At 34.6% G+C, this 281304-nt stretch overlaps 32 protein-coding genes, 6 long non-coding RNA genes, 1 other non-coding gene and 14 pseudogenes across 42 annotated transcripts; 31 read left to right on the plus strand and 22 right to left on the minus strand.

The window, feature by feature from the left end:
• Positions 1-981: 981 nt before the first annotated feature.
• On the plus strand, positions 982-2478 carry LOC120132655 (la-related protein 1B-like; the record flags this gene model as incomplete). The annotated part of the gene is made up of 5 exons (XM_039149374.1): positions 982-1291; positions 1389-1545; positions 1636-1748; positions 2166-2230; positions 2320-2478. Coding segments are annotated over 5 exons (804 nt in total), but the record flags the coding sequence as incomplete, so codon positions are not given.
• A 1791-nt stretch (positions 2479-4269) lies between these two features.
• LOC120132497 lies at positions 4270-5825 on the minus strand (annotated as a pseudogene).
• On the plus strand, positions 5796-5956 carry LOC120132795. The gene has a single exon (XR_005517038.1). It is a non-coding gene; the product is annotated as a U1 spliceosomal RNA (small nuclear RNA).
• A 3021-nt stretch (positions 5957-8977) lies between these two features.
• LOC120132571 lies at positions 8978-10502 on the plus strand (annotated as a pseudogene).
• Positions 10503-15838: 5336 nt separating this feature from the next.
• On the plus strand, positions 15839-21170 carry LOC120132710 (histidine kinase 1-like). Its single transcript, XM_039149406.1, has 13 exons — positions 15839-16326; positions 16411-16653; positions 16734-17531; positions 17618-17865; positions 17958-18117; positions 18212-18338; positions 18450-18539; positions 18658-18825; positions 18909-18978; positions 19077-19119; positions 19202-19342; positions 19455-20543; positions 20656-21170. The coding sequence occupies exons 1-13, from the start codon at positions 16066-16068 to the stop codon at positions 20869-20871; spliced, it is 3654 nt and encodes a 1217-aa protein (XP_039005337.1). The 5' UTR covers positions 15839-16065; the 3' UTR covers positions 20872-21170.
• Positions 21171-22107: 937 nt separating this feature from the next.
• LOC120132763 (rac-like GTP-binding protein ARAC11) lies at positions 22108-24539 on the plus strand. The gene is made up of 7 exons (XM_039149453.1): positions 22108-22513; positions 23012-23099; positions 23215-23324; positions 23419-23482; positions 23774-23838; positions 23981-24046; positions 24134-24539. The coding sequence occupies exons 1-7, from the start codon at positions 22415-22417 to the stop codon at positions 24233-24235; spliced, it is 594 nt and encodes a 197-aa protein (XP_039005384.1). The 5' UTR covers positions 22108-22414; the 3' UTR covers positions 24236-24539.
• LOC120132764 lies at positions 22185-22968 on the minus strand. The gene is made up of 2 exons (XR_005517033.1): positions 22565-22968; positions 22185-22531 (listed from the first exon to the last, which is right to left on the minus strand). It is a non-coding gene; the product is annotated as an uncharacterized LOC120132764 (long non-coding RNA).
• Positions 24540-25693: 1154 nt separating the features above from the next.
• LOC120132761 (zinc finger CCCH domain-containing protein 44-like) lies at positions 25694-44404 on the plus strand. Of its 2 annotated transcripts, XR_005517032.1 has the most exons (6): positions 25694-26094; positions 27096-27175; positions 27675-27862; positions 28026-30790; positions 35560-35562; positions 44395-44404. XR_005517032.1 is itself a non-coding variant. In XM_039149451.1 (4 exons), the coding sequence occupies exons 1-4, from the start codon at positions 25850-25852 to the stop codon at positions 30651-30653; spliced, it is 3141 nt and encodes a 1046-aa protein (XP_039005382.1). In that variant the 5' UTR covers positions 25694-25849; the 3' UTR covers positions 30654-31027. The 2 variants fall into 2 exon arrangements, 1 of the variants encoding a protein (XP_039005382.1); XM_039149451.1 differs by lacking the exons at positions 35560-35562; positions 44395-44404 and having other exon boundaries at positions 28026-31027.
• Positions 33569-35392, minus strand: LOC120132762 (cytochrome P450 84A1-like). The gene is made up of 2 exons (XM_039149452.1): positions 34439-35392; positions 33569-34331 (listed from the first exon to the last, which is right to left on the minus strand). The coding sequence occupies exons 1-2, from the start codon at positions 35369-35371 to the stop codon at positions 33708-33710; spliced, it is 1557 nt and encodes a 518-aa protein (XP_039005383.1). The 5' UTR covers positions 35372-35392; the 3' UTR covers positions 33569-33707.
• Positions 44405-55393: 10989 nt separating the features above from the next.
• On the minus strand, positions 55394-56940 carry LOC120132550 (GATA transcription factor 5-like). The gene is made up of 3 exons (XM_039149293.1): positions 56779-56940; positions 56354-56692; positions 55394-56261 (listed from the first exon to the last, which is right to left on the minus strand). Exons 1-3 carry the CDS (start codon positions 56893-56895, stop codon positions 55569-55571), a joined length of 1149 nt encoding a protein of 382 aa, XP_039005224.1. The 5' UTR covers positions 56896-56940; the 3' UTR covers positions 55394-55568.
• Positions 56941-60224: 3284 nt separating this feature from the next.
• LOC120132715 (probable methyltransferase PMT27) lies at positions 60225-63554 on the minus strand. Its single transcript, XM_039149410.1, has 7 exons — positions 62177-63554; positions 61945-62094; positions 61477-61858; positions 61222-61396; positions 60873-61145; positions 60594-60788; positions 60225-60503 (listed from the first exon to the last, which is right to left on the minus strand). The coding sequence occupies exons 1-7, from the start codon at positions 63527-63529 to the stop codon at positions 60287-60289; spliced, it is 2745 nt and encodes a 914-aa protein (XP_039005341.1). The 5' UTR covers positions 63530-63554; the 3' UTR covers positions 60225-60286.
• A 1334-nt stretch (positions 63555-64888) lies between these two features.
• Positions 64889-67328, minus strand: LOC120132593 (mitogen-activated protein kinase 7-like). 2 transcript variants are annotated; one of them, XM_039149332.1, is made up of 3 exons: positions 66953-67328; positions 66426-66856; positions 64889-65706 (listed from the first exon to the last, which is right to left on the minus strand). In XM_039149332.1, exons 2-3 carry the CDS (start codon positions 66846-66848, stop codon positions 65026-65028), a joined length of 1104 nt encoding a protein of 367 aa, XP_039005263.1. In that variant the 5' UTR covers positions 66849-66856; positions 66953-67328; the 3' UTR covers positions 64889-65025. The 2 variants fall into 2 exon arrangements, with proteins under 2 accessions (XP_039005263.1, XP_039005264.1); XM_039149333.1 differs by having other exon boundaries at positions 66426-66852; positions 66951-67328.
• Positions 67329-72326: 4998 nt separating this feature from the next.
• Positions 72327-73247, plus strand: LOC120132696 (syntaxin-112-like). The gene has a single exon (XM_039149396.1). The coding sequence runs from the start codon at positions 72342-72344 to the stop codon at positions 73245-73247; it is 906 nt and encodes a 301-aa protein (XP_039005327.1). The 5' UTR covers positions 72327-72341.
• A 1149-nt stretch (positions 73248-74396) lies between these two features.
• LOC120132770 (tubby-like F-box protein 5) lies at positions 74397-77083 on the plus strand. Its single transcript, XM_039149463.1, has 5 exons — positions 74397-74715; positions 74810-75199; positions 75579-75666; positions 75972-76101; positions 76186-77083. The coding sequence occupies exons 2-5, from the start codon at positions 74837-74839 to the stop codon at positions 76856-76858; spliced, it is 1254 nt and encodes a 417-aa protein (XP_039005394.1). The 5' UTR covers positions 74397-74715; positions 74810-74836; the 3' UTR covers positions 76859-77083.
• A 1645-nt stretch (positions 77084-78728) lies between these two features.
• LOC120132537 (phosphatidylinositol transfer protein 3-like) lies at positions 78729-81826 on the minus strand. Its single transcript, XM_039149281.1, has 6 exons — positions 81740-81826; positions 81184-81244; positions 80618-80794; positions 80016-80114; positions 79696-79941; positions 78729-79182 (listed from the first exon to the last, which is right to left on the minus strand). Exons 2-6 carry the CDS (start codon positions 81238-81240, stop codon positions 78934-78936), a joined length of 828 nt encoding a protein of 275 aa, XP_039005212.1. The 5' UTR covers positions 81241-81244; positions 81740-81826; the 3' UTR covers positions 78729-78933.
• Positions 81827-83554: 1728 nt separating this feature from the next.
• Positions 83555-86407, minus strand: LOC120132722 (sulfite exporter TauE/SafE family protein 3-like). Its single transcript, XM_039149418.1, has 11 exons — positions 86085-86407; positions 85841-86000; positions 85529-85729; positions 85342-85406; positions 85226-85262; positions 85077-85138; positions 84844-84981; positions 84539-84760; positions 84085-84178; positions 83860-84000; positions 83555-83782 (listed from the first exon to the last, which is right to left on the minus strand). Exons 1-11 carry the CDS (start codon positions 86298-86300, stop codon positions 83700-83702), a joined length of 1419 nt encoding a protein of 472 aa, XP_039005349.1. The 5' UTR covers positions 86301-86407; the 3' UTR covers positions 83555-83699.
• Positions 86408-91139: 4732 nt separating this feature from the next.
• Positions 91140-92126, minus strand: LOC120132581 (homeobox-leucine zipper protein ATHB-40-like). Its single transcript, XM_039149320.1, has 3 exons — positions 91998-92126; positions 91580-91890; positions 91140-91454 (listed from the first exon to the last, which is right to left on the minus strand). The coding sequence occupies exons 1-3, from the start codon at positions 92074-92076 to the stop codon at positions 91239-91241; spliced, it is 606 nt and encodes a 201-aa protein (XP_039005251.1). The 5' UTR covers positions 92077-92126; the 3' UTR covers positions 91140-91238.
• A 5023-nt stretch (positions 92127-97149) lies between these two features.
• Positions 97150-98283, minus strand: LOC120132706 (NEDD8-conjugating enzyme Ubc12-like). The gene is made up of 4 exons (XM_039149404.1): positions 98091-98283; positions 97851-97929; positions 97623-97739; positions 97150-97541 (listed from the first exon to the last, which is right to left on the minus strand). Exons 1-4 carry the CDS (start codon positions 98132-98134, stop codon positions 97404-97406), a joined length of 378 nt encoding a protein of 125 aa, XP_039005335.1. The 5' UTR covers positions 98135-98283; the 3' UTR covers positions 97150-97403.
• A 29-nt stretch (positions 98284-98312) lies between these two features.
• Positions 98313-99720, plus strand: LOC120132703 (annotated as a pseudogene).
• A 1135-nt stretch (positions 99721-100855) lies between these two features.
• LOC120132702 (pentatricopeptide repeat-containing protein At2g01390-like) lies at positions 100856-103373 on the plus strand. Its single transcript, XM_039149401.1, has 3 exons — positions 100856-101688; positions 101995-103019; positions 103128-103373. Exons 1-2 carry the CDS (start codon positions 100962-100964, stop codon positions 102999-103001), a joined length of 1734 nt encoding a protein of 577 aa, XP_039005332.1. The 5' UTR covers positions 100856-100961; the 3' UTR covers positions 103002-103019; positions 103128-103373.
• Positions 103374-103883: 510 nt separating this feature from the next.
• On the plus strand, positions 103884-106360 carry LOC120132705 (cold-regulated 413 plasma membrane protein 4-like). The gene is made up of 4 exons (XM_039149403.1): positions 103884-104283; positions 105683-105790; positions 105895-105965; positions 106040-106360. The coding sequence occupies exons 1-4, from the start codon at positions 104084-104086 to the stop codon at positions 106264-106266; spliced, it is 606 nt and encodes a 201-aa protein (XP_039005334.1). The 5' UTR covers positions 103884-104083; the 3' UTR covers positions 106267-106360.
• On the minus strand, positions 104745-105408 carry LOC120132708. Its single transcript, XR_005517020.1, has 3 exons — positions 105324-105408; positions 105085-105088; positions 104745-104858 (listed from the first exon to the last, which is right to left on the minus strand). It is a non-coding gene; the product is annotated as an uncharacterized LOC120132708 (long non-coding RNA).
• Positions 106361-107133: 773 nt separating the features above from the next.
• On the minus strand, positions 107134-109006 carry LOC120132656 (serine/threonine receptor-like kinase NFP). Its single transcript, XM_039149375.1, has one exon. The coding sequence runs from the start codon at positions 108970-108972 to the stop codon at positions 107134-107136; it is 1839 nt and encodes a 612-aa protein (XP_039005306.1). The 5' UTR covers positions 108973-109006.
• A 1063-nt stretch (positions 109007-110069) lies between these two features.
• Positions 110070-110441, minus strand: LOC120132707. Its single transcript, XM_039149405.1, has one exon. The coding sequence runs from the start codon at positions 110359-110361 to the stop codon at positions 110071-110073; it is 291 nt and encodes a 96-aa protein (XP_039005336.1). The 5' UTR covers positions 110362-110441; the 3' UTR covers position 110070.
• A 1601-nt stretch (positions 110442-112042) lies between these two features.
• Positions 112043-113116, minus strand: LOC120132704 (methylesterase 10-like). Its single transcript, XM_039149402.1, has 3 exons — positions 112692-113116; positions 112453-112590; positions 112043-112362 (listed from the first exon to the last, which is right to left on the minus strand). Exons 1-3 carry the CDS (start codon positions 113043-113045, stop codon positions 112081-112083), a joined length of 774 nt encoding a protein of 257 aa, XP_039005333.1. The 5' UTR covers positions 113046-113116; the 3' UTR covers positions 112043-112080.
• Positions 113117-113453: 337 nt separating this feature from the next.
• Positions 113454-114392, minus strand: LOC120132657 (methylesterase 10-like). The gene is made up of 3 exons (XM_039149376.1): positions 114039-114392; positions 113840-113953; positions 113454-113735 (listed from the first exon to the last, which is right to left on the minus strand). The coding sequence occupies exons 1-3, from the start codon at positions 114390-114392 to the stop codon at positions 113454-113456; spliced, it is 750 nt and encodes a 249-aa protein (XP_039005307.1).
• Positions 114393-119010: 4618 nt separating this feature from the next.
• Positions 119011-119935, plus strand: LOC120132658 (annotated as a pseudogene).
• Positions 119936-125147: 5212 nt separating this feature from the next.
• LOC120132468 (mitogen-activated protein kinase kinase kinase 5-like) lies at positions 125148-128770 on the plus strand. Its single transcript, XM_039149215.1, has 11 exons — positions 125148-125616; positions 125956-126558; positions 126632-126719; positions 126819-126881; positions 126982-127145; positions 127246-127321; positions 127471-127530; positions 127604-127729; positions 127823-128023; positions 128106-128203; positions 128293-128770. The coding sequence occupies exons 1-11, from the start codon at positions 125171-125173 to the stop codon at positions 128477-128479; spliced, it is 2112 nt and encodes a 703-aa protein (XP_039005146.1). The 5' UTR covers positions 125148-125170; the 3' UTR covers positions 128480-128770.
• A 994-nt stretch (positions 128771-129764) lies between these two features.
• Positions 129765-130078, plus strand: LOC120132735. The gene is made up of 2 exons (XR_005517024.1): positions 129765-129860; positions 129946-130078. It is a non-coding gene; the product is annotated as an uncharacterized LOC120132735 (long non-coding RNA).
• Positions 130079-130331: 253 nt separating this feature from the next.
• Positions 130332-135557, minus strand: LOC120132790. Of its 2 annotated transcripts, none has more exons than XM_039149486.1 (3): positions 135436-135557; positions 132805-134680; positions 130332-132414 (listed from the first exon to the last, which is right to left on the minus strand). In XM_039149486.1, exons 1-3 carry the CDS (start codon positions 135501-135503, stop codon positions 130354-130356), a joined length of 4005 nt encoding a protein of 1334 aa, XP_039005417.1. In that variant the 5' UTR covers positions 135504-135557; the 3' UTR covers positions 130332-130353. The 2 variants fall into 2 exon arrangements, with proteins under 2 accessions (XP_039005417.1, XP_039005416.1); XM_039149485.1 differs by having other exon boundaries at positions 130332-132423.
• Positions 135558-137570: 2013 nt separating this feature from the next.
• LOC120132660 (precursor of CEP6-like) lies at positions 137571-137957 on the minus strand. The gene has a single exon (XM_039149377.1). It carries the CDS (start codon positions 137955-137957, stop codon positions 137571-137573), a length of 387 nt encoding a protein of 128 aa, XP_039005308.1.
• A 3193-nt stretch (positions 137958-141150) lies between these two features.
• Positions 141151-143002, plus strand: LOC120132661 (cathepsin B-like protease 2). Its single transcript, XM_039149378.1, has 6 exons — positions 141151-141207; positions 141635-141760; positions 142012-142230; positions 142414-142527; positions 142623-142658; positions 142748-143002. Exons 1-6 carry the CDS (start codon positions 141151-141153, stop codon positions 142880-142882), a joined length of 687 nt encoding a protein of 228 aa, XP_039005309.1. The 3' UTR covers positions 142883-143002.
• Positions 142930-145288, plus strand: LOC120132662 (annotated as a pseudogene).
• Positions 145289-152379: 7091 nt separating this feature from the next.
• LOC120132490 (transcription factor MYB44-like) lies at positions 152380-153429 on the plus strand. Its single transcript, XM_039149238.1, has one exon. It carries the CDS (start codon positions 152476-152478, stop codon positions 153412-153414), a length of 939 nt encoding a protein of 312 aa, XP_039005169.1. The 5' UTR covers positions 152380-152475; the 3' UTR covers positions 153415-153429.
• Positions 153430-154773: 1344 nt separating this feature from the next.
• Positions 154774-158979, minus strand: LOC120132759 (annotated as a pseudogene).
• A 1573-nt stretch (positions 158980-160552) lies between these two features.
• LOC120132758 lies at positions 160553-169155 on the plus strand (annotated as a pseudogene).
• A 5438-nt stretch (positions 169156-174593) lies between these two features.
• Positions 174594-176594, plus strand: LOC120132563 (probable indole-3-acetic acid-amido synthetase GH3.1). The gene is made up of 3 exons (XM_039149304.1): positions 174594-174928; positions 175044-175145; positions 175229-176594. The coding sequence occupies exons 1-3, from the start codon at positions 174609-174611 to the stop codon at positions 176577-176579; spliced, it is 1773 nt and encodes a 590-aa protein (XP_039005235.1). The 5' UTR covers positions 174594-174608; the 3' UTR covers positions 176580-176594.
• Positions 176595-177372: 778 nt separating this feature from the next.
• On the plus strand, positions 177373-179856 carry LOC120132694. Its single transcript, XR_005517019.1, has 6 exons — positions 177373-177514; positions 178409-178472; positions 178684-178842; positions 178932-179051; positions 179461-179535; positions 179799-179856. It is a non-coding gene; the product is annotated as an uncharacterized LOC120132694 (long non-coding RNA).
• Positions 179857-189956: 10100 nt separating this feature from the next.
• On the plus strand, positions 189957-192033 carry LOC120132734 (annotated as a pseudogene).
• A 199-nt stretch (positions 192034-192232) lies between these two features.
• LOC120132663 lies at positions 192233-193934 on the plus strand (annotated as a pseudogene).
• Positions 193935-193945: 11 nt separating this feature from the next.
• LOC120132552 lies at positions 193946-194614 on the plus strand. Its single transcript, XR_005517009.1, has 3 exons — positions 193946-194026; positions 194351-194428; positions 194525-194614. It is a non-coding gene; the product is annotated as an uncharacterized LOC120132552 (long non-coding RNA).
• A 59-nt stretch (positions 194615-194673) lies between these two features.
• Positions 194674-196954, plus strand: LOC120132551. Its single transcript, XR_005517008.1, has 6 exons — positions 194674-194797; positions 194970-195169; positions 195416-195539; positions 195653-195749; positions 195829-195926; positions 196415-196954. It is a non-coding gene; the product is annotated as an uncharacterized LOC120132551 (long non-coding RNA).
• A 1810-nt stretch (positions 196955-198764) lies between these two features.
• LOC120132664 lies at positions 198765-204681 on the minus strand (annotated as a pseudogene).
• A 12610-nt stretch (positions 204682-217291) lies between these two features.
• LOC120132781 (60S ribosomal protein L26-2) lies at positions 217292-217901 on the minus strand. The gene has a single exon (XM_039149475.1). The coding sequence runs from the start codon at positions 217821-217823 to the stop codon at positions 217383-217385; it is 441 nt and encodes a 146-aa protein (XP_039005406.1). The 5' UTR covers positions 217824-217901; the 3' UTR covers positions 217292-217382.
• Positions 217902-218174: 273 nt separating this feature from the next.
• LOC120132780 (NADH dehydrogenase [ubiquinone] iron-sulfur protein 4, mitochondrial-like) lies at positions 218175-220630 on the plus strand. Its single transcript, XM_039149474.1, has 5 exons — positions 218175-218384; positions 218502-218590; positions 219212-219341; positions 219520-219549; positions 220395-220630. Exons 1-5 carry the CDS (start codon positions 218220-218222, stop codon positions 220449-220451), a joined length of 471 nt encoding a protein of 156 aa, XP_039005405.1. The 5' UTR covers positions 218175-218219; the 3' UTR covers positions 220452-220630.
• A 1714-nt stretch (positions 220631-222344) lies between these two features.
• On the plus strand, positions 222345-225165 carry LOC120132496 (annotated as a pseudogene).
• Positions 225166-225992: 827 nt separating this feature from the next.
• Positions 225993-226370, plus strand: LOC120132665 (VQ motif-containing protein 29-like). Its single transcript, XM_039149379.1, has one exon. The coding sequence runs from the start codon at positions 225993-225995 to the stop codon at positions 226368-226370; it is 378 nt and encodes a 125-aa protein (XP_039005310.1).
• A 7911-nt stretch (positions 226371-234281) lies between these two features.
• On the plus strand, positions 234282-236006 carry LOC120132524 (1-aminocyclopropane-1-carboxylate synthase 3-like). The gene is made up of 3 exons (XM_039149257.1): positions 234282-234445; positions 234584-234876; positions 234960-236006. Exons 1-3 carry the CDS (start codon positions 234299-234301, stop codon positions 235927-235929), a joined length of 1410 nt encoding a protein of 469 aa, XP_039005188.1. The 5' UTR covers positions 234282-234298; the 3' UTR covers positions 235930-236006.
• A 6971-nt stretch (positions 236007-242977) lies between these two features.
• On the plus strand, positions 242978-244681 carry LOC120132534 (annotated as a pseudogene).
• Positions 244682-251817: 7136 nt separating this feature from the next.
• LOC120132527 (homeobox-leucine zipper protein HAT22-like) lies at positions 251818-252985 on the plus strand. The gene is made up of 3 exons (XM_039149261.1): positions 251818-252331; positions 252428-252507; positions 252600-252985. Exons 1-3 carry the CDS (start codon positions 251834-251836, stop codon positions 252874-252876), a joined length of 855 nt encoding a protein of 284 aa, XP_039005192.1. The 5' UTR covers positions 251818-251833; the 3' UTR covers positions 252877-252985.
• Positions 252986-263983: 10998 nt separating this feature from the next.
• Positions 263984-264645, minus strand: LOC120132666 (probable xyloglucan endotransglucosylase/hydrolase protein 6). Its single transcript, XM_039149380.1, has 2 exons — positions 264614-264645; positions 263984-264365 (listed from the first exon to the last, which is right to left on the minus strand). The coding sequence occupies exons 1-2, from the start codon at positions 264643-264645 to the stop codon at positions 263984-263986; spliced, it is 414 nt and encodes a 137-aa protein (XP_039005311.1).
• Positions 264646-265914: 1269 nt separating this feature from the next.
• On the plus strand, positions 265915-266343 carry LOC120132667 (annotated as a pseudogene).
• Positions 266344-268446: 2103 nt separating this feature from the next.
• LOC120132668 lies at positions 268447-275139 on the minus strand (annotated as a pseudogene).
• Between the last annotated feature and the right edge of the window lie 6165 nt (positions 275140-281304).

A 281304-nucleotide genomic window follows, 5' to 3' on the forward strand; every position in this document is an offset into this window, starting at 1 on the left:
TTAAGAACAAGAGACGAGAAGCAACTTTTACGTCGCTATTCCTCTTTTTTTTTCCCTATTTTTTTTATCTATCTTCGCCGGTTTTTTGGTCCGATCGAGTTGTCGACTTTAGCGGGAAAAGAGTAAAAAAAAAAAAAATCCAATTTTGTTTTAATTAGGGTTTGATATGGCTTCAAATATTACGTCTGTTCCTTCATCGTCCGGGTCCTATTCTTCGTCGTCAACGTCAACAGGGAATGAGAATGTTGGGTACAATAGTAATGCCGGTAAGAAACCGGTTTGGAACAAACCCAATGATGATACTACCGAGTCTGGTTCGGATATGGAGGTTAGCGTTTGGCCCCCGTTGTCTGCGTCCGGTAGGGCTCTTTCTAAATCCTCTTCCGGTTCGTCCAGAGCTTCATTGGATGGATCATCTTCTTATTTTGTCCCCGTTTCTCAGGTATGCTTTTCAAATATTTAAGCTATTTTTTAATAGATGCTATTAACTCGTTTAACTGAACTAAGTTAAAATAAAATTAGTTTTATAGATTGTATTATTTGTTTGATTAGCAAGAGATATAGGTTAAATGGAAAGAATCTACATTGGCTAGAGCAGACAATGCTGGGATTTTTAATTCCTAATTCGGCATCAGGGTTTACTTGAATTATTATTCATTTGAAGTAATCTGAATATTAGACTGTTATGCATGAATAGAGGGAGCCTTAGGGATTGGTTTATGCAAAATTATATATGAAAATTATATATCTATCAATGTATGTAGTTTTGGATTCTGAGCCTACTTAGACTTGACTTTTTGTGATGTTGTAAAATTATATATGAAACTAATATATCTATCAATGTATGTAGTTTTGGATTCTGAGCCTACTTAGACTTGACTTTTTGTGATGTTGTCTAAATTGTAGGGGAGTAGAACTGTATCATCTTCCTCTTCTCCGCAGAAACAAATCAGACACAATACCAATTTGAATCCAAATGTGCAGAGAACTGTTTTTGTGCCTTTTACCGGTGGCAATGATCAACGTCCTCCACAGAATTCATTCCGACCTCGTCATAGTGTTCCACATCAACGAGGAGAAGGTTCTCATCATTTGAATTATGGAGGAAGACACCATCAATACCGTGGAAACCAAAATTGGAATAGTAGGAATTTTATTAATAGGGATATACAACCAAGAGGTGTTCCGAGGTTTATGAGGCACCCACCGCCACCACCTCCCCCAATTAACACTGGAGCACTTTTTGCTCCCTCACATGTTCATTCTTTTGGCCCTCCCATGGGCTTTCATGGTAAGTTATACTCTTTTTCTTTATTATTATTATTTCGGGGTGTGTGCGAAGAGGAGTGGTACTCTGAGTTTGTTCTAATATATATGTCTCCTTCCAGAATATTCAACTCAGCTATATTTAATCCCAGCTCCTCACCAGGAGTTGTATAGGGGTGTCTCATATTTTCAACCAGTCCACCCAATGTTTCTCCCTACAGATTTTCAACACCAGCAGTTGCATGCTAAGATATTGAATCAGATAAACTATTATTTCAGGTAATGCTTTGTTTATGTGCTAATTTATATTTAATTAATTGAATGTTGGTATATCAGGTTACCGAAAAACTAATTTCCTGTTTATTGCAGTAATGAAAACCTGATCAAAGATACATTCTTGCGTCAAAATATGGACGATCAAGGTTGGGTTCATGTTAAACTGATAGCTGGGTTTAGAAAGGTTAGTTTTCAAAGATTTTTAAGTTGTTTCATTTGCGTGATTGTGATAGTTCATGTTGTTAAGGCCTTTTCTTGGTGATTCATTATGATTCTTAAGCAACATCTTAAGTTTAACATCCATCCCTACTTTTGTCATCTTCAGAAAATACCAATATTAGATTGCTATGACCTTTTTGTGTTTTATTTTGTTCTAATTATGTCTCCTATAAGTGTGCTTATCGTCATCTCACTCTTTTGATATGGTACGGACTGTTTTTGCTTTATCATGTTATACTTTTCTTGTGGCGTTCGGAGTATATTAGTGTTATGTTCATGCCTCTTGCTTTCTAGATATGGTGTTAATCAGCAGCGAACCTAGAACTTTGCTTGTGGATAACTTTTGATGCTATATGGGCAAACTTAACTTTCTTTTGATGGTTTCTTTTTCCTTCAGATTGTAGCTTTGACAAATAATATCCAGGTTATAGTAGATGCCCTTAAGAACTCGACCGTTGTGGAAGTGCAGGTAATTTTCAGAACGAAATCTTTGGTTATATTTTCTTCATTGTGTAATGAGTTCTTTTGTTTTGAATCACATTCCCATTTAAATTTCAGGGTGATAAAATAAGGAGGCAGAATGATTGGAAGCGATGGATACTACCACCTTCTGTTCAGTTCAGTACAAAACCTGGTCAAGATGTGCCGGTGGCCGGGGTTCGAAGCATTTCATCGGAGCAAGGAACCACTAATAATCAAATTGGTTCGATGAGTTGAGGGGATGCTTGTGCTGGTAGATAGAGTGTGTGTTTTGACACATGCAACACATTACAGATGAATAGGAACAAATTTTTATATTCTTTTTGTTTATTATTTCTTTTAGTGAGGAAAATTTAAACATTTTATATTTGGAACCAGTGACACGATATTATTATTTTTTATTATTTCTTTTAGTAAGGGAAATTTTTTATTAGTGAGCAAGGAACCCCTCTCTTGGTATGCTTACTGGGAAATTTACCATAGTGATGATATTTGAGTTATAGATGTTAATTTAATCAGAATCTGATGTGTTTCAACTCAATACGATAAGGTTTAATTTTTTTTTAAGAAAAAGATAGGTTTGGATTGGATGACATCTCTATAAATTTTGGTTGAATCGAGTTCGAATAGAAATGATATGCTTCCTAGGTCAAGTTAGATTGATCAAAATCCCGACTTAACTAGATTTATTATTATCTCTAACTTGAGCTCAAAAAATCATATTCTTAATTTTTAGATATATTTTATATTCAAGTTTTATGTATAAAACCATATTAAGATTTTTAAGAATATAATTATTAAAAACCTAAACTTTTAAAAGAAATTTGAATAAATAAAATAATATTTTAAAAATTGAATATAATTGTATTTGTATTTTTCCATCTTATTTATAGTGTAAAAGCATATTTTATTATATATTTTTATTTTATAATAAAAAAATAAAATAATATGCCTTCAGTATTTAATGATAGTTCAATTTATAGTAATTGGAATATAATATTTTATATTTAATGCATGTCATCAGAAGTAAACTATATAATTCCACATAATTAAAAAATAAAAAATAATTAACGCTTAAAAAATTCAATTATCTGTATTGTTTTACACATTTTACCTTTTAACATGTAAGTTGTCCTAGATTATTTGTCACGTGTGTTTTAATTATTTTTGCTTTATTTTCACATATTTAAAAAATTTAAAAATAATCAACGCTTAAATAATGTATTTGTTTTTGAAAATAAATAATGCCATAACCTATGTCGCAAAATAACACAAATAAATGTGGAATACGAAAAGTTATTAAAACTAGCCAAACGACCTTGGTGGAAGAGGAAAAGTTAGTAACACAGACAAAATATCAATAGTGTGAACGTTTAATGTAAAAAAAAAAAGAGAAAAGCTAGTAAGAGAACTTTATTATGTCGATGTCAACAAGAAGATGATAGTTGAAAGAAATTAACAATGGTGTTCTTTAGCCTTCACATTACATTCAAATTACATGTAAATTACAGCCAACATGCATGGATAAAGAAAAATGGAAATTAGATTTTTTCCAAATTAAATCTATCTTCTCAATCATACAAACACCACTTGAAGAAATTCACTAATGGATTCAAGATAACTTGGAAAATGTTTTCACAATCCATGCTGGCAGCATGAAACGAAACCGGAGAGGAGACAACCAAGTGACATCAACCAGCAACGACCCGGGTCTTAGAACCGTGCACTTTATCCCGCTCGAGATTGACCGGCTCGGGAAGAGAGGATGATGCCGACAATGAGTCCGTACAGAGCCAAAGCCTCAGCAAAAATGAGGATAAGAATCATTCCGACAAAAAGCTTTGGTCGTTGGGCGTTGGCCCTGAAAATAAATGCACTGGAATACTAAATCAAACTGTCCACTCTCACACTTGACATAATCTAGACTCCCAAGGTAAAGCTGAAAACTTTCGCAATAGAAATCACGCTCGTAAATCGACATGTAACCGAGAGAACACGAAGAATCCATTAACGGGATGCAGTCCAGAGAAATACCAGAAATTTTCAATTCATTGGAAACAATTCCACTTCTCACAAGACTCCTAAAAGTAATTTCCCCCCATCTTTCTAAATGCTTTGATCTCATTAATTACTTCTAAAATACCATATATGAATCAAAATAATCTGAGTTTCTAGCAATAAGGATAATTTTAACTAATTTAGACTCAAAATTCACTCAACTAGATTCATCTTCGGTAGGATCTGGGAAAACAATCTCATTGTATGATTCCATAACCGCAGGTTTCTTGGTAGACTGTGGGCCAGATTCATCTTCGGGATATAACTTCAAAAAGTGAAACCTACAAAGATAGAGCCTAGTTAGCAGCCAAGGCACCACATTTAGCAAGCAACCAAATAAACTCACAAATCCAATTTCTTGTCGCAAACATCATTGTGGAAGAGAAGGCTCATTCCGATTTCAAATTCGCCCCAACCGCGTTCCGATAACTCAAAAGGTGGCGATTCAACAACCCTTGTCGGGTTATTGAAACTGGGATGCAGCTGAAACACAACATGCTTTATCACTGCTCCAAGATCTTCATTTGTCGCCCCCACGCACATAAAGAGTCCACTTATGTGACTGCGACCTAATTGAAGGAGATAGCTATTTACTATTGTTCAATCACAAAACAAAGGGATACGTATATCATGGAAAAACATACTTACTCACTAGCCTTTCGACCAAGATAAAATGCAATAGTTCCATAAACAATTGGAACACAAAGCTCAATATCTTTAACTCTCCTGTTTGTAACCTATAAATGATCAGAACATAAATTAAATAATGTCATTATAATGAAAAGATAGGGTTTCAACTAAAAAGGGGAAACCCTTCCAAGCACTAAACAAAATTCAACATTTCCCAGTTCTTGTTTTCAAATGTTAATAGCAGAGTTATGCCTCAGCTCTAATTAGGAATAGAAAATTTTAGTTCTTATGAACCCAAAGGTCCTTCACAAAAAGGAATGAAGCATTAAACAACTGCTACAATGTCCCTGGTATTATGCAAATGGAATTATCTTACAAAAAAATCGAAGAACCCAGAAAAATCGAAACGTTGTTTTAGTAGGAATGTAGATAAATGCAACCAAAGCAATTGAAGAAGCTAAAAGAGAGGACCTTTTTGTCGCTATCGTCGGTGGTTTTGACTAGTTTGATGATACGCTGTGGCTTAGAAGCAGAGCCGCCATCCTCAACTTGGGCTTCGGTAGCCGCGTGAGGCATTTCAGCAGACAGTTGAAGTGGGATCAAAACCAGAAGCTAAAGAAGGTTTTCACCTTCAATTCTTGTATAATAATATAGGGGCTTTTTTGATTAATTTTGAGTGGATAATAGGAGGGGGTTTTTTTGGTGAGGGGAAACTGGATGAAAAAGAAGCAATCCAGTGAGATTATTCAGCACCACCAGTGTTCAGGGTGGAGAATCGTGGTGAAGCAGAATCCCATATCGAGTGAGAAAGAGGAGGAAGTGGAAACTGGACTCAATAAATAAGAGGCAACTATGAGCGTTAATACATACTTACCTGGACGGGGTCAATGGGCGATCATCAAGGCTCATGGCCTAGGCTAGTGGCTTCCATTGCACTTGGGAAGGGCGCGCGCCTAAGGTCTCCCCAAGTGGGAGAGTCTACGTCATTATTTGTGACAGTGGGGGCCTGCGTTCGCGCGACCCCCGACCTATCTCATATCAAAATATTTCTTGTGTTTAGCTAATGGGCTACAAGTAAAATTGGGACCATAACTGGGTTTGGGTATTGTAATGTGCTGTAAGTATTGATATGGGCTAAGCGTTTGTTTAATTAATTCACAGCTAAAACAATCTCTGGGAGTGTTATTTTCGATATCTGTTTTAGTAGCCTTTTAGTGCTCAATTACGTCAAAGATCATACATTTTTAGATAAGTAAAGAAGTTCGAAACATATAAATGGATGATAATGTCATCAAATAAAGCTTATTTCACAAAGCATCTGTGACCTACCTACCCATGGATAAGTTGATTTCCACCTCAACTTTGATGGAAAAAAGCCACCCCTGGCTTGTTCAAGCTCCACGAACACAACAGTTACCATGATTCCGACGGATTCTGTTCTGCAGATCATTGTGTTCGAATTTCTGGACAATTTTGTCTCTCTTCAAATGAAACTAATGAAGAGCACCGGGGCACGCTAATCTGCTCTCAGAAAAGCATCAGAGTAGTGCATTATATTCATGCACATGTGCGTGCATTCATATTGTTCAATCAACCTTTGTGATTTTTTCAGCGAAAGTGGTGATCTTATCCTTGAAAGGAATTATTTTATTGCTAAAAATGGGGCAACAGACACTTTTGAGACGATAAACACACTCAAGCAACGCTAAAAATTAAGAATTTCTACAAAGGCATAAGATAAATATAGACACCACCGGCCTTCGATAATACCATTTTCTGACAAGGCAAAGCTAAAAGAGGGGCATCATATTCCACCACCATTTCCCACATCGGCTGTTCATTGTTTGACCTCCCATTTTTCGAATATAAAGAGGAGGGTAGGTATCCCACAAGGGTTCTATTTTAGATTCGATCTTATTCAAGGATTTGATTACAACTCTGTCATGAGTTCTATATTTATTTATTTTGCATGTTATTAACATTGTTAATTATTTAACTATAAATCAAAATATATATTTAATTTTTGTTGGATGATGATGATTATTTAAAGGTAAATTCTATGATTATAATAAATATATCCAATCCTAATATAGCCTAGTTATGAATTTCTTTTCTTCATATGTTATTAAATTTAAGTTTTGCTAGTAATTGACTATTAAAATTTTTGTTAGGGATCGGGATCGACATTTAAAAGTTATAAAATAGAAGTATTCTACAAAATGGAATCGATTATTAAAAGTTTTGTTAGGGATGAAGGTATTCTACAAAACGGGATCGAATACTAAAAAGTTTTGCTAGAGATCTACTATTAAAAGTTATAAAATAGATGTATTCTACAAAATGACCCTTTGACTATAAGTTATTGTTTTATTAAGTCCATCAACTATTAAAATTTATAAAATAATTCTCTGACTATAGAGTTTTGCTTTATTAAGCCCTTCAACTATTAAAAGTTACAAAATGGCTACCTGACTATTTATTATGTTTCAAACTCATTCTTTTTTGTTAAATAATTGATGACATTCTGAGCTGAACATTAATCTGCTGATTGTGATGATAAAATATGATCCTAAAATTTTAAACAAGTATCATATTTCATTTATCATGTTAACCTTCAGCTTAGACATCCGTCAACTTTTAACGAAAAAGGACGAGTTTGAAACATAATAAATACTCAAGTGACTATTTTGTAAATTTCAATAGTCGATAAACTCAATAAATCAACACTATATAGTTAGAATATCATTTTGTTACTTTTAATAATCAATGGACTTAATAAAACAATATCTTATAGTCGGAGACCATTCATATACTTCACCCATAAAAAATATGTTTAAACGTATGAGGTATCCACTAATTCGATCCAAGATGGTTAAGGCATTTCAGTTGTCTGATGCCAAGACGTATAATGTATTTTAATAATATTATTATTATTAATCTGAGGTAAGTATAATGTAATATATGTTTAAAGATAACTCTTAAACTTTTGATAGTGGACACTCACACTCTAACACCTATAAGGCTCGAACTCGGAGTCTCAGAAATAACAACAATTCATTTACTACGAAAGTTACTTGGTTCGTATTAGACGTACAATGTCTTGAATACGTGTGAAAACAACTTGTATGCTTTTCATCACATTATACAATCTTTTTTTCTATGGAGAAAATAAGAAAAGGAAATTTGAAGATAACGCTAAAGAAACAAAGATTGGGGCAGAAATTTTTCCCAGGAGAATGTTTTTTTGTTGCTAGAAGAATGATCATAGTGACAAACCATGACAATAAAGCTTTATTAAAGAACGATGGATTCCAGAAAAGAAAAGGAAAAAAAAAACATGGAGAAAAGGTAGACGACGATGTCGACGGTTTAAACGGAATAGAAAAGATCTTATCTGCACGGCATAGCGCAAGTTTTATCAGCTTATCATCATATATTAATCGACATTGTTTGTTTTTAAAAGAACCCATCTTGTTCATTTGATCCAAGAGAATGCTTTGTTCTTGCAAGACACAGTTCTTCAGAAAGAGAAAACGAGGCGCATTCACCTTGGTTAGATCAGACAACTTGCTTAGATTAGATTTCGACATGCAACTTGGTGATTAAGTGCTAAACTGTCTGCTTTAAGATGAAGTTTTTATACAGAAGTCGGATAGATACAAAAGTCATAACACAAAACTCTAGTAAAAATTTGGGTTTAGGGAAGCTACCCTCTAACGGGCACATAATCTTATTTTATCTAAAACTTGACCTAATTTTTAGAATAAAAATTCATATTCAATTCGACCCAACACAAAAAGAAAGATGTGGATATTATAAGTTTTTCCAACGAAATTAAAATTCGGGCATTAGTAGACATCATCTACTTTCTTAGTTGGAAAAGTTGGGGTTGTCATGAATTGTGCATACTCGGAAAGAATTTGGCCCGCAAATTCAGGAAAGTGACCCTTATCTAAAACAGTAACGTGTTGCATGAGAAAACAAATCCCCATCAAAAGTTGAAAGAAAAGAAAAAATGAAACCACCAACCAACTTGGGCGGTCGTTGCCGAACGAAATACAGACCTCCATGTGCTTTCAGCGCAACGACCTTGCAATAATCTATGGACACTTGTATGTTCGTATTGACAGTCCCAGATTTGGTATATGTGGACGCTGACACTGCAGATTGATGACCACACTTTCCTTTTTTTCTTCTGCCAAGGTTTCGAATTCAAACACCAAGAATATAGGGTGTGAGCGTTCAATTCAAGAATTTTGCAGCTATATACAGGAGATGAAGGGCAGATAATTATACTCCCCACTACTGGTACCACCACCCAATGATAAGAGGAAACCAGTTGAGCTTTTCGTTTTATGCATGGTAGTCTTCTTCTCAGCTTTACATTTTAGATAAGTAATTGAAGTAATAAGTGGCATAGATTCGCCATGGTTAGGTTTTCCTTTTATCACCATTGTTTTGTCACGTTATTGAGCTTCGTTCTCGTCGTGTTCCTCAAGGTAATGGGAATATATATGGTTTTCCAGAATCTGGGTTGTTTGCATTTCGTGAAGTTTTGATCTGTTTGGTAAGGAAACCAATCTGATGTTCTGTTTTCAGGTGCTACGGCTGCAACTTTCACATTCATCAACCGATGCCATCACACAATATGGCCTGGAATTCTGGATAATCTAGGAAGTTCAAAACTGGAAAGTACAGGCTTTGAACTCACAAAAGGAAGCTCTCGTTCCTTCCAAGCTCCTTCAGGCTGGTCCGGTCGCTTCTGGGGCAGAACAGGCTACGATTTCGATGATTCCGGTCACGGATCATGCACAACAGGCGACTGCGGCTACGGCCAAGTCGAATGCAATGGAGCAGGGGCCAACCCGCCAGCCACCTTGGCATAGTTTACACTCGGTTCAGGGGCGATGCAGGACTTCTACGACGTGAGCCTGGTCGATGGTTACAATTTGCCTTTGCCTTTGCAAGGAAGTGGAGGATCAGGAGACTGTGCCACTACAGGTTGCGTGACGAATTTGAATAAAAAGTTCACGTCGAAGTTGAGAATCAACGGCGGCGGCGCCTGTAGGAGCCCCTGTGAGGCCTTTGGGAACCCGGAATACTGCTGTAAAGACGCCTACAACATTCCAGCTGCTTGTAAACCATCCATGTACTCACAAGTGTTCAAGGCAGCTTGCCCCAAATCATATAGCTACGCTTTTGATGACGCCAGTAACACTTTCACTTGCACCGGCGCCGATTACACCATCACTTTCTGTCCTACTGGTCCGAGGTAAATTTCTAAACAAAAAAACATGGCTTGTTTATAAATTTGATATATATATTTATGTGGCATTAACTCTGATGCTGCAGTTTGCAAACAGCAGGAACCACAGTTGAATCGGAGTTGGATCATGATCCGGTCAAGGCAGCTGAAGATGTCAGTAATTGGCTAGCAAATTTGGCCACCGGAGACTCGTCCACAATCCGACCATCTTCCTCAATCCAATTTGGTTTTGCTCTAATTATTAAAATTTTTAATGTATTGTATATATATAAATAAAAAGACACGTACATATAAAATTATTGTTATTTTTCATACACCATGACAATGATGATGACGAAATTTCATTGTTTTATTATTTATTTTAAAGATTGTTGTTTATTTAAATAATTTATTAATATTATTTACAATGATATTATAAAAATATTAAAATAATTAATAAAAGAATTATTGAGTTATTTTAATGGTTAAAAAGAGCGTTGTTCCCTTTTTGAAGTCATGAGTTCTGATAATTTTATTTGCAGGATGTATATACGTGTCAATAATTAATAATGATTATAAATCTATGATATATTGTAATCACATTTAAGACTATTAATAAAATAAAATTTTTGATGTCAAATTTAAAAAAAATGTCAATTATAGGGATCAATTTGGTAAAGAATCCTTTTTATATTTTTGCAAGTTAACATTTATTGGTGGAAATGATACAAATTTAAATTGAAGGAATAATTTCATTAATATAAATTATATAAGAATTAATTTATTGGTAAAAAGAAATCAGATGTCTCTGTGCTTTTTTAAAAAAATAAATTAATGTTACTCTTTAACTTAAAAAATAAACTCAATGTGACTCTTTGACCAACATTTGTTTGTCGTTGATTGTTACGGATGTGACAGTTCACTATGCTGACATGATAGTCCACGACTCTGATGTGACAATCCATCTATCATGTTTGAGTTACTATCTCATCTGTCATGTCATCTGTCATCAACCATCATGGACTACCAGATCAATACCATGGATTGTCAGGTCAGTATGTCAACACCGTAACGATTAACGACGAAAAACGTTGGTTAAAGGGCACATTGGGTTTATTTTTTGAGTTGAAGGACCATATTAAGAGAAAATAATAATACAAGGATTACATTAGTTTTTTAAAAAGTATAAGGATCTCTAATGCATTTTGCCTAATTTATTTAATTTAATAGAAGAATTAAAATCTAATTCGTCACCTAATAAATGGGCTTGTGCGATACTTTTACCGCTTATCATCCCGTTTCCCATAGAAATGGACTGCCGCACGGCGACAAATAAGCGGCAGCTGTGTACAGTAACTAATAGTATATAGTCTCATCAATTCTAGAAATCAATAATCCAGCATGGAATTTTCAGCTTTGTATATATTCGATTGGGTTCGAAAAAATTAAAATATAATTTGAGTAATAAAATATAACTCATCAATTCGATTAATTTAACCCAATACTCATTCTTAAATTTTCTCTCATCATAAGTAAGGGTGTAAATGAACAATACATTAGGTGAATTGTTCGTGAACTGTTTATATATATTCGTTTATTAAGATAAACGAGTATGAACAAAATTTTATGTTCATTTATTATTAAAGGAACAAACACCAACATTGGTGTGTTTAGTTTGTTAAAACTCATTTAGAAACTCATGCATAAGCTCGTTTAGAAGTTTGTTTATTTTTTTATATTTCTAATATTAGTGAAAGTATATACTAAATTGAATATATGATGAAATTTAAAGTTTAAACTATAAATACTAAGAAGTTTAACTATTACTTTTGTAGTTTTATCATTTTTCCTATTATAATACAAAAATGTTTTTTTTTCATCTTTTTCCTCTCTTTTATTCTAAACGAACATGTTCGCGAACGATAAACGACTAATGGTAAACAAACATGTTCGCAAACGCTAAACAAACATATAAATGAATATGTTCGCGAACATTAAATACAAGAATATGAATACCTTCAAAAATAAATAAATAAATTAATACGAACACGATATTAAAAGATTAAACGAACACGATCAAACATAAATATTTTTTAAAAATAAATAAATGGACACAAATAATATAATCTTATTTGTTGAAACTCAGTTTATTTACCCCTTAGGGTGCGTTTGGTTTACGAAATGGAAGATTACCAGTGGGAATATAAGATTACCAGGGAATAGGATTACTAAGAATGTTGTATTTTGTGTTTGGTTGGCTTAGCAGGAATGTAAGATTACCGTGTTTGGTTAAAGGAATAAAAGATTATTGAAATGTATATTTGATCAAATTGTCCTTATTATATATTTGTTTTTTAACAAGTTGGAAAATATTTATATATTTTCTTTAAAAAATTTAAATTCATAAAATTTATATAATTTTTTTTTTTACAAAATTGAAAATATAAAAAGGTTTAATGAAAGGGTAAAATTTTATTTTAACCCCTGAACTTCATATAACTTTTAATTATAGACTTTTTTTTGTAAATCTAAAATAATTTAAGGATAAATTTGTAATTTAACATTCGTAAATTTTTTATTATTCAATGACAGAAAAATGATATTTACAAAAATTTTAAGGGCATTTTAGTCTAAAACGCCGAGAATCCAACAATACCTAAGGAAAGGGAGGTAATAACATTCCCGGTAATATACCCAAAAAAATCCACTATTGATAATTTTACATTACCGGGAATTAGATTCCCGAACTAACCAAACGGAAGAATATGAATTTCATTTTTATGAGAATCTTACATTCCCCTATCCAAACACCCAATTAATCTTAATTTTAAGGATGTCAACTTACTTGGGTATCCTTTCTCGGCTTCAACCGTCTGTTGTCTATGAGGCAACTCCTCAACTATGGTCCATGGACTCTGAAAGGCAGCCACGTGCGCATGACGTTCAACCATTTGGGGTACACGTACCTTCGGGGTCTTATATAATGCCATTTAGCATGGACCGTCACTACAATATGGATAGCTTTGAGTGACATTCTATTATGGGTGCACCATATTGGAACTTGTGGGATAGTGAATCTAATGATGATGTGTTTGTTTAATTGGGGTTTCTTTAAATCTACACCACTAAGCTTTCACTAGTCATTAACTTTATGTAAGCTTTCATACGAATATATAAAACTTAGAACCCTAATTATATATTTATAATACAATTGTACATACATAATAATTCTAATCAAATAAACTTTTATAGCGATCAATTTTTAAAGCTAAATTAAAAGAAATTTGAATAAAAAATATTAGGGGAAAGTACATAAATGATCCCCAGACTATAAGGTATTATTTATTAAGTCACTCGATTATTAAAATTTATAAAATATTAGGAGTGTTCAAACGGATAATTCGATTAACCGATGAATCAAATTACCCAAATTTCATTAACCAAAATTTCCCCTTTAACCATTAACCTAATCGAACTAAGTTCGGTTAATTGGTCGGTTATCCGAATTAACTGAAATTTATAAATAATATATATTATATATTAAATATTTAATTTTTTTGGTTTATTTGGTTAATTCGATCAGTTAAAACTGAAGTTCAAGCGCCCCTAAAGCTAAATAATGTATTAAATATTTAATAATTTCGGTTAATTAACCGATTTCGAATCGAATTAATCGAAACCGAAATTTGAAAAAAATCATTAACCGTTAACCGACCGAACCCAAAATTAACCGACTGAAATTTTGGTTCGGTCGGTTAATTTGGTTTCAACCGAATTACGAACACCCCTAAAAATGATCTTCCGACTATAGAGTATTGTTTTGTAGAGTCCTTCGACATTTAAAAGTTACAAAATGATATTTGATTATTCATTATGTTCCAAAATCGTCCTTTTCCGTTAAAAATGGACGACATTTTTAGCTAAACACTAACCTGTTGATTGTGATATGATAAAATATGATTTAAAAATCTTAAATGACTATCATATTTCAGTCATCATGTTGACGTCTAGCTTAAACAATCGCCCCATTTTTAATGAAAAAGACGAGTTTGGAACATAATAAATAGTTGGATGACAATTTTGTAACTTTTAATAGTCAAATGACTTAATAAAACATATTCTACAATCAGAAGATCATTTTGTAACTTTCAATAATAAAAAGACTTAATAAAACAATACCTTATAGTTAAGAAATCATTTGTGTACTTTATCCAAAATATTAATTCACGGCAATCAAATAAGGCTTTATACCAAAATAAGAGCCCAAACTATACCGTTTTTCCTAAATAGCTGTCTAATTTTTTTTTGATTCATCCAGGTGCCTAACATTACCCATTTAGGTGCTTGGACTGTCAATGGTGTTAATTTTCTTGATAAGTGAAACATGTCATAATCTTATAAATTTGAAAATTTTATTTTAAATATATATATATATATATATATATATATATAAAAAAGAACTCAAACTTTGAAATAAACCCAAAACTTTGAAAACCTTCATTTAAACCCTTAAACCTAAGCCGCCCTTCGCCCTTTGCCATCGATGAAGCTCCACCCGACCTTTCCTCCCTTCGACGACCAAAATCTCTATGAAATCGTGATTGATCGACAGAGAATCGACATTTTATATCCCACAAACCCTCGATTGAAAATCACGATCCCAAGAAATTCCGACGGCTAATCGGTGACAACTACGACGACGTATGACTAGGAGGATGGTAGAGACTACGTAGGCGGTGGTGGTTGTAACCGGAAAGGATGATGGTGGAGGGTTAAGGTTAGGATTTGTAGATTTTAGGGATTTAAGGACTATTTTATGATTTAAGAGAGAATAAGTCTTTTTTATAAATATAATAATATTTTTAATATTTAAAAAAATTAAATTTAAAATCATGATATTGTGACACATATCACTTAACGAGAAAACTAACACCGTTGATGGCTCGAACACCTAAATAGGTAATGTTTATAATGTTAGACATTGGATGAATAAAAAAATAGTTTAGATAACTATTTGAGAAAATTGATATAGTTTGAGTACTTATTTTGGTATTAAGCCATCAAATAAACACTCAACCTCAACCAAATACAAAACGTCAATGAGCAATGACTATTACCCCTACTACGACGACCTTTTTGGTGCAACATTATCTCCACAGGATTCTTTGTCTGATTCCGATAAACAATCTTATTATCTCAGCATTTAAATATGCTTTCATTGGCCACTGTTTTTCACGAAAGCATTGTTCATGGCACCGACGATCGTGGTACACAAGATCTTTCCTCCCTATCAGGATTCGTCCTCTGGAGTCTTTCTTTAACAGCCCATTAATCTACTTTAGTGTAAAAGATGCTGATATAAAACGATTATCTATGATATTATTCTAACAAAAGATTTTGGTGATTTCTTATGCTGTCTGAGGTGGGGGGAAAGTGGGTTTTTCTGAAGCAAAGCAAAGCTTTTTCTTTAGGTTATGATGGTGATGGATTAATTAGGTGAAGTCACTAAAGCTAAGCTCTAAAGGATGAGAACATGGATTGATGGAGGCGTGCTCGGTGCGGTGTATCCTTGAAAATTTTTATTTTAATCATGATAGAAGGAATATATTCTTTTTAGAGGTCTTGAATTTAAGCAGTTGCGTTTGTTCGTATCGTTCCCTCACCGAAAGACTAATCCTTGACATGCTAATCACACTCGGCTTAGCCATGGCGCATTGCTGCCTTGGAAGTGGGAATGACAAAAGAAAGCAGTATATCAAGGACAGTATCCACTTAAGAACAAACACATTGCTTCTCTTTATGTACTAGTTACACGCGTGCATACATGGGAATGCATATACATATGCGTTGCACATAAGATCTTAGTTGAATCAGCACACACTGTACTTCATATGGTTTCAACAATGGCAGAAAAATATCCTCCTACAAGTTGTGAAAGTTCGCCGATCATAGCCTCGCCAATGGGAACTCCTTTGAGGAAGGTATTGAATAGGATTTCGGGACTTGCTTCATCTTGCAGGAGCAAAACAGGTCCCCGAGATCGATGTCGTCGGATTTTCCATAGGGATGTGGAACAGGAAGAGTTCCAGTATGCAAGTGCTCGTTGTCTCTCGTCGTACTACAGCGTTTTCGTTGCTCGCCTCGCGATCATGGTTAGCATACGGTTATAAGCTGAAATTTTCGTGTCGATGATTACTCGAGTCGATTGAACCAGTGGGTTTTTTTTTCTGTTTCAGGTCATGCTAGCTATCTTGATTGCTCTGCTAACGGTTCTAACATGGCATTTTACGAAGATGTACACAACCAAATCACTAAAGATCTTAGCTTTCAGTCTTCGTTACGAACTTCTTCAGCGTCCTATCTTACGGATGTGGGGCATCTTAAATTCGACGTCGGAAATTACGACTGCACAGGTCAAGTTATCGGAATATGTTATCAGGCGGTACAACAAACCTACCACTCAGGCAGAGCAAGTTGAGGTTGACACTTGAGACTTATTTTGTTGTTTGCAAACTTTCTTCTTTCTTCTTTTTTGTTTGATATCTTGTACTCATAGCAGCTATATCAGATGATGAAAGACATGACATGGGCACTATTCGTGAGTCGTAAAGCACTCAACGCCATAACGATCAATTACAAGAACGGATTTGTCCAGGCGTTCCATAGAGATCACAAGGACAACAGTACATTCTATATCTACTCTGATCTTGCAAATTATTCGATCAGCGGAACAGATTCTCGCAGCAACAAAATGTTGCCGACGCGACAAGGATGGAACGACCAATTCATTCAAGGTAACGTGTCTGCGATATGGTACCGTGAACCGCTTGACCCCATCAGTGGGGAAAAGACAGGGAAGGCACTGCCAATTCCACCGGATGAGGTTATCAATATTGCAGGCCCTTCTCAAGTGCCTGATGGGGTAGCTTCGTGGCACGTCTCTGTCAGCAAGTATACGGATTCACCATTGCTTTCCGCAGCACTTCCAGTATGGGACTCTTCCAACACGAGTATCGTAGCCGTCGTAGGTGTCACCACTGCCCTTTTTAGTGTAGGTCAGCTGATGAAGGAACTGGTTGAAGTGCATAGTGGGTACATGTATTTGACCTCACATGAGGGTTACCTACTGGCTACTTCCACAAACGCTCCTCTGTTGAAAAACACTACAAATGGGACCAGGCTTATGATGGCCGCCGATTCCGAGGATCGTATGATACAAATGGGGGCTCAGTGGTTACAGAAAGCCTATGGAAACAAGTTTCCCCCAGGCGATGTCGTACACGTGGAGAAGGCCAATCTCGGCGGCCAGCATTATTACATCGATTCGTTTTTTCTCAACCTTAAAAGACTACCTATGGTATGTTCAGAACATACTCAGGCATTTGGATCATAGTATTGTTTATAACTGTTTAGAAAGACACTAAAAGGTCGGAAATGGTGCAGGTCGGAGTCATCATCATACCGAGAAAGTATATAATGGGAAAGATTGACGAAAGATCAATAAAAACATTGATCATATTGATATCTGCATCTGTAGGTATCTTATTCATTGGATGTGTCTGTATTTTGATACTTACAAATGGGGTATCAAAGGAAATGAAACTCAGAGCCGAGTTGATAAGTCATCTTAATGCAAGAAGAAAAGCTGAAGCTTCAAGCAACTATAAAAGCCAATTCCTTGCAAACATGAGGTAACCAATTACTTGATCCAATTCGCCTTCACACTTTCACCGAGTCCTTGTTATACATAGTGACTGAGCCTTATGGATCTATTGTATTGCAGTCATGAACTAAGGACGCCTATGGCTGCTGTTATTGGACTATTGGATATTCTTATCTGCGACGACCATCTTACGAACGAACAGTATGCAATGGTTTCCCAGATCCGTAAATGCTCGACGGCTCTTCTTCGGCTTCTTAACAACATATTGGATCTGAGCAAGGTGAGACATAGGACAAACCAATCTATGTTAAGACATTTTTGTATCTGACCAAGAAAATTACAGCCAAAATAAATTTTCTCCAAAAATTTCTTAGGTTGAATCAGGAAAACTGGTGTTTGAAGAAGCTGAGTTCGACTTGGGGCGGGAACTTGAAGGACTTGTCGATATGTTCTCTGTGCAGTGCATCAACCACAATGTGGAGACTGTTCTGGATCTCTCTGGTATGACTCAAACTTGTGGGTGAGACAACAATTTTTATCTAACCAAAACTTCATGATAAAAAAGTACATATGTATCTGAAGAGCCATTTTCTTTTTGTTAAATGATTTCAGATGATATTCCGAAATTAGTTAGAGGAGATTCTGCCAGAGTTGTTCAAGTTTTTGCAAATCTAATAAGCAATTCCATCAAGTTCACAACATGTAAGTTGAAAATTTATTGCAGATAAGTAACTCAAGTATATTTTTTCAAGCATATTCGGTGATGATGAACTGTACCTTAAGAGACAACTTGGCATGATTAACTGTCAAAATGTTTCAGCGGGTCATATCATACTGCGTGGATGGTGTGAGAATCCCAATGTGTCTACTTATTCCGGGAAGTCTGCATTAAAGACAAAGTTGAAGAATCATGGAAACCATATGAAGAAGGCCGGCAAGAGAGACAACAAAATTGTTCTTTGGTTCGAAGTTGATGACACTGGCAGTGGTATGATTCTTTTGTTTTGGAAACAGTAGGAATTATATGTATTGTAAATGGAAGCTGTAGCATTTATCTTCCATGATCTGCAGGCATTGATCCAAGCAAATGGGAATCTGTGTTTGAGAGCTTTGAGCAAGCCGACCCTTCAACAACTAGGACGTAAGTAATTTAAGCAATCTGATGTGGAAAAACTGCATATACAGATTAAGAAATTAAATGTGCAGAGATTTTGCTAAGATTTTTTTGTTGTTTTGCAGGCATGGTGGCACAGGTCTTGGACTATGCATAGTCCGAACCTTGGTAAGTGTTTCGGTACATGTGAAGTTGAACCCATGCTGAAACCTTTAATTTGTTCATCATAGCTTCATACTGTACATGACAGGTTAACAAGATGGGTGGAGAAATCAAGGTTGTAAAAAAGAATGGTCCAGGAACTCTAATCAGACTGTTCTTGCTACTCACTACTCCTGCAGATGGCACAGAGCAACATGGTCAAATGGATTTTGCTAATCACAGTGTAGCGGTGAGTAAAGCTTTGCTCCGGCAGGCTGCTGATTACGTTCGTTAGTTCGAAAAAGTAGACAACCTAGCTCAAATCAACAAGTGAAGCTAACGTACATAAAACATGAATGCAGGTGATCCTTGCCCTACACGGCAGCATGGGTAGATTGGTTATGTCAGAGTGGCTGTCAAGAAATGAAGTGCCAACTTTGGAAGCATCTGACTGGAATGAACTGACACAAATCCTTCATGAACTGTTTCATCCCCGAACTCGCAATCGCGGTTTTGACGATCATTATTCACGAGGTGAACCTCTGAGGTCCAGGATACACAATCTACAAGACATGGAGAACCTACTTTACATTGTAGTTGTTGATATGGGGTTGCTTGACTTGAGCACCGATATATGGAAAGAACAGCTTAATTTTCTCGAAAAATTCTCCGGCCGAGTGACATTCGCATGGATGCTGAATCACGATACTTCCAATGCAATAAAGATCGAGCTCCGCAGGAAGGGACATGTATTGATGGTTAACAGACCATTGTACAAGGCAAAGATGCTTCATATTTTGAAAGCTGTCATAAAGGAGAGACATGCTGAAATTCACAAGAGAAGTCCCAAGGGAAATAAAGGCGGGTCTCATGAATGTCTCGAAATCGATTCAACTCATTTCGAGACTTGCAGCTCTGATGATTCTGAAATTTCTGAAAAGGGCGGAGCTGTGCATACTGGGGAGCAACCAAGAGAAGGAACCGTAAAATCCAACACAGCAAATTGCCAGACACCGAAGAATTGCCTGGTCGAAATGACACGTTTAGGTTCAGAAATGAACATTCTAAGGGCAGAAGAAGATGAATGTAACGTCTGGCCCAAGTTGCATGACACTGAAGATGCCAAATGCGAAATCTCCAATTCTCCGGAACAACATCGTGTCAGCAGCAGTACAAAAGATGGAGATAATTCGTATACGAGTAAGGTTGTGAATGAAGAGAAATCTCTCGAAGGCCTACGGATACTGCTAGCCGAAGATACACCGGTTCTCCAAAGAGTAGCAACCATCATGCTGGAAAAAATGGGAGCCACGGTAATTGCCGTTGGCGATGGACTGCAGGCGGTAGACGCACTGAACTGTGAGCTCGATGAAAAAGAGTACAGAAGGGACAGATTGCAGACAGATATTCATGATTCTCCTCCATATGATTTGATTTTAATGGACTGTCAAGTAAGAAATCACTTTGAGATAATGCTTGACAAGCAGTACTAACTAGTAGGCTAGTAGCTACTACATAGCTACTGAATAATGCTTAATGGAGTTCGAATTCCGTGTTAAACAGATGCCGAAGATGGATGGATATGAAGCAACAAAAGCAATCAGGAAATCAGAAGCAGGGATGGGTTGGCACATTCCTATTGTTGCCTTGACAGCACATGCGATGTCGTCGGACGAGGCAAAATGCTTGGAGGTTGGCATGGATGCTTATTTAACAAAGCCGATCGACTACAAGTTCATGGTATCCACCATCCTTTCACTCACTAAAAGATCACCCTAAAGTTTCCAGCCTACCAAAACCACTATCCGGAGACAAATGCAATAGGCGGGATGTAGAATTTTATGTCAAAGGACGAACTTAAATTATATAAAAATCTAAAAAAAAATTCAGGACTATTCTGCATCCCTGGATACAAGATTCTTGGGGAAGAAGAAAAAACATGTTTTTTAACGTGTCTAGTAAACCTAGGAGCATAACCAAATTTTCCTGTCTTAGAAAGCTGCTTTATCTACTGATGAAAACTCTTATGCTTGGACAGTGTGCTATTGCTTTAGTGTCTTAAGACACACTGTAAATTGCCTGAAGCCCATGTAATAGTCTATCTATATTCTAATTTTAATTATTGGATAAAAATAGCTTGTATAATATAAATCATTATTATTTTGAATTTAAGTTTTTTTTAATATTTTATAGGCATCTTATAGGTAAAATTATTCAAATTCAGATTTTTAAAAAAATATATATTTTTTAATATAACACTCAACCATTTAATACTGAACGCTAACACCACTAACGTCCGTGATGCTCAAACTCGAGACCTAAAAAAATAATAATAATTCCTTTACTACTGTGATCGATCAGTTCGTGCTATAATTTTATTCTTAAATACAAATTTATTCACATATATGGCATGACCTTTGCTGGCGGAAAGAAAGCAATGCTTTTTACCTCCCCACCCCACTCATGCCTTACAAACCTTGTCAATGATTTAAGCAACATTGCCAATTCCATATTCAGATCCTCGTTTTATTAAAATAATTATAAACTTTTCTTTTAAATTTATATTTTTAGACCCTTGTTGATTCACGGACATCAAAGTATTTTCTTTTAAATTCGAATAATGTGAAAGTTGAAGAAAAAATAATATATATTAATTTCACTCTGATAGGACAATAGAGAATGTATATTACATCAGTATAAGATAAGTTGATTTTAATTTAATTTTTTTGTTTTTATAAAAAAGAAAAGAGCAAGAGAAATATTTTAGTAATAATTAAATTAGAAAAGAAAAATGGACGAAAATTGAAAAATAATAAAATGATTCTGGTCATAGAAAAGAAAATATTAAATTTTAGAAAACATTCAAGAATGATTTGAAAATTTAGTGACTAAAAAAGAAATATGGAAAAAGTTGAGTGATGATAAGTTTAGTTTGCCTAACTTAAAAAGGAACTAAAATGGGAAGAGATTAGCACAACGAACGCTTTCAAACGGTATAATTTCCCGTCTTAAACATTCAAAAACGTAAACAAGCTCAAATCCAGGGGGAAAAATTCCCTTTTTCCCCTTTTTCCTAGGGCTAGCTGATTCTCCAATTCCCTCTTTTTTCTTTAATTCCAGCCTTGGTTTCCTTCAACCCTTTGTCTTTCTTTAAGTGTTATACCTATTTGGTGGAAATACGCTACTCAGATGACTGATTGAAGGAGAAAAGTAGTAATCTTGTGGAGTTTTCTTTAGGGGTTCAAGCTTTGTCCTCAGGTGTTAAGATCCGAGTCTATTATTTTCTTTCACTTTTCTTTTGAGTGACAAAAAAGAAAAGAAAATGAGCGCTGCAAGGTTTATAAAGTGTGTGACTGTTGGTGATGGTGCCGTTGGTAAAACTTGTTTGCTGATTTCTTACACAAGCAACACTTTTCCCACGGTAATTGTCTGTTCTTTTCTCTCTCTCTCTCTCTCTCTCTCTCTCTCTCACGAAGTGTTTCTTTTGGCAATCTAGTGTTTAGGGTTGAACTGTACTTGTTCTGTTTAAATTTTGGGAAAAGAATTAGTATTTGGTTTTTAATAATAGGAAATCTTATGAATTGGTGAATTGAAATTAGGCCTTTTTTGTTTAATTTTCTGAGCTGCTGCTATGCTGTCTGCTTTGATATTGAATCGGGATTTTCTCGTTGAAGACTGGTTTTAGTGTTTGTTGACTGTTCAGCCGATTTTGTCTGTGACTTCGATTTGGGAAAATCATATTAAATATGAAAAATCACTTTAATGTTTTAATTGCCAAACAAGGTTTCAGGCCCTTTTGTGATTCCATCTTTGTGTATTTAGTCTTGAATTTGATAATCATCTTAGGAGTTTTGGCAGTTGGAAGATACTAAGAATATTTTTACAATTTGTCTTACATTTTAACTGTGTTGGAAAACAGGATTACGTGCCCACTGTCTTTGACAATTTCAGTGCAAATGTTGTTGTCAATGGGAGTACTGTTAATTTGGGGTTGTGGGATACTGCAGGTACTTTCCACTTGAACCTTTTGCTTTCGTTTTTCAATCTCATTGTTGAACCATTGTATATACTAGAGATATTTGTTTCTTTTGATGGGTTTAAGTTTGCAATTTTGGGCAACAGGACAAGAAGATTATAACAGATTAAGACCTCTGAGTTATCGTGGGGCGGATGTGTTCATATTGGCATTTTCCCTCATAAGCAGGGCCAGTTATGAAAATGTCTCCAAAAAGGTTAGGTCTAAAAATTCAAACATAGTGAACTGCTGTGTAGATAGATTTTTAATTTATTGCTTGCTGATAATCATGTTCTTGACTTTTCCCCCAGTGGATTCCAGAGTTGAAACATTATGCCTCTGGTGTTCCAATAATCCTTGTTGGAACTAAGCTTGGTAAGTTAAATCGTTAAATGTGCTATAGCTGCAAAAATTTTCTTTCAAGTAGCTTCTTCCAAAAAATTTGTCAGGCAAGGCTCTCAATCGTGAAGTTGTAGACTTTAGACATTGATGCCGTGGTTAGGCTTTTAGTATTAGAATGATTCTCAGTAGTTTTTCTAGAAATTTTAGTGAATCATAAATGACTTAGCTGGATCATCATGAATAATCAACTGATCCACAAATGTATGTGTTTCTGTGTGAATTCTAGTGTTCATTTTCTTTTCCATGTGTTTCCAAATGAACCAGATCTTCGGGACGATAAGCAATTCTTTATCGATCATCCTGGAGCTGTACCCATTTCTACTGCCCAGGTAAAGGATTTCGTATTAGTTCAAAATTTTCCTGAAATATTATCCAGTTAACGCTTGTTTTGCTCTTTGTGTGGACTTTTTATTATTTGCAACTAACTAACCCTTATCTTTCCTCTCCCTTTTTTTCTCCTGAATCTGTTAGGGAGAGGAGCTGAGGAAGCAGATTGGTTCACCTGCTTATATTGAATGCAGTTCAAAAACACAGGAGGTAAATGTTGTTCTGTAAATATGATAATCTTCTTTTCATACAAGGAACTATGCTTTATGTTTAAGGGATTCGTTGACTTCTCCGCAGAATGTGAAGGCGGTTTTTGATGCAGCCATCAGAGTTGTTCTTCAACCACCCAAGCAGAAGAAAAAGAAGAGCAAAGCACAGAAAGCCTGCTCCATATTGTGACTGGAAAAAAGAAAATGTGAAAAAAAGATTATTAGAAGCTCCCGAGTATCTTTCTCGACTGACAACTCAGGATCTCTGTGAAGTATCTGTTGGTGTAGCAATATTGCTGTATTTGCAGCTGTTGTGATATCCTATGGTTGAAACGAAGTACATGGATGGATGCGGTCCTTCTTTCGTATTGTTTTTTTTTTTTATATGCTTTTGTATTAATTCCACTGGAACATCCCAGTTAGGAAATTGCAGACACAATTGTAAGCTTATTGCTGTTGTATTGATTTAAAAATGCTTTTGTGTTTGTGGTTTCCTTCTCTGTGCAAGTTGTTTCTGGTAACCTTTTTATAACTCTTCGCTCTTTCTTCATTCACGTTCTAAGCGCCCGCACCTGTGATCAGAATTGGTTTAAAGTCACCGGCCTTGGCAAATCGGCAGTGGCCGTGGCACCAGCAGTAGAAAAGTAAGAAAAACTCTCGACTCCGTCACTGTGCCATCCTCCCACTCTTTTAAACCTAATGCTCTAATGGTAGTGTGGCATATCGATGTTTCTGTTTTGTTTTCTTACGACCATCTGCTAATTAATCTTTTAAACAGACACACACGCACACACGATGTAATTGCACCTGCATTGACATGTTGGCGAACAAAATGATAATTCAAAGCTAAATTCTTAAAAATTAAAATAGGAGATTAATTTTTCAACTTTTGTAAAGTGAAAGGATGAAAATTAGAATTAGACCTAAATAAAATATAAACTTTGAGAATAACCAAACTACCTCGGTGATTTCTTAGAGGTCAAGATTCGAACACTAGTAATTAGAATTACAAGATATTTGAGTTTTTATTGTCAAATAATTGAGAATCTTTAGAATATATACTATCATTAGGTCATAAACAAGCCGAGTTGAGTGTGGGTTTTTAAAAAATACAGGGACCTCCAATGATTTTTCTTTTTGTGCCAAAAATAATTAATGTAAACAAACACACCTAAGTTAAAAGGGTAAGGAAAGTGAAAAGGAAAAGGAATTCGAGATTGAGTGTGGGACAGGAACTTTTTGGGCAATTCCACTTATGTGTCTACTTACTGTAGTGCCGACTAACCGTAGTTCTTAAGAGCTGCAAGATATTAGAGAATCAATCACTCAACCCCAGCAACGCCCAAATCAATGAGCCGTGTTTGGCGCTGTCCTTCGAGCTACCAAACATATCTTTCTATCTTTGAAAGGCGACTTTTCCTTTTTAAACAAAGAGATTAATCCATTATTCTTTACTACCAAACAGTGCCTTTCCCAAATTCATTTCCATGTGCCCCCACTGTTCACAGCTCCACCATTTCTCAACCCCAATTCAATCCCTCTAGGGTTCATACTCTTTCGTTGACCTCATAGAATATATAAAAAGAAGAAGACTTGTTTGTGGAAAAATTATTTACTATTATAGTTCATAATTTATGACTGTTTTTTTTTTCATTTTTGTTGACTGGGAAAAATTGTCAACAAGTTGAATCTACAACGACTCTGTATAAGCCCTGTCCACCGCTGATGTTGCTAACAGTGGTAATAGTTTGAATCGTGATCATTAAAGGGGAGTTCATTGATCGAAGATCGGAAGAATTCGGATATGGATGGTACCGGAAACGCCGACGTGGTGGTTCGAGGAGATGGTGGTGCTGTGGTGGAGAAGCCGGCTGGGGATGGAGTCAAAGCTGTCGAGATGATGAGCACGGGGAAACGGAGGCGGGGAAGGCCGCCGAGGAATCAGGCGAGAATCATGTCATCATCGGCACCGCCGCCTAACACGGACGATGAAGAAGACGTTTGCTTTATATGCTTCGACGGAGGAAATCTGGTGCTTTGTGATCGCAGGTGAGAATCGGAATTTCTCTTTTATGTAGCTGATTCGTGATCTTAGCAGTAGTTAAAACCAAAATTTCAAATGGTTTTAGTAAATTAATCAAATTGAAATTGTCAAACTCAAGTCCAGTTATTTTACTAAATTTACCATTCAAATTTCGAAGCAATTAAAAGATATTCCATAAATAATTTATTGGTGACACTATTTTATAGTTTAAATAAACAAAAAAACACATATTGGAGACTGTTTTATAATTAAATCTGTAAGACAATTTCTAATTGAATTTTCTATTTACTTATTTTTTTCCAATTGTTCCAACATTTGATTCTAATACTAAATTTGTTCTGAAATTAGAAGTAGTTTTACCTGTAAATTTTGCACTTGTATCTCATTTTATTCTTAATCTCATGTGTGTCAACACAAAGATCACATTGGAATCACTTTATAAAAGATTAGAGACACAACAGAACTTTTGATTTTAAAGTTTCAACTTCATTCTTATTTTTTTTATAAATGTTTCAGTTCAAAAGATTGTATTTTTAACAATTGATCTTTTTATACTTCCTATTTCAATATTAAGATGCCAAGAATCATGAAAGTTAAAAGAATTCATTGAAGGGTTGTGTAATTAGTAATTCTATCATGGTACATTTGGTCTGAAAACCTTGTTTACCCCTAAAATTTTAATGTTGTTATGGGGATATATTTATTTTACTTTGTGGACTTTACCTCGTGCTCCTATATAGTTTTGCATACACACACACACACACACACGCACATATATATACGTATGGATGAATATAATACGATTTTGTGAATCGGGGGATCTCCATGAATGCTTTTTTTACTTTCTGCTCCTGTATAGTTTTGCGATTCTTCTGTTTACTCGGTTAATCAAATGGGATTTTATTGTATCAGGAGCTCTCCATGAATGCTTTTTTGTTTTCTGTTCCTATTTAGTTTTGCATTTCTTCTGTTTACTTGGCTAATCATATGGGATTTAATGTATCAGGGGCTGTCCTAAGGCATACCATCCGGCCTGTATCAAAAGGGATGAGGAATTCTTTAAATCGACGGCGAAATGGAATTGTGGTATGTTGCATTTCAGTTAGCTCTTGTACATGTTTGTCATGTTATTTCAGTTTCGTTTGCATATGTTACAGGACTATTGAAGCTTGTCATATTTTAATCCAGATTCATGCTTTTCTTTACTTGCATCACGGTTAACTGTTGTTCTTACTGTTCACATGTTTGTCAAATGGTAGTTTTCCCTGTCTCACATTTCGGGTTCTTTGTTCTTAAGTGATTCTTGGATTATTTATCTCATTTAAGACGTTATATCACACCATTAACATTTGCCTGTTGGACTGTTGGATGGTGGCTTGTCAAATGGTTGCTTTCCGTGTCTACCATTGCATTGGTTTGGGTTCTTTGTTCTAAGTGAATAGTAGCGTACGTGTCTGTTCAGTGATTTGGACTTTTGCTTCTGGATTAGTTATTGTGCTAATATTATTTATATAAACTAATAACTTATTAGTAAGTTTTAGTGATTGTTTCATTAATTTTCTGATGTTCTATTTGTATGTTTCAGGGTGGCATATATGTAGCTCTTGTCAGAAAGCTTCATATTATATGTGCTATACTTGTACGTACTCCGTGTGCAAGAATTGCACTAAAGATGCTGATTATGTGAATGTAAGAGGAACTAAAGGGTTTTGTGGAACTTGCATGAGAACTATAATGCTGATTGAAAACAGCGGATTGGAAAATAAGGAAACGGTATGATTAACTACGGCTTATGCAATTGATTCCTGTGAACATCTCAGCCTTTTCCCACTAGTTTTGCTTCATTGTTCGGCAACTATTGTAATTGGTATGCTTATATTATCGGAGAGCGGATAGCTTTTGTGTACCTTAAAGGCCTTTTATTTATACTGTGCAGGTTCAAGTGGATTTTGATGACAAAACTAGCTGGGAGTATCTCTTCAAGGTTTATTGGATTTTGTTGAAAGAGAAATTATCTTTAAGGTTTGATGAGCTTACCCAAGCTAAAAATCCCTGGGAAGAAAATGCTATCATGGCTCCTAATGGAGAGTCGTCAGTTGAACTTAATAACCGTAGTGGTGCCAAACGTGGTAATGCGGAAAAATCTTTTAGAGACCTAGGAGCAAGTTCTTCGAAGAGAAGAAAATCGACAAGGCAAGAGAACTTTTTCAAAAAAGTTGAATCTCTAGAAGCAGAAGGAACGGGTGTTATGAATGGGATGCCTATTCCTGAAGGCTTAAATTGGGCAACAAAGGAGCTTCTTGAATTTGTGGCACACATGAGAAACGGTGACACATCTGAGATCTCTCGTTTTGATGTTCAGGCACTTTTGCTCGAGTACATAACAAGAAGCAATCTTCGCGATCCTTGCAATAAATCTTACATCGTCTGTGATACAATGCTTATAAAATTGTTTGGAAAAGCAAGGGTGGGCCACTTTGAAATGTTTAAGCTTCTTGATTCACATTTTCTCACCAAAGATCATTCGAGGCTCGTTGATACCATAACAGGAGGAGGCTCCAAAGGTTATGCTACTCAATTGGCTGTTGAGAGGAACAGTGATGTCCAACCCACAATTGCCGATGATAAGAGTTGTAAAATTAGTAAAAGGGTTGATGGTCAACCCATCACGGTTGATAGGAACAGTGATGCTCCAGTGAAGGGAGATGATGTCTTGAGTGATATTGGAAACAGAGAAGCTAGCATACCACCTCATTCTACAGTACCAGAGCTATCTGTAAATAATATTGAAACAGATAAAATATGGCACTATCAAGACCCCCTGGGCAAAATTCAAGGGCCATTTTCTATGTCAATATTACATAAATGGAGCACGAGTGGTCTTTTCCCTCCTGATCTGAGAATATGGAGAACAAATGAGAAGCAGGATGACTCCATTCTCTTAACCAATGCTTTTAATAAGCAGTGCAGCCAAGCAGAACAGTTGTTTCATAACAGCTGCATACCAATTGAGGGCGTAAAGATTGCATCTGGTGATGGATCTCATAATAGAGATGGTGATGTTAGGGGGAGTAGGGATCTCAATGCAAATCAGATGGAAAACAAACAGGTTGAGGAGAGTTCGAAATCAATGCAGAATGATTCAAGTGATCATTATTGTGGTAGCAATGAATATGTGAAGAGCAGAGAATCAGGCTCTCAATCTTCTCCTTGTAATGCCTCAGTAGATATTGTCAATTCAAATGCAGAACAGATGGGAAGTCATTTACGACATTGGGACCCTGTGAAGAGTGATAATTGCTTCCTTGGCCAGCCCCAAGTGAGTAGCTCCATCCCCTCATCTATGGTATCTGAGAAACCATGTGAAACCAAGTCTCATCCAGTTAGCAGCCGTCATGGGGTGGAAAGATGGGAATGTGGTTCAATTGACATGAATGAGGATTTGAACAAAACCTATGAAGGTCAAATTATTTCTGAAAATGTGAAGCAAGAAGATAACAACGGAAAATCAGGTAAATTGTGTGAGCAAAGCCAGAGATCTTCACCACTAAATGATACTTCAAATGGATGGGATTTGAATTCTGGACTTATTTCTCTGGCGAGGGATTTTGAGGAATCAGAGCACAATCAGGATATTGATTTCTCAAATATTCCTACCTCAACATCAAAGTTGAGCAACCAAGACTCGAAAATTCAGGCTACTAAAACCAAACAGTTTCTTTCTTTGAGTGTTCCTCATCAGGATTCAGGTCCTAGTTGGAGTACTGTTCTGAGTCTAGTGAGTAGTGGAGCACAGCTTCCTGAAGTAGCTGGTGAATGGTGTGGGTATTCCTCTACTCCAGCGAAACCTTCTGCAGAGGAATGGAGGCCAGATCTTGTGCCTGTTTCTTCTTTGAAACCAATTGACTTGGGAGGAAATCATTCTGCCACACCAACTTCAGGAAATAGCCAATTGGCACATACTTCTTCCACAGATCATGCAAATAATGCATCTGGTTGGGAGTGTTCTTTGGCTGACGAATCTGTTTCAGATCTATTGGCTGAAGTTGAAGCGATGGAGTCACTTAATGGCTTGCCTTCACCTACTTCGATTTTGCGTTCAGATGGAGAGTTGGCACAAGTTTCTGATCATGATTGTTTTAGCCCTATAGGAGGACTGAGCCCTGCACCTGATCCAGGAAAAACCGATGCTTTGAGCTCCCGAAATAACCCTCAAACGTCTTCTCAGTCAACTCTGACCAATGAGCAGTTTGGGGTATCTTGGTCTGTAGCTCTTAATATTCATAGGAGTTCTGTCGTGCATTCTTCTTCGAGTCTTGTAACAGATGAAGTTACAAGGCCTAGCAATGCCTCGGTTAACCAGTATGAAGCTGGTTCAGACATGCAACCTCCTGCACCCCCGATAACAACTTGGGGCATGGCTATTGTAGATTCTGCTTGGAGACCAGGGCCAGAAACTACAGGCACCAATCCGGGAGCAGTTCACGGAAATGTGAATTTTAATAACGTCGGTCGGGGACAGCTCAGGGAGGAGCATTCCAGGAAAACAGAAGCATCAATTTAAGCCCTTCCACAGGGCATCCGCCCGATTAGGGAAACCAACAGAGATATGTTGGTTCAAGGGACCGATATTTCGAGGTAAGAGATTCGAGTTTTGGTAGGGGCAGGCACTCTTGGAATAGACAGTCGTCGAATGGTGGTGTTGGTTCTTTCAGACCACCGGCCAAAGGGCAGCGAGTTTGTAAATTTTACGAAAGGGGTCACTGCAAGAAGGGGGCATCATGTAGTTATTGGCACCCTTGATTAGTCTTTACCACGGCGATTCATTCTGTATTCATTATTTGTATCAGCTACTTGGTCTGTTGGTCATTTCTGCCAAATTTAACTCTAAGCTTTAACAGTAGTATCATTCAAGCTACACGTAATAATACCATATTATTCCTACTCTCAGGACCTTATAGGTTACCCGTTGCACAGTAGCTAGTACTTACCCAGCATTGCACTTAGAGATGGCAACGAGTTGAGTTTTCCGACTGATTCGAAAATTAAAGTTTTTTACCTGTCCTTGATTCGACTAGATTTAGGATGACTCTTCAATCTAAAACTTGACGTCTTTTTAGGTCAAAATTTGCATCCGATACCATGCAAACCTAAACTTTTTAAATAAAAGATTGATCTAACTAAATTCAATTCAAATCAAAATCTATCGAGTTCGTATGAAATATCCGTCCCTAATTATAACAAGTTCATGATGCCCTTATTATTCCCCGAGCTACCTAAACCTAAACATGCAAGATGCTTAGGACACGGGATGCTTAGTACAGGTAGTTGTTGGTTTATTATTATATTAATGTATGCATTTTGGGTTAAAATATTGCAACAAACGGAAGTATATCTTTATATCCTTTCAGTCTGCTTTCATATCACGTGAGTTTTTCCATTTGAATTTCGGTCTTGGGACTGAAACTCCGAAGAGTTTAAAGAAATACAATTTAATTTAAGGTTGAAAAAAAAGATGTGTCCGAAAATATTATAACAATATCATATATTTGGTTGAATGCAATTTAAAATATTAATTTTTCTTAATATTTTTCGAATGAAAATTTTCTTTATAACATTTTCAGATGACAATCAAAATAATATGATTTTATAACATCTTCAGTCACGTTTATTTATTTTTTTATCATTATTTAATCTTAAATTAAGGTATAGTAAAACAAAACTACATGTCTACATCCGAAACTCTTTGTTTTGGACATTTGATAATGTTTTTTCACATTTGATGTCTATCACCCACATGATTCACAGCTCCATCAAAATATTCCCTCTTTGTCAACGACTCAACATCACTAACAACTCACCTTGTCCCCTCCCCATTTTCGACACTATTATTAAAAAAATACTATAAAATTATAAATGTTTTTAGAGAGGTCGGAATGTAATTTTATTATTGTATTAAATTATATTTTTATATTTTTTATGAGATTATATATCAATTATATAATTTTTGAGATCGTGGCCACTACTTGCACTTTGACTCGATAAAACTCAAACAAAAACTAAATGAATATTAATTCATTTGGGGAAAGAAATTGATAAAATATTATTAACAATGCTCTCAAGCATTAATTATATTTGAAATCTTCTATCATTAGAATCAATGACTTTCAGAGAGAACAGTCAGTCACACATATGATATATGTGATATTCATTCGAATTTTTATACGATCATTATCGTCAATCTTCTTACAATTATCATCTATATCTATAGAAGTGAGAGGATAACTTCCTATGGTCGTTTGACAAAAAGGGTTTGTTCCCCTTTTTCAAGAAGAGAGATCTTAGAACCATTTTTTCTCTCTTTCTCCTCCATACAAAGACATTCGTATAAAAAATTATGGCATTATCACTTACGATTCTCCACTCAAAATTAGAAGAGATGAACTATCGACAACCACCCGCAAACCATTGTGTTTCATGTCATACATCAACATGGGTGTAGTGCGTATGAACCACTTCTGGTATTCAACAAAATTTCCATAAAATATGGTGAAATCCATATGGATGTTCTTATCAAAATAATTTTTGTCCCTAATGTATCGTATAGATCTTTCAGACTCTTCAAGAGACGCTTAATGCCATAGTGTTATCAGAGTTGGATAATATAATTCTCCCTTAAAATTAAAAGGATAAATCATTACACCATAACCCTGTGAAAATTTATTCTATTTTAAAATTTTCGTGTTATATATTTTTTCTTAATAAATAAATAATTATCATATAATTTTTTATCTATCAGCATCAATAAGTACACTGTAATTGTCATTGAATTTAGGGACAAAAATATAGTTCTTCCCTAGATAAAAAGAGGTTTCTTCTTCTTTCTTAAAGAGAGTATGAGAACCATTTTTTTAGTGAAAAAGAAGAAAACTAAAGACTTAAAATAGCCTAAACATCTATCATGGCATCCTTGATTGTCTATGAGAATGCTAACCTAATTTTAGAAGGTGGATCATGGAAGATATGAATTCGAAAAAGTTGTTTCGAAGTAAATTTTGTCACGATATCAGTCACTCAATTGTATTTAGTGGATCATATTCAAACCGTATCTTCTAATCTCTTTTGGCGAGCTCGGAAATATGATGGAAGTATTTTTTTTCTTCTTTATTTTACTTTCCCACCATAACATTCATATAAGAGATACTATATTATATTATCATCGTCTACAACTTTTCATCCAAATAAAAAATGAACTAGTCATCGATAATCACCGTCTCTCATCGTACGTTAACAAAAATGAGCTTCCACGTAACTCTTTGTAATATAAGTTATCTAAAATAAATGAGTAGAAGAAATTGGAAATTTACTTTCACTCAATTAAAACCTATAAATAACATGAACCGATGGCATGCATGGATTCAAATGAAATGTCTCTTTTCTTCACAATATTTATTAATATATCTGTTCTTCAAACCTTTCTTTCCCAATGTATTGAAAACAACAATATATATAAAAGAAGAAGAAAAAAATCCGAAATCCCACTTTCAGATTCATCCTTTTGGCACTCACATTTTGTCACATTTCATATTCGTTCGTCTTCTTCATCAATGTTCCTCTGTTAAAAGAGTGGACAAATCAAGCGCTTCTTCGGCACAGCATAGAGCCGAGTTGCACGAGGTGCGGTGAGTCCAAAAACATCGTTCATGTCGAGTTCACTCGGCTTCATGCCATCGGGCAATTCCCACGTAAAACAGTGAAGCAAATGAGCCACGGCCAAATCAAGCGCGTATAACCCGAGTGTCATGCCCGGACACGACCTCCTACCCGACCCGAACGGGATGAACTCGAAGTTGCTTCCTTTATAGTCCGGTACACCTTCTTTCAAGAACCTCGATGGCTTGAAACTCTCGGGGTCTTCCCATGAATCCTTGTCCCTGCCGATGGCCCACGCGTTGATCATCACGCGCGACTTCGCCGGGATTTGATACCCCGCCACCACGGCGTCCTCCGCTGTTTCGTGGAGAAGCAGTGGGATCGGCGGGTGGAGCCTGAGGGTTTCTTTGAGTACGCACTTCAGGTAGGTTAATTTTTCAATATCGGATTCTTCCACACGGCGGTCGAGACCAACCACCTCCGCCAACTCCTGCTGGACTCTCTTCATATCCTCCGGACTTTTTATCAGCTCCGACAAAGCCCACTCTATCGCCGATGCCACCGTCTCCGTCCCGCCGAACATCACATCCTTTAAAAATAATTTTATCACCCATCAGAACTATATGCATGCATATTTATTTATATTAGGAAAATACCACATGAAACTAAACCATAAATAGATAACGTAATTAATACCATGATAATGGCTTTGATGTTATCTCTGGTGAGTTTGATGGAGTTTTGTAGATCGTCCGATTTGTTTACTTTTGCTTCCTCGCTGTAAAACGCAAGTAAATCATCAACCATGTCGGTGTCAACATCACCGGCGCCATCGTCGACGTTTCTTTTCCTCTTTTGGATGTGTTCGTCGATGATGGTGTCGATGAACTTGTCCAATGCATGGCGAGCGTTCTTCAGCCTGGTGTTGAGTCCCTGAGGATCGACCCATGTGAGCCACGGGATGAAATCTGCAATATTGAAAGCACCGAAAAGCCTGGAGAATTCCTGCAAGATCTTGATGAACTCGTCTTGCCCTTCTTGAGAACTCGAACCGAAAGCCGCTCTGTAAGTGATGTTCTTCGTGAGGTTGAAGATCCAATCGCCCATGTTTATAGACTTCCCCTCGTTGGCCGCCACGGCTTTAACGACGGAATCCACCTCGTCCCTCACCGACTCCCACGATTCCGCTCGTTTTCTACTGAACACCTTCATGACGCAAACCTTCCGCATCTGTCTCCAAAACGGCCCGTAATGAGCAAACGCCATGTCCGCTCGGTCGTACGTTAAATAGCTGATGGCTATGGAGGCTGGCCTGTTGGAGAATATGTTATCTTGAACCTGAAGCACCTGGCGAGCCATTTCCGGATTAGAAATTGTAACCGTATGCAAATACCCCATCTTCATATGAAATATGCCGCCGTATTTCTTAGCAAGCTGGGCCAGTCCACGGTGAGTTAATTGGTCCATCATCATCATGTTACCGATGATCGGCAACCCTCTCGGACCCGGAGGAAATGGGTTCCGACGATGCCGAGAGACGAGGCGGATGAGGAATAAGAAAGGAACGATGAATAGAAGCGCTATCGGCAATGGTTCCATGCTTTGTACCATGGAGATTATATTATCCATTGCTTGTAAAACTGCAACTCGTCGAACGTTGCTACCTTTTTGTCACATATTATGAGGTCTTTTATACAGGATTTTGGATACCCCTATAGGATTAAAATAATGCACAACTTGGATCATACCATTTATTTTTTACAAAAATCACATGTCATTGTATTTTTTAAAAATATCATATACCTAAATTTGCGTAGCCAGTCAATCTATAAAAAATAACCATATCTAATTTTAAAATACATAAACTTTTAATTTTAAACATTTTGTTTTAGAAAATTTCTAAGACTATTTTTCATGCAATAGTAAACTTCAATTTCATAATTAATAAACATTTTCCACATCATTTCTTATTTCTCTTATTTTGTTCTTAAATATTACAATTTTTATTAATTATAAAATTTTGAAAATAATTTTCCAGGAAATAGAGACACCAATGATTGGTGATTGAATGAATAGGGACGGCTCAACTTCTTTGGTGTAAAATTAATATCTACGAAGCCGTTTTCAGGACTCATTTAATTTATTAGCCATTTGGTAACAGTTGGAGCATACTAAGAAAATTAATATTTAGTTGTCAATATAATTAAATAAAAAATTAATTATGTTCTATTTTAAAATTTTATTTTTATTTATCTTGGGGGGGGGGAATCTAAACCAATTAATATCATTAGAGGAATCTCAAAATTAAGATGAAAGAGCTAACATTGAGGAAGCTAAGTCAAGCTAATGAAACTTCTGTTTGTTGTATCATTCATTTTCTATACATTATGCATAGAAATTTTAATCACTCAAGGACCGATTTGCAAGTTCTCAAAACTTTTTATATATATTTAGAGATAGGGTACACAAATGCAAGAGATGATGCACTTGAACTAGTATTTTAAATCGACCAAATATATATATATATATATATATATCAATAAAAACAATATTGTAAATGGATGAATAAAGATGTGAACCAGATTGAAATGTCTACGTACTTAAAAAAGTATAATTGTATTTTGTAAATAAGAGTGATCGAGTTATTCGAATCTGACATATTCTGATATGATTTTATAGAGTTATATTCTTTTTAAAATTAGATTCTTGAAAATTTTAGTAAATGACAAAGTCGGGTTGAATCAGGATCGAATTCAAGATAAATAAATTTTTTAGGGTCAAGATAATTATTATAACTTTTTATATATATTTAGAGATAGGGTACACAAATGATCCTACGGTTGTAGAATATTGTTTTGTTGAGTCACTCGACTATTAAAAGTTATAAAACGGTCTCCAATTATAGGGGTTGCTTTGTTGAGTTCCTTGAATATTAGAATTTACAAAATGATCACCTAATTGTTCATTATGTTTCAAACTCGTCCTTTTTTATAAAGAAAATTAACAATCATCCGAGTTGAACGTCAACATGCTAGTTAAGATATAATAGTCGTTTGAGATTATAATATCATATTTTATTATATCTCAATCAGTAGGTTAATGTCCAGCTCAGACTGCCATTAATTTTTTAACGAAAAAAGATGAATTAGGAACCTAATGAATAATCGAATAATCATTTTATAACTTTTCATTCACTTCACCTAAACTTCAAAACAAAGGGTTTGCATGAATAAAACTTTGCCACATCATGCTATGAGATAAAACGAGTAACTTTGGTCCTATCAGGTTGCAGTAACTTTGGCCCGCCACATGATTTAATCGATCGAAAGTTGACATTCTTTTATCTGTTTTTGCTGTCAAAATCCCTCAACTACTACAACCGTTACACGAGGATCTTCCTTTAACTTCTGGGAGCCTTTGAATTTTCCCTTTTTTTGGGGTTAAATTTCTTAGAGGAAAGTGAGTGGGAAAGATCATGTTTTCTTTTAATCAAAAAGTCTGTTTTCGTTGTAACAAGCTAATAGCCCTTTGCTAACGTGTCTGAATATATACATGCTATGCAAAGTTTTCATGTTTGTTTGAAGAAAAATAATTCTTTAAACAATGAATAAGCATGATGATGAGACCTATGATTTTATATTAGATGACGAATTCATAAAATTTTAATATTAGAGGATGAATACGTAAAATTTCAAGAGTAAAAATACATTATCAATAGTGTTTATGTAGCACCCCAAATTTAATTCGATTCTTATTTGGTTTTATTTCATTAAATTTTGAGGACTAATTTGTGAGATTATGAAAAGTTTAGGTAATTTTTTGAAAATTTATGAAGTTTAAGGACCAAGCCCAAATTTACCCATTTTATGTATACCAAAAAAAGAAAGAAAATAATGAAAGAAAGGAGTGGTTAGCACAGTTTGACCCTATGAACTATAGGTGTTCATCTCTCGGTCGTCGTTCTTGTCACCGGGCACACTATCGTGATCGTCATTCACCCGCGGTCAAAACCTGACCAACCATACTCCAAGAAGCCCCATTGTTAGCCGCAAAGGAAACCTCAAATGCTCATCAGAAATCCCAAGCAATCACCTCCGTTTTCTTTAATTTCCAGTTGATCTTGAGGTCCGATGACGACACCGCCGTGACTATTAGAACCACCAGGCCATTCCAAATAAAACCCTATCAATTTTGTCCCTCGTCTTCATCGGCGCATGAGAGATGAAGCGAGAGGAAGTTCGTTCGTTCGTAAAATGTCATTTTGTCACTCTCCGTCGTGAAACAATGCTTGTACGGGACTCAGGAGCCGTAGATCTTCGATTATGGAGAAAACAATGAGATTCCGAGCATCGGTGGCCATCGCACACGCTCCGCGCGCCGCCCTTGCATGTAGGGGTTGTTTTTCAATTGTGGAATGGCTTGAGCTGAGCCGATGGGCCAGAGCCGAGTTGCGAGTCGAGCCGTAAGTCAAGCAATGAGTCGAGCCAAGCCATGTTAACCAGGTGTTGACTGTTGACTGGCGTTGATATGTCGTTGACTACATGTTGACTTTTTCGTGACCACCTATTCCAATGTTTATTGATGTCCGAAGCCTATTTTTTTGGGTTCGTTTAGCCAAATTCAAACCCGATTTTATGAGACATCGAATTCAAGTTAAAGGGAGACCGGATAGAGTTTAAATGTTCGATCAATATGACATAAAAATCGAGGTAATACTTTACTATCATATGCATACTTTACGGTACATGTTGGTAACTGATGGATGCATGAATTAAAATGTTTGGTCTAGTAGATCCCAATGAATATTCTTAAATTCGTGTTGAATAAAATTTAAAGATAGTAAACTAGTTAAGATTCGATTAATCGTGTAAGGAACTAGAAGACTAATAAGAAGTAATTTCAAGTTCAATGATTAATTGTTAATTTGATTAGCCTCATAATCCTTAAAATTTTGATTATTCTTGTGGAAAGTATTAATGATGGAAATGCCTGGTTAAAAAATTACGAAAATATCCTTATGATGTAGAATGACAAGAATTGTGCCCAAAAGTGGAAATAATCATGGAAAGCTATTCTTGACCTGATTAAACTATTGAATTCACCTATTAAGTGTTTGTTTTATTTAGAAACATTCGAGTAACTGATTATGACCTCCGAGATGAAAAAGGATTTAGAATTTCGAATCTTGAGTAAACACAAGAAGACAAATTTACTAGAAGTAATGCATATGACAAAAATTGGATGAAATAACTAAAATACCCCTGGAACCAAAAAGAGACTCGGAGCTCCACTGACATTGGAAATGACCTAGGAATCCATTCTTGGCTTGATAGAACTACGAAATCGTCGGTTAAATTTATGATACGATTGGAAAAAATTTTGGAAATTGATTCTTACCCTTCAAGATTGCAACTTATTGGATATTCTAATTACAGATTAATTATCTAAAAATAAATTTATTAGAAGTATTGTATGTATATAAACTATTTGAAATTGCCAAAATGCCCTTGGACCCAAAAATGTCCTAAATAACTTTGTGACCTAGAAATAAGTGAATGTCTTTGGATAATTTTGAAAACATCGACAAACCTAAAGGTTGTATCACCTCTAAATGTTATATCACCTCTAAAGGTTGTATCACCTCTAAAGGTTTTGAAGCACGACCTAAGCATGTCGGTTCTTTTTGGATACTATTACATTGCAAAAACAAAATAAATACTATTGAAATAACTATTTGTCTCCTCAAGACCCGTTCTATGACGTTTCTAAAGGTAATCATTTCAACCAGTGTCGCCAGTATTAAGAAGTGAATATTCATGAAGTATATTGTTCCAGATAATCAATAAGTATCATCGTGTTGGGATTTGTATAGTTCAATTTGAATCAAAATCCAGAGAACTGGAAATAAATTTGGAATAATGAATTTCTGTTTTATCCGCCTAAACCAAATTACCAAGTTTTCTCCTGGTAGTAAAATGACTAAAATGTCCCTGATAGCCTAAGTAATAGAATCACTCATATTACATCTGAATCTGAAATAATTTTGATGTAAGATTCCTTATTACCTTTTGGTGCACCTAAAATTAGAAATGGTTTCGAAGTATCAACTTCTAAATGTCTGATTAAATCTGATGGTAATCGAACCCTTTTAATAGAGACCTCATTTCCAAAATCCAATGAAATTGCAAAAGTTTGTGTTTCATTTCCTAATAATTACCAAGCGCCTTCAGAAAGATATTTGAATCATCTAGTGTGTTCCCTATGCATTTAGATATTTTATCTAATTTTAAAGGTATCCTTTTGATATTTGAAATAAAAACTCGATCTCTGTTTTCTGATACTAAATACATCTGACTCTTAATTTCTGATATTACTGGTTACCTATTTTTAGTGAAAAATATAAATATATCTCATTGATAGACCTTGAAACTACTGTGACTGACTGAACTATTTTATTGAGGTATTGTTTAGGTAGGTGTCTGGAGTTCTGAGGTTCAGTTAGCTGACCATTCCTTACGGACCTAACAGTTTAGGGAAAAATACAAATTGATGTTCGGTTGAGGGCACAATCTCTAAACTCTTATTTCTATACAAAAATATTTGCCTCTTGATTTCTGACATTTTTTGTTATGGTTATATTAGGGTACTGATTGGGTAGGATTCTGGAGTTATGAGGTTCAATTAGCTGGTAAATCCTTTTTGATCTGATCATTTTTATTGGTCTCATATACTCATCGAGTATAGGGTAAGTCCTTATGGATGCAGTTCTGGGGGATTGCATATGGTGTACGGGTGGAGGGTATTATTGTGTTTTAAAAATCTGTTTACTGAAATAAACTAATATTCTTGGTTTTGTTGGAACACACTAGACTTCCCAACTCCATCTAATAAATCAAATGTTCCCTCTGACTTGTAAGTTTCCTGACTGTTACCTAAAGAATTAATTAGTGAGACCTCAACTCTTTACTATAACCTTTATATGCCTGGATAACTAAGGAAATATCATACTTCCATATATCGACTTGTCCTTTAGCTTCATCTGGTAGTTTTGTATTACTAAACTTTCCAAAGCTCACTTTGTTAATCACCATTTCAGGTTAAAGAATCGTTCTTGTGTTGTATCGACATCAGTGTGGGAGTTCCTTCGGTATTGCTTGCGGAGTACGGTATAGCTATAATTAGGGGACATGTAAGTCTCATTTTGTATGTATATCGGAGTTTGTAACTTGTTTCTGAATTTACTTTGTGAATGTTTTCTGAACTAATATAATATATTTATAAATTGTTTTATGATTTGAAATGATTTAACAAAATTCTTTTATTTTCTGAATTTTTATTGTGGGTCGCTTCGGTCACCCTACGTGAAACCTTAAATCGGATCGGGCAACTCGTATCAATTTGAGGGTGTTACAATTTAGATTATGTAAAATATTTTTTGAATTTATTTAGAAATAAAAATATAACGATAAAGTACACAAATGATTCCTGACTATATGGTACTACTTTATTAAGTCTTTGACAATTAAAAGTTATAAAATAATCCTCTTACTATAAAATGTTACTTTGTTAAGTTCCTCAACTATTAAAAGTTACAAAATGGTCACCCGACTATTTATTATGTTCCAAACTCATCTTTTTTCATTAAAAAATTGGCGGTTGTCTAAGCTAGACGTTAACATGATGACTGAGATGCGATAGTTGTTTGAGATTATGTGATCATATTTTATCATATCATAGACAACAAGTTAATGTTCAGCTCAGAATATTGTCAATTTTTTAATAGAAAAGAACGAGTTTGGAACAAAATGATTAGTCAGGTGATCATTTTGTAACTTTTGATAGTCAATGGACTCAACAAAGCAACACTCTATAATCGGATGATCATTTTGTAACTTTTAATAGTCAAGAGACTTAATATAACAGAACATTTAACATCTAACAAATAATACATTAATCATTAAGTTATATATTGGTGTCACAAAAATTAATTTCGAAATACAAAATGTAAACTTCAACATGACCAGCTTAATATATCTTATATTTCCCCTCTATTATTGGAAAATAAATATATAATCAGGTAGCAAGTAGTAAGGCTGATATTTAAATTATACTAGACAATCGTTTATAATGTCATATTCATACTAGATAATCTTTACTTTATAACATGAAAGTTATATTAAAACATTTCCATATTATTTATTTTCAACATATTATTAAAATTATTTTTATATTTTTATCCACTCAATCACGACTGTATATCCCAATTAAAAAATCTCACTAAGCTTTCGATACAGATAATCCAACACAATAATAATATATATTTATGTATATAAAAAAACAAGTGAGACAAAGTCGAACCTTTTTTTCAATTTGACATTATCTCAATGCTAACAGTTCATCAAGTCAAATTATGATAAACAAACTCCTCAAATCAGATAGCCCAACAACTTGGAAAATGGAATAAAACATATTAAAATTAAATTTCAAATTATTAATTGTAAAAAAAAATGGATCATCTGCTGACAAATAGAGATAATTGATGAACTTGGTACTAGCTGGGAACTGGGGTTAGGTGGGTGAAGTCTATGTTAATCTTATTTTAAGTTAATTTTGTTTATTATATCCAATTAAAACATGGGGCACTAGGGTTAGGTGAACTATGAGGTTGGCAGTTTGAGAATACAAAAATGAAGACGTTGAGATTTGAATTTTAAGTTCATCAATTCTTAGATTATAAAATATAAGGGTAAAGTTCACAAATGATCCTCTTATTATAATATTTTACTTTATTCAATCTTTTGATTATTTTTATTAATCTAGGGTAAGTACAAGACAATATATGTTCAAAGATAACTCTCAACCTTTTGACATTGAACGCTCACACCCATGGCATCTATGGTGCTCGAACCCAAGTCCTCAATGAATAACAACAATTCCTTTACCAAGGAGGTTACTTGGTTCGTGCAATCATTTGACTATTAAAAATTACAAAATGGTCTCTTAACTGTAAGGAGTTGCTTTATTGAGTCATTTGACTATTAAAAGTTACAAAATGGTCACTTGACTATTCACTATATTCCAAACTCGGACTAAAATGTTAACATATTGACTAAGATATAATAGTCGTTTGAGATTATGAGATCAAATTTTATCATATCTCGGTCAGCAGGTTAATGTCCAGCTCAATCTGTCGTCAATTTTTTAACAAAAAATGACTAGTTGGAACATAATTAATAGCAAGGTAATCATTTTGTAACTTTTAAAAGTCGATGAACTCAATAAAATAGTATCATATAGTCGAGGGACCACTTGTAACACCCATTGCTCGTATATGTCTCGAAATACGAGCTAAAAATGTCACATCAACTTTACAAAACATTCACTGAAAATAAATGCTCAAAAATTTTGTTTCAATTTAAAACATCTCTTTATCAACTTTATATTTGTTTCGTTGGCTTGCATAAACATAACATAATAATTTATCGTTCCAAACAAAGCCAATTTTATGCAGCAATTTGGCAGTTTCATAATCAATATTTCAACTCAGAATCAATTTTCAATCATTCTCATAAAAATCATAAAATGGGTAGTTCATACCCTAAACATTTATAAAACATGTTGAAAATCATTTGTACTTAAGTTAGAAAATCATACTTTAAATAATATGAGGTTGACTAATCACAAGTCGTCCTCAATCAAAATAACTAAATAAAAAAATTGCATTCTCTTTGACACTTAATTAATAAATCAAAACATATGCCTCACTATGCTTTAGAATTAATCCTTTGTTCTCAAATGCTTCAACTATCCAATTTTATCAAATTTCATACTATGATAGTTTGCACTTCATTCAAATAAATATTATTATGTATTAATATACATAATTAAAATATTTTTGCTAATACCATTGAAAACTAGACTAGAATAAGAATATAACCATTTAAGGAACTTATTTTATTCAACTTATACAATTGATAACAAATTTTCAAAGTTGACTGACATAAGCTGCTTTGAGCAGAATCCGCTACCCTATTTTCTGACCTATTATCGATTAAAAATTTATATCTTTTCGTATACACCTCAAAATTAGTAGTCGTATATTGTAAATGAAACTATACATGTAACACCCCTGACCCGTACCCGACCCGAATATGAGTCCGAGGTGTCACATTGACTTTTCAAACTTTGACACTTAAAGAAAAACAGGGAAATTTTGAACTTTCATTAAAACAAAATACGTTAATTTACATAAAAGAGACCACAAAATAAAAAATCGATCAGAGCATTCGTAATTAACAACTTATTACATGCCAACGCTCTATACACATCCAAAATACCTACTTTGTCAATTACTTCTGATCTGATCTTTTAGTAGTGATGCTGTCGTTGCCACTTCTATTACTGGTCTTCTTGTTTCTTGGTACCTACGTGTAAATCACTTACACGCTAAGTCATAGACTTAGTGAGGCAATAAATGAACATGTAATAATAGATTCATGAATATGCATTCTTACCATTTGATCATGACATTTCAATATGCATGTATATATTTCACTATAACATATATAATCATGTCATGCATATATGAAACTTACCTTCTTGTATCACTTTCACTTCAATTTATCTTTTAATTGCCCATGTACATTATTGAGAACAGAGGTGCGTGAGTACATTTAGGTTGTGCACTAATGTTGTCACCACAGCTCGATAAATTCCCACTAGGGGCAGTGAATATTTGTCCCGAAGGACTAAGGATTTTCCACAAATTCACTAATTTGTCTTTCTTTTGAGGACAAAGAGTAACCTTACAACTCCCTCAGTAATTATACCCCAAATTCTTGAGAACACTCTCTCTCAAAGAGAAACTTAAAAAATTTGCAAACTTACAGAAAAACCATTCAAAGAAATATTATTCTGTATTAATATACATAATTAAAATATTTTTGTTAATACCATTGAAAACTAGACTAGAATAAGAATCTAACCATCTAAGGAACTTATTCTATTTCAACTTATACAATTTATAACAAATTTTCAAAGTTGACTGACAGAAGCTGCTTTGAGCAGAATCCGCTGCCCCATTTTCTGCCCTATTATCGATTAAAAATTTATATATTTTCGTATACACCTCAAAATTAGTAGTCGTATATTGTAAATGAAACTATACTAACATACAAATCCAAAGGTATAAGATCATCCTCTAATCAATTCTACATAATTTATAGTAAATTTCTAAACTCCCTGTTTGAATCAAAATTTCTAGACAACTTTATTTAATTAGCATTTTTAACTCATTCTGTAATTCTATAAGCTTATCAAATGAACATATATGATTGAACCACAATTCACATAACATTAGGAGTTACTTATTACCATAGTAACTCCTTCACTGGCTCATCGCAAGTCAATGTTTGTGCGATAACATAAATACAAATTAAATGCACTCACATTTGTCTCAATATTCGAAGCTTCTTCACAATAATCTTTTCAATCTCGTACTTTTTCCTTCCCTTTCAAGTTACTTGGTTCACTAGATTTATTGTGGTCTGACAACGTCATATAATAACATAAAATATTCAAACTATATGTTAGTATCGAACTAACATAATCTAATCTTAAATATAAAATTCGATAGAAATAAAATCAATACTTAAATCGATATATAACTAAATCGTACTTCCCTCGAAATTTCAAACTTCTCAAAAATATTCCTCAAATTCCATAAATATTTATTTCCGTTATTAATCCTTCAACTTTTGCCATTTACACAATCAAGCCACTAATTATGAATTCTTTCTATAATTCATCTTAACTTTACCATTAAATTCATAATGATCCTTCGCCATTATTGTTGAGTTAATCGATCGGATGAATAGGCCAAGAGGGGGTGAATTGACAATTAAAACTTTGGTGTAAGCTTTGACAGAAAATTGAAAAGATTTGCACAACGATTTAGAGTGGTTCGACTTTCTTAACCAAAGTCTACGTCCACTACCTTAGCTATCCACACTAAGGATTTTCCACAAATTCACTAATTTGTCTTTCTTTTGAGGACAAAGAGTAACCTTACAACTCCCTCAATAATTATACCCCAAATTCTTGAGAACACACTCTCTCAAAGAGAAACTTACAAAATTTGCAAACTTACAGAAAAACCTCACAAGGTAGAATGTTTGAATAATTCTAGAACAAAAAAAGAACACTCAAGAATGAATACTATTGTGCACAAATAGTGTTCTTGAAAGCAAAATCAATATTAAAAGGATTTTGGCTTGAATTGCTCAAACAATAAGTTTAAGGCTTTCTCTCTTTGAATTCTTTCTCAAAACTTGTTTCTTGTTCTTCATCAATGGCTTCAAGACTTGTTTAAATACACCTTGGATCGATTCTGAACTTTGGAAAATTTGGTGGAGTCAATAGAGTCGTTGTGGTGTGAAATCCTCTTCAAAAAGTTGTTGGGAGTGTATGGGTATCTGTACACCTTCATAGGGGTATCGTTACTACCTGTATAAAATTCAAATATTTCGACCGTTGCAAAACCAATCATATCGGTAACTCTCAAGTCCGACTCATATCTAAAATGTATCTATATTTTTTTGTCTAAATCTATTTTTTAGCCTAATGTTTTCATATAAACTTTTCTAAATTTTAGAAAAAATTGATCTTTTCTAAATTGTATATCCTTGTTTAATTTAATTGAGGAGTTAATTTCATCATATGTCTTCAAACTATAACCCTTATTTTAAATTGGTCCTTAAACTTTTGAATTTTTCAATTTTATCCCTAAACTATGACTATCATTCTATATTAATCCTTAAACTTTTGAACATTTCAATTTTATCCCTAAACTATGTCCTTCTTTCTAAATTAGTCCCCAAACCTTTTGAGCATTTCAAATTCATCCCAAATTCATCCCAAATTCATCCAATTATGTAATTAGTTTCAACCATAATTCAACCTAAATTTTGTATTTTTTTCAAACATATAATAATATAACTTGGCTTAACGATTTTTAACAAGGGATGTGACTACTATATATGTAACATCCTCAATATCGGGTTAGTGACCAAATTGTAAAATTTTAGAATTTGGTGATTAAAGTAGAATAGTTGAATAGTTAAATGATTTATTTGGGAATATTTCCTGAAAGTTATTAGTAATTATCCAAAGAATTAAAGGGAAAATGGTCATTTAACCAATAAATGAATTAAAAATGATATGTTAGGGGTTATATATAGGGGAAATGGATAAGAAGAAGGAAAATATCTAGAGAATTCTCCATTCTTCTTCTTCCTCAACGTGTGTCCAAGAGCAAAGGTGAGTTTTCTGTCTAGTTAATTAATTGTTGATTTTAAGGTTGAGTTATGATCATTAGATTATAACTAAGCTTAAGGAAAGCTTAACTTATCTTAAAATCAAAAGATAAAAGAGTTAGGAGAGATTAAAGATTTTGAGTTCTTGAGTGAAATCTTGAAATAGAGTTGATAAGTTGAATTTGAAGTTAAATTTGACTTGTCATCAACTTAATTAAGAAGTATTAAGTGTTAGAATTGGATTTGAAACATGTTGAAAATTGGGTAAGATTTTTGAAGTTCATAAAGAGGAGAAGATTTTGAGGTTTAAGATGTGATAAATGAGTAGAAATTAGTTTAATTGTGTTTATTTGAGTTAAGAATATGAAAGGGAATGAAACATGAAGAATTGAAGTGGAAATAGTGAATTTTCGTGCATGAACAATGTTTTATGGGAAAAAATTCCAGATTATGCAGGGGGTACAGATACCCCCTAGGGAGTATCGATTCCCCCCTAAAGAAAAAAAATGGAATTTTGGTTCATTAAACTAGCTTAAGTTATTAACATCAAGGTTAAGGTTTAGGTTTTTGATAATTGTTTTGAAAATTATATTTATGTAGATATTGAGCCTAAACAAGTTCCGAAACAATCAAAGAATTAGGATCGAATCAAAGCAAGGCTAAGGTGAGTACAATTTAATTTGTACTTAGGTTATTGAACAAACATTGGCTTGCGATGAGCCAGTGACAGAGTTATTGTGGTAAGACGTGACTCCTAAAATATTATTCGATTTGTGATTGATATGATGCTTATGTGGCATGAGTGTATGTGATATATATATATATATATATATATATATATATATATATATATATATATATATATATATATATATATATATATATATATATATATATATATATATATCATTGCATAAGTTACATGAATGGTGTAAATATATGCTAGTGTAATAAGACATAGGAACCGGTATAAGTGATATATATATATATATATATATATATATATGTATATATGTTTATATAAGCTTATGATATTGATATAATAAACGATATGGATATGTGATATATGAACATAGAAGATTAAGTGAATGAACATAGACGAGATATAAGAATAAGATATGAATAAAATGATATGAGTTATATGGGAAATATATGTGAACAAGATATGATATATATATATATATAGGTTTATATGAAACCATGCAAAGTGATACGAGCTATGTGACATATGAAATCATATGATAAGTGATATGAATTACACGAAGATAAACTACGTGATAATATGCCCATGTGATATGAGATATATGTTTATACATACATATGGTATGTGACATAAGAGAAAGAAATATGTGATCATATGAAATGTGATAAAGAGCTATGTGAAATAACAAGTGATATGAAATGTATAAATGATAATGCCCATGTTATGTGATATGAGAGCTAGTGGTATATTTGGCATGCTAAGAGTCGAGGGTTTCATAGGTCATTCGGGACAACTCATAGGTCCTTCGGGACATATTCACAAGTCCTTCGGGACAAATTTCATATGCCACTCAGTGGGACTTATACGAGCTGTGGTGACAGCAATAGTGCACAACCTCAATGTATTCGAATACCTTGAGTTCTCGGTAATGTACATGGGTCTATAAAAGATATCAAAAGTATTTATAAGATTTATATGTGATACTGTGTGTATTCCTAAGTGAAATGTATTTGTTATATGAGATTGGAAATCGTTTAAGCACTAGTGTGATTTAGAGTTTATAGTATATACTGATATGGTATAAAAAGAAATTAATGATGATAAAATGAGAAATGATAAACATGTTATTGATGTTATGTTACATGATATGTGCATGTATGTATATGTTACATAGAAGAATATATGTTTTGGTATGATAAAACAATATCAAATGTTTATGCATTGTAGAAGTTACAGTTAGCATATAATTATGTTTTATATGCCTCACTAAGTCATCGACTTAGAATGTGATTGTTTCACACGTAGGTTGGGAAAGCGAAAAAGAGAAGTAAAGAGGAACAAGACAGGTCAGTTCCCCTTACCGAAGATCAGATCAAAAAAGTAGTTGAATTACATGTATTTGGTTATATAGAATTTAGTTGGCATGTAATATAAAAGATTTGAATCTAATATGCTCTGAACAAGTTTTGTAATGTTTTAAACGTATTTTTGTAAATGGTAAATGTATAGAGATAATTTAAGAGTTTATATCTGTTTTACGGAAGTACTGTAGCAGGGTATCGGTTCCCTGTAGCAGGGGAATCAGTTCCCCTCTGACAATCTGGAAAATTTTTAACATTCGACACTGTTCATGGCACTGTTTACAGTAATGTTCATTATTGTTCACGGTAATATTCATACCGTATTTTACTGTTTATAAATACATTTTTGACTCGAAATTTTATATGAAATATAATATGAAATATAATTTGATAGAATATTGTGGTATTTTCTTAAAATGAGTTCAAATGTTCTGTTATTTTGTAAGAATAAAGGTTTTAAAAGTTAATGTGACATCTCGGACTCGTATCCAGGTCAGATACGGGTTGGGGTGTTACAATATACATATAGTCTAAGATGAAATTGGGATGCTTAAAAGGTTTGGGGACTAATTTAGAATGAATGTCATAGTTTAGGGATGAAATTGAAATGTTCAAAAGTTTAAAAACTAGTTTTAAAATGATAGTCATAATTTAGGGATAAAATCAAAATATTTAAAAGTTTAAGGACTAATTTAAACTGAAGATCCTATATTGAAGACATATAACGCGATTAAGTCTTAATTATTTTATATAAAATCGGTTGTTAGTATGTTTTTTTATAGATATTTTGTGGGGTCATGTTATTGACGGGGAGGAGCTAAGAGGGGGAAGAGTGTAAAGCGAACTAATGTGTAAAAAGAGTATGTGAAACCAAATGTGTAATTCAAGGTTTTCGTCTGTGCATTTAGTCCAGAGTCATTAAATTGCATATGGGAAGTGGCCAACCTTCGTGAGACAACAACGCTAGTGGCACGGCAAGAACTCCGCTTACAATCGGGAATAGGGTAAACTCCGTGTTTATAGTATTTAAATTATTAGTTTTAATATGTTTTAATATTTAAATCTTTAATTTTTTTTATAATCATACTTAAAGTTTAATTTTTATTTCATTTTAGTATATGTCAAAAGCGTAACGTTAAGTTTTGAAGAAAAAAACTGAAAGTTTATGTACTAAAACTGATCAAAACTAATAGTTTAAATACAAAAACGGACCGATATTGATAATTTAGGTACAAAACACATTAATTTTTTTAATGATAAAATACTAAAATGAAAAAAAACTAAATATTAGGTATATTTTAATAAAATAAAAGTTTAAATATTAAAACTGATCAAAATTAATAGTTTAGATATTAAATACATAATTTACTCTTAAAAATATTGTCTTTCGTGAATAAATTTCGTCCTAATGGTCTCTATTTAATTTTATAAAAAGTTTGATATTGAAGAAGTCTTCTTATTGTAATTTTCTTGGTTGGATTATTGATTTGTTGTTAGTATATATATATTGAAACTGTGTGGTTAAACAAGGACAACGGGAACTGTCACAAGATAAATAAAAAGAATTTGTGTAGCTTAAAGTTGTACGTTTAACTTTGAAGCACGTTGGGAGGGGCAGTTATACTTGCATCATCACAAAGTAAAGGTATGTTGAACATACAAATTACATAAATAATCTTTCGATTATAGGATAATAATTTATTGAGTCACTTGAATATTAAAAGTTACAAAATAATCCTTTGACGGTAGGGAATTGCTTTGTTGAGTCCTTTGACTATTCATTATGTTCCAAAAGTGTCATTTTCTGTTAAAAACTTAACGATCGTTTGAGTTGGACGTTAACTTGTTGACTGGGGTATGATACTCATTTAAGATTATGATATCATATTTTATCATATCTCGGTCAGTAGGTCAACGTACAACTCAGATTGTCGTCAAAATTTTAATGGAAAAGGACGGGTTTGGAACTCAATTAATAATCGGGTGACCATTTTGTAATTTTTAATAGTCGGGTGATCATTTTGTAACTTTTAATAGTCGATGGGCTCAACGAAGCAACGTCCTATAGTTTGAGGACCATTTTGTGACTTTTAATAGTCAAAAAACCTAATAAAATATTATCTTATAGTCAATGGACTATTTATGTACTTTATACCCAATCAATTAAAACCTATTACCATTAGTTGACTATGTCAAAAGCTATTTATTTTAAGGAATTGTCAAGATAAATCTAAGATGATCTCATGTATACTGAAAATACATGTTTTAAAAATATAAAACTCTAAGTCTTAACTTTTAATTTTTAATTTTTAAGTAAAGAGTGCTGATAGAAGTGGTTAATATTCAGAAATTTAAGCTTGTAAGGTCAAGTTCGAATCTTACCATTGTCACTCTTGGTGGACAATCTGTAAATTCTTATATAAATTCGTATTGGATCTTAGGTATACCAGACCCTGGACTGGAGAGCCACCCATGACCTAAACTTTAGCTAGTCATAACTTATAATTTTTAAATTCTAAACCCATAGACTCTAAATCTTAAATAAAACATACATAAGTAAACACTTTTATATAAACTAAAATTTACATTCCTAAACATAAACATTGTCATTTTCTTTTTAACCTAAACATTGTCATTTTCTTTTTTAAACGAAACCTGAAAGAGTAGCATAAATAAAGGTTGTTTGCTTTCTTGTCCCTTTGAACTTGTCATTCGCTTGATCATAGAACTCCCCACCAAAAGCTAAAACGTGTACTTTGCACTAATAAAGCTCACTTGCTTTTTGATGTGCAACTTTATCCAAAAAACAATAAGGGTTAACTATAGTATTAGTCACTATATTTTTTAGCTGTGTATTGATTTATCATTAAACTTTAAAATATTTCAACTTAAGCAATTTTAGTTTGTGTTAAGTTAGATGTTACTTTAATTATAACTCAGCATCGCAGCTGATATAGTATGCCGTTTATACTATACTTATTTGATTATTTACGAATTTATTATATTTAAAATGTATAATAAAAGTCTTAAAAAAGTGTTTTCACGATTTAAAAGTCTTGATGATTTATCTTATTTACGACTCGCAACCATTTAACATTAAACGCTCACACTTTTGATATTTTTTATGTTTAAATCCGAAACTTTAAGAAATAACAATTTTTTTACCACTGAGATCGTTTTGTTCTTGTTGCATTATCTTATTTTGCTCTCTCTACTGTATCTTTCCAGCGTATTATATGCAATTATGAACATGCAAAGTCCCCCCCCCCTTCCGCTACTGAACAAAAAGCGAGGAAATTGTCGAATATAGGGCTTAGGGGCGGCGGCCATGGCGTGATTGGAAATGATCGGATTCAGTGACAGAGAATAAATAACATAGGTTGACGAAATGGGGAAATTTTGCTTTTCTCACATGGAGAAATAATGAATATACTATTCGTTGGAGAACCTTACCTGGATTGCACTTCAACATGTTACAACTTACAAACATCCATTTAAAACCTAAACTCGAAATTGTCCAATTTTTGAGACGGAAACGAACACAAATTATCAATAAAAATAATAAAAAATTTAAATTATATAAGAATTTAAAATTTTTAAGAGGCAACCACTCTATAAACCCCTCCTAATCCATCCCTACTTACATCCGATGCTTATAATATGTCAACTACAATGCCCCCTCCTACATCAAAATGTCATTGGCCAAGCACAAGGTGGCATTGTCATCTTCATCGACCTTATATGGGTTAGGGCATACTTTAAGCTGCATCTACTATGCCACTTATACTCTGTGACTAAACCCTATAAGGCCCACTTTGTCAGCGTCTAAAGCAAATTAAATGGACATTGAAAAGATCAAGATTTGGAATGTTTGCAGGGCCAGTCACGTTTGGTCTGTGTTTCTACATTCGGTGCTTATTTGAGGACTAAAACGACCATTTCAATTTCCATTGGGTAGCCTAAAGTTCATTGTTACTCACTCACTTTGAGAAGAAAACTTGCTTACATAAATAATTTCGTTAAATTTTTTTATTAGATGTAGGATTAGGATAGCAAAGAGTCGGGTCAGATTAAATTTTTGACTAATTCAATTTAATTCAAGAAACAGATACACTCTATTTGAATCTAAATCGACTCAAAATTAAATAAATATCACGAATTTAAAGAGGTGTCATCTAATATAGTTTTAAGGCAAAAACTCATTAATTGAAGGAGAATGGTGTTCGTGGTCCGAGGGTACAATCGAAGCCCGCATTAGCCACTAGAAACAAGGGTGGGGACAAATTGCGGCTCATTGTTACAGCCTTTTGAAACATGTTTGATATCGGAAGCTCGGAGGTTGTACATGTGGGGACTGTTGGAAGCCAATCAGTTTGGTTTTCTTTTGCTACTGTAATTAACATGTATAAAAAGGATTGATGGGGTAAATGAAAGCAACAAGAGAAGTTGGAGTTTTGTGGCGGGGAAAGGAGGAAATGAAGGCAGACATGGCCGAGGGGTGGAGGTGGAAGTGGCGGAGGAAAAGGCAAAAGAAAGGGCAACGGCGGCGGTGGGTGTTGGACCAAGAAAATCAAATAGAGGATTGTGACATGGAATCAATTCACAACTATGGGATTTGATTTTCCACTAACAGTAGATACTCTATATGACTCAATCAAGTCAAGTATTTCCCACCTTTATTTGCAACTTAAATATCCTTTCCTATACCGAATCAAATAAGGGTAAAGTATACCGATGATTTTCGACTATAGGGGATTACTTTATTAAATCTTCCGATTATTAAATGTTATAAATGGTCTTGAAACTATAAAATATTGATTTTTTAAGTTCTTTTATTATTCAAAGTTATAAAATGATCACTCAGCTATTTATTATGTTTCAAACTCGTCATTTTCATTTAAAATATTGATAGTTGTCTAAGTTAAACATTAATATGATGATTAAGGTATGATAATAGCTTCAGATTCTTGGATCATATTTTATCATATCACAGTCAGTATGTTAACATTCAGCTCATAATATTGTTAGTTTTTTAACGAAAAATGACGAGTTTGGAATATAATGAATAGTTGGGTGGATGAACCTTTTGTAGTTTTTAATAATTAAAGGACTCAACAAAACAACAATCTATAATCGAAAGACTGTTTTATAATTTTCAATAGTCAAGATATTTAATAAAATAAAATATTATAATCAAGATATCATTTGTATACCTTACCCTCAATTTGCAACCTTAATACAACACGACCATTATACTATGTAATCTACATGTGGGGTTGTGGATCAACACAGGTAAAACTGTGGCCTAAGTGCTAAACAAGTGTCCAAAAATCAAAGGCAGGGGATATTTATTTTATCATCTTCACCACGGCACCGGATGATGGAAACTGTTGCAGATAAAACTAGATGTGATTAATGGGGTCCCAGCCTGTTTCAGATTTTATTTGATTTCCGAGGGAGGGAACAAAAACAAAAGACCGAACAGGGCAGATTATCGGTAACTTCAACCGGTTTTCTTACTACTTTGTCCAAATGTTCAATTTACTAAAGAATCGTCCAAAACCAACTTCAAAAAGTCCATATCCGTCCAACAAATTAAAACACCAAGCACGAAACTGCTTCGGGTACAACCACTCAAATACCTAAAACTAATCAGAATTTGAACTATTTTAGCTTTTTTCACTTCAAAGAACATATATATTATATGAAGCAATATAGCAAAGCACATAAGCCAAGTGCTCTGTCCCTAAGCCAAATGCAGTTTCCACCCATTTTTTTGAAAAATGTTGAATAATTTCAATGGGAAAACTTGGAAAATTAAGAGGGTAACCCACAAAATTCAAATCACTCAACTATGACCTTATTCTTGTTATACTCATTCAACTTCAAAATTTTAAAATTTTATCATTGAACTTTCAAATTTTTTCGCTTTTATCACCCTGCACTCAAATATTCAACACTCAACAGGGTTATGATTAGGCATCTTTCTTTAAAAAAATCATGAAAAGATCCTAAACTTTTCTTTTTTTTCTTTGTCAAAAGCCCTTGAAACTTTTTTTCCCCCTGATTTACTTTATTTTCTCGAGGTTAAAGCATCTTCTTTTTTCAAATTCTAATGGTGAAAAGGAGGAGAATGAGAAGACAAGCTTTATATTTTGATCCAACAAACCGACCAAAAACATTACAATTTTAAAATCCAATGATCAAATTAAAACTTTCTAAAGTTTAGTAACCAAATCAATGAAAGTTAAGTGATATGATTTATAGTTGATCCAAATTAAAAAGAAAAATTACTTTTGGGGGAAAAGAATGGAAGAATTATATTAAAAGAAGGGTACAATTCAAAATTTAAAATCCTACCTAAAATCTAAATGAGTTACGTCCCTACAATACTAGTGCAATTGATTTACAGCTCGAACTTAAACTAACTCTAGCACTCTACTTTAATGTTAACCAAAACTGGGAACGGAAGTCAGGGCTAAGCCGGGTTCGGCCGGACCTGAACCTTCATTCTGGCGTCGCATCTCCAACACTTTCCGATGATGGTTCGAGTGTAACTCGCTCGAGAACGTGGGGCTACAAGCCGGTCTATACTCGGGTAAAAGCCGACCCGACTTGAACCTGACACCGCAAGCGTTACACAAAGTCTTTGCTCCCATTGGACCAGCTCTCCATTGTGGCGTCTTTGTGACTCCGCAATGACTGCACCTACGCGTTGGCTGAGTCACATTCCCGACGTTTGACTCGGTCGCCGGTCTCTTCTTACGCTTTTTCTCCACCGAGAGCGACTCAGACGGCTCGAAGGCTGAACCGGGGACGCTGCTTGAGTAAACGATCCAAGGGCTTGAAGCTGAAAGGCTGGAGGAGGAAGATGACGATGTGGAACTTGAACAGGATTCTGTAAGAGAAGGGGAAGCGGCAAGGGACCAAACACCGCCGGTTCGACTGCGCTTGCTCCTGGCTTTGCCCGGAACAAGAGTTTTGAAACACGTTGTAACTGGGGTTTCCGGTTCGGGCAATTCGTTGTCCGGCAACTTTGGTTTTTCCGTTAACGTTCCGGTGGGATACGCCGCCGCAGAGTGTTCCGAGAAGGAATCCTCAACGAAATGAGACAGCCATTCAAGGCTTGCCACGTCATCCGCCTGTAAAAATGTCACCTTTTTCACCATTACCCCGAACTAAAAACAGCAAAAAACTTGCATAACAAAAAAAAGGGTTATATTTTTCAAAGTACCGGAACGGCGAGCTCGTCGGTGGATAAAGAAGTGTAATCAAAATTGGTAGTTTCGTCGGAAAAATGTTGCTCTTGGCTTAGCTTTTGTCGCTTATGCGAAGAAGAAGAAGAAGAAACTGGTACTTCTTTTCCTTCTTCTTCAGGTTCGTGATGTTGTTCGAGGAACCCGTCTTCGTTACTGAAGTCAAAAAGGTCGTCGACAGAGAAATCATCACAAGAAACTCCATTTCCTCCATTATTTACGACCAAAATATCATCCAAAAACGCTTGGGGACTTGATTTCATACCCATCTCCTTTCTAAAACTGCTCTTCAAAGCTGCTTCAACGCATTCCATTTCCTAAAACAAGCACGTTAAGGAAAAAACTCAAAAATCTAAAAACAACCCAGAAAAAGAAGAAGCAAAAGCTAAAAGCTTTTCAGTACCTGAAGAGAGGATGATAACAGCAAAGGGGAGGTTGAAGTAAGCGGAGCAAATTGGAAGATAAACGGGTGGTGGTGAGTTTGGTAAAGCGTTGAGCGACGACGACAGAAAGCATCCATTGTTTGTTTATCTCTTCGTTTTTGTTTTTGTTTTACTTTTTCTTTCTTTTCTAGGATACAATCCCTGTATTTAATTTATTTTTACCTTTATGCGTTGCAAATCTATATATTTATAACAGTACAACTCTCATAAATTACTGAAAAACAAAAAGCTAACTGAATTTACGAACACTACCCTCTGGTTTATGTCGTGAAGACCTAGGAAAAAGAGTAACCTTTCTTCTGTTAATTTCTTTTTTCTTTTTTCTTTTACTTTTCCATTCTCTTATTTGTTAAGGACATCTCTTTTGACAAATATTACGTTTGAATTCCGCCACCGCGTTGATTGCTATCCGCCGCTCATATTGGTTGTTCTCCACCACTTCCTCCTTTTTATTTTTATTTTGAATTCGGGTAATTTACATCTATCATCATTAAACTTTATTTTTTAAATACGTTTGATTTCCTCATTGATTTAATACATTTCATTTTTTTATTATTCTGTTGTTAAACAGTTAACGACGTTAAAATAACATCATTTTAATAAAACAAAATTTTCACCAAAACGATATCGTTTTGCATCTATGTAATCAATGGCATAACATAGTTAGGTCAAGTGGGGCCATGAACTCCCAAAAAATTGAAAAATTTAGTTTTAATCCCTTAAATTTTTTAAAAATTTAATTTGCCCCACTAAATTTTTTTAATGTTCTTGATTAAATCCCTCCAATAATTTTTAAAAATTCTCATTAATTCTCTCAAATTTTAAAAAAATTTAGTTAGATCTCATTTTTTTGAAAAAAATATAATCTGAACTATTCAAAATTTTAATTTAAACCTCTAAATTTTTAAAGTTTTATGTTGACATCCCCAAATTCTATTACCAAGTTCCGCTATTGTATATAAAAGTCAATTTATAATGTTGTTAGTGAGAAAATAAAAAAGTGACAAAAAATCAAATATATTAAGTTCAGTGATAAAATTGAACGGAATTAAAGTACAATGAGTAAATATGAGATATAATAAAATTCAATAATAATTGATGTAATTTACCCTTTGAATTTTCGTTATGAAATTACTCCCCATTTTTTTAAAATTATTACTCCTGATTTATATCATATAAATTTGTTGAGATATTGTTTTTTAAATATTCTAATTTAATGTTTTATTTAATATTATATATTTTTGTTTAATTAAATACTTAAACGTAACTTTAAATTTCAATGTAATAGTTAGGATATATTACCAATAGTAGATTTTTTGGGATATATTACCGGGAATGTCATTATCTCATTCCCTTAGGTATTGTAACATTACCAACGTTTTGGACTAAAATGCCCTTAAATTTTTATTTTTTTTCAAAAATATCCTTCTTCTGTCATTGAATAATAAAAATTCTACAAAAGTTAAATAACAAATTTATCCTTAAATTATTTTAGATTTATAAAAAAAATCTATAAATAAAATTTTATATGAAGTTCAGGGGTTAAAAAAAATTTACCCTTTCATTAAACTTTTTTTATATTTTTAATTTTGTAAAAAAATTTATATATATATTATGAATTTAATTTTTAAAGAAAATATATAAATATTTTATAATTTGTAATATTATACAAATATATAATAAGGACAATTTGGTCAAATATACATTCTAATAATATTTTATTCCTTTAACCAAACACGGTAATCTTACCTTCCTGCTAAACCAACCAAACACAAAATATAACATTCCCAGTAATCTTATTTCTTGGTAATCTTTTATTCTCACTTGTAATCTTACATTCCGTGAACCAAACGCACCCTTAAAATTTTTTGGGGGTATTATTGCCATATTGTTTGGCGTGTTTGATATCATTGTATTAGTTTACTTGGTTGGCTTGCTGTACGTTTAAATGAAGGACACCTAAAACAAATAATGAAGTTCGTAGAAGGCTTTACTTTGCTTGAATGTTGATTTTCATGCTACGTTATGTCGTCTTTTTACCAAAGTGTTTCTTTCAGATTCAAGCCATTTTCTGTCGGTAGTTCCATTGCACCGCACACGAATATTTTAATGTTGTTTAAATATTTTCGATAGAACACTATTTAAAATGTTAATCTCGTTATCTAAAATGTAACTTTCTCTATAATATTTTCGGTTGTAATCGAAAACCTTAAAAAGATTAATATTTTAAGTAACGTTCCACCGTAAATATTAAAACAAAATTAACATTTCGATAACATCTTTCCTTAAACATCCTCATTTTCTCTACCTTTAATCGCACCATATATCCAAAACAATAATGTTTTCAAGATAACTTATTTCGTTTATTATCTAAACTATCAATTTTTGTCTGTTTTAATACTTAAATTTTTTTAAATTATACCTAAAATTTAGTTTTTGTTTTATTTTAGTAACATTGTTCAAAATTCAACGTTAAGTTTAAAAAAAACGAAAGTTTAGGTGTTAAAACGGATAAAAACTGATAGTTTAGGTACTATACGAGTTAAGTTTTTAACGGTGGATACTAAAATAAAACAAAAACTAAATGTTAGGTATGATTTTTAAAAAAAATAAAAATTTAGGTATTAAAATAGACTAAAAATAATAATTTATGTATTAAATACGTAGTTTAGTCATGTTTTTATTTGGTTGAGACTTTCAATTGGAACGTGGAGGAAAAATGTTGAAATTTTCGTGATAAAAAAAATTATTGTTATTATTAAGGATTTAATTTTGAGCATCATATATGTTAGAGGTGTGAGCGTTCAATGTCGAAAGGTTGAGAGTTATTACCCCAAATTAATCTAAAAAATTTCCTCTATAGTAGACCAAATTTATCATTATTATCCTATTGTATTTTCGCATCTATTTAGTCTTCAAAGTTGTTTAATTGCATTATTTTATATCCTTCCTTAACTTAAAAGCCTAAATTATAAACCCTAGGCTATAGTTTAAGATTTAGGTTTACGGTTTATAGGTTATGGAACTTGAATTAGGGTTTAGGGGTTTAAGTTAAATATAAGGTATACAATGATGCAATTGAACAACTTCGAAGGCTGAATTGATGCGAAAATACGATAGATATGAAAGTGATAAATTTAATCTATTATTAGTATCTTAATTTTTAATATGCATAAATAAATCATGAATGATTGAGATTATATATCATGATAATCACGTTAAGCCCTCTGATCATGGCTTGTCTCCCAACATTAAGACAAGATGAATTAATGATAAATATTGTATTCATCCATCATGATATTCGAATTGAGTGAAAGAAAGATACGAGCATGTGTTCGATATACGATGTTAATTTAATTTACTTGTATGACTCTCGAGCGAAAGGTCAAGAGTACCACATACACCCTAAACTCCAGGAATGATCGAACCATAATAAAAACCATGACCAAAATACAGATCGAGGATGCATCAAATGACGGCTTGATATGTTGTAGGTCGCCAATCACCTTTCTGGGCACTCAGTATCCCTTCTTGATCCTTGGAGAAAGTTAAATGAACTTCCCAGTGCAGTGATTTCAGCAAGTTCTCAACTTCGCTAATGGCATCCGATTCGTCTCGAACGATTAATTTCCCGCCCGGTCTGACGATTCTATCGACCTCTGCCAACGCAGGTTGAAGTTTGCACCTACGAACACCGGGAAAATGCAGATCGGTGATCGAAGAAGCGGTCGAGAAAGAAGATTATAAGGGGAAATCATGCTGTGATTAATTCTACCTTGTTTTCAGCTTGGAGAAAAGATGATCAGCGTGCAAGAGATCATACGATCTTGGATACGTGCTGAACGACTCGCACCAATCATGGTATATTCCGAAAAGACCGCGTTCGTAGATTATCGGAAGTGTATCGGGAGAATCAAAGTTCACCACATTCATCACCCATATATTAATGTCCTTCAAGGCTGCTGCAAACCTGCAGGCATCCAAGACGGGTCGATATGATAACTTCAATGCCTCTTTAGTAACACACGAAAAACGAAAGTGAAACGACCATTACCCTCCATAAACAGCTCTCATGTCCATCACATTTCTAACATTGGACCAACTGATTCCCAATCCGCTCATGTACAACTTGCTCACAACTCGAGTCCAGTGTTCGTAGTCCTTCGTAAAGTCTTGCGGAGCCGGTTTCCCGTAAATCCCCATTTGGGATCGGTTCAACCAATAAGGAGCTTTCTGTAGCCGATTAGGCCAGTTCGCGGGCCATCGTGCTCCTCTTTCGACCTGATTTATCGGCACTCGGTGCATACATGCACGCAGGGGTACATGCCTGAAACGAAACAAACAACAATGAATTTATTGCCTTACTTGGTGCATTAACATGAGAGTATGTGAAGAAAACCTACCAGACAGCATTTGCATCGTCTTTTTCATCGCACATTGGTGGATTATTCTCCGGTCGTTTGTCATAGCATTCGTTTGTGGTAGGTTTCTGATAGATGGCAGCAGCGATAGAGTTCAATTTGTCCTTCTTGATAGTCACAAGTTCCCAACAAATGGATTTCGTCAGGGCCAACATGGCTGCAAAACAAGCTTCGCATGATCAGATCTATGACAACCCGAAAACCATATTCGAATGAGATGTCCTGTCTATGTGTTACCCTTCCAAATTTCCACATCCTCCGAAAGTTTCTGGTATACAGGAGTGGCTGACCACACAAAATATCCTCCAGGCCTAAGAACACGGTTCAGTTCTAGCAGAAGCATGCCGTTTTCGATATGCCATGGCACCCTACACCGTGCACAGTGCACTAAATCAAACACATTACAAGGAAACGGTAGCCTCTGAGAACCCATCACAGCTGATATAGCAGGAATCCCCCTTTCGAGTGCGAATTGAACTTGAGCTTCGTGCTCGTCTTTGGGGGCGAATGACATCGTCAAGACATCTCGATCGAAAAGAAACCCTCCGAAGCTTGCAACACCACATCCAACATCTAAGACAACTCTGGATCGTTTACCCCATTTAATATTGGGTATTGCCTGCAACCAACAATAAACTAACATATTCTTCTTTCTCGAAGCATCAGATTTACAGATTCATAACTGAATCGAGTGTCGAACTTTACCTGTTGGAGAAAGTCGATGTAGTGGAGGGCGCCATGGATGAACTGGGTACCACCACCAGGGAAAGTCAAGAATTCACCGCTCACTTTAACCCAATTCTGATGCCCTTTGAACTCAGCCAGTTTCGTATGTGGAACATTATGGTACCATATCTACCAGACAACGATAAACAAGTTACAAAAACCGCCGCCGAAAATCGATAACGATCAGACAGGTTTGATTCAATGTTTTTACCTTGTTTCTGCTCTTAGGCCAGGAGATGGGCTTTTTGTATCCCACCGGAAGTGGGACTAAACACGTCGGGCCCTCCTCAGGGCAATGCCTCTCCCGGTGCTCGAAGTGCCTGGTGGTTTTTAATTTCTTCAAAGCTTTCAGGTTATCCAAACACGGAATGTAATCGGGACCGGTAGTGTGGTTGCATAAGTGCCACTTGTAACCGTAGAAGCTCTCTTTATCGTCCGATTCGTCTCTCCGTCTCTCCTTCTCGTTATCGGACTGAATCTTTTGCGACTTCCATGTCTTCTTCAATTCGGTGGACTCCTTCGGAATCGAATTGTCTAATGAATCTCCCGTGGTTGATTCGTTCTGTTGCTGACTTTCCTGATTCTGGCCTTCATTTTGGATGTCTTTCTCCGCTGTTTCCTGGTTCGTTGATGTCTTCAACAAACTGGGCAACGTATCTGTTTGCATTGTGTTTAGAAGTTCGTTCTGTTTATCCTTCGTTTCGTCGCTAAAACTGGCGTTTGCCCTCTGTTGCTCTTGATTCTGTTGTTGCTTGTTTCCCTTGGGTTCATCTTCCATCTCCGTTACATCATTCTTTAATCTCTCGGGATCATACTCCTTTGGTTTCACGTTCATCGTTGTTGTTTCCTTCATCTTTTTATTGCTTTTGTCGTCTCCTTTCTTCTTCTTTTTCTTCTTCGTCTTGTCGCCTCGACGTTCCTTCGGTTTCTCGTCGACTTGTTGCTTCTCCACGGCTCGAATTTGATCTTGATCGCCCGACGAATCCTTATTGTTGTTGCTGTTGTTGTTGTTTTCCTCTTGATTAACCTTGTTGGTTTCTTCATTACTCGTCTGCTTATTATTATCTTCAACTTCCCTGGGGATAATCTGCTTCGTTTGTTGGTTCTGAGTCAACACACTTTCCTTGGATATCTGAGTTTCACTCTGTTTCTGCTTCTCCCGTTCTTCAGCCGATTCTTTCCCGTGTAAACCACGTTGGGTTTCTTCAACAACCGAGTCTTTCCCTTTATCATCGTCCGACTCGCTGGTTTTATCGTCGTCGGGCTTGACTGCATCGTCAGGAAGTTGGTCGGGGTTATCCTCGAACACCGCTTTATCTTTATCTTCGGTGATTTTGGTGGGTTGCTCATCGTTTGAACCGGAGAATGCGATGTCTCCGTCGGTGTCTGTGACGGTGGCGCGGATGGTGGTGCGAGCGGTGGTCTGTGGGGATGAAACGGAGTTGGGAATGAGCATCCAAACAGCCAAAACGCATAAGGATACGAAAATGACAGTTGTGACGGTTGATGCATATGAAACTGAAGACGAACGCCTGGGGCCACGAGACTTTCCCCCGATCGCCATTGTTCGGAGTGGAAATGAAGTGAAATTTGATAGAAGTGAGATTAAAAAAGACAGCGGAGAAGATGAAAAGCTTTGTTTGTGGAATAGATGTAAGAAGAGAGAAGAAACATTCTAAGTTGGAATTCCTCAAAGATCCGAAAGAGTTGGACAAGGAGAGTTCGTTGGGAAAATTGTGTTCCTCGTTTATGAAATACCCATTAGCATCACGTTTTCTAAATTTCTTATCAACCAAACAAAACCCAAATCAAAATGTCTGTCTCACAATTTCACAAAGCCCACTTATTTTGATTCTAGCCCAAGCAACGGCTAGATTCTAGGGTAAAGTACATAAATGGTCCTCGACTATAGCGTATTATTTTATTAAGTCCCTCAACTATTAAAGTTACAAAATAGTCCTTCAACTATAGAGTGTTGCTTGTTAAGTCATTCGACTATTAAAAGTTATAAAATGATCAATCGACTATTCATTATATTCCAAACTCGTCATTTTCTGTTAAAAAATTGACGTTGTCTAAGCTGGATGTTAACATGATGACCGAGATACGATAGTTGTTTGAGAACATGTGATCAAATTTTAGCATATCAAAGCTAGTAGGTTAACTTCCGCTCAAAATGCCGTTACTTTTTTAACGAAAATGATGAGTTTGGAACATAATGAATAGTCATATCATCATTTTATAACTTTTAATAGTCAAGGGACTCAACAAAATAACACTCTATAGTTGAAGGATAATTTTGTAACTTCTAATAGTTAAAGGACTTAATAAAACAATATTATATAGTCACCGTTTGTGTACTTTACCCTAGGTTCTAATTAAAAGGATTACTAGTCCCTTAACTTGTACATTTTGATCATATTTAATGTTACATTTTGGTTCTATTTTGGTCACAAGTCGTTAAAAAATTAACGATGATATTGATGTGTCACCCCGTAAGGTAATATCACATCATCATTAAAAAAAATCATATAAGCATTTCTGTTTATTTTTTTAACTGTGGGGACCAAAATGGAATTAAAACATAACATTAGGTATGATTGTGAAGAAAAATATAATCGGGTGACCAAAACAAAACCGTAATATTATGTTGATGACTAAATACGTAATTTACCCTAAAATCTATTTCAACAACGTGTCCTCTTTTTAATCAAAAGCTAACAGAAGAAGTATATTCTTGTACTAATTAGATATACTGAACTTTTCAAACCGAATCGAAACAAGATTCAGATTGCAAACTCTAACAACAAATTTGTTTGTCCAGTGATTATTCTCTTGTTGATTTGTGTGTTCTTCGCTGTTCTACACCACAAAGTGTTTGATTGTTCTTATGGTTGTTCTACACCAGGGCCCAAACAAGCTACGGTAATAATCGAGATGTTAAAACAAAATATTGGTACAAATGCAAAGTTCAATGGCAGATGTCTCGATGGTGTTCTTCTAGGTTAAACAACGTGATTGGTTCAACCAAAACCAAGCATTAGCTTAAAACAATGTCATCTAATCAGTTGCAGATGCATCCTCTGGGTGGTAATGTAGCATCTCAATCCACATCATCTCCCTAACATCTTCTCCCGAGTTCCCGTCTATGTTGAGATTGATGGGGACTTGAGCAGGTGGATCACACCTTGGATCATATAGGTCCGACATGTACGGATGTAGGAGCGATTCCGTGACCGAAATTCTCTTAGATGGGTCGAACACAAGCATCCTTTGCAACAAATCTATTGCTAACGGATCGGCTTGTGGGTATAAATGGGAAAGATGGGTGCCCCTAGAATAAGGTAGTGACTTGATGAATCTCCGGGCTTTGGGGTTATCGATAAACCGAAGATCAGCCTCTTGTTGGCTTCCAAGGACATTGATAATTAGCTTAAGCTGGTTGAGGCATTCCGTTCCAGGAAAGACGGGTTTCCGACCAAGAATCTCAGCAAAGATGCATCCTACCGACCAAACATCAATGGAGGTCCCGTAATTGTCACAACAGAGCAGGAGCTCAGGTGCACGGTACCAGCGGGTGACGACATACTCCGTCATGAATTGTTCATTACCTCTGCTGGTCCGGGCCAGCCCGAAATCACATATCTTCAAGTCACAGTTAGCATTGACAAGGAGATTCCCTGGCTTCAAGTCCCGGTGAAGGATATTTGCCGAGTGAAGGTACTTCAGCCCACGTAGTAACTAAAATACGAACTAAAGGTTAGTAACAAGCAGACAATACAAAACACGAAAAAATTAAGCAAAGAAACTTGCTAGAGCTGTTTACGTATCCGAGTTTCTAAATTACAGCAATGCCGAAGAGGTTTACCGTTACTCGTACGATTGTAATTGAGACAAGAAGTTTCCCTACACATTTACAGGATACATATCCTATTCTGCGAGCATTTGATGAAGCAATTAAGTTGTCAACAAGAAAAGCCGAAAGAGGGAATCATGGCATATTTACTTACTTGCAAAGAAAGTAAACCGAACGAGATAGAATGAAGAAGGAAAGAGGGCTAAGAAGAAACAAAGGCCTTTGCCTTAGATTGCATATTCAGAGCACACGAGACGGAAACGACTTTAAATTTTACTTGCAATGTTTTACTCGAGATCATGATCGAGTTTTTTTTGCTAATACGAACTTTTAGGCCTTGCAAAATGGGGAAATCAAACAATAAAATGTTAACAAGTCTAATGATCTATATCCATATACCACATTACTCCAACTCGATTGCTAGTGTCAAAACACGAGTCTTTGTAAAAAAACGAAGAGCCAGGTAGATACATACATGCAGCCAATACTAGAATTACCATCTAGAGTTGGTTAGTATTCGTAAGGCCTAAATTACCATTTTTAACTTTTATCTCAACACAGGCAGATCACAATAAGAAGAGAAGGGTGAGTGAGTTCACAGTACCTGAAAAATGAAATACTTGCAATGATCATTAGAAAGAGGCTGAGAGGACTTGATGATCTGATGCAAATCCGTGTCCATAAGCTCATAAACCAAATAAACATCCTTAAAGCTGGTTCTCTGAGTTGGCATCATGACATCCTTCAAGGCAATCACGTTGTCATGTTGGATGTGTCTGAGAAGTCTCAACTCCCTCAGAGTTCTCAACGCGTCCACAGGATAGTCAAACGCATTGTTGATCTTCTTTATGGCCACTTTCTCATTGGTTTCCCTGTTGATCGCCGAGCAAACTACACCGTATGCTCCTCTCCCTATAGGCTTGATCGGATAGTAATTCGTGTCGATCTCGAAAAGGGTCTGCCACATTGAAAAGTAATGCTTACCTATAGCCTGCACCCTATTCGGTGGCTCTACAGGCATCGCCATTGCTCTGTAAAATCCCCAGAAACAAAGGATCAGCATTAAGAAAGGAAACTTAACCCAAAGAGATAAGGAAAACAAAAACAAAAGGTTTGAGATCAATCTTACATGTTGCTTCTTCTTCTTTGACTTGATCTTTAAAAAAAACTCAACTAGTTGCTACCCTTTTCTTCAATCTACCAGCAAAGTCCAAATTCACCAGCTTTCAAATCATTTCTGTAAAATTCTGGTCCTTCACCATTGCTTCCAAAAAACCCAAATTTTTTGCCCATCCTTTTCTTCAACCTCTAAAACAACTCCAAAAAAAAAAAAATGGGTCTTCGAGCAAAAGGCTTATCCAAAACAGAGAGAAACGGTCTCTACTCTGGTTCAGAATTTTTTATCAGACCAACGAGACAAAAGGGCATGGACGTGAAGCGCACACGGCATTTCCCTTGGGGCAAAAAACGGCATCTACTATTCTACATACTGCTTTGGACCTTGGGGGCTTCACCTTTTAGGAAATATCAATATTCTCTCTCTCCATGTACATAATATAATCTTAAATTATCAGAACAAAGAAGATGAAAAATCGTTTTTTTTCCAAATAATTTGCAGTTTGGCCTAATTAAGCTTTGCCACGCACAAATCTGCAACTTCTCTGTTTCTTTCCACTTTCCCACAAAATTTGGGAAAAAGAGAACTCTTTAAATACTACTAGGAAGTTACTATATTGAGATAATTTCTTTCTAGGCTTATAATTTGGTAAAGTTATTTAACTTTTTCCCAAGGAATGGTTGGATGGATGACCAAATTAATTGTTTGAAACCTATTACATTTGTTAAGAAAGAACAGAAAATATCATTTAAATTGCAGGTATCTGGTTTTTTTTTCCAGTTTTTTTTATACTTTTCTTTAAAATCATATTGATAATGACCATCCAGCTCAGTTGGCAGAGCATAAGGTTCTTAATCTTGAAGTCGTGGGATCAAGTCTCACGGATGACATTTTATAATTCGGAGGTCTCCTACGAAAATTACTCTCAACCTAGTGTTAGAGGCAACCTACTATCTTACCTCCCTTTATCCCATTACATATGGAAACAAGAGACACTCATTTTAAAATCATATTGACATGGCTTTGGTTATTTTATTCCGTTATCATATATTTTGTTTAAATTTTAATATCTCTATTCGGAATCAAAGTATTAAAATTTTTCTCTTTATTTTTTCAACGAACATCTTATCATTTTCTACTATTAATTTCAGTCTTTAATTTTTCACATCTAAGCTAATAACCCTAAAATTATAAAACTAATTTTTTTTACATAATGTAATTGTACCATACTCGATGTAAAATGACAGTCAAAGCCTTTAAAATGAGTTCAAAATTATCTAACACTAAAGCGTAAAGAATTGACCGACTAATAGATTCATCGCTTCTTGATAGAGTTTATTACATTAACCTTATCAGATTAGTTTGCACATGACATGAGATAATGCTGTTTAAATTCTTTTAGTTGTGGAGTTTGGTGGGGGTGGACTAATTGCTAAAAGAAGCAAACATTTTGACATAATTTTTTTCCTGATGATATCGATGTGTTTAGGGATGGATGCATAATTTTATATTGAGAGTGAATCTAAATTTATAAAATTTTAGGGATAAATTTGAATTTATAAAATTTTTGAGAGGATGAAAATATAATTTTAATAAAAAAAAATACACAAAAAACTTAAAATATATGATGATTTTAAATTTTCAATAGATCGACTATCTCTGCTATCTTTCCTAAATTTTTCTCTGGATGTGTTAATGGTTAATATCTAATGTCGGTGTTACCATCAAACTTAGCCAAATGCTCATATGTTTTCTTTTCAAAAGAATATGAGAAATTGTCATGATGTAGTTTAGTTAAATGGAACGTCAAATTTATTTAATAGGTGTGGTTCGTCAGTCATCATTATGGGTTTAACGCATGCATCCCAAAGACATAAGAAATAGCAAAGGCCCAAAGACAAATAAGAAATTCTGATTAGGTGTCCACTCGAGTAAGCCCAAATATCTTACAAATGATCTGTCCAAAAAATTACTCGAGCAAAAAAATATTAGTAGAAGGTATAAGAAGTTTCTCCATTAAAAAAAATTAATGTAATTATCGTATTAATTTTTTAGAAAATAAATTTAATGTGATTTTTTTTATCAATATTTTTTATCATTGAGTGTTGGGGATGACAATTTCATCTTCATCCGATGGTTCCGACCTGATTAGGTCGGATTTTTTTTAAAAAAATATTTGGGCTTGGGTCGATTCGGGTTCGGGTGGAGGGAGGAAAAACTCCGACCCGACGAAAATAATGTTAATTTTTCTTTAAAATTTTATTATTTTTTTAAAATTAAATCCTTAATTTATACCAGGTCAATCGGGTCAGATTTATACTCTAAACACCTGGGTCGGGTCGGGTTGAGAATATATATTTTTCGAATAAGATCGAGTCAGATGTAGGATATAAATTTTTCGGGTCGACTCATGTTCGAGTGGAGGGTGCATATTTTCGGGTTAGATCAGGCCAGATGTAGGATATAAAATTTTCGGGTCGGATCGAGTTCAGGTGGAGGGTGCATATTTTTGGGTTGGGTTGACCAAAAACCTGACCCGTTACCATCCTTACTTCCAATATTAACGTGACAGTTCACAGTACTAACATAACGGTCTACTATATTAATGAGATAGTCCATAATGATTAATAACATTTAAAAAATACATATATAAATTAATTACTTAGTTTTCAAATAAACCATCTTAAAATGGCATGAAAATTAGTAGAAATAGAAGGCTTACATAAAGCTTATTTTGCTTTTGGTTTTTGTACTTTGAAGTTAAAACGGTAGCGTTTCGATCCAACAGCTATTGTGTGTGAAATAGAACCTTGAAATTCCCTAACTGCTGTACATTCCGTGATTCCCTTTAAAAACTCTCCCCATTCAAACCCCATAATCTGAATCTTACAGAAAGAAGAGAAGGGTTATTTGCATTTCAAGGGAGGCTTTGACACTTGACAACGCAACAACAACAACAAAATTTTATTCCCATATGTAATGGGATAAGGGGAAGGTAGTGTAGTAGGTTGCCCCCAACGCCAGGTTGAGAGCAACTTCCGTGGAAGACCTTCGACAGTCAAAAAATTAAAAATAAAGATAAAATGCAATGCATGTGTAAATAAATAAATAAATAAATAAATACATAGTTGAACAGTCTTCATATGCACTCTTCATATGCGAGTCTCTAATGGGAAGTAATCTCTGCGTAAAAATCTCTGCATATATACAGAAGACGTAAGACCCGACTAAATTTAAAAAGAGGTAACCCGAAGAGAATGATACACAGTAGTCAACGATAGCAAGCTACGAGACGGAATAAAGTCAGATGAGTTAACACATAAACTAAGGCAACACTACTACGCTACCCTAATTCTAAGCCTTCATAAATTCCAATGACAGGAACGTATATAAAGTATAAGTCATGAAAATTACTATAAAGACATTAAAAATAAGACAGAGAATGTTACACCTTATGGTTGTAACCCGTACTACTCGACTACCCTGGTCTTAAGTCTCCATACTTTCTTATCAGAGTTCATGTCCTCGGTAAGGGCTAAATCGTTCAAATCATATCTCAAGCAGTCTTCCCACTTCCGCCTTGGTCGTCCTCTCCTTCTGGCACCGTCGACTGTAATCGACTTTACCCTCCTGACCGCATCCGACGGTTGTCGCCTAAGGACATGTTCAAACCACCGTAGTCTTCCCTCCCTCAATTTTTCGGATACAAGCACCACCCCCAAGGACATCCTAATAGCAGAGTTTGGTATCATGTCCCACATAATCCTACCACATGCCCATCTAAGCATTCTCATTTTTGCGGCCTCCATCCTCCTTACGTGATCCTTCTTGATTGCCCAACATTCTGATCCATACATCAACGCTGGTCTTATTGACATTCTATAAAAATTTCCCTTAAGTTTTAGAAGCACCTTCTTGTCACACAAAACTCCAGTAGAAGCCCTCAACTTTAGCCATCCCGCCTTTATACGGTGCGTAATGTCATCATCTACACCCCCATCTTTATGTATCATAAACCCTAGGTACTTGAAACAATCCTTTGAGGGGAGAACATGTCCTTCTATGCTTACTTCTACATCTTCATCGTTTTGGTTCCCACTAAAGTTTAAACATAAATACTCTGTCTTTTCAATATTGATCCTTAGACCTTTTTCTTCCAAAACACTCTTCCAGATAGTCAGTCTACTTTTTTGTTTCAGCAACTAGGACAATGTCGTCAGCGAAAAGCATACACCATGAAACACCGTCTGGTGTCGCACAAAAGATGTCATCCATAATCAAGGCAAAGATGTAAGGGCTACGAGTCGACCCCTGGTGCAGTTCGATTTCCACCGGGAATACATCGGTGTTGCCAACTGTAGTCCTGACGTAAGTAGTAGATCTATAGTACATATCACAAATCGCCCGAATATAAGCAGTTGGGATCCGTCTCGTTTCCAAAGTCTTATAGATCGTATCGCGTGGAACGCTATCATACGCATTCTCAATGTCAATGAACGCCATGTGAAGATCTCTCTTTTTTCCCTACCTTGACAAAGCATCGCAAATAATTTTCCTAAGTTTTCTTGGAATCCCACTTCTAGGTTTTCTTCTTCACTTCACATTTTTCATGGGATTTTCCCTTAGGGGGTGTTTGGTTCAAGGATTGTGGGATTCCCATAGGATGAGAATCTCACATTCTCATGTTTGGTTGGCCGGGAATCTCATTCCCTATAATGTTTTACCAATAGTAGATTTTTTGGGGTATATTACTGGGAATGTCATTACCTCCCTTCCCTTAGGTATTGTAACATTACCGGCGTTTTGGACTAAAATGCATTTAAATTTTTATTTTTTTCAAAAATATCCTTCTTCTGTCATTGAATAATAAAAATTCTACGAATGTTAAATTACAAACTTATCCTTAAATTGTTTTAGATTTACAAAAAAAATCTATAATTAAAATTTTATATGAAGTTCAGGGGTTAAATTTTTTTTTACCCTTTCATTAAACATTTTTTATATTTTTTATTTTGTAAAAAAAAATTATATAAATATTATGAATTTAATTTTTTAAAGAAAATATATAAATATTTTACAATTTATAATATATACAAATATATAATAAGGACAATTTGGTCAAATATACATTCCAATAATATTTTATTCCTTTAACCAAACACGGTAATCTTACATTCATACTAAACCAACCAAACACAAAATACAACATTCCCAGTAATCTTATTCCCTGATAATCTTTTATTCCCACTGGTAATCTTACATTCCGTGAATCAAATTCACTCTTAGATATTTATCCAAACAAGGGCCGGTTTCTCGGTTCCCCGGAAAAAAAGGGTTTCACTTTCCGTTTCTTGATTGTTTGTTTTTTTTGCAGGAGGGTTTTACTGCATTGTTCTTGCAAAGATGAACGATCTAATGACGAAGTCTTTCTTAAGTTACGTGGAACTGAAGAAACAGGCACAGAGGGATTTGGAATCAGAAGTACCCGACGTTGAAAATGGCATCGGAAAAGGGAAACTCAACCCCATTGAAGAAATCAACCTTTCCCAGTTCTTCCAAGAAGTGGCCTCGATCAAGATGACAATGGAGGGGATCTCGAATCTCGTGTTTGATCTACAAACCCTAAATGAAGAAACGAAGTCCATTCACAGCGCCAAGGTCTTCCGAGGGTTACGAGACAGGATCGAAGCCGACACCGTTTCGATTCTTCGAAAAGCGAAGGTTGTAAAGGAAAAGCTCGAATTACTCGACAGATCTAATGCGAGCAACAGGAGACTATCTGATGCGTATAAGGAAGGGACGTATGTGGATCGAACCAGGGTTTCGGTAACAAACGGTTTGAGGGCTAATCTCAAGCAAATGATGAATGATTTTAATGCCTTGAGGGACAAGATTTTATCTGATCATAAAGAAGACCTCAGAAGAAGATACCACGACTGCACGGGAGAGTCGCCGGGAGACGACACGGTTACCCGCGGCGGCGAACACGTTCGGTCGTTGGCGGAGATATTCGAAATGGATTCGAGGAACAAGGAGAGGCATGAGGCCGTGGTGGATATTCAACGGAGTTTGGAGAGGCTGCATATGGTGTTCCTCGACATGGCTGTTCTGGTCGAGGCACAAGGGGGGAAGATGGATGACATTGAAGAAAACGTGGCCAGTGCCGTTGATTTTATCAGTGGAGGAACCGATCAACTTTACCACGCAAATCAAATGAAGAAGAAGAAGACGGCATGCGTTTACTGGGTTTGTGGTGTTCTTGTTCTAATTCTTCTTTTGGTTTGCATAGTTTCCATGTTTGCTTCTTGAGAAGCAGCCTTTTTGGGTGTTTTGATTCTGCCGCTTGACATTAATATCAGAATTGGAGTTTGCTCTTGAGAAATCCATTATTCTCTGTTCTCCCCCCTCCATGCATCAATTTGAGTTTAATTCAAATATAATTTTTATTCATGATAAAATAGATAATAAACTTGATGTAACAGTTGATTAATGACTTTTTCAAAGGTCTCGAATTCTTTTAACTTAACTCGTACTATTTTTCTTTAATTTTCATCAATAAAATAATAATATTTTTAATTAAAAAACTACATTGATAAAATATATATAAATAATTTTAAAAAAAAATTAATCAGAGATGTATAAAGTAATATATTTTCATGAGATTTTAAGGGAGTAAATAATTAAAAATATAAGAGTAAATTATACGTTTAATATCTAAATTATTAATTTTAATACTTAAACTTCTAAATTTTTAAAAGTATATATAACTTTTAGTTTTTATTTCGTTTTAGTACATCACAATTAAAAACTTAACGGATAATTAGTAAGTGACACATTTTTATGGGTCATTTATCACTCAACTATCTTCTCACTCTTATTTTGGTCACTAAAGTTTAATTTTTTTTAATTTAATTACTTAACTTTCAAATTAATCTTAATTTACTTTCAAATTTATTTTTTATTTTTAATTATACATTAATAATAATAAAAAATGTCATGTCACAAAAATTATTAATAAAATAAATTAAAGTGATTAAAATATGAGTAATTTGAAAGTTGAGTAGTTAAATTGAAAATTTTCCAACATTAATACCAAAATAGGAGTGAAAAGATAATTAAGTAATGAATGATGTAATTATCCATAGAAAATGTGGTGCAGTTAGAATTTTAAGGTGAGGCACTAAAATGAATAAAAATTAAATATTAGATATAATTTTAGAAAATCAAAAGTTTAAGTATTAAAATAAATTAAAATTAATATTTTAGATATTTTATAAAAATAATATTTATTATTATTATTAATTTAGAAATATTTTCTAAAAATAACAGTATATATGAGGGGGAGGGGGGGGGAACACTTTGGATCCCATTCAAGTGAAAGAGAGCTCTTGTAGAGTGTTAGTTTCCGCTTCTGATCCAGGGAGAAAGCCGGTGGTGGCCAGGAGGACTACACGTCGGCTTTGACGCTGGTTGTGGCGGTGGCACCGGCGTTAGAAACGACGTGACCGTCTTAGGATTCCCGCTAATAAAAAAGAGAAAAGGTTGGCACCTTTCTTAAATTACTGAAAACGTTTTTAATTATTTGTTTCACTCTGATCTGATCTTTTTCGTTGGTTCGTGGTGTTGATTGAACTGCGTGGGTCCCTAAGAGTGTGGGGAGTGCATCTGAGCTGGTTCATTTTTGGGTTGATTTGAACCGTTTGGCTTAAATTAGTTTCTTCCTTTTCGTTTCTTCTCACAATCTCGAGCTTTTAGCTTTTCTGGGTCGGCGATTCAGGTATAAAGAGATCCATTTTTTTGTACATTTAATATCATTCATGGTTGTTGATCTTTGGGTTTTGTTTCTTTAACGTATATGTTAATATTTGTAGTTGAATATTGAGAGATTGGATTCGGTAATGCTTATAAAGGATGTCACTCGAGAGTATTATGCTAGAATTAAAGGAAATGAAAGAGGGGATTGGGAACATATCAAAGGAGGTGAAAGCAAGATTCGGCGTAGTCTGACTCGATCTCATGTCGCTCCTGATCGAACACCGGCCGTATCTGAATCCGTAGACCAAAGCCCTTGGGCGAATCTGCCGCCCGAGTTGCTCTTGGATATCATCCAAAGGGTCGAACTGAGTGAGACAGCTTGGCCTGCTCGAGCAGTTGTCGTGTTTTGCGCAGCAGTTTGTAGGTCTTGGAGGGAGATTACAAAGGAGATTGTGAAAACTCCCGAGCAATGTGGAAGCCTCACATTCCCCATTTCGTTGAAGCAGGTTGTACTTTTTCTGTATTGGATTACATGTCATTTTGATCAATTGGCAATGAACTACTCTCGCTATATCGACGGTAGTAAGGTTTACATTGGCAAAAAGGCCAAAATCTTTGCAGTGATATATTGGTTGTATCCATCTTTGTCAATAACATAGTTGCCTTGCAATCTACATTTCTACAGTGTGACTTTTCTATCTTGAAACGAACACTGGCTCGTAATTGATGTATAATTTAAGTTGTTGAACGAACACGTGCCTATTAGATGGGTCTAAATTTTCGCACTCTGTCTGTCTTCATAAATAATGGGAGTGGCTATGTATCTATCATCTTATTCTTCCATTTAAAAGGTTGCTGATATATACTATTTTTGCACGTGAACAGCCCGGTCCTCGCGATTCCCCGATCCAATGCTATATTAGAAGGGACAGAGCAACTTCTACATATCACTTGTTCTATGGTCTGATGCCTTGTAAGTTAATTGTTCTGGTGTCCTTAGTTACTATTATTCATGAGATATTTAAGCTTAAGATGTGAATATCTGTTTTGATACAAAAACAGTATAACATTCCATTTCGGTTTTTCCTGTTCCCATACCAGACTTTATGCTCGGTTGAAGCTGGCTTTGACATAATCTGGGTTAACTAGCTTTGTAGTTCTCATAAATTATACTCATTATTCTAGCCAAATAATACAATATTCATTAGAGATACCACTTTTATGAAGCTTCCATATGTTTTGAGAACTATTCACTTGTGTCGCTTCTTTGATTTACAGCTGAGGGAAAGAATGATAAATTCCTGTTAGCAGCAAGGAAGGTCAGAAGGGCTACATGCACGGACTTCATTATATCTATGGCTGCTGATGAGTTTTCTAGGGCCGACCATACATATATTGGTAAACTAAGGCAAGTCTCACCGTTAGATTTCTTATCTTTGTCCGGTTATTCTCTTAATAATGTCTGTGATGACACATTCAAATTGCTTTGCAGGTCTAATTTTTTCGGTACCAAGTTCACGATATATGACAGTCAACCTACATGTGATTCAATAGTACCATCAACTACCCGATCGAGTCGAAGATTACATTCGAAGCAGGTGTCTCAAAAACTATCTTCATCCAACTACAACATAGGTACCATTACCTACGAGCTCAATGTTCTCCGAAAGCAGGGACCGAGGAGAATGTATTGCGTTTTGCACTCGGTTCCCGTGTCTGCTATTCAGGAAGGAGGCACCGCACCGACACCATTGGCATTCAGCCGATCCTTTGACGAACAACTTTCTTCCTTAACCAATTCGAAAGGTAAGGAACCAGTGGCAAACACCAGCTCCCGATCCCTCCCAGTCATGCCAATAGTTGCCGTGGACTCAGGAGAGCCACTAACCCTAAAGAACAAGGCTCCAAGATGGCATGAACAGTTACAGTGCTGGTGCCTTAACTTCAAGGGGCGTGTGACGGTGGCCTCTGTTAAGAATTTCCAGCTTGTTGCAGCTGCAGAGTCATCACATAACATATCACCCGAAGAGCAAGAGAAGGTAATCTTACAGTTTGGAAAAATCGGCAAAGACATCTTCTCCATGGATTATCGTTACCCTCTATCCACTGTCCAAGCTTTTGCAATCTGCCTAAGCAGCTTTGACACCAAACCGGCTTGTGAATGATCACTGCGGATCAGAGATCTATGTCATCGATGTTGCTATGGTTTATTATTAATCCTTCCTTGCTTTCAAGCCCTGGCAATCTACCAGGTCAGCTTTATTCCAAACAGGCCTGTGAATGATATATAGCATGTTGGTAAGAAGATACCCTTCTTTCTCCCTTGGAACGCTTCCTCTATTTTATTACTTGCATTTATGTGTTAATGGAAGCTTTTCTTGAGAGTCCTACTTGTTATATCTTTTTAAGCATGCATAAGCACAACCTTGGTAAACTTTAACCATAGACTGATAAATGTACAACACCATGTTACTTAGACTGAGTATCGGATACTGGTATGCATCGTAACTCCTGATGTTGGATATTGGGTGTGCCACACCTGAATATAAAACCAGAAATAATCCAAAGATGTAACTGACAAGAAACACTTCTTTATAAGAATTAGCTTCTTCCGGTTAGCCTTTCTATCTCGAATCCCAGTCAAGAACTGTTATCGGAAAAGTGAAGACTCTGACCGATGAAGCAATCTTCTATGCATTCATGTACTGAAAATGCACTTCACGTGTACCAATTTGTTACCAAAAGATCCATGATCAATATCACCTTTGAAGACCTTAAACTGGCTACTAGCTTTCTGACATACTAGTATGCATGCACACAGTTCAACTGATTAGTGCAAGAACCCCAAAGTCTATGATGCAAAGGAAGAACACTGAAAGATCCTCTTTTGGCTCCCTCGATCAGATTCACTTTGCTATTTATTACCATTTTTCCTGAACCATCTGTTCTTTTGTCCAAAATTCTCTGAGAAAGTTGTTCCCAAGCTTATGCTAGTAGATGTAGACTAGACAAAATTAGTGGATTTACTTTCATTAACTTTGACCCAAGGTTTTAACTTCACTGCTTGGTCGGATCATCTGTTCTTTGAATATAGAATCTGATTATTTAGGAAACAGAATGGCTATCTAGGCATCTTCTTTTGAAAATTCCAGTCATTAAGTAAATACAAATTAGCAGCCATCAAATGAGAACAATTCTATCAAGGTGAAAATTGGGAATCCAGCAGTGTTACTTTGGAAGGCAGGTGGTGATAAGGGTTCCAAATCTTTGTAAGATGAGGTAAAACAATGTAAGTGCATATTCGCTCTACATATACCTCAAGCCACCATCATTAGCCCCCCCAAACTACCCTTCTGTTATTCTTCAATGCCAACTCGCCAACATTAACTATTCATACTATGTAACAAAAAAATTAATTGCACCAAACATCCCAAACTATTTTTTTTTAATTAAGTCCACAAACTATCGATGTCATAACAATCAAGTCTTTCCATCAATTTAGTCACCGACTTGAATGTTAAATGCCAACTTAGATATGACATGGAACATATTTAAAACACGACGATCAAACTTTAAATATTATACTCCAATTGCGTGAACAACTTGTATCTTGAAAATAGAAATAAATAACCTATTAAATTTTAATTATGTAGTTGGGACCAGGGACCAGCTCTTTATTGTTGTTAGATTTTTTTTAAAAGTGTTGTGTGAAATAATCTGATCTTAGTAGTTTAGGTAAGTAGTAGTTTAGGATGTTACATAGTATGTGTTTACTTGATTTAAATTATTTGTGTTTATTTTTGGGTTTGGGACTGGTTCAGCGGTCGAAGTTGGAAAGGAATCGAGTTTAGAGTGATAATTCTTCAACAATATTTTTAATTATATGTACACTTTTATAATACTTCGAAAGTGTCGCTGTTTATATATTAACTTCAGGGCTTCTTTTTTTCCCATTGGTCATGTCATAAAAATTTATGTCACATAAAATATAGGCATAACCTCTAAAAACAATCTGAAAGATGAGAAACACTGAAGTAGTAGCATTTATGTAAGCATAAAACATGCTAATGGTTAGCATTGCGGAGAAAAAGAACAACCGACACTTATTCATCCCCTAAGCAAGGATGCTAATTTTGATGCTCATCTTGTACTTACTTAAATCTCAGACATTCCATTTCTAGACAATATGTGAGTTCTCTCAGTTCGCTCGCTGTGCAATGGGCGCCGACTCCAACACCACCTAATGTCCATTGCTGATTTGGTGGGGTTTCTCGTCAATTCCCCAGAATTTAGCTGTCGTTACATCATCTCGAGCCATCAATCGTGAGAACTCTTCATGGTCATACTTCAGGGTCGCATTTCCTCCGAATTCACTGGGGAGGTTCTCGACATCAAAGTAAGATTGCATGAGCTCTACGCTGTCTTTGTTTTTAGCGTAAACAAACTTCACCTTCTGAGCTGTTTTTGGATCCAGAAATAACCTGACAGCCTGTGGAAAATGCTCAAAGCAAAAAAAAAAATCAATCAAATATCTTTTAAGTGATATTTCATGTTAATGTAACAATCTAAGATTGAAATATTGCAGCTTCTTGGAGCTAAGTACACAGGTTTTATGCTAGTTTGCATTCCATACAAGATGAAAATAAAGGGTATAATCATTTACACATCATGGACAATACCTAGCCTCTACGTTGCTGACTTCATTTTCCTTCAAAATACCTGTATTCGACTAACTTGAGTGTTCATATCAGATAAGAGTATGTTTAACTACTTCTATGTATGTAGGGGGTCCTTGCAGGATTAATCTCTGTGCCCATGTCCGAATGTGTAACGCGTGGATCACGGATATAGATACTTCCATATCCAAATACAGGTAAGGGGATATTTACCCTCTAGGTTTGGAAATCCCCTTCCCGCCTGCCTATTTTCAGAAAGTAAATGGGCAGTCTTACAGAATGCTCAAATAGTACAAGAAACCAAATGGAAAGGCAGGAGATCAAACCTTGTAGAATGGTTCAAAAAACCTCGGTGGATTATACAAGAAAGCGATTGCCAGTCTCTCTGGATAGTGACTCTGAAGTATGTAAATGATATCCCGGGCAGTTCTGATGGGAACACTGGTGCTCAATGAAAAGCCGGTGAAGTCTATCAACCATGACATTTGTTCTTGGCCCTCGGAGAGATTAAGGATAGCATTTTCTATGAGATAAACCAAATGGCGGATATTATTTTCTGCTGATGTTGTATTCTGCCAAGAAATATAGGTGGAAAAATTAATAGAGTAAGATTGGTGACCCAGAACAAATGAAAACCAGTGCAAACCTGCATTCCAGGTCTCATTATAAGCACTGTTCTTCCTTGACGGTCATGGAAGTTCGCCCGGGAAACTTTTCCGGTCTCACCTTCATGTGCCACTTCATGCTGGAGAAGAAGATGCAGTGAGGCAAGTTTGAGAAACAAGAAATACGAGCATTTATCACCAAAAACTGTACTAGTTATAAAGTCATAATCATATGCAAAAACAAGAATGGAACATGTGATTCATGATAAGGTAGGAAAGAACTATAATCCAGTTTCATAATCATCAAATCTAACTGATCTAACAAAGTTTCAACTTGAACTAATTATATGAAGTTTCAAGTATTCAAATAGGCTTTGGAAACTCATCTGGCACTAACAAGATATAGATTGATCACTGTATGTTGCTCCAACTATTTATTTTTGTGGAGTATCCATATTCAAATATAAGTATAGGATATAATAATCCAAAGACTCAAGATACATGAAAAACTTGAAAAAAGAACATATCCATGTCGAGTACATGCACCTATCCCACACCAGCAGCCAAGTTTGACTAACACGCGCGCGCGCGCACACACATATAAGCATTACTACCATAAAGAGGCAGGAATCATCAAACATACCCAACGGATTTCTTCTGGCTTATACGTCAAACGCCACTTTAACGTCTCTTCCAACATTTTCATTGCCTTAGAAACATTCCAATTCCGAGCTTCTAAATATCTCCTGAGGCATGCATCGGTACAGTACATTGAACTGCGCCCAGACAGGGGCCCTATTGCAGTCCTGAGTTCACTGACCTGCATATCAGCCAAGTATTCAGAGTTTACTTACAATTGCAACCGGACAATTTATGTTAAATTACAAATATTCCATCTTGACACTACAAATTGACACCTATGTTATTCAAGCATCCGGTGTGCTTTAGATGCAAACTGTGCCTAACACAGATATATTTGTATTAAGGAACGTGTCGAATACCGGTTTCAAACACAAATACTACAAGAAAAATGAATTAAACTTATTCTAGTGATCAAGTCCATATAAAAAAAACTCAGAATATTTTTAGTCACTAATTTAGCGCCTCCCCTATTTACAACATCTAGAGATCAAATCCACAAAATTTGACCAGAATTAATTAAATTTATTCTACTTAAAAATCAGTTATATATATGAATGAAAAAATTACCTTAGCATCTCGTTGCTCAGAATCGTCCTTCTGTGTATGCTTTCTACGAAGAAACATTTCACTGCAAATTAAATCGATCAAAAATTAAACCCAAATTTACCGTTCAAAAGATGAAAATAAAATAATTGTTCTAATTTGATTATTAATAGCACAAACTTAACAGCAGCCATTAAGTTTGAATTCCTTACCTAACAAGAAATTAATATACATCGATCATCTTACATGAAAATTCGGAAAGCAACGCGGAGGAAAGAACTCATAAAAGGCGTTTGACATTTCAAGCATTCATTGAACGACTGACAGAGGTCAGAGCTCTTAAAGATCCATCAATTTTGAAAACAGATCTATCTCTACGTTCACTTTCAAAAAGAAAAGAAAGGAAACAGAGTATTTTCTTCAAATCTAATAAACACGAAAACTAGAAACAAAATTGTGCAGGAAAACTCAAAACGAAGATGAATCGGTCGATGCATATAGATCTACTTCACAACTCAACAACACTAGAAGTATTGACGAAGAAGAAATGTTAAAATAAGAAGAAATAGAAAGGAAATACCTGATTAAGCAAAAACCAGATGAAAATCGAAACTATCAGAGGCAATGAGAATATCGAAAGTTTGAGCTGAATATTTTTCCTTTATTAATGGTGGGAAAGCAAGAAGAACCGGAGAATAGTTTTTAGTTTTATTCTAGTAAAGTACGTCATCATAGGTAAGTAAACTATGCTTAAAGGATCATTTTGGTCACTGAAGTTTTAAAAGTTATAAAACAGTCAATAAATTAATCAAATTATTACAAAATGATCAGTTTAATACTATAATAATTGAAAAGTTAAGATTAATTTAGGTACTATTTTTTAAAATTTCAATAAAAATTAGGGATCATTTCTTAATATTTTGATAATTTAATAATTATTCTGTAACTTTTAAAAATTCAATAACCAAAACAATCTTTTAACATGGTTCAGTGACCTCTCTATTATATTTTCCCTTCATTTTATTAGCTAAGCACACAAAGCGTGGGATGGCAAGTTTGTTTTTTATATTGTTCTTTTAAGGCAAAGTCAATTCAACTTCACCTAAATTAATAATCAATTTTAACTAATTTAAACGTGATACGTATCTGCTTTAAATGCATTCAAACATAATTATTTTTTATTTAAAAAATTAAGAATTAATAAGATGATTTATTAGATCGGAGATAAATTGAGGGAGGGTTGAAATGCAATCTCACTCATAATTAATTCTTTGTATAATTTAAGTATTTTGTTTTTTTTTTCTATTGATAATTTAATTTTTAATTTTTAAAATTTTATAATTTTATACCTTAAAATTTTAAGATAAAATACACTAATGGTCTCCTAACTATGAAATATTATTTTATTAAGTCTCTCAATTAAAAGTAGTAAAATGATCCTCTGACTATATAGTGTTGCTTTATTAAGTCTATCAGTTATCAAAAGTTACAAAACGATCAATCGACTATTAATTATGTTCCAAACCAGTCATTTTCTGTTAAAAAATTGATGGTATTCTGAGTTGAACATTAAATTATTGATTGTGATATGATAAAACTTGATCCTAGAATCTCAAACGACTATCAAATCTCAGTCATCATGTTAACGTCCGGCTTAGACAATCGTTGTTTTTTAAGGGAAAATGACGAGTTTGGAACATAATGAATAGTCTAGTGACCATTTTATAACTTTTAATAGTAGATAGACTCAACAAAACAACACACTAAATTCGAAAAGACTATTTTGTAACTTTTAATAGTCCATGAACTTAATGAAACAACACCCTATAGACGAACGACCATTTGTGTACTTTACCCAAATTTTCAATATACCATCTTAAATTTACATTCTGTAATATACAATTATACAATTGTCCCAATAATATTAGAACAATATATTTTGGTCATATTATTGAGTAAGGATGAATATTAATTGATTGCAAAAGAATTTTTTTTTCTTTTTTCCATACATTGGATAAGAGGATGAATGATGAATAGGCTACATTCGCCTATTACAATTTATCGGCACGTAAAAGTTTATTTTGGGATTTATAGCATTCTCTACAGTAACTTGAAATTCTTTCTGAAACTCATCATGTCGAGACGACGAATTTTAAAAAAATATTTTTATTTAAATATTTTATCTTGATGTGATAAATTTTAATAAAAATATTTATATTTTATTAGAATTCGTCATCTAACGAATTTGGATAAAAATAATTTCTTGTTAAAATTCGTCACCTCGACATGATGAGTTCCAACATCATTGTAACAATTGTCAAATTCTCTGAAATAAATGTCGGATGCCCTAATGAGCTAAATAAAAAAATCCGCTTCCCCTGATGAGCTAAAAAAACATGATGAATATCCACCGATATACAAGCAAAACCCAAATCTTAAATTGAAAACAATCGACAAATAGTTGGCTTTGAAGGCCTCAAACTTCAATTCAATCTGCTTGTTCTCTGCTTCATCTGTAATAACTTGGGGAAAAAATGAAGTCAAGAGATCTTGCAAAGGTTTTCAAATCCCATATACTCTTCATCTGCCAGTTTTTGAACCATATCAGCAATGCCAACTCCACCTGCCAACATTCACCAAAATATATGGTTCAGCTCAGCAGCTTCATATGATTGAAGCAAAGGAAAGCATTGTATTTACCCAAACTGATTGCACTGATAAAGATGGTCAATGCTAGTACGAAGATGATTATTGATGCTCGTCCGAAGACCGTGATGATTTTTCGGACTACATGCTGGCCGGTGAAGGCTGCAATGGTGGCTACCAGGACGAAATAAGCAGCTGCAGGGTAAACAAGGAGTTAACCACACTCTATAAGGCCGATGAAGCCTAATGGTGACCTTTTTTAGTGCCATCGTTGCTTACCGTATGGGATAGGGAAACGATTGAGAAGATAATATTGTACGACCGACATCGAGGCCGAGAATGCCATTGAAAATGTCGAAGTTGCACTAGCTACCTGCACAATTGCATGGTAACATCATCAATACAGGTTGCATTTTATCTCTTTAGATGTAAACCTTGAATCAGAGCTTGAACATGAATCCTTTTTCAGCTTCTGACCCCGATGTATGCTTATATTGTAGGTATTATCATCTTCGAGCACATAATGATTCCTCAAAGATCTACCTTCTGCAGGTGTGTCACTTATAGTTCGAACCAATGATCTCTCATAAGGTCATATGTGAGAGGCTCCTTGTTCGAACCAAGTAGGCACATTGCAGTTAACAAAGCCTCAAGAGACCAGTGAATGTCCACAGAGAACAAAACCTTCGACGTAAACATTCGAGAAAGCAGTGACTATATTCCGATACTATACCTGAGGGGGAATTCCGAGTTCGAGGAAAAGAGGACCCAAGATGAAGCCACCTCCTAATCCAAGCAGACCACCAACCACACCAGCAATTATGCCACAAGAACAGTAAAAAAGAAGCTGATATATCTTCCAATTGGTCACTTCCTTTCCTTTTGATGCAATCACCCTTCTCCCTTTGTATAAGCATATGGCTTCAAAGACTGTCACAGAGGCAGCAATAGGTATCTATAGGGGAAAAAAAACAAAGATAAACATAATAAACTCTAAATTCTCTGTTCTGTAAATATGTACATTTCAAGATTTTCTACCTGCAAGGAGTTCACAATCCAATACATGACTGAGCAAGTCTGAAGATATTCCTTAATAATCTGAACGACGAGAAAACCGATCCATACGTAAACGAGCAGCGATAACTCTTTCCAGTATATGTTTTGCACCAGGGGAACCTGAATCGAGTGATCGACAACGACAACAGCTGATTATAACAAAGAATATAAAAGACTGTCGTTTTAAGAAAACTGAAAATGTTATTAAAACTCACGTCATCATATCGCATGGTGTTTGGGCCACTAGGTAACAGTTTATAACCTTGAACAGCTCCATCTGCAACACTCAAAGTTTTAGCACAAGCCATTTGCAACATTTCACCTACGCATGAAAAGCTAATTTGGAGATCAATAACACACTCACCGGCTTTCGACTGCTCGGCTTCTAACCTTGCAGCTTCCTGTAAATAGAATCTCAAAACCCTCATTAAGAATCCATTCCACGGAAATACTTAGAGAGAAACAAGTTGAAAAATCTACCTTTTTCATCACTGTCTCTTTCTTCCATGTTTCTACACCTTTGATTAAGGCTTTAGTTGAAGTACCTGGCAATGGCATCATTTATATCAGAAAAAAAAGAACTGTCATAGTTCATGGTTACCTATGTTACCCGTACAATGTTATTTTTTTTTATAAAAAATGAAGAGTCCGAGTAACATAATATTACCGATAAAGAGGATGATAAGCAAAAGCGTAACCATCCAATCGGCAAACAGGATATTGAGGGTAACTCCAATGCTGATTCCAAGCATAAGCATAGGCTGGAAGAGCAATGCCAAGTCATAATCTATGAGGGGCATTTCCAGTGTTGGGTGCCTAAGTCTCAGGTTATAGTATACTGTTGATCCAGCGGCACCCATGATCATACCTGCAGTCTCCAGCAAAGAAGTATATATATTTGTTCGAGTTTCGTTGTGTCGAAGTTTAGAATACGACTGTGACATAACGTTGCGATCGATATCTAGAAAAAGAAACTCACACTTGGAAATGGCAGTGGAAGACTTGGGGTCAAAGCCTATGATTAGAGTGAGCATTGGAACAAAAAATCCACCACCACCAACACCTCCAACGCTACCCAAAGCTGCACCAAGGAATCCAACGATTGTTCCGATAACTATTTTCCAACCAAACTCCATCTCCTGTTGAATCAACAATTGAGTTCAATTATCAAAACTAAACAAACTTGAATGATGTTCAAGAAGGTTCACTGGCAGGTAACTTACCGGCCAGATGGGTTCATAGGCCGCCTTGCTACCTTGCCATAGGAAGCTGACAACTCTATGTAGAAGGCTTTGTGTTTTTTCTTTGAAAACTTGGTGATTTGTTTTGTCTTTCAATGTTCTTTCAGCAATCCCAGCATTGGTCATCATGACAAGAACTAGAAAGATTGCCCATGCTACCATTGCCAAGCCTCTCCGGTTCACTTGAAATCCAGCCATTTCGGCTACTGCTTATGAACTATTATCAGAGAGGGAGTCAAATGAAAAACTTTTTTCTGGGTAAAAGTTTTCTTATTTATCTTCTAATTCATCTCCCCTTGATATACAGCAGAATACAAAACGGAGAAAAGTAGAAAATTTGATGAAACATTGAGTTTCACTCCTATAGTACCTCCCTGGTGTCTGCATTTATAAAACACTCTCTCACAAGAGGTGAGTATACATACGGATACGTCTTTGTCACGTATTCGTATCAGAATCGAGTTGTCCACACTATTGTGGTGAACAGAGGAAGGTAAACGATGAAGCTGAGACAGAAAAGGGTTGAAGGAAGCTTCCCCAGAAACAGCATTTTGTTGAAGTTACATTAAAAGAACAGATTTAGCATTGATTTAAGGCAAAAGCCTTATGAAGCTTCATAGTTGCTTCAACGTTGAATCCAAGTTTGGCTTCTTCTTTGTCTTTTTGGAACTTTCTGGCTTTTGTTTTGGACCAGAAAGAGAGGTTCAACAAGACATGAGAGGGTTTTTTGTTCCATTGTCATTGAATGCAACTTTCTCTTACAAGTTTGAAACATTTTTCCGACCTGTTGAGATTATAGGAGAGATGGTTGAGATCGTCGACGGACCACCGGAGTTGACCATTATCCGATTTTGGGCGATATTGGCAGTTGATGTAAACGCTAGAACAATAATTAATATCATAACAGTAGAAACAAAAATAGCTAGGTTTACATAAAACTAACGTTCGTTAAAGCTCGAGAAACAATCAGGACATCCGAGTTTCTTTTAGTAGAAATACGACAGTTAGTGGATCTAATTTAATGCCACGACATTATAGCAACAGACTGGGAGCAGATGCCCCAAGACTCGATGGAGTAAGTCGGTGAGTGTATGTTCCGATATAGAATTTCGGATCTCATCCAGGAGTATCCGATGATGCTTCGATAGTGTTAGAGATGTGTGTGAGCTCCGAGATATATAATCCCTCAATCACTCCATGATGTGAGTCACAGATTAACAGTCTAGTAGTTGTATACTCATACTTATGCCACTTGTCATTTCATGTGGTGAATGCATATAGTATAGTACAGATTTTAGTGAGGCACTGAGCTCGTAAGCTTAACTTTCAGAATGTGTTTCCGTGCGCAGGTTCTTAGGGACATATTGTGAGAAGCTATCGTCATCAGATATTTTAGTGCAACAGAGCAAATTTTCAGACCCCTCAGAATACGCCTTGAGTCATCTTTAGAGGGTATGTACTGTTATAGACTTTGTTATGTATTCAGTCATAACTCTTTTAAAACTCAATATTTTGTATTATTTTACGGATGTATTTTAGGAGTTTTCCATTATTTGTAAATCCAGTTTATTATTATATTTTTATATTACATTATGTTTAAAGTTAAGAGATTTACAAACAGTTTTAAAAGAAAATTTTGGGTCACTATTTTTGTAGTCTCGTATAAATATTATAATCCATGAATCTTCGGGTTTAACTGAATTAAGGTGTTACAAAAGTTTTCAAAGTTTTATTGTTATTTCGAAATTTATGTGTTTCCTTTATATATATTAAAAATTTTATATAATTTTTTTAAAATTATCAAATTGTGGCACATGTCACTTAATAGAGAAAATTAACACCGTTGACGGTTCAGACATCTAAATTGGTAACTTTTGTAACGTTAAGCACCGGAATTATTCAAAAAATATTTTAGACACTTATTCATGTGAAAAGCGTTATAATTTGTGTACTTATTTTATAATTAATTCTTTTTATAATCTTTTGAAGGTGAGTTACTTTACCGCATGGTTTTCTAAATTAAAGTTTTTTCCTCATGAATAGAAAATTTTAAAGTGTCTTAATTTGGGTTAGATTAAATTAAGTATTTTTTATTTATTTAAATTGGAGTAGAATTGATGTAAAGATTTCTTTTGTGAGTAATTTAGAAAAGTAATTCTTACATTGACTAATTATTCATCCGCTTTTGGTAGAGAAAAGGATATGGAGCTATAGTGCTTGTAGACAAATTAAGAAGCAGGTCGACCTTCCATGATAATTTAATATTATGTTTTTAATGCACAGTTAGTCTTTATTGTAGGTAAATGTTATAACTTTACATCGAAAAAGTATACAGCGCACGTTACGTACTGTAACATATTGTTAAAATAACGTATCGAAATATATAGTAAGTAGATTTATTTTTATTGTGTAAATATTAAAAAGTATAACTTTAAAAAATTATAATAAAAATATACTTTTTTTATTAAAACTAATAATTAATTTAAGTTATTTAGTTATATTAGAATTAGGTTTATTATATTATAAAAGTTGGAACCACCTTCATCAAAGGTCACCACCGCCAGTGGCTATGTTTCTCGCAGGAAACCATTGCCTCAAGTTTCAGCAGTGCTTTTGCCCTTTTTTTGACCGCCGGTGACCATAGCAGAGTTTCGCGTCGCCCAGCAGTCACCGTATCGAAGGAGATCGTCGGCAGCCCGCCGTCCTTTTTTTTTCTTTTCCGTTCTCGTGTAAGTCCGTGGTTAAGTCTCCATCCTCTTCTCTGTTTTGCACTAGATTAGGCTGAATTTTTTAACGGTAAAATTACATTAAAAACTCCCTTTATTTGTGATCGAAGGGTTAAATTGCGTGAAACCCCCATAGTTTTCAGCGTTTATAATTTCGTCTGTTTTAATATACATGGTTAAATTACATGAATCCTCCCGTACTTTTGATTTAATTTAAATGGAGAAATTGCATACAAACCCTAAAACTTTTCCATATTTATATTTTAGACTTCTAAGTTTTAAATCTTCTATAATCTGTGCTTTTTTTATTTTGATAATTAATTTCGAATTTACTCTTTGATTTTAATTAACAATGTTTTTTATAATTTACTTTATTCATCAATTTTTATTAGCACTAATTTCATAGCATTTGATATTAATTGTTATCATTCATCTTAACAATTTTATACTTAATTTTACTTCATATTAATTGTGATTATTTGAATCAATATAATATTAATTTTGATACGAAATTTTGGTATTGATCATTAATTTTAATTTCGATACTTAATTTTAACTTGATATTCATTTTACATGGTGGATCATTCAAGGTAAAGGGATCAAACAATAAGTGCAATGTCTCATATATTCGTTTGCGACCTGAATTTTCGTTGCTACATGGGCAAAGGTGGATCATTCATCCGCCTTTCATCAACTCTTCTCTCGCGATTTTGTGCGTTCATTGTAGTGTGTGTCTTTTCTTTCCTGTTATCAGCAAACAAAAGCATGATCATAACCTTTGTCATCGTCAAAATCTTGCTATAAATGCTCCATTTTTATCAGCATGCTTTTCCTTTCGGTGTTACACAAGTTTTTGAGTGGGTCGGGAGGGAGTTTGAGGAAGGATAATTAATGTTCCAATTTTTATGGATCTACTTATCCTCTTAGGCATTCTAGAATGACCCTAAATTTATTTTACCATGTAAATTAAAGGTGAGTATTTAGGGATGGACATTTAACTTGAAATCGATGGGTTTCGATCTGATGTAGTCGGATTTTTTAGAAGAAAAAAATAGGTTCAGGTCGGATCGAGTCGAACTTTTTAAGATGTGAGGTTGGATCAGGTTCGGGCAGAGGGTGAAAAAACTCCGACCCGACCCGACCCGGGGATAATAATATAATTTCTTTAAAAAATGTTTTTTTTAATTAAGTACTTATTTTATACCGGGTCGGGTTGGGTCGACGTTTGGTGGAGGATATATATTTTTCAGGTCAGATCAAATCGGATGGATGATATATAATTTTCAGGTCAAGTCAGGTTCGGGTGGAGGATACATATTTTCAGATCGGGTCGGGTTGAAAAAAAATCGACCCTAACTCGACTCGTTCTCATCCCTATGGTTATTTGACTGAATCAAGTGGAAAAAAAATCAAGTAGGACGAGTTTAAGAGTATCGTTTTATTATTTAATTTTTTTTTAAATTTTTTGAGTCGAGATGAATTTATAAAATTTAAGTTAAATCAAATATATTTGTTTAAGTTTCTTCTCAAATTTGAATGAAATTATTTATAATGTTATGATATTTACTGGTTGTAATTTAAATGACTCACCCTAAACATACACGAGATACATATATATAATTTTCATATTCTTTTAGATGTGTAAGATTTGTAATATTGTTTAATAAATTAAATATCTTATAAAATTATAAAATATATTTATAACGTTGTTTAAAAATATTTTGAAGATAAAATATTGATGAGAATATGTAGGAGTCAAAGATTTGATGGAAAAAACGATCGTAAAGAGTTATAGTTAGATGATCAAATTGAATAAATATAAAGTTGAAGGAACTAAATTGGAAAGGAAAAATTATAGTCAAAATAATGAATTGAAGTTATATATGTATTCTACTATAGTTGAGGAGTATGTGGTTCGAATTTAGTTTAAAATGGACTTAAAACAAATGAAAGATTGAAGAAACAAAGAAATTCGGAATCAAAACACAAAACAATTATAAATATGTATATATATATATTTGATAAATCTAAGGAGAACACAAGATAATATTTACTCAAAAACTCTCAACTCTTTAATAATAAATGTTTATACACGTGCATAAATAGTACTCGAACCGAGATCTCAAAGAATAATAAATTTTTTAACCATTGTGTTAATCACTTTTGTGACACAAAACAATCAAATCTGTATACTAAAGTAAACGATACCTTAGAAGTTGGGTACAAATTTAGGCACCCCTTATAATGTGATTTATTTACCTCACTCAAACCATCTTAATAAAGAGGCAAGTTACTTAACTACACAATTTAATTCGGGTCAACATTAAAGCCTGGATATTAAGGATTAATTTGCATTAGATATCATAATTATCTACAAATGCTAGAAATCAACCTCCTACTTCAATTACATTCACAGATTCATCCACTCCATGCCATGGATATTGTAACTGTTCTCTGCTATGCAGAAAACATCTTCATATCCTCCAAATTCAAAAAGGAATGGTGCATCCATGGCTTCCATTGTCAGAGATGAGCTCGGACTGTTACTCGATACCCCATCTACTCGCTCCCCCAGCCGTTGGATTTCCTTCTGCGCTTCACACAGCTTCTCTTTAAGCTTCATAACCTGCAATTCATTAACTAACTTTAATTGTAGCTGAGAAAATAATTGTGAAGAAGGGAAGAGCCGGATAATATCGTTAGTTCCTGCTTGGTTCCCGAGAAACCAGCAAAGAAAATACATGTTTATACCTCCGATTCAAGACGACATTTCTCGAGAACGACGCCGTCGTGGATGGACTGCAGCTTGCTAAACTCTTCCTCGAGCTTCTTGTTCTTCCAGCGAGCTCTTCGGTTCTGGAACCAAACAGCAACCTGACGGGGATCGAGTCCGAGTTCGGAAGCGAGTCTGTCTTTCTTTTCAGACTCGAGTTTATGCTCATTACCAAAGTTAAGTTCAAGTACATCAACTTGTTCCTGTGTAAGCTTCCTCTTTTTAGCCCCGAAACGGCTGTCTTCCCCTCCTTTGTTCCTGTTCCGCCGCCGTCGGGGCTTTGCTTCCGCTGTTCAGTATTAACAAAAATAAGTTTATATATTCGATATAAATAATTTTAAGTTGTTTTTTGAAAGATCATATCTTTAACAGATAAATATGAATAATTTAGATTACCTTGCTGAGGTGCAATTTGGGAGAAAGCAGCAGAGTATAATGGGGAGATAAGAGCCACTTCATCTTCCACCTTATTCATTTGATCTTCCTCCTCTTTTCTTTCCTTTTTTTTCCCTAAGTAACGGGTGATGAATGTCAATGAAGTGAATGTGATAGGAAGCAAAATGGTTTATTTATAGAGTTGAGTAGGACTTAATATTTTTTTTATCTTTTAAGTTATTTTCAATAATTCGAATTAGGTTTAATTTAAAATTGTTGTTGCAATTCAGATTTTAAATGTAGTCTCTAAAGTATATTATTTTATTCATTGAATTTTAGTTCGATTGATATAATTACTGTTGAAATGATATAGATTAAAACATGTTAAAATCTATATCAATTGTCAACGAGTAATGGTATAAGTGGTTGAGATTCAGAAATTTGAGCTTGTAAGGTCAATTTCGAGTTCTACCACCGTCACTCTTGATGGGTCATCTGTAAATTCCTATGTGAATCTCAATTAAGTCTTAAGTATGTCGTGGTCCTGAATTGAGTGAGTCACCTGACCTAAACTTTTTGTTATAAAATAAAAAATCTTTATCGACCACAACAATAATATTATTGCATGTATAATATCAACTAATATCAGTTAAACTCGTTTGAAGATTTTATGATAATAATATTGTTCTATAACAAAAAAATTTTTTTGTAGAAAACAAAATTTTATTAAAAATAGAAAATATTTAGAATTGCAATGAAGCTTTATAAGTATATCTGTAAACCTAAACTAAATTATAATTAGCACATTTCTTATAATCATTGACTCAAGAACTAACCACCTAGATCACACATGTGTGGATCAAAGAAGTAAAAGGTTAAAAAATCAAATCAAAATGCTCGAACAAAATAAAAATACGAACAAATCTAACTACATCGGCAAATGAACCACAAAAAAGAGTAAAACTATTGAAAGACCATTGATAAATCGCAAATCAGAGTCAAGCGACGTGAGAAAGTCAAGTATGCGACGCGGGTCGGTCCAGATTAATTAGGGCAAAACTTTAGAATTAGGAGAGAAAAAACACATAATATATGAATTTCATCTTTAATCCATAACGTAGAGCTAATAATTGAGTTGTGAATGGGTATCAATCTCATCCATGCATTACTACAAACATCTTTGATCAGATCCTCCAAACCCTAATTTGAACCCAACATTCCGATTCTGCCATTGATGGTAATTAACTAGAAACATCATAACGATAAATGGAATTTTCGGAAAGGGTGATAACTTTTACGTGTGTTAATGCTCTTTATTTAGTTACACCTTATCTAAAAGAATTCCCAGTAAAAATGCTCCCGCTTTATTCATTAAAGCAGGTCCAGAAAGAGAGAGAAATGCATGCAGGTATCAAAGGTGCCACCATTGAATCAAAAACTGCAACCGATGTTTGTCTAAATAAAGCAAATGTTAATGTGTTTGAGAAGCGGGACCTTTTTGGACCAAAGTTGAGATTAGATTTGTCGGTGCTGGAAAGGGTATATATCGGTGAATGATAAGGTTCTGTCGATTTGGCGACTTCATTTCACTGAAGATCGGATAAAGCTTCCTTACTATATTCGTTGGTTTCTTGTTTGCTAAGTTAAAAAAAGGGTTTCTAGATCTTAAATCCAGATCAAGTCGGAGTCTGTTTTGATATTATTTGTTAACCAAGGTTCAACTAGGATTAAGTGAAGCCATGGTGGTCAAGAAAAGGATAAAGATGAAATTATATACATTGATATTTAATTATCTTGATCGTAAAGGTTATGATTTTAGATCTCTGAATATCGAGATTCGAATTTTATATTATATATATATAAGTTTTGTTAGTAGGGATATACATGTAGCAAATTGAGTCTTTTCTCTCTCTTTTGTTGTATAATTTAAAATTAAAAATTTTCATTTTAATGTTTTGATTTGATTTAATATAAATAATTTTTTATTCGATAAAATAAAAAGATAGTTAAAAAGAAAGAAAGAAAGGGATAGTATAATAATTATATTTAAATATGTAAAAATAATAATTATTTTGGATCATGTCGAGTCAATAATTGTTTTTTATTTTATTTTAGATTTTTCCCCTTAAACCCTAAATAATGAAGTGCAAATGTTTACACTAGTGGCTGCTATGTTTCTCCCGACATTTCCAGCTCTTGTTTCCTCATCTTCCAACTTTGTATTAGATTTTACAATCTCTTACTTTTGTAATAAAATCCCTAAACATCTTCCAGAGAATATCCAGTGGTCCATTCACATTTTCTCTCCTCTACGAATAGATTTAATCGTGAAAAAGACACAAAAAATATTTTTAAAAATATTTAAATTTTACGACTTTTCATTATTTAATAATAAACGTTTAAAAACTCTTACGATTCGTGAGGATTAGTGTTGGGCGCTCATCCACTTGCAACTTGTTAGTCTTCAAAGTCAATTTTGTTTGTGTTGTACATGACAGAAACAGTATACCTCCATGTTTCCCTCTTCCCATCCTACAAAACCTTGTCAAACGAACCCCTTCATCCTGCCTTAATTTCAGCCATTTTCTCAGTGCATTATGATTCTTTCAACTCTTACAATGCAGTCATTTTATAATACGGCATCGTACAATGTGTCTGTCTCATGTGTAGGGTTTCTAGGTTTTCTAGATTCGAATTTTTACCATTGTTATTAACATGTCATTTTCACTTTCTTTAAAGACCACACAAATGTATAAAACCATTAGATAAAGTAAGCTTATGGTCCCCATAATTAAAAGCAACAAATCTTTAAAAACAGCTAAGTTGTATCGTTCGGATAATATTAAACTATTAATTATTGAAATAATGATAAAAAGATTCTGCAGTAGTCCATTATCTCCATGATTAAACCCCATAATTCATGATTAAACATTTTAATAAAGGAAATCGTACAAACAGAGACGTGGATGGAGAACAAGTGGTTTCGTGGCCAAGTTTGGTCCATGTAGTATGTGCAGATATATTAGTAGTATATTTTACCCAGACTTGTACGAATCCCAAGCTGTCTTTGATCCAGCTGCAGCATGCAAGACCCCCCATATCCTCTAGGGCACATGGTAGCCATTTACACCAGTCATAATCAAAATAAAAATGAGCACCATAGTGTTTTTTTGCTTTAGTTTTTGGCTTGGTTAGTACGTGTCCTGCAAGGACAGGGATTCTGGCTATGTAGTTTAAGCTAAAAGCCTGCCTAGATTGCTCTCTCATCTGGACTGTCCTACACAATGGTAAATGGAGACCGTGCGTTTTTCTGGGACTAATTTAAGGTGGAGAAGAGTGGTGACAAAAATATTACAAAAATTATAATATTTTTTTGTTAGACATAAATTAAAAAATTAATTTTTTATTAATATATTCAGTTAAAAAAAATTATATAATATTTTCGATCGTACCTATTATCTATCGTTCTTTATTCTTAAATTAGGTGTCCACGTGACAGATGCTGTTTTTCAGAATTTGGCGCACCACTTTTGGTTGCCCCTTCACCAGGGCTTTGCCACCTTGCTTAGCTCTGTTTTGAAAATTGGATCGGACCGATCGGTTCAACTGGAAATCGTTGTTTAGTCTGGTTCAATCTAAATCGATTGAATCGTTATTAGTGAACCGGCCAGAACCGCTGAACCGTTCGAATCAAACCGGCTGAAAACCGGGAAAAACCGAGATTTTTGTTTGTTTTTTTTTTTTAAAAAAAATTAAACCAAACAACGTCGTTTGTTAAACGAGCCAAGTCGAACTCGAGTATTGCTGAGCTCGACTCGAACTTAAAAACTTTAAAAGTAAGCTCAACTCAAACTCACAAGCTAAAAATTATCAAGTTTAACTCAAACTCGAAATATAATATTGAAACTTGAACTCAAAAAGGCTTGAACTGGCTTGAACTCAAAAAAAATTAGAAGCTCGATTGAAGCCTAAAATTCGAGTTTGATTGAAGTGAAATAATAGTTATATAATTATAGTTATATAATTTTGTTATGATTTTTTAACCTCAAATTTATTTTTTAATTATAGTTATATAATTATATTTATTATTTAATATATTTTACCGTAAATATTATGTTGTAGTTAATTTGAATCATTTTGTTTCACTTGATTTTATGGTTTTTAACTTATATATGTTATGATTTGCTTTGAATATGACTTGTGATATAAAAAATTATTTTTTATTAAATATTTTTGGTATTTTTATTTAATTTTTTAAATAATTATGACGTCGTCCGGTTCTTTCGACCGATTCAACCGATTGAATCAATGAACCGATAACACAATCAATTCGCTAACCGATTCGGTTCTGAAAACCATATTGCTTAGTACTTCCACTGCAACATCTCTTCGGTTGCCATCTTGAAAAGAAATATATATGCTTCTTTTTTATGATTCAGGAATATGTTTGGTTCCACTAGTATAAAATTTTAAAATCAAAATATCTATCTAATTTAATATAGGGTAAATTATATGTATAGTATCTAAACTATCAATTTTATTTTGTTTTAGTACTTAAACTTTCAAATTTTTTAAATATATTTAATATTTAATATTTATTTTATTTTAGTACCACCCTTAAAAATTTAACGCAATATATTTTTTTATGAGTAAATTACATCATTAATCTCTCAACTATCTTCTCACTCTTATTTTGGTACTAAAGGTTAAAAATTTTCAATTTAGCTACTCAACTTTCAGATTACTCTTACTTCAATCAATCTAATTAATTTTATTAATAATTTTTTTGACATGATATTTTTATTAGTATTTTATTAATATATAATTAAAAATTAAAATTAAAATTAAAATTAAAAGTTGGAGTGATTAAATTAGGAGTAATTTGAAAGTTAAATAATTAAATAAAAATAAACTTTAGTGACCAAAATAAAAGTGGGAAGATAATTGAGTGACGAATGACGCAACTTACCCCATAAAAAAGGTGCAACTTACAAATCACCCATTAAATTTTTAACGGCGAGACACTAAAACAAATCACCCGAACTCAAAACAACCTGAACCCATCGATTAACAAGCAGTCAGCACATCAAATAATCCCATAATAAATCAACAGTGGGTGCAAGACAGACATCTTCATCTTCGGACAGAGAAACACCAAGGAAGAATGTCATGTTTTAAGCTAATGCATAAAATTCAGTCTTATACTACTTCTACTCTACATTTAAGGCGATATATGCCACACCAAAATATAGCATTAGGAAAGCTAAAGTACTACATAACTAAAATTTTATCTGGTTGGTCTTATAGGAAATAATTCCCTGAGATTCACATCGAGAAATTCAAAGGGGATGATGACGAAGGTCATTTCCAGACAGACTATACAGCCCACAGAAACTCGAATTGTCGATGGCATCGTGCGTTTGCACTTTAAATGCACCGTTGGAAATAGGTTTGCCCCACATACCCACCATACGTAGCCCTTCTCACATTAGATTCATACATCTTTGGAGTATCCCTCAACACCGCAGCGGCGTCGTGGTTGACGGGATCCTCGTAATTTGGTTCCTACACGCAAAATCAAAAGATTTGAGTACCGGATAGAAGCGGATTCATAGAATGATCGCCATAAATTCACTAGGAAAGTACCGTGAAAAGATGATATAATCCGTAGATTACGGTGTTTATATTGAGCAGGGGTTTCCAGTCTTCACGCAAGATGTTGAGGCAAACATTTCCTTCCAAGTCGATATTTGGATGGTAGACCTGAGGATCGGCCAGCAACATGAAATGAGTTCTAACCAAAAGCAAATCAGACGACAGCGTGAATATGGGTAAGGAAGCCGTGACTAAATAAGATGAGCCGGCCCGGTTTACCTTGGTCTTGCATTTAACTTTAGGTGCCTCGTGCGGATAGGTGGGAGAAACTTGGAAGTAGAACAAAAATGTGCCACCACTAAAAATGCAGAGCAACAAGTCGGTGGAACACTTGTTTGTGTTATTAGCAAGAGAAACAACCATAAAACAACTACATAGAACAGAACCTCTTTCCCCTGTAAAGCTAGAGAGCAAAAGATTGCTTGTTTTAAGGTAAGAGGAATGAGAGAAGTTCCTTACCAATAATATCCTTCATCAGGTCGAATCGAAACCTCGAAGTTCATCAGGTCATCATTTCCATTAGGAAAAGATATGGAACAAGATTTCGGCAGGTTCAGCTTGGAAATGTCTGCAAGTAGAAGGCCAAATATAACATGAAGCTCACGTTTAGTAAGTGCTAATTCAATCCTAGATCAAATATAGATCTTAAACCTGGTAAAAATTCAGTGCTTGAACAAACTACAAACAGTTAAATCTCTCTCCTTCATAAAGGTAAATTCAACTTGCAATACATACATACATACATATACGCCTATATATTCATATAAACTTGATCAAATTCACACTAAACAGGATGTGCAAACCTGTGTAAACGCAGCTCCCCTGCAGTTTGCTTTCTGAATTCTGATAGGTGATCCACCATTTGCATTTTCCACAAGCTCTTTTTGCTTTTCCTTTACTTCAAAAAGCCGAATCATAGCTTCTTGGTTCAATCATACTCCATTTTCAACCTAGCTTCTAGATCCAAATCTTTTTTTTTTTGCCCAGACCCTTTCCGTTCAATCCCCTTTTGAATCTGTCATCTTCAACCCCAAAAGCTCAAGGCTTTACATCTCTTCCTTCAATTTCAGCTGTCTTCACCAGAGGAGACACTATCAAGGAAGAAGAGCAGCACCCTCAACCCGAGCTTTGATTTCAAATCTTACATGATTCAAAAGGCCACCACGATAAACCAGACCCTAGACTCAGCTGTTCCACTCCGTGAGCCTATTAAAATCCATGAAGCAATGCGCTACTCACTTTTAGCAGGCGGCAAAAGGGTCCGTCCGGAGCTTTGTTTAGCAGCTTGTCATCTTGTTGGCAGCCAGGAATCCAAGGCATTGCCAGCGGCTTGAGCGGTTGAAATGATTCACACCATGTCTCTGATCCACGATGATCTTCCATGCATGGACAACGATGATCTTCGTAGAGGAAAGCCGACTGATCACAAGGTCTTCGGTGAGGATATCGCTGTCTTAGCCGGGGATGCTCTTTAAGCTTTTGCTTTTGAACATGTAGCTGTTTCTACAGTTAGTGGCTGACCAAGTAGTGGATATAAGTAGCGAGGGACTAACAGATGTGGGGTTGGGTCATTTAGAATACATCCATGTTCACAAGACTGCTGCTTTGCTTGAATCTTCTGTGGTTTTGGGGGCAATTCTTGGAGGTGGATGTGATGAAGATGTGGAGAGGTTGAGGAAATTCGCAAGGTACATTGGTCTTTTGTTTCAGGTTGTGGATGATATCCTTGATGTTACAAATTCATCTAAGGAATTAGGGAAGACTGCAGACAAAGATTTGCTGGCTGATAAAGTGACTTATCCTTAGTTGATCGGAATCGAGAAGTTGAGGAGTGATTCATTGGAGTTGCTTCAAGGATTTGATCCTGAGAAAGCTGCTCCTTTGGTTGCTTTGGCTAATTACATAGCTTACAGGCAAAACTAACCTTTTTTTGTGTGTAACATTTCAGAGAAGAAGGGCCTTAATTTGAAGTTTCTTGTGATGCTTGATCCTAAAGGCTTAGATAAAGAAGCAGGTGACTGGTTTCAACGTTGGAAATATACTTCTACAAGAATGATAATCATAGAATTTTGTTCCTCTCTGCTGTTATATCATATGAAATTCCCCTTAAATTGGGATTTGATTGTTTGTTCTTCCTCATTTGCTTGTTTGTGAAGCTGCTTATGCGGATCCTTTCCCATTTATTTGTATGAACCTATCTGGTTAATGAATACATCTTGATCGATACTCGTTGATGAAGCTTGTAATGCTCCAATGTGGTTGAAGAGCTTTTGAAGTGGTTATTACCTCTTACTGGTATTTTCTGGCTTGTATGAATACGATGATAAAAAAAATCACCACAGGGATAAATAGAAGCAAGAGCATGATCCATCAGTTAAAGGTAAGCCAATGGAGAACAATAAGAAGTTTATGAATCTTGATTGCTTGTTACTTTTGTGCAGTTAGTCTTTGAAAAGTGGAGAATTCAACTGAAGGTGATCATACTTCAGTTAAATGAATAATTTTATCTAAATGTGAGTGACCACAACAGAATAGTACTCAACGGTTAGCAAGATTCTAACTAATAATAATAATAATTAGTTGATCAAAGCATAAATACGAGAATAAGAGGCGACTGAATAGACAGTTTACCTTAAAAATATTTAGATAAATTACGCATTTAGTACCTGAACTATGAGTTTTATTTTATTTTAATACTTAAACTTTTATTTTTTTTTCAAAATTATTTTAGTACACGCCGTTAAAAACTTAACGGACGAGCTTGTCAACCACTGTGTCTATAGTCGTTGGTCGTGGTATCTGTCGGTCGATGAAGCCTAAATTTTTTATCCTGCACCTTTTCAACCCTTAAACGCGACTTCGGCCTCTATTTCATCGGGAAACATTTTAATCTTCTCAAATCGATGATGGACTCTTTAATTTCTTTATCATTCAATCTCCGTCGTCAACCATATGATGGGCTTGCAATTGAACTATGTTGGTCGACCGTCATTCTATCGTGGTCCACTATTTCGTCCTTCCACTAGAGCTATGCCTCGTCAGCCCGTCCTTTAAGTTTTTAAAGACATGTACTAAAATAAAACAAAAACTAAAAGTCGATATGATTTTAAAAATATTAAAAGTTTAGGTATTAAAACTGACTAAAACTAATAGTTTATGTACTAAATACTTAGTTTACCCAAAAAAAACTTATGATGGCTTCGGCGCTTTCCAAATTTTAGTGAAGGCTCAGTCTCCTTGTCGCTTGTCAACTCCTCTAAGCTCCTCATCCCTTCGAATTAAAAAGCAGAAGCTTTTCCATGAAAAAGCTCTCAACTGTGATCTCAATATATGTTGAGAATAAATTATCTCCATGGACTTGCTGCAAGTTTCAGAATTTGGAATCGTCCCATCAGATATTTCCATTCCCTTGATCAAAACAAACACAGAACACCCACCAGACATAAATTTGCCAAAACCTCAAAAAATCCAGTAAAAACATTAGATGTTGAGCCAAAAGTTTACATGCGAGACACGATCTCAAACATTTACAAAATCCTCAGGTATTCAACTTGGGACTCGGCTGAAACCCAACTGAAACAATTACCCCTCAAATGGGACTCTTTTACAGTCAACCAAGTCCTCAAAACCCACCCACCAATGGAAAAAGCTTGGCTCTTTTTCAACTGGGTCGATAAAGTTAGAGGCTTTAAGCATGACCAGTTCACTTACACGACAATGCTCGACATTTTTGGAGAAGCTGGGAGGGTTTCGTCGATGAAGTATTTGTTTCAGCAAATGCAAGAAAAGGGCTTGAAAATTGATGTTGTTACTTATACTTCGAGCTTGTATTGGCTTTCGAAGAGTGGAGATTTTGATGGGGCAATGGAAACATGGGAGGAAATGAGAGGTAAAAGATGTTTCCCTACTGTTGTTTCATATACAGCTTATATGAAAGTTTTGTTTGATAATAAGAGAATCAAGGAAGGTACTGATGTTTATAAGGAGATGCTTCAGTCTGGGATTTCTCCTAATTGTCACACTTATACAGTGTTGATGGAGTATCTTTTTGGGGCTGGTAAGTTAACTAATGACTCGTTTGAGTATTGCAGTCTTTCTGTTTGTCGAAATGTCTAAGTGGGATACACAAATGCACATCTGTTTTGGATTTACATTGTTAGAGTTTATAATTTGTTGCCACTTCATCAACGCTAATGTTCATATGCATTTTTTTTGTTTAATGATGTTCATATACATAGTTATACCACTTTCATGGCATTGTAAGACCGACGAATGCTAATGTTAATTGCTTTGGCTGCATCTAGTGTCTTTGCTCAAGTGTAATGCTTATAAGGAAGTTGTTTATTCTTTTTCTGTGTATCAGGCAAGTATGAAGAAGCCCTTGAAATTTTTAACAAAATGCAAGAAGCCGGAGTTAAGCCCGACAAAGCTGCATGCAATATTTTGGTTGAGAAGTGTTGCAAAGCAGGGGAGACGTGGCCAATAATCCGAATCCTTCAGTACATGAAAGAAAATTTTATCGTCCTCCGGTACCCCATATTTCTAATAGCTCTTGAAACACTCAGAGCTGCTGGTGAGAGTGATGCCCTACTCAGGCAAGTTCATCCTCATATCTGTGTTGAATGTATTAGCAATGAAAGAGTGATTGAGTATAAAGGGAATGATTCCAAAGACCCTTTAAGTTTAGACAGAGAACTAGTTTGGGTTCTTTTGAAAAGGCAAAATCTTCTTGCCATTGATGGTTTACTGGCTGAGTTGTCGGATAAGAATATCCAATTGGACTCAGAAATGATGTCTGCTGTCGTACATGTAAATTGTAATCGTTATAGACCGGATGGGGCTTTATTCGCCTTCAAATTTAGTGTGAAAACAGGCATAGAACTTGAGAGAACGGCCTATCTTGCTTTGATAGGCTGTTTAATAAGATCAAGCATGTTTAATGATATAGTGGACATTGTCACGGAAATGACTAGCGCCGGACATTCTCTTGGAGTTTATCTAGCTTCACTCTTAATCTATCGGCTTGGATGTGCTAGAAGGCCATCTTGTGCTGCAAAGATCTTCGATTTACTGCCGGATGATCAGAAATGTGTTGCCACTTATACTGCTTTGGTTGGCATCTACTTTGCTGCCGGAACTGCAGATAAAGGGCTTAAAATATACAAAACAATGCAAAGGAAAGGGATTCATCCTTCTTTAGGCACATACTGTGTTCTAGTAGCCGGTCTCAAGAAACTTGGTAGAGTCTCAAATGCAGAAACCTTTCAGAAGGAGAAGAAAATCCTGCAGAAAGATGCTTATTTCCGCGAATCCATTCCTATCGAGGAAAAGATATGTGACCTCCTATTTGTAAGGGATGTAGTGTCTTGACAAACTTTCCAGATTTTAGCCTGCGATTCTACATAGCAATCGTAGCACAAATTTAGAGCTATGGTTTGACGGTATGACCCTTTTTGCCACCGATTTTTATCGTGATCGATAACCGGAAATGCATACGTTATTTTATTTGCATACTCATTTTGAAGGAAAGTTGCCAGTTATGGCATAAGGATGATTTGATTGTCGAAGGCTTTGGATCAATGATGTCTAGGAAGTGTTTCCAATGGAGGATTGTCAACAACCTACATGGCAAAGAATGGCTTGAAGTATTTCATTTTGGATGAATAATGTATGCCTAAGATTTGAACATAAATCAAACATAAGATTGATGAATTTATATAGATTTTTTAATCATTCGAGCTATAACTGTTGATTGAATATGCCATGTCATTATTTTTTAATCAGTAAAAAGTAAGCTTCTATAAGATTTGACCTTTTCTCATTGTCCTTTTCCCTTTGTTTTGTCCTCTTTGTTATTTATCAGTTGGCAGCTTCAGCTTGTTCTCTTTGGTAGTTCTATTGTATGGCCGTTTAATATAAAGTTATTTTCGGTAAATGTTAATATTTTTTAATATTTTCGGTAAAGTATTATTTAAAATGTTATTTTTTATTGAAAATATTAATTTTACTATCTAAAATGAATATTTTTAATATTAATAATTCCTGTAGAAAAATAACATTTTAGGTAGCGTCTGATATTAATATTTTCGGTAGAAAAAATTAACATTTTAAGTAACGTTTTACTGAAAATATTAAAAAGATATTAATATTTCTAATAGCGTTTTTTCGTAACTTTATATTAAACTATATTTCTTTAGACATCCCTAATCACAAAAAAGCTTTATACTGAATTTTCATTTTCCTTTTGGTTTTTCGCTACAAAGATACGGAATTGAATGATTATGTCCATAAATAGTTTGGTTCCACAGCACAAGAAACCAGAACCAGATCCAAGGGCTAGACATCTGCCACGTGGAACATGTTGTACGAACTACTGCGTGTAAACAAAAACACTTTGGATTCTGGATATCCCGACCCAACAACCCAAACCAACCAGGCGACAAAATCCAGCAATGTATTCCCAAAGCTTTAATCCAAAGATTCTTTTGAAATTTTTTTATAAATTATTTTGGCTGAAAAAAAGAAGAAGAAAAATGCTTACTTTTGGACTGGCAGATATGGAGATGAAATTGAACTCCAGTTTTGCAGAGTCAGATATAGGGTCTACACAGGCTCGAGCCGCTTTTCAATGGGGTGGCACCATTTTTGCTATGTAAGTTAACCCAGTTCTTGCTTCTTTTTTGTTTCTCTCCTCCTTGAATGGTTCAAAGATGTTGAATTTGGTTCTATGATTGATATAAATGAGTTAGCTTTCTTCAATCCTAGACGATAACGCATTTTGGGTTGCTTTCCGATGTCAGAGATGAATAGTTATGCAGGTTAATCTGTGTAACTGCTGTTGTTTGCTGGATTTTTTAATAGAAAGTTTCAATTACACATTATCATATTTATATTCGACACTCATCTTTGAGTCTGGATAATATAAAGGATCGAAGTACTGTAAATTTTAGTGATAGGCGATCTGTTGATGCCTATTGGGTTCCTCTTCTAGCATAGGATTTCTGTAAATCTGCTGCCTTTTGACGAGTTAAAGGTTTAAAATTCTAACAAGGCTAAGAAAAAAAGGTTGAGTTTTGAAGGCTTTTGGAATGCTGAAATAGTAGGATAGGGTGCATTCACTATGTCCATCTCGACTGGAGAGAACTCGAGAAATGCTTAAATGAACCATAGTCGGAGAACTATAACATAAACAATCATGAAAACAGACTGTATTTACTGCAGAAGAACCTCGGTTCGCCGATACAAAGTCTCACTGCGCTAGGGACTTTCATTGAATCAATCTCGGTATGTCAATCAGAAGCTCAAGAGGAGAGAGTTCTTGCCACGCAGCTATGAGACACCTTGAGAGGGGGACTAGAAATCGAACCCCTTGTTGTTGACCTGTGACAGCCTCAATGCTCTTATGGCAGGGCAGTAGCAAGAACACGATCTCTTGGAAAAGAAAAAAGAAGACTAAACTTATCCCGCAACTGACTACTTTTTGAAAGACCGAACAGGAAATGAAAAGTTGTACTACAACAACTGTGAACATCCCCCCCCCCCCCGCTCTGACTCTGATCGACTTGCCCACACAGCACCTTCTTTGAGAGAAGAGGTCAAGAGGCTATGAGACTCGTACATCCAAAGACGATTCAATCTGTTGACTTCACTCCAAACAATCATGAAAACAGACTCTATTTACTGCAGAAGAACTAACTTCTAAGTACTGCCAGAAAATAGTTGTTAGATCTGTTGCCTTCATCATTTAATTATTGTCAAGCATGCCTCGAACATGCTTAGATAAGAAAGTAGTATGTGATAAAATCCGTATTATTTTCTCTTAGGAAAAGGACTCGAGTAGGGGTCGAACATCATGAGTGCAATATACAAAGACCATATTTGAATGGCATCTCCAATGAAAAATACTGTCTTTGATTTCTGTTTTCCATAAGAAGGCGTTTAGTTCCAATAATGAGCCATTTCCAGGATTGTGTATGAACAAACACCTCAGTCTTGTGTTTAATCTGTTTCCTTGTTCAAGCAGTTTTTTATATTATTTGCTTTCTCCCCAGAATTTTATTACTCATGAACCAAACAGGAAGGAGATCACACTTGCTGACTAACCTCCTAGTGTTATATCTCTTAGCTAGTTTCCCAACTGTACTCTTCAAACTCGTAAGGTACTCGGCAGTATTCAAATATTAGTCTCGTCTCGTTGATTAGTATTGGTTTTAATGTTTTGTAGTTTTTATATTTCATTACAATTTCTCACATAATGATGCAGAGGGCAATTTGGTTGCTGGATTGCATTTCTTGCTGTCGCTTCGAATCTGTTTTTTCCTGAAATCTTTCCAGGTTTGAAACAAGATTTCAGACAAAGTGTTACATCTCGTTTCTGATAATGATTTTCTGTTTGTTGTATATAACAGTTCCGCTTTTCATCCTGTTCGTCATTACACTCGATTGGCTGGCCGATATGTTACGAGATGACAATGTACCTGCCATCCTGTGTCTCGTAATTGCGATTTTAATTACCCAAACCGAAATCTGCAGAGCCAGAGGATTAGAGAATTGTCAATGTAGTTGTTATTGTCTTAGTTATTGGTTTAGTATAGCTTGCTTATTCTTCTTTACAATATTGTATCTTGCCACTTAAAAGGAATTGAAAAGCGTCACAGGGAGAAGATTTTTTTCTGTTTTTACTCTCCTATAGCTCAATGAGAATGAACTTTGACTTTTTCTTCGTTACATATATTTATGGCTGAGCTAAAATCATTCCAAGGATGATGGCGGAGTTGTCTTCTGATCCATCTCAAATCGCTGATATAAACGAGGTTTCCGAGATGGCAACGTTCGGACTTGGTTATAGTTCCGGTCAACTGTTTGTGTTTTGGTGACCATTATCAAACTATCCAAAATCAGCAGCCCAGGAATCAGTCTCAGAGTCCGATTCCTTGAATGAGAATTAAAGTTCCTCTTGTATGTGCTTGTCTAACAAGGAATCAAACAGATGAGTATGGACGAAATCAATGTTGGCTTGCTATGGACAAAATTGTGCGGTTGTTGTCGAAAATTCTGACTTCTTTGGCTGGGATTCGTCGAGCAACATGTCGTGGTCTCAAACATCTGCTGTGAGCTATTGATTTAACTTCTATTTGTTCTGTGTTTGCTTGTTTCATATTTCATAGGCTTCTTTACCCAATCTCTTGCTCCCTCTGTTTCTTGCTTTCTGTAAGATAAATGAGTATGAGTTGTTAATTCAAATCTTCAATGGCTCCATTGCTATCCAATTTGATTGGATAATAATATGGACCATGGATAACTAGAACACGACATATCACGAAAAATAACAAAAGCACAACGCGGATATGCTTATCGTCAAGTATTGTTGATCTATATTCACATGAATAAGACATTGTTCAATACATCATCAAAACTGAAAACCGAGCTGAAACTTTATATTACAAAATAGGATCATACATAGGTTATCATATAAACTGAAGCTATGGATTTTCTGCAACACTTAACGAGCTACGACCGGATCAATGACTTGAGCGAGTTCTGTTTCTATCTCTGAACCCCAGGAGCCTTCCGGTATTTCAAAAGATGACTGAATAAGAACGGAAAGGCTAAAGACGATTTCCACCATACTTGGCCTAGCCAGGGGATCCTCTCGAGTGCAAGCCATGGCCAACACTGCCAAGCTTAGAGCACTATCAATGGGATAAAAGTTCTGCAAGTTTGGGTCCATCCATTTTCTTAGCCTTTTCTCGCTTTTCTCTTCGATTTCCAGAACTTCCCTTACATTCTTCCACATGGAAATCTCACCATTTTCTTTTGTTGCCATTGCTTTCTTACCCGAAAGCAACTCTAACAGCACAACCCCAAATGCAAAAACATCCATTTTCGGCATTATACTATTTGTAACGCTTTCGGCAACTGAGAAATTAGCAATTTTGGCCTTAAACATGGAATCAAGAAGTATATTGCTAGTTCTGATATCCCGGTGAACGATGTTTGGTCGAGTGTGCTCGTGCATGTATTGCAGGCCATTGGCAACATCCAGTGCTACATGTAACCTTTGGCTCCAAGTGAGAACCGCAACACAGCTCGAAGAACATGAACTTTTCGGATGCAACCACTTATCGAGTGATCCATTTTCGGCATATTCATAAACCAAGAAGCAGTTTCCCTCTGAATCAGCTGAGACACCCATTAACTTCACCAGATTTGCATGATTTACTTTCTTCAAAATCTTCAGTTCCTTTGTAATATCCTCCTTTGTTTTCTTTATGGCTAACAGTTTCCCATCAATGGTGGCCCTATACACCGATCCTCCGATTCTTCTATGTTCATTAAGGTTCATGGTTTCCCTCATAATCACATCAGCGTCATACATGATTGGCTTCCCTAGGTAACCTGAAACTCCCTGAAGCAGCTTATCTTGCATGATCTTTGGCCGGAAACTCTCACTTCTTGTAAGATCCTTCACCGGAATCAAATCGGCCTTCTCCAGAGACGAACCATAGCGCTTAAAAATCTTCTTCCTCTCATGTATTACCACACCTGCTAAAATAAGCAAACAGACTACTATGCTTAAAGCAACTATGAGAATTTCCTGGTGTTTAGATTTGCTTCCTCGGTGAGTTTGCGAAAGAACCGGCAAGTCAGACACAGGGATCATCAGTGGAGGAATCACTGCCGAGCTAATATCTGGGTAGCCATTTAAGTTATTTTCATCAATGATAGCTGGTGCTGATGCATTGAACATGTCACTTACACTCCAAATACTGTCTTTCGGTTGCCAGACATAACTAATAAAATACTCGGTTCCATTCTCCGATTCAGCCTTCGAAGGGCACTTGCAGAACAAAGGAAACACGACTTCATCCCCGGGGTGCAAATTCCTGGGCTCTAGAGAAGGATTCATTTGCTCCACTTCAGTGAAATTGGTGAGAGACTCGAAAACAGTGGTCGAAACTGTGTAGTATGTGTCACCAAGCTTGATATCATATGTGATGTTAGCAAAATAATGGTTCATGGTGCAACCACAGGTTATAGGTACCAACAATAGTTGGCCTGGGAACAACCGAGTATCATCAGAAACCATGCTGCTAGCTCTTGCAATCTCTTCAGGGCTGGTTCTGAACAGACTGGCGATGCTTCGAAGCTCCAAAAAGTCCGGTTCTTGAGCAAAAAACGCGGTGTATGTCGAGCATGGGGTCGATGATTCCAAGCACCAAAATTCGGCACCATCGCCGGACGAGGGCTGAGCTCTGATATAGGAAGCAAAGAAGTAGTTGAGTACGAAAAACAGAGCTTGCAAGGATAGCCATTGATGAGAAAGGAAAGAAATCGCCATAGATAACTAACTAGTTATAAGCCAAGCTTATTTATTAGTGTATTAAACTCTAATGTCACTTGGAGTTGATGGAAAAGGTAAAATTTGTTGTTATCAGTGAATATGTAAGTTTTTGATCTGAAAAATAATGCAGAAGATGACAAAACTTATATTACTCTCGCTATATTTTCTGGATTATACATCAACTTGTATTAGGAATCTTTGGATCAGCATCAGATTAGATTAATGTAATAATCCAAACCAGGACGGCACGTAGTTGCAAATAACTGCATTGCTGGAGACTGAAATTGTCGTTCATCATGAACATTTACTGCTTTAGAGACGTCATTTGCATCTTAAATTACAAGCATGATGGTTAAGTATCGTCATGACTGATCCGATTAGCCGGACTATATCATGAGAGTATGATTTGGTTCGTTCATACATATGAAAATACATTAAAAACAGCAGAAGTTATCCAAGTTCTTGCAGAGCCAGTTATATTTCAGCACCGAGTCTTTTTGGCTACAGGCTAGACAAAGTGAAGCACAAGCGACCAGACTGGTAGACTAACAGAACGATAATGCCGATGGTGTTCGATATTTCGTTACTCTGAGTGAAGGAACTCCGGAATCAGACCGATGATCGGATGTGGTTTGTTCGGTCCAGAATTAACAAATAACTGCGCATATCATACAGAATAAGCATTTATAGCAAATTTACCATCCTTATTATCTTTGTACATAACATATATGTGGTTTTATGAAGCTCAGTTCCCACAGAAAAAAAAATGGAGAATTAGGCTAGAAATGAAGCGTAGTCATCCCAAAGATGGGTGATCAAGACATCATGAAGTTTGTTCATTGGGATGAACAAGGTGATATGAGAATGAAACTGCAATGTTGAAAGAATTTCCAATTTTTAAATTGCCTTTGTTTTTCATAGGCTGGATAGGATTTTATCATGTTCTTTTTTTCATTTATTATACTGTTTAAATCATTCTCAACAAGACAAGAGAGTACCACCTTAAGAATCTTCCATCATCATCACCAACATACATGAACTGATAATCATTGAAGCCATTTACAAATCCCATGAATTTCTGGGTTTTTTCTTTCTTCAAGGGCAAGTGAAAGCATCCCCCAGTTCCATCCACTTGTCTTGAGCTTGGACATCGCCGCCAACCAAAGCCTGAAAAGCGCTCCTGACCCTGTTTTTGCACTTGTGGTTGCGGATCCGCCTAAGAACAACCTCTTTCTCCAGCGCTGCACGGGACGACCGTGCTGAGGATCTTATCTGAAGCTGGCTGGTGACAACCTTGTTCGTTTCACCGTGTTCTTCTGCCTTCTTATTCATCTTCTCGTCGGTGACTGAGAAATATGGCTGAGCTTTGGGTGCCAAGAATTCCATTTTTTAAAGGTGAACAACTGAAACAAAGTAACGAGGACCTGAGATTTAGTGAGATATCGAATATGACGGAGAGTTCAAGGAAGCAGAAGTGGCTGCCAGTTATAGACAGACTTAAATTGAGATTCAGTGGGAAGTTTTGACGTTTTTTGGATTTGTTTAATGGATATTGTTTCAGAATTCCATTGATTCACCCCAAACCAGGGGCCACGAGCGGGCTAACTTTATATATATATATATATATATAACGAACGAGTTTTATAATATTTAAGGTTCAAACTGATTGTCTGACACATGGAGAGGATTACCTTTCGACAACGTAATGGGAAAATTCTAAAAGCACTATTTAAAGCTTTCCCTGATGTTGCAGTCGACGACAAGAAATGTTAATTGCTAAGTGGGAAAAACAATGGGCAACTTCACTTGTTTCTTACCAAAACTTGGGGCTTCGTAAATCTCGATGCAAAAGCCTGTCCCTTTCAATCATTTTCTCGGTAAACAAACAGAAAAAAGTAAAGAAACAAACCCAGAATGCTTGTTCATAATAACCCAATTCCTGATCAGTTTGATTACTGTATGATGTTTATATCAAAATAACGGATACGAAAATACACAGTCGTGACAATTCTTCATGTATGGCACTATATGTTGTTTTGGTTGTTCGTATTAAGCCCAAATATATAGACTCTTAGGATGTTTTCAGCTCTGTTAATCAGCTCAAAGACACAAACATCACCCACTGCCAAATGATTTTCAATTGCAAAATCTACCCATCCACTTCTCAGTTTTGCTTGTGCATGTCTTTGTGTCGAGGCATAATACTTTAAAGGTGTACTTGTATCTGACATAATACTTGTGTCGAGGCATTACAACTCTTGTTGAAGAACAGTTGTCGATTCTCACCGCATTAACTTGCCAACAATTTTCTTCAGAGTCTTGTAGCTTGACCTTATGAGGCAATGGTGTTCGATCAAAGAACTTGGCAAATGCAGGTGGAATTCGCTAAAAAAAGAAACAAAATCGAACCCGAACTAATTCAAACTAATCATTATGATGATATGATTTCAGATAACTTGGGGCTAAAGAAACCAAAAAATAAAGTTCTTATTTTTTTCAGATTACATAACAATGTTGGTGTATATAGAAGAGAAATCACAATTGACAGGCATGAACATGTTGAAAATTTGGAGATATGCAATATACCAGCAGCTTAGAGAAGTCGCCGACCAGAACCTTGAAAAAGCCTGGGATGGCTGCCGGCCTTGCTTCTCCCGCCATTGGAGTCGACGACTGTGGGAGAAAACAATTGGGGTTTGTGTAAGGATCGAAGACACAAAACCAAGAGTCTGGGGTTTACAAGTTAAAAAAGAATCTAATTGGTTTGTTATGTAAATCTAATTGTAGGGCTGGTCTTTTAGGCTGGAGTTGAAAAACCCTAGCAATTGTTTCGGAAAATATTTTGATAATTAAATGCCCATTTATTATAATTAGATTAAATTATACCAAATAAATACTACTTCTATATTGATTTGAACTTTCAATTTTTATAACAATAAGCTTTGATTTTAATTTTAATAATTATATTATACGGTGATAACAGAGAAAATAATGTTGTTTTGACAACAAATATTGATATCTAAAATGATATTATTTTAGGCATCAAATTAACAGTTCATTGCTCTAATTGAACTCAAAAGTAAAACTCAATATTTGATTGATGAATCAAACATATTTCTCAGCAACTTGTTGGAGACATTTGCAGACCTCCTGGGGCTTGGAAAACATGGGCATATGATCAGCTCCATCTATGAACTTCACATCCACTGCTGTGCTGTTTTCGATGTACCATTTCTGCAAGCTTTCTTTCATCGGCAAATCATCTTTGCATACTATATAAACCGCATCGATCGAACCGAATTTCTCTTTCGTTAGCAGAGATTCCATACACAAATCTTTCATGAAGAACTTTCCTTGTCTCAGCAACGTTGCGGCCAATTCTATGTCCTATAAGTTCCCAACACAAAAACATAAACCATCTCAGTTTAATCATTAACCCTTATGAAATCGTACCGAATCGAATCGAATAGAACTGACCTCTTTTGGTGAGAGTTGATAAACGTTTGCTGCGATATATTTTGGTCCAGGCAAGGCACGAGTTGGTGGATTTTCGGGTCCATCATCAAACCATAGCTCTGAATCCATTTTCGGCTCCCCCGTAGCCCTTTTGAAGAACTAATTTCCATAATTCGACTCGGAAATTTTAAATCCGAACAAAAAATAACTAAAGCACGACATACGGATAAAGATACATAACATGTTGATCATATTTTTACCTCGGCTACTGCAGTTGCAATAGGGGAATGAAGATTGGGCATCAAGGCTGTGAGATAAACAGCAGCCGACACTTTGGTAGGGAAACTTTCCATGGCTAAGGAAATGATAACCCCACCATAACTATGTCCCACTAATATCACCTTCTCGTGTTGAGGCAAAGAGGCCATGAATTCCATCAATGGCTGCGCATAATCCCACACAGAATCCAGCTCGGTGATCTGCTTCGGGTTGATTCCACTGGCGCCGAGGTCCAACGGCGTGGCACGGTGACCGGCCGATTTGAGCAGCGAGACAACCTTGTACCAGCACCAAGCTCCATTGCACATACCATGAATTAGAACAAAGTGTGCCATAATTCACTGTCCTTGATCTCACTATCTCTACTCCTTTTCTTTGGCTGATCAGTAGCTAGACTTAGTTGCTTGCTCACAAAGTGGCAGCGTTTTTATTGGTGATTATTGGATAAGAAGCTTTGTTTTCTTTGGCTATCCTTGTTCGGTGTGGATATAATTAATGCAGTGCTTGACCGTAAAAGATAAGTTGACTAAATTGACGATTTATGTTTCATCTCTTATGACGTAGACGGTGAGAATAATCAACTCGTGTCGAACACTTGTTTACTTATTCAAATAAAAGGGTCGTACACAATAGAAACCATCTTCTAAAGATGATAGGAAGAGGTAACCAGACGAATCTGGAGTAGTGGACACTTGTTTGTTCATCGATTACAAAGTTGACCGATTGAAACATTCGTGGATGAATCAATTATATCTGGCAGCAACTTCTTGGAGAAATTTGCAGACCTCGTGTGGCTTGGAAAACATGGGCATATGATCTGCACCAGCTATGAATTTCACATCAGCAGTCGGACTATTTTCGATGTACCATTTCTGCAAGCTATGTTTCATCAGCAAATCATCTTCGCAAACTATATAAACCCGATCGACGGATCCGAATTTCTCTTCCGATAGCAAAGATTCATCGGACAAATCTTTGATGAACCACTTCCCTTGTCTCTGCAAGGTTAAGGCTAATTCTATGTCCTATACAAAACATCAAGAGGCATTAGCACACACCAACAAAAAACCACTTTTGATTTAACCATTTGTAAGAAAAAACCGACCTCTTTTGGCGAGAGTTGATAAACCTTTGCCTCGATGAATTTTGGTCCAAATAAGGCACGAGTTGGTGGATTTTCAAACCCATCATCGAAGGTTTGCTGGAAATCCATGATCGGCTCCTCCGATGTCCTTTTCAGGCACTAACTTCCTCCAACATTAAACCAAAGTTAAAACAACTAAAACATGAAAAATATATACAAGATGGTGATGATTTTTTTTTTTTACCTCGGCTACTGCAGTTGCAATAGGAGAACGATGAGTGGGCATAAAAGCTGTGATGTAAACAGCAGCCAGCACTTTGATAGGGAAACTTTCCATGGCTAAAGAAATGGTTACCCCACCAAAGCTATGACCCACTAATATCACCTTCTCCTCTTGAGGCAAAGAAGCCATGAATTCCATCAAAGGCTGCGCATAATCCCACACCGAATCCAGCTCGCTGATCTGCTTCGGGTTGATGCCACTGGAACCCAGATCCAACGGTATGGCACGGTGGCCGGCTGATTTGAGCAGCGAGACAACCTTGTACCAACACCAAGCTCCATGACACATGCCATGGATTAGAACAAAGCGTGCCATTGTATTCGTTTGATTAGTTTGTAGTTGACTCGTTTGTTGCAAGGGCCTTTATTTAACGACAGCCCAAATCTGTTAACATCGTGATTATCAGATGTTAAGGAAAATCAAGTGTGCATTTTGGGACACGAATATATTATCGTGATTATCAGATGTTAAGAAAGATCAAGAGTGTGCATTTTGGGACACAAATATATTATCTGATTGTCCAAAAATTTCTTATCACTAAAATTATAATCTGTATTAAATTTAGAAAATTGAATATTCAAAATTTCAAATCGAATAATCAGATATCCAATCTGAATATAAATTTTAATTTGATAAAAAATTAAAATTTTATAACTTTATATAATATATTTTATAAGCTTAACATAAAAAAATTAAGTTATAAAAATAAAAATATTGAGAATCTTATTTATAAGCTTAACATAAAAAAAATTAAGTTATAAAAATAAAAATATTTAAGCCGGCTGGGGGTGGAGGATGGGGTGGGGTGGGGTGAAGGCTGGAGGATGGAGTGGGGGCTGGAGGATGGGGCGTTGGGGTGGGGCGGGGCGGGGCGGTAGATTGGGGTGTTGCTGAGGTTGGAACTGTCGAGTAAGAATAAAATCATCTAAAAACTAAAAAAAAAAAAATTGACTTTCAGATAATTTAAAATTGAAATTTCAACGATCTATACCTGATTCGATTATTCATTTTTCCTCGAATACCCAATTCGAGTTATCTAAAAATTAAAGAACAAATCAGATATTTAAATCTTTAAATTCAATCAACGAATCAAATTAATTGGATCAATTTTTTTACACAACCCTAGATAAAATGTACCTTTATAAAAAAAATTATTAATTATGATCATTAAGTCTGCCGTACTTTTCAAATAATTAACAACTATAATTTTTATTGGTTTGTTTGGTTATTGATTAAGCATTTATATTTTCCGGATGATTCTTGTGCGCTAGACAAGTTATGATAACCACCATTAATAATGAACACTGATAAATTAAATTATAAAATATTTAACGTATAATTATATTTTAATTAAATTGTTTTTAATATTTTTTAATGATTAGTTTAAATAGTAATTTTTAATTATAAACCCTATTTTTTAAATATGTGATTTTCTCGTCTTCATCGTCAATTTCGTCTTTCTCCTTCGATTGAATCGTTGTTGTTCATCCCTCCCGACGTGGACGTCGTTCACCACCGATTGCGCAACCAACCCATTAAGGTAAGCTAGAATAATTTTATTTTGATTCAAACTTGGTGTTTCTTCCAAGCCGTTACCAGAGGGTGGTGGATGACCAACTGTCAGCGCCTTCACCGGCAGTGGTCGTGGTTGTCGGTGTGAGACTTCACCCTCTCATTTTTTTTTCCCAATCACATATTTTATAAACCCTAACCTTAACCCTAACCCTAATTTTAAAATTTTTCCAATTGTATAACCCAAATTCCTTAATTGATTTCCAAAACTCCCTTCCTAGAGCCCAAATTAGAATAATTTCACCTTAATTTTTACAATGAAACCGGTTTTTTTCAATCCAATTCCTGATTCGCAATTTTCAAACCGTGAAGGGTGTACCGCTAAACTGGCACAATACTTGAGCAGACATGTATCGGTACCGGTAGTGTATCGTACCATAATTCTTTTTTGTTTTTCTGAATTCCTCTTAATTAGTGTATCGATACACTCATGTAGAGTATTGGTACGGTATGCTTGATTCGTTTGGTTCAGCCTTAAATGTAATATCCCAAATAGCAGACCAGAGACTATATCGAAAAGATTTAAAAATTTAAGATTAAATTGAATAAATGGTAAAAGATGAGAAAGATGATTTGGAATAGTGTTTAGACAAATTTGTATTAATAGATAAGTTAAGAGGGCACTTTATTCTTTTAAGACATAAATGAATTTAAAAATAGATTAGGGGTTTTAAATAGGAAGAAAGAGGAAAGTAAGACATTCCTACACTTCTTCTTCTTCTTCTTCTTCAAGTTGATTTACTCTCCTCTCTAACATAAGGTAAATTTCCATTAGCTAGTGTTTCCTTTAAATTATGGGTTGCTTTTGTAACGTTAAGTGATATGTATGCATAAGGAAGGCTTTGATGGGATTAAAATGAGGAGATAAGGGAAATAATGGGGATTTTAGAAAATGGGTTTTGAAATGATATGTTAATATAGGAGTGTTTATTGATGTTTATTGGTAGATTTGACTTGTTAAAGAACTAAATGAGAGATTAGAAACATTGGATGAGTTTAAAAACAAGATATAAATTTTGGTAGCATTATGGGAGGTAATCCTAACAAAATTTGACCTCATTTGTGTAACAATCGGGTTAAAAACTAAAAAATCTAGGTACGAGTATCGGTACTGATAGAACAATACCGATACTATAGGCTAAAATGATATAAATCAGCTGCATAGTATCGATACTGATTCAATCAGTATCGATACCGAAGAGGGAGTATCAATACCAAATGGAATGTATCAATACCATTTTAAAACAAAATGCAAAAATGGTATCAATACCATGGGAAGGTATTGGTACCATAATATGGTAGTATCGACACCATGGTAGGGGTATCGATACCCAGGACCTAGAAATTTTATGAAAGGCTAAGATTGTTGTGGAAAAGTTAATAATAGGTACTTTTGATTAATGGTTAAGTATGATTGTTATGAAATATACTAACAATTGATATTATACATGTATTTAATGAATATGGAATAGATCGAAATCAAACTCCCGAGTCGAGTAAAGCAAAAAGCAAAGGCCAATTTCCGGAGTAATCATTTTTACATTTCAGATATCTAAGCAAGGCAAGTCAGGTGAGTACATTTATTGGATGCAATCTATTTAAAGACAATATGCCATAAGTCTAATTAGAATGTTTAAATTTTAAAGTATGGTTTACATTAAACATTAATTACTAATTTTATTTAATGTAGGGAAAGAATATTATGAATGAGTTTTAAAGTATGAACTACTCTAGAACAAATGAATAAAAGAATAATGCATACGGGTGTATTATTAGCATGAAATGATGTCATAGCTGAAATGCATATGGGTGCATTATTGGCATGAAAGGATGTCATAGCTGAAATGCATATGGGTGCATTATTGGCATGAAAGGATGTCATAGATGAAATGCATATGAGTGCATTATCGACATAAAAGAATAATGCATAAGGGTACATTATTGGCATAAAAGGATGCCATAGCTGAAATGCATATGGGTGCATTATCATCATAAATGTATGCTATACCTGAAATGCATAGTGGTGTATTATAAAAATGAATGGAATATAGTTCAACTGAGAAGGAATATAAAATCCATAAAGAATATACAATTCGATGTGAATTCAATAATATGACGTACTTATCTACACATAAAGGTTACTTTACAATATTATGATTCACTAAGTAATTACTTAACGTGTTTGTTTTCACGCGTAAGTAACAACTGAGAATAATCAAGTAAGGAGTGCAGCCGTAGCAGCAGATATCATCCACTAAGGTTGACTCAACAGTAACATTAGGACAATAGCAATCATTTTGGAAACTTGTTTAACATGTAATTAAATTTAACAAAAATATTTTGTAATATGTTTTAATGAACACTTATTTATTATGTTTATTTATGTGGAATTAAGTTTGTAACAAAATTTTAAAGGCTTTTCGAAATGAGTAAACAATTTTTAAAGTGATGTGACATTTGTATTCGTATACGGGATATAGGTGTTACATTAAACTTTATTTTTTTACGTAGATGATGGATTTAGACTTAACACCCTCAAAAACAAGTTAAGATGACGGAGTGTAAGCGTCATATCGACATGAGTTCGGACAAGACCAAGAACTATGTACTTTCATTATAAATAACTGAATTTTTAATATTTGTGATGCATTTGTTTTGTCGATATATTTTTTTATTTTTTTTAAGATTATTTTTTTATTTTTTATTTATTTTATATACATATAGGAAAAATTGAAATTATCCATCAGGATAAGATTAGAACTTTTCTGAGTTATCACAAGTTCAAGACACTCTTTCAATCGATGCAAAAAATTGAAAAGGAATTTGCTATAATGCATGGCCAATTCGAAAATTTAAGATGACAGTTTGAAATACTAAATGGCCAATTTAGGAAATTAGTGAGCATATTAACACCAAGTAATGTTAAAAGTTCAATAATAGATGGTAATTCAATAAAATGAGAAGGAATGCATAGCCGATCATTAAAGGATGATGTTTTAAATAATATATCAGAAGTGACGAATTTAATATTGTTCCATTGAAAGATGAGAGTTTTAAAAATAAATCAGACATGGAAGAATGAATAAGTGTTGCACCATTATATGATCAAATCGAGAGTAGTATTAAAAAACCAAGTTTATTTTCTTTTATTAATTGGGATTGTGATTATCCTTTTACCTCATTAGAACGTAGTGACAAAAGGAAACTTAATGTTAACTCTAAAAGTAACTGCAAAACTAATAGGGATGGTTTTCTGAAAATTTCGGTCGAAGTTTTCAACTTTCAATTTAGTCCCAATCGATTTCCTAATCAATTAGTTACGTTGAAGAAAACTTCAATGGTTAAAAAAATTGAGCCTAAAATGTCTAACGGTCCTACGGCTTTTTCAAAGATGAATGGGTCACATCGGATAGAGTATCCTTCAACGATATCCGAATTTGTCTATGTTCCAAAAACCATATCCGAATTTGTCGAACAAGTTTCCAAGATCGAAGATGGGTTCCAGGGATCATCCAAGATTAGTGATTTTGTTCGAAGATTGGAAGACGAGATGAAGAAAATCAACTGTTTTAAACGTGAACTTCCCCTTTGCATGCTTCTCTTGAAAGATGGTACTTTTTTTAAAACCTTTTTATACACTTTTTAAATCACTTTTTCCTTTTTTTTGTTGGATTTAATTTGATTTTTGTTGGGGTTTTAGGGATTGAGAGGTTGAAGGTTGAAGAAAATCAGCGTAAAGGAATGGATGAAGGGAAGAAAACGATGGCGGTCACAAGAAGAAACCAGACATGGTTCCAGAACTGCCTCTTATGAGCCCCGGTTTTGATTTGGCTAATGGTGGCTGCACAATTGCTTCCGTTTCTTGGCTCTTGAGGAGCTTGGAGGCTCTCAAGGTTAGGCTTTTACAAATTTGAATTTGTCAACTTTGATCGAAAAAACTAAACTTTTAGATCTCAATTTCATGGAATCATGTCTGTGTTCCACAGCGGCAACACCCAAGCAGATCAAACAACTGATGCGAGTCGATGGTCTCGCTAATGATGAAGTGAAAAGCCATTCGCAGGCTAGTCGTTTGGCTCTCGTCTTATTTGTGAATTATTGATTTTATTTGTGAATTTTGGTTTATGTACAGAAATACAGACTCCATGTCCGAAAGCTGGAGGATTCTTCTGCTCAAAAAACAGGGCACTGATCTCATGAAATCGCGGTCCGATTCTCCGCAAGGTCCCCTCATGAGTGCCGACGGTGACAGTATAGATGCTGAAGACGATGAGATACCTGTTTAAGTTTGGCATAAACATAAACCAAATAATTTGGTTGAGCTTTGCATCTGCATATGTTCTTTGCATCAACTTTATTTTTTATTCTCAAACGATCGAATCAATGAAGAGAATAAGATAAAATAACAAATGGACTATATTTGACAATATATATGATAGATTAATCTCCCCATGTTGTAAAGGTTAATTGTTCATATTCAAACCTATTGAATAGTCTTAAACTCTCGATAATATTAAACCTGTTGAATAGTTTTGAACTCTCGATAAAAAAAAAATGTCACTATTCTTAGAAATTATGTATTTGAATAGTTGTATCTGTAAAATGTATATACGTAATCGAGATTAATAAAGTTATAAACAAATAGCATCTTATGGGTGATTCTACTCTGCGGCGCCTAAAAAACGGCTAAAAACGGCGTGACCTGTTAAACAAGTGACCGGTTAAAATTTAGACCGGTTATATTATATCATTTAACCGGAAATATTATCAAGTACAATAATATATTAGGTAGCGTTTATATAATGTAATAGGTAGCGCTTATATTGACATATTTTCTAACTAAACAGATATATTTAAACCGATAACATTGTAAATTTAGACCGGTTTTATTCTTTGAGAAACTGATAATATGGTGGGTTTCCTAATGTTATTCTTTTGTTATTGCAAAGTTTTTGTTATATTCTTACTGGGTTTTGTTTAAAATATCCAACTTTTTGTATTAAAAAATAAAAATTCTGAAATAAAAATGATTACACAAGCACACTTTTTTACTACCGGTTTTGTCATTTCGAGATCGATTTTGTCATATTTTTACCTGTTATATTGTTATGGATCGATACATTTTTATAAAGTATCGACACTTTATTGACGCTATAACTTCTTTTTTTAAATATTCCAAAAGTGTCGATACTTATAATAAAGTATCGACACTATCAACATATCTGGTAGCTCTTTACCGGTTTTGTCATTTTGAGATCGGTTTTGTCATATTTTTACATGTTATATTCTTATGAATCGATACATTTTTATAAAGTATCGACACTTTATTAGCGCTATAACTTATTCTCTTTTAAATTCCAAAAGTGTATATACTTATAATAAAGTATTGACACTATCAACATATCTGGTAGCGCTTTACCTGTTTTGCCATTTATAGACCGGATTTATCATTTTTTTTTACCTGTTTTATTGTTATGGATCAATACATTTTTATAAAGTATCGACACTATCAACATATCCGGTAGCGCTTTACTTGTTTTTTCATTTATAGAACGGTTTTGTCATTTTTTTACATGTTTTATTGTTATGGATCGATACATTTTTATAAAGTATCGACACTTTCAATATATCCGGTAACGCTTTATCTGTTGTCATTTATAGATTGTTTTTGTCATTTTTTTACTTTTTATATTGTTATGATCAATATATTTTTATAAAGTATCGACACTTTCAATATATCCGGTAGCGCTTTACCTGTTTTGTCATTTATAGATCGGTTTTGTCATTTTTTAACCTGTTATATTTTTATAGATCAATATATTTTTATAAAGTATCGACACAAACCGACAAACTAAGTTTGCCGGTTGCAGAATTTTTTAATATTTCTTCATAATTTCCACCTATTACATTATTATTACTCGATATTTCCGGTAGCGCTAAATCGAATTTATCAAATATTTTTTAATGTATCCCGTAACACCGTATATTAATCCGCCTTTCCGAAAACAATCCCGTATCTTATAGTCCTTTCAAATTATTAAAAGAAATATCCTCAATCAATCAATCATTTAAAATATAAATTCATAATGTGAGATAACAAGATTCTTGCAAACCAGCAGCAGAAGATGTCGGCAACCCATGACTGGTTTTGGTCGAGTTAAAATCAAGACCAATATTTTCCTGTTATTCCTTCCATTTTCTTTCTTAACGACTTTCCTCTGCCCCAAACATGTCGGCAATCTCATTTTCTCGACCTTTGGAACCGGTCGCTACTTGTTTATTTTGAGTTTCTTTTGGTCAGTTTGGAAGCAATTATGACTGTTTCTTGCATCTCCGGTCTTCAGCTTTGTCTTGGGGAGATTACGTTATGTTGCAACGATTCTCCTCGTATCCAATAGTATATCCCAGATTAAATATTGTTCGGTCTTTTAATAGGTTTTGATGATGACATCCAGATACCAGAATCCTTACCGTGCTGGTCAATATCATAAGGGTAAACTACACTAGAGATCACTTAACACTGTTGAAACTGTTTTTTAATCACTAGACTTTTATGTTTTTATAAAATAGTCAGTAAATAAATTAAAATATTATAAAATGATCTTTGTAATGTTATAATGGATGTGCATCTTTGATAGATTTAAAAATTATAAAAAAATAATGATTATTTTATAATAATTCAATAAATGTATATCTTTGTTGTATTTTACTCATATGATAAAGGGTAAAATATACTATTCCTCACTTAATTTTCTCTCTCTCTCTTATTTTACTTATTATGTTTTCAGTTTTTTTAATTTACTTGCTGAAATTTTGCATTGCTTTTATTTTAATCACTTTAAATTATTTTGTTATTGTTTTCGTATGACGTGATATTTTAGTTGTTATTAATATAAAATAATTTAAAATATAAATTTAAAATAAAAAGGTGGCCAGACGCCATCGTCGGTTGTCGTCGACCGATGTAGATGATGATCTTTCGGTCTCAAATTTTATGTGTAGGTTTACCTCGACCTCCTGAGTTCGAATATGGTGGTTGTTTCATCAAAAAATATCTCAAACCCCGTAAATCTCAACTGAAACATTTTGACTTCATTACTTTTGATATCTAATTCGTGGACTTAGTAACAATTCTGACAAAATAAAGGTTGAACTCAGACTCAAGGTGTCGTGGCAAAGCAATGCATGAAATTTGGGACTGAAAGACCACCATCTACGACAATTGACAGCGGTCGACAATAGCGTCTGATCACCTTTTGTTTTTATTTTATATTTAAAATTATTTTTATATTAGATAATAAAAAATGTCAAGTCATATTATAATAATAATAAAATAATTCAGAGCGATCAAAACAGAAACAATTCGAAAGTTCAGTGAGTAAATTAGAAAAATTAAAAGTACAGTGAGTAAAATAGAAGAGAAAATAAAGCTTAGTGAGGAATGGTATAATTTACCCTACAATAAATAGGGTTTTTGACGTGGGGTTACGTGTGTTCTATTTTGGCTGCACCCTTTTGTCCATTTCTGGGATACCGATATAGCAACATAGAAAAATAAATGTTTAATATGTCATAAATTTTAAAATCCGAATTATTATTCTATATCTAAAAATCATATTTAAATTTATGGTATTCAACTTATTTGATTGATTTCATTATTAAATATTAAAATTCATATAAACATCGATTCAAAAAAATCATATAAATATAATATAAAATCACAATAAAAATGATGTAAATTTACAAATAATAGAACATATATTAATTTTTGGTAAATTGAGGGCTGCCTATGCAATACATTTGCACATAGAGATGGAAACAAGTCGGTTTTTTTGTCAATCCTATCCGATTTGAAAATATGTATCTTCTGTTTAAATTTAATCTGACTCGATTCGAAAATATGTATCATTCACCTAAATCTAACTCGGCCCGTAAATGTTATATCCTACATCTGATCTGACCCGACCCGACTCAATCCGACCTAATTTTTTAGAGTATAAATTTGACTTGATCCAGCCGGATCCGATATAAAATAAGAATTTAATTAAATAATAATAAATTTTTTAAAAAAATTATATTATTATCCTCAAGTTAGATCGTAATTTTTTCACCCTCTATCTCAACTTGTTTCAACTCAACTTCACTATTTAAAAAAATCTAACTCAACTCGATCTAATTTTGATTTTTTTTAAAAATCGACCGAATCCAATCAAATCAAAAACCATCGTGAAATTGATGTCCCTATTTGCATCATCAATGAGTCAAAGAAATGGCGACGCGTCCCAAAAGAGCAGAGCCAAAGGCCATTTGAAAGTTTGACCGTTGACCTTGCTCAAAGTAGAGTGTGACTCGGTCTTGAACCCTCCAGCTCACAGATTTCCCCCCTCGACTAGGCCTTGAAGAAAAAAAAGTATTTTTTTTTAAATCGAAGATTATAAGGCAGTAGGACCAAGTCGGTTCATCCATTTCTTCCTTCTTTTTATATGGTTGGTATAAAAATAATATTTTTAATATTAAAAATAATATTTTTAATAATAAAAATAATATTTTTAATAATAAAAATAATATTTTTAATAATAAAAATAATTAAATTTTGTTCGATTCATCTATTTTAAATTTAATTTATCTTATCCAATATCATACAAAGGACCCTTTGGAATGAGTCTCCCCCAACTAAGTTAAATTAAATGATCCTTCTTCAAATAAGTTGGGAAAAGGGTCCATTTTCACATTATAAAATGACAATTTTCATTTCTTTCTCGAGCTTATTATATTAATATAATTTTATTAGCATGCATCGAACTATATGTAATTACAACATATATATAATTTGCTTATGTAACACTGCAAAATGCTGGGTTATTTTATGATTTTATTATTTATTATATTACAATATAAACCAATAACCAATAAACCACTTTCATTAAAGAAAATCCAACAAACCTCCGTTACAAATTGTTATAGAATCAACATTTTCATAATTTCGTAAAATAAATTTTTTTACTGAAAAAAAAAACTATTGCCACGTCAGTATTTTCACGTTGAAATAACAAAATCCATCAACTTGTTCTTATATCGAAAATTTACGCCATTCAAAGTAACTGAAAATATACGTACATTATCATTGAGTAAAATATATAAATAATTATATTAAAATGAATTTTTGAATAATTGTTAAATTCAATAAAAAAATATTAAAATTTTGAGAAAATAAAACATTAACTAAAGAAAAGACTTTTATCTTAAAAGAAAAAGACTTTTTTGACCTATTTAAAAGCAAAACAAAAAGCTTCTGTTGTAAAGCGTGTTGTTTTGTGAGGTTTTTTCAGACAGAACAATAAGAAAACTGAATTCCCGGCATCCATACTTCCAAACCAGAACTGCGTTCAAATCCGAACTTTGTTTTTTTTTAAACATTTTCTTTTTTGGATTTTCCTTGGAATATTGCATTTCTGATTCATTTTTCTTCGGGAAAATTTTTCTACTTGATTTATCTTTTGTTTTTGGAATGATTGCAAGCCATGAGTTGGCTTCAGAATATTTCATTTTCTTCTCTTTCTTCTTCTTCTTCGTCGTCGCCTTCTTCTTCTACCATCGCCTCCGCGCCTGCGGCTTCTTCGGGGAAGTATTCTCAAGATAATAGTAGCTATCGGAAGCGTAATCACAAGCAACGCCACAGTTTCCGTCACAATTACTTGGGTTTTCGCATTGCAGGACCTAAGCTGACGCGTCTCAGCGACCGGGAGCTGGTGTCGTCTCCGCCGTCCGCCAGTTTCGATTCTCCATTGTCGTCGTCTCCGACTCCTACTTCGAGGACACTATTCTCGCCGTTGCCGCTTCCGCTTCCGCTTCCGGTTCCTGAAGGAGACGGCGAGCAAAGGTTGTCGTCGCCGACTGAGGTTGGATATAGTAGAGGTTTAGAGGATAGGGATAGAGAAAAAGCAGAAGGAACCCCTTCCAATTCAAGGTGTTCTTTTCTTCTTCTCAATTATTAGTTTTAACTAATATTTAGCTTGAAATTTTAAATAAGATTTTGCAATTTTTGTTAAGGAGATTGATATTCAATTATTCATTTTTGGTAACTTTGAGAACAAATTATGATCTATTGGATGATTGATTCATAATTGCAATGTTATTTAACTGATAATCTGAATGCTCAATCTGAAACTTCAAAGCTTTTTCATTGATGGGTTTGTTCTTGATAAATTGATATCTTCATGCGTACTTTAGAGCCGGTATTGGCATTCTGGTAACTTCATTTTATGGATTCTGTTGATTGAAAGTTCGATGATTTCTCGAATGACAGTATGTTCGCGTATCGTAACTTGAGGAAGATGGTGGAGAATTGGAACATAAGATCATCCCTTAAGATGTTACATCAACAAGTGAATCGAGGGGATAGTTCACAGGATGAGTTTAGGGTGAATGTTCCTATTAGGAGTGCCCCTGCGAGTCCATTTAGTCCACACAGAATGAGTACCGGTAACATGTTTCCGAACTACATTGCTCCTCCTACAGGCAAACAAGTCTGGTCTGCACCAGAGATGCCGACATTAGATATGGCGGGATTTCCTCCCCCAGCGTTCTATGATTGCACCATGTTTAGTACCGATAATACTCCTCTTCACAGTCCAAATATAAGTCCTCGTCGAACATATGGAAGCCAAAGTGGACCTCCTTCACCAAGACATCAGGAGCATTCACGTGAGTTCTCGTCATCCCGACCTGAAAGTAATTGCCCTATTGTCCATCCCTTACCTCTTCCACCCGGAGCAGCCATGGCTTCACCATTAGCTCCCATTCCCCAAGTTCCAACTAAACCAGAACCGTTGCCGATGAATTGTCAATGGAAAAAAGGCAAGCTTATCGGACGTGGTACATTTGGAAGCGTTTATGTCGCCAGTAATAGGTATGCAAGTTCTATATACATTTGTTTCCTCTGCTCTTCCTATCTAAATGCTAAAAGGGCTTCTTTTTGACAGAGAAACTGGAGCTTTGTGTGCAATGAAGGAAGTTGAGATATTTCCCGATGACCCAAAATCCGCAGAGTCTATAAAGCAACTAGAGCAGGTTTTTCTTCACTCTGAAGAGGGAGGAGTGCAGATTAAATGATTACCAAGTGCGTTTCTTTTTTTTTTCCACCCTCCTTAATTTTTAATTTAATTGCAGGAGATTAAGGTTCTTAGCCAGCTTAGGCATCCAAACATAGTTCAGTATTATGGTAGTGAAACAGTAAGTAACATGCGAATCGCGTGTTTAATATTTCACCCCTTCTTACTCCAATTATTATCTTATGGAATTCTATTAAGGCATTCGAATTATGCATATGAAGGTTGAAGACAAGTTCTACATATATCTGGAATATGTTCATCCTGGTTCGATTAATAAATATGTTCGTGATCACTGTGGTGCAATAACAGAATCTGTTGTCCGGAATTTCACTCGCCATATTCTTTCCGGGTTGGCTTACCTCCATAGCACGATGACAATCCACAGGTACAAAGCACTGTATCCTGATTTCTGGTTTCAGGGGAGGAAGTGAACCTCCTATTGTAGTAGTTTTGCGTGAATATGCTTGTTTACCTGTTCTATTCAGAGATATTAAAGGGGCTAATTTGCTTGTTGATGCATCCGGAGTTGTCAAGCTTGCTGACTTTGGCATGTCCAAACATGTGAGTTCATATAGTCCTCTTTTCTTCTGATAATGCTGTATTGTCTTCCATTACGTATTGTTCCTCCTATAAATCTTGCTTGAAGGTCTTAGTTAGTTGTCGGATTTATGATTCAGCTTTGAATAATTTTGGACCCGTTTGTTGCACAGCTTAGCGGACAAAGAGCTGATCTATCTTTGAAGGGAAGTCCGTACTGGATGGCTCCAGAGGTACTATCTTGTAACATATCAACGGGTTTCTGTCTGTATTTTATACTTACTGACATCATTCGTTTCACTGCAGCTTATGCAAGCCGTGATGCAGAAAGATAATAGTTCTGATCTTGCTCTAGCTGTTGACATTTGGAGTTTGGGTTGTACGATCATCGAAATGCTCACCGGTAAAGCACCGTGGAGTGAGTATGAAGGGGTAAGCACCTGATGTATCTTAATTTACTCTATTAATCTTTCCGAACATTGGAGAAAACCAAAACATGTCACCTTTTTCTCTTTGTTAATGTAGGCTGCGGCCATGTTTAAAGTGATGAAGGATACCCCTCCCATTCCCGAAACATTATCGCCCGAAGGGAAGGATTTCCTACGCTGTTGCTTCAGAAGGAATCCCGCAAAGAGACCGACTGCAAGCATGCTGCTAGAGCACCGTTTTGTAAGATGCTCACCTCGGTCGGGTGCCTCATCTTCTTCTAATGGGCTAAAGTCCACGGTAAATAAGAATACTTCCCCTCATGTTGTCGGCTGACATCTAATCGTTTATTTACCAACTTATTTAATATATATACATGCAGGACATGCCCCTTAGTCCTAGAGAGCGATCTGAATTCAAACCGGATAAAGTGCCTGTGCAACAAAGCCCACGAAGTTCGAAAACTGCAACTCCTGAGAGGTAAGAGTTAACTTTTTGCATTGCCTTCGGCTTATCCCATTTTCTTGGACTGTCAGCTCCAGCTTCACGCATTGTTTCTTTTTCTCCAGAGAGACTACACAACGATCTCATTACCAGAGTTCCGAGTTAAGAGTGACTGCACGTAGTTCTCCTTGTTCGACCCTCAAGACCCTTCCCAGCTTGTCTCCTCCAGGCTCGGGTCAAAGTTCCCATCACCCCAGCCCTTTTAGTAGGGCTATCAACCAGGAGTCTAAGAAGAGCCATATTCTCAGATGAGAAATGCAGAAAGGAAAACAGAACAGTGTATATTTATTTTTCCGAGGTCGTCCGTGTACAAGGCAAAGCTCTCGAGCATCGCGATCAACACCTCGGAGGATGCCGTTTTTAAATTGTGGCCATGGAGAGCCGAAGTAAAAGCTCCCGAGCTACCGAATCAACCGTCACTAAATGCTCATTTCCATCCTGGAAGCAATCAATCCAGGCACAGGGCATAATAAGTAGGATTTAGTTTTTGCTGGAGTTGTATTTTTTAGAGCTTCCAAAAATAGAGAAAAGCTCTTTTCTTTTTTCATGTTTAGTCCCCATGAGTCCAAAATAGTTGACTTTTAGAAGGCTAAAGTTAACCGTATATACATAGCCTGATCTGGGTTGGCTCGGATCCTCTTGATCCTGCGTTTTATCGGCGAATTGTTTACTCAAAGATTGGGCCGTCTTGGTTTTAGTTTGTACTATTTCAAATCCAATGCAGCAACCAATTGTGTATAATAGTGCAAGTTTTTAACAAAAATTGGAAAATTATATGATATACATATAAGTCGTCTAAATTTTAGTTGGAAAATTATATGTTGTGTATAATAGGCTAAATTGCTTTCACTCTAATAACAGAATCATAGGGATATAAAGAAGGGTAAAATACACATTTAATACATAAACTATCAATTTTTATCCGTTTTAGTACTTGAACTTTGATTTTTTTTTTAAATCATATCTTACATTTAGTTTTTCATTTTATTTTAGTATCTCTTTGTTACAAATTTATTACGTTTAGTATCTAAACTATCAGTTTTAATCCGTTTTAGTACCTAAATTTTTATTTTATTTTCAAAATTTAACGCTAAATTTTGAACGGACTACTAAAATGAATTAACGACGGGCTACTAAAATGAAACATACCTTAACTTTAGGTATAGTTTTAGTTTTTTTATTTAGTTTAGATATTAAATGCCTAATTTACCCTCTAAAGAAACGGGAGATTCTCAAATTAAATAGCCAAGTTATTTGTTAATGTAAGACGAAGGTATTTGTGTCATGTTTTCCACCGTTGGATCGATTCAATGGCTGGGATTTACGCCTTCTCCTTTTCAGTTAGTGATGAATCCACCTTCAATTCAGACTCATTTTCAACTCTGAGCCAATTGCAATCACGTGAACAAGTAAACGCACATTTTATCTTCATTGTTCTAGCTTTCTCTTTCGGTTTCTGCTTTCCACATAAAGTCCCCAAGATTAAGACGCTCTAGAAAATCACAGAATTCCCAGACAAAACCATCGTCTGCTCAAAATAAGAAAAATGGAACCACCTGCGACACAGTCCATAGACTTCCACCAAGAGTTTCCAGGTTGAAGAAGATGAACAAGACAAAGTTGTTGATGAATGGTACATGCCCTTTTTCTCTTTTTTCAGTTTTCCTTCTGTAATTCAATTATACCTCTTTGATCCTCTCTGTTTTTGTTTTCGGCAGTTGTTCTTGCTGTTATGACTGCACTGAGAGCATCTTTGATTACTTGCGCTGTTACAGTCTCTGCTAGAAATATAATTTCAGAAATCATATAGGACACATTCTTCCTTTACGAAGGATCTAATTTTCTGTTTCAAAGGAGTATTTTGAGAATATCTAAAACTTTTCTTTCATTGTTTACTCACTACTTTTGAAAGTAAATTCAATGGCCTTGTTTTAAATTAATATATACCTTTAAATATACTTGAACATGCAACCTGAAATATATGCCAAGGTGACATCTGTGTGCACATGGAAGAAGATGCATGCATATGAACGTATGCATACGGTGGGTTAGACCTTTCTAACATAAAGAAAGAAATGAACTTTAGTGATGCGAGACATGTAAGATTTATCTAAATTATTTATCCATTACCCATCTTGATTGACAGAACATGGTTGAGATTTGTTCATGAGGGTTTGTGGACCCCTTACAAAGAAACTATCAGAGTTATTTTCTGAAATAATGCTGGAATTCACTGCAACATCATCCCTTGATCTACCCCTCAAATGGAGTCCAGAAAAATGGTCCCCCCAAATGTCATAAGTATATTCATCTCCAACCCTACCCTTTCTTTCTGCTTTTAAGTTTTTATGGTCAGACAGTTTGGACCCCGGAGCTCGAACGCAAGGAGCAATTACGGATGTTGAAGCCAAAGGAGAAGAGGAGCTCGGCATACTAGCACAAGGAAAAGTAGCAGAGTGCGAGAGAACTGGTTTTAAAACAACTTTCCTTGGTATTACCTGCTTTTGTGCCGAAGAATACCAGTTGCTGCTACCATGCTCCATGGAAACTTTAGCTCCCAATACATTTGCTTTGGTGATGGGTTGAGGAACTTTACCCTTCTCGCGGATTTGGTCAGCCAAATGCGTAAGAGAATTCCTAGACTCGAGAGATTGCTCCACATCGGAATGGAGTAGCCATGTGCGATTCGGTGTTACAGATGTTATCGGGGAGAGGGGGGATGAAGGTGTGGAGTTTCCACTTTGACTACTTGAAACTTCAATCAATTCTTTAAATCCACCTTTCCTTTTCCTTCGACTTCTTCCCTTTTCTTTCCCGATTCGAATAGTAAGATTACCAGTTTGAGGTGATTCCTTTGGATCAGGATTTCCAGCCACCACAGATTTTGAAGGAAAAGATGACAATGAAATCTCCCTCTGAGGATCTAAGAAACTGTTAACATCCCTTTCATTTTCAGAAGTTCGTTTTGCATTCTGATTAGTTAGCGGCTCTTGGTTTCCCCTAACATGATGACCATATGGGAATCTACCATTAGATGGCTCCTTCAAAGATTTAGTATCCTCAACAGAACTTAACAAACTGTCCGGTGCAGCTGACACAGAGAACTTACCGTTTCTCTGATCGCGATCGACAAAAGAAGATTCTCCTCCAGCCGGGATTGTACTGATCCTGTTCTTCTCACTCTTGTAAAAGTAATCTTGGGGACTCAAGATCATTGCTCCGTGAAAAATGAGACAGAACATGAGAAACAATAAAGCAGAAAGAAGAATTGTGAAAAAGAATCTCTTTAGCCTCATCCAGAACACTGATTTCCTACAAAGATTAAGCATATGCAGAGGCAGCGCTGCCTTCATGGGTATGACAAAAATGCCAGTACTCGAAACCAGTTCAAGATCTCTATGTACTAAAGCTGCTGAAAAATCTGGCTGGTATGAAATCAAAAGCTTTGTTGACTCTCCAGGTTCAAGAAAGAAACCTTTACAACCATGCACCGTAAAACCATCTACTACACCCTCTGTCCCAGAAACCTCAATGCTTCTTACCTCAAGTGGCAAATCTCCGGTATTCTTGGCATAAAGCTCTTTTGATAATGGCTGAGAACATGCATAAGTAGTCTCTTCCATGTGAAAAAACATTTGCGGGGATGAGATGTTTAGAGAAGTTGGAAAGCTAAGGTTAAATTCTACACTCTTGATAGGCGCTGAGCCCTCAAACAGGACTAGAGAAATAGACCCGCCATATCCCCTCAAAGATAACCACTCAACACCAGAAAGGTTGTTCCTTATCAGTGCAGAACTTGTCCACCCACATCGATTTGAAGGGTGAAACAATATCGGCCCAAAAGATGCTCTACTATTAGGATGAACAAAGGCCTCTATCGTTGCACTCTCACCTATAGAGAACCCATGTCTCATTGGTATTGTAGATGAATTGTGAGCCAGGCTACCAGAAAGGGGCATCATAAACACATCTTCGCTCCTACATTCATCAACAATTTCTCCCGAGTTAAGAATGAGCTGCATTACAACTGGCTGTGTGCTAGGATTTTTCACAGTGATCCACTTGGAGCATTGACTTCCAACTTGAACCATTGGAAACAGAACCTCGTGATCCCCAAGCACTGACATGCCACCTGTGGTACCCTGAGATTTCCAGTTGCCAAGTACCAATTCATCCACTTCTGCCGTCTGCAACACCAACATATAGTCAGTAGCATGACCTTAGTTATATCATGAACATTGATCTAGTATAATTAATTACTATGTGAATAACGAGAGCTTAAGCATGATAATAAACATATACAGGCAATAAACAATTCCAAATGGACCAAGGAGCAATCCTCATTTAACGGTAGGTAACAATATTATGATCTTACTTGTATTCCTAATAAAGAAGCAATCCTGATACATATCATATCTGCACAATATAAAGGTTCCACAACATGTGCAAGAAGGGATAGTTTTAAGTGAATAAAAGAGGAATGGAGCATCAATCACCAGAATGATAAACAAAACATATAGAAAGAAGAAACAATTTTGATGGTTCAAATTATGACATTGTCATTAAAATAAGCAAACCTGTGCCCAAGAAGCAAGTTGCATGCCATTACTCAAGAATTCTGCCCTTGTGTTGCCAGTTTTAACCTTATAAGACCAACGTTCATTTGCCATGGATAATTTTTTCTGATGCTCCACACAAATATGGATTATATCCTCACAAAGGACATCAATCTGAGGGCTAATAGACTCATTTGTCATTAAATGCAATTTACAACTGTTGATCGTATTGGATACTTCAGATGAAGAATCAGGAATTTCAACTGGTAGTTTAGTGCAAGCAGTTGCAGCAATCTGCGTAACAGCACCAGGGTAGAGAAGCAACCCTTCCATGTATTTGATGTGGAAAACTTTGGCACCTGCATCTGCATCTTCATCAATCTTAAGAAAACTCAGAACATAAGGAGCAGAATTTTTCAAAGAGATGGCCACAAAAACAGTTTCACTGCCATCATACGGCACCAGAGCTTCAAGAGAAACTGAAAGAGAACTTGCAGGGTCATCATAGGATGCCTTCCTACCCAAATCAACTTCAAGAGGAACCATAACTATATCAGACAAATCTTGAGAAGACCTCTGCAACTGCATGCAGAAAGCACCAAAGAATTTTCCTTTTGATTCAAGGGATAAATCAATCTCTATGATGGTCTCACTGATTTGAGGATTAATCTCCCACTTCCTGCTTGGCCTCATAAACATAAGTGGAAAACCATTTTTGCCACCGTTCATGACCAACCAATCTTCAGCACCAAGTAAGCTTTCCACATTATTGCCCTTGAAGTTTTCCATACTACAAACAGCTTCAGTATGATGGGTAGAGTTCCCAAGAGAAACTGACATCCATGAAGTTATTTCTTCCACATAGAGGGTTTCATCAAAAGGATTGAACAAAGACAAGTTCTTATTCAACTGCCCACTAGAAGGAATATCCAGGCTTACTAATGGTTGAATTTCATAAGGGGACTCGACAGCAAACCCCTTAGCCTGAACCAGGAAGCCACCAGTGCTTGTCTGCAAGATAAGGTGAGCTGATGACAAGCCCACCCATCTAGGTAAAAAAACAAAACATACTGAAGCTACTTCGCCAGGTCCAAGCGAAATCTCACTAAAATTGCAGGGATAGAACTGTTTATTGGTACTGAACGGTTCATGAATCCGTAAAATGCTATCATTGCATGTATTTGCTACTGTCAAGTAAGCCACTGAAGGGAAAAATAAAAATTTCCGGCCCCAATCCAATATAGGAGGATTTATCTCTACATTAGGCGAAGATAAACTGTCCAAAGAACCTAATTTTGTTATCTTTTTGTTCTTTTTCATCTTAATACTTGTACTCTTCCGACTTAGTAAAGGTTGTCTACATGAAGAAATATCATTTTGATTAGCACCCTCGGTATGAATTGACAAAAACTCATGGGTACTGTCTCTTGAATATAAAGAACATGAAACCGTCTGGCCATTTAATAATTTAAACATACCATGGTTAGACAACCAACTTCTTCCAGTTACCTGCCTCCTAAGGTTACTTTGTTCTACATAAGATGAAACACTATCAGACTGAGCCCTAGAAACTTCTAAACCACCTACTTCAATCGTAGTTTCTTCAGTCATAAATCCAGGCAATGTAGAAGGAAAACAGAACAAATAAGAATCAGTGCATACACTCTCAGCACTTAAGCTTGTCATAGAAGTTCCTGCATCATAGCCCGGATGTGAATCACTGATAGTAGTTCCTTGAAAACCAACATATTGAGTATCTCCATATTTTTCACACCCATCTAGTTCGTCTGTTTTTGGCATCCCATTCACAGCACATGGTTCACATGTAATTAAGCAAAAAAGGGTACATGACAGAACCAAGAAAAATTGAAATGCTTTAACTGGATGACACATTTCCCTGAAAAGAAACCACCAAGTAAAATGCTTAGTAGAAAAAAAACAGAAAAAGAGTTTATTAACAGCTAAATATAAGCAACTAAGCTGTTAACCCCCTACCCCCCCTTTTACTCTTCATTGAAAATGATTGGAAAACAAGTAACAAACTCAATTTCAGAACAGTTTACACAATCTGAAGAATAGAAAGAGGCATGCTTAGAGCCGTTTTCGTTCTTTTAAACTATTTTTTCAACTTCGATAATGTCTAAAGTAATAAATAAACAAGGTCTTAAGAAATCTAATAAAATACGCCGGCAGAGGTACATGTCTAATTTATATATTTATAGAAAACATCACAGAAACACTTTCACATCATCAGCAAACCCCATCCAGTTCAGCTTAATACAAGTTCGAAGAAGTTATGAAAACGAAAACTTGGCAAGAAATTGAAAGAATTCATACATCAAAAAGCTCTCAATAGTCAATAAAATGTAAAGTAGTTTAAAACGACGTCTTTTTCACCAGAACAACTCGTTTTAGTTAATTTAATAAAAATCATCAGCTAAAAACAGACAGTAAGTACTGTTTTTTAACCAAATAAGCAAATCAGAAGTTCAAAAAAGCTTTTAAAAAAAGGAAGCAATATAGTTCTCCCAAGTTCTAAAAGAAATAAGCGATACAACTGATAAGAGAACTAGAATCAGCTGTGCTTGGAAAGATAGAAAGCGCGAGAAAATGGGAACGAAAGTTCGCGAGTGACTAAAAAACAAAAGTTACCGATGAGAGTTGAGCATGGAGAGCAGCTGTTTTCCAGCTCCGATGATCGTTAGGGTTTTGGACTCCATTTTTTAGCAAAGAAGAAAATCATCTGAAAAGAGATATCGGCCGAAATTTTAGGGAATTTGTTTTCCTTAATTTCAATGCCAGCCAAAAAATATACATATAAAGCTTAGAACAGAAGCACGCCGGAGAAAAATAAAAGACTCCAAATTACCGTCTTGTCCATCAGATTCAAGTCCTTGAAACGCCGTCGTACAGATGATTCTAATTAGATTCTCGAGGTAGAAAGGGATAATTGAATACAAGCCATTTGGACAAACAACCTTGGAGGTCACAAATTTTAGGGTTGGTTCTATTTTAACTAGTAAACATAAAAATTTATCAATTAGACCATTAAAATTTCAGTTTGATTTCAATCAAGCCATCAATTATTAACCGTAAACGAAATTATTGATGTTAATCGACTAAATTTATACAATAATATATTAGTCCTAATTACTTGTACATTCTATTATTTTAGTCTTAATTTTAATTAAAAATAATTTAATTAAATTTATTATGTTATTATATAAATTTACATAACTTCCTGATATGGTAATTCAATTTAGTCCTAATTTTATTCGATAACAATTTTGTTTAATATTATACTATTAGTTAAACTGAGTCTTGATTTTAATTTCAGAAAAAACAATTTACTTATTATTGACTCAATAATCAACAGTCAATGGCTTAATTAAAATAAATTTAAAATCTAATGACTTAAAGTTATTTTTTAATAATTAAAATAGAAATAACTCTATAATATAATAACCCTTGAAATAATTTATCCAAAATATTTTAAATACAATTTTAAGGGTAAAAAATACTTATGGGTGAAATTGGAATTTAAAAAAATAAAGTTTTGGGAAATTCTAAGACATTAGGTTTTGAAAAAAGAGCATTGATAATAAAATCATAGTAATCAATAAATGCCGGACCATGGCAGACCTCGAATGCACATTAACTTGCCCAAAGTAATATTTTGGAGGTGTGAATTATCCGTTTTACCCTTGGTTTAATTTTGCTTGCACCGATCGGCGGGTTGCCAGATAGGATCCATTGCAGTTGTTGACCGAGCGCAAAAAAGGAAAATCGCGTTGGTGGATTGGGGCTCGAGCCTAACCACACCGGAGGAGGCTCGTCAATCAAGGTAAGAGCTCAGTGTTTTGGTCCATTGTTGTCCTCGCCTCGTCTAGAAGTCCACTAGGGGCAATTTTGAGAATTCGTAGAATGGTACTTTTGTAGGGAGATTCGGTGAAAATAGACTAAAGAAAAAAAAATAAAACGAGGTAGTTCCTTAATGTCTAAGAATAGAAATTTAAGGTAAAATTATTTACAAAATTAAAATAATATATTATAAATATATAAATGGCTATTGACTTTTAAGCATTTTTTTCGAATGATGTTTTAAAAATAATAATTTAATTAGTTATTAATTTATAACAAATCAACCTATTGTTTACAACGGCGAACTGAGCAAAAGAAATAATCTTAACGGAGAATCATTAACTAACGGCAAGTGTTGGACAACTCGGCTCCGCTGTCAGAATCCCCGTCGGCGTTATTCACGCATGTTGCCTTGATAAAGAAACCGAGCATCCCCCCCCCCCCCGTTGGCTTCTGCAACTTTGTCTTCTGCCTGGCTGATCATGATTCGACGATGGACGGCACGTAGAACCGAAAAGTAGTTGGGTAGGTTTGCCGTAAAACAATGAATTAAAAAAAAAAAGAGTAAATACCAACCGGTTAGTGTTAAACAGTTTGATATCACTTATACAAGATTTCGAGTTAGAATTCTTGTGAATGTAAACAATTCTTACTAACAAACTCATATATCAAAATTAAATATACGTAGTAGATCGATACGAATTAACCAAAACAAATCTTAAAAATCGGAAGCGCAACCAAAATGAATTAAATACATTAGATATAAGTATGTATATATATATATATTATTAAGATGATTAAAGAAAACGTTGCAAATAGTACAGTACGTGGCACATGCATAAAAAAATAACTAGTAGTAGTTACAAACACCAAACCAGCAGGAGCAATTATTTTTCTTACAGCTGAACTTCACTATTAAAAAAAACCTAGTCATTTTTCTCATAAACATCCCTGTTTACAAAGGCATGACCTACACCAGGACTGTGCCCTGGACTCGTACGTTTGAAATCTTGTGATGAATGCTTGCCATTAACGGAGCTAGAACTTCCCGGTGTTCCTTCGTTATCGTCTCCGTCATCTTCTTCGAAAGTGTTCCCCGGCGAATATGGCCGAAAATCGTCTTCGAAACGTGAGGTTTTAGCTGGTATGGAGGGCGGCAATAGTTGTTCAACATTCAGTCGACGGTAATGATCATCTTTGTCGCCGATGACCACTGATATCATTTGTCTTCCATTGACATAGAAAACCAAATGGCTGCAAACAATCACTGCAAGAACAAAAACAGCATAGTTATGCATGGGGCTAAATTCCATGATCAAGCAGGAAAATAACTTTGAATATGTATCTATCTATACGAGAGAATTCAATCAAGTACCGAGTTCACTGCGCTTCGATGGGTATTTATAGTGCAAGGGATTAAACTATTCATAAACATGAATCAACGGTGCAGCATTAATTGCAATAATCAAGTACTGGAAATGTAGAGCTGGATCCTTGACCTTTGATAGTGCTGAAATGTTGCTTTGTGGCTTGAATTAAGCGAGATTAGAAAATGATTAACCGTGCAGGCTTAGAAACCCTTGAGATTGCTATATGTCATTAGCACTATGGATTATCATATTAATAATGTGGACTGTCATGTTAGACGTTAACACCGTAAATTACTAGATCAGCATCGTAATAGTCAACATTTTTTTTCGTTCATTAAATAATCAAATTGATTTTGCTTAATTTAAGAATTTTATCGAACAATGATAGATTCAAATATATTTTTTAAGATGAACATACATATATTAACAACACAAAACAAACTAACATAAATAAAAATTTGGAATAACAAGATTAACAAAATAAATAATTAATCAAATAAAATTTCAATTTTAAGATGGACAAAAACGGATCCACCATGGAATACAAAATAAACTTAGAGCTTACATTAAAAAAATTAGGATAAAGTACACAAATGGTTCCCTGATTATAGGATAATGCTTTATTGAGTTCCTTGATTATTCAAAATTACAAAATAGTCACATAACTATTAATTATGTTCCAAACTCGTCTTTTTTTGTTGAAATTTTGAGAGTAATCTGAGTTGTACGTTAATATGCTGATTGAGATATGATAAAATCCGATTTCATAATCGCAAATGACTATCATTCTTAGTCAACATGTTAATGTCCAACTAAGACGATCGTTAAATTTTTAATGACAAAGGATATGTTTAAAACATAATGAATAGTTTTTTTTATAAATGAAAAAATTATTCATCCAAAAGCAACCACCTATACAACTTTACAAACAAAACAAATAAACCAACACCCCTAACTCATTAGTATAAAACCAAAAAAATAAAGAATCATAGAAGTCCCCATTCTGCAGCAAAACCAAAAGATGAGGCAGTAACTTTGGAGCATCCCCTAAGCCTCCCACTAACAACACTTTTAATCTGAAAGAGGATCCTCTCAACTTGCCGAGGTCTAACACCATACAATCTGCCATTTCGCTCCTGCTAGACATAATAAAGGTAGCCACACCAAGCTAGCCAAATAATCGTAGCCTTTAATGACTTACCCTGACCATGTTTTGCACCCAATTCACCATATCCACCCAACCACTCATGGACACACTAACAAAACAACCACTAAGAATTTCCCCCCCAAATCTGTCCGGACAACGTACACTCGACAAAAAGGTGATCTTTAGACTCATCTTCAGAATTACACAAAAGACCCCCAAGGTAAAATTCTTGTCTTAGTCGGCAAGCGACCCAGGAGCACAAGCTAAGCAATAAACGAATGTCGAGGAATAGCCAAACCCCCATAGGACTTTAAACAGAGGAACCCTGTCCTTTTTGCGCCTAACTACATCCCAAACTTTCCTCGCTTGGAAACCCCCATCCAAAGAATCAACAAGCACAAAATCTTCCCTTAACTTCAAAATCTTCTTCCAAGCCCAAATATCACTGCTTTTCAGAGTAACATGCCAAAGGGAACAACCCTTCAAAATATACCTTTGAATCCAGGCCACCCAAAGAGAACCAGTTTGCGCAAACAAGATCCACAGACATATAGGCTCTGTTCCAGACAAGGATAATTTTAATCTCAAGCCTTCCCTCACATTTTGAATAACAGACTTTCTCCCAACTGACCCAAGCAGCCCTAGCGGAGACACCACCCGAACCTTTCCAAAGAAAAGTATTACAAATCCCTTCAATACGGTTTAAGACTTTAGAAGGCAAAAGGAAAACTCTGCTCTAAACATTTTGGATATTAAAGATCACAGCTTGGATAAGTTGCAACCTTCTTGCAAATGATAAACACTTTGATGACTAACTACAAATTCTCCTTACAATTTTATCAATCAAACTCTCACAATCCAAATAAGAAAGGCACCTCGAAACGAGAGGAACTCCTAAGTACCTTACTGGGAGAGTGCTAACTCCAAACTCAGTAAGCTCAACCATACTTCGCAAATTCGAAGGACCAATCCCAACATAAAAAAGGTCGCTTTTTGAGGCATTCATCTGAAGTCCAACCATCTTATAGAAAAAAATCCAGGATACGCTCAACAACCAAGACAACTTCAATACTTCCCTTAGTAAACACAAGGAGATCGTCAGCAATACATAGGTGTGTAAGACCAATACTTTTGCAATTAGGAAACTAATGAATAGTCAAGTGATCATTTTGTAATTTTTAATAGTCGAAAGACTAAACAAATCAACTCCCTATAGTCGATAGATTATTTTGTAACTTATAATAGTTAATAGACTAAATAAAGTAGTATTCTATAGTCGGAGGACTTTACACAAAAGATTAATTTGAAGAACTTAGAACTCATTAAATAATAATTTACGCGACAGCAGTGAATGCACTATAGTGCTGCTGTTTAGATTAAGAAAGCTGGTGCACATTTAGCTTCCACTAAAGGAAAATAACAAAGTATGAGGGATCATAATGGATGGTTCATACGACAGCAGATATTTGACCAAATATCAATGTCATAAGTTGATTTTGATATCAAATCTTGCCTTTTTTTTATCTATACAAAAATAATTTGATCTTATTTTAATGGACTATTGGTAGGTTATGGATCTCGAAATTTAAAAATAGGGTTTGAAATTTTATTTTTATTTTTTAAAAATCAATGGGTATGCAAAATTTTCTTTTTTCTTTTTCTTTAATACATTCAATTAAATTAAATTATTTTTTAAAAATAATAGGATATATTTGACCCTTGTGGGGTTTAGTGCATCCGCCTATGCTATTAGTTGTTCATATTAAATAATAAACAATATGAATATGGATTTACACACATTAGATTCATATAAAAACTACTATTTTTCTGTTAATTTACTAATCGCAATTGATCATAATAATATTTGTTCGATACAATTAAAGATTTAATAATTAATTAAAGTTGAAAGAATCCAACCAAAAAAGGGGTTCCCCCACCAAACATTATCATTGAAGAAATCTTGTATTTGACCCTAAAATGAAGCCAATCATGAGGTCTGCATCGCCATCTCTCAACCCCTCCACTTACAGTGGGATAACTGATTATGTATCAAGAATATTCTTGCAAATAGACTTTTGTTTTGGCTCTACACACGAGGAAGGTCCACTAAAGTAAAATTTGGGGATTAGATAAAATCTGAGCCATCAATATAAACATATATTAACTTATAATTATTTTAAATTACTTTTAAAAATTTTATTTTTTTTATAAAAAACCGTTAGTTTTATTAAAAATAAAAAATATCTAGAATTACAATGAATATTTATAAGCATAACTGTAAACGTAAATTAAATTATAATTTGTACATTTTCCTATAATTATTGATACAAAAACTAGTCAACTATATTACACAGTGATCATAAAAGGAAAATGTTAAAAAACCTAACCAATGCTCAAACAAAATAAAGATACGAATAAATCTGACTGCATCTACAAACGAACCACAAAATTATTGGGTCCAATCTCATTACAGAACATATCTCTGTCCGCTAATGATGCCGTTGCTTGCTGTGGCTTTCTATGTGGCGATGGTTGCGATGGAGGGTATCCAATCTCTGCATGGAGATACTTTGAGCAAAATGGTGTTGTCACTGAAAAGGTATTGATTTCTGCAAGCATAATGTCGGGAAACTATGTTACTCGGTCTTGTTTGTGAGTAATGGATATAGATATAAGATCAAAACAAAAACGATTACCCGAACTAAACATCAAATGATAAGATTGTTCCATTAAAAAACTGGTGATATCTCTGTATTAGAGACCTGGACATCTAACCTAATTTAGTACTAGGATTACAGGCTTACAGCTTACCTTAATTTACCCTTTAAACGTGTATTCTTCATCTTGCAGTGTGATCCATACTTTGATGACATTGGTTGTTCTCACCCTGGCTGCAAGCCTGCATTTCCGACTCCTAAATATGTGAAAAAATGTGTTAATGGAAACCTTCTCTGGACGCAATCGAAACACTACAGTGTCGGTGCGTATAGGATCAACTCAAATCCAGCAGATATCATGGAAGAGATTTATCGGAATGGACCGGTTGAGTTCTCCTTCACTGTTTATGAGGTAAAGAATGAACTCGATGCTTTTCTTATCAAGTTTCCTGCTTCTCTTGATGACCAATTTCAAAGTGATTTGATTGGCTTTGAAACTATTACTTATGCATGGATCCCATGCAAGAATTTCAAGTAAATAAAAGAGGTCAAGCAACATAGTTTGATATCCATAGGTTCTTCGTGATTTTCGTAGGATTTCGCTCACTACAAGTTGGGAGTTTACAAACATGTGACGGGCAGCATTATGGGAGGCCATGCAGTTAAGCTGATTGGATGGGGAACTTCAGATGACGGAGAAGATTACTGGGTATGTTTGAATGGCTTTTATCTTTGGCCTAATATCTTAGAATCATATACCGATTCGGGTTAATATTTCGATATTTACCTTGTCCTCCATTGCAGCTTCTTGCAAACCAGTGGAACATAGGCTGGGGTGATGTATGTTCTCCATCCAACTTTGTCTCCATATTCATTTAAAACCCATCTTTACAATGCTTAAATATTGACTATCGAATTTCTCGGAACAGGATGGTTACTTCAAAAGCATAAGGGGAGTAGACCAGTGCGGTATCGAAGCCGATGTCGTAGCCGGTTTGCCATCCACCAAAAATCTTGTTCGCGAGGTTGCAGATTCAGAAATCGTCGAAGATGCTTCATTCTAAGAGAATGTTCATCTAGACAAGCCCCTGCCTAATGTCATAGTTTATTAATGCATGAACTGTTTATCTTTGTTTTCACTTTGGGGTTTCAAATGTTATGTTCACCCTACAAGAACTTCATCATGTTTGTAGATATGTTCTGCTTCATAATACTTGGTATCATCAAATTTACTGAATCGTTAATCTATCATTATTAGTATCATCAAATTTCAATTGCGGGCATGAGCTTGGATGCAAGCAAATCAAATCAGATAAACAGTTGAAGATCTGTTAATCTTCAGCAATTGCAGCGCATATTCCAGCTAAGGATCCGACTTCCGGTAAAGTTTTATTTTACAAAATCAAAATGCCGCTAACCTTAATTGCATTTGTTAATGCGAAATTAACGAACATTTTTGGATTTTGCTTGTTTAAAGCTATTCAATCTTTGTTTACAGATCTAATCTTTTACAAATTGCATTTCAATTAATCGTCAAATTAGGATGTGCTGGTGCTTAGATTTGTACATGTAAAAGAAAACAATTACATTTTGAATTTGAAATCTTGGTTTCCCAAGAGCAATGCAAAAGTAGCGATTCATCAAATTTATAAATATAAAGAAAAGAAAACAATTGTATCTGTTTCAGAGGATTTCAAACTTCTTTGTTTCCATTAATTTTTTCTTCATTGCTCGGAATAGTTTTGGTTCAGTAAACAAACAGCGTGCTTCTTTCTTGGTTTAGTTTTGGATTGACTGCTTGAATCGACATTGCAACTCATTGATGCTTAGATTATGCGATTTTTACTCATAATTTTAGAGTTCCGTGCTTTGTTCAGATTACTGGTGTAACATTTGAGTTGTAGAAGGAACTCAGAATCTGCTGATTCCTCTTCTCAATCTCAAACTAAAGCTTCTGATGTTGAAACCTCTGCTGAAATTGATACTAATGTTGAAAGGCCAGCTAATATTAATGATATGAAGAGTCATTCAATGACCACCACTGTGGAACCTCCTGTCAAAGCTTATGACATTGAACCTCCAAAGGCTGGTGAGAATGCATCTACTGTCACTGTGAAAACAATTACCTCACCGGAACCCCCACCATCTAATTTGCCCTCCACTGGCATGTCTTCTTGGGCAAGAATTTTGAATTTACCACAGCCTACACCGCCACCTCAGGAATCTCAAGCTGGAAATGCAGGGTCTTCGCCTTTTGCACGACTCACCAGTGGCCCTGGACTGCGGTTGCAATCGATGACTCTACCACCAGATACTCATGCAGAACATACCTCTACTGGAACACAAACTGCTCTTGAATCATTTACAAAGGGTATAGTTGATTCATCTTTGAGTGCAGTGAAGGCTGTGCAGGTCAAAGCACGCCATATAGTCTCGCAAAACATAAGAAGATACCAGGTATCCTGTGTTATTCGTGGTATGTTTTTAATCAAAACATCTGACATCAATCACTGCTATCTTAGTTTTGGATATTATGAAATGACTTTTTTAATGCATGTTATACAGGAGGGAGAGTATGATTTGGATTTGACTTATACCACTGAGAATATAATTGCTATGGGGTTTCCTGCTGGTGATCTAAGCTCGGGGCTTTTGGGATTCTTAGAGGTAAAAATCTGTTTAAGAAGTAAATAATAGTTCCTTTTTGTACTCCTTAATTAAAATGAAAGCTAATGCCTCTAGGAATATGTTTTCTTCATGGACATTTAGTGTGACAAAAATCTGTTTAAGAAGTAAATAATAGTTCCATACGGCTGATACCTTTTTCCTTCTTCTTTCCTTTCCAGTTGGTTAAATTCAGAAAAGATATAGAACAGAACGATGCTCAACGCCTCGGATCTCGATGGTTTCGATAAGGTAAACACTTTACAAAGAAGATAATGCCAGCTAGTATGTGAAAGGGGTCTCCTCTTCATTTCAGACATCTTGTTTCGTAGTGATTTGTTACCTTTGATCTGTAGATAAATGTGCCATATCATGGATTCAATATTGAATTGGTAATGGTAGACTACGACAGCACGCTAAAGGCGAATCCTAAATCAGATTCTGCAAACAAAGGTACCAAGGGTAACTCGAGTTATGTCAAGGACCGAGTCGTCGAAGCGAATTCGAAACAAAGGAAGGCTTCAAGGACCGAAGACGGCGATGACATATTCTCAGACAGCGCAGGAAGAGGAATCAGGGGCATCAACAAGTAAGCCAACTCAACCGGCTGCCACATTCGGACCTGTAACATCAAGCAATCCATCGAAGCTAGCTGTAAAAAACCAAGAGCTTATCTAACAACAGTGCGGAATTGACGGGCGCAAGTGATATCAGAGCTATGGCGGCCGATGCTTCGGTCTTCAGTTTCGGCGACGAAGCAGATTATGAAAGCGAGTGAGCTACTGCAACATTGTTGAGAGCATGGTCTAAATCCACACTTCGTTATTTCTTATACGAATTTGTTTTCCATATGTTCTGTAAAATTATTCTTCTGTAACCTAAACAATGTCACATTTTGAGAATTTTGTCCATATACGTGATCTGTTTTTTAAAAGAAAATTTGTAAAAAGACAAATTCGGCTTTTACCTTTTGCTTAACTTTGATGGCAACTTATTTGATAATGGCCCATAGATGTTGGTCTGAGTTGCGATCTATGTACAATTCAATGTTGGACATATGTTTATTTTAAAATTTAATTTTTTTATATTAATTATTTATTTTACTAAAGATGTTCTTCTAAAATTTTATTTATGTCTATTTAAATACGAAATTTTTTTGTTATTAATCCATATGTGTTTATTTTAAAAATATATATTTCTAAATTTGTGATTGGTCTCGTTCCACCCATCTTATTTTATCTCTCTTAAAATACCAAGTCCAAGCAAGCTCCCAACCAAATCATTGAACGAGATGTTTGAAAAATAACCGAAAACCAAATTAAATAATTGTAGTTCACCAGTTATTTGTCATTATCAGACCACTGAGAAAGTTTTGTAAACAAGGTGCCCAAATAACTAACTACAAATATATATATATATATATATATATATATATATATATATATATATAAATAATTCCCAATGGCCATTAGCAAACAAAAAAGAACCGTCATAACATATGGATATAGACCCTACATTCTCCAATGACAAATAAACATGGTCAGTTGCTCTTCTTTTCACACTCTTACAATGCAAGTGGGTTATTCTACTATTATCCTTATTCATACAAGTTAAATTATTGACAAGATATATTAAATTTCAAAAATATTGTTTCTAAAAAACAAGTCTCGTTAATTAATAAAAGTAATCTAATAATGAATTGTTTTAGTATAGTTTGAAGTATATCTATGACCACAAGTCATATTCGATATTGTCGTTCACACATCAGTCTTCTTTCATTATGCCACACATGACATTCCGAACTTAGAGCATATAATCAATTTTCTCTATTCGAGGAGATGAATCATACACAAACATGTATATTTTTATTTAAATTGTTCCTTTTTTTTTCATTGACATTCGAAACCTAATACTGTTTATATTGGAAAAAAGATCGACCGATCAATCTATCATCATTTTAAGCATTAAAATCCTCAAAAATTTATTTAGTGGGAAAAGTAACCTCAAACTGCTCACGTAAGATGACATCACATTATGCAAGAAAAACAAGGTTAGACCTCGATTCTACAAAAAATGAATTTCATACATTTATTATTGTTTTTATCCAAAAATTAAATGAGTTTACCTGGAAAGTTGATGGGTCTCGCGCTAAATAAATCACGAGGTCCATTAAACGTATTTTGTATGACATGACATAATTTTATGTAGTCAGTTTAAGAAATATTTCATTTTAGTATCTACTGTTAAAAACTTAATGCGTTTAGTACATAAACTATCAATTTTGGTCCGTTTTAGTACTTCAACTTTCATTTTTTTCAAAATTTAATGTTAAATCCTGAACAGTGTACTAAAATGAAATAAAAATTAAAGTTTTTAACGGTATGGTAGTAAAATGAAAAAAAAACTAAATTTTAAATATGATATTGAAAAAACTGAAAGTTTAAATGTTAAAACGTATCATAACTGATAGTTTATATATTAAATACGTAGTTTACCCTAAATTTAAAGGAGGAAGTAAATGTTTTATAGCTGGTAATATTGTATCTTTTTTCTTGATGCTTATCTCAATGAAGGGTCATAAGGAGACAGGCAAGGGCTACATAATAACGTATGAATGGTGACTTTTAAGAATTAATTAATAATTAAAATTAGACCCAATTAATTGTACATATATATTATCGTAGTAATTATTTGATTATGAGAATCGAGAGATTATGACAACTTAATCTCAAAACGACGGATTTCTATTCGACTTAATTCGGTAGGGTTAATTTTCTTGATGAGTTTGGGTCAAATGGATTTTTTAAGGGAGTGAGGTTAGATTAGGTCGGATTTGGATAGAGGGAGAAAAAACTCTGACTCGATCTGATTCGAGGGTAATAATATAATTTCTTCAAATAAATTTATATATAATTGTTATAGTACACCTTTATCTATTATTATTTTTAATTAAGTCATTATTTTATATTGAGTCGTGTCGAATGTATACTCTAAAAAATTGAATCTGATCGAGTGGATGGTATATATATTTCATATCAGGCCAAATCAGATAAATGATATATAATTTTTGAATCAGGTCTAACTCCAATATTATATATATATTGAATCGGACCTAATTGATAAAAAACTGACCGTTGTCATCCTTACTTTACATCGGAGTTGTTTCTAACTATTTCCTCTAAGTTATATTTTTTATACAAATAGAAGTGCTATATTTATTTAAAAATATTCAAACATTACAATGAAATTTGTAAACTAAACACATAGTTATAATGTTTTCTTTATGATTATTGACACTATAAATTAATCAATTGAAATCATACAATGATAATATAAGTAAAAGGTTAAAACCCATAAAAAAATCAAACAAAAGACATATACAAATAAATATGACTGTAAGATTAAAATACTAAAAGATAATCAACAACCACAAATTAAAATTGAACTTAAATCGCATATCCAAGTTTAGCCAAAAAAAATCTAAAGTAAGAAAGATCAACAAAATAATAAATAAGTGTCATCTTATCTATCGATGTGACATCAAATTTAACTTTGAAAAACTTAAAAAAAAATGACCAAGCTAATTTTAAGATTTGTGTTACTACCTATCAAATGAAATGAAATGAGAGAGAGAGAGAAAAACAATGTAATTTAAAGAAAAATAATTACTTAATATAATATACGTTTAAAATATCTTAATTAATTAACAATAAATGCTCATATTTCTATAATATTCGAACATAAAATTTTAAAAAAATAATAATTTTTTTAAGAGAAAATAACTCCAGTGACCGAAAATGACTTATAATATACGATTTTAACCAATTTTTTTGGATTTGCAAAAATAACCAACAAATTCGCAACGCGAACTCCTATTTCGCAACACAGTTTCCAAATTCGTAACTCGAACATGAAAATTTTCACAACGCGAATTTCACAACACTAATTACCGATATAGGTAAACACACATATTCGCAACGCGAATTTCGTTTTCGCAAATCGAATTCGTCAATTTCGAAACTCAATTACCGATATAGGTAAAAACGGTAGAAAAAATCCGTTCAAAAATCCGAATTCGTCAATTTGAAAAATGAGTTGCGAATTTGGCAAATTCGTGTTGCGAAATGTAAAATCTCGCCTCTTAAAGAAAAAATCATTTCGACAGTTCGTTTGTTTGGTGTTAAACGAACAAACGAACGAACATGAATATACTCTCATTCATGTTTGTTCAATTCATTTATAGACGTAGGTTTAGCTGAGTGATTCATACGTGGACTTAGCAATTGGATGTCCCGGGTTGAAAACCACTCTAGTGCATTTTATGTCCTTTAATTTTTTCTTTAAGAGACGAGATTTTACATTTCGCAACACGAATTTGCCAAATTCGCAACTCAGTTTTCAAATTGTCGAATTCTAATTTTTTACCGGATTTTTTCTACCGTTTTACCTATATCGATAATTGAGTTGCGAAATTGACGAATTCGATTTGCGAAAATGAAATTCGCGTTGCGAATAGTTGTGTTTACCTATATCGATAATTAGTATTGCGAAATTTGCGTTGCGAAAACGAAATTCGCGTTGCGAATTTGGAAACTGTGTTGCGAAATAAGAGTTCGTGTAGCGGATTTGTTGGTTATTTTTGTAAATCCAAAAAAATTAGTTAAAAATTATATATTATAAGACATTTTCGGTCACATAAGTTATTTTTTTTAACTATTAAAATCAATCGATTTGTACACATTAATTGATGTATGAATATCTTATAATCGGACGATTACCTTTCCTCCCTAAAATTAAGGACCGACCCAATCAGATATTTAAAAATTCGCTTTAAATGAAAATCCACGTGATAGAAATACATAAATGTATTCACCGACCGTACAGAAAATCGTTTAATACCCATACGGCCCTTTTTCTCACGCCTTCGAAATTTCTATAGTGCCCCAAACGTTATGCTTTACCGACGAAGCAACTCGCACGTGTGATTCATTGGGGTTGACGCGAAGATGATGCACGTGACACATGCAAAAAATAATATTTTCCCCCAAAATACATAATACTTTCATACGATGTTTTGCATGATATATAAAATTTTGATTCTATACAATCACGCATATATTACCTTAATAGATGGCTGTCCCTTGTTCCCATATGTAATGGGATAAGGGGGAGGTAAGTTAGTAAGCTGCCCCCAACACCAGGTTGAGAGCAGCTTCCGTAGAAGACATCCGAATTATGAAATGCCCTCCGTGGGACTCGATCCCACGATCTTAAGGTTAAGAACCTTGTGTTCTACCGAGCTGGATAGTCATCTCACATATATTACCTTAATATTAAAAAATATTTTATTTGTCCAATTTGTATTTTATTTTGGTTTTTTTATTAACGTATTATTTTATATTTTCTGCATAATAATAAAAATAATAAATAAGATTCTAATCTCAAAATATCTACTCTCCTAACATAGTATTTAGCAGGGAACAAGACTAATCGAAATTTTATTTAAGATTATTAAAACGTCATATCGACTCTAAATTATGTTTACCAAATGACACGTACATTTCTTACCAGATATATGACGTATTTTATTGATCCAGCTATCTTCCATAAATATTTTACACTCTTTCATCAAAATATATATAATTAGATTCAATATGATCATTTCAATAACATTGTTAGTGATTTCTAAACTAATTAAGATTAAAATTTTGTAAATGCAATCAAATTAAATTAAGTTAACTAATAATAATTGATTTCAGATGAAGAAAATATATCGTTTATTGAATTTGGCCATATTGGTTCAAATGATAGAATTCCTTATTAAATCGGTGAACTACTGATCGAGTTTGTAAAATTGGGGAAAATGAAAGAGATTATTAACCGAAAAATAATTCAGACGGACATCGACTATTAATTAAACGAAATCTAACACAATTGTCTACAATCTTACCTCCCCCTTACCCCATTACATATGAGAACAATGGACAACCAATTTTTTTAACACAATTGTCTACTACCAAACAGGCAACATAAAATGGACACGGATACCATTAATCTCATTTTTAATTAAGCATTCCATTATTTTAATGAGTAAAGTACACATATAGTCCCTGATTATATGATCTTATTTTATTGAATCTATTGACTATTAAAAATTATAAAATGATCATTTGATTGTAGAGACATGGGCGCAACATGGGGGCCAAGCCTTGGCCCCAGCCAATTATCTTTTAAAATATTAGGTATTATATATATATATATATACTTTTAAAAAATAAATAAAGAAAAATTTAGCAGCCCCTTAATTAAAAAAATTATATTTATAAAAAATAAGAAATACTTTAACCCCGCTATAATAAATTCCTAGTTCCACTCTTGTATAGAGATTTTTTGTTGTTGAATCTTTCTACTATTAAAAGTTACACAATAATCACTCGTCATTTTCCATTAAAAAGTTAACAGTCGTATAAATTAGACATTAACATGTTGATTGAGATATGATAGTCGTTTGAAATTATAAGATCAAAATTTTATACCTCAGTCAACAGGTTAACGTATAATTCAGAATGTCGTCAATTTTTTAAAGAAATATAATGAATAGTTGAGTGACAATGTTATAAATTTTAATAATCAAATGACACAATAAAATAATTCTCTACAATTAAAATATCGTTTTATAACTTTTAATAATCGAATTACGTGATAAAATAATATCCTATATTCGAGTTACCTTTAGTATACTTTACTCTAATTTAATCAACCCATTACCCATTTATCCCTCTTTCAAGTCATCCAGTAATTTCCTAAAAAAAAACCCGTTAATCCTTTTTCTTTTCAAGTTTCAAAAAGGTCGCCGTAAGACGTTGAAACGTGGTTAGGTAAACAATTTACGGGGTTTTCCTTCCTTTACAGCTTCCGTACAGGTAAGCGCAAAAGCCGTTAAAGGTGGCAGGTGGCAGTTAAAAAAGACAGAAACCGTTAAAGGTATGTCAGGTTTACAGGCTGGACTTATACTAAAAAAAGAGCAGTAACGATTCGCACTCAGATTCGGCGACCAATCTTGTCGTTTTGTGCCAGCTCAGCATTTCCATGCGCATTTATTTATTCATTTATTAGATGAAATAATAATATTTAAAAAAGAGAAAGAAAAATTCATCACGAAAATGCTCTACAGGCTGGCGTTCTCAGTCAAAGTCATACTCGAACCTTACCCAACTAATATCATCTTTATCTCTTACAATTTGAATTAAATTATATTTAGTATTTTTTTTATTTTCGTGATAAATTATTGTACGCAGAGTTCGATTATGTCTGTACAAATATCTTTCAGAACACTCTCTAAGTTTAGAGCGCGTGCATACACTTTTCTATACTTCCAGGAAGCTTCTTTGATAACGGCAATTTTTGTCTTACGTCTTAACTGAGATGGTATTAACCTATCTAAATATTATCAAAAAATAATTAGCACTATACCATATCCTTTCAAATTCATATGTATATATATCCCAGATTTACAACTAACTCAATAAAGTAAACAGCGGGTCTCTCGTATATATCATAATTTTTTATAATAATTAATTATGATTATATTATTTTTTTATTTTGAACTTTGAAATATAAATTCTTCATAATATTGAGAGTGAGCTGCAGGCATGGCGAGTCGCAAAAAAGCTCTAATATTAAGAGAGAGTGACGTTTAAATCAGTGCAGTTCAGTTATGGCACGTGTCCGTTCGCCAGCTGTATCCCAAAATTCCTGTACCCAACCGCTTAACTTGAACAGTCGGTGCCCATAACTCTTCTCCTCACTTTACTCCTCACCGTTTCAACCGGTTACTGCCCTCTTCTCTCTTATATAACCCCTTTACTGGTTCCTTGTCCTTTTAAATTTCAAACCGAAACTGAAAAACAAACATAGAAAAAAACCGAAAAACCCCCGAAAATATAGATCCAGAGAACCAAATTTTCATTTCGATGCTTTTAAATTTGATGTAATGGCTGTAACAAGCATATCAAATATAAAAGATATGGATCGGATCAAAGGTACATGGAGCCCCGAAGAAGATGATATGCTTCAGAAACTGGTCCAAGAGCATGGACCCAGAAACTGGTCGTTGATCAGCAAATCGATCCCGGGTCGATCCGGGAAATCCTGCCGTCTCCGGTGGTGCAACCAGCTGTCACCCCAAGTTGAGCACCGGCCCTTCAGCCCCGAGGAAGACGGGACCATCGTCAGAGCTCATGCCCGATTCGGTAACAAGTGGGCCACCATAGCCCGGCTCCTCAACGGTCGTACGGACAACGCCATTAAGAATCACTGGAACTCGACGCTTAAACGTAAGTGCTTGTCGGTCGGGGAAGAGAGTTTTTTTAACGCTTTGAACGGTGGATATGATGGTAATTTGGGAGGGGATGAAGAGGAGCGACAACCGTTGAAGAGATCGGTGAGTGCAGGGTTTTACATGGGCCCCGGGAGACCATCGGGGTCCGATTTGAGCGATTCAAGCGTACCCGTTTTATCATCTTCACTCGTGTACAAGCCCATCCCGAGTACCGTTGACGTCAACGTTATGCCATCTCCTGAAGCCGAAGCGGCGTCGTCTTCTGACGAACCATTGACTTCACTGAGTCTGTCTTTACCTGGGGCTGACACATGTGAGGTGTCGGTGTCAAATCTCCCGGTCACCGAGTCAATTCAGACGAGGAACGAAGCGAGAAATGAAGGCAAGGGAGGAGGGGTGATGGGGTTCAGTGCGGACTTTACGGCGGCGATGCAAGAAATGATAAGAGTGGAGGTGAGGAATTACATGGTTCAGATGCAACAACAGCAAAACGGTGGCGTTTCAGTAGGAGATGGAATGGAAATGTGTTTGGATATGGGGTTTAGGGATGGTATGCCCATGAGTCGAGTTGGGGTTTATAGGATCGACTAAACTTTAAAATGTGAAGAAAAATCGGGCTTTTGTTTTTCTCTAATAATTTTGTTTGATGTACAGAGAATGAGAAAAAAATATGGGTTTAAAGGACAACTTGAGGCTCGAGACAGAAAAAATGAACATTTAAAAATGAAATTTTACATGCCAAAAATCCCATAAATTTTCCAATATTTCAAGCTTTTTAAACTATGATCAATTACTTTTGTGGAATAAATTATTTTTATATGCATAATGGGAAGAATTTCTCAATTTGGTGTTTATGGGGGTAATGGAGTTTTTGCTTTCTTATCTCAGATCAGCAAGTGATAACTAGGCGACATATTAACCCCAATATGGATCGTATTGGTCATAGTAACCCTTCTATGATTTGCAAAGCAAGAAATACAGATCAAGTAGTTTCTAAGCCCTTGAGAATTTTAGAATGCTAATTCTCACCAAAACATCAACCTGAGGGAGAAAAAGAGGGGCTACGGTTATGGACCAAAGCATTATTCAATAACCAATGTTAAGGAGTAAACTTGAACTTGCATGATTCAATGTTACGGAGTAAACTTGAACTTATAGAATGCATGATTCAATGTTATGGTCAATGGTATGGTCAATGTTATGGAATAAACTTGAACTTATAGAACACATGATTCTATGTTAGATAATAAATTTGAACTTATAAATTTTGAAGGACAAAAACAAATTTGTAATAGAAAATACATTGTTTTTTTTTAATATATAATAATTTTAAATTTTAGGCGACCGCTTGCCCCACTTAGGTCCATCCCTGGAAAGAAGGGATAGTGAAACAAAATTGTCAAATTCTATTTGTTACAACAATTGTATGCTTCCCTTATCGAGGATAGGACTGTAAATAAGACGAAGCAGATCGCGAGCTACTCAAAATTGACTCGATCAAAGTCGATAAATACTCGAATCGAATGGACTCGACTCGAGCTCGACTCGAGTTCTTAACGAGCCGAAACGAACTACTCGATATTCGACTCGAAAAGCTCGTGAGAAGCTCGAAAATATAATATATTAAGATTTTACTTTTAAAAACATTATTAATAATATTAATATTTATGTATTGATTTTTTTAAAATAAAGTAAAATTTCATGTATTTAAGGTTCATGTTCAAGTTTGAAGTTTCAGTCGAGTTAAGTTTAAGATTTTTTTTCATTTCGAACATTTTCGAGCTGCTCATGAGCTTCAATTCAGGGTTTCGAGTTCGAGTCGAACTTGAAAATTTTAAACTCGCGAGTTTTCGAGTCGAGTCTAGCTCTATTTCAGAGTTTTCGAGTCAAGTCGTGCTCAACAATACTCTAGCTCAACTCGGCTCGTTTACACCCCTAGTCGAGGGACAATAGCATACCTTTGATCATCGCATACTGCAACTAATTACTTACTGTATTCCGGAATTAAAATTCCGAATGTAGAAAATGGTTGTGGTAAGCAAAGTTGAATAGCTGCTTCTAGTCATCTTCTTTCCCTTTCCCCTGACCTTCTGAAAGTCTAGATCCGTCGTATGCCGAGATAAAAAAAGGTGCTCTGGTCTTTTTGCAGAAACCTGCATACGAACATCACGTAATTTATGAATCGAGCGTTAAAATAATGCAGAAGAAATACAATGTCCAGGTTACGTGTTCCTTTTATTTTTATTAATCCAGGTTATGTGTGGTTATACAGAGTTGGGTTGCACTCTATATATACACACCAACGAAAAGAAACTGTGAACAAATGATTGTGAAAACATGCACATATAACATGTTAACAGAATTGGGTTGTACTCCTTGACGTACTCATGTCCGAAAACCGTGATTATGTATATATCTCACATGTATACAGGCAACGGTATGGGAACATGACTGTCCAAGGATTATTCAAATACAAACAATAAATTTATATACACTAGATTAGTCTGAATAACATATGAGAAAAGAAGAAAAGATTCGACTAGATGAGGAACAACAATTTACAAGACAACATAAAATAGAAAAGAAACAAATGCGGTTATGTATTCTAACGAGATGTCATGGCGACAATAATGATGCAAATTTTTATATCTCCTCCATTGAATTTAAATCAGAGTTAAAAATATTGAATGATCTCTAAAATACACTAGCCTAGATGAGGGGAAGTCAATACTTTAGAAAATCCATTAACTTCTGTTGCAAGCGGGTTAAGGTTTCCTCTTCGATGTTCACATATGCCAATAGCTCAGGTAACTTAACTGCAAAGACCAGAACACGTTAGTCTTGGGTTCTAGACATCAATGAAATGCTTTATATATATTAAACAACAAAGTTAAATAAAATGCATGAAATAACACATTAGATAAAAAAATAATCTTCAAAATGCATTGAAGATGAAAGTAAATTAGTGCATTTGAAAGTTCTAAGTTAGACAGATGGTCATACCAAAAAAGACGTAGTAAATGTTCGGCACTGTATATAGTCGACGGGGAGATATCATCATGGACAAATTCATTGTATTGTTGACGCTTTTTTTTTTTGTAGAGAAGCATCACAGGCAAAGGTTTGTCAAAGTAACAGTGAATTCCTTTCAAGGTTTCTCCAATTGAATCAGTCATTCTGTAACCAAGAAGAAAACAGTCTGTCACCGATTCTAATGTAAGCTTAGCCTGTTTTAGAAGAAAACATCTTCGGATTTGGATATAAGAGGTAAACATCTTAGAACACAGAATTTATTAGTTATAAGTACCATCGAACTAGTTTAATAGCAAGTCTAGAAACTATTGTCCCCATCATTCTTCTTTAAAACTCACATAAAGAGGAGTTTCTCTATTGAATAAATTATTATGACCATAAATTTTCCTTATCCATTGCTCCTTCAAAATACACCCTATAAAATATTACTCCAGAATTTATTTCAGGATTTAACCATAACTTTAGATGGAGAACAAAATAATTACTGCCAAAGTTGGAAATTACTTATTCAAAAGCTTTAGCATAACTTTATCATGGTTGTTTCAAGGAAGTGAATGGATTTAACTTACATGCCATCCATTTTTGATCTGTATTCAAGGTACTTTGTCAGGATATCATCAACATTTGGTGATCGGGGAAGTTTAATCAGCTGTATAAAATAAGGATCATTTACACCAAATCAGTTTATAAATGTACCAGCCAAATGGTGCCACAACTAAGTTACTTCAAAAGTTATTGCACCTTATCCTGTTGAGTAACAAAATCCCAATCATCAACCAGCTGCTTCTTTAGGGTTAATGGAACTTGGATCTTGACAAGCTTTTCCAGGGGTGAGTTGTCTTTCTAACAATTATTAAAATACATGTTTGAAAAGAAAAAACAGAGGGCGAGAACCAATAGATATAGACTGAAAATAAGGGGGCCAGGGGAGGGGGATTTCAAGAGCTGTAGTCAATTAATCATTATACAAACCAGACCTCAACACCTGAGTCACTCTTTCTCTTCCTCCCTTTTGGCGCTGCAGGCGCTGCAATAAATATAAAACATTAACCTCTAATAGAAAAGGTTAATGACTTTGCAAGCAGTCACAATATTACTTAAGATTGATAGTAAGAAAATTGAAGAGAATGCTGAAGCAGTTCATTAGGAATCAAAGTTCACTCAATTTACGTATCACAAATGAATGTGAAATAATCAATGTAGACAATGAGACCATTAATGCAACTGCAATAGCTTGTGAAAACTTTTTCTCCCACCTTTTTCCAGAATTCTGACAATTTACCATCAATTATAATATGTTAACAAGGAAATAAAAACATACAAATGCAATTAAAAAGTCATATCCATTTGATCTCAATAGAAAAAGAATACAACTCTTTCCCTTCAGACACCATAGAATTAGGAAGTCAAGAGAATATCAAAATTAAGAAAAGTGCTTTATAGAAGGATAGGAATACACTTAACAGTAAAAATATTTACTCCATAGATGAAAGTAAATGACCTATAAAGGCAGAAAAAAAAAGTAAAATAAATTTACCTGTGTTCTTCTGGTCCTCTTTATTTGTTTTTGCATCTACAAAAATAAAAGCAAAAGAAAATTAGATGCATCTATTTTCGAACAAAGGCAAATAGTAAAGAAGAATGAAAACAAGTTCTGCATGTAGATAATGGCAACATCCGTCGCCTCGATAGCTCCATTTAATCAGAAAAACACACTAAAGGATCCCCTAATGGACAACAATACTTATGAGCATGCACATTCGTGCACACAGAAAAATGAACAAAACGATTAAGCACTTGTAAATAAACAAGTCAATAAGTAAAAAGAGTTAACCTTATTGCCTGGACTGACTTGAACGCCCAGACTTTGAACTTTTATCAACACCCTGTTTTTGTCAAGGGCTTGCTGCTTCATGACATACTCTTCAGTATGTTTCATCAGCCAATCAGCATCTACCCATTCATCCCAACTGTGAAGGGTGTTGAAGCCATAGTAATGATTTCATTTATTTTTTCCAGAAAGGGGATAATAAATCAACAAAAGCTTAAGCAAACATTTACTAGTACCATATAAAGTTTTGGATTATTCTAAAATAACGTAAATGAATTATAACCCAAGAGAAGTGTAAGAACAGAAAAAATGCGAAGTTTAAATAAAACCAAAGGGAAAACAAGAAGAATAAGAGATTAAACATACTAATATTTTAGCTCAAATGATGGATGCCTAAAATGACTTGAAAGCACAAAGCCACTTAAATTTTAAATAGGAATTGTTGTACGAACGAGATATTCTAGACTTCTAGTGATTGAAGGGATAAATTTAGAGTAACTCAACACAAAATTCTACAAGGATACAGCTCAAGTTAAAAATTTAAGATGCAAACCAATAAAAAGGAAAAAATTAAATAATAAATCAATAGATGAGCAAAACTAACTTAGATTCCGAGGAGAGCATATTATCAAAGACATACTCACTTTTTATTCCATCCCTGCAAAACAGCAAAAGAGATATCTCTTAACACCATAAAAAAGTAATATTCAGCATATCCTACATACAATGAAATTGGATTAACCATCACGTTGAATTTCAAATATAATATGTAGATACCGTAAATTAAATCAAGTAGACTTACAAGGTAATGAACAAAGTATTTCCATTCTTTCTTCCGAAGTTCCGCTTTTTGAACCTAAAATGTAAAATCGAAATTACAACTGCATAAGTCCTAAATCTCAAATGCTCTAAATTAATGGACTATAGTGACTTAAGTAACCAGTCAATTCACTTCAGTTTCAGATTACATAAAACCGGCAGCCGAAAACGGGATAAACACATATTTAAAGCTAAAAAACGAAGCGAATCGTAGAAAAATGAAAATTTGAAGCGAAACGACGGATTTAAAACAGTTGAAAACAGCGGCAAAGAGAGATAAAGAAAAGTGAAGAGATACTATGCCTTGGCTTCGTAGATACAAGGACCGTGATAGGCGAGGCCACGTTCGCCCTCAGAGAAGTTACTGGAGTTGGAAGGAGAGGTGACTCCGCTCGACGTGTCGCCGTAGGTTGCCGTCTCCTCCTCCGACGAGCTGTCCATTTCCTCTCTTTAAAAAAAATTCTCTGATTTTTACTTGCTGACAGAAAGCGAGGGAAAATAGGGTATGACCGACGAGCTGATCTGTTTAGCACTTTTTTTGTCTTAATACACTTTTTACCCTTAATATTTATTGTTTTTCCAATTTTGGTCGGGATTTCCCCTTAACATTTAAATTCGTTACTAAAATTATTTTAAACAATTAAGGTTCGTTATAAAAATCATCGGTTAATAAAATCATAATATATTAATAATATTTTTATTAATTAATATATATTTAATTTTAATAAAAGAACAAATATTATATTTTTATTAAAATGAGTATATATTAACTCGTAGACTTTTGATAATCATTCTAAAATATATCGAAAGAATATGTATTCTTAAAAAACCAATGTGTATTGGTTTAAGTGGTAAGTAATTTGATATCGATTAAACAATATTTTGAGTTTAATTATTTCTAGGAATGGCAACGGGGCGGGTGCTCCCTCGTCCCCGTCACCGAAATGAATCCCCGTTCCCGCTCCGTTTCCCGTCTGGTTTTTTATCAGGACGTCCCGTCGGGAATTTTTTTGTCCCGTCCCCGAACCCAACCCCAAATGTTGTACCCGAACCTGAACCCGTCCAGCTCAGTTGGTAAGAGCACGAGGCTCTTAACCTTGTGGTCGTGAGATCGAGTCATACGGTGGACAATTCATAATTCTGATTGTCGGATGTCTCCCACGGAAGTTGCTCTCAACCTGGCGTTGGGGACAACCTACTATCATACCTCCCCTTATCCCATTAGAGAATAGGGTTTTTATGTATGTATACATACATGAATGTATGTAGAACATGAGCAACCGGCTGGAACCATCATGGCAACAGCACTCACGTATTAGGGCAAATAATACTGACCCTGTCATACCCATTAATAGTTTGATAATTTTTAAATTTCTCCGTAAAGATGACCATGACTTGGAAACATCTTCATATTTTATATTTTACAAAGGGTTAGCTATGACTTTTAAACGAACACATCTCCAGATTTAATAATTAAAATTCTCAATAATCGATATTATATGTTTGAATATTTTCTTATATATAAAGAGTGTCTTATAGGTTTTGTTTGTATTATATATAATTAATATAAAATATTATATATATATATATATAATTGGGTCGTTCTGTCATTCCTAATTATTTCTGTATGCAGAAAATTTTTTATTGAAAGACTCGTCTATTAAAATCAGACGTGTGACAAGGAACAATTCAGATTAATTAAGACAAAATCTTAAATAGGAAAGACAACCAAAGAAATAAATTCTTAAATCATGTGATATTCCATGCTTTAAAAATAACTTTATTTTTTTATATAAAATAAATTGTTTTATTGATATGCTCGCATCATCATTGAATTATACTATATTTATCTTGAATTGTATTTTTTTAAATTTTTTATTAAAATAAGAAATTATATAAATTTAGAGATGAATAATATCTTATTATCTTAAATTTATTTAAAAATTTAATTAAACAAAAATAATTAAACACTTTAATCTTCGTACAACGTAAGTGACGGAAGACGCTATAAACATCAAGCAGATGAAATTAATTGGAACCTACTTGTTAAACTGAACCGATTTTATGGGATATTATTGTCGAGTCCAACTGCCCAAGCAATCGAGACCTAATTGGTACTCATAGTCGTCGACCATCTCCGACTGACGACGGCCCCCAAAGCGTTTTTATTGGCTCCTTCACTCGTTGGATTTGCCGCTGCTTACCTGATTATAGTCTGAGCTTCTATCACGGCCGTTGGATTGCTCTACTTTTGTAACTATGACTTCCATAACCTCCGTCGAATTGAATTACCTCGTCTTCCGCTACCTTCAAGAGTCAGGTCAGTTCAAAACTTCCTATAATTTGTAATCTTATTGTTATTACGATCTCAAATTTTGAAGCCTTCTTACTTTTTGTTTTTGTTTTAGTTCTATATTCCGTGAAAATTTTCTTTCCGTTTCCTGTGTTTGAAATTAATAACTTGAAATTTGAGCTGTTATATTTTTTGCTCTTTTAGTATAAAGAAAAGAACGATATTTTTTTCTTTCGAATGTGTAAAGTGTAATCTGCGAAGTTTAAGATTAATTGAAAAGGACTGAGACATAGTACAGTTACAGCTGCCAATGACGAATACGATACAAGCGTAGGCCTTCTAATCAGCCATGTTAGCTCCCGTTGAAGCTCAACATATATCCTTGAACTCAGAAAAATTGTGCGTTATTCTTCCATTTTGCAATCACCTCACACCCACCTGAAACATAATAACCAGCTTCGTTAAACCAACTCTCATCTTTCGAAATTCTCCTCTAAGCTACAGGCCACAAGATGTTTCAAGTTCGGATTCCTTTAATAGTTGTGACTCCTTGGGCCATTTTATTGTAGCATTCGTAACAATGTCAAGTATGAACCTGATGTACTGTCAGTCATAGTCTATATGGACTTTCGTTTATAGAAATTAAGGCAGACATCTTGTTTTCGTTTTGCATGGAAATAGTTTGGGGTTTAAATTACAATTGTGCGTATTTTCAGTCGTGTCCTGTTTATTGTGGTTTTGGATGAAATAAATGTTATTGCATTCAATTGTGGTAAATGTGAGTGGTAGAGAGCCAAAACCAACAAAATAATGTAACGAATGTTAATAAGTTGGGTTTGTTACTTAAATCTATGATAGTATTGAATTGGAAATTCACGTGTACTGCTATGATTTTGCATATTAACTAACACTTTTGGTAAGACTAGAGGAAGGGAGGTAAAGGTATTGAAAGAAAATAGTTCTTTAACAGGTAGCATTCAGTAGGTTAGGAGTTCAAATCTTAGCATTTGCAACCCTTTTCCCTATTTTCAGACTACAGCCTCCTTTGTTCCAAAAAGAAGGAAAAAGGAAACAGTTCTTCCTCCAATCCTTTGATAGGAGGAAAATAAGGAGAAGTAAAATGGATGGATTTTTACCTTTTGTCCCTACCAGCTACCTTAATCCAAAAGTGGGAGAAAATCACTTGATCCACTTGAATTAAATGCTTTATTACAATTTAATTCCTAATGTCTTTCTCTGTTTTCCATCCTTCATATCATACACAAGGAAAAACAATCACTTTCATTTCTCTTCAGTTTCCTTTGTTCCTGCCAAATATAGTTAAAAAGAACTAAGAAGCATTTTTAGGTTATTTTACTCTGTTTTTTGTTTGATGGTACCTTTATAAAGAAAAACAGGCGAAGAGTCTGTTGGTTCTACATTATTGTTTTGCATTCTTCGAATGAGTGCTTCTTTTTAAAAAAAATGTCCAATGTATCCTAACTTCTGCTTTTCAAATGCCTTCAGGTTTTACGCATTCTGCATTTACTTTAGGATATGAGGCAAGCATTAATAAGTGTACAATTGATGGGAATTTGATTCCTCCAGGGGCTCTTATCACATTTGTTCAAAAAGGACTTCAGTACTTGGAGATGGAGGCCAATATCAGTAATGTTAGCATGCTTATTGTTATTAATCTTTTTGGGGGACTGGGGGATCAGGGTGATATCAAAGAGTACAAGTTCATCATAATTTGTTTTGAATTTGCAGAATGATGTAGAGATGGATGAAGATTTCTCATTCTTGCAACCATTGGATATAATAACAAAAGACGTAAATCAATTGCGGCAAATGATAAAAGAGAGAAGGAAGAATATCCAAAAGGAAAAAAACAAAGATAAAGAGGTTGATAGGGAGCATGAAGTGGAGCATGGACGAGCAAGAGAGAAAGAAAGACATGAAAAGGAGAGGGAACGTGAAAAGGTGAGGGAGGAGGCTGAAAGCAATAAGGAGTGTGAAAAGCAGCCGGATGAACTTGCTGATGGAAATATGGTTATTGATCAAGAGGACAAGGATGCTGTCAAGCATGAAGAAAATGGAATTTCTATAGGTTAGTTAACTCCTTATATTTTTTTTGGTTTTGGTATCAGTTTCTTTCTATTAGCCTCGATATTTTCTTTAATTGAACGTTTAAGAGTTCAAGTGAAATTTGTCTCTGTAAATTTGCAAAATAGCCATCTTAACCAGTGTTTGTGGCATTCGTTTTCGCTTATATTGCATAGTTGCATTTAGTAGGACCAGAACCTATGGATATTGCTACTACATCGACCCCAGCATCACAAGAGGCTTGTGAAATTCCTAGTTCTGATGCTACAATTTTGGAAGGGCACACTTCTGAGGTTTGAGTGTACTTGAATCTACCTTTACTCTTAGATGTGCTCACACATGAACACATTTAATCTTTACGCTCTCTCGGAGCATTTATTTTTTCAGGTTTGTGCATGCGCATGGAGTCCAATTGGTTCACTTCTTGCATCAGGGTGGGTATTTTCTGTGATCAAAACTTTGTTATGTTGATGGTTTGGTCTTGTATGATATGTTTTTCCCACATTCTTTATACACTTCCAGTCCTTTGGCATTTATATTGTTAGAACTTGCGAATTTCTATTGCTTCATGAGATGTTCCATGTGTCTTAGTTGCACAATTTTATAAGTTTTAATCATTTGAATGATAAAAATCAAGCTTTTCTGGTAATAAAATCCTTTCTACCAGTCCTTCGGCCCATTGGATAAGTGATCTGTAAACAGAAGTGCAATTTGTGAATTCTTCAGTTGTATGAATATGGGAACCATGGTCTTGGCTATTGGCGTTTGTACTGTTGCTGGACTGGATAGTTGAAGTCATTGTCTAGCAGAGATTTTTATTTACACCGTCTTGGACATGATTGAGATTTTTCAGGGAAGAAAAACTGGGATCTTGTTTCTCTATGCTAAGATTCCCATTATGAATGACTTGATTCCTCTAGTGTTTTGTTGGTGTTTATGTCACCCAAGTATTCTATTGATACATTTGTAGCTTTTTTTAATTATTGTTATTATTTAGTTGTTGAATGTCATGACAGCGGAGGGTCACTGATCAGTTTTTGTATTCACAAAGTTTCTTCATTTCATCATATAGTTGCAGTTAACTGTTCTTGTCTCAATTTCTAGGTCTGGAGATTCAACAGCTCGTATCTGGACAATAGCTGATGGGCATTGCAAATCTGACGCACAAAATGGTCCATTAAATGTTACAGTGCTGAAGCATGTAAAAGGAAGAACCAATGAGAAGAGCAAAGATGTGACGACACTTGATTGGAATGTGAGTTCTGTTATTGTTGGGGGCTTAAGCTGCCCACAGACTTTTGGTTCCTTTTAGTACATGTCACCTACAAAGTTCAACATTAATATTTTCTCCTTTTAGTTTGATGTAATGATTTAGTACATGTCACCTACATACGGCTAATACTATGCCGGAAAGCTAATCGCCTTAACTGTAACAAAAAGAAAATAATTAGTAATATCACATAAGAGGCGATAAAGAATAAGCTTTAGGTAAAGTTTTTTGCTACACAACTTGCTTAGTTTCAAAAAATACTTGGCATAGCATTAGGATTAGATTGTACTGGGAGTAATCTTCTTCAGTTTAACTTGGCCAGATCTATTTTTTGTTGAGATTACATAATGAATTTGATTAGTTCAGACCTTATGAACATTTAATTAGAATTGTTCTTTGAGCAATGAATTTGAAGCGGCAGCCATTTTTTTGGCATTCAGGTGCTGATGGAGCAAAGGTGGTGGCGATGTCACCCTTAGATGATTTAGTTTGTTTAAGTAGATGGGAAGTTGATTTGTTACTGTACCTTTGTTTCGTCTATTGGATGTTTGGTTCATATAGACTGCAATTAATGCTAATGTTTTTGCTCTGCAGTGGTTTTCTGTCTCTGAAAAAAGGCATAATTGCTGTCTAAATTCGTAGGTTTTATTATTCTTGTGCTTTAGCTGATTTTAATTGAAAATGCTATAAATGTCACTTTCACTTCAGCTGTTTATTTGTTTGATTGTCATTCTTGCATTGCTGAATGAAGTGTCTTTTTAGTTATTCTTGTAGAGCAAGTGTACTTAATTGGCAATGCTATAAATTTAGTTGCTTGCCTATCTGATTATTCTTCTCAATATGGAAATAGTATCATTCTTTATCTTAACCTGTATTCAGGGTGAGGGGACATTGCTTGCAACAGGTTCTTATGATGGTCAAGCGAGAATTTGGACTACAGATGGTAAGTCATTGTGGGTTATTTTATTTATGCCATCCTATATCCTGCAACTAAAGGCCAGGAAAATGTATTTTGTACAATCCCCTCACTTGTGTTCAAACCACCTCCATTTTTCCACATGCTTTTTGGTGCATTTTATATACATTCTTATGCCTTTCAATGATCGTGAGAATTCTTTGCCTCAACTCTTCCCCCTCAATTATTTCTTGCTTAGGAGAACTAAGGTCTACTTTGAGTAAACACAAAGGGCCTATATTTTCTCTGAAGTGGAACAAGAAGGGTGATTATCTTCTAACGGGAAGCTTTGATAAAACAGCAATTGTGTGGGATGTAAAGGCAGAAGAATGGAAACAGCAGTTTGAGTTTCACACAGGTTGGCTATTGAACAAATTTTAAGGTTTGGCTTTTAGTTGTATAAGCAATATTCATTCATCCAGAGTATCATCTTCTTTACCTTCTAGGTCCAACCCTTGATGTTGATTGGTGCAACAATGTTTCATTCGCAACAAGTTCCACTGACCATATGATATATGTTTGCAAGATTGGAGAAATCCGCCCTATTAAAACCTTTGCAGGGCATCAGGTTTGTCGTCAGTTATATGGAATGCATGCCTGCCGCTTCCTGTAATGCCTCCAAGTTCATGCCTCTTTCCCTTCCGTCTTTCTTTTACCTCCTCCCGTTTCTACTTTAAAGATTGCATCCTGCATCCTATAAAAGAAAAGATTTAATAACATTCACTGTGGGTTCTTATTTTATTTTTTATTTCCATATTCCTATTACTTTTCTCCCCCCTTTTTCTTTCCTGAGAAACAATTTGCTAGGGAACTTTTACAACAATATAACAAAGCCTTATGGATGCTGTAACTTGCCATTCATGGTCTTTAATTAGCAACTGAAAACAATGTTTGGTTTTGGATTTGGATCAGCGAAACTTTTGACTTGGATTGTCTCTGTTCTTCTATTCACCTTTTGGAATTTTGTGCATTTTAGGGTGAGGTAAATTGTGTCAAATGGGATCCGACAGGTTCATTATTGGCTTCTTGTTCCGATGATATTACAGCAAAGGTTTTTTTTTTACACTTTTATCCTTTTGCTATTACTTAACATCCTTTATTTCATGAAATATACAGTTTGTTCTATTTCATCTTGTCATCTTCAAAAAAAGAGAGAAGTTAAATTTGAAACTTTCTGCCATTTTTTTTATAATATTATAGCTTTGTCTCTGTTGGTTTTGATTCCCGTTTTTTGTTGCTGCCATGCCTTTCTGCCAAGTGTTCTTTCTTTTATTCTTTTTGGTTTCAACTAATAAAGAGTCTTGGTGCAGATATGGTGCATGAAGCAGGACAAGTATGTTCATGATCTGAGGGATCATTCTAAGGTACCTTTGGGCTTTGTATTTTTCTGAATAATCCATTTGTTCACATGCCTGGCTGCATTTATTTGTATCGATGTTGCTTTGATTCTTCATTTTTCTTGAAATATCCTTGTCTGACACTCGTGTCCAACTCACATTCAAACACGAGTACAAGGATATGATCCTCTAAAAACTTTCCAAATTCATGGAAATCTTGAAAAAGAAATTGAACATACATGTGACAAACACATATGGGACTCACATCCAAGTCTTAAGTAACATAAACTATTGTTTTGGGGAAAATATTGAACAAATGTTCTGCAGGAGATATATGCCATCAGATGGAGTCCTACTGGACCCGGGACAAGCAATCCTAACCAACAGTTAATTCTTGCAAGGTAAAATTTAAGAGTAATTGATATTGTTTCAGTTTGTGTTTTTGCTGGATCATGATTTGTGTGCACATCTTTCGTATGTTCATTATTAGGTCTAATATTTGAAGCCATTAGATAAACCAACTTGACTCAGCAATCTCGATAGCAAAATGCTATCCCTACGTATAATCTTCTTAAGCTTTGAGCCTTTGACTTGATTGAGGTTTTTGATAAAGATGTAAATCGTTTAGTTTTCTTTTCAGTACATATTTGTGTATAATAACTTAAAAACTTTAACTGGTATTTCACGATATTTATGTGTGCAAACTTTACTATACAGTGTTTTTAGGAATGTGTCCACTCTCTTCTTCTTCTTTGGTGTGAAATTGAATTTGTTTTTCTCTGTTACTTGGATTTGTGAATATGTCAGTCATTAGTACTTCAAGCAAAATGAAAAGTCAGAACAATGTAGCCTTTTTAGTTCCAAGGTTCAATGGAACTCTTTATTTTAGGTTAAATTAACCACAGATCACTCAATTATTAATAAGAATACTAATGGGTCACCCAATTTCAAAAAGTTACAAATGAGTCACTCAATTAATTGATGCTTACAAGCATGTTGTTTGACTGTTAAAAATGTAACGGGCATTAGAAGGTTGTTACTTAGTAACACATTTTTTAGTGATTTTCTTATTTGGTAAATTACACCACAAGTCATCCAATTATTAGTAAGATTGCAAATGGGTCATCAAATTATTAGTAAAATTACAAATAAGTCGTCCAATTTTAAAGAGTCACAAACGAGGCACATGATTAATTAGAAAAGAAAATTCGCTTTGAGTTTTGGTCTTTGGGACTTATTGTAGACCGGGGGTTCCATTTGATGATCCGAACAGTGGAGAGGTTGCCGTTGGTGAGTGGAAGAAGAACATATCCTGAGACAGAGGTCATATGATAGTGGACATCGTTGATAGAGGTTCAAGAATTTCAAAAGCTATGAAGTGATTTCTTGGCTTTTGAGAGAGGTTCTTGGGAATCTAATTTGATGAATTGAATGAGGAGATCGAGGTGAATCTTATGGTGAAATTTAGGGTTTATCAAATACCATATACAATAGGTCGACATGTTGACACATGACTTGATTATTACAAACAACTAATTGATTTGATTGTATTTCTCTAAAATATAATATTTTTGAATAAATAAAACATCCCGCGTCAAAAAGCCATATAATATTTAATGATCCATTGACTTGTTTGTGACAATTTATTAATCGAGTGATTCGATTGTAGCTTTTTGAAATTGGTGACCCATTTGTAATCTTACTAGTAATTGAGTGATTTGTGATGCTATTTACTCTTCTTTTTTGGCTAATCAAGGTCCAATGGAATTCATATATGCCATGTTTGGTTGTAGGAGCAATAAGCTACCTTCACTAGATAGCCATTAAACTTTTTCCTTGTGTTATTACTTATATATCAAAGGTGACACTAGATCCAATGACTGCTTTTACAAGAGCTGCTTGGAATCTCCATTTAGGTGTTCCTTATTCTTTTAATCTCCTTTCTATGTAGTGCATCATTTGATTCCACCGTGAAGTTGTGGGATGTGGAACTCGGGAAACTTCTATACAGCTTGAATGGACACAGGTATCATCCCTTGAATCCTTATTCTCTATTTGTTTCTTCTATTCTAATGCTGGAAGCAGTCGAATACATTTTCTAATCATATATTGTGAGATTGCTAAAAGCCTTTTCGATATTGAAACGAACAACTACCGTGATTTAGGCAGTGTTTCAGGTTTTTGTCTCTCAAAGATACTTTTAATTAAACTACCAGGGAACCTGTATACTCTGTCGCATTTAGCCCAAATGGAGAGTATCTAGCCAGCGGATCTCTCGATAAATCCATGCATATTTGGTCCTTGAAAGAGGGAAGATTGTAAAGACATATACTGGCAAGGGGGTATATTTGAAGTGTGTTGGAACAAGGAAGGTGATAAGGTTGCTGCTTGTTTCGCAAACAATACTCTATGCATCTTGGACTTCAGAATGTAACAATCGGAAAATGGCTCCATTACATGAATTCGAGCTTGTATTGAAAGACGACGGTATGTGACATATTGTGTGTTCATTGATAATTATCAGGTATAGTTGCTAAGGTACCTTGCTTTGAATGAATAGGGAAATCTGTTAACTGGAGTAGGTTTGCGTTTCTGTTGATTAGGCCATTACTAACTAAATTTGGTTGTAATTTTGTAATGCGACCTTCAAATGTTGATTTGCTATTTGGTTAGTTATGGGTGTGAAATTTGAATCTAAAAAACAGCTTGTGTGAAAAAAAAGCCAAAAAGAAGGCTGCTGCTATGCACATGGTATGTATTAATTGTAACTTCTAAGCATTAATACTAGTGTTTTACAAGAATAGAGCCTCAACTCGGTATAAAAGAAGAAAACTTAGTAAAATACGCTTTTGGAGTCATTTCAGGCCCCGTTTTGATTTCAATGCCTCCATCCCCTTTATATAATCTCTGTTTAACACTCTTTCAAATTTGTCATGTGATTTTATAAGATCTTTTATTTTGAGAAAATTTGGGTATTGTTAATGAAATGCATATTAGGTCACTAAAATTTGATTTGATTCAAAGAAGAATTTCTTAATAGCATTTGCCCCCTCCCAAAAAGAATTCCAGTAACATTTAGGGAGCTGGCTATTAGCTACCTAATTAAGCATTCTCAAACTATCTCCTAAAAGAACAACCCCACATGGGAATCCACTTAGGGGTGTAAACGAGTTGAGTCGAGCTTGAATATTGTTAAGCTCGACTTGAAAACTCTGAAATAGAGCTCGGCTCGACTCGAAAACTCGCGAGCTTAAAATTTTCATGCTCGATTCGAACTTGAAATCATGAACTGAAGCTTATAAAAGCTCGAAAATGCTCAAAATGAAAAAAAATAAACTTAACTCGATTGAAGCCTCAAACTCAAATTCGAAACTGAACCTTAAATACATGAAAACCTTATTATATTTTAAAAAAACACATAAATGTTAATATTATTAATAATTTACTTTTTCTAAAAATAAAATCATATATTATATTTTCGAGCTGCTCATGAGCTTTTCAAGTCGAGTATCAAGTAGCTCATTTCGGATCGTTAAGAACTCGAGTCGAGTCCATTCAATTCGAGTATTTATCGAGCTTTGACCGAGTCGATCTCGAGTAACTCGTAATCTGTTTCATCTCATTTACAAACCTACATGGGATCCATTGATTCCCCACTGTTTAATTTTGCTCTAAATTAACATCCATATAGATTCAAAAGCTTGACATAATTTTTAACCTCATTTAGGGAAAACACTGAAATTGTTATTCAATATTCTTGTTACATCATGTATATATAAGTACAAAATTAAAATCGTATTAAATTTGTTATGTCTTCTGAGATTGTATTAAGTTCATCATGTCTTCATTGATAACTTCTGAAAACTGTTAGTTCTTTGCTAATGAAGCCTTTAGATAATTTCTTTCATTTATCGAAACTTACAAAGAGTTTATATCTCCCAATCTAGCTACAATATATCGATAACACCTCTAACAGGTTCAATGATCTACCTAAGCGAAATCCAAAATTTGACGACTTAATCTATTTAGCATGTTGATCTATAAGTAGTTATAATTATCTTATGTCTGACACCATCAATTAGATGCACAATAAATACTTTTCAATCAAGATTGGAAAGAGAATCTTAATCTTCTTCTCTTAGACTTTCATATTATTTTCATACCTTCATCCCTCTCACAAAAATGCACTGACCAAATAATATTATTTTACTGATTACAATTCTTTATTCAAATTTAAAAAAATAAACTACCGATAACGAACAAAAAATATTTATTTCCATCCACAAAGTTTGTTTTCATATCAATAATTCCTTGTGGCTTAGAAAACCCCCATTTAATATTGTAAATATTGTAAAGAGTAATAACATAAAAATATCAATAGTAGACATATCTACAAATAGTAATGGTGACTATTAGCTCTAGTATATCATAGTATACAACTGATTGGTTTAATCGATTTATTTAATCATTTAAAATATAAATAAAAACAATGTATTAAAATTATAAGAAATAATCAATTAACTAAAGCTACTTTATTATCAAAATTATTAATTTATTGAACCAATCGAATAAACTGAGTTTAGATTAACGTCAAAGTTAATATCTCAGAAAGAACAATCTCTGAATGAGTCCAGAGGGGTCGATGTTTCATATTTCGAAGCAATAAAGATGAGAAAACAAAAGTGTGATGGGAATTATGTTATTGCGTAGCCATTTTAGCAATGCTTTCTAGTGGTGCCTGTTTTTGAAAAATTGAGGGAGGGAAGACTACGGTGGTTTGGGCATGTCCTTAGGCGACTACCGTCGGATGCGGTCAGGAGGGTAGAGTCGATTACAGTCGACGGTGCCAGAAGGCGAGGACGACCAAGGCGGAAGTGAGAATACTGCTTGAGATCTGATTTGATGGATTTAACCCTTACCGAGGACATGACCTCTAATATGAAAGTATGGAGACTCAAAACTAAGGTAGTCGAGTAGTGTGGGTAACTTCTACTTTTTATACGTTTCTGTTATTGATATTTATGAAGGCTTAGAACTGGGCTTGCTTACGTTGATTTCTGTGTAACATTCTCTTCACTTTTAAATTTAGTCGGGTCTTATGTTTCTGTCTATATGCAGAGATTTTTTCGTATGGATTTATTTACAGGGATTACTGCCCAAGTACAAACGCGCATATGATATTAATATCTGCATATGAATAATGTTCAACTATGTATTTATGTATTTATTTATACATGCATTGCATTTTATCTATATTTTTAATTTTCTGACTGCCAGAGATCTTCCACAGAAGCTACTCTCAACCTGGTGTTGGGGGTAGCCTACTACCCTACCTCCCCTTACCCCATTGCATATGGGAATTGGGTTTTATTGTTGTTGTTGTTTCTACGGCAAGAGCTTTAAAATGGTCCACTTAGAAAGCTAGTTGTATTCTATTAGCTTGCATCTTTTGTTGTTTTCTTTATGACCCCCATCACGTTGACCCGTCGTTTTTTTATGTTCTTGTTTTGAGAAGTTCCTTTCTATTTTCTTACTATAATCATCGGTATTTGATCAATTAATTTATATCAATTATTGTAAAGATTCAACATGAAATATCATTATAATTTAATTTACTCCATTCATAAAATTTAAAATTCGAATCTTTACTTTACTTAAAAGATTTAATGTCCCGTTCTATCAATCGACTTCTTTTTTTTTTAAATAAAAAATACTGTAAATAAATATTACAGTAGAGAATAAATAATTTTATTTAATTTAATAAATTTATTATTAAAAATAAATAGATTTCATATAAATTATATAATTATGGAATTATTTTCATTTGTCAAAAGAATTATGGAATTATCTCTTAAACTATTTTTAGGGATGGTAGGGATCAGTTTTTTTTTCCAACCCGGTCCCATAAAAATATGTATCTCTCACCCGAACTCGATTCAATTCGAAAATTTTATATCGTTAATCTGACCTGATCCGACCCGAAAAATATATATCATCCATCCGACTCTGACCCGACCTAAATTTTTAGAGTATAAATCTCACCATACCCGATATAAAATAATGAATTAATTAAAAAAATAATATATATTTTTTAAAATTACTTTATTTTCCTCGGGCGGGTCGTTTGGAGTTTTTTACCCTCCACCCAAATCTATCCCGACCCGATCTCACACCCTTAAAAGATTCGATCCAATCAAATCCAAATTAAATTTTTAAAAAAATCCGACCACATCAAATTATATTGAATGGAACCCATCAAAATCAGGTTAAATTATCATCCCCGACTATCTTGCACGTTTAAGTTGGGTGGATCCATCAGTCAAATTATACGACAGTAATGTGGTATAAGATTTAAATGCAACATCGTCATCATAAATACCTTTTCTATATAAATTATTATATAATTATTGAAGTCGGGTGGAATACAATAACAAACTTGTCCTGCAACTCTCTGTGTGGTACAAATTGAAGAGAGCACAAGTACAAGTCAATTAGTTTAAAATTCAAAATTATTGGTGCAAGTTAGGCTTTTCAGTAAAGACTTCCGAAAATGATCAAATACTTTTGACACCATTATCCAATTATATGAACAGTAATTACATTTTACACCATACAATTATGAGATAGGGATAAGAAGAATGGGTCCCAATCCTATACAATGTAAATGATTACGTTAAAAAGGCTGATTTTTTTTTTTGGATAAGAATATTTGATTTGATTTGATTTTTAAAATAAAAATTTATATTCAACTTGATTTATTCAATATTATATATATATATATTAAATATATGAATGTCAAATATATTACTATTATGGTTTTAGGGTCACATTTGTCCTTGTAGTAAATTTAATTTATTATTTTCGTCTCTATCATGTTTCACATCAATTTGATCCTCAAAGTGTTTAATTATATCATTTTATACCTTATTACAAACTTAAAATCTTAAATTATAAACCATAAATTTGCAATGTCTATTACTAGTAGCAGTAGTACTAAATTGATTAAAAAGTAAAAATACTACATTTGTATGAATTAGTCCTTCGTTATTAAAATGAATTATCTATTTTTGCGAATGTCATCGCTGACGATTTATAGAGAAATGGCTTGTACTTTTGTCCCTTTGATGACAAAAACTTTTAATATCAACTAGAAATCAGCCAACATCAGACAAGTCTTTGTCTTTAGCGAAGTATAAAGAAAAATTCATCTTTGCCTTGTAAAGTTGAAAGAAAATATTTTTATCAGATGTTAGTCCACTCATTCAATTTTATCTTTATACTTATTGTATCTCTTCTGAATTTTTCATACAAGATTAATATTTGCATAATAAGATTTCGGAGGGTCCTTTTATAATAGAAGTTTCGAAAAAAAGATATCTGAAAAAATATCTCAAACGTCTGACACTTCTCAAGAAATTACGATATTTTTATCACGATATTTGACGTTTCCATATGATATATATAACAATTAAATATATTTACAATGATTATATTTCTTATGCCAGTCGATATATAACCAACATAACACAAATTAATGGTTATTATAATTTTTTAGTCAAAATTAAGAACTTTACTTTCTATTTTCTCTATTTCAAATTAAAGATTATATTTTTGGTCAAAATTTTGAAGAATATTAAGTATTTAAATATAATTAATATTATATTTTCTTATATAATATTTTAACAATACTAGTAATCTAATTAAATTTTAATTCAAACAAAAATTAGACATTTTATATTAGCCGAAATCAGAATAGTGTCGTGATGCGGTGGTGGTTCAGTATCCTCTAGAGTTCGACAAATATCCAACTCATGCCGACACAGTATGTAGACCCACGTGTCGGAATTTCTTTGGCCAATATTGTTTCCGGGGGCTCACGTGTCTCTTTTCATAGTACGCGTCGGGGAAATAAAAAATATGACGTCCTGATCCTTTATAGGATGCTTCGGTCATGAAGGTGACGTCATATGACACGTCACAAGACAAAAGTAAAAAAGAGAGGTTCTTCAGTCGGTTTTTCCCTATATAAGCAACCCGTTCTTGTTTCTCCACACCACTTGAGCAGTCGAATTCTTAGCTTAATAAAAAATCACTTAAATTTTCGATATCCTTGCACGTTTTGTTTTTGCCTTCGCATTTCCTGCTTTCCAATTTCGACATCCATGGCTGTTGCTTCAACTGTCCCGTTCCGGCTCGATTCTCTGGCGTCCGACAAGGACGCGAAGGCTCTTCAGTTCATTGAAGAGGTGACGAGAAATGTTGATTCGGTTCAGCAAAGGGTTTTACGTGAGATCCTAAGCCGAAATGCCGAGACCGAGTATCTCAAACGGTTCGGCCTCAATGGAGCTACGGATCGGGAGACATTCAAGTCCCGAATCCCCGTCGCCGGTTATGAAGATATCCAGCCTGATGTTCAACGTGTCGCCAATGGTGACAAGTCTCCTATCTTTTCAGCTCACCCCATTTCTGAGTTCCTCACTAGGTGAAATCTTTTAGCAAATAACAAATGTTTTCTTCTCTAAATCATTTCACCGAGATTTGCTTCTGAATAACATATGGGTTTTTTTTTTTTGGGGGGGGGGGGAATTAATTTGCAGCTCTGGGACTTCAGGTGGAGAAAGGAAGCTGCTGCCAACAATTCATGAAGAATCAGATCGTCGTCAGCTCTTGTATAACCTTCTCATGCCTGTAATGAACCTGTGAGAATTTTTGTATACTATATTTATTTAAATTTTTTGAAAGCAAAAGTTTGATATTTTTGTGTTTTCATGGTGGGTGATAGTTACGTTCCGGGATTGGACAAAGGGAAGGGACTTTACTTCTTGTTCGTGAAAGCTTCAACAAAGACACCTGGTGGGATATTAGCCCGCCCGGCGCTCACCAGCTACTACAACAGCGACCAGTTCAAGACTCGCCCGTATGACCCTTTCAATGTCTACACCAGCCCCAACGAGGCCATCCTTTGCACCGACTCTTTTCAAAGCATGTATGCTCAGATGCTATGTGGTTTGGTCACGAGGGACGAGGTTCTTCGTGTCGGTGCCGTTTTCGCCTCCGGCTTGCTTCGAGCCATTCATTTCCTTCAAACCAACTGGAAAGAGCTGGCTCGTGACATCGCGAACGGAACATTAAACCCTAAAGTAACCGACGCTTCGGTTAGAGAATGCATGGAGAAGATCTTGAAACCTGATCCGGAGCTAGCTGAGTTCATTACAATGGAGTGTTCGAAGGAGAATTGGGAACGAATCATCGTTAGAATTTGGCCCAACACGAAGTACCTTGAAGTTATCATAACTGGAGCAATGGCTCAATATGTCTCAACACTTGAATATTACAGTGGTGGCCTGCCAATAGCTTCCACCATTTATGCTTCGTCGGAGTGTTACTTCGGTCTCAATCTTAATCCGATGTGCAAACCATCCGAAGTCGCGTACACCATCATGCCAAACATGGCGTACTTTGAGTTCTTGCCTCTTGAATCATCATCACCTTCCGGCGCTGTTGATCTAGCCGATGTCGAAATCGGCAAAGAGTATGAGTTCGTTGTCACCACTTACGCCGGATTGTGCCGTTATAGAGTCGGCGATATCCTTCATGTCATCGGCTTTCACAACTCGGCCCCGCAGTTCCGTTTCGTCAGAAGAAATAACGTTTTGTTGAGCATCGAGTCAGACAAAACCGATGAAGCCGAGTTACAAAACGCAGTAGAAAAAGCTTCTCTTTTGCTGAAGGAATTCAACACCAGAGTTGTTGATTACACGAGTTACGCGGACACTAATCAAATCCCGGGTCACTATGTCATTTACTGGGAACTACTCGTTAAAGACTCGGCTAATGCCCCAACGGGCGACTTTTTGAGCAGATGCTGCTTACAGATGGAGGAATCATTGAACTCAGTGTACCGTCAAAGCCGAGTTGCCGACAAGTCAATCGGTCCTCTGGAGATACGAGTGGTACAAAACGGCACGTTTGAGGAGTTAACGGATTATTCAATTTCAAGGGGTTCTTCTATGAGTCAATACAAAGTTCCAAGATGCGTTAGCTTTACCCCAATCGTGGAACTCCTGAACTCAAGGGTGGTTTCAAAACATTTCAGTCCATGTTTACCACAATGGGCCCCAGAACGTCGTTGAGCCCACTGCATTAAAGTTCCAGATATAATCTGCATGGTAACGAACATTTTCTGCCCAGGGAAAGTGAAAAAAACCTGAAAAATATTAGAATTATTATTAGCTTTTAAAAGGGTTGTCTGTCACTTGCCATTGCTTCTTAAATTTGTCTTTTTTTTTCCTTCTCTTTTTCTATAAATAAAGCTGAGAGACTGTGGCATTAAAGATGAATGTAAGTCATCTCATGAATAGCTACTATGATATAATTACGTGTACGATGATGGTATACGTATGTTGTCAAAAGCTGTAATATTATATTCATGATCATCATCATATTCATAATTTGAATTTAAATCTGTGTTCGTGTCATTAATTTTCTCGTTATATATATATACACACACGCTATTTATAGTTACATCAGATCAAACATCGGATCAATATTTTGTATAGACAAATTGCAAGTTACAATGGAAAGCTGGAAACCGAAACGACACCGTTTAGGGGTTGTAGTTCTTTGTTTGTTTACGCCGTCTTGGACATGATTGAGATTTTTAAGGGAAGAAAAACTGGGATCTTGTTTCTCTATGCTAAGATTCCCATTATGAATGACTTGATTCCTCTAGTGTTTTGTTGGTGTTTATGTCACCTAAGTATTCTATTGATACATTTGTAGCTTTTTTTTTATTATTGTTATTATTTAGTTGTTGAATGTCATGACAGCGGAGGGTCACTAATCAGTTTTTGTATTCACAAAGTTTCTTCATTTCATCATATAGTTGCAGTTAACTGTTCTTGTCTCAATTTCTAGGTCTGGAGATTCAACCGCTCGTATTTGAACAATAGCTGACGGGCATTGCAAATCTGATGCACAAAATGGTCCATTAAATGTTACAGTGCTGAAGCATGTAAAAGGAAGAACCAATGAGAAGAGCAAAGATGTGACGACACTTGATTGGAATGTGAGTTCTGTTATTGTTGGGGGCTTAAGCTGCCCACAGACTTTTGGTTCCTTTTAGTACATGTCACCTACAAAGTTCAACATTAATATTTTCTCCTTTTAGTTTGATGTAATGATTTAGTACATGTCACCTACATAAGGCTAGTTCTATGCCGGAAAGCTAATCGCCTTAACTGTAACAAAAAGAAAATAATTAGTAATATCACATAAGAGGCGATAAAGAATAAGCTTTAGGTAAAGTTTTTTGCTACACAACTTGCTTAGTTTCAAAAAATACTTGGCAGAGCATTAGGATTAGATTGTACTGGGAGTAATCTTCTTCAGTTTAACTTGGCCAGATCTATTTTTTGTTGAGATTACATAATGAATTTGATTAGTTCAGACCTTATGAACATTAAATTAGAATTGTTCTTTGAGCAATGAATTTGAAGCGGCAGCCATTTTTTTGGCATTCAGGTGCTGATGGAGCAAAGGTGGTGGCAATTTCACCCTTAGATGATTTAGTTTGTTTAAGTAGATGGGAAGTTGATTTGTTACTGTACCTTTGTTTCGTCTAATGGATGTTTGGTTCATATAGACTGCAATTAATGCTAATGTTTTTGCTCTGCAGTGGTTTTCTGTCTCTGAAAAAAGGCATAATTGCTGTCTAAATTCGTAGGTTTTATTATTCTTGTGCTTTAGCTGATTTTAATTGAAAATGCTATAAATGTCACTTTCACTTCAGCTGTTTATTTGTTTGATTGTCATTCTTGCATTGCTGAATGAAGTGTCTTTTTAGTTATTCTTGTAGAGCAAGTGTACTTAATTGGCAATGCTATAAATTTAGTTCCTTGCCTATCTGATTATTCTTCTCAATATGGAAATAGTATCATTCTTTATCTTAACCTGTATTCAGGGTGAGGGGACATTGCTTGCAACAGGTTCTTATGATGGTCAAGCGAGAATTTGGACTACAGATGGTAAGTCAATGTGGGTTATTTTATTTATGCCATCCTAAATCCTGCAACTAAAGGCCAGGAAAATGTATTTTGTACCATCCCCTCACTTGTGTTCAAACCACCTCCATTTTTCCACAAGCTTTTTGGTGCATTTTATATACATTCTTACGCCTTTCAATGATCGTGAGAATTCTTTGCCTCAACTCTTCCCCCTCAATTATTTCTTGCTTAGGAGAACTAAGGTCTACTTTGAGTAAACACAAAGGGCCTATATTTTCTCTGAAGTGGAACAAGAAGGGTGATTATCTTCTTACGGGAAGCTTTGATAAAACAGCAATTGTGTGGGATGTAAAGGCAGAAGAATGGAAACAGCAGTTTGAGTTTCACACAGGTTGGCTATTGAACAAAATTTTAAGGTTTGGGTTTTAGTTGTATAGGCAATATTCATTCATCCAGAGTATCATCTTCTTTACCTTCTAGGTCCAACCCTTGATGTTGATTGGTGCAACAATGTTTCATTCGCAACAAGTTCCACTGACCATATGATATGTTTGCAAGATTGGAGAAATCCGCCCTATTAAAACCTTTGCAGGGCATCAGGTTTGTCGTCAGTTATATGGAATGCATGCCTGCCGCTTCCTGTAATGCCTCCAAGTTCATGCCTCTTTCCCTTCCGTCTTTCTTTTACCTCCTCCCGTTTCTACTTTAAAGATTGCATCCTGCATCCTATAAAAGAAAAGATTTAATAACATTCACTGTGGGTTCTTATTTTATTTTTTATTTCCATATTCCTTTTACTTTTCTCCCCTTTTTTCTTTCCTGAGAAACAATTTGCTAGGGAACTTTTACAACAATATAACAAAGCCTTATGGAAGCTGTAACTTGCCATTCATGGTCTTTAATTAGCAACTGAAAACAATGTTTGGTTTTGGATTTGGATCAGCGAAACTTTTGACTTGGATTGTGTCTCTGTTCTTCTATTCACCTTTTGGAATTTTGTGCATTTTAGGGTGAGGTAAATTGTGTCAAATGGGATCCGACAGGTTCATTATTGGCTTCTTGTTCCGATGATATTACAGCAAAGGTTTTTTTTTTTTACACTTTTATCCTTTTGCTATTACTTAACAAACATCCTTTATTTCATGAAATATACAGTTTGTTCTATTTCATCTTGTCATCTTCAAAAAAAAAAGAGGTTAAATTTGAAACTTTCTGCCAGTTTTTTTCAATATTATAGCTTTGTCTCTGTTGGTTTTGATTCCCGTTTTTTGTTGCTGCCATGCCTTTCTGCCAAGTGTTCTTTCTTTTATTATTTTTGGTTTCAACTAATAAAGAGTCTTGGTGCAGATATGGTGCATGAAGCAGGACAAGTATGTTCATGATCTGAGGGATCATTCTAAGAAATTGAACATACATGTGACAAACACATATGGGACTCACATCCAAGTCTTAAGTAACATAAACTATTGTTTTGGGGAAAATATTGAACAAATGTTCTGCAGGAGATATATGCCATCAGATGGAGTCCTACTGGACCCGGGACAAGCAATCCTAACCAACAGTTAATTCTTGCAAGGTAAAATTTAAGAGTAATTGATATTGTTTCAGTTTGTGTTTTTGCTGGATCATGATTTGTGTGCACATCTTTCGTATGTTCATTATTAGGTCTAATATTTGAAGCCATTAGATAAACCAACTTGACTCAGCAATCTCGATAGCAAAATGCTATCCCTACGTATAATCTTCTTAAGCTTTGAGCCTTTGACTTGATTGAGGTTTTTGATAAAGATGTAAATCGTTTAGTTTTCTTTTCAGTACATATTTGTGTATAATAACTTAAAAACTTTAACTGGTATTTCACGATATTTATGTGTGCAAACTTTACTATACAGTGTTTTTAGGAATGTGTCCACTCTCTTCTTCTTCTTTGGTGTGAAATTGAATTTGTTTTTCTATGTTACTTGGAGGGTATATAGAAGGTCATATAATCATATCCATGTCCACGTGTGAATATGCGAGTCATTAGTACTTCAAGCAAAATGAAAAGTCAGAGCAATGTAGCCATTTTAGTTCCAAGGTTCAATGGAACTCTTTATTTTAGGTTAAATTAACCACAGGTTACTCCATTATTAATAAGAATACTAATGGGTCACCCAATTTCAAAAAGTTACAAATGAGTCAGTCAATTAATTGATGCTCACAAGCATGTTGTTTGACCGTTAAAAATGTAACGGGCAATAGAAGGTTGTTACTTAGTAACACATTTTTTATTGATTTTCTTATTTGGTAAATTACACCACAAGTCATCCAATTATTAGTAAGATTGCAAATGGGTCATCGAATTATTAGTAAAATTACAAATAAGTCATCCAATTTTAAAGAGTCACAAACGAGTCACATGATTAATTAGAAAAGAAAATTCGCTTTGAGCTTTGGTCTTTGGGACTTATTGAAGACTAGGGGTTCTATTTGATGATCCGAACAGTGGCGAGGTTGCCGTTGGTGAGTGGAAGAAGAACATATCCTGAGACAAAGGTCATATGATAGTGGACATCGTAGATAGAGGTTCAAGAATTTCAAAAGCTATGAAGTGGTTTCTTGGCTTTTGAGAGAGGTTCTTGGGAATCTAATTTCATGAATTGAATGAGGAGATCGAGGTGAAATTTAGGGTGAAATTTAGGGTTTATCAAATACCATATACAATAGATCGACGTGTTGACACATGATTTGATTATTACAAACAACTAATTGATTTGATTGTATTTCCTTAAAATATAATATTTTTGAATAAATAAAACATCCCACATCAGAAAGCCATATAATATTTAATGATCCAATGACTTGTTTGTGACAATTGATTAATCGAGTGATTAGATTGTAGCTTTTTGAAATTGGTGACCCATTTGTAATCTTACTAGTAATTGAGTGATTTGTGATTCGATTGTAGATTTTTGGTTGTAGGAGCAATAAGCTACAAATATGGTAAAGAGCAATAACATAAAAATATCAATAGTAGACATATCTACAAATAGTAATGGTGACTATTAGCTCTAGTATATCATAGTATACAATTGATTAGTTTAATCGATTAGTTTAATCGATTTATTTAATCATTTAAAATATAAATAAAAAATAATGTATTAAAATTATAAGAAATAATCAATTAACTAAAGCTACTTTATTATCAAAATTATTAATTTATTGAACCAATCGAAGGTGATTTTCCCAGTATATTACTGATGATCGGTATTATTACCGATCTAACACCGGTCAGATTATATTTCCCGATCTAACACCCTTAGCAGGAAAGCGCACCCTCTGCACCGTGCTATATGCTGATTTGGCGTCACGTGGGTATAGCGCGCCCCCTACCCCGCGATATACGGTGATCTGGCGTCACGTAGGTATAGCGCGCCCCCTGATCCGCGCTATACCTGGATATCTGACACGTGGGGTATAGCAGGTGCAAGGGGCGCGCTATACCCCTAAATACCCAACCCCTCACGTCCCCATCCTCCCTATAAATACCACATCTTCAATCACTTTTATCACACCAAATTCTCTCAATTTCTCTAAATTTCTCTCAAATACTCTCTTTTTAAGGTATATTTTATAATATTTTTACTATTATGTTTTTACTTTATTTAATATTTTACTAATATAATTCTTTTGCAGATATATAATGAAAGACAGTATACTTCACTTAGATGAAAATCATATATCACTACGATTTGCTGATACGGTAACATTTTAACGTTTTAATTTAATTTAAATTATTAGTAATATTTAGTTGATTTATTTAATGCATGATTATTAGATTAAGAATTAAATATCTCGACACTTTGCTGATACGGTAACATTTTAACGTTTTAATTTAATTTAAATTATTAGTAATAATTAGTTGATTCATTTAATGCATGATTATTAGATTAAGAATTAATTTTTGTAATTATTTATTTTTAGGAGAAAGACCGTGTATTAGATCATTTTATTATGAATCTTAAGTTAGTGATACACAGCTGTGTCTTGTCGTATTTAGTAGAGGCTGGATTCAGTTACATAGGTAGATATCAGGGTCACTGTAAGATAGAGCCAGACCTGATTTCTGCCTTAGTAGAACGGTGGAGGCCGGAGACCCACACATTCCATCTTCCGTGCGGAGAGTGCACGATCACGCTTGAGGATGTTTCAATGCACCTGGGGCTTCCCGTGGATGGAGATGTGATATCGGGGATAACTTTTGGTTCTTGGACTACTTTGTGTTGGGATAGTCTAGGAAGTGTCCCGGAAAATTTTATCGGAGGTAGGATACCGTTAAATTGGTTAGATGCCAATTTTCGGGAGTTAAGCGCAGACGCCTCTAAGGATGAGGTTAAGATGTATGCACGGGCATGCATACTGCAGCTGATAGGAGGGTTGTTGATGCCGGACAAATCGCGCAACCTAGTTCACTGCATGTGGTTGCGACATCTTAGCGACTTTCGTCTCTCCGGATCATTCAGTTGGGGCTCGGCAGTTTTGGATTTGCTGTACAGGGAGATGTGTGGAGCCACTGACTACAGGCGTAATGCTATCGGCGGATGTCTCCTGTTGCTGCAGTCTGGGGCATGGTATCGATTGCCCTTTTTATGTCCCGTTGTGAAGAACCATTCGTATTTCCACTACTTCTGAGGTAATTATAAAACTGATTTTGTATATTAATAATTTTATATAGCGTATAACAAATTTTTTTCCTTGAATAGGTGGTCTACTGATAGGAAAAATCATCAGGAGCTACCTGATGATTTAGAAAATATTAGGGTGCTAATCGATCAGAAGGCTAGCACACATGTATGAATTTTAATGTTTAAAAACCGATTTTAGATTATAGTTATATAATTAGATTATTATTTTGATAAAAATTATATATTATTTGTTTTAGTTTGAATGGTTGTCATATTCTACTGATGATGTGAGGGCGGTGATCCCACATGAGTTGAGGGGTCCATCAGATGTTTGGATGGCGATGGTCACTCTGATCTGTTATGCGACCGTCGAGTGGCACTCCACTGATCGCGTGCTCCAATAGTTTGGTTGTTTTCAACCAATTTCGGAAGCACCTCGCAATATGGACGAGTTGCATAGCTTAGATAGACGCGACAAGACAAATATAGATTGGCTGTTGAGGCATCATGGGTGGGTCGTGTTGTAGGAGGATCGACATCGACGCCTTCCTCGTAGATAGCCCATTTTTGATGACCTCTTGATGTATACTGAGGATTATTATGAGTGGTTCAACAGTAACGGGAAACCGTTTGTACTTCCCGATGATGCACGAGGGCAGACCTTTCCACAACGTCGACAGAGACGTTCACCGACACAGCACCATCGTCCCCCGACTCGTGGACGGAGAGCAGGTGCTTCCGGTTCATATATGATGCCGCAACCATATATGATGCCGCGGTCATATATGATGCCGCCATCGCCTTTTCATTACCAGATGCCGTCGTCGTCGTCTTCACCTGGTTTTATGACCCCGCCACCGTCACAGATGACCCCTCCTGGAGGCTATTATGGGTTTATGTTTGTAGATCTGACTTGGGGTTTATATGCTGAATATTTGGCGGGTTCATCCTCATCACCCATGGCCGCAACACAGACACCTCCTGTACAGTTTTCACACTCTGTGTTGTCTGGGTTTTCCCAGTTTTCGCATGACGGTGGGATAGTCAGTCATACACCTCCAGGGTCCTTATTCTATGGAGGTGCTTCATCGTCATCAGCTCCTCATCAACCTGATGTACCTGCTCAGGACGACGACGATGACGACGATGACGATGTCGATGATGACAGCGAGGAGTCGGAACCAGTGATACGAAGAAATCCTCCTCGAGACCGACAGCCACAGCCCTGTGGAACACATTTACGACGCAAGCATCGATAGATTTTTTTTATTATATTTGTATTTACTTTATTTTGTTTAATTGTAATTTTTTATTATTTCTCATTTAATATCTACTTTATTTTGTTAAATTTGTTGGACATTTTTTAAATATATTTTAGTTAATTTTGTTTATTACCATTTAATATCAGTTATTTTAATTTGGTTATCATTTACCATTTAATTCTTATTGTAAGTTTGTTGTATTTAAATATCAAATTGTTATTAGTTTGATAAAATTTAATAATTGTGTTCGTTTTTTAATCTTTATCAGCGATTATCGAATGACATTAACTTGAAGTAAATACAAATTAAAATACAAGAATTATTATTTGATAAACAAATACATCATTTCCTCATCAATTGTTACTTGATGACAATAGAAGTGGACATGTTTTTCTAGTGTGTCCTGGGTTTCTACAATGGCCACATCTTCTGTCTTATCTAGATCTTTCTCGAATATCCATATCGCAATGAATTCGATTGGATTTTGGACGACCACGCTCCCTCAATAAACTCGGATTTGGTACAATTGGAAGCCAATCTTGAACCTCATCAGGGTCTTTGTCATTACCTATGGGGGAAACTCAAATTCGTATACCTTAAAAACTTCAGATAGTAGGTATACGGGATCCACAAAATGGTTATAGTCTTGACGTGTATGCGAGCAAGCTGCTATCACATGAGAGTATGGATACTTCAGAGCTTGAAAAAACTCGCAGTCTCACGCTCTACCCCTTAGAATTACTCTTAACGACACATCTTCAATCCCTTGAAGAGGTTGGGGCAACTCTGTGACAAGAAACATTTCATGCCTTATAGAGAAGCTTGTTACAGACATTCCATTTGATGCATCAATTTTTTTTATGTAGATCTGTAACTAATCTAGGGTGATAGACATGACCGCCTTGCATCCATGTTTGAGCTTGTCCCCCGAGCTTCGTAAAAAGCGCCCCCAAACGAAAATATGTAGTTTTTACCAAAGCCGCTACAGGTAAGTGACATGCACCCTTTAAGGTTGAATTAATTACCTCAGCCAAGTTGGTCGTCATGTGTCCATATCGATATCCACCATCATATGCGTTCGTCCACATTTCTTTATCGATTAGGCTGATGTATTCGTAACCTTCCTCGTTCTTCGCCCATAAATCTTGAAGCATTGATTCAAACGTTCGAGGAAGTAGTTCGTAACCTGATCAAAAAATGTATAACTTACTAACTTGCTTTCTTTGCAAAATTAAAATGATCAAAAAATGTATAACTTACTAACTTGCTTTCACTTACCCATGCACACAATTAATTGACGATCATCATTCTTCTTGTACCTTCCATGATAGTTCGCAGCAATGTGTCGGAGACAATACCTATGTTGGACAAAGGGTGGTTGCCACATTGGACCCAAAGACTCTATTGCTGCTTTGATCCCAGCTCCGCGATCTGAAATGACACAAATTTTTTCCCTCGTGATAACATGTGCACATAAATTTCGGAGAAAAAAAGCCCAAGAATTTGTATCTTCTCATTCGACAAGAGCAAAAGCAACTGGAAGAATGTTGCGATTGCCATCTTGGACAACTGCCAATAATAAAACTTGCTTGTATTTTCCATACAAGAAAGTCCCGTCGATCTGGACCACAGGCTTGCAGTATTTGGCAGCATTAACGCATTGTGGGTAACTCTAAAAAAACCGGTAGAATTGGCATCGATCGCGAAGAACTCGATCATTATGGTATGCATAGGAGGTTTCGAAGTCCATAATTGTCCCAGGATTCAACGTCCGCACCAGCCTAAACCATCCTGGAAGTTCGTTGTAAGATGCATCTCATTCGCCATGAAGTTTGACAATGTTATTTTATTTTGCCAACCAAGCTTGCTTTTACCATGGGCATGATGGCTTGGCATATCACTTCAGAGTCCAAGTTCATATGATCTTGGCTGACCCCTCTAGCACAACATGTGTGAGGACCGTTGTATACTGTTAGTTCCCATATGTTGTTTTTCCTCTTCATTTTCGATACGCGAACCATCCAATTGCATCCATTTTCGCGTTGGGCACAATAGCATACATATTTTTCGGTCGTCGATCGGTTGACTCTAGACTGAACAGAATTACGGATATTGTAATTTTTTATAGCCATCATCGCTTCTTCTTTGCTTGAAAACTCCATGCCTAAAGATAACTCACCATCATTTATTGATGAGTAATATCCATAGTCACCGAGATGAGGCATATCCGAAAATTCTGGCCCGTACATTGCACCATAATCAGCTTCATACATGTGTGCAGGAGGGTCAGCTTGTGCCACATTTCCTGGAACTTCATCATCATCGGAGTTGAATTGCGGTGATTCTGGGTGAATGAATAGTCCAGTCTCAGCACCATCCGCACCAGGCTCATAAAGCGGTTCTTCTGGTGGAGATGATGGTTCCTCCATGCTCTCCACATTTAGGTCGAAAAACCTACTACTTGCACGCCTTCCCCTTGAACTGGAAGGCATATCGACATTGAGATCGAAACAGCTCGCAATCGAATGCCTCCCCCTAGAGCTTGAAGCCATCGTGTCAAATGGAAACTGTACAGATGGTTGCGTCGATGGCATCTCCATATTAAGATCAAAGGGATTTGCAGATGAATACCTTCCCCTTGAACTGGACGCGGTGTTGCCATATGGATTGTTCGTGGACCCACCTCGGTATATATCGTAAGGAGTTGCGGATGAATGTCTCCCCATTATGGCATTAAAATCATTACACATTATTGTAGTTGGACTGTCAACTTGATCAACTTGTTCAGCCAGCCCATAGTGTGAGCTTAAAGATTGACCCCGAACAGTACTCACTTGAACAAAATGTGCATACATCTCAATAGTGGCGTCTGAATAATTACTTTGAGCTTCAACCATCATTTGAACATCATCATTGTTCGAAAGTTCGAACGCTGTATAAGTTAATGGCAACAATGATGTTGGAAATCTGTACTGCAACGACGACATTCTTCTGTTACTTCCAACATGAATCTTCCTCGAAATCTTCGTTATTAGCTCCTCAAGAGTTATGTTTCTCTTGAATGATATTTTAACACGCTCATTTGATACGAAAACAACGCCGGTTTCATCTTCTCGAATTTCACCATCATAATAAACAATAGCTGAAAGTCGCGCCATTCTTTGAGTTTAAAAGTGCGACAATATTATATTTGCAAAAAAAAAAAACTTAAACAAACCTGATTAAATAAATTATATATGAACGAAAATATAACACAATAAATTTTTTACACATCAACATAAATAATTTAAATAATATAATTTTATATTATTACCTGCACCGCAAAACTATTTCGACGTATGCTCCCGCTTTTCAATTTTACAAACATAAAAATTAATTAAAAATAATTAGTATAATATTTTTTCAAATAATGATAATAAACAATAAGTATAATTAAAAAATTATAACAAAATTACCTTATAACGAAAAATCGCACGAGCTTCTAAATCAAATTTTAGAATATTGCGAGAATTATTACTCGTTGACGGAATTGTTGTATTAATTTATAAGAGATGAGAGATGCGAGGAGATGTGAGCCGGAGGAGTGTATTTATAAGCATATAAGGCGCGGTACCTGCACCGCGCTATATGTAAAGATATAGCGCGGATCAGGGACCGCGTTAAATATAATTTTGGTACGGCGTATACCGCGGCCCTTAATCCGTGCTATACCCCTACGTGGCGTATAGCGCGGATCAGGGAGCGCGCTATACCCCACGTGTAACCCAGTCAACGTATAGCGTGGTTCAGGGGGCGCGCTATACTCCACGTGGCGCCAAATCAACGTATAACGCGGTGCAGTGGTACGCTTTCCTGCTAAAGGTGTTAGATCAGAAAATATAATCTGACCGGTGTTAGATCGATAATAATACCGATCACCGGTGATATATCGAGAAAATCGTCCCAATCGAATAAACTGAGTTTAGATTAACATCAAAGTTAATATTCAGAAAGAACAATCTCTGAATTTGTCCAGAGGGGTCGATGTTTCATATTTCGAAGCAACAAAGATGAGAAAACAAAAGTGTGATGGGAATTATGTTATTGCGTAGCCATTTTAGCTATGCTTTCTACGGCAAGAGCTTTAAAATGGTCCACTTAGAAAGCTAGTTGTATTCTATTAGCTTGCATCTTTTGTTGTTTTCTTTCTGGCCCCATTCCTTTCTATTTTTTTTACAATCATCGGTATTTGATTAATTAATCGATTAATTTATATCAATTATTATAAAGATTTAGCATGAGATATCCTTTTAATTTAATTTACTCCATTCATAAAATTTAAAATTCGAATATGTACTTTACTTAAAGGGTTTAATATCATGTTTTCACATCAATTTGATCATCGAAAATATTTAATTATATTATTTTATACTTTATCACTAACTTAAAACCCTAAATTATAAACCATAAATTTACAATGTCTATTACTAGTAGCAATAGTACTAAATTGATTAAAAAGTATAAATATTACATTTGTATGAATGAGACCTTCGTTATTAAAATGAATTATCTATTTTTGCGAATGTCATCGCTGACGATTTATAGAGAAATGACTTGTACTTTTGTCCCTTTGATGACAACAAAACTTATTAATATCAACTAGAAATCAGCCAACATCAGACAAGTCTTTGTCTTTAGCGAAGTATAAAAAAATTCTCTTTACCTTGTAAAGTTGAAAGAAAATATTTTTTTTCAGATGTTAGTCCACTTATTCAATTTATCTTATAATTATTGCATCTCTTCTGAATTTTTCATATAAGATTAATATTTGCTTAGTAAGATTTTGGAGGGTCCTTTTATAATAGAATTTTTGGGAAAAAATATCTCAAACGTATGACATTTCTCAAGAAATTATAATTTTTTATTACGACATTTAACGTTTTCATATGATATATATAACAACTATATAGGTTTACGATGATTATATTTCTTATGACAGTCAATATATAACCAACATAACACAAATTAATGGTTATTATATATTTTGTTGTCAAAATTAAGAACCTTACTTTCTATTTTCTCTATTTCAAATTAAAGATTATATTTTCGGTCAAAATTTTGAAGAATATTAAGTATTTAAATATAATTATTATTTTTTCTTATATAATATTTAACAATACTAGTAATCTAATTAAATTTTAATTCAAACAAAAATTAGACATTTTATATTAGCCGAAATCAGAATAGTGCCGTGATGCGGTGGTGGTTCAGTATGCTCTAGAGTTCGACAAATATCCAACTCATGCTGAAAGAGTATGTAGACCCACGTGTCGGAATTTGTTTGGCCAATATTGTTTCCGGGGGCTCACGTGTCTCTTTTCCATACTACACGTCGGGGACATAAAAAAATATGACGTACTGTCCTTTACAGCTGCTTCGGTCACGAGGCGACGTCATATGACACGTCACATGACAAAAGAAAAAAAAAAAAAGAGTAAGGTTCTTCAGTCGGTTTTTCCCTATATAAGCAACCCGTTCTTGTTTCCGCTTATCCACACCGCTTTAGCAGTCGAATTCTTAGGTTTATAAAAAATCACTTAAATTTTCGATATCCTTGCACCTTTTGTTTTTGCCTTCGCATTTCCTGCTTCCCAATATCGACATCCATGGCTGTTGCTTCAACTGTCCCGTCCCGGCTCGATTCTCTGGCGTCCGACAAGGACGCGAAGGCTCTTCAGTTCATTGAAGAGATGACGAGAAATGTTGATTCGGTTCAGCAAAGGGTTTTACGTGAGATCCTAAGCCGAAATGCTGAGACCGAGTATCTCAAACGGTTCGGCCTCAATGGAGCTACGGATCGGGAGACATTCAAGTCTCGAATCCCCGTCGCCGGTTATGAAAATATCCAGCCTGATGTTCAACGTGTCGCCAATGGTGACAAGTCTCCTATCTTTTCAGCTCACCCCATTCTGAGTTCCTCACTAGGTAACATCTTTAGCAAATAAAAATGTTTTCTTCTCTAAATCATTTCACCGAGATTTGCTTCTGAATAATGTATGGATTTTATTTTTGTGGGGGGGTTAATTTGCAGCTCTGGGACTTCAGGTGGAGAAAGGAAGCTGCTGCCAACAATTCATGAAGAAACAGATCGTCGTCAGCTCTTGTATAGCCTTCTCATGCCTGTAATCAACCTGTGAGAATCTTTTGTATACTATATTATTTGATCTTTGTTGAAAGCAAAGTTTGATATTTTTGTGTTTTCATGGTGGGTGGTAGTTACGTTCCTGGATTGGACAAAGGGAAGGGACTTTACTTCTTGTTCGTTAAAGCTTCAACAAAGACACCTGGTGGGATATTAGCCCGCCCGACGCTCACCAGCTACTACAACAGCGACCAGTTCAAGACTCACCGGTATGACCCTTTCAATGTCTACACCAGCCCCAACGAGGCCATCCTTTGCACCGACTCTTTTCAAAGCATGTATGCTCAGATGCTCTGTGGTTTGGTCACGAGGGACGAGGTTCTTCGTGTCGGTGCCGTTTTCGCCTCCGGCTTGCTTCGAGCCATTCACTTCCTCAAACCAACTGGAAAGAGCTGGCTCGTGACATCGCGAACGGAACATTAAACCCTAAAGTAACCGACGCTTCGGTTCGAGAATGCATGGAGAAGATCCTGAAACCGGATCCAGAGCTAGCTGAGTTCATTACAATGGAGTGTTCGAAGGAGAATTGGGAACGAATCATCGTTAGAATTTGGCCCAACACGAAGTACCTTGACGTTATCATAACTGGAGCAATGGCTCATATGTCTCAATACTCGAATATTACAGTGGTGGCCTGCCAATAGCTTCCACCATTTATGGTTCGTCGGAGTGTTACTTCGGTCTCAATCTTAATCCGATGTGCAAACCATCCGAAGTCGCGTACTCCATCATGCCAAACTTGGCGTACTTTGAGTTCTTGCCTCTTGAATCATCATCACCTTCCGGCGCTGTTGATCTCGCCGATGTCGAAATCGGCAAAGAGTATGAGCTCGTTGTCACCACTTACGCCGGATTGTGCCGTTATAGAGTCGGCGATATCTTCATGTCATCGGCTTTCACAACTCGGCCCCGCAGTTCCGTTTCGTCAGAAGAAAGAACGTTTTGTTGAGCATCGAGTCAGACAAAACCGATGAAGCCGAGTTACAAAACGCAGTAGAAAAAGCTTCTCTTTTGCTGAAGGAATTCAACACCAGAGTGTTGATTACACGAGTTACGCGGACACTATCAAATCCCGGGTCACTATGTCATTTACTGGGAACTACTCGTTAAAGACTCGGCTAATGCCCCAACGGGCGACTTTTGAGCAGATGCTGCTTACAGATGGAGGAATCATTGAACTCAGTGTACCGTCAAAGCCGAGTTGCCGACAAGTCAATCGGTCCTCTGGAGATACGAGTGGTACAAAACGGCACGTTGAGGAGTTAACGGATTATTCAATTTCAAGGGGTTCTTCTATGAGTCATACAAAGTTCCAAGATGCGTTAGCTTTACCCCAATCGTGGAACTCCTGAACTCAAGGGTGGTTTCAAAACATTTCAGTCCATGTTTACCACAATGGACCCCAGAACGTCGTCGTTGAGCCACTGCATTAAAGTTCCAGATATAATCTGCATGGTAACGAACATTTTCTGCCCAGGGAAAGTGAAAAAAAACCTGAAAATATTAGAATTATTATTAGCTTTTAAAAGGGTTGTCTGTCACTTGCTATTGCTTCTTAAATTTGTCTTTTTTTTTTCCTTCTCTTTTCTATAAATAAAGCTGAGAGACAGTGGCATAAAGATGAATGTAAGTCATCTCATGAATAGCTACTATGATATAATTATGTGTACGATGATGGTATACGTATGTTGTCAAAAGCTGTAATTTTAAATAGTGTGTGTAATGTTATATACACACACTATTTATAGTTACATCAGACCAAATCGGATCAAATTTTTTATAGACAAATTGAAAGTTACAATGGAAGCTGGAAACCGAAACGACACGTTTAGGGGTTGTAGTTCTTTACTTGTTTATTTTAGTTAGTTCGGTGCGAAGTTCATTTCAGGTACCCTCCGAGGCGCTGAATATATATATATATATCTCGATATCGAGCTTTCTTCAATTTCATTCGTCTCAGCCGGAGCCGCCGCACTTGACATGGCACGGGCATTTGTTAACATCGCCGTCGAAACCGTCGGATCTTCCTCTTCTGTGTTCTCTCCCAATCAAATCCTTCCACATCGTCATCACCACTCCCTCCCCCTCCACTTACTATGGCGCGCCTTCCGCCGTGATCCTCCCTCTCTATACTTCTCCGAAGAATTCCTCTAGAACCTTATCGAACTCTCCTCGTCGCCTCCTAAGATCTGATTCTCACTCTTCCCATCCAAACGCTCGCATGAGACTCTACGATGATCTCGTCCTAAACGGGTATAAATAATCACATTATTGTCTTTGATCTTTTTTTTTTCCTTTTTCTTTAACTGATATTTTCGAGGAATTGAAATTTCGAAGGTATTACACTACGCGGCTTTGGATCGGGACACCTCCGCAGCAATTTGCACTTATAGTGGATACCGGAAGTACTGTTACGTACGTTCCTTGCGCCACTTGCGAACAATGTGGTAGCCATCAGGTAGTGTTAAATTTTCGTTCGTGATTTTCCCCTGCTTGTTTTCTATTTACTTGATCGTTTTTGGACATACAGTGTATTCCAAGCAGGTTAGATTAGATCTGATCTAATTTGAGAAATGACCTTTTTCGATTTCTAAGCATCACTCTAGTTTTGAGATTTCATTCAGGCTTATTTGATTGCTTCTTTTTAATATTGAAAATTTTGAATGTAAATTAGCTTGGAATATTGATAGAAGATGGATTGTTTAATTGTTGATATATAATAATTAGTTTTACGTTTTGGTCATCTGCTTTTTGTTTATTGTTAAATATGTTTCTGATTTCGCTTTCTCAGGATCCGAAGTTTCAGCCCGAATTATCCAGTTCATACCGACCTGTAAATTGCAGTTTGAATTGCAATTGTGACACTGACAGGGTGCAATGCATTTATGAGAGACAATATGCTGAAATGAGTAGCAGTAGTGTGTCCTTGGTGAGGATATCATTTCATTTGGGAATCAAGTGAACTTGTGCCTCAGCGTGCGGTTTTTGGCTGTGAAAATGAAGAAACTGGTGACCTTTACAGTCAACATGCTGATGGCATTATGGGATTGGGTCGTGGTGATCTCAGTGTGTTGACCAACTTGTTGCGAAAGGTGTAATTAGTTCTTCTCATATGTTATGGAGGGATGGATTGGTGGGGGCGCCATGGTTCTTGGAGGCATATCTGCCCCATCAAACATGGTCTTTAGTTATTCGGATCCTGTTCGGAGGTATGTTTTGTAAACGATTTTATCTCCAAGATAGAATATGTCATCAACTTCCTAAAATACATTGATACATCTGACACATTTACTCTAGTTTCGGGATGGCAACAGTCCATATTACAACATTGATTGAGAGAGATACATGTTGCGGGGAAGCAGCTAAATCTGAACCTAGAGTCTTTGATGGAAAGTATGGAACTGTTTTGGACAGTGGTACAACATTTGCGTATCTACCAGAAGCAGCATTTTTGGCATTTAAGAAGCTGTAAGATCAATTCCCATGAATGAATCATATTTTGTTAAGTTTAGTAGACCTATTAGTATGTTCTTAGTGGACCCTCTTTGTCTCCAAGCTGAGTAATTTGTGGATTTTTAAACGACTTAAAACTTTTCCTCCTTAATGCTTAGTCTGGGGGATATTTGACGTTTTATTCTGACAATTGCACTGTTTATCTGGAATTTTATACATGGTTGTAAGGGCATGAGAGAGCTACATGCTCAACAGGTTGATATTTAACAGTCAAACTTAACACTTTTTTTGTGCTTTTTCTTCTCTCTATTAATCATTTTTTGCATCTTTCTATTGCAGATCTTTAAAGAACTTAATAGCTTGAAGCAGGTCCATGGCCCTGATCCAAATTACAATGATATATGCTTCTCTACTTCGGTCAGTATCACTCACCCTGAGTACGGTAATAGAAACACTAGAGAGCTTTTAATTGTTTTTCTGCTGTGGTAGTAACAGTTTGTTTTTCGGCTCTAGTGATGTCTCTGAACTCTCAAAAACATTTCCAAAAGTTGAAATGGTATTTGGACGTCAGCAAAAATTAGCGCTATCACCTGAGAATTACTTATTCGGGCAAGCTTTTCATACAGTAATTGCTTTTCCGTTAATTGAAGTTGGTTTAGAAAGAGTTGTTTTTGAGTTCAATTGTGTTTTGTGCTTATCTTATATTCATATAGCATTCAAAGATCCACGGTGCATATTGTCTTGGCATCTTCCAAAACGAAAAGGATCCAACAACCCTTCTAGGAGGTATGTTAGGTTTCATATAACTAGTGTTTCATGATGTTATTCCTGTTAAAGTAAATTCTTCTTTGGCAAAGTTTTTGCAAATATCTCCAATTTGAAATCCTAAGCTTCAGTTTGATTCCATGAAATTTCTTGACTGTTATTTCGTTCAAAATTAACCATACGTTTGCAATAGGAATCATTGTACGTAATACTCTGGTTACTTATGACCGGGAACAATCGAAAATTGGTTTCTGGAAGACTAATTGTTCTGAGCTATGGGAAATGCTGCACATACGTGGTGCGCCATCACCATCTCCATCGTCACGTGACAGAGTAATTCAACTGAGTCACCAGCTACATCAGCTCCTGATGGATCACCACATGATATTCCAGGTAACATATAAACCATGGTTTTGCATATTTGAACCCATTCAAGGAGTAGAACTCTGTTCTGCTTTTTATTTCATTGCAATGCATGAACAATCAATACTTTGTTAATTATGGTTTCCACGTAAAATTTTTGTATTGTACCATCTTCAAGAAACAATGTTATGTTTCAGTTTCCCTTTTTGTAAAACCTGTATCTATCGAGTCTTTCAGCGGAATTCATTCTGATGACGTTTCGTTCTTGTTTAACAGATGAAACTGAGATGATAAAAATTACATTGGATATGTCATTGAGCACAACTACTCATACCTAAAGCCTCAGATCATCAATCTGACAGAGTTCATTGCTAAGGATTTAGACGTCAATGCTTCACAGGTTCAACAAATACCATCTCCAAATACTATCTTTTAGTTCGCAACTATTTGCCGAACAGTTCGATCTTTTGTCTAAGGTTTCAAATAATCTTTTGCTTTTTTGGATAATTCCAGGTCATTTATTGAATTTTAGTCTGAAGGAAATGGTTCATGTCCGATGGGACATCACCCCTTCAGGATCATCAACTTACATTTCTCATGAGAGTGCAGAGTAAGTCTACTCTTCAAGTTAATTGCAGTTCTTTTGATACAAATATTAGAGCTTTTGGTTGATGAATTTCGTCTTACAGAATATAATCTCTCGACTCGTTGAACACCACGTGAAGCTTCCTGATAGCTTTGGAAATTATAAGTTGGTGCAATGGAAAGTTGAATCTTACATGAAACAGTATGTTCCCCTTTTCTAATGTCCTATTACCCCTCTAAACCGAGAAATCTGAAAGATCAATTTGAATCGAACTATGCAGTTCATTCGATTTGGATTTTTATTTTATGGTTAGATTTCGGTTTGACTTAGACATTTAACTTCACACTGTTTCAATTTCTGTTTTTTATATGAAACTTTGTTTGTTTTAAATTAAACGAATTAAAAAAAAAAGAAAAAGAAAATAATGATGTAGATTAAATTCATATATTTTGTGAATTTAAATTTGTGTTTCTTTACTCGTTTAAGTTCGAAGTTTAGAAACATTGAGTTTGAAAAGTAGTAAACAAATAAAAATGTCAAACCGACCCCAAACCAAAAGTTTTGATTTTCAGGATTCGGTTCATTTTAATGGACCGCATTGTGCGGTTCAATTCATATTTTATATACCTGAAACCACAAATCGGATTACACATTTACTCGACGCTAATTAATGGATGGAAACGAAACAGGACATGGTGGCAGCGAAATGGTGTGCCGGTTGTTGTGGCGGTTATCGTGGTAATAGTGGTTGGATTATCAGTTTATGGAGTTTGGGGAATGTGGAAACGCAAACAACAAAACGGTGAATACATATAAACCTGTTGGTGCAGCTGTTCCGGAACAAGAACTTCAGCCACTATAGTCTCTTTTCGGTTTTGGTTCCAGGTTTGGGATATGGCTTCTGAATCCATATAGTTTAATGGTGAAAGCGTTCTTTTTTCTTCTTCTTGCTCATTATTTCAAGATTAGAAGTATACAAAAGGATTTTCCAAAGTGAGAGGAACTACTAATCAATAAATATGAATCAGTTAAGAGGCTCATTAAACAATATGTATAGGTTTTGATTGACAAGTTTTCTTTTGTTTGCGTTGCAACTTGCAAATCTTCGGCAGACAATATTAGAGGCAAGAGCAGATAGATTTGGGTCTTGGTATTGAAAATTTGGGCACAACATATATAATTTTGAATAATTTTCTTAATATAATTAATGAAATTATTTTCTTCGTTTATTGATTAGAATTTTAATAGAATTAAGTAGGTAGAGATTAATCTTATCATTATAATTTACATATTTATCTTATTTTTTACTTAGAGTTTGCTTGTTTCACAAAAAATAAAAAATGATTTTCATGAAATGAACTATAATTTCTGAAAACCAATTTCTGAAATTCATTTTATTGCATTTAGTTGATGCTATGTAAATTATTTTTTACTAATTGATAAATTTTTAGAAATTATTTATATATATTGAATACAAATAAATAATATTATTTATTAGAAAATAATTATTATTATTTTAAAATATTATAAGAATTTATTTAATATCATATATGTCAATATTATTATTATAATATTATTCTCATAATTTTATAAATAAATATATTAATTAATATATGCTTTTATTAGAATAAAATATTATTTTAAAAAAAAATAATTCAGTTGGTAGAGCACAAGGTCTTAACCTTGATGTCGTGGGATCGAGTCCCAGGGGCTTTTCATAATTCGGAGGTTTCTTACGAATCTGCTCTCAACCTGATGTTGGGTAGTCTACTATCTTACCTCCCCCTTACCCCATACATTGGGAAAAGGGACAACATTTTTTTTGTGTCTATCAAAAGTGCTTTTGAGATTAAAAGTTTTTTAAAACTATAAACAATGTTGGATATAATTTTTAAAGAAAATTAATATAAAAAATGTATTTAAACTAAACGTAAAATTAAAATTTATAGATTTTGATTTTGAGAAAATTAACTATCTTTTACATATCTATAGAGTGTTTTGCTTTATAATTTATAAATTTATCAAGATTAATTATATGATTAATAAAATATTCATGGATTTATTCAGAAAAAATATTTGTTTCATGTCAAATTTTTTAGATAAAAATTATTTTTTAATTTTATATATTTTTATAAATCACTTGTAAAAGTAATTAGTTTTAATGAAAATAATTTATATCTTTTATTATAATTAAATTGATATATTTTAAACAAAAATTTAAAAAATATTTATATATTATATATTATATAATTTAAAAATCATATTTATTATTTATTTTCTGAAAAACACTTCTTAATCAATAGTAAATACTTAATTTTAAATAAAAATACTTATCAAAGCAGTTTGTTTATAATTAAGTAAAAACTTGAATACAGAATAGGTTCATTTTTAGTGTACCTTCCAACTAGAGCATCAAGTTAAGGATCGATCTCCAAATGGTATTTGTTGAGATAAGCATTTAACTCATCGGTTCCGAGAACCTGAAGTTACATTACAGAGTCAGAAGGATTGTGGCATCCAAAACTGAGAATACTTTGTTAGGAAAAGGAAAAAAAACAAGTCAGATAAATTAGAGGTCTGTGAACTATATTAAAATGATCCTTTTGATCGTTAAATTTTAAAATTACAAATAATCATTAAATTTTATCTAATTTTTACGCTTATTAATGTCACAATGATCATTTCGTAACTTTTGAAAGTTCAGCCACTAATGATCATTTTGAGCATGTAGAGATGCCTCTGATACCTACTCCTATGAAATGAAGGTCACAAAGAATATACAATGCTTAAATCAAACCTGCAAGGTCAACGTTGCATATACGAAGAATGGGGAAGTGGGAAACAACACCGAGAGGTGCAGAAATGGTAAACAATTCGATGCTCCATACATAGATTTCAAAAGCGAGATTGATAATATGAGATGGCTATACATTATCCCAGAAGCAGTGAAAATGATGGATTATCCTATCTTCAGCAATTTGAACTAAAAAATTCACCAATTTGCAGTGGTATATTACCTTCGCAATTTTAACTAATTAATCAGGTTGTAATGGCCATAGAAGAAGGTTCCTTCCGGAATATCTACAAAATAAACAAGTATAACAAATCCCACAACATAAATATTCTAGGGTAAACTACACATTTATACCTAAACTTTCATTTTCTTCAAACTATACCTAATATTTTGTTTTTGTTTCATTTTAGTACCCGTCATTAAAACTTAACGGATTTAATACCTAAACTATCAATTTTGGCCCGTTTTAGTACCTAAAATTTCAATTAAATGAAACAAAATTAAACATTAGGTATGGTTTTGAAAAAATTAAAAGTTTAGGTACTAAAACGGACTAAAATTGATACTTTAGGTACTAAATGTGTAATTTACCCAATATTCAATTACACGCCACAATTTTATCTTCCAAAAGGAAAGTACAATATCTTAAAATCTACAAGAAGTATTTTACCATTCCAGCAAACATACAACCAGCCTCCACATGTCCAATGAATTGTTATAGTCTTGTAATCTACCGAACTTGGGCCCTTTGAAGTACCTGAGAAAGGAGAGAAATTAAATTCCCCAAAACTCAATCCATGCTGTAGATGGCACCATAATGGAAGAACATTCACAAAGCTAATGACGTCTCAAACCATCATCCAAAGAATCTGAGATCTTTAGCAAACTAGATTTTGAAACTAGTACTCTGAACCTATAAACAACAAAAGAAGACGGCACATTCTTGAAGGAGTCCTAGTATGGTGATTCAAATGCATATCAAATCATACCTATCTAATTTCCCCTAGCACAAACCAATTCATACATGGACTAATATTTAACCTTACTTTGGTTTTAATGTCTCGCCATCTCGAAGGAATAACATTCTTGAAAATTAGTGATATTGCAGGTCATGATCTATCATGACATTGTGAGGTTTGATATCTCTGTGCATTATTCCTTGTGAATGACAACCTAAGCCTACAAAGCAAACAAATATTTTCCTATCATCCTATGATGCAAACATAAAACAAGAAATCCTCAAAAAGCTTAAAAAAAGATAGTCAATCGGGAAATCAATCAAGTAATGACTAAAAACTATAAACAATCGGCAAACGAATACCGTGACGGAGTTCATATGAGTGATCACCAAATATGGAGTAACTGCATAATGTTACCTTGTGGAGTTCATATGTAGTAGCGAAATCATGGTCTGTCAAAGTAGGATAGAGAACTTTGAAATCCCTACTCGAATATTTTTCAAATCTCGATAATATAATTAAGTACTAACCTTCTTTTTTCTTGACAGGATTCAGGATGTTGATTATACAGCGTTTCACTGTTATTGACATTTATGCCTTCGAAGACCTCACTGTATTTTCCCCTTCCAGCTTTCCGATCAAACCTCATAACCATCTTGATCACTAAAACGGAATGCAATAAAGCAAAAACAATATAAGAGAAATTTCAATTCACGCCGATCACAAACCGAATCGAACAGTTAACATCGGGATTACATTTAAAAAGTTACAGAAATGCTCAAGCAAGATTGGAAGATCTAGTTAATCGAAGCTAGTTACATAATTTTAATTCGTATCAGGCATAAGATTGAAGGAACTATTCAAAGAGTTTACTCCCACTGAACAGTGAGGGACTCGTAATCTCAGTATTCCTTGGACGAAAGACGCTGACTCAGCATAAACGCGAGCTTTGGATATTATTGACGGCGGATGGAACAGAGATCTCGTCGATCCTAGTGTTACAGCAACGGTGGCGACCGACGGCGAGGCCGGACGCCAAGCTGGCGAAAACTAGCAAGAGGCGGGATTAAACTGGTCAGCTGGTGTGCGGCGAACAAAAATCATGCACTCAAGAGTAGGCGGTTTTGGCAAAGACGGTTTCGGCTTTTTGAGAGAATGAGGGGGATGGATTTAGGCCATTTTAGCTGCTATGAGCTTAGTTGAGCTAAAGATGTAAATGTATAATATAAGAAGATTTTTTTTTTATTCCTTTAAGTAATAGTAAAACAACAGAAGCGAAATTTTAAAATTAAAAAGACACAAAAATAAATTATTATTAAATACATAAATTAAACTATATCGAACAATCTTAAATGTCATTTAAAATTAAAAAAATTAATATTTAATTTTAAAAATAATTTTTGATAACGTTCAAAGATTTTTCATATAAAATATATTTAAATTATTAATGCCGAATTTAGACTCAATTAGTCTGTTTTGTTTGGTTGTAATTGGTTTTCCGGAAAATGAATTACTGGAATTTGAATTCTGAAAAATGAATTACATCTCTGAAAAACGTTTTCCAGAATATGTTTTTCCGTAAAATGAATTATATTTTTTTGAAAAACATCTGGAAACGTTTTATGATGTTTGGAAGATGTTATTTAAACTTTTTTTCTACTAGTTGAAGAATTTTTAAATTATTTATTACAAATTAAATACAAAATAATATTATTTATCATAAAACTTTTTTATTATTAAAAATAATTTATTTATTATTAAATAGTTTTTTTTATAATTTTATTAATAAAAAATATTAATTTTTGTATATTTTAGTGAAATAAACATATTATAATATTATAAATTATTTATTAAAGTAATAGTGTTATAATATATTTTAAAATATTAATTAGTATATTTTAAATATCTTTATTAAATATTATTTAAATATAAATAATATTATTCATTATTAAATATATAAATTTTTTATTATATATTATTAAAATAAAAAAATAATATCTTATATTATTATATATAGTTAATTATTTTATATAATTTAAAATATAATATTATATTATAAATATTAATAATTAATAAATAATATTTTAATGAAAATGATAGTAAAATATTTTATTAATATTAAATTTATAAAATAAAATTATTTTGAGTATTTATTCTTTGAAGTGAAAAGTTCAAAAAACGACTTACAAAAAATAATCCGTAAGTCATTTTCCAAAAAAAAAATGAAATTTTGTTATTAGGAAAATGAATTACGTTCAGGAAAACTAATTACATGAAACAAATACTGGAAAATATTTTACGGAAAACGAATTACGTGAAACAAACACAAAAATACGAATTACGTAAAAAAACACAAAAATTCGAAGAAAATCAATTCTATAATTTCAATTACGGCAAATAGACATATCCTAAATGATCCTCTTTTAAACTTAGGGAGGTGGGCACTGCAAGAGGAGAATCTGGTGATGTGACGGGTTCTTATTTGATTGAGGAAAGTGTCACGAGTTTTTGTTTGGGATATAGCTAATTTAATGGTAGTACATCTTCAAAAATCAAGGAATTAATCAATTAATGAATTAATAAAAAATAATTTAAATCGTGTTCCTACATTAAATTTATTTTTATGAGTGATGAAAAAAATATATTTTAATCTCTTAATAATAAATTAAATATTATATCATTAAACTAAATGCATATTTTTTAGCATGAATTAAATTACTTTCGTAATAAAATAAATTATTGTTGTTTCTCGAGGAATCGGATTCGAGTACCATAGATATCAATGGTATAAATTTTTAATGTCGAAAGATTAAGAATTATTTTTAAAAATATATTACCTTGTACTTACTCCCAGATTTATAAAAAAACATGTTTTTATTAATTATTTATTATTGAATACTAAAATTATGTGTTTAACATCTAATTAAATATAATTATTTGAATATAACAGCAATTTAATGTTTAGTCTTTTATTCATTCGTAATCTCAATAATGTATATTGGTAGAAGCCACATGATTACCTTAGATACATTTTATTGAGTACATTATTATTAAAAATTATAAATGGTTTTTGATTATAGAGAGTTACTTTGTTGAGTCATTCAATGATTAAAAGTTATAAATGATCACTCGATTATTCATTATGTTTTAAATTAGTATTTTTTGGTTAAAATTTGACGACAGTCTGAGCTGTATGTTAACCTACTGACTATGATAAGATAAAATTCGATCGCATATTCTCAAATGACTATCATATCTTAGTCAACATGTTAACGTCCAACTCAAACGATCATTAATTTTTTTTAATGAAAGAGGACGAGTTTGAAATATAATGAATAGTAGATTGATCATTTTGTAACTTTTAATATTCGAATGACTCAACAAATAACTTTCCTATAATCAGGAGATCATTTGTAACTTTTAATATTAATAGACTCAATAAAGCATATCTTATAATCGAGGTATCATTTGTATATTGTACTCAAGAAGTTATAGATGTGCAAATATTAAACAAATTAATAATTTCTTGGGAGTCCTACAATATTTTCATTTTAGCTTATTAGATTATACAAGAGAAAATTCATTACATGATGATTTAAAAAAAAAAAAGTACTTCAGCAGGCACCCAGGCAGTGGCAAATACAACATTATGGCCTTTCCAAGTAAGAACACATCATCTTCTTCTTTCTTCAATCCCCATCCAGCTGCATGTTCATCGAGCATCGTCTTCACTTCCGAAACCGCTTCTTCCCCGAAACTTATCCCTCTAAACTCGGCGTTTCTCATCCGCTGCACCCACCGGCTCTTCGACTCCACCCTCTCTACCCTCTGCAAATCCTCCCGAGCTATCACATTCTCTATCTTCCAACATATATCAGCTTCATACCATTGCCTTTGCTTGCTTCCTTTTGGCAGAAACGTTTCCATCGTATCGTACGGTATCCATAGATAATTGAACGCGGACCTCAATCTGCATACCAATTGTTCGATGTCAAATCCGCATCTTCGTCCGCTAGGATTACAATAGTCGGATTTAATCCTCGAAGCGCCTTGAGAAACATCATTCGAAGGGATCGATTCGGGGCGGTTCGAACGTGTAAGGGATCGAGTTTGCATTAGGTGAAGGAGATAAAGTTTCTTCTGGTATGTAATGAAGCATCATGTGGCAGTTGATAACTAGGGCCTCACCGGTTTCGGCATATACTAGATGTTGAAGACGAAGTTGATCGATCAAAGAAGCGAATCCATCGGCGTGAGTCGAGGGGACGATCCTGAATTCCAGCATCACGTTGCGTGACCTAGCGAAGTTAACCAACTTGGAGCCTAACTCTTCATATGTAAGATCGAGCATCGGGGGCAAATATTTTGAAACACCAGGAACTGTAAGTTTCACCATTGGAGGTCCTTCGAGTCTGTTAGCTATGGCGTCTATTAATGTAGGGATTTGCATGCAGTGTGTCGTGCTTAGATCAACAATGTGAATGATCGAATACCCTTCGACAGCTTCGAGTATCGCCGCATTTGCCGCGGTGAAACCGAACCGATGCCACGGTGTTAAGTCGACAAAGTTAGCCAACTCGATGACAGAAAAGTGTGGGTATCAATGGAAGTTGCAACGGGCATTGGCCATAGCTGCCAGCATCTTGCAAGTCCCACTTTTCGATGCTCGTACTATCAGAGCTCGAAGAAAAGCACACGTTAGACGCTGGTTGGAGTCACCATCCGGTGGCAATGTTGTTTAGGACCCAAAGGATTTGCTGGGCTAGAGTGGCATCATTGCTTTCGATTGCGTTTGCACAATGGACTAAAAGTTGTTCCATACAATTGGCATCACCGAAGCTAGCTAGACCCTTTGAGGTTGGGAATCCAGGCCATGGACGAGCCTGGTGAATCTGGTTATTGGTGTTCATCGTTGGAATCGAAAATGGAGTGATTTGGTGCAAGGGACGTGATGGGGTTTCAGTGAATTGCATCATGGAGAATAAGAGAACAAAGAGTACCAAAATCGACAGTAGAGCACAGGCAAACACGAAGCAGCAACAAAGTAAGAATCAGATGCTATCAGAAGAGAGAAGAAAGAGAGAAAGAAAGACTAACCGTGTGTGCCTTGTCATTGGAAGCGGAACCACAAAGTTTTGGTGAAAACAGTGACAAAAACCCACCAAATTATAAGTATAGTTTGGGGAAATTCTGCAAATGAATCACAGAACAAATTTGAAAGTTCAAGCTGAGACTGATCAAACTTCAAAGAAGACGAAACTGAACTCTAATTTCATCCCCCACAAGAACAAACATGGTTCGGGTCGAAGTTTGGCAAAACAGACCCTTGTGGCTACAAAGAAGCCTTTTCAGTTGCTAAAAGATAGGGTATGCAACGAAACAAGAGCAAAACAACAGCAACCCACTGATTCGAACATCCTCTATTATAATCAATGAAAGAGATGAATACTGTGAGAGGCAAATATAACGGAGAAAAAGAATGAGAAGAAAAGGTGTGCTACTTAGGGTTGGATTTTGGTGGTATGAGGATTGCCGGCCAACCGGTTGTCTATATGTGGGAGTTGGGATTTTGTCATGTAATAAGGAGTTGGGATTGAATGTCTTTTTATTTTTTACTTGAGACTTTATAGATACTTACTTAAACTTGAATTGTTTTATAATTGAATAAAGTCGAATTTAAAATTGAGACATATCTACGAATTAAACGACTTCTGTGATAAAATAATTGCAATTATTTATTAAGGTTCAGGGTTTGAGCAACAGAAATATCAAGGATGTGAGCGTTCAATTTCAAATGATGGAGAACATATACTTACTCCAGATTAATAAAAAAATTATATTTATTTATAAAATTTTAAACTAAAATTTGAAAAACATTGAATTTTCTTATCTTAGCATACACTTATATGCCATATGACATTTAAATTCGAATTCTCTACTTAATAGTATCATACATATTATAGGTGTGTATTCAACTCATATGTTGATCTGTAAATTTTATCATTTAAAAAAATAAAATATTTAAACTTTTATTTTATAATATTTATATATTAATTCTTTTTTTTTTGGAAAAGTTGTATTTTAATATTTTTATCATGTCATATTCATATTGAATCATCATATTTCGATTGATAAGAAGAGATAATGTAGAAAAGGGCCCTCAAAGAATTTGTAGCAGCCATAATCTTCGCTAGTTCTAGTAAGACAATCTCAATAAAAGAATAGTCGTTGTCGAGCTGAAAATGAAGATTGCTTGCCTTCAATACTTTACTCTATCCTTTTGACCATAAAAAATGGTTGTCCCTTTTCTCATATGTATGGGGTAAGGGGAGATAAGATAATAGGCTACCCTCAACATCAGGTTGAGAGCAGCTTCCGTAAGAGACCTCCGAATTATGAAATGCCCTAGTCATAGCATGAAATACTTTTAGTTGGCGTTTGGTTCGTTGGAATGTTTATGTTGAAATTAAAATCTGTGAAGGAATTAGAATCTGTCAGGAATTGAAATCCAATTCCATATTCTGTTTGATTCGCAGACATGTTAGATAAATTTGATTTCAGTAATGTAAAATGACAAAATTGCCCTTCTTATTGTTTTGCTTTATTTTAGTTTATTTTACAACTTACATGTAGTAATATATTATAAAAAATTAAAAAATATTACATTTTCATTTTATTGATTGATTATTCATTTCAATAAATTTTAAAAAATTATGCTAATAAACATCATAAGTTAAAATCATCGCAATCAAAATATGTTAATAAGTTACCAAAAGATAGAACAATATTTCGATACATTCCAATCGGATTATGTTAATTAGTTACCAAAAAATATACCAAAAAATATTTTTTCAATATAAATTAGAAACCCGACCCGACACGACACAAAAATAATAAAAAAATTATTTTTATTCAATAAAAACATTGACTTAATTGAAAAAAAAAATTATATATAGAGGGGTATTATTGTAATTATTCCTAAATGTATAAGGTAAATTATATATTTTTTTCGGGTTGGTCCAGTTTTTTTCACCCTAAACCCGAACCCGACCCGACCCGAATATCACAATTAAAAAAACCCGACCCGACTCGACCCGAATATCACACTTAAAAAACCCGACCCGACCTGAACAAAATAAACTTTCACCCGACCCGACCCGAATATATGAATTAGAAATCCGACCCGACCTGAAATAATAAAAAAATATTTTTATTCAATAAAAATAGTGACTTAATTGAAAAATATATATGGGGTATTATTTTAATTATTCCTAAATATATAAGGTAAAATTTTATATATTTTCGGGTCGGGTATTTTTCACCCTAAACCTGAACTCGACCCGACCCGAATGTTACACTTAAAAAAATGACTCGACCCGAATATATGAATTAAAAACCCGGCTCGAAATAATAATAAAATATTTTTATTCAATATATGAATAAATTACTAAAAGATTGATGAAGGTAGTATGGCCAAATTTCAATTCCCTCCAACAAGGGAATTGAATTCCATCCATTCTTGGATGAAATTCACTTTCCCTCATTTGATAGAAAGTTGAAGCCATGAGGGATTCAAATTCCCTTGAAAAACTTGAACTAAACATGGGAAAGTGATGGAATTGGATTCTAATTCCCTCCAATTCCAAAAAATTCCATCCAACCAAATGCCACCTTATATTTAGTTTCTCACTATGAGATAATTTGTACTTTTTACGTTTTTACTGTGTTTTTTTTGTCAGAAAAGTTAAAATCATAAAGATGTAAAAAAATCAGTAAAATTAACAAAATTAAAAATTAGGAACTAAAATATGTACTAAGCCTTGAATTTAATATGTTATATATTTATATAAATCTTTACTTGTTAATAATTTGTATAATAAATAGTTATATGATCAAAGTATATTATTTTTTTAAAATTATATCATGTTTTATGTTATGTATTATATGGTGTATAGGAAAATGCATATATAGTTTTATTAGGGGTTAGCAAATAAACACTACAACAAAACATGTTCATAACAGTATTTTGAGAGTAAATACCGCTATATGTCAAGACAATTTATGGCGTTTCCCCAGCCCCAAAATACCATTAAATGATCTAACCTTTTGCGGCGTTTTAGTTTCACAAACGCTGCTAACAGTTGCGGTATTTGTTTTAACGACACTTCTTGTGACGCTTTTTATTGCATCATGAGACTTTTTGATGTGCTTTTAAACGCCGATATAAGATTAAAAACGTCGTTATAGACCTATTCTGCTGTATGTAGTAAAACATTATCCTACAAAACTATGATGTGCGTGTAGTATATACGAAAATATGCTTCCAACATTTTAATCTCACCAAACTTTGGAATCAAAATATGTAAAGAGATCTTTTGCAGGACCAGTATTGGATATACAAAAATAATATTTTAATTTGGAATTTATAAGATCATTGCTATTATGGCACACCTTTTTGAACCCAAAAAACCCTTAAATCTGATTACTTCTATTAATTGAATCAAATCTCTGGCATCTCTATAACATCTAATTTAAAATATTCATTGAACTATACGTCCTTTTGTATTTAAGTTCAAGCACAAATGTTATTATATATGTATTTCAAATTTTATTTGGTCCGGTTTAAAATTTGTGGTGGGATCATTTTGATGAAAAAATAAAATAAATAAAATAAAAGTAAGGATTTGTAATGGATGTAGAGACATAATATAACCAATACGTTTGGTTCACGGAATGTAAGATTACCAGTGGGAATAAAAGATTATTAGGGAATAGGATTACTGGGAATGTCGTATTTTGAGTTTGGTTTGTTTAGCAGGAATTTAATATTACCGTGTTTGGTTAAAGGAATAAAAGATTATTGGAATGTATATTTGACCAAATTGTCCTTATTATATATTTGTATAATATTACAAATTGTAAAATATTTATATATTTTCTTTAAAAAATTAAATTCATAATATTTATATAATTTTTTTACAAAATTAAAAATATAAAAAAGGTTTAATGAAAGGGTAAAAAAAATTTAACCCCTGAACTTCATATAAAATTTTAATTATAGATTTTTTTTTTTGTAAATCTAAAATAATTTATGGATAAATTTGTAATTTAACCTTCATAGAATTTTTATTATTCAATGACAGAAGAATATTTTTGAAAAAAAATAAAATTTAAGGGCATTTTAGTCCAAAACGCCAGTATGTTACAATACCTAAGGGAAGGGAGGTAATGACATTCCCGGTAATATACCCAAAAAAATTTACTATTAGTAATAAATTACCGGGAATGAGATTCCCGGCCAACCAAACATGAAAATGTTGAACCAAACACACCCTAAAGGATTGGGAGGGGTTGTGCTCTAAATTTTTTAGTATAATGATATTTTAGATCATTTTTAATTTAAATAATAATTAAATAAAACATTTGTTTTCTAATTTTTAAATTTAAATACTTATTAGATTTATGTAAGATAATTTAAAATCCTCTTAGTATTTAGTCATAATTTTATTTTTGTGCACAGACCCTCAAATTTAATGTATGATCTTTCTTGTGACATATTTATCGATATAGTGAGAAAATCATCTATTTATGAGGGAAACTGGGTCCAGGGATTTATGGTGAACATCAGGAAAACCTCCTCTGCAATGGCTGAAATTTGGGGCCTTCTACAAGGATTGTTTTCGGCCAAATCCCTAGGTGCTCAAAACTTGATCGTGGAAATTGAAGCCTTGTGGCTAGTGGAAACCCTAAACGAAGATAGAATCGATGACATCCAAGAAAATGCGATATTCAGAGATTGTGAAAATTAAAAAAAAAAAAAAACAAGGGTTGGATTTTGGAGATCTGCCATACCTGGAGGAAAGGGAATAGGTGCGTCGACCGTCTCGGTAACCTTGCTTTCGAAAAAGAAGGAGTTCACATTCGCATCCCCGCCGGTAGAAATGAAGAGCTTGATTCAGGTGGACAAAGTGGGAATTGAATTCATTAGGTGGAAGGATTAAACGCTGTCGTTTTTGCCATTTCTTTTGTACAAAAAAATATATTTTTATAAAAAATTTGAATATAAATTTATATTTTCTTATTTTACGATGTTAAATGTTGATCATTATTTTAAAACATATAATATTTCGCAATCACCTTAGCTTAATAAAAAATGTATCAAAATAAAATAAATTCATTATTCTTTTATCTTGCATGTAAAAATATCTTAAATATAATAATTAAACCTTTTCGATAAACTTAAACTTCAAAATAACATGAACCAAACGACTTACGTGGAAAAAAGAATTATTGTTATTTCTTGAGATCCTCGGTTGGAACAATAAAAATGCTAGGTGTGTGAGTTATCAATCTTAAATGGTTGAGAGTTATATTCGAACGGATAATACCTTATACTTACCCTGGATTAATAAAAAAAACTTTAAAAATAATCGAACATTTATTTTAATGCGTGCATGTAATTAATATAGTTATGATATGGGAGAGAATCAGAGAAAGCTGACAAACTTTTCGCTGCCCTTTTCACCCTCTGCATAATCAAATGTATTCTTTTTATATATAATCCTTTACAATTCATCGAAATGCATGCAGTTAAAGAAGAGTATAAGAAGAATCTGAGGGAAGCGTAAAAGGAGAATCATATAAGTTAAGGCATTGAGGTTTAAATACAGAACTGTGACAATTCTGGAGAAGATTCCTTAACTTTGAGATACAAGGACTAAACGACACGTTGGCTAAATGTGAATTTGTTGTGCATGTTTCTTTGTTGAAGTTCTCAAATATCTGTCTATTTGTGTCTGATTTATTTAAATAAATAGCATGAAATAAAAAGTAGAGAAATAAGAACGTAAAATTATCCATAAATGTATACGCTTTTTTGGACATCCCAATTTTCTTAATTTTTAAAATTTTCATAATATTTCCATTTGAATTTATTATCTTAATAATATTATAATGATATAAATATGTTATTTTATTTTTCCATCATATCCAATATTTATTGGATAGGCATCTAATGGCAGTTTTGATTTTTGCATTCATCATGAAAAGCATAGAAAGACAAACTAGCCAACATGAAAGTAAGGAATGAAAGCATGTGGGTAAAGATGCCCAAATTGATACAGAACATATGTTTTGTAGTAAATTAGTGATAGTTTAAAGACCACTTGGCCATAGTCTTTTTATTTTAAAAAAAAAAATTCTAAAACTTGCCCAAAACATATGGAAGCCAAAGACATACAAACAAAAGCGTCGAATGTTGAGCTACTATTATTTTTAGCTATCAAGACTAAAAGAACAGGGGAGTTAAAAGGGACATTTTTTCTACATGCTGAGTTCTGGAACTTCGATTAATGTACATGTTCGGTATCTTACCAAACAATCCACCCAACCATTACTTGGGAAGCTTGGATTTTTCTATCTGTGAAGGATGTTATTAACATATATATTATATCTTTGTCATATTCACCGTATAGATGATATAAATGTTTTATGTAAAACTATACGGTTATTTATTTTTTAAAAATTATTACAAATAATGATAAAATAAATAATGGGTAAACTATGCATTTAGTATATAAACTATCAGTTTTGATCTGTTTTAGTACCTAATTTTTTTTATAAAAAAATTAAAATTATACCTAGAGTTTAGTTTTTGTTTCATTTTAGTACCCACTGTTAAAAACGTAACGCATTTAATACCTAAACTATCAGTTTTGGTTCGTTTTTTGTACCTAAGCTTTCATTTCCCCCCCCCCCCCCAAACCTAACGTTAAATTTTGAACGAGGTAATCAGATGAAACAAAAACTAAACTTTAGGTATGATTTTGAAAAAATTGAAATTTAGATACTAAAATGGACCAAAATTAATAACTTATGTATTAAACACATAATTTACCCATACATAAATTATATGTATAACGTCTATTAGATACATATTTTACCTTTAAACGAGTGATGTTTAATTATTTTATTTAAAGATTATATAAAAATATTTTTTAAAAGATCATTATAATTTTAACCATTTAGAAAATGATAATTAATCACTTCATAACTATTTTGACATCGGATAACTTGTGATACCAATTCAATTAGGAGTTTAATAGTAAGAGTGTGTATATACATACACGTATATCAATGTTAATATTAAATTTATGATTGAGTTTGATTTTACTGGTTAATCAGATATTAAATTAGTTAAGAATTCATATAAATAAATAAATAAATAAATACATCTTTTCAATTATTAAATAATAATTAAAGTTACTCTTTTATATAAATTTATAATATAATAATTAACAAAATATTAATTTTAAATTTATTGAAATTTTAAAAATGTATGAAAAAACGAGATATGAAAATATTCTTTTATTATATATAGAGAAAAATAAAGTTAAAGACTAAGAAATTAAAGAGAGAGAGAGAGAATGATAGGTTGGTAAAGGTATACAATTGTGATAATATAAAAGAATTAATATTTGCGCATATTGTCTGTGATAATCTCTTTTGACGTTTTGGATTAAAATGGTCTTAAAAAAATTTCTTCAAAAATATCATTCTGCTGTCGTTTAATAATAAAAATTCTACGAAGGTTATCCAACAAATTTATCCTTAAACTATTTTAGATTTACAAAAAAAAAAAGAAAATAAATAAAATTTTATATGAAGTTCAGGGGTTAAAATAAAATTTTACCCTTTCATTAAACCTATTTATCTTTTCAATTTTATAAAAAAAATTATATAAATTATATAAATTTAATTTTTTAAAAATAAAATATATAAAATAATTATAGTAATATTATAGTATAATTCAACTTGTTAAAAAACAAATATATAATAAGGACAATTTGATAAAATATACATTTCAATAATCTTTTATTCATTTAACCAAACACTGTAATCTTACATTCCTGTTAAACCAACCAAACACAAAATATAACATTCCAATAATCCTATTTCCAGATAATCTTTTATTCACACTGGTAATCTTACATTCTATGAACCAAACGCACCCTAAGTGTTACAACTTAATTTAAGGCTATAAAACAAACCTCAAAAGTTTAACACCTAAGCTAGAAGCACTAAATGTTTTAAGACTTAATTAAAGACTATGAACTAAAGGGTAAAATACACAAATGATCCCCGACTATATGATATTATTTTATTGAGTCCTCTGATTATTAAAAATTATAAAATAATCAATCAATTATTTATATGTTTCAAAATCATCATTTTCATTAAAAATTGACGTCTGAACTAAACGTTAATCTGCTTACTAAGTTATGATAAAATTATATTTTAATGATGTTTGTAGCCATCGTCGTTTCTTCTAAGCATTGGCTCGACGACATAATGTACATGGAGACTCAATCCACAAAATACAACTCAAAGGGTTTTGAGTTCAGATTTTATCATATCTCAGTCAGCATAGTAATACTCAGCTCAAACGACCGTCAATTATTCAATGGAGTATGACGAGTTTGGAACATATGAATAGTTGGATGATTATTTTGTAGCATTCAATAGTAAAAAAATTCAATAAAACAATATCATATAGTTGGGAAACCATTTGTGTACTTTACCCTAATTAAATTAAGTTTAAATTAGCTAAGAGGCTCAGGGATCTTTTAAGTTTGGGTAAATTATGCATTTAGTGTCTAAAATATTATTTTTTTTGTTTGTTTTAAAAACCTAAACTTTTATTTTTTTAAAATCATACATAATGTTTAGTTTTCATTTAATTTTAGTACCCGTCGTTAAAAACTTAATATATTTAGTACCTAAACTATCCGTTTTGGCTTGTTTTAGTGCCTAAACTTTCAATTATTTCAAACTTAACGTTAAATTTTGAGTGGGGTACTAAAATGAAACATAAACTAAAGTTTTTAACGACGAGATACTAAAACAAAACAAAAACTAAATTTTATGTATGTTTTGAAAAAATTGAAAGTTTATGTACTAAAACGGATCAAACTGATAGTTAAACATGTAATTTACCCTTTAAGTTTTGACTTATAGGCCTAAAAGCCCTGAAATCTTTATTGGTCAGATAAAACCCTCATTAGCAAAGGATTTTCTTCTTTCATTTGGGCTTTAAGGAGTGTGTTCGTTGACGTGGAAGAAAACAATCTCCAGCATCAGCAAAAGCAAAGCATTAAAAAAATGCATACATGGTACGAATATAAGAATATGAAATATTATATATTTAGTAAACATAAGTTTTTAAAACGATATTAAAAAATGCATACATGGTACGGATCAACTCGGGTTGTACGTTTGGTTATGGTGGATAAGTCTCCCAACAGAGATTTTATTCATGTATAATAAATCAAACTCAAAACTTATTTAAACGATATCAAATTGCTTATCATTTGAACAAATCTCGTTGTTTAATTTCACTTCTTGGATATTACATCTAACGAATTATGTATTCATAAGCGTCCTAAAATATTATGGAACGTTTAGTTTATGGATTATAACAATACTCTTGAGAATATAATTTTTATTCATCAAATTTTATTCTTTAGTGTTAACCTCAATCGTTTATTTTTATTTATCTAATAATTTTAAATGTGTAAAATTAAAAAATTATAACATATGTATATGTATATATATATATATATATGTTTGTTCTTGTGTTAAGATAATGTCATAATCATACATCAACTTTGATATTTTTACTTGTATATATATATATCTGATTATGTATTTGCACTGTTTGTACAATAAAAAATAACGTCAGCTCCGCATCAACTTTCAGATTGCTGCTCTCCAACTTGGCCACTTGCAGTCAAGAGAGTCATTCATTTATGACTGATTAATATATTTTTAGTATCATAATTGTGTATAACATTCCTTATATTTTTAATAAGTCGAAATTTTATTCCTAAAAAGTATTTTAATATAACTTAATAATTATTTATATACTCTAATCTTAAAATTAAAAATAATAATTCACGTAAAGTTTCATTTGACCAGAAAGTCATGTTAGCATGAAATTCACCGAGTATCACATATCTATGATGCTTTTACACATTTTGATTACGTATGATATTCTTTTTTATGCAATTACTTTGAAGTTATATCAGATTATAGTATTTATTTTAATGTTTTGAGAGTATAATTATAAGCATTATTAGTTTAATTTTTTTTAAAAATCATTTATCGGATCAATACTTCTCAAATAGTATTAGTTAGAAAAATATCCCTAAAATGTTCATATAAAATGATCTCAAGTTCTGAAAAAAATGATTTTAGACTTCACATTTTACGAGAAATAAGTTCCATACATCTATTATTGGTAGGGCTGAACAACGAAATTGAGAAAATCGAAAAATCGATACGAACCGAGTAAAACGGTTCGGTTCGGTTTGGTTTGGCTTTAAACGGTTCGGTTTTCGGTTCGGTATAAAGGCTTCATTTTTTTGATTCGGTTCGGTTCGAGTTTTCCATATGGAACCCATTTGTTCCATATTGAATCGAATAAGCAATTTTTGTAAAAAAAATTATAGTTTCAAGTGATTTTTTTTATTAAAAAACCGATAAACCGAATCGAACTGAACCGAAAAACCCGAACCGTTAAAAAAACTGAATCGAACCGAAAAAACCGGTTTCGATTTTTTCGGTTTTTTAACTATTCGATTTCAGTTTCGGTTTAAATATTGAAAACCTGTTTATTTCGATTCGGTTTAATTTTTGGTAAAAAACCGAATCGAACCGAATCGAATACACCCCTAATTATTGGTTTTATCCAAAATTAAACGAGTTTTTCAGAAAAGTTGATGGGACCGGGTTAGTTTGGTCGTGAGTGGGTCCGTTTATCAGGTGTAATACTTCAGTTTTCCAATACTTTAGGGATACTAACAATTAGGGATGTAAACGAGTCAAACTCTAATATTGTTGAACTCAATTCGATTAAAAATCTTTCAAATAAAGTTTGATTCGATTTGAAAATTTGTAAGCCTAAAATTTTTAAGTTCAATCAGAACTCAAAATCATGAATTAAAGCTCGCAAAAGCTCGAAATGAAAAAAAACTTAAACTAACTCGATTGAAGTTCAAAACTCAGACTCGAACCTAAACCATAAATACATGAAAATCTTCTACTATATTTAAAAAAAATCAATACATAAATTTTAATATTATTAATAGTTTAAATTTTAAAAAGATAAATTTTAATATATTATATTTTTGAGTTGCTCACGAATTTTTTGAGTCAAGTATCAAGTAGCTTGTTTTGACTCGTTAAGAACTCGATTTGAGCTTGAGCTCGAGTCGAGTTCATTCAAGTAAAATGTTTATCAAGTTTTGACCGAGTCGATCTCAAGTAACTCACGATCGGTCTGTCTCATTTATAGCCCTAATGACAATAAAAACTCTTAATTTTTGTTTCAATTATGACTTTAATATTTGATAATTTTGAATATTTATTTTTTTTAAATAATTTAGTTTTAAATAATCAATTAATAACTAATATTTTTATAAGACTGAAAAAGAATTATTAGTCTCGTGTTTAAATAAAATATTTAAATTATTACTCCTATTTATTTGTCTTTTCATTGAAAGAGTATTTAAATCAAGGGTACTTTTTTAAAAAAAAAGAAAAGAAAAAAAAGTGAAGGTTATTTTTGAGGGCTATGGCATACACATATGTATTGAAAATGTTCTTGAACTTATTGGGTTTAACCATATTACAATGCTAAGGGGGGGGGGGGAATAGAGTATTTAGGATACTAATTATTGAGGGCTTGTTAGAGATTAGGAGACATCATACTTATTAAGACTGTAATTAAATTGTCTGTAATTTTTTAATTAAAATTTATTTACAATAGAACAAATAATTATTTTAAGGACAAATTATAATTTCATCACTCAACTTTACTTTTGTTCTCATTTTTATCAATGAAGTTTAAAAATTCAATTTAATCACACTTTAATATTATTTCTATTTTGATAAAGACCATATCGGTTACTATCGGTATTATATATTGTGGTATTACTTAATTTTCCATAATCGTAATATATTTTTTTCGTAATGGATTGACTTACCAGAAGAAGAGATAGAAGAAGCACAGAAAGAAAAAGCCGTTGCTCAGGCTGAAAAGAAAGAGAAAGAAGCCATTGTTGAAGTTGAAAAGAAGGAAGAAAAAGAAGCACAGGTAGAGTCCTAAAAAAAGAGAAGAAAAAACAATGGTTGTGGCTGAAAAGTAAGAACTAAGGTAAATTAAGGGGAGACAGGAAGAAGGAAACCATGTAAACATGTAATGTGGGGGAAAGAAAAACTATTGACCACTGCCGATCTCTCATAGGAAAACAACCGATTAACACAGCACATCAGCATTATGTCACTTCTAATAACAACTATTAACGAGGGCGATCAATCTGTTATAAATCAGTCACACAAGTGACCAAATCAATTAGTTTTGAATCATCAATAAGGTAAAAAGAAACATATGGGATTATTTATGTAGTTTACCCTTTAGAGCAGCACAAATAAATGAAATATGGTTGCATTCCTAAACCCAATCACAAATCTATGTAACCTTAACTCTACCAAATTCTAAAATGTTAATACAATGTTGAAAATAATGTTAATAAAGCTGGCCCAATGTTGAAGATCAGTCGAGAATATTGTTGCAATCTAAAAGACGATTAAACAATCCCAATAAGAAAAATCTTAGTGCTAAAAGCAAACGATTGAATATCATTCAAATGAACTCAATTCAAAAACCCAGAAAACAATTGAAGGTAAAAATGGGAATAACATTGCAAATATCGAAACATATAGCAGTATCAAGTCTACAAAATCCCAGATTCTTCACCTTATTACCAATTGATAACATAAGCAAAAAAACTACAAGCAAGTCCAACAGTTGCAACATCACAAGGTAAAAGAAACAAGAGAACCTTAATCGACACTCTGCATGATATCTTCAGCAGAAAACTTGGTGCCTTTGTCCTTATCAGCGGCGGCACGTCCCTTGGCCTTACGATCCAGCAAGGACTTGCGGTCCTTGTCGAGCCTCAGCTTGGTAATGACAACCTTCGATGGGTTGATTCCAACGTTCACGGTCGAACCGTTCACTTTCTCGCGAGTGATGCGCTCGATGTGGATAACCCACTTGCGGCGGTATACTTGAACCACTTTCCCTTCCCGGCCTTTGTAGGTTCCTCGGACGACTTGGACCTCGTCGTCCTTGCGGACCGGCATGGACCGGACGTTGTACTTGGATCTCAGATCGGATGAAAGTGGTGCGCTCATCAAAACGCGGCGGACAGACGAGGGCGCCGTGAAATGGGCCTTGCGGCTCTTGCGGCGAGAGGAGGAGACTCGTGGGTTGAACTTCATTTTTGCAGTAGCTGAAGTGTTTGGATTCTGCTCCTCTTCGACCTGGAGATGGCTAATGGAGTAAGCATGGGGAACTAGGGTTTTGAGAAAGAAGATATATGGTGGATAATGGTAAAATTACGGTTAATTTGAGATTTGTTGGGCTTTTGGATCTAAAAAGGAGATTTAAAGGCCAAACTTGTTTTGGGCTATTTTCCCTTTTCCACGGCCGAAGAACAAAGTTTCAGTGAGAAAACTACAGATTTTGCTTCTGATGGGCTTTTATATACCCAACATCACAGCCAATTTCATAAACGTATAGGAATTAACCACTTATTCACTTGCATCCTATATTCCTAATCTGAAAAATCGAAGAAGTTATATTTCACTTTCAGCAGAGCATAGATTCTGAGGTAGATGGCCGCCTCGAACTCGCTGCAAAAACTAACGAGCCAAGTTCGAGTGGCTCGGACTGCCTTGGCTTCATTCTCGAGAACCTTCTCTTCAGATGCATTGGTTGAGGTCAAGCCAGGCGAGGTCGGAATGGTATCCGGAATCCCTGAAGAACATCTTCGTAGGAGGGTAAATTTCAAAATTTAATCGTTTTTAGGATTTTTTTTATCGATCGTTAGTTTTTCCTTCTATTTTTTTAAACAATATGTAATATATAATTATTACGACGCTTGATTTGCGTCGTAGGTTGTGATTTACTCGCCTGCGAGAACTGCTACTCAACAAGGATCTGGGAAAGTTGGTAGGTGGAAGATCAATTTTGTGTCGACACAAAAGTATGTTCCTCCCCCTTTTTTCCTTTAACCTTAATTTTCCTATCGTTTTAGCCGTATAAGTTTATCCTTTTGTGTGTGTGTGTGTGTGTGTCAATTTGCCAATTTCATGTTAGAATAGTAGTAACTCCTCTAGTTGAATGTGATCCTACGTAATCTCTGCTGATTCTTGTAAATGGAAGAAAATCCAAACGATGGAATTAAGCTAGTGATAATCTTCAGTTTTGCACATTTTGTTGCATGTAGTCCTATTTGGAGTCCTGTTATGTTCGTTCTGGTCTGTGGTTTTGTTCTATGTTGCTCCAACTCTTCACTACACTTGCGTTGAGCACATTTTTGAACATTGGTATAGGGATATGGCCCTCAAAAGGGTTGTTCTATTATATAGACACATATAGAAAGATTATAACATACTCATGTCAGACAAATCCTCGTACCCAGCACTCACTGATCGCTTAACATAGGTTTCGTTCTTGAAAACTTGTTTTCCGTAGGCCACAATTCCATATTTGGAGTGTTGGTGCCTTCTTTTTGATCTTGTTATGTGGAAGTATCTTAGATGTTTTTCTTGTAACCTTGATTTTCAAAATCAATAGTTTCTTGTCATTGAATAATATGGTTCAGGTGGGAGAACCCATTGATGGGTTGGACATCAACAGGGGACCCTTATGCTCATGTTGGTGATTCTGCACTTGGTTTTGATAGTGAAGAAGCCGCTAAGTCTTTTGCCGAGAGACATGGATGGGATTATGTGGTATGCGCTTATCTTTTCTTTTCCTTCACTCTTTTGCTGCAAAGTCAGTTTTGATTCCGCACTTGTTGTTAGATGGCTTACTTGATTATTTTGTTACAAAAATGTTTTCCTTTAATGAACCATACCCTATCTATCGTGAGAAATTAATTGGCGCTACATCTTGAACTCGTTTATACAGGTTAAAAAGCGCCAGACACCAGTGCTGAAGGTTTGAAACTTTAAACTCTTTCTTTTGAATTTGTGCCCCAATTCTGTTTCTATTACATGAGCCTACATAGTAGCAAGTTTGGGACTGAAAATCATGGTTAGTTATTTCAGCTAGGCAGAAGAATGAAAACCAACTCTAAATTTCTAAAGGAAACTGATTAAACAAACTAGTGCATGAACTTTTAGAGCTTAGGGGAATGACTGCATTCAGGTCCTGCACTGCCTTGATCCTTGACCAGACATTTTTCTTTGGAATCATGGTAATTCCCTCTTTTTTGGCTGGAAACAATACAAAGATTAAAAGAGAAACAGCTAGAACCCATATCGATGATGGTACATGGTAATCTGTCTCGTAACAAGACACCGCACAAAGATGAAAGGTTTGTTTGAACACAATTAAACTTGCACATCCTCTTGCAGTAATTGACTGCAACCCAGTGAGCTCCCACATTAGTAGGCCCCAAGATTCATTTAAAATAAATTATAAGATCTTGAAAGTTCATTAACATCATCCTCTTTCGAATGAGACATTCTAAAGAAACGCTTCGGAAAACCCTTTACCTGGGGGAACTCTAACTTAGAGAGAGATAAGAGTCCATAGTAATTTCTTCTGTTATATTTCCAAATGCTGATTTGATTGATTTAGTGTAATGGTCTATACTAGAAACTGTATTTCTTAGGCACCCCCGTATCACATTGGAATCTTCTTAAAGATGCTGTGTAGTCTAAATATAACACTGATAGCCACATAACGGTCGAGCTTTTAATTCGGTCAGACATCTAGATCAGGGTATATACATATGTTTGCATGCAGTATATCTTATGTCATAAAATATATGTTTGCAGCCGAAGTCGTATGCGGATAACTTCAAGTGGAAGGGACCTGCTGTATCTGCTAAATGATTAAGTTAATGTTGCAGATCCTGTTTCTTTTATTCAACCATAAATCAAGCTGTGAGACTCCTCTGCTCAGGTTTTCTCTGTTGCACATTTCTGATGTATCTGTTTGTGACAATTTGGATCAAAATAAATGTGATCAACAGCGACCAAATGGGAAAGTGGGTCTTTCCCATTTTATCTAATTTCTCCTCCATTCATTTATGATAGCAGTGCAGATATAGCATCTGTCTGTTGAAACTTTAAAGCTTGTTGGGTAAAAAAAAGGGGTAAATTACATATTTAGTATCTAAACTATTACTTTTGGTCCGTTTTAGTATATAAACTTTAACTTTTTTTAAAAACTATATTTAAAGTTTAGTTTTTGTTTCATTTAGTATCCTATTCAAAATTTAATGTAATTTTTGAAAAAAAATTGAAAGTTTAGGTATTAAAACGGACTAAAATTGATAATTTAGGAATTAAATGCATTAAGATTTTAACTGTTAGGTATTAAAATGAAACAAAAACTAAATGTTAATGGTTTTGAAAAAAACTGAAAGTTGAGGTATTAAAATGGATTAAAATTAATGGTTTAGGTATTAAATGTGTAGTTTATCCAAAAAAAACCAAAACCACGTGATATACCAAGTTAATCACGTTGGCTGCATTATTGAAAGGTCATATTAAAATCCAGTACTTTCTTCTACCCGCCAACATTTCTTTCTTGCTTACGTTTCTTTTACAAATCTATATAAAAATAATAATTATCTTTATTATCATTGAAAAAGAAAAGGTAATTTTCTCGGAGTATTTTGTAAAATTATTTTTTCATTAACGAAGGTGAAATTTTAGTTTGATTTAATCTTACTATAGGAAACAAGCAAATAACTCATCTGATCACTCCAATTCTGTTACTAAAAATTAAAGGGTAAATTATATGATTAGTCACTAACATATAACTTTTTTTTTACTTTGACCATCAAATTATTACATTTTAAAAAAATATATCAGAAATATTAATTTTTTGTCAGCAGACGTTAACGGTGGCGATGTTTTTTTTCATATATTTTTCTCTCGAAAATAATTTGTATAGTAAAGAAATATTATCTTATACTTATTTCAAATTAATAAAAATAAATGTTAATCACTCAAACAAAGAAAAATAAGTTGTATAGCCAGGGAGGGAGGGGATTCAAACTTAACCATTAAATTAAGGTAATTTTTATTAAAATTAATATTTAATTTAAATTATATCACCATCTTAAAATTAAATTAAAATACTATTAAGGAGGATTGTACTTGAGATCTTAGTAAAACTTATCTACAGTTTAATTACTTTTTTATTGCCAAATGAAAATTTAATTAAATAAAAATAAAAACTTAATTTTATTTTAATTTTTTTTTGATTTCATAACATTTTAATCCACGTGCTCCGTTCAAACAGTGGGAACCAAACGAAACTGATCACCTTGGGTATTTCCGCATCTCTTCATCGAATTTGATTCTTTTTTCTTTCATTCAATCTTCCATTTGTTGTGATTTTCTATTATTGTTTTCTTAACTTAGCATGTCGCATTGAATACGGTTTCATTCTTTAGCTTCAAAGTTTTGTTCTTTTGTTTGCTAGGGTCGTGACTTTCCTTCCCCGGCTTAAGATTTTTGCGGTTAGTTTTTCTCTCTCGTACTTTGTTATCTAACTTGATTGCCGTGTCTTTGTTTTAATCTCTGTATATATGATTTGATTGTTTTAGAGTCCTCCGCCTGAGAATTCTGTATTTATTGAAGGATCCCGTCTGGGTTTCTCAGCTGGTGATTCTTCCATTTTCTTCTTTATTTTGTTTCAGGTACGCTTTTCTCTTTTTATTTCGTTTCTTTTCCGTACTGGGTCTTTTTTATTTTTATTTTATAAGTTGGATGTTCATGAAGATGAAACAGTGAAGATATATATGCTTGGCGAGCTCTTTAAAGCAAGGGACAAGAAAGAGATTGTGGAAAAAGATGAAGTACCAGCTGGTAGAGTACCACTCATTACCTGGATTTTTTTAGGGACAATGAGTGTATTTTAGGCCATTATAGATCAGAATGGCCGATGAAGCAGATTTTGCTTAGCGTCTTCACAATTCACAACGAGACTTTGAATGTTTGGACGTAAGCTTTCTTTGCTTGTTTTTAATAGGACCCCATTTTAATCTTGTTGTGAAATGCTAGCTAGCTTAGTGTCTTCCTTATCAATGGCATTAGTCGATCTTCTACTAGCACCACATCACCGTTTATGATTTTTTTGGTTTTGAATTGTATCATATAACTTATGAGTTATGGCTAAACTTGTTATGAGGATAGATTGTATCATTGTTAGGTTTTTCTAGTTTAAATTTCTCACCTTGGGAATGTGCACATATGCCTTACGTACGAAGACTCGCAAGTGAACATTGGAAACATCTGACCTTTCCATTGATGGTCTGTCTATTCTCCCAGCTAATCCATTTAGATGAGGTGTCTTATGATATCGAATCGCATATTCATCAAAAGGTCCGTGGAGACGGTTTCATTTCTGTTTTGGTACATTTCAACTCCTCCCTGTTTCTCTTTCAAGCTTTGAACTGTTTTAACACTTGTAGCACTTGATCCTTTGTCTTTAATGTATATACCCAAATCTTCCTTGATCGTAAACGAAGTTGACAAAGTACGAACCCCCTCTAGTCCTTTTCTTCATAGGATCACACGCGTTAGAATGTACCAAGTTGAGTACACTTGGAGAAGGGTGGCTCGTGAAAACTGTGATGAGCAGATTACTTGTGGTTTGACCTCTCTATTTAGAATTGGAAAGAGAAGAATTAGGGATTTAGGGAAGAGATGTAAACATGTGTTGATTTGTGAGGTAACTTTCATGCTAGTATCAATTGGAATGTACCACTTTCTTTAGTATTATACTATTAAAGTCTGCGAATTCCTGTTTCTGAGGTGACCACTTTGCTTTGTTAGATCATGGATTGATATGTTTCCATTTGTGCTATGATATGTTGTGTATGACTGTTGCCTTTTTCAGGCATTTGATTGGGTTCTTCATTTTCCTTTCCCTTACCATATACACTGCAATGAAGGTTCCGAAGATTGTTGATCTTCAAGCTTTGCAGCAGATTTCCGATGCATTGAAAAAGGCTGATTTACACAAATTGCAATCAGAAATTCGGACATGCTTGCCTTCTTTACCAAATATGCCTGATTTGAACAAACTTCGAGAAGAGTTAAAAACTTCTATTCCTTTAATGGATTTGGTTCCTTCAATCTCAAGTTGGCATGTTATGGAACACCTGCATAGTTGTTTACCTGAGCTTTTCTCTGCTGGAAATCTCATTGATGCTCAAGTTCTGGTATGGTTATGTACTTAAAAAGTTATCTCATAAATCTTAATAGTTCGCCTAATTTCAGTACCTGTGATGGCTGACTGCCCTTCTAATCATTAGCTGTTCTTTGAGGTTCCACTTGAATAATGCTAATTGTTTTTCCAGTGTTTATTGCCTGTGAAATTTTCCCATTTTATCATTGTAATTATCTCACTGCAACTAATTTTGAAATAAGTGGACTTACATTACTTCTTATTGCTCTTCGTATCCGTAAATGTTTATCAATTACTTTTTATTTTTTCCCCAATGTTTGATCTGGTTTTCTCTATAACTTTAGGATAAGATGCAGTTAGACTTAGTTACGATATAAGAAGAGGGAATTCCAGACAAGACAACCCCGAGTTTGTTCTTAAGGTTTGAAACATCAAACTCGAACTTATGGTTTGTAAATGTACAAGGATTTTAATATTGAGCAGTGAGGTGTTTAGCAGTGTGGCATCAGCTACCACAATGGTGATAGTTCGAAAGTTCCTTAACTGTATACGATTCTGCAGTGTTATTGTTTAATAAAAAATGCATAAACATGGGTTTTTCATGCTATATCTTGGGCTCCATTGCGAAAATGATATCCGTGATACTTTTCGGGTGGGAAGTTAAAGCAATGTATATAGCTCTATTATTCTTTCCATTGTTAAATGATTGACTTAGCATCTTGGGGGATTCATGCAGCTTATACTTTTTATGTTCTCTAAATTGCAGCAAGGTATGAAGGAGCCGATAACCCGATGGCCTTTTTTTGCCTTCTTGGGTGGTGCAATGTTTTGCTTGCTAGCTAGCAGCACCTGCCACCTCCTTTCATGCCACTCTGAACGCCTATCGTATATCATGCTCAGGCTAGACTATGCTGGGATTGCTGCTCTTATAGCAACTTCCTTTAATCCACCTGTGTATACTCTTTCATGTGTGATCCGTTCTTCTGCAACCTCTATTTCGGATCCATAACCGTATTGGGCATCGCAACGATCTTGCTTTCCTTATTGCCAATGTTCCATTCACCCGAGTTCCGCAAAATATGAGCATCCCTCTTCTTCGGCATGGGCATTTCTGTGGTAGCACCCATCATTCACAAGCTCATCCTGTTCTGGCAGCAGCCCGAGGCACTTCACACAACCTTGTACGATATTCTGATGGGAGTTCTGTTAGGTGTTGGAGCTTTGGTCTATGCCGCAAGGGTTCCGGAGTGGTGGAGCCTGGGACATTGCCGGGCACAGTCACCAACTTTTTCACGTCCTGGTTGTCGCCGGTTCCGTCACACATTATCAAGCCGGACTGGTTTACCTCAAATGGAGGGATCAAAATGGATGTTAAAAGAACCGAATAATCGATTGTGGCGGAGGAGGATTAATGATGTTATGAATGCGGTTGGAATATGTTTAATCCATTGTAGCAACGTATACCCTTCATAAAGCATTCGTCTCAAACTCATGAACCATACAATTTCATCATCTTATGTCACCATAAATATGAGTTGGGTACTCTTTTCTCCTTCCGTATTATTGATTGAGTTACGGCTCGATTGAGGTATAGACGTTTTTAACGAGGCTCATATTACTTTAAAAAATCAAAATGAGACTGTAGTAGGAATTTTTTTATAATATTCACACAAAAAAAGTTTGAAAGTAAATGTTCAAATGAAAGGCTTTAACCCTTTATGGATTATTTATATGAGATTTTAATTTACAACAAAAATATTTTACAAATATTTAAATAGTGTGTGATTGAAAATATTTTGTTTATTCAATTATTTTACAATAAAAAGTCAGTTTCACACCTGCATCAAATATCAATATAGATATAATATAAAGAGAGGATAGCCAGTAGAGATTAGTCCAACAAAGGCGGCGGCGGGTGGCGACTGCTTCAACTCCAACCGCACGATATAAACGCCTTCTCCTGATAGAGCCGTACTCTTCCCTCCTGAAGAAACATCGTTGAAGGCACGGATGGAGCAGAAAAAAATATGGAAAAAATAATATCTTTTTAATGAATAAAAAAATTGGTCAAATTTCAGGCACTTTGACCATGGCGAGCTGCTAAGTGATGTTGACTAAAGAATGTTTGAATTTTTACCTTATCTGCAGATTCATCCTCCATATTCTAGATTTAAAGCTCCTCGAGTGATTTATAAAAAGGGATAAAAACTCTTAGCAATTAGCCATAGATGGAAGCTTATTCATCGTCTTCTTCTTCAGCACTAGCACGAGGGTTTAAGGACTCAAGGTCTTCCCAGGCGTCGCTTCATTCGGTACGTAAGCCAATGGGAAAGCCATGGAAGAAGCCGGCGGTTTCACCATTGCAACCGATACCGCCCAAAGTTTACAAGGTAGACCCTATGAACTTCCGGGACTTGGTTCAAAAACTTACCAGTGGTGCTGCAGAAATCGTTCCGGCCGACTCCCTGTCTCAACATCAAACGCCGCCGTCTCGTCTTCAAAGAGCGGCACCGCCACCTCCGCCTCTTCAGGTTGCACCACCGCAGCCATTGCATATGATTTCTGGGTTATATCATACGAAGCCACAGAACCAAAATCTGCGATGACTCATCGGATTCGCTTGGATTCAACTTGTCACCGTCGTCGTATAATTGGTTCTCTTTCCCTATTCTCAGTCCTGCAACTTTGTCTAGCTTGGAGCAAAGCACTGTTCCTTAGATAATTTGTACGTCTTGTTTAGGCTAATTTAGAAGTTAATTCTCTTTATCGTTCTTGTTTCAGCATAAAGAGAATGTACGTAAGACTAAAACTACGTTATTTTGTTGTACTACTTCATTTATTAGGTCCCTCTATCATGGGAATTGATTCAAATCAGTCCCTTAAAACTATTTTTTCATATATAGCGCAATTCCAACAACAACAAAAAATCTTTTAAACATTAAATTTTAATATTATAAAAATTTAACCGTATATAATTCATTTTACTAATATGAACTAAATCAACTATTAAATAATAGTAAGTGGATTAATTTAAACCGATCCTTATAATGAATTGGCTTATCACATAGTTTCACCGTTCATTGGGTGGCCTGCCTGCGGTGAACAATGATGCGGTTAGTTAGGCCTCATGCATGTCGTTTAAGTGTTTAAAAATTAAATAAACTCTTGAAATTGTTAATTTTATATTAATTATTAAATTTACACAATAATTAGTTTATTTTTAATTTAAACCAGACCAACTGAAATTCAACAACATAAACTTCTTATTCAAGGCCCAATTCATACGGATAGGTTTGCCGGCTAAGCTAACCTGCAATTTGGGTTTGCAAGTTGGCTTGGGTCCTTGACCTTTACACATCAGATTATGTAATATTTTTACAACAAAATTAATTCTAAATTATATATATATATATATATATATTAATAATACGTGACTGTCTTTTAAATACTAAAGTTTAGGTCACGGGTGATTCTCCAATTTTGGGTTAGAGCATACCTAAAACTCAAATGGAATTTACATAAGAATTTATATATTACCCACCAAGAGTAACAGTAGTAGGATTCGAACTTGACCTTACAAACTCAAATTCCTGAATATCAATCATTTATACCAACACTCGTTGGAGAATAGTACGTCACTGTGATAATTGTAAGATAATATTCAATTAAAAATATTTTCCTCAACGTTATATGTGAAATGAACATTCATTAGCTAACCTGCATCCTCATTTTGGTTTTTGTTTGGGTCTCAAGCTACTACAAGCCATTGGTGCAAAATCTATGTTCATCACCTACAGCCAACATCATAATAAATTTGATTAAAACATTTCGGTATAAATAAAATAATAAATTATTAAATCGATTGAATTAAGAATCAAAGATGTTATCAATTCAACTATTCAAGCATAATGGCAAGTGATCATAAGTTAATAAACTTAATTAGCTTAAATATGATGGAAAAGTAAACGAGATGTCACATATTGATTGAGCGAATGTTGGAGCGTGGCCGAAGCATTAGAAATTTTACATTCTCGTATAGTTTAAATATTTTATATTGATAATCTAATTTCGTATCGCTTAAAATTTTGTAATTTTATAATCCTATGTTTTTAATATAACTTCTTATAAAATCATACATTTGTGTCCATGTGAATGACAAACTTTCTAGGGTTTGGAATAGGGATGGTAATGAGTCGGGTTTTTGGTCAAATTGACCCAACCCGAAAATATATATCCTCCATCTGATTCTGAATTCGACCCGAATTTTATAGTATAAATTCAACCCGACTCGACCGGTATAAAAATAACTTAATTAAAAAATAATAATAATTTTTTAAAGAAATTACATTATTATCCCCGGGTCGGATAAGAGTTTTTCACCCTTCATCCGAACTCGACCTAACCCGACACCACCCTTAAAAAATTGACATGACCCGACTTGAGCTCGATTTTTATTTTAAAAAATTCAACCCTATCGAATAGGGTTGAGTCGTGTTGGTAATGCTCAATCCCACATAGTATTGGAAATACTATTGGGAATGGGTATTTATAGTATGAAATTCCCACTTCCTTGTTGAGTGAAAGAGAACAAGGGGCACCGCCGCCGCCATCCGTCTCGTCTCGGCACGGCTCGGCACGGCTCGGCTCGGCTCGTGGTCGTGGTCGTGGTGTATCCAACAAGTCGGAACCCGTGTGTTTCAGTTAGATTGTAATCCCTAGTTTAAAAGTGCAGCATCATCTCTCGTCTCCAAGTGGTGTATGCATTTCAGGCCCATCAAAGCATGGCATATAGTAAAGCATAGGCCATAATATTGGCGCAAAGAATCACGTTAAAGCTAGGCTGGCAACGATTCTCCACCGACCGCGCAACCGGCCGGGCCTCTGATGTATACCGGAGTCAGCTACATCTCCATGTCACAATACTAATAACATCTCGACCCACTTGGATATCATAAGTAGACAAAACTTCAATTGTCTTGAAAGGAACAGTCGAGGAGACTCATAACATGACTGGGACTTGGATTTGAATGGGTCCATACTCCATAATTTGAAAAGCAAGTACGTCGATAATGTTATACGAAACACCCTTGATGGCGTTGTGCTGGTTGACATGTATAGGTTTTGCACTGATATGTATTCAGAATCTTTTAATCCTTAACAATATACATATTTAGTTAGTACAACAAATCGAATTTGAATTAGAAAAAATAATATTTAAACATAGTGAATTCAAAGTAATACATTAAAACATATGAAAATAATATTCAAATATCACTATAGAATCCCCCACAAATGAAGATGTAGGTTAGCTAATTGGCTTAAATTTATTGTATATGCTAACTAGGTTTATTTTCGCATTATGCCAATAATGAATTATATTTAATTTGAAGCTTGAATGGAATATAAATGTTGTTTTCTAGGCATTGCTGGATGTCTTTGTCGCACAGTCATCATTTTTATGGGAAATTAATTTGTATGGACCGCCAAGGTTCAATAACAATTTTATTTTTCAGTTTTATCTTTAAAGTCCGTTTTATGATTCATATTTTAATTTCATAATTATTTTATCAATAATATCATTTGTAAGGTTTGATTATAATTTTATTTTATAAAATTAATAAAATATAACATATTTTATAATCAAACCCTTAATAATAATAATAATAGTAATAATTTTATAATTAGTAGTATTATTTAAATATTTTTGTTAGGATAGCTAACTATTTGGATAAGAACCGGCCTTTGGTTTTTATGGTTCAAGAAAGCGATGTAGAATTTATCTATTTGCTACGTACCTTGTAAGATCTGTAATATATATATATATATATATTCATTTCATGCAAATTTGACCTAGAATTCCTCCACGTACGTGCCTATTCAGCCTAAATCCCTAAAAAAATCCCCTTTAATTACAGACAAGAAAAATTAAGTCCAACTTTGAATTTTACATAGTTTAATGTTTCCACGACTTGTTTTCTTTATGCAAATACTTTTCCTCGAAAGTAGGGTTTTTTTTTCAAAAAGAAAACCGAACACATCTGATTTGTCTATTAAAAGGAAAGAAGAAAATAAATAAATAGAATCCGATTTTTTATCAGGACTTCTTGGAATTTAAGTTCCATATTAGATATAGCTACGGATATAATTATAAATATTGATTATAAATTAAGATTTTAAACCATTATTTTGATATTCATCGAAATTAATTATAATGGAGATGAATTGAAAATGGGACCCAGGCAACAATTTGAACAGTGGTATTGAACCGTCCATTATAGAAATTGGATATTACCTACGTCAAGCGTTAATGTCACAAAGGAGACAGGGCCTATTCATGTAAGGTTGGAGAGGGTCCTACGCTATTGAATTAAAGGTTAGCAAATATGAAGGATTAATTGGTCCACGGCTTCACCCCTTGTCGTGTTACTTTTCAACGCTCCAACTTGGAAGGGTTAGCTTAGCCTATTGGAGTTGAGCCCAAATGGTCCCTTAATCCAACACTAAATTCTTCATGAAGAGGGGAGGTCCAACTATCTCAAATAAGAATCATGAATTTCGCACGAACCAAACGATTTCGGTGGTAGAGGAATTATTATTATTTTTTGAGATCCTGATTACAAACACCAAAATTACTCGGGGTATAATCGTTCAATGTCAAATGATTGAGAATCATCTTTAAACATATACTATTTTGTACTTACCAAAATTAATAAAAAAAATCATGAATTTAACATTAATTATTGTTAAAATTGATACAGTGATATAAATTTTCGAATTACCATCAATTTAAGAGATCATTTTTAAATGAAATTATGAGTCAAAACATATAATATTTGTTATTGGTAGAAGAAATGTGACTACGATGATATTTGACGATTTACTTCTTTTATTTCGGATAAAGAGTTACATACGATAGTTTTACAGATGTAAAAAAAACCATAAATAGATTGAAGAAGATAATAATATTAATCTTGAAACTAGGGAGAGAAGGATTTCAAGATCCCTCCTTTCAATCTTGCACGAGAGTTTATATATAAACTGTTAGTATTGGTGTTGACACTGAGTGATAATGACTATTTATAGATTAGTAAGACAAATGTATCTAACTATCAGATAATATGTTTAGTTTTGACGGACCACGTAAAATTATTAACAATAATGTCATGAGAATACAATTGGTCGAAGGGTATGAAATTTTAAAAATTTCTAGAAACTCAAGAGATTTCGATAAAGAAATATACAGCGGAGTAACGATTTGGAAAAAAAATCAAAAGAATGCAACAATATCTAATCCATAGCATGGAGTTTGACCTCTGCGGTGGACCTTCACTCCTTGTAGGGGGCATGTAAACAAGGGCATCACATGCCCTAATAACCCTTCTCCAACAACAAACCACGTGCCTTCCCTCAATTATTTCCGATTCTAGTACTCAACCCCATTTATGAAACATTATATGCATATATCTAACTTAATTACATTAATAATTTGTGGGATTTTGCATCATGCCTATGCTTGTCGTTCCATGGCCATGCAGCCTAACCCTGAAACCCCATTTAAGAAATCGCATCAATCAGATCAGTGTAGCCCTTTCGTTACACTAAAAGAAGAATCGAATGACCTTATTATATGTAGAGTTTTGGGTGATTATGAATTTGTCCCTGGCATTTTCTTCAAGGAAAAAATATGTTTGACTTTATCAATTCCTTGAGTCAATTCTCTGCCATAACTGGTCGCTTTCGTTGAGATTTTGACATTTCATTTCATATTAAATATAAGTGACAGGAACTTAATTAAAGCTTAATAGTTTAGTGGAATACGACATTAATGACTCACCTATCTGATATATATCTATTTGCATCCTTAATTTTGACTTCTTTAACTAGCATTGGAGTCCAAGGCCACTCTATGGAGCCGGTTGATTTAATGTAATTTTATTGCCCAATCTACTTTTATCTTTGAATTGTATTATTTCAATAAAAACAATATTTTAATAAAAATATTTATAAAATTATCGATTGATTTCAGTAATATATGTCACTTAACAGTGATTTTCAACGACAGTTCATGTCTGGTACCTAAAAGTGTAACGTAAAAAATCACTTATTTTAGCTAAAAATCTTTAGGTACTAAACCGTTTTTCGAGACATAGTATAGACACTTAAAATGGTAACTTTTGTCTATGTAGTGGACCCAATTTATTATTTTCGTCATTATCGTATTTTCGCATCAATTTAGCATTCGAAGTTGCTCAACTGCATCATTATATACCCTATCTCTAACTTAAACCCTAAATTATAAGTCTTAAAGCCTAAATCATAACTCCATAATCTCTCAACCATAAACCCTATACCCTATATTAGAATTTATAATTTAGGGTAAGATAATAATGATGCAATTAAACAACTTTAAAGGTTAAATTGATGCGAAAATACGATATGATGAAAATGATAAATTGAGTCTACTACAAAGGCAAAGGTGACCCTCTTAAGTCTTTATTTTTATATTAAGCCTTAATATTAATATAGATATTAAAAGATAATTTTGAATTTATTATTAGTAAAAAGAAATATTATTTAAAAAAATTAAGTAATTATGTATGCTGAGTGTCTATATTATTAACAAATTTAAAAATAGTCTGAATAAATATTCTTTTATAATTATTTTAAATAAATAAAAATGATAAAGGACAATTTTTATTGGTCGATAAGAAAAAAAAGAAAGAAGCAAAAAGCACGTAAAAACTACTAGCAGGGAGCCGCGTATACCACGACAACCCACCTACCAAAACCCTTACTAGTTAATTCTGGGGTAAACTATGCATTTAGTACCTAATTTATCAGTTTTGTTTCGTTTTAATATCTAAGCTTTCAATTATTTCAAAGTCATATATAATGTTTAGTTTTCATTTCATTTTAATACTCCATTAGAACTTTAGTTTTTCGTTATTTAAGTACTTCCGTTCAAAATTTAACGTTAAATGCTAAAAAAATTAAAAGTATAGGTACTAAAATGGATCAAAACTAACAGTTTAGATATTAAATGCGTAGTTTACCCATACTTTTAAGACCTAAACAAAGACATTTTTAATCTCCTCAAATTGAAGTTCATTGCTCGCCTTCACCTTCCCCGTGTGATCATGACACACCCAAATCAGGCAGCTAAAAGAAACAGAGGGAGGAAACGATTAGTTTAAATGTTGTTAAAGCAATAGCTTGAAATGGGAGGTTCTGTTTTGATTTTTGTAGAATCTAGGCAAAACAGAAAAGCATGGGAAAATAAGCTGGTTATACGAAAGAGTGGCCGACAATGGGGTTCGATGGGTTAGGACAGGAAAGGGGACATATGGACCAGATTGGCATACTCTACAGTCCTGTGGGTCAATTGTTCTGTTTTCTAATTAGATTTGCTGTCGGTATGGACTTTAGTTCTCTCAATTTTTACCTCTTTGTTTTCATTGAGCAAAACACTATAACAAAATGAAAATTCCTAAACAAAATTGGAAAAGAAAATGCTTTGCTTACCCCCACTTGATTATTAAAATTGGAGTATAGAAGATGCAAATGCCTCCTACACGGTGGAGAAAGTCTTAACAAACGAATATAAGATGTTCATAAATTTAACTAACAATGAATATAAGACGTTTCAACGTCTACATGTAGTGATTCTATTATTTTATTTTCGTATATATGTAGAGGATGAATAGCATATAGAGTTTGAGTTGATCCACAGGTGAAGATATGTATGTAGACATATCACCTAGGGTTGTCCTTACAATCTAATTGATGGCACGAGATGAATGTGGACAATGTTACCCGATGTTTTTTTATTAATAAACATTTTTTTCCAACGAGATTATTGGGATCGAATGTGTGTATCCACTATACCCCATGGTCTCGACTCCCAACTTAGGAAACTTTATAATAATTATATAATTGACGCTCAAGTGATTATTTATTGGATAGATCATCGAGAATTAAGGCTGACTTAACTTGGGAAAAGTCCCTTCTCAAGTACAACACATAATTGAGTAACTGTAAATATACTATTGAAATTAAAGTTTTGTTTAATCTCATTTATTTATTTGAATTCATTAAATGATTTTAAAATGATTTTACAATTAAAAGGTTCCATATAATATAACTGTAAAATTAACGGATGCATTAATATATTATAAGTTTTAATTTAACATTACCGTAAGGACAGTTACAAACTTCGAACAAAAACCTAAATCAAACATCATTTAAAAAAATCAACCGCTTTGTCTTTGACCAGGGAGTCAATGTTTGAAGTTGCTATTAAAATCATTTTTAATAATTTTAATATTTCCCTGCCTTATTTATACCACTCAATGTTCGATAGGCTTGGCCATTACCAACAACAATCATAGTTTCTCGTTTTCAACACTCGCTCAAAAACAGCAGCAAACTATCGTTTCAGTGTTGTTTTTCCTGGCTGGTTTTGATCTAAGCATTGCTTTCACACTTTTGGCTACAGGCAAAGTAATATATCGAGAGGCTCAAAAGGAATTTGATAATGGGGCTGTTGTCGAGAAAAGTCACGTGCAATTCTCATGGACAAGATTCTTCTTACTTCCTAGGATGGCTGGAATACGAGAAGAACCCATACGATGAAGTCAAGAATCCTCGAGGGATTATTCAAATGGGTCTTGCTGAGAATCAGGTAAATTTTATATTAAAAAACCCAGAAAAATACAGAGTGTATTCTTTTCTTTTTTTTCATAATTAAAAAGATTATTGTAGTTTCCTGTTTATAGCTTAATAACGATATGCATGTTTTGTTTTCTTCTTTTTGGTACAGCTCTCCTTTGATCTTCTCGAGTCTTGGTTGGATAAGAACCCAGATGTAGCTGGTTTCAAGAGAGATGGACAATCCATATTCAAAGAGCTTGCTCTTTTCCAAGATTATCATGGCTTCCCTGCATTCAAGAAGGCATTGCTTGATTTCATGGCTGAAATCAGAGGAAACAAAGTAACATTTGATCCAAATCGTATCGTACTCACCGCCGGTGCAACCTCCGCCAATGAAACTCTCATGTTCTGTCTCGCAGAACAAGGCGACGCTTTCCTTCTTCCGACGCCGTATTATCCGGGGTACGTTCGGTTCAACTGTTTATCTTTCGAATAGCTCAAAATGTTAAACAACAATCCATTAATCTTTTTTATTTCTCTTACAGATTCGATAGAGATCTCAGGTGGAGAACTGGGGTTGAAATCGTACCGATCAAATGCACCAGTTCGAATCGCTTCAAAATCACTGCATCGGCTCTGGAAGATGCTTATCAACGAGCTCAGAGAAAGAACCTGAGGGTGAAAGGTGTGTTGGTCACCAATCCCTCGAATCCATTGGGCACAACCATGACGAGAGAGGAATTGGATCTTCTCGTTAACTTCATCACGGACAAAGAAATCCATTTGATCAGCGACGAAATATACTCCGGAACCGTTTTTAGCTCGCCGGCTTTCGTTAGTATCATGGAGGTTTTCAAAGATCAAAACCTCGAGAAAACCGAAATCTGGGAAAGAGTTCACATTGTTTATAGCCTTTCAAAGGATCTGGGTCTGCCTGGTTTTCGAGTTGGAGCTATTTACTCCAACGATCCCATTGTTGTGGCTGCCGCCACAAAAATGTCCAGCTTCGGCCTAGTTTCGTCTCAAACACAGTATCTCCTCTCCGCCATGTTGTCCGACAAGAAGTTCACGAAAGAATACATCGCCAAAAACCACAAGAGGCTTCGAAAGCGACGGAGCATGCTCGTCGCCGGCCTCGAAAAGGCCGGCATCGACTGCTTAGAAAGCAATGCAGGGCTGTTCTGTTGGGTCGACATGAGACATCTTCTGAGCTCCGACACATTCGAAGCCGAAATGGAGCTTTGGAAGAGGATAGTGTACGATGTTAAGCTGAATATTTCCCCCGGTTCTTCGTGTCATTGCACCGAACCAGGGTGGTTCCGTGTTTGCTTCGCCAACATGTCCGAAGATACCCTAAAACTCGCCATGCAACGCTTGAAATCCTTCGTCGGTTCGATCACCGGTAACGACCGGAGCCACCAGGAGTTGAAGAACTCGAGGAGGAAGTTCAGCAGCAAATGGGTTTTCCGGCTGTCGTTTCAGTCGTTCCATGATCGGGAGCAAGATGAACGATAAGTCTGGCCATTTTTTCCCCTTATGAACACATTGTTCATGTTGAAAATACCTGTATTTTTTTCTTTTATATAAATCTGTCCAAAAGCAAATTATTTCTGTAATAGTAGATAGAGAATAAACTGCACTCAATCCATATGGGATTCGGAATGTACTCAGTTTCATTACCTTGTAAAATTTAATTTTACCACGTGGCATGAAAATATAATTCTTGAATTTACGTATAAAATTTAGTGTGCCGCAAGGTTTGCATTAAAATGATTCTGAGGACCCATGGCCACTACAAATATTTAAAACTTTCCTTTTCTTTTATTTTTTACTAAATAAATTATATTATATTTTTTAAAAAATTAAATAAAATTTAAGTTATAAAACATTAACTTCTACACTACCCTTTAATTTGAGGTTATAAATAGTTTAAACATTCCCGCCCGACAAGTCGAAAATGGTGAGTTTGATAGTCATCAGCTGCGTTTGCGTTTAGCACGTAACCCTCCATCAATTGTGGCTCAACCGACCTTAACAAATGAATGACACTTGGGTTTCCCAAAATACCTTCTCTTGTGAATAAATAATACTTATATGTAAGCGGAAAAGAGGTTTAAAATTACCATCAATTTTTAAATTTTTTATGTATTTTTTCTCTGAAATTTTATAAATTTAAGTTCGTCACTCTAACACAAAATCACGTGTCCGTCCCTATATGTAAGTATTGGGTAATTTTTTATTATTCTTATATTGGTTTATTAATATTTTTTTAAATTGCCACTAGATTTATGTATCAAATAATAATAATATATATATAATAAAATGAATATGATTTAATTATATAATTTTAGAATTATTTTATGAGTAAAAGTAAACTATTGAAACTAATAATATAAAACGAGAATATATTCGGTAAAAACAATTATTAATCACATATGTTTTTTTACACTCATATTTAGTTTTAACAGTTTTTATTTGGTTTTTGAAAGACGTCAGCTACTACGCAAGCTTTAGAAAATAAGAGTTCCTTGCAAGAAAGGTTAAAGGTGAAATAGGGTTTGAACTTTCTAGGGTTCTAATTAGTGGTTTAAAAAGGAAGAGTGTTTACACGTTTTTTGTGTCAACAAAAAGACTGCTTTCATGGTTGTTAGTCATCAGGATTTTCAAGAAAGCAAAAAAAAAAGCATGCCAATGAATAGACTTTACTCATTAATATCTATTAATTCTATTAATTGGGGTTTTATTATCGAATAATAATAATAACGGAGTTAATTCTAGTAGTAAACATCTTAATATCGCTTAATTAAGGTATCATGTTCGAGTTTTTGTGCATGTAAAAAAAGTTCTCTTTAGGAGACTCACCCACCAGAACTCTAGGTGTAGCTCAAGGGAATCGAATAGTCTCTTGCATGGAGCTTAAATCTATAAAAATAATATTTTAATTTCAATTTAGTAGGTAGAAAAAATGAGTATCGAGGATAGATTTTTTAGTTAAGATCGGGCTTAACTCAATTCAAGAATAATAATATCTCATGTAAATTTTGGAAATAAATAATTTATTTATTAAAAATAATAATGGAACTTTTACATAGAGACACAAAAGACATGAAACCATTGACTAAGGAAAAGTTTGTCTCAACAATTTCGCCATGTCTAAACATAACAAATATTATAGAGACAACGACAAGATAGAATTGAAGGAAAAGTGATGTGATTTTTCAAACATTAAAATACTTTGTTTAAACGATTAGTTTTAGACATTATACGAACAACCAATTAACCATGCAAATATATAACAATTCTGCTATGATGTCCAAGACAGTTGAAACGTTAATACGTACGATACAAAGGTATAAATATACCAATTTAAATAAATTATAACACATGAAAATAACAATAAAAATATGAGTAGTACATAACATAAGATAACGTGACAAAATTTGATTACCGGGTATGGGAACCATGTGGGTTCACATGAAGGGCAAACCAGCACATGCAAACTTAGAAACCACTGGCAAAACTTTCGAGATAATGTTCTGAAAGAAATTAATTCACGAGCTAATGCACTCCCAAAATTAATTGCTCAAATAAGGTGAAATCCACAGTGTTGGCCGTAGGTCGCCATGTCTTCCCGGCGAGCTACAAGAGATTGCATGTGCCATGCACGTCCCAACACGCTGGGCATCCGAGGCCATCCGACTGAGGCCATCCGAAAGCATCCGAGGTCATCCGACCGAGGGCATCCGAGGGCAACCGAGTGAGCTATGCGAGGGAATCCGAGGGCAACCTACAAGATCGCCATGCACTCCGGGCGACCTACCCTCGCTCGGTTGCCCGGATTCCCTCGCATAGCTCGCTCGGTTGCCCTCGGATGGCCTCGGATGCTCTCGGATGGCTTCGATCGGATGGCCTCGGATTCCCAGCGTGTTGTTGTAGGTCGCCGGGAAGACATGGCGACCTACGGCCAACACTACTGTGGATTTCACCCTATTTGAACAATTAATTTTGGGAGTGCATTAGCTCGTGAATTAATTTCTTTCAGAACATTATCTCGAAAGTTTTGCCGAAACCACCTGCACTGCACAAAACTATAGGTACTACGTATGCAAATAAAGAATGAAAATTGGGAGTAAACCATGTAAAAATTCAAAAAAATCAAGTAAATTATGAAATCAAAATAAACAATTTTAATATTATCATGATAATAAACATAAACACGTATCGTTAAAGTTAAACTATTATGAATTGCATGAATCGAGCAACTTCAGTAGTAAAGAAATTGTTGTTATTTCTTGAGGTCCCCAGTTCGAGCAATATAAAATATTATGAAATTTAATATATTTGTTTATGTTTGAAATTGGCAAGCAACCTGGTATGCAACCCATAGGGAGGTGCTGAAGGTGGTGGATACATGAAGGGCCCAGGGGAACATGGCTCACTGGTCACTGCCTTTCATTTTCATGGCTCATCAACCCTAACCCACTTCCCATACCCATAAATAAATTAAAAGAAAATAGATTCTTTAACTTTGGGGGCTCCGGATGTTGATTGGTGATAATGATTTCCTTTTGGAGTGTTTAAGTTTTGATATTGAATCATTGAGCAATAACAGGATTTCTTTGTATTGGTTGTCTTTACATGAAAAACCAATATAACAATGCTTTCTCACAGTTCATGAAAACGCGTGACCAAGACATTTATAATTCTTTTAAAAAATATAATCAAATTGTAATCATAAAATTTTAATATATATATTGAAAACACATGAAAATAAAATATATATATATATAAACAATAATTTTCAACCGTCATACCAAGCTTTTTGTCTAAATATATTGAACTAAAAAAATTAATATTTTTTAATATGTGATTCAAGTATCATCAGTCGAGAAATATATTAATTATTATTGATAAAATAATTTTTATTCGTGTGATTACACATGTCACCATCTATTTAGATATTAGATTTATTTAATTGAATTGAATTAAAAAATATTTAAATATTGAGAACCAAATATAAAGTTATGTCAATTTTGTTAACTAACACATCAAATACCTCGTTAAATATTAATGACTAATGATTTGAGTGAAATATTTAAATAACTAATTAATCTGACCGATGAAATCAAAATATCAATTATAAAAAATAAAAATAAAACCTTGTATAACTTCAATTAAAGGACTAAATCGATCAAATTTAAATTAATTTGGTTAAACCAATTTTATATGTTCAATTCAATTGTTTTAATTTTATTATATTATGATCGGCTAAATCGATTTAGTTTAAAAAGTTATGAAACAACCGTTTACATTATGCAATGCTGATGGCGGTTTTGCTAAGGGCAAAGGTATAGGGAATTAAACGGCCAAGTAGGGATTGGCACCGAGCGAGGCGGCCCGATTTTCCGACCGCTTCGATCTCCGATCTAAAAATATGTATCTTATATTCGATTTGATTCTACTCCGATCAATTTCAAGATTTTTTCCGTCTTGAATCTGTTTTGATTTTTAGATTGAAATCGAATTGATATTTTGATCATGGTCAGGCAATTAAGCCTATCGTGCAACCCCAGATTAATTCGTAGCCCATTTGTGGTCTCGTATGCCCAAATCCTTGATACACCCCGTATATAAAGGGTTACAAACTTGACATAAAAAATGAACTCTAGGCCCAGAATGACACCCAAATAATTTTTTAAATTATATTACACTTCGTTATCTGATAGTATCATATATATATATATATATATATATATATATATATATAGCTCAATTAATCCAGTTTTAAAGGTTAAATTTTGTTTTATTCGTTTGGTTTAATTTAAAAAAATTATTGTACAATAATTTTAGTAAAAGAAATAAAATTAAAAGGAAAATATATATTTATGATGGTCTAAAGTTATGTGATATGTATATTTTTTATAAGAGAAAATAACTTCAGTAACCGAAAATGTCTTATAATATATGATTTTAATTATTTTTTTTGGATTTGCAAAAATAACCAACAAACTCGCAATGCGAACTCCTATTTCGTAACATAGTTTCCAAATTCGCAACTCGAAGATGAAAATTTTCGCAACGCGAATTTCGTTTTCGCAACGTAAATTTCGCAAATCGAATTCGTTAATTTCACAATAGGTAAAAATGGTAGAAAAAATCCGGTAAAAGATTCGAATTCGACGATTTGAAAACTGAGTTGCGAATTTGACAAATTCGTATTGCAAAATGTAAAATCTCGCATCTTAAAGGAAAAAAATTAAAGGACATAAAATGCACTAGAGTGGTTTTCAACCTGGGACATCCCAGTTTCTAAGTCCACATGTGAATCACTTAGCTAAACCTACGCCTGTAAATGAATTGAATAAACACGAACGAGGGTATGTTCATGTTCGTTCGTTCGTTCGTTCGTTCGTTTAACTTTAACCAAACAAACGAACTGCCGGAATGGTTTTTTCTTTAAGAGGCGAGATTTTACATTTCGCAGCACGAATTTGCCAAATTCGCAACTCAGTTTTCAAATTGGTGAATTTGGATTTTTGACCGGATTTTTTCTACCGTGTTTACCTATATCGGTAATTGAGTTGTGAAATTGACAAATTCGATTTGGGAAGTTCACGTTGCGAAAATTTCCATGTTCGAGTTACGAATTTAGAAACTGTGTTGCGAATTTAGAATCGCGTTGCGGTTTTGTTGGTTATTTTTACAAATCCAAAAAAAATTAATTAAAATCGTATATTATAAAGCATTTTTCGGTCACTGAAATTATTTTCTCTTTTTATAATCTTATTCAAATATTAATATATTATCACTGATCTTTGGGGATGGAGCTATGTTAGGGTCTAAAAAGGTCTCGACTTGAAAAAATATATATATTTATTTTATCCGTCAATAGGTTTTTCACCAAAAAAAAACTATATATTTATTTTATTTTTTCTTTTAAATTGTGATCGATTGCTTACATCATGATTAGACTAAAATTATTGATTGTAAAATTTAATTAATTAAGATGTGTGCAAATTTTTAATGAGGAATGACATTACTTATCACCTAATCATCCGTATAAGTTATTTTAATTGATAATCATTTTGTCTGTAATAGAAATTTAAAGTAGATTTTAATCGTGTAAATAAGAATAGTTGAAATCGTGCTCCCGCTTAATTAATGTATTTGGACAACTTTTAAATTACGATCTACCTGGCATTATTTATTTCTCTTTATTTCTTCACAACTCTTTAGGTAAAATCCAATTACCCTAGTAGGGTTTGTAAATAAAAATTCAAGTATTACATGATTTTGTGCATATGTCATGATTTCTTAATTATATATATATATATATATATATATATATATATATATATATATATATATATATATATATATATAAAATTAAGAAATCATGACATATGCACAAAATCATGTAATACTTGAATTTTTATTTAGGGTAAAGTACACAAATGAACCTCTAACTATAGGGTATGGACTTTAGTTCTCTCAATTTTTACCTCTTTGTTTTCATTGAGCAAAACACTATAACAAAATGAAAATTCCTAAACAAAATTGGAAAAGAAAATGCTTTGCTTACCCCCACTTGATTATTAAAATTGGAGTATAGAAGATGCAAATGCCTCCTACACGGTGGAGAAAGTCTTAACAAACGAATATAAGATGTTCATAAGTTTAACTGACAATGAATATAAGACGTTTCAACGTCTACATGTAGTGATTCTATTATTTTATTTTCGTATATATGTAGAGGATGAATAGCATATAGAGTTTGAGCTGATCCACAGGTGAAGATATGTATGTAGACATATCACCTAAGGTTGTCCTTACAATCTAATTGATGGCACGAGATGAATGTGGACAATGTTACCCGATGTTTTTTATTAATAAACATTTTATTCCAACGAGATTATTGGGATCGAATGTGTGTATCCACTATACCCCATGGTCTCGACTCCCAACTTAGGAAACTTTATAATAATTATATAATTGACGCTCAAGTGATTATTTATTAGATAGATCATCGAGAATTAAGGCTGACTTGACTTGGGAAAAGTCCCTTCTCAAGTACAACACATAATTGAGTAACTGTAAATATACTATTGAAATTAAAGTTTTGTTTAATCTCATATATTTATTTGAATTCATTAAATGATTTTAAAATGATTTTACAATTAAAAGGTTCCATATAATATAACTGTAAAATTAACGGATGCATTAATATATTATAAGTTTTAATTTAACATTACCGTAAGGACAGTTACAAACTTCGAACAAAAACCTAAATCAAACATCATTTAAAAAAATCAACCGCTTTGTCTTTGACCAGGGAGTCAATGTCTTGAAGTTGGCTATTAAAATCATTTTTAATAATTTTAATATTTCCCTGCCTTATTTATACCACTCAATGTTCGATAGGCTTGGCCATTACCAACAACAATCATAGTTTCTCGTTTTCAACACTCGCTCAAAAACAGCAGCAAACTATCGTTTCAGTGTTGTTTTTCCTGGCTGGTTTTGATCTAAGCATTGCTTTCACACTTTTGGCTACAGGCAAAGTAATATATCGAGAGGCTCAAAAGGAATTTGATAATGGGGCTGTTGTCGAGAAAAGTCACGTGCAATTCTCATGGACAAGATTCTTCTTACTTCCTAGGATGGCTGGAATACGAGAAGAACCCATACGATGAAGTCAAGAATCCTCGAGGGATTATTCAAATGGGTCTTGCTGAGAATCAGGTAAATTTTATATTAAAAAAACCCAGAAAAATACAGAGTGTATTCTTTTCTTTTTTTTCATAATTAAAAAGATTATTGTAGTTTCCTGTTTATAGCTTAATAACGATATGCATGTTTTGTTTTCTTCTTTTTGGTACAGCTCTCCTTTGATCTTCTCGAGTCTTGGTTGGATAAAAACCCAGATGTAGCTGGTTTCAAGAGAGATGGACAATCCATATTCAAAGAGCTTGCTCTTTTCCAAGATTATCATGGCTTCCCTGCATTCAAGAAGGCATTGCTTGATTTCATGGCTGAAATCAGAGGAAACAAAGTAACATTTGATCCAAATCGTATCGTACTCACCGCCGGTGCAACCTCCGCCAATGAAACTCTCATGTTCTGTCTCGCAGAACAAGGCGACGCTTTCCTCCTTCCGACGCCGTATTATCCGGGGTACGTTCGGTTCAACTGTTTATCTTTTGAATAGCTCAAAATGTTAAACAACAATCCATTAATCTTTTTTATTTCTCTTACAGATTCGATAGAGATCTCAGGTGGAGAACTGGGGTTGAAATCGTACCGATCAAATGCACCAGTTCGAATCGCTTCAAAATCACTGCATCGGCTCTGGAAGATGCTTATCAACGAGCTCAGAGAAAGAACCTGAGGGTGAAAGGTGTGTTGGTCACCAATCCCTCGAATCCATTGGGCACAACCATGACGAGAGAGGAATTGGATCTTCTCGTTAACTTCATCACGGACAAAGAAATTCATTTGATCAGCGACGAAATATACTCCGGAACCGTTTTTAGCTCGCCGGCTTTCGTTAGTATCATGGAGGTTTTAAAAGATCAAAACCTCGAGAAAACCGAAATCTGGGAAAGAGTTCACATTGTTTATAGCCTTTCAAAGGATCTGGGTCTGCCTGGTTTTCGAGTTGGAGCTATTTACTCCAACGATCCCATTGTTGTGGCTGCCGCCACAAAAATGTCCAGCTTCGGCCTAGTTTCGTCTCAAACTCAGTATCTCCTCTCCGCCATTTTATCCGACAAGAAGTTCACGAAAGAATACATTGCCAAAAACCACAAGAGGCTTCGAAAGCGACGGAGCATGCTCGTCGCCGGCCTCGAAAAGGCCGGCATCGACTGCTTAGAAAGCAATGCAGGGCTGTTCTGTTGGGTCGACATGAGACATCTTCTGAGCTCCGACACATTCGAAGCCGAAATGGAGCTTTGGAAGAGGATAGTGTACGATGTTAAGCTGAATATTTCCCCCGGTTCTTCGTGTCATTGCACCGAACCAGGGTGGTTCCGTGTTTGCTTCGCCAACATGTCCGAAGATACCCTAAAACTCGCCATGCAACGCTTGAAATCCTTCGTCGGTTCGATCACCGGTCACGACCGAAGCCACCAGGAGTTGAAGAACTCGAGGAGGAAGTTCCGCAGCAAATGGGTTTTCCGGCTGTCGTTTCAGTCGTTCCATGATCGGGAGCAAGATGAACGATAAGTCTGGCCATTTTTTTCCGTATGAACACATTGTTCATGTTGAAAATACCTGTATTTTTTTTTTCTTTTATATAAATCTGTCCAAAAGCAAATTATTTCTGTAATAGTAGATAGAGAATAAACTGCACTCAATCCATATGGGATTCGGAATGTACTCAGTTTCATTACCTTGTAAAATTTAATTTTACCACGTGGCATGAAAAAATAATTCTTGAATTTACGTATAAAATTTAGCGTGCCGCAAGGTTTGCATTAAAATGATTCTGAGGACCCATGGCCACTACAAATCTTTAAAACTCTCCTTTTCTTTTATTTTTTATTAAATAAATTATATTATTTTTTAAATCAAATTAAATAAAATTTAAATTATAAACATTAACTTCTACAATACCCTTTAATTTGAGGTTAGAAATAGTTTAAACATTCCGGCCCGACAAGTCGAAAATGGTGAGCTTGATAATCATCAGCTGCGTTTGCGTTTAGCACGTAACCCTCCATTAATTGTGGCTCAACCGACCTTAACAAATGAATGACACTTGGGTTTCCCAAAATACCTTCTCGTGTGGATAAATATATACTTATATGTAAGCAGGGAAAAATTTAAAATTATCGTCAATTTTTAAATTTTTCTATGCATTTTCCCTCTGAAATTTTATAAATTTAAGTTCGTTACTCTAACACAAAATCATGTGTTTGTCTCTATATGTAAGTATTGGGTATTTTTTTATTATTCTTATATTGGTTTATTCAATAATATTTTTTTTTTAAAAAATTGCCACTTGGTTTATGTTTCAGATAATAATAATAATAATATATAATAAAATGAATATGATTTAATTATATAATTTCAGAATTATTTTATGAGTTAAAGTAAACAATTGAAACTAATAATATGAAACAAGAATATATTCGGTGAAAAAGTATTAATCACATATGTTTTTTTACACTCATATTTAGTTTTAACAGTTTTTATTTGGTTTTTGAAAGACGTCAGCTACTACGCAAGCTTTAGACAATAAGAGTTCCTTGCAAGAAAGGTTAAAGGTGAAATAGGGTTTGAACTTTCTAGGGTTCTAATTAATGGTTTAAAAAGGAAGAGTGTTTACACGTTTTTTGTGTCAACAAAAAGACTGCTTTCATGGTTGTTAGTCATCAGGATTTTCAAGAAAGCAAAAAAAAAAAAAGCATGCCAATGAATAGACTTTACTCATTAATATCTATTAATTCTACTAATTGGGGTTTTATTATCGAATAATAATAATAACAGAGTTAATTCAAGTAGTAAACATCTTAATATCGCTTAATTAAGGTATCATGTTCGAGTTTTTGTGCATGTAAAAAAAACTCTCTTTAGGAGACTCACCCACCAGAACTCTAGGTGTAGCTCAAGGGAATCGAATAGTCTCTTGCATGGAGCTTAAATCTATAAAAATAATATTTTAATTTCAATTTAGTAGGTAGAAAAAATGAGCATCGAGGATAGATTTTTTAGTTAAGATCGGGCTTAACTCAATTCAAGAATAATAATATCTCATGTAAATTTTGGAAATAAATAATTTATTTATTAAAACAATAATGGAACTTTTACATAGAGACACAAAAGACATGAAACCATTGACTAAGGAAAAGTTTGTCTCAACAATTTCGCCATGTCTAAACATAACAAATATTATAGAGACAACGACAAGATAGAATTGAAGGAAAAGTGATGTGATTTTTCAAACATTAAAATACTTTGTTTAAACGATTAGTTTTAGACATTATACGAACAACCAATTAACCATGCAAATATATAACAATTCTGCTATGATGTCCAAGACAGTTGAAACGTTAATACGTACGATACAAAGGTATAAATATATACCAATTTAAATATAATTATAACACATGAAAATAATAATAAAAATATGAGTAGTACATAACATAAGATGACGTGACAAAATTTGATTACCGGGTATGGGAACCATGTGGGTTCACATGAAGGGCAAACCAGCACATGCAAACTTAGAAACCACGGCAAAACTTTCGAGATAATGTTCTGAAAGAAATTAATTCACGAGCTAATGCACTCCCAAAATTAATTGCTCAAATAAGGTGAAATCCACAGTGTTGGCCGTAGGTCGCCATGTCTTCCGGCGAACTACAAGAGATTGCATGTGCCATGCACGTCCCAACACGCTGGGCATCCGAGGCCATCCGACCGAGGCCATCCGAAAGCATCCGAGGGCATCCGAGGGCAACCGAGCGAGCTATGCGAGGGAATCCGAGGGCAACCTACAAGATCGCAATGTACTCCGGGCGACCTACCCTCGCTTGGTTGCCCGGATTCCCTCGCATAGCTCGCTCGGTTGCCCTCGGATGCCCTCGGTCGGATGGTCTCGGATTCCCAGCATGTTGTTGTAGGTCGCCGGGAAGACATGGCGACCTACGGCCAACACTACTGTGGATTTCACCCTATTTGAACAATTAATTTTGGGAGTGCATTAGCTCGTGAATTAATTTCTTTCAGAACATTATCTCGAAAGTTTTGCCGAAACCACCTGCACTGCACAAAACTATAGGTACTACGTATGCAAATAAAGAATGAAAATTGGGAGTAAACCATGTAAAAATTCAAAAAAAAATCAAGTAAATTATGAAATCAAAATAAACAATTTTAATATTATCATGATAATAAACATAAACACGTATCGTTAAAGTTAAACTATTATGAATTGCATGAATCGAGCAACTTCAGTAGTAAAGAAATTATTATTATTTCTTGAGGTCCCAGTTCGAGCAATATAAAATATTATGAAATTTAATATATTTGTTTATGTTTGAAATTGGCAAGCAACCTGGTATGCAACCCATAGGGAGGTGCTGAAGGTGGTGGATACATGAAGGGCCCAGGGGAACATGGCTCACTGGTCACTGCCTTTCATTTTCATGGCTCATCAACCCTAACCCACTTCCCATACCCATAAATAAATTAAAAGAAAATAGATTCTTGAACTTTGGGGGCTCCGGATGTTGATTGGTGATAATGATTTTTTTTGGAGTGTTTAAGTTTTGATATTGAATCATTGAGCAATAACAGGATTTCTTTGTATTGGTTTTGTCTTTACATGAAAAACCAATATAACAATGCTTTCTCACAGTTCATGAAAACGCGTGACCAAGACATTTATAATTCTTTTAAAAAATATAATCAAATTGTAATCACAAAATTTTAATATATATATTGAAAACACATGAAAATAAAATATATATATATATATATATATATATATAAACAATAATTTTCAACCGTCATACCAAGCTTTTTGTCTAAATATATTGAACTAAAAAAATTAATATTTTTTAATATGTGATTCAAGTATCATCAGTCGAGAAATATATTAATTATTAATGATAAAATAATTTTTATTCCTGTGATGACACATGTCACCATCTATTTAGATATTAGATTTATTTAATTGAATTGAATTAAAAAATATTTAAATATTGAGAACCAAATATAAAGTTATGTCAATTTTATTAACTAACACATCAAATACCTCGTTAAATATTAATGACTATGATTTGAGTGAAATATTTAAATAACTAATTAATCTGACCGATGAAATCAAAATATCAATTATAAAAAATAAAAATAAAACCTTGTATAACTTCAATTAAAGGACTAAATCGATCAAATTTAAATTAATTTGGTTAAACCAATTTTATATGTTCAATTCAATTGTTTTAATTTTATTATATTATGATCGGCTAAATCGATTTAGTTTAAAAAGTTATGAAACAACCGTTTACATTATGCAATGCTGATGGCGGTTTTGCTAAGGGCAAAGGTATAGGGAATTAAACGGCCAAGTAGGGATTGGCACTGAGCGAGGCGGCCCGATTTTCCGACCGCTTCGATCTCCGATCTAAAAATATGTATCTTATATTCGATTTGATTCTACTCCGATCAATTTCAAGATTTTTTCCGTCTTGAATCTGTTTTGATTTTTAGATTGAAATCGAATTGATATTTTGATCATGGTCAGGCAATTAAGCCTATCGTGCAACCCCAGATTAATTCGTAGCCCATTTGTGGTCTCGTATGCCCAAATCCTTGATACACCCCGTATATAAAGGGTTACAAACTTGACATAAAAAATGAACTCTAGGCCCAGAATGACACCCAAATAATTTTTAAATTATATTACACTTCGTTATCTGATAGTATCATATATATATATATATATATATATATATATATATATATATATATATAGCTCAATTAATCCAGTTTTAAAGGTTAAATTTTGTTTTATTCGTTTGGTTTAATTTAAAAAAATTATTGTACAATAATTTTAGTAAAAGAAATAAAATTAAAAGAAAAATATATATTTTTGATGGTCTAAAGTTATGTGATATGTATATTTTTTATAAGAGAAAATAACTTCAGTAACCGAAAATGTTTTATAATATATGATTTTAATTATTTTTTTTTGGATTTGCAAAAATAACTAACAAACTCGCAATGCGAACTCCTATTTCGTAACACAGTTTCCAAATTCGCAACTCGGAGATGAAATTTTCGCAACGCGAATTTCGTTTTCGCAACGTAAATTTCGCAAATCGAATTCGTCAATTTCACAATAGGTAAAAATGGTAGAAAAATTCCGGTAAAAAATCCGAATTCGACGATTTAAAAACTGAGTTGCGAATTTGACAAATTCGTATTGCGAAATGTAAAATCTCGCCTCTTAAAGAAAAAAATTAAAGGACATAAAATGCACTAGAGTGGTTTTCAACCTGGGACATCCCAGTTTCTAAGTCCACATGTGAATCACTCAGCTAAACCTACGCCTGTAAATGAATTGAACAAACACGAACGAGGGTATGTTCATGTTCGTTCGTTCGTTCGTTCGTTTAACTTTAACCAAACAAACGAACTGCCGGAATGGTTTTTTCTTTAAGAGGCGAGATTTTACATTTCGCAGCACGAATTTGCCAAATTCGCAACTCAGTTTTCAAATTGGTGAATTCGGATTTTTGACCGGATTTTTTCTACCGTGTTTACCTATATCGGTAATTGAGTTGTGAAATTGACAAATTCGATTTGCGAAGTTCACGTTGCGAAAATTTTCATGTTCGAGTTACGAATTTAGAAACTGTGTTGCGAATTTAGAATCGCGTTGCGGTTTTGTTGGTTATTTTTACAAATCCAAAAAAAATTAATTAAAATCGTATATTATAAAACATTTTTCGGTCACTGAAATTATTTTCTCTTTTTATAATCTTATTCAAATATTAATATATTATCACTGATCTTTGGGGATGGAGCTATGTTAGGGTCTAAAAAGGTATCGACTTGAAAAAATATATATATTTATTTTATCCGTCAATAGGTTTTTCACCAAAAAAAAACTATATATTTATTTTATTTTTTCTTTTAAATTGTGATCGATTGCTTACATCATGATTAGACTAAAATTATTGATTGTAAAATTTAATTAATTAAGATGTGTGCAAATTTTTAATGAGGAATGACATTACTTATCACCTAATCATCCGTATAAGTTATTTTAATTGATAATCATTTTGTCTGTAATAGAAATTTAAAGTAGATTTTAATCGTGTAATTAAGAATAGTTGAAATCGTGCTCCCGCTTAATTAATGTATTTGGACAACTTTTAAATTACGATCTACTTGGCATTATTTATTTATCTCTTTATTTCTTTACAACTCTCTAGGTAAAATCCAATTACCCTAGTAGGGTTTGCAACAGGATTTTACATATATATATAAAATAATGAAATCATGACATATGCACAAAATCATGTAATACTTGAATTTTTATTTGGGGTAAAGTACACAAATGAACCTCTAACTATAGGGTATTGCTTTATTAAGTCCCTCGACTATTAAAAATTATAAAATGATATTTCAAATATAAAATGTTGTTTTTTACGTCACTCGACTATTAAAAGTTACAAAATGGTCACTCGACTATTCATTATACTTTAAATTCGTCCTTTTTGTTAAGAAAATGACGGTTGTCTAAGATAGACATTAACATAATGATTGAGATATAATAGTCGTTTGAGATTCTGTGATCATATCGCACTCAGCATGTTAACATTCAGTTGAGAATACAATCAAATTTTTAACAGAAAATTACGAGTTTGGAACATAATGAATAGTGCGGTGATCGTTTTATAACTTTTAATAGTTGAAGGACTCGACAATTCAAAACTCTATAATCAGATGACCATTTTGTAACTTTTAACAGTCGAGGGACTTAATAAATCAATACTCTATAGTAAGGGGACCACCTGTGTATTTTACCCTTGTATTTATTTATTTTAAATTTTTAATGAGACGAAGGTCTAATGATATCTTTTATCCACACGTTTTTTTTATATAAATATTATTCAATCATGACCTCCCAAAATATTTTGTGAATTCGTCCTTTCTAAATAATTAAAGGTACAAATGTAATGGAAGTATTAACTATCCATTTTATTCATTAGATACAAATTCAATAGGAAGTATTATAATTCACGAATCAATAGTACGTAATTAACCCTATTTGGGGATGCTAGTACGTGAAGGAAGCTTCACATATCTTAGTTGTAATATGTTCTTCATAGGGAATAGTCCCTGCCCCAATTGGATATATTCAAGGAGAGGTCCAGAGGATACCCTAAACCATTTGCAATTGTTTTGTCGGCATTGTGTTAGGGTTTTAATGATGTTTTTAATGGATTAACCTAACTTCTATTCAGTGAAATAATAATAATAATAGTTGAAATTGTGGATGGTTAAAGGTGGCAAGGGCTGATGAATCAATACCTTGACGTGTTTCATATTGCCACGTGAAATACGGGATTTTCCATAGCTCTATGAGAGGGACACACCCAGCGAGAGGAAATTGCCTTTTTTTTTTTGTTATACTAATAAAATTTATAATGCATTAAGTATAGATTTTTTAAGTAATTTCCATTATGTTTAAATTTAATTAATATAGTACATTATAAAATTAATAATTAATAAATATAGTGATGGAATTTCATGGGTTATATTATTTCTTTTTATTAGTAAATGATAGCCATCCACCAAACCATCCATAAAAAATATCATTCATAAACTTCCCTTTTGAAACTCAACCGATAGGGAACAGACAGAGAGAGAGAGAGAGAGAGAGAAAAGGTTAAGCTTAATGGGTCTTGATGATGCATGTAATACATGCCTTGTTCTAGGGCTAGGCTTCCCATCGTCCCCAGAAACTCCACCCAAGGCCAACGATCAAACGTCCAACAAGCCACCGGCCAGGGCGGCTCCGACGATGAGTTTTGAACCATTCCTTACGCTTGGTATTTCCGGTGAGAGCCACCGAGTTACTGTCACCAAAAAGGTTGATGTGAACGAAGGTGGTTATCATGATCATCATCGCCACCGTGAAGAACCTCCCACCTCCGCTTCCGCCGCCGCCGATTTGTATCGTCCAGCTTCTCCTGATCCTAGCGCTGTTTCGTCGTTTTCTAGTTGTAGGGTCAAGAGGGAGAGAGACAGCGAAGAAGTACAAGTAGAGAAGAATTCATGTAGAGTTAGCGAAGAAGACGAAGATGGCGTCAATGCAAGAAAGAAACTTCGGCTCACCAAAGAACAATCGGCTCTCCTCGAGGAAAGCTTTAAACAACACAACACCCTCAATCCAGTACAGTTCTCTTCCCTCATAATTCATTGTTTTTCATATATTTTATCGCTATATCAGCTTCGATTAATTAATCTCTTTTTTGTTCCATAAAAACAGAATCAAAAGCATGCTTTAGCAAGACAATTGAACTTGAAACCGAGACAAATTGAAGTCTGGTTTCAAAACAAAAGAGCCAGGTAATTACAACTTAAGATCATAAAGCTTTTTCCTTTTCAAGCTTTAATTCCGTGGGTGGAAAAAATGATGAATTTTCCATTGAACATTACAGGACGAAGCTTAAGCAGACGGAGGTGGATTGTGAGTTCTTGAAGAGGTGTTGTGAGACGCTGACAAACGAAAACAGAAGACTGCAAAAAGAATTACAAGAACTCAAAGCACTGAAAATGGCGGCGCGACCCTTTTACACGAACCTACCGGTGGCGACTCTCACTATGTGCCCGTCGTGTGAGAGAATCGGCGGCCAGGGGAATCCCAAGAACCTGTTTTCCGGGCCTTCAGATCCTCATTTCTATAATAACGTCACTAATCCTTCTGCAGCATGTTAATTAATTTAAGCTATTCAGAACGTAACAGCAAAAGAAAATGAATCAAAAGTAGTGTAATTAATTAAATTTAGGCAACAATAGTACAAATACTGATCAATGTAAACGATCATTAGAAATCTATGAAGGGATTGTTGTTAGTAATTTTTTTATTAAAAAATTAGCGGACCCTTATTCCCATATGTAATGTGATAAGGGGAGGTAAGATAGTAGGCTGTCCCTAACACTAGGTTGAGAGCAGCTTCCGTAATAGACTTTCGAATTATGAAATGCCCTCCGTGAGACTCGATCCCATGATCTCAATGTTAAGAACATTATACTCTACCAATTGAGTTGGATGGTCATTTCTAATTTTTTTATTCAATATAGTAATGTAATTTTTTTTTTTTTTGTGTTGGAAATCTTTGTAGTTGAACACGTTAGTTGAAAATCCACCATGTGTCTACATACACGAACCTTCTTCCTACATACTTGTCATAAAATACTTTATAGTACTTGACAAATCCCAAATATTTATAGAAAAATAACCAAATTAATATATATGTCATATGATTTTGAGTACTTCCCTATTTAATTTTGATAGCCAAGTTCAATAGATATATATATAAAGAATGGGTCATCCGAGATTGATGATTTACCGTTGTTGGTGTCTGGAAATGAGAAAAACGAAGAAATGAAAACGAGTTGGTGGGTACAATTAAGTGAGAGGGGGGAAGGGTGTGGAGAAGAATGAAGTTAGCTCACGTTTATGTGTCTTTGATTCAGTTGCTTTCATTTGAATGAGATATAATACTAATCAGTCATTTTTTTTCTATTTTAAATTTTATGACTTAAAAGTTATTAAATCTGTGGGACTTTTATTCTAAAGATTAGGTCTAATAAGGTAAATTTGATCCATGATTACCCTTAATAAAAATAACGAATAAAATTAAATTTAAATATCAATTTAAGAATAATTTTCTTAAAATACTAACTCAAGAGATAATATTTAATTAAGTAATAGTTTAGGAATAAATTTATTTAATTACAACTCAAAAGAATAAATAATTCAAATATCAAATGTATATTTGATCTTATATAAAAGAACGAGTCCACTAGAGCAATTTCCTAGAAAAATAGTAACTTTCCGGGAAAGTACTCCCTTGTTCTCCTTCACTTCTTCTTCATTGTTATCACTCTCATCACCTATTTTTTTCTCACCATTGTCATCATCATTACATACCAATCTTCAAGCCTTTATGACACTTTCAAACACAAATCTAGTTACTCATTTGACGTTTGCTATTCATTATTTTTACTCCTTTTGTATGTTTGAAACTTTGGTGATTATAAAATATATAAATAAAAGAAGTGGGTGAAAGAGCAAGTCCAAGTGTGAAAAAATTAGCATAAAAAATAATTTTTTATTAAGCTAAACTGATTATAAAGTAGTATCTATTTTAAATACTATTAACGTTCAATCACCTTACATCAGTTGCTATTTTTTGAAGTCGTGATCTCTAAAAATAACACAATTCATTTAACTATCGAAATAAGTTGATTCGTGAAAAAAACATTTACTTTTTATTTTCCGTTCTAATAGTAATGATTAGTTAATAATCTCATCTTTTATATGGTTAAAGTTATGCCAACACAATTATTTATAGTTTTAAAAAAGGAAAATCACAGGACGTGTGTCGTGTGTTGGTTAATTCGTCGGTCCATGAAACTTTTATTTTAATAACACAAGCTTTGGGACATGACATTATCGGACAGATATTCGCGTTGTTTATTTTTAATTAATTTTCTTAAATTAAGCTTTCTTTTTAAAAAATAAATATTTAATAAAGAAACCCACGTGTCGTTTTGCATTAGAGGACACACCTCCTCTTACTAGGGATAGCTTGATTGCCATTTCTTCCCTGCATCAATCAAGGTTTCATCAGCTCTTTTCAAATAATATATATATATATATATATATCAAAATCAAATTATTTATATTTAATTTGATTCATAATTATCAAGTTTTTCAAAATAAATGAATAGTATATCTTCAATTTGTAATTGGATTATATCAGTGACAAATTTAAAAATATTTTTAGGATGAATATACACAAATTAATTATTAAAATTTTTTGTGTAAGACGGACATATAAAAAAATCAGAATGAAAATCCATAATAAAATGGACAATTAATATTAAAAAAAATCAGATTTTAAGATGGACACGTGTTTACCCTAAGGGTACGTTTGGTTCACGGAATGCAAGATTACCAGTGGGAATAAAAGATTACCAGGGAATAGGATTAATGTGAATGTTGTATTTTGTGTTTGGTTGGTTTAGCAGGAATGTAAGATTATCGTGTTTGGTTAAAAAAATAAAAGATTATTGGAATGTATATTTGACCAAACTATCCTTATTATATATTTGTATAATATTACAAATTGTAAAATATTTATACATTTTCTTTAAAAAAAATTAAATTCATAATATTTATATAATTTTTTTACAAAATTAAAAATATAAAAAAGGTTTAATGAAAGGGTAATTTTTTTTAACCCTTGAACTTTATATAAAATTTTAATTATAGATTTTTTTTTTGTAAATCTAAAATAATTTAAGGATAAATTTGTAATTGAACATTCGTAGAATTTTTATTATTCAATGACAGAAGAAAGATATTTTTGAAAAAAAAATAAAAATTTAAGGGCATTTTAGTCCAAAACGTCGGTAATGTTACAATATCTAAGGGAAGGGAGGTAATGACATTCCCGTTAATATACTCCAAAAAATCTACTATCGGTAATAAAACATTACCGGGAATGAGATTCCCGGCCAACCAAACATGGGAATGTGGGATTTCCATCTCATGGGAATCCCACAATCCTTAAACCAAACACCCCCTAAATATGTTTTGCATCCGCCAATAAGTTAGAACTTTTAAGGACTATATAAGATTGGACAAATTAAGTAAAAAAAAATTGGGGACGGTCCATGTTGCTTTCAACAATGATGTCTCCTACTTAAATTTAGATGGCGAAATTGAGAAATGGAACCCAATGATGTCAATAACGTGTTTTTGTTGCCTTTCACTCGGACATGAAAAAGATTTGCTTTTCAAATACATCTGTAAAAGATACATAAATGCGTACATTTTATACATATGATTTTTAGTATATTTATATGAATCTCTCACGATTTTTATTATAATTGTATAAATCATCGAGTATTTTTTAAATATGAGCTTTGGGCATATTTAAAAGGGACAGGGCTAGTGGCCCAATTCTTACCATATGCCTGAACCCAATCAACTAACAATTTTGATTTTATTTCTTACCATTAGTCTGTAAACTTAATAATAACCCATACACTAACATATAGCATTAAAAATGAAAAAAATATTTAAAAAATATGGTGAGAAAAATATTGACCAGAATGTTAAAAAATTATTTACTAAAATAAGGTGCTTGTTACTTTGTGAGTAAGAAAATGCGCAGACTACCTATCATTTTTAGAAAAAGATTTAGAAGGCATTATTAGGGAATAGGGATGATAATTTGACCTGAATTTAATGGATTTTGACTTGATTCTGTTAGATAGTATTGGAATTGGATAAAGTCGGATTTTTTAAGGGATGAGGTCGGATAGGGTTGAAATCGAATGAAAGATATATATTTCAAGGTCTGATTGGATTTAGGATATATAATTTTCGGGTCGAATCGGATTTGAATAGATGATACATATTTACGGATCAAGTTAAGTTGACAAAAAGCTCAACTCTGACTCAACTCGTTGTCATCCTTAGACATGACATCTTCTTTAGGAACAAAAATAGGGTAAGTAAAGTGTTTAGTATTTAAATTATTAATTTTTGTCTGTTTTAATATATAAACTTTTAATTTTTTAAAAATCATATATAATGTTTAGTTTTTGTGTTATTTTAATACCTGTTAATAATTTAACATTAAGTTTTGATTAATATGGTGTAAGTACAAGGAAATATATGTTCAAAGATAATTCTTAATTATTTGATATTAAATGTTCATACTCCTAATATTTATAATACGAACCAAAATTTTAAGAAATAACAATAAATTCTTTTTTCTTAGCTGGTGTACTAAAATATATTATAAAAGAACGAGAAAGGGAAGAAGGTAAAGCTAAAGCACGTATGTAATATAATAAAGCAAGGTTAAGGCCGATATATTTAATTATTGAGGCGTGTGTTTTGAGTTGAAGAGACCAAGTTTCCTAGAGATTGGTGCAAAAGCTTAGAAGCCCTTGCAGACAAAGAACAAAACCATAGCATGGTAAGAAAATGTCTAGAATCTATCCATTGGCTTCCAAGCTCAAGGTTAAATGGCACCCGAAGTACACCACCTAAATACTGTCCACAAAACTTGTTGACAAATCAAAACCCGACACTCAAAACATCCATTCAAATCCCCAACCTTTCTTATAACCCACCTTTTTTTTTTTGCTTCAATTCCCTTCAAGAACCAGACACTTCCTCCTTTGGCAGCTCTGCTAACATGCTCGCTGAAGATCTTTTCAAAGATATCAGCTGAGAACCGAGTTCGCGTGTTGTTGAATGTTGTAATAATGGGTTCTTTTAAATTTGTTGTGATTCTTTTGATTCTTGCGAATTTCGGAGCTTTTGCATTTGGTCGTGGATTTTCCAGTTCCTACCATCTCCAGGCTGCTTTTTCTTCCCGCAAAACTTCTTGTGATTACACTTTGGACGACAAGAGAGGGATTCCAACCGGATCAAATCCCTTGCACAACAGGTAGAAAATTTATGTTCGATGATTCACTTTCTTCCCTTCTGTTTTCTGACATGTTTCTCGTTTGAGAATGAATACACAGATTAGATGGTTTGTGACAATGGACGATTTGTTTTTTGTTCATGTTGTATTTTTGAATTATCGTCTCTAATGATATATTCAATTAATATTTTTTTGCCGTTTTAAAAAATATAATAAACTGATCTGACACGTGGTTGCATGAGTTGTCTCTTATTTTGATGTTACGTGCTTATTATAAGCAAACCATGTCTTTACCATTAAATTATTATTGTCGTGCATCAATTATTATAAGCAAACCATCTCACAATGAAAAATCAATCCATGATCATTTGTTCATATGCATGCCGATCATGAAAAGAAACAGCAAATAAACCTCAGTTCTATATTACTTTATCCCCTAATGATTTCTTCAAATCCCACGCGTGCTACAGGCAACATTTGAATAAGCTTTTTGCCAAAAGGTTAATTAAAAGTGTGTTTTAATTTTGTTATGTATGGCTCATAAAAAGTCTCGTTGTGGGGTTACGAATTATGTGGGTTGGGGGTGCGGGGGCGCAGCCCCCGTGGTACGGTACAGGGTTAATTTTGTAATTATGTACCAGGGTTTTCTATTATAAATAGAGATGTAACCTAGACCTAAAATATCATTGAATAAAATTCTAGCGCCGCCTAGGCACCGAGGACGTAAGCACATTGCCGAACCTCGTAAAATTCTCGTGTTCTTTCGTTTTCTTTACCCGTTTTCGTCAACAATTGGTATCAGATGTCAGGAGCAAAATTCGAAGTCGCAAAATTCGATGGTCAGGGTAACTTCGGATTATGGCAAACGAGGGTGAAAGATCTATTGGCGCAGCAAGGGATCTTGAAGGCTTTGCGACCTACAAAGCCGGCGTCGATGGATGAGGAAGATTGGGAAGAATTGCAGCAGCGAGCGGCAGGAACCATACGATTATGCTTGGCGGACGAGGTCATGTATCACGTCATGCATCTATCGTCTCCAGACGAAATTTGGAGGAAGTTGGAAAGTCAGTTTATGTCCAAATCCTTAACGACAAAACTGTATCTGAAGCAGCAGCTGTATGGGCTGAAGATGCAGGACGATCACGATTTGGCGCAACACGTGAATGTCTTCAATCAAATCGTTTCTGATCTGGCTCGGCTTGATGTGAAAATTGAGGATGAAGACAGAGCGATGATTCTGTTGTGTTCGTTGCCTTCCTCTTACGAACACATGGTGACTACTCTTACATATGGGAAAGAGACTATCAACATTGAGGAGATTACTGCAGCCTTGTTGGCTCACAACCAGCGGAAGCAGAATGCAGGGGAAAGCTCTCAAGCCGATAGTTTATATGTCAAGGGTAATCGAGATCGTGGACGGAAGCCAGAGAAGGCAGGGTCCGGGAAGCGGAATTCCAGATCCAAATCCAGGGATAAGAAGACGATTCACTGTTACAAGTGCAAGGAGGCGGGACATATGAAGCGAGACTGTCCGAAGTTGAAAAAGCAGACTGATGAGAAGCGTGATGGCTCATCCAAGTCTGTGAACGTGGTCGAGGATGATAATTCTGATTGCAGTGAGGGTGATATGCTTTCTATTTCAACGACCCAATTGACGGATGCTTGGATTCTTGATTCTGGATGTTCTTATCACATCACGCCAAATAGGGAATGGTTTTCGACATACAGGCCGGTTAATTCTGGTTCGGTTTATTTGGGTGATGATCGATGTTGCAATATTGTTGGTATTGGTGATGTCAGAATTAAGATGCACGATGGCTCCGTTCGGAAGTTGAGTGGTGTTCGACATATCCCAGACTTGAAGAAGAATTTGATTTCCTTGGGCACTTTGCACAAGAATGGTTTTATCCCTAAGGCTGACGAGGATAGGGAAACCATTCGGATTGTTAAAGGAGCATTGACTGTGATGAAAGGCAAGATGACTGCAGGGAATATCTACAGATTGTTAGGGAGTACCGTTGCAGGTGGAGTTCACTCTGTTGAGTCCTGTGATGATACGACAAAATTGTGGCATATGCGTCTTGCTCATCTTAGTGAACGTGGTATGGCAGAATTACACAAGAGAACTTGTTGCATGGTGTCAAAAGCTGTAAGCTCGACTTTTGCAAGTATTGTGTTCTTGGTAAACAGACTAAAGTCCGTTTCAAGACTGCGAAGCACACAACTCAAGGGATTCTTGATTATGTGCATTCTGATGTATGGGGGCCTTCCACGACATCATCTTTGGGTGGATCTAGGTACTATGTTACTTTTATTGATGATTTTTCACGGAAAGTTTGGGTGTATTTTTGAAACAGAAATCTGAAGTTTTTGAGAAGTTCAAGCTGTGGAAAGCTGAGGTAGAAAACCAAACAGGACGAAAAATCAAGTGTTTGCGGTCTGAAAATGGTACGGAGTACACAGATTCACAGTTCCTACAATTCTGTAAGGAGCATGGGATTCAGAGGCATTTTACAGTGCGCAAGACACCACAACAGAATGGTGTTGCAGAACGAATGAACAGGTCGTTGAATGAAAGAGCCAGATGTTTGCGGTTGAATGCGGGGCTTCCCAAACACTTCTGGGCTGAGGCTGTTAACATGGCGTGTTACCTTATCAACAGATCGCCAAGGGCATCGCTGGCTGGGAAAGTTGCAGAAGAGGTATGGACTGGTCATGATGTTAGTTTTGATAACTTACGGATTTTTGGTTGTCCTGCTTATGTGCATGTATCTGCTGATGAGAGATCCAAACTTGATGCAAAATCGAAGGAGTGCATTTTTCTGGGTTACAAGAAAGGTGTCAAAGGATTCAAGTTCTGGGATCCAGTTGCGAAGAAAGTTGTGATTAGTAGAGATGTCGTTTTTGATGAACAGTCTATGTTGCAGCAGAAGCAAGACACGACAGTGGTAGATTTCGAGCAGTTTCCAGTTGAGAAACCAGAAACTTCTCAACCGACTTCTGGTGGTTCCACTACGGATGATTTGCAGGATTATAGTCTCGCCAGAGACAGGGTGAGACGGACGAATATAAAGCCTCCGAACAGATTGGGTTTTGAAGACTTGGTATCTTTTGCACTTACTGTTAGCAGTGATGATCCAGTTACTTTTCATGATGCCGTTACTAGTCAGGAAAACGACAAGTGGATGGCAGCCATGGTTGAGGAGATGGAGTCTTTGAATCACAATCGCACATGGGAGTTAGTTCCCCTTCCTGAGGGTAAGAAGCCGATTGGTTGCAAATGGGTGTATAAGAAGAAACCAGCAGTAACAGAAAAAGAGGAGGAGAAGTTCAAGGCTCGTTTGGTAGCGAAGGGTTTTTCACAGCAGAAAGGAGTTGATTATGATGAAATCTTTTCTCCTGTGGTCAGGCACACTTCAATCCGAGCAGTACTTGCATTGGTGGCTAGTTGGGATTTGCATTTAGAGCAGATGGATGTTAAAACTGCTTTTTTGCATGGTGATTTAGAGGAGCAGATCTACATGCGGCAACCTGAAGGTTTCACTCAACCTGGAAACGAGCATTTAGTTTGCAGATTGAAGAAATCTTTGTACGGTTAAAACAGTCTCCGAGACAGTGGTATAAACGGTTTGACTCCTATATGATCAAGATTGGCTACAACCGATGTGAGTATGATTGTTGTGTCTATGTTAAGAGCCTTGATGATGGTTCTTTTATTTTCTATTACTGTATGTTGATGATATGTTGATTGCTGCGAAGAACATGGATGATGTTATCGGTTTGAAAACTTTATTGAGTCAGGAATTTGATATGAAAGATTTAGGTGCTGCAAAGAAAATTCTTGGAATGGAAATTTGCAGGGACAGAGACTCAAGGAAACTGCGGCTATCTCAACGGGGTTATGTGAGAAAATGCTAGAAAGGTTTGCGATGAGCAGCGCGAAACCAGTTAGCACTCCATTGGCGAATCACTTTAAGCTCTCATCAGAACAGTGCCCTAAGACAGATAAGGAAGCTGAAAATATGGCAAAGGTTCCGTATTCTAATGCTGTTGGCTGCTTGATGTATGCGATGGTATGTACTCGTCCTGATTTAGCTCATGCTGTTAGTCAAGTTTGTAAGTACATGTCTAAACCTGGTAAGCAACATTGGGATGCAGTCAAGTGGATCTTTCAGTACTTAAAGGGTACTGTGGGACATGGAATTGTTTTTGGGAGTCAGCGGGATAATCCTTTGGTTGTAGGATATGTGGATTCAGATTATGCAGGTGACTTGGATAATAGAAGATCTACGACAGGGTATGTGTTTACTCTTGGTGGAGGGCCTATTTGCTGGAAGTCTACTGTTCAATCTGTCGTGGCACTATCTACAACTGAAGCTGAATACATGGCAGCGGCTGAAGCTGCAAAAGAAGCTTTATGGCTTACTGGTTTAGTGAAGGAGTTGGGTGTTCAACAAGGTGGAGTTCAGTTGCTTTGTGATAATCAAAGTGCTATTCACTTGGCTAAGAATCAGGTGTATCGTGCTAGAACTAAACATATTGATGTAAGGTTCCACAAGATCAGAGAGTTGGTTGTATCTGGAGAGGTTTTGTTTCAGAAGGTACATACTGATGAGAATGCCGCTGATATGTTCACCAAGCCAGTTACGACAGACAAGTTCAAGCATTGCTTGGACTTGTTGAATGTTTCGAGTTGTTAAAGAAGCAAGGTAACCCAACCCACATTGAAGTTTCCAAGGGGCAGGATATTCGCCAAGGTGGAGATTTGTTATGTATGGCTCATAAAAAGTCTCGTTGTGGGGTTACGAATTATGTGGGTTGGGGGTGCGGGGGCGCAGCCCCCGTGGTACGGTACAGGGTTAATTTTGTAATTATGTACCAGGGTTTTCTATTATAAATAGAGATGTAACCTAGACCTAAAATATCATTGAATAAAATTCTAGCGCCGCCTAGGCACCGAGGACGTAAGCACATTGCCGAACCTCGTAAAATTCTCGTGTTCTTTCGTTTTCTTTACCCGTTTTCGTCAACAAATTTAATTACTAATCTTCATGGATATCTCACTTGTGTTTGTCTGGTATTATGTTGGGATTATTCTGATGTTTCTCTTTCCAATATTATTCTACTCATGGATTCTTATGAATTTAATCATATTCTGATGTTAATTAGTAATTTTATACTTACTAATTATCCATTATTTTCTAATTTTTTATAATAAATAAAATTAGATTTATTCGACTAATTTAAATTAGATATTATAGAGATACAAATTATTTTAATTTAATTTATTTTATTATTCACGTGTTTAATTCATATTTAGTATTTTTAATTATTTTTAAGCATAAAATATAAAAAGAAAACATCATATAATAATATTAATCATCGGTTTAAGCAATATTTGTAGATATAAAATTTAGGGTTATGGCATACAACTTGAAGCAGCATTTTATCACCAATTACTGAATGAATCCGACAAGCCATGAAGAAAATATTTTTAAAATAATAAAATAAAGATAAAATTACAAAAAAAATATATTAATTTGGTATTATCCTTGGAATAGACGCCTCGGATGTTAATCCTTCTCACTCGATAACATATTTACCATAAGGTTTCGTCCTTGGCCAACTTGGTTGCTTGATTTACAGTCAGATTAAAGCTTGTGGTGCAAGTAATTCAAAATTGCGTAGTGTTGTTCGTTATAGAGATCCCAAGCTGATTCTATCAGAGAGAACTGAGAAGCGGACTGTAAATTCCTTAAGGATAAACTACGTGTTTAGTATTTAAATTATTAGTTTTAACTCGTTTTAATACATAAATTTTTAATTTTTTTCAAAATCATACTTGACGTTTAATTTTTATTTCATTTTAGTACCTTACTATTAAGAACTTAACATATTTAGTACTTAAACTATCAATTTTAGTTCGTTTTAGTAGCGGAAATTATTATATATTAAAGTATCTTGAATTTTATTTTATGCAAAAATGTTACAATAACAATATATATAGAATAAAAGTCTTTTTTTTGGGTACAAGAATAAAAGTCTTTTCATATACTTGTATATATTTATGATATATATATATATATATAATTTTAAAAGGTTGAAAAGCTTTTATTGACATAAAATTGTTGCATAAGGCTGAGAATTGAAAACTAAACGCTCAAAAAAAATATATATATATCTTTTGAAGAAAGCTTTTATTGGCACAAAATAATCTGCACCAATTGCATATTTTCACTTCCACAAAGCATAACTGATTTCCCAAATACCCAATTTTTGCAAGGCTTTATTATTTTATAAAGGGAGTTATATGTACGTAAAATACATGACATGAAACGTATGGTATATTCATTATACCGGACAATTTAGCTTCCGGCCGTGCCCTCCGGTGGGGTAACCGGGTATCTTGACTTGTCGGTGCGGTAATAGTAGATTATGTGGTTCATACAAACCCACCGGTATCGCCTAGCTTCCATGGCGTTAAGGGCTTGATAAGCGGTGCCCTCCCACCGGTTCCCATCGCTTGCGGCCGATCCCGGAACTGGACATCCATCGACGTCGAAGTCCTTGTAACAAGCTATGAATGGAGCTTTGGTCCAGTCGATTTTCTCTAAACCTCCCCTTGCTGCCCAATCATCAGCCTCCCACAAAGTTGAATAAACTCCCATCGGCTGAAGCTTCGGGCATGGGATATTTCTACTCTCGCTGTTCTTGTAAACCCTAATCGGCACTTCATCAACATAAAACCTATTAAATCATTCAGATCTTCAACAATAAAATTAGAACATTTAAAAGTTTGTGGGTTAATATAGAATGAGACTCATATTTTAGGGATGAATATGAAATGTTCAAAATTTTGGGGACTAATTTATAATTAGAGTCATAGTTTGAGGATGGAATTTGAATAGTCAAACATTTAGGGCTCAATTTAAAAGTAAGGTCATAGTTCATGGACAAATACCGCAATTAACTTTAAAAATAATTAAGTAAAATACAAACTATGAGGGGGGCGTTTAGTTGGCGTCATATTAGATTACCGGGAGAATGAAATGTCATTCCCCCTATTTGGTTGACAAACATTTTCAGTCCCCGATAATCTTTTATTCTCAATAGTGATATTTTGGGGGTATATTATCGGGAATGTGATTACCCTCTTCTCTTGGGTATTGTTAGATTACCGACGTTTTAGACTAAAATACATTTTTTTCCAAAAATATCTTCTTCTATCGTTGAATAAAAAAAAATCTACGAAAGTTAAATTACAAATTTATCCTTAAACTATTTTAGATTTACAAAAAAAATCCATAATTAAAATTTTATATGAAGTTCAAGGGTTAAAATAAAATTTTATCCTTTCATTAAACCTATTTATCTTTTCAATTTTGTAAAAAAAATTATATAAATTTTATGAATTTAAATTTTTTAAAGAAAATATATAAATTAATTATAGTAAAATTATAGTAGAATTCAACTTGTTAAAAAATAAATATATAATAAGGACAATTTGTTAAAATATACATTACAATAATCTTTTATTTATTTAACCAAACAATGTAATTTTACATTCTTGCTAAACAAACCAAACAAAAAATACAATATTTCTATTAATCTTATTTCTACCGATAATCATATTTTTACTAATAATCTTACATTCATTGAATTAAACGTATCATGAAATTAATCATTAAACTGTCATATCCATTATAAAAATACAACAATATAATGGAGTAATTATAAAGTAATCATTAAACATCTATATTACTCTGTCGTTCTTTTCTCCACGGATGGGCATCAAAAAAGAAGATACGGTGGAAGTGACAGCACGCACACCAGAAATCACAAAACAATTCAATCTTTTCTTAAACTTTTAATGGCAACAGATCGAATGAAAGCGAAAACCCAATTCCCCCCACAGCTGTGATTTCATGTCCTTTTGTATGAATTTGGTGGGAAGCTGTCTGATGCATTTCTTTGGTTTCCCAGTTGTCTTCTTCCCCTTCACTGCTTTTCTCAAAATCTTTGTTCGTCTTGTAGCTTGAGGTAAGGTCTCAAGAATCGATGTTAATGGTGATGAAAATAATAATAAAATAAGGTTCTTTCCCTTTCTTTCTTTTTCCTTTGGTTTCTGCCCAACTTATTTGCCCCTTCAATGTCCCATCATTTCATCAGAGAGCGACATTTCCTTCAGAGTTTGTGCTCCCAACTCATTCACTAATTCCACCCTCTTTGTTCTCTTATTTCTTTTTTACTATTTAGTTCATCTCCTTCCTTCCGTTGTTCTTTCCATCCACACAAAATGGTTTGCAGGAGGCAGTGCTTTATTTCCCTTCTTCTTCTCGTGATTTTAACCGCAACCCAAATGAGATACAAAGCCGAAGGTAAATCCAAGGTAAGCTTGATCAGTTTTTTTCTTCTCCTCAAAACGAAAACTATCATTCATTAATCATTTTGTGCTGAATCTGTGCTCTGAATTTGGATAATAGACAAGAAATGAAGAAGAGGCGATGGTGTTGAGGGGTCCGATAGGCTCGAGGCCGCCACGATGCGAGAGAAGATGCAGTTGGTGGTGACTACGAACCCACAGGTCCGAGACGGAAACGAGCGTTCATCTTCAACATCCATCTCTGATTTTGCTTATGCAAGAAAAGGTGGTGGTGACTACAACTCTAACTACAAGCCCTTGAGCTGGAAAGGCAAATGTGGCAGCTTCATCTTCAACCCCTGAACATATATGTATATGTGTGGGTGTATGCATTACAGTGTCTTTGGTTCTTGAACCATGTAAATCTGTGTAACCCTGTAAGAGAAATAGATATTTAACGGATTGTCAGAATGTTTTAGATGTAATTAGTGTGCAATCAGATCCTCCTTGGACCGTATGTATAATTGTATATACGTATAAGGTATCTAAAGAGTGGTCTTATCGACAAGACAAAACCTGGTCTGATTTGAAGCAAAAAAATATGAATATGGAGCCAATGAATTCTGGTTAACTGAAGCCTCAGTTGCAGAATATCCATGGGATGATAAGCAAGCAAAATTATGAAGGTTTTTGTATGTATAATTTAATTTAACGGAATAAAAATTCTCGAGAATTTATGTTTTTACGTAAGGGAAATAAAAGAATAAAAGCAAAATGAAATGAAATTGAGTTTTCTTTGAAGTGAATAAAACAAGAAAGTTGATGGGATATTTCATTAGCAGTGCATTTCTGCCCCCTTGTCCTTTTGATTAGACAGGACACAGGGACAACTTCCATACGTTTGCAGGTGCTAATTTATGTTTAAATCAAGGTTAAGCTACATCAAATGCCACTAAAATTTAGGTGGTATATAATTTATATCATTGAACTTTTAATTTTATTAATTATAATATTAAATTTTTATTTTTATTTTAATTATCTCATTGGATTGTTAGATCGTTAACAGACGGATCAAAAGAACACTATTTTGATGAGGTGTCTACAATGATAGTTGTCACCCATGTCGGAAATTGATAGTCATGTCATTATATTATTAACGATTTAACGGTTTACTCTTAAATCAAATGCAATATATTTAACGATTTCATTTGTACATTATTTTTATCATACAAAAATTATCGGTATCTAAAATCATATATTTAATTAATAGGGTTTTATTCAAATGATAAACAGTTTGATATCGTTTAAGTAAGGTTTTAAGTTCGAGTCATTGTGCATGAAAAAAATTTATGCCAAGAGACTCACCATCAATCAATTTAAATTCTTTTAATAATATCCAGTTTGAGAAACCTGCATCTGCAATTTTAAACATAGGGAAAGAATATGAAGCGTAGAAATGGGGTAAGTCACGTGGGAAGATGGGGCACCGTCTCCCCATGTTCTTCTACAGACCTACAACACTCCAAATTCCAAAGCTTAAAGGGAATGTTTTTGTTGCAAAGTTCAATAAAGACAATGAGAAGTTCACCAACTAATAATAATAAGGATAAACTACACATTTAATACCTAAACTATTAATTTTGATATGTTTTAATATCTAAACTTTCAATTTTTTCAAAACTATATCTGACGTTTAGTTTTTATTTCCTTTTAGAATCTCACCGTTAAAAACTTAACAGGTAATTATTTGCACGTGACATTTGTTTTATGAATAAATTGCATCACTCATCACTCAACTATCTTTGTACTCCTATTTTGGTCATTAAAGTTTACTTTTTTTTTTCCAGGTTAATTACTTAACTTTCAAATTACTCCTAATTAAATCACTTTGACTTTCAAATTTATTTTTTATCTTTAATTATGTGTTAATAAAATAATAAAAAATGTCATATCACAAAAAAATATTAAAAAAATAAATTAGAGTGATTAAAATAGGAGCAATTTGAAAGTTGAGTAATTAAATTGAATTTTTTTGAATTTTAGTACCAAAACATGAGTGAAAACAAAGTTGTGTGATGAATGATGTAATTTACTAAAAAAATACAGTGTCGTTAAGTTTACAACGGTAATGTACTAAAATGTAACAAAAATTAAACGTTAGGTATGACTTTGAAAAAAAATGATATTTTAGGTACTAAAACGGATCAAAACTGATAGTTTATGTACTAAATACGTAATTTACCCTAATAATAAATATAAGGGAAAAAGACATCAGAGGTCCATGTAATTTTGGGGGGGGGGAAATCAATATGGATCTCATATTATTTTTCTCTCTCAATGTGGCCTTCCAACTCAAAAAAAAAAACTCAATGTGACCCTTTGATCAACGTTTTTTGTCGTTGATCATTATAGTGATGGCATGACATTTCACGTTGTTGACATGACAATCCATCTGCCTTGTTTGAATTACCAATTTAGCCTATTTGCCATGTCATCTACCACGTTATCAACCACCGTGGACTGCCACATCAGTACCGTGGAACGTCACATCAGTACATTGGGTTTATTTTCTGAGTTAGAAGGCCACATCGAGAGAAAAAAATAATATGATGACCACATTGGTTTTTTCAAAAAAGTACATGACTATGATGCATTTTTGCCTAATAATAACAATAAATTCATAAAAAGCTAAGGCAGACGACCACACAAAATTCATGGATTATGAGCTTTCTTTGTTAGCACATTTTCCAGATTTGTTACTTTTCTCTAATTTTTTTCTATCTATCAAATTTATTATTTGATTGGTTTAGCATAGAATATAAGATCTATTGTTGTTGAAGGAACTTCAGAACTTGTAATATGCAAGCCATGCATGTCTGTTTTGTAACTAATTGACCATTAATGATATTCACTATGCCTGTACCTAACATAAGTCTGATACAACTGAAATCAGGACTCAGGATTGGTGTCGAATTCGTGATCTGAGAGGTCGACGGAACACTTATGTCATGATGAAAAAAGAGTTTCAAAGTCTATACATGTATGCTTTCGATTCAAGATTATGTACATTACCCGATTGCCGGGATCTGAACTGGCGGCGTCTAAAGAAGAATCATACTGAGTTATTGGAAGATGGCATGAATTGAAGTTTCCCCAATCCATGCTAATAACCTATGGAGCAGGGCACTGATATCAAATTTTGGTTCAAAATCAAAGCAACTGAGCAAGTCACTTACTATCTCGCCTTTCTCGGCAATGAGTCGCGCCATCGTGGAGCCGATTGCACGGCATCGATATAAAAAGCGTTGGTGCCCTTGCCTAAGGTGATTGCAGCCACACAGTCTTGATCGTAGTATCGACCAACGGCTAAATTTCCAATGATATCGTTGACCTGCTCAGTCCTTGAGTCTGAATCAACTCGAAAATCGGCTCTTACAAACAATGTTATTCGAGCAAGGAAAGAAAATGAATATGCTTACTAACACATGAACTCGAAAATTCAAATCATGTTTGTCGAGTGCTTGATTGAGTCCACTGACCATTTCATTTTCCCCCCGGTGTCCACAAAGTGATAGATTGACAAAAATTAGGCTAAGTACGAACATGTTAAGTTCAAAGTTGGGATTCACTCAACTGTGGCATCTGCAGAGAAATTCTTCAATGTAATGACCGAACCGGATATGGCTGTAGATTCATCCTCTGCAGATGACAATGTAAACCCGAGTTTCTTATCGTTTCCCGGTGACCCTAGTGTTCCGTCACGGTTCCCGGGATGTGTCGAGATGAATTTAGCAATCTCCGATGCCATGAAGTCGTATAACTCCTAAAGATCGTGATCATCGATACGAATATGTATCGAATAAGAATATTTTAGAATAAAATAAAATTGTCGGGATTAATGTCCATAAAAGTGTACCTATGAGGTGCCAACCATGACATTCGGAGGAATAGGAACATCCTCGACATGTAAGTCAGTAATGGGCTCGTTTTTGCCTGAAAGTTTCCCACATATCATCAAAAACGTTGTTTGACTTGTACTTGGTTTATTTCCCAACAACTGGTATCAGAGTTTTTGGTTGTGAATTCTGTTAATTTTTTGCGGGATTACTATTCGGGTTACTATTCACGTGAATAGTGAATTTCGTGAATAGTGAAATTCGGTCGGCGATACGAGTTTGTCGACGGAGGTGTTCTAATACACAGCGGTTCGCGGAAATTGTCAGAAATGATCCAAACGAAGCCAGATTCGAGTGGGAGCGATGGCTGCAGACGAAGGGAATGTGAAAATTGAAAAGTTCGATGGTGCGGAATTTGGATTTTGGAAGATGCAAATTGAAGATTTTCTATACCAGAAAAATCTATATCAACCCATCTCAGGAAAACAACCAGAGGGCATGAAGAATGAAGACTGGGCTCTTCTCGACAGACAAGCCCTCGGAGTTATCCGACTGACGTTATCCCGCAATGTTGCTTTCAACATAGCAAAGGAAAAGACCACGGCGGGTCTTATGACGGCTCTCTCCAGTATGTATGAGAAGCCATCGGCCTTAAACAAAGTTCATTTGATGAGGCGATTATTTAATTTGCGGATGACGGAAGGGGCATCGGTGGCACAACACCTAAATGAACTCAAGACAATCACAACCCAGTTGAGTTCAGTGGAAATTGAATTTGATGATGAAGTTCGAGCTTTAATTCTCTTATCATCTTTACCAGACAGTTGGAATGCTACTGTTACAGCAGTCAGTAGTTCGTCGGGAAACAACAAATTAAAATTCGACGATGTTCAGGATTTGGTACTGAGCGAAGAAATTCGACGGAGAGAATCGGGTGAAGCATCAACCTCCTCAGCCTTGCACACGGAGTCCAGAGGGAGAACTTCAGAAAGAAATTCAAATCGTGGCAGATCGAAATCCAGAAGGGGAAAATCAAGAACATGAAATAAAGATTTTACCTGTTATAATTGCGGCAAGAAGGGCCACTTCAAAAGAGATTGTCGAGCACCAAAGAAAAATACCGGCGCACAGGAATCTGCCAACATGACGGAGGAGACAGGTGATGCTATGATTTTAAGCGTCAACAGTCTGATTGAATCATGGATTTTGGATTCAGTGGCATCTTTCCACTCCACGCCATGCCAAGAAATCATGGAGAACTATGTCAGTGGTGATTTTGGGAAGGTTCATCTTGCTGATGATGAAACCTTGAAGATCGTCGGAAAATGAGACATCCGACTAAAGCTGCCAAACCAGACCACCTAGAAGCTGACAGGAGTGAGACATATTCCTGGTCTCAAAAGAAATTTGATTTCTGTAGGATAACTTGATGGAGAAGGATACAGTACAACCTTTTCAGGCTGTGAATGGAAGATTACCAAAGGAGCACTCGTCATTGCTCGTGGTAAGAAGACTGGACTCTCTATGTAACCTCAAATTTAGAGAATATCATTGCAGTAGCAGATGTTGATGGAAAATCAAACCTATGGCACCAAAGGCTTGGCCATATGAGCAAGAAAGGAATGAAGATACTTCTGTCAAAAGGGAAGCTGCCGGATCTAAAGAATGTAGATGTCGGACTATGCGAGGATTGCATCTTTGGCAAACAAAAGAAAGTCAGTTTTGCAAAGATTGGCAAGACACCCAAGGCAGAAATGTTAGAATTGGTTTATACTGATGTATGGGGACCATCCCCAGTTTCATCTCTTGCAGGCTCACTATATTATGTCACCTTCATCGATGATTCAACAAGGAAGGTGTGGGTTTATTTTCTGAAGAAGAAATCAGAAGTCTTCGATACCTTCAGAAAATGGAAGGCCATGGTGGAAAATGAGACTGGTTTAAAAGTCAAGCAGTTGAGGTCTGACAATGGAGGAGAGTACAGAGATAGTAGATTCAGAGATTTCTGCGCAAACAATGGGATCAAGATGGAGACAACAGTTCCCATAGCACCGCAGCAGAATGGCGTAGCAGAACGCATGAACAGAACTCTGAATGAACGTGCCAGAAGCATGAGGATACATGCCGGATTGCCCAAATTTCTATGGGCTGAAGCTATCAACACTGCAGCTTACCTGATCAACCGTGGGCCCTCAGTTCCTTTGGATGGCGGAATACCAGAGGAAGCTTGGAGCAAGAAAGAAATAAACCTTTCACACTTAAGAGTGTTTGGTTGTATTTCTTATGTACACATAAACTCTGCTGAAAGAAGTAAACTTGATGCCAAGTTCAACAAATGCGTATTTGTTGGTTACGGTGGTGATGAGTTTGGTTACCTGTTTTGGGACTATGAAAATCGGAAGATCATTAGAAGCAGAGATGTCATTTTCAATGAGAATGTGATGTACAAAGATAGGTCAACTATAGAATCAAGCAGCTCCAATACCAAAGCTGAAACAAATGAATTTGCTGAGTTTGAGGAGATTTCTGGAAATGATGTTCAGATCAGTCCTGAAGCAGTTCAAGAAGAACCAGGCACACCGGATCTAAGACGCTCCTCCAGAATTCCTAAACCAACCCAACGGTATTCTCCTTCTTTGCACTACTTGTTGATGACTGACAATGGTGAACCAGAGTGCTATAATGAAGCAATACAAGTGGAGGATTCAGTCAAGTGGAAGTCTTCTATGAAAGATGAGATGGACTCGCTTTTGTCAAATCAGACGTGTGAATTAGCTGAATTACCACCAGGTAAGAAAGCGCTTCACAGCAAGTGGATTTACAGGATCAAAGAAGAGCACGATGGGAGCAAACGCTACAAAGCGAGATTGGTTGTCAAAGGTTTTCAGCAAAAAGAATGTATTGACTACAATGAAATTTTCTCTCCAGTCGTGAAACTGTCTACAATCAGACTGGTGTTGAAAATTGTAGCTGCAGAGAATTTACATCTTGAGCAGTTAGATGTAAACACAGCTTTCCTTCATGGTGATTTGGAGGAAGAAATCTATATGAGGCAGCCAGAAGGCTTCATAGAGGCAGACAAGAAAAACCTGGTATGCAGGTTGAAGAAGAGCTTGTATGGTTTAAAACAAGCTCCTATACAGTGGTACAAGAAGTTCGATAGTTTCATGAGTAGTAGTGGTTTTACCAGATGCCAAGCATATCATTGTTGCTACATCAAGAGGTTCGACAATAGCTTCATTATTTTATTGTTGTACGTTGATGACATGCTCGTTGCAGGCTCAGACATGCAAGAGATTATAAACTTGAAGCAAAAATTGTCAAAGCAGTTTGCTATGAAGGATCTGGGCGTTGCAAAGCAGATTCTTGGGATGAGGATCAAGAGAGACACAAAGTCGGGGACTTTGATATTATCACAGGCTGAGTACATCAACAAAGTACTCTCCAGGTTTAACATGCAAGATGCTAAACCAGTAAGTACACCTTTAGGTGTTCATTTCAGACTCTCCAAAGAACAGTCACCAAAGACGGAGGAAGAACGTGCACACATGGTGAAGGTGCCGTATGCCTCAGCAATTGGAAGTCTGATGTATGCCATGGTTTGTACCAGACCAGATATTGCTCAAGCAGTGGGAGTTTTTAGCAGACACATGAATAATCCGGGCAAAGTACACTGGGAAGCAGTCAAATGGATCCTCAGATATCTGTGGGGTACCAAAAACAAAACACTTTGTTTCAAAGGTGGAGATACGATACTGACAGGCTATGTAGATGATGACTTAGCCGAAAATGTTGACATCAGAAGGAGCACTACAGGATATGTCTATACTCTAGGAGGAACCGCAGTGAGTTGGGTTTCTCAACTACAGAAGATAGTTTCTCTCTCCACAACTGAAGCAGAATATGTCACTGTTACGGAAGCTAGCAAGGAGATGGTTTGGCTCCAAAGTTTCTTGGAAGAGTTAGGCAAGAAACAAGATAACAATGTCTTGTATTGCGACAGTCAAAGTGCTATACATCTAGCAAAGAATCCGTCTTTTCATTCCAGGACAAAGCATATACAATTGCGATATCATTTTATCCGGTCTCTTCTGGAAGATGGGATTTTGAAACTTGAAAAGATCAGTGGAGCTCAAAATCCGGCAGACATGTTGACAAATACGATGACTACAGACAAACTGAAGTTGTGTTTAACTTCAGTTGGCATGCTAGAGTAACAAGACTAGAAAAGTTGTTGCATTGATCGAGGTGTGAAGACAGATTAAAATCAGTCTTCAAGTGGGAGATTGTTGAAAGTATTAAAATGGTTTTCAAGTTTGGTAACCAACTTTGAAAAAATGGTTTTTAAAGTTTGGTAAATGTTTCTTTGAAAATGGTTTTCAAAGTTTGGTAAATGTTTCTTTGAAAAATAGTTTTTCAAAGTTTGGTAGATGTTTGTTGAAAAATGATAATGGGATAATCATAATTAATCCCTAGGTTTTAGGGTATTTACAAGATTAAGTCCTTAAGTTTCAACTATAAATACCCTAGCTCATTTAGCTTCAAAACCATCCCAAAAATCATTTCTTTCTCCCAATACTAGAGAGTTTTCTTGTGAGTAGTGAGTGTTTTGTAAACACCTGTAAATTTTCTCTCTTAGTAAAAGATCTGCAGCAGTCCGGAGACGTAAGCACAACTGGCTGAACTCCGTTATCTATTTCGGGTATTATTTTTCCGCTTTTATTTTGCATTCTCACTAATCTGGTTATAGGGAAATTACTTGTACTTGGTTTATTTCCCAACAATTCGTTTCATGTTCAAACCATAATACATCTTCTTCTCCTCAATCTTGCCACCATTCTAACAGCTTTAATATCTATGTTATTCGGACTCGAACATAACTATATACGAGTTCTACGTACTGCATGAGTTCTCGAAATCGAAAGATCTGTCCATGCACATACATGTCTATTTAAGAAAAAACGAAGAGTCGAAGCAAATTTATCCGGTGGGAAGAGGAGAGGCGTAGGAAACAACCAAGGCTAGTTTTCGCTTTGTCCAACGAAGAAAGCGACGACGCTATGTCTGAAACCATAGCGTCGGCTACTTGCCATAACTTGGGGACCGGACTGGCACATTCCCTCGCAAATTTACGCATGATCCGTTGACATTTGCCCCACTGTTGATCCTGTTTCGCCTTCCTATATTGTTTCACAAGAGCTACCACCGCCATGACAGTGGCGGCCGTCGTCGTCACCGCTACAAGCGCTACTTGTTGCTTCATCTTCCGGTTTGATTGGATAAACGGAGCATTTACGCTATTCTTTTTTTAGTTTTTAATGTTTCGTTAATTTTTTTTTGCTTAATCTGAAATTTGTTAAGGTAGATAACAGAAGAACCTTGAAATCTATAGAGGAGCGAGTATTATGAATCTTAAAGTCTTGGATTTTAAGCCCAAAAATTTGCAATTAAAAGCAATTAGTGCGCAAAATTTACCCAATAGGCCAGTATAGTAAAAAATTAGCTTATTAGTTTATCTTTAAAGTTATTTTGGGATCTACAACAAATATTATATTACAAGGGAAATTCATCACGTCAGTGTGATAAATTTTAATAAAATATAATTATTTTTATTAGATTTTATCTCTGCATTGTAACATTTACCGTATATCTTTAAATAATGAGAAAATAACCTCAGTGACCAAAAATCCCATATAATATACGATTTTAACCAACTTTTTCCGGATTTGCCAAAATGACCAAAAAAATCGCAATGCGATCGCTAATTCGCAACGCGATCTCCATTATCGCAAATTCGCGTTGCATTTTCGCAATGCGATAGTTGAAAATCGCGTTGCGATGGTCTACAGTGTCGTTGCGATTTTCCCAATTCGCAATGCGAATAAGTAAATCGCAACGCGAATTGGGAAAATCGCAATGCGAATAAGTAAATCGCAACGCGAATTGGGAAAATCGCAATGCGATACTGACTATCGCAATGCGATAATACAAAATCGCAACGAGATACTTACTTTCGCAACGCGATACTGACTTTCGCAACGTGATAATACATAATCGCAATGCGATTTTCAAAGCGCCATTAGTATCCTGGCCAAGTATTTTATTTTTAAATTCCAAACATGAATATTAATATATTGGAACACTGAACTGTCCACAGTATATCCCGTAATCGCAACTCATAACCTAAAACCTAAAATCACAACTCAGTCCCATCTCCATCTCTCACTCTTTCACCCATCTCCGACGAAATCCGTCCCCATCTCCGGCGAAATCCGTCTATCTCCATCTCTCAGAGCCACCCTCACAATCAGAAATGGAAAATCAACCAAATCAACCAACGAGGGTTAGTTTTTTTAATTATTTTCTTTTTGAAATTTTTGCATTATTATTAGGTTTTTCATATTGAAATTGATGATACGTTTACTGGTAATTTCAATAATAGATTAACCATTTCACTTAGATTGCTTATTAAATCAACCAAGAATCGCAACGCGAAATGCAAATCGCAACGCGATTTTAGTTTCGCGTTGCGATTCTCTCGTTGCGATAGTCATTTTCGTGTTGCGATTTTCATTTTCAGAAACTATTCTTCTTCTGCAAATTGAAACTTGAATGAATTGCATTTCTTCAACCAAAAAACAAAGACAAATACGAAATTCACAGTGTTGCATATTTAAGTTTGAAGAATAAACTACTACTATTTATGTTTATTATTGTTTTTGGTATATCTTCACAGTGTAGTTTTTGGTATATCTAATTTAGTATGTTTATTGTTTTTGTAGAACTTTTATTCGGCTCAATTGACCTTGAGAAATAAAGTCAGCCTGGCCAAAACAATTGCGTCGAAGCTTTCACCTGCACAAAGAAAAATGTTTGAGGATACATGCTTCGGGCCATGGCTGAAAGTACAACATCCCGGTGGAGATGCGATGTTGACACACCTGTTTCTTCAAACCATGACTAGCGATCTACCAGAGACTATACAACGTCGTGATGAAGAGATATGGTTTGATTTTCCATCGGCGTATACGTGTTTTGGGCGGGAGGAGTTTTGCTTAATCACCGGTCTACGCTTCAGACACGATGATGTAGGTCTGTACACTAGACACATTACCCGCCCATCATGGCTATCCCGGGTTTTTCCTGAGCTGGAGAGGCCGAGTCTACACGTAGAAGACCTGACAAGATTTTTGAATAATAAAGATGGTTTTACTCGGATGGATGACGTCGACGTTGTCCGAGTATGCCTTCTAATTCTTTTGCATGCTGGCTTTTTAGGCAGAGAGGCCAGACAACCTATTCCAAATGATCTAATCAAATTGGTAGAAGACCTAAATGCGTGGAACCTGTTTCCGTGGGGCTCGTATTTATGGAAAGCTACATGGAATAAGTTATCGTCTGCCTTGGATGATAGAAAAAGTTTGCATGGCGATTGTTCCAAATACACTTTGACAGGCTTTATTTGGGCCTTTAAGGTAAGAATTTTTATATGATGTTTACAAAATTATAAGTAATTATTTAACAATTACTAATGTTTGTTATTATATTGTTTGTAGATTTGGATATTTGAGGCCTTTCCCGCCATGAAGACATATGCAATAAAAACTTCAAATGATATTCCCAGGGCTATTTCCTGGAAGAGGAAACGGACCTTGCAATGGGAAGATTTACTACGGTATACGACAATAAATAATGTAAGTTAACATAAATACTACCATATGTTTATAAACAAGTTATTACTAGTACACGTTTAACTTTGTTTGAGCTTTTATATTGTTAGGAGGCCAACACTCCTCTACAGAGGCTGACACCCACGGAAGCTGAGCTTGCCACTGATTGGTGGCAAGCTAGTAAGCATTTTTTTGATGGAACGGTTGATGAGCAGCCTCCACTTCGGGAGCCATCACCTCGCCCAGAGCTATCACCTCACCCAGAGCCATCATCTGATCGACCCGGCTATACACCTCCACAACGACAACCATCACCTATTCTGTCACATCATCGAGCCTCTTCTCCACCATCACCGCAAGATAGGCGACCTGCAAAGATGCCACGACGTTTATCTCCCTGTTCTCCACCTCCACCTCAACGGGATGAGTTAGGGGAGTTACGTGATGAGGTCAATGCCTTGCGTGAGGAGGTCAGTACTTTACGCAAAGACGATGGTGCATGGCGTGTTGAGGTGTCTACATTACGCGGTGAGGTAGCCGCTCTACGTGAGATGGTAGCATCGTTGCAGAATGAGGTTCATACTCTACGCAACGAGGTAAGTTTAAGATTTTTCATACTCGTAATTCATTCGGTTGCTGCCAATACTGCTAAACTGTTTTTGTTAGTATTTGTTTTTGGTTTTGTTTTTGTCTTTTGGTTGAAGTAATGCAATCCATTCAAGTTTCAATTTGCAGAAGAAGAATAGTTTACTTTCGCAACACGAAAATGAAAATGACTATCGCAACGCGGAAATGGCTATCGCAATGCGAAATGAAAATCGCAACGACAAAATCGCAATGTGAAATGAAATCGCAACGACAAAATCGCAATGCGAAATGAAATCGCAACGACAAAATCGCAACGCGAAATGAAAATCGCAATGCGATTTGTGTTTCGCGTTGCAATTTTGTCGTTGCGATTTCATTTCGCGTTGCGATTTTGTCGTTGCGATTTCATTTCGCATTGCGATAGCCATTTCCGCGTTGCGATAGTCATTTCGCGTTGCGATTTTAAGTTTCGTGTTGCGAAAGTAAACTATTCTTCTTCTTGATTGTTTATATATGTTGTCCTTTTAAATGTTTATATAAGTGCTTACTTCTGGAATGTTATCTGAACATTTTGTGAACTATGATAGAATAATGATTTGGGTGAATACAATGCTAGTTTGAAACATATTTGTCTTTGTTTAATATCATGTCTGTTTATTTACTGATTTATGTATTAATTTTTTTTAGCGGCCCGATAAGGTGGATGCTTTACGTCGGGTTTTCCTTGCACGAAGGAGTTCACGCATCAGACGGCGTGGACGTGCTATTACGTCTCCGTTCACCCCAATGGTGCGAAGACTCCGCAAGAAGAAGCTCGACTCACCGGTCATCCCTCAAGAGTCCCCTCCAATCGTTCAAGAGGCCCCTATTCTCCCTCAAGATTCCCCCCCACCGTTCAAGAGGCCACTGTCATCGTTGAAGAGGTCCCTCCAACCATTCCAGAGCCCGATTCACATGGGGTAATATATCGAAGTATTGAGAAACCCCACCGGTTCCGGACATGATGGATGAGAGTTGGCTCTCGTATGAGTTACCGGCTAGTACCCTTCCGGTATCTGAAGTGGAGAGGAGACAACTACCGGAAACAATTGTGGATAATACCCTTTAGGCTAAGACCATAGTTGATTTTTATCTACATGAGCAGAGCCAAGGGTGTTACACAGACATCAGCAAACTCAACGATGAAATGTTTTTGTTGCTTGATCGGTCTTGGTGGGGTGTGCTATTAGGGGTTGAAGACAGTGGCTTTTTGGATGGGGAGGTAAGTCTTATATTTGTCTTATATATGATTTTGATTAATTTGTTTAAAAATTAATGTAATTCACTAATATATGTATTTTTTTGTAAAACAGCATATCGATGCGTGTGTGTCACGTCTACTAATAATAAGGAAGCTTAGGAAAAATAAAAAAATTCGCTATATACAATAATACCGACGGCTTTTCACGCAGTTCACTTGAAGAATCAACGAGATGAATCATTTTTTTTGGGCAATGGACAAGCTAAACTTTATCCTGCATGGTGGGAGGTCGATAAGGTTAGTGTTTATTTTTTAAATTTTTTAAATTTTTTAAAGGTGTTCATAAATAAGTGTGCAAATAAATGAATTATTACTTATGATCGCAGGTGTTTATCCCTGTTTTGGAACGTTGTCACTGGCTTCTCGTCCAACTTCAGCTCCCATCCCTGAAGATAATAGTGTATGACAGCATGATCAATTACATATCACTGTCTGATTTGAGAGATATTTTCAAGGGATGGAGCTCTCATTTGGCTAAATTCTTGGATGGGATTAAGTATTGGAGTCATTCTGGACACAAGAAGCCAAAGAAGTTCAATGTCACAGTTGTCAGAGACGAGACCGCACCACAGCAATCGCCGGGAGCCAGAGGGGATTGTGGTCCTCTCGTATGCCTTTGCTTGGCGCGTTTGACGACGGGAAGCACAGAGTTTTTACCTCGCACCGATAGAGATAGAGCTGCAGTAGGCTTGTGGTTTCGGCATTATATGGCTAGAGCAATATATTCGAGACGCTGCCTACCTGCATCCGCGTTATGAAAGTGTCCATTGTTAATTGGTAAGTCAAATGCAAGTTTTGTTAACATATATACTCCTTTTGGTTTGAAAATGTTTGGTTAAGTACCTAGAATTCAATAATTTGCTGTTTGTAGGTTTTAGATGTGTAGGAAGTCTTGTTTGAGCAAATGTTTGGTTTCTGCAGGTTAATCCTTAAGTGAGCTGCGTGAAATGGATGTACGGGGTCACAAAGTTGTTGATTCATTGATTCAATAATTGATGAAGAAATAAGAATTATTATTATTTTTTGATTGTTTAATTGATTTGTAAAAGATGATTTGTAAATATTGATTTGTTTAATTGATGTGTACATAATTTGTGTTGAAATGTAATAGTTGATTTGTTGATTTTCAATCTGCTTTATGTTGAAGGCAAAACAGACTATCACAACGCGAAATGGCTATCGCAACGAGAAAATCGCAATGCGAAATGAAAATCGCAACGAGAAAATCGCAATGCGATTTTCATTTCGCATTGCGATAGCCATTTTCGCGTTGCGATAGTCAAATGAATGTCTAATAAGTGATGACAACTGAACAGATCATAGCAATGTTCAAACTCAAGTTACTAATACATGCCTAACTGAAAATGTTAAAAGTGCACACATAAAATACACATAATGCAAGTTTTGTTAACATATATACTCCTTTTGGTTTGAAAATGTTTGGTTAAGTACCTAGAATTCAATAATAATTGTTAAAAGTTTATGCTTGTTAATCCTCGTTGCCTTTTTCATTTCGCATTGCTATTCTATCGTTGCGATTTGCATTTCGCATTGCGATGGTCAAATGATTGCCTTTCGCAACGAGATAATACAGAATCGCAATGCGAGTTTCAAAGTTCGCAACAGGTTTTAGTTTCGCAAGCCAAATTTTTTGTGTATATATATACGCAGCAGCAACAACTCATAACCTAAATCCCTAAATCGCAACTCATTCCATCTCCATCTATCACTCTCTCTGGCGACATCCGTTCCAATATCCAACGACATCCTTCCCCATCCGGCAACAGGTCTTAGTTTCGCATCTCGTTTGTTTAGTTACAACCATGAAATCATCTAATATTGATCATGTTTGGATAGATTTGTGTTTTGG

The sequence above is a fragment of the Hibiscus syriacus genome, unplaced genomic scaffold, assembly GCF_006381635.1.
Source record: "Hibiscus syriacus cultivar Baekdansim isolate YM2019G1 unplaced genomic scaffold, ASM638163v2 tig00110569_pilon, whole genome shotgun sequence".
In the NCBI taxonomy this organism is placed as follows: domain Eukaryota; kingdom Viridiplantae; phylum Streptophyta; class Magnoliopsida; order Malvales; family Malvaceae; genus Hibiscus; species Hibiscus syriacus.

Bases quoted from the DNA above. Each gene is read 5' to 3' on its own strand.
- LOC120132550 (XM_039149293.1), bottom strand. From the start codon at position 56,895: ATGGATGCTTTCTGTCGTCGTCGCTCAACGCTTTACCAAACTCACCAC. The intron at 56,693-56,778 runs GTACTGAAAAGC...TGCTTGTTTTAG, and splicing joins TGTTATCATCCTCTCTTCAG to GAAATGGAATGCGTTGAAGC. The intron at 56,262-56,353 runs GTACTTTGAAAA...ACATTTTTACAG, and splicing joins CCGACGAGCTCGCCGTTCCG to GCGGATGACGTGGCAAGCCT.
- LOC120132704 (XM_039149402.1), bottom strand. From the start codon at position 113,045: ATGGCACACTTTGTTCTAATTCATGGTATGTGCAATGGAGCTTGGTGC. The intron at 112,591-112,691 runs GTAAAAATATGA...TATGGAAATTAG, and splicing joins TTGCAACTGCAGTAGCCGAG to TTCTTCAAAAGGGCTACGGG. The intron at 112,363-112,452 runs GTCAGTTCTATT...GGGAACTTATAG, and splicing joins ATCAACTCTCACCAAAAGAG to GACATAGAATTGGCCGCAAC.
- LOC120132666 (XM_039149380.1), bottom strand. From the start codon at position 264,645: ATGACGCCAACTAAACGCCCCCCTCATAGTTT. The intron at 264,366-264,613 runs GTATTTTACTTA...ATGATTTAATAG, and splicing joins AAACGCCCCCCTCATAGTTT to GTTTTATGTTGATGAAGTGC.
- LOC120132527 (XM_039149261.1), top strand. From the start codon at position 251,834: ATGGGTCTTGATGATGCATGTAATACATGCCTTGTTCTAGGGCTAGGC. The intron at 252,332-252,427 runs GTACAGTTCTCT...CCATAAAAACAG, and splicing joins AACACAACACCCTCAATCCA to AATCAAAAGCATGCTTTAGC. The intron at 252,508-252,599 runs GTAATTACAACT...TGAACATTACAG, and splicing joins TTTCAAAACAAAAGAGCCAG to GACGAAGCTTAAGCAGACGG.
- LOC120132702 (XM_039149401.1), top strand. From the start codon at position 100,962: ATGTTGAGAATAAATTATCTCCATGGACTTGCTGCAAGTTTCAGAATT. The intron at 101,689-101,994 runs GTAAGTTAACTA...TCTGTGTATCAG, and splicing joins GGAGTATCTTTTTGGGGCTG to GCAAGTATGAAGAAGCCCTT.
- LOC120132537 (XM_039149281.1), bottom strand. From the start codon at position 81,240: ATGTTTCTTCGTAGAAAGCATACACAGAAGGACGATTCTGAGCAACGA. The intron at 80,115-80,617 runs GTATGTTTGATG...CTTCTTCTCCAG, and splicing joins AGCCAGAAGAAATCCGTTGG to CATGAAGTGGCACATGAAGG. The intron at 79,942-80,015 runs GTTTGCACTGGT...ATTTCTTGGCAG, and splicing joins TAATGAGACCTGGAATGCAG to AATACAACATCAGCAGAAAA.
- LOC120132665 (XM_039149379.1), top strand. From the start codon at position 225,993: ATGGAAGCTTATTCATCGTCTTCTTCTTCAGCACTAGCACGAGGGTTT.
- LOC120132696 (XM_039149396.1), top strand. From the start codon at position 72,342: ATGAACGATCTAATGACGAAGTCTTTCTTAAGTTACGTGGAACTGAAG.
- LOC120132715 (XM_039149410.1), bottom strand. From the start codon at position 63,529: ATGGCGATCGGGGGAAAGTCTCGTGGCCCCAGGCGTTCGTCTTCAGTT. The intron at 61,397-61,476 runs GTAACACATAGA...CTTGTTTTGCAG, and splicing joins GGATGTGGAAATTTGGAAGG to CCATGTTGGCCCTGACGAAA. The intron at 61,146-61,221 runs GTAGGTTTTCTT...GTTTCGTTTCAG, and splicing joins GACGATGCAAATGCTGTCTG to GCATGTACCCCTGCGTGCAT.
- LOC120132581 (XM_039149320.1), bottom strand. From the start codon at position 92,076: ATGAATAAGGTGGAAGATGAAGTGGCTCTTATCTCCCCATTATACTCT. The intron at 91,891-91,997 runs GTAATCTAAATT...AATACTGAACAG, and splicing joins CCAAATTGCACCTCAGCAAG to CGGAAGCAAAGCCCCGACGG. The intron at 91,455-91,579 runs GTATAAACATGT...AATGAATTGCAG, and splicing joins AATGTCGTCTTGAATCGGAG to GTTATGAAGCTTAAAGAGAA.
- LOC120132660 (XM_039149377.1), bottom strand. From the start codon at position 137,957: ATGGAATTTAGCCCCATGCATAACTATGCTGTTTTTGTTCTTGCAGTG.
- LOC120132790 (XM_039149485.1), bottom strand. From the start codon at position 135,503: ATGGAGTCCAAAACCCTAACGATCATCGGAGCTGGAAAACAGCTGCTC. The intron at 134,681-135,435 runs GTAACTTTTGTT...GTTTCTTTTCAG, and splicing joins TCCATGCTCAACTCTCATCG to GGAAATGTGTCATCCAGTTA. The intron at 132,424-132,804 runs GTTTGCTTATTT...GACTATATGTTG, and splicing joins AACTTGCTTCTTGGGCACAG to GTGTTGCAGACGGCAGAAGT.
- LOC120132710 (XM_039149406.1), top strand. From the start codon at position 16,066: ATGGTTTCAACAATGGCAGAAAAATATCCTCCTACAAGTTGTGAAAGT. The intron at 16,654-16,733 runs GTTGACACTTGA...TACTCATAGCAG, and splicing joins CTCAGGCAGAGCAAGTTGAG to CTATATCAGATGATGAAAGA. The intron at 17,866-17,957 runs GTAACCAATTAC...ATTGTATTGCAG, and splicing joins CAATTCCTTGCAAACATGAG to TCATGAACTAAGGACGCCTA.
- LOC120132770 (XM_039149463.1), top strand. From the start codon at position 74,837: ATGCTTATAAAGGATGTCACTCGAGAGTATTATGCTAGAATTAAAGGA. The intron at 75,667-75,971 runs GTAAGTTAATTG...TTTGATTTACAG, and splicing joins GTTCTATGGTCTGATGCCTT to CTGAGGGAAAGAATGATAAA. The intron at 76,102-76,185 runs GCAAGTCTCACC...ATTGCTTTGCAG, and splicing joins ACATATATTGGTAAACTAAG to GTCTAATTTTTTCGGTACCA.
- LOC120132761 (XM_039149451.1), top strand. From the start codon at position 25,850: ATGGATGGTACCGGAAACGCCGACGTGGTGGTTCGAGGAGATGGTGGT. The intron at 26,095-27,095 runs GTGAGAATCGGA...TTAATGTATCAG, and splicing joins CTGGTGCTTTGTGATCGCAG to GGGCTGTCCTAAGGCATACC. The intron at 27,863-28,025 runs GTATGATTAACT...TATACTGTGCAG, and splicing joins GATTGGAAAATAAGGAAACG to GTTCAAGTGGATTTTGATGA.
- LOC120132490 (XM_039149238.1), top strand. From the start codon at position 152,476: ATGGCTGTAACAAGCATATCAAATATAAAAGATATGGATCGGATCAAA.
- LOC120132593 (XM_039149332.1), bottom strand. From the start codon at position 66,848: ATGGCGATGCCTGTAGAGCCACCGAATAGGGTGCAGGCTATAGGTAAG. The intron at 65,707-66,425 runs GTACTGTGAACT...TTCGTATTTTAG, and splicing joins GCAAGTATTTCATTTTTCAG to TTACTACGTGGGCTGAAGTA.
- LOC120132763 (XM_039149453.1), top strand. From the start codon at position 22,415: ATGAGCGCTGCAAGGTTTATAAAGTGTGTGACTGTTGGTGATGGTGCC. The intron at 22,514-23,011 runs GTAATTGTCTGT...GTTGGAAAACAG, and splicing joins CAAGCAACACTTTTCCCACG to GATTACGTGCCCACTGTCTT. The intron at 23,483-23,773 runs GTAAGTTAAATC...CAAATGAACCAG, and splicing joins CCTTGTTGGAACTAAGCTTG to ATCTTCGGGACGATAAGCAA.
- LOC120132468 (XM_039149215.1), top strand. From the start codon at position 125,171: ATGAGTTGGCTTCAGAATATTTCATTTTCTTCTCTTTCTTCTTCTTCT. The intron at 126,720-126,818 runs GTTTTTCTTCAC...ATTTAATTGCAG, and splicing joins CTATAAAGCAACTAGAGCAG to GAGATTAAGGTTCTTAGCCA. The intron at 127,730-127,822 runs GTAAGCACCTGA...TTGTTAATGTAG, and splicing joins CGTGGAGTGAGTATGAAGGG to GCTGCGGCCATGTTTAAAGT.
- LOC120132705 (XM_039149403.1), top strand. From the start codon at position 104,084: ATGTATTCCCAAAGCTTTAATCCAAAGATTCTTTTGAAATTTTTTTAT. The intron at 104,284-105,682 runs GTAAGTTAACCC...CTTTCTCCCCAG, and splicing joins GGTGGCACCATTTTTGCTAT to AATTTTATTACTCATGAACC. The intron at 105,966-106,039 runs GTTTGAAACAAG...TGTATATAACAG, and splicing joins TTTTCCTGAAATCTTTCCAG to TTCCGCTTTTCATCCTGTTC.
- LOC120132656 (XM_039149375.1), bottom strand. From the start codon at position 108,972: ATGGCGATTTCTTTCCTTTCTCATCAATGGCTATCCTTGCAAGCTCTG.
- LOC120132780 (XM_039149474.1), top strand. From the start codon at position 218,220: ATGGCCGCCTCGAACTCGCTGCAAAAACTAACGAGCCAAGTTCGAGTG. The intron at 218,385-218,501 runs GTAAATTTCAAA...TTTGCGTCGTAG, and splicing joins AAGAACATCTTCGTAGGAGG to GTTGTGATTTACTCGCCTGC. The intron at 218,591-219,211 runs GTATGTTCCTCC...AATATGGTTCAG, and splicing joins AATTTTGTGTCGACACAAAA to GTGGGAGAACCCATTGATGG.
- LOC120132781 (XM_039149475.1), bottom strand. From the start codon at position 217,823: ATGAAGTTCAACCCACGAGTCTCCTCCTCTCGCCGCAAGAGCCGCAAG.
- LOC120132706 (XM_039149404.1), bottom strand. From the start codon at position 98,134: ATGAACTTCGAGGTTTCGATTCGACCTGATGAAGGATATTATTG. The intron at 97,740-97,850 runs GTAAACCGGGCC...GCCGATCCTCAG, and splicing joins AAGTTAAATGCAAGACCAAG to GTCTACCATCCAAATATCGA. The intron at 97,542-97,622 runs GTACTTTCCTAG...TTTTGCGTGTAG, and splicing joins GATTATATCATCTTTTCACG to GAACCAAATTACGAGGATCC.
- LOC120132762 (XM_039149452.1), bottom strand. From the start codon at position 35,371: ATGGATAATATAATCTCCATGGTACAAAGCATGGAACCATTGCCGATA. The intron at 34,332-34,438 runs GTATTAATTACG...TTATTTTTAAAG, and splicing joins ACATCAAAGCCATTATCATG to GATGTGATGTTCGGCGGGAC.
- LOC120132563 (XM_039149304.1), top strand. From the start codon at position 174,609: ATGGCTGTTGCTTCAACTGTCCCGTTCCGGCTCGATTCTCTGGCGTCC. The intron at 174,929-175,043 runs GTGAAATCTTTT...ATTAATTTGCAG, and splicing joins ATTTCTGAGTTCCTCACTAG to CTCTGGGACTTCAGGTGGAG. The intron at 175,146-175,228 runs GTGAGAATTTTT...GGTGGGTGATAG, and splicing joins CTCATGCCTGTAATGAACCT to TTACGTTCCGGGATTGGACA.
- LOC120132707 (XM_039149405.1), bottom strand. From the start codon at position 110,361: ATGGAATTCTTGGCACCCAAAGCTCAGCCATATTTCTCAGTCACCGAC.
- LOC120132722 (XM_039149418.1), bottom strand. From the start codon at position 86,300: ATGGCTGGATTTCAAGTGAACCGGAGAGGCTTGGCAATGGTAGCATGG. The intron at 85,407-85,528 runs GTAATATTATGT...TGCCATTGCCAG, and splicing joins GCTTATCATCCTCTTTATCG to GTACTTCAACTAAAGCCTTA. The intron at 85,263-85,341 runs GTAGATTTTTCA...TTCTATTTACAG, and splicing joins AAGAGACAGTGATGAAAAAG to GAAGCTGCAAGGTTAGAAGC.
- LOC120132657 (XM_039149376.1), bottom strand. From the start codon at position 114,392: ATGGCACGCTTTGTTCTAATCCATGGCATGTGTCATGGAGCTTGGTGT. The intron at 113,954-114,038 runs GTAAAAAAAAAA...GGAGGAAGTTAG, and splicing joins TTGCAACTGCAGTAGCCGAG to TGCCTGAAAAGGACATCGGA. The intron at 113,736-113,839 runs GTTTATCAACTC...TGTTTTGTATAG, and splicing joins CAAAATTCATCGAGGCAAAG to GACATAGAATTAGCCTTAAC.
- LOC120132524 (XM_039149257.1), top strand. From the start codon at position 234,299: ATGGGGCTGTTGTCGAGAAAAGTCACGTGCAATTCTCATGGACAAGAT. The intron at 234,446-234,583 runs GTAAATTTTATA...TTTTTGGTACAG, and splicing joins TGGGTCTTGCTGAGAATCAG to CTCTCCTTTGATCTTCTCGA. The intron at 234,877-234,959 runs GTACGTTCGGTT...TTTCTCTTACAG, and splicing joins CCGACGCCGTATTATCCGGG to ATTCGATAGAGATCTCAGGT.
- LOC120132661 (XM_039149378.1), top strand. From the start codon at position 141,151: ATGAGGTCTGCATCGCCATCTCTCAACCCCTCCACTTACAGTGGGATA. The intron at 141,208-141,634 runs GTATCAAGAATA...ATCTCATTACAG, and splicing joins ACAGTGGGATAACTGATTAT to AACATATCTCTGTCCGCTAA. The intron at 142,659-142,747 runs GTATGTTCTCCA...TTCTCGGAACAG, and splicing joins GGAACATAGGCTGGGGTGAT to GATGGTTACTTCAAAAGCAT.